This window comes from Gopherus flavomarginatus, chromosome 3 (genome assembly GCF_025201925.1).
Source record: "Gopherus flavomarginatus isolate rGopFla2 chromosome 3, rGopFla2.mat.asm, whole genome shotgun sequence".
NCBI lineage: Eukaryota > Metazoa > Chordata > Testudines > Testudinidae > Gopherus > Gopherus flavomarginatus.
The window spans coordinates 45,670,806-45,916,144 of record NC_066619.1 but is presented as its reverse complement, the minus strand read 5'-3'; the positions used below and the strand labels follow the sequence as shown (position 1 = coordinate 45,916,144).

Here is a 245,339-nt window from a genome sequence, read left to right as displayed (position 1 = left end):
CCTTAGATCAGGGGTCAGCAACCTTTCAGAAGTGCTGTGCCGAGTCTTCATTTATTCACTCTAATTTAAGGTTTCACATGCCGATAATACATTTTAACGTTTTTAGAAGGTCTCTTTCTATAAGTCTATATTATATAACTAAACTATTGTTGTACGTACAGTAAACAAGGTTTTCAAAATGTTTAAGAAGTTTCATTTAAAATTAAATTAAAATGCTGATCTTACACCGCCAGCTTGCTCAGCTCGCTGCTAGCCTGGGGTTCTGTTCACCTAGGCTAGCAGTGGGCTGAGCAGGGCCTGCAGCCAGGACACCGGCAGGCAAGGGGCCAGCAGCCGGGACCCCAGACGTGGGGGTGGGAGGTTCAGGGGTCAGGGCAGAGGGCTGTGGGGGGGGGTTCAGGGCAGAAGGCTGGGGGGGGAGTTCGGGGTCAGGACAGATGGCTGGGGGGGTGTGGGGGTACAGGGCAGAATGCTGTGGGCGGGGGTTCAAGGGTCAGGGCAGAGGGCTGGGGCTGTGTGGGGAGGTGTAGGGCAGAAGGCTGGGTGTGGGGGGGGTTCAGGGCAGAGGGCTGGGTGTGGGGGGGTGCAAGGCAGAAGGCTGGGTGTGGGGGATGGGTTCAGGGGTCAGGGCAGAGGGCTGGGGCTGTGTGGGGAGGTGTAGGGCAGAAGGCTGGGTGTGGGGGGGGTTCAGGGCAGAGGGCTGGGTGTGTGGGGGGGTGCAAGGCAGAAGGCTGGGTGTAGGGGATGGGTTCAGGGGTCAGGGCAGAGGGCTGGGGAGTGTGGAGGTGCATGCAGGGCAGAAGGCTAGGTGTGTGGGGGCATTCAAGGGTCAGGGCAGAGGCTGGGTGTGTGGGGGGGTGCAGGGCAGAAGGCTGAGTGTGTGTGAGGGGGTTCAGGGGTCAGGGCAGAGGGCTGGGGTGCTCCGAGCCCCTTGCCCTGAGTGGCTCATGGCAGGAGGCTGGAAGGGATATGCCCTGTTCCACCCTTCCCCAAGGCCCCATCCCTACCTCTTCTCTGCCTCCTCCATGGAGCAGCGAGCACGCTGCCACTCTTCCCCCTCCCCCTTGCAAGGGCCATCAGCTGATCGGCGCAGGGAAGGAGAGGAGGAGGGGCAGGAAAGCAGCACGCTGGGGGAAGAATCGGGGGAGGGAGGAAGCTTGGCTACCGCAGGACCAAGCTTCTTCCTTCCGCCCCCACGGGGAGAGCTGGGGGGAGGGGGGGGGCTGAGTGGGGCTGGGGGCCGGGACTGCGGCAGGCAGCAGTATGCCACTCAAAATCGGCTTGCGTGCCGTGTCTGGCACACGTGCCATAGGTTACCGACCCCTGCCTTAGATTCTTTTGCTTGTTTTCTGTTAACGAGGCGTTATGATCTCCAGAAGGATAAACTGACCAATGAGCCCTGACTGAAATGTGGAAATAAGAGCCAAATAGGTGGAACCTTTGCTAGCCAATCAGAGGCTTCCTTTAATAAGTATTTTATTTCTTTCCCCAGATGTATAATTAATGAATTATAACAAATGGAAATAATATCTCTAAAAACTAGAGAAATAAGGTGAGTGAGGTAATGTCTTTTATTGGGCCAACTGCTGTTTATGAAGAGAAGCTTTTGAGCTTACACAGAACTCAAAAGCTTGTCTCTTTCACCAACAGAAGTTGGTCCAGTAAAATATACTGCCTCACCCACCTTGTCTCTCTAATATCTTGGGACCAACACAGCTAAAAAATAAAATATATGGGGTACAGCAATACTTTTCCTCTCCTCTCTTAATTCTTTTAGATACTCAAGACTACTAAAGAAACATCATTCATCTCAACAAAAAAACGTAGAACCTAAAAATTAAAACTGTAATGGAAAATTAAAAGTGGTCTCTAAAAAACCAGTTTGAAATATTACATCAGTACAAAACAGATAACTGGCAATGCCCTTAGAGAAGGGATATGCAGTAGAAAAGGTTTTCCAGAGATATTAGCAGAAGATGGGAATCTCCTGCACAAGAATTCAAAACTGCATTGTGAAGCACAAGAAAGAAGAAATGAACTGGAAAAGGCACTGCAAAATGAAGGGATGTCCGAAAGCTGACTATTAGATGAAGGCAGTCTCTGCTGTGATAACAAAGGCACAAAAGTCCTAAAGATTTGGTACTTACAGCCAAGGTGTAAATAAAATCAAACCAATGCTCTAACCATATGTCAACAGTGGACAAGTGTACAGTTAGATTTTTTGTTGCCCAGTGGGAGGAGGCTTGTGCTCAGAGATTTCTGAAACCATCCATTACTGGACAGGTATCAGAGGGGTAGCAGTGTTAGTCTGGATCTGTAAAAAGCAACAAAGAGTCCTGTGGCACCTTAAAGACTAACAGATGTATTGGAGCACAAGCTTTCGTGGGTGAATACGTCATGCGTGTGACAAAGTGGGTATCTGCCCATGAAAGCTTATGCTCCAATACATCTGTTAGTCTTTAAGGCGCCACAGGACTCTTTGTTGCTCATTACTGGACAGATTTGTATGGTAAAGCTGAGAAAATGTAATGACAGCCAAACTCAGAAACTGTTTTCTTTCTTCTATTTTTTTTAAAACCTGTGTGTCAGCCTCCTATAAGATTTGGCCACTGGCAAGCATGAAGTCAAACATGTGACTTTAAATATGAAAGAACTGGATAGCCTTGCCTCTGTGACTCATTAGAGCTTTCCAAGTGAAGTAATATTTCCCAGCTGGCTAGCAGCTTTAACCCTCCATTTTAGAGACATAGCACTGACAAAACATCAAAATGACAGATTTATGATTTTAACAGTGTTTCTAGTACAATCAGGGGGTTAAATTAGATCTTTAATACTGCCTAAGAAGCAGCAGAATTGAATAACCCAAGGGATGAAATCACAGTTAAAAGGGTAAAAGAAATGAGGTCAAAATATGTGACTAGGACCCTCAGTCCACAATTTCCACCACAGTTGTATTTTTCAGGCTGCAAATGTAGTATTCTACATCCAAGGCCCCCAGGCTCCAGTTGCTGCTGGGTCACAACGGGGGTCTTCGTCAGGGTAGAACACAGGCACAGAGTGTTTATAGTAGTACTGCAGCCGAGAGAGCAGTTTTTTCACAACACCAGGATATTTTTCAGACAAGTCGTTTCTCTCCTCAGCATCTTTAACAACATCAAAAAGCCAAAGTTTTTTTGTTGGTAGGTCAGATGATAGAATCTTTGACTCGCTGAACAAAGGTGGTGGTGGGAACCAGTGGCTGCAGCCTACAGAAACAGGAGCAGATAAGGGATTAGATCTCAGACACACAGGGAAGAGTAGCCTCATACTCGGGATTCGGTGTTTAATATGACTTATTTAATTTCAAAGAAATTAAACTGGAGTTGCCTCCAGGAATCTGGTTTTCCCACTGCAATGTAAGCACATAAACACAGATTCAAAAACAATGACTTCAAGGAATATATTGTAAATATTTGCCTACTTTTAGATGAGGCTCCGCCCTCCTGGTTTTTACATTACATAGTAAATCATGAAAGTTGAGAAAGAGAGTAAATTATGGAAATGCAAAGTTTATTATTTACGAAATGGCATGAACTGGCAGTGGAGGTAAACCTCTAGGGAAAAAATAATCATTTTATTACCTGGATACCCAGTTAGTAGTTTCCATTTTCCATGTCGAATTGCAGCATGTATGGATATATTGAACATTGAATCGTCCCATGGAAAAGAATTATTCTGCGGTGAAGATGTCCTGTTGTCAATACCAGGACCTTAATGGAACAATAAGATAGATTTAAATATATTTCGTAGTTAAAGTTTTTTTAAAAATTTTGTTAGGAAACAAACCAATATAGTGTAATCTTGGAATACAAACACCTATTCTGCAAGACACTTATTCCATACAAGTACAAGTGGCTACACTACAATATAGAACAGAAACAAAAAAAAAAAAAGGGTTAAGATTACCATTTCTAACATTCGTGATATTTATTTATATACCTGTTCTAACATAAATGTCTAATATTTCAATTCTCAGATCTTCAACTATACCCACAAAAACTGTGCATGCCCACGTAAATTGTTTGTGCAAACAACATATTTATATGTACATACAGGTAGCTGCATGTGCAAATATCAGTTTGAATGCAAATACAGTATTTGCATATGCAATGGCCTGTTCATGTGCATTTTTGCAGTTGAGAACCCAAATTTTAAAAGTTTGATGCTATGTATCAGCCTGTGTTTGTTTTCCATCATCTACTGTTACAAGGGAATTCTCGTGATAAGATCAGAAACAATGACACAAAGAGATGTCAAGATAACCCAGTTTGATGCTGTGGCATCTTTCACGAGGTAGTTTTATTATGAGTTGGAAACTATCAAATTAGGGAGCCACAGGGACTCGTGATTGTTTCTGCATCTACAGCTCAAAACGGAATCAGCGGGATGTGAGTTACAGCTGGTACAACCGTTATGGCAGACTGGATGCTGAGAGTAACACCGGAGATTAAGCAGAGAACAAATCCCGCATATCAGAAGGCAATATAAAATACATTTTATTTTAGAAAATGATATATGCACTCTTAAATAATTTTATATCTATCAGTAGATCTACTGATACAATAACTCCCAACTTAACATCTCGCTTAACGTTGTTTTGATCTTACGTTCCATTACAGAACACGCTTGTTTAAAGTTGTGCAATGCTCCGCTTAGAATGTTGTTTGGCTGCCTGCTTTGTCCACGGCTGGCAGCCCACCATTAGCTCCCCTACCCCCTGCACCCCAGCGCCTCCCACCCATTGGCGGACCCCACGGTTCAACGTCTTCCCCCAACTCCCCCCGCCTCCTGCCCATGACAATCAGCTGGTTTGCAGCATTCAGGAGGCTGTGGAGAGCAGGGAGGAGCGAGGACGCAGCATGCAGGCTCCCGCTCCCTCCCCTGCCTCCTGAACGCCGCAAACCAGCTGATTGCCATGGGCAGGAGAGGGAGGGGGTAGGCTGCGCGCCACATCCTCGCTTCTCCCTCAGCCTCCTGAATGCCGCAAGACAGCTGATTGCCACGGGCAGGAGGTGGGGGGAGCAGGGGGAAGGTGCTGATCCGCAGGGTCCGCGGGCAGGTGGGAGGTGCGGGAGAATAGAGGAGCTGATGGGGGGCTGCCAGCCTGTTTAATACCTGTATTAAATTGCTTGTTTAAAATTGTTTAGAATGTATATAATGCCTTCCATCTGGCAAAAAAAAGTTTCCCTGGAACCTAAGCCCCCTATTTACATTAATTCTTATGGGAAAATCGGATTTGCTTAACATGGTTGCGCTTAAAGTCGCATTTTTCAGGAACATAACTACAACATTAAGTGAGGAGTTATTGTATATAGATATAGGTACAAAATCAATTAAGAGCACATATACCTTTTGTAAAATAAAATTTTTGCTCAAACACAAAGTTCCATTAAATGCGAGGTCAAAGTAAGCTGGTACGGTACGGTATGGCGTACTGGCAAGAGCTGGTACACAGCTGACTGTACCGGCAGGGGGCAGCTTCCCCAGGTCAGGAAATTAAAAGGGCCCTGGGCTCTAGGCAGCAGCAGCCTGTGCCCCAGGCCCTTTAAATCATAGACTCTAGGACTGGAAGGGACCTCGAGAGGTCATCGAGTCCAGTCCCCTGCCATCATGGCAGGACCAAATACTGTCTAGACCATCCCTGATAGACATTTATCTAACCTACTCTTAAATATCTCCAGAGATGGAGATTCCACAACTTCCCTAGGCAATCTATTCCAGTGTTTAACTACCCTGACAGTTAGGAACTTTTTCCTAATGTCCAACCTAAATCTCCCTTGCTGCAGTTTAAGCCCATTGCTTCTTGTTCTATCATTGGAGGCTAAGGTGAACAAGTTTTCTCCCTCCTCCTGATGACACCCTTTTAGATACCTGAAAACTGCTATCATGTCCCCTCTCAGTCTTCTCTTTTCCAAACTAAACAAACCCAATTCCTTCAGCCTTCCTTCATAGGTCATGTTCTCAAGACCTTTAATCATTCTCGTTGCTCTTCTCTGGACCCTCTCCAATTTCTCCACATCTTTCTTGAAATGCGGTGCCCAGAACTGGACACAATACTCCAGTTGAGGCCTAACCAGCGCAGAGTAAAGCGGAAGAATGACTTCTCGTGTCTTGTTTACAACACACCTGTTAATGCATCCCAGAATCACGTTTGCTTTTTTTGCAACAGTATCACACTGTTGACTCATATTAAGCTTGTGGTCCACTACGACCCCTAGATCTCTTTCTGCCATACTCCTTCCTAGACAGTCTCTTCCCATTCTGTATGTGTGAAACTGATTGTTCCTTCCTAAGTGGAGCACTTTGCATTTATCTTTATTGAACTTCATCCTGTTTACCTCAGACCATTTCTCCAACTTGTCCAGATCATTTTGAATTTTGACCCTGTCCTCCAAAGCAGTTGCAATCCCTCCCAGTTTGGTATCGTCCGCAAACTTAATAAGCGTACTTTCTATGCCAACATCTAAATCGTTGATGAAGATATTGAACAGAACCGGTCCCAAAACAGAACCCTGCGGAACCCCACTTGTTATACCTTTCCAGCAGGATTGGGAGCCATTAACAACTACTCTCTGAGTACGGTTATCCAGCCAGTTATGCACCCACCTTATAGTAGCCCCATCTAAATTGTACTTTCCTAGCTTATCTATAAGAATATCATGCGAGACTGTATCAAATGCCTTACTGAAGTCTAGATATATCACATCCACCGCTTCTCCCTTATCCACAAGGCTCGTTATCCTATCAAAGAACGTTATCAGATTAGTTTGACACGATTTGTTCTTTACAAATCCATGCTGGCTATTCCCTATCACCTTACCACCTTCCAAGTGTTTGCAGATGATTTCTTTGATTACCTGCTCCATTATCTTCCCTGGCACAGAAGTTAAACTAACTGGTCTGTAGTTTCCTGGGTTGTTTTTATTTCCCTTTTTATAGATGGGCACTATATTTGCCCCCTTCCAGTCTTCTGGAATCTCCCCCGTCTCCCATGATTTCCCAAAGATAATAGCTAGAGGCTCAGATACCTCTTCTATTAACTCCTTGAGTATTCTAGGATGCATTTCATCAGGCCCTGGTGACTTGCAGGCATCTAACTTTTCTAAGTGATATTTAACTTGCTCTTTCCTTATTTTCTCTTCTAAATCTACCCTCTTCCCGTAAGGATTCACTATACTAGACATTCCTTCAGACTTCTCAGTGAAGTCCGAAACAAAGAAGTCATTAAGCATCTCTGCCATTTCCAAGTCTCCTGTTACTGTTACCCCCTCCTCATTGAGCAGTGGGCCTACCCTGTCCTTAGTCTTCCTCTTGCTTCTAATGTATTGATAAAAATACATCAGTGCCAGAGCCCCGCTGATGGAGCCTCGGGGTCACAGCAGCAGCCAGGAGTCCTGGGGCTCCAGCGACGATTTAAAGAGTCCGAGGCTCCTGGCAGTGGCTGGAGCCCTGGACCTTTAAATTGCCACCAAAGTCCCAGGGTAACAGATTCGGCTGAGAGCCCTGGGGCTCCGGCAGTGATTTAAAGGGCCCATGGCTCCCAGATACCGCAGCCTATTAAAAGGGCCTGGGGATTTAAAGTCCCTGCCTCTTCCAGTTGAGGCCCCACCCCCTTCCAATTGAGGCCCCGTCCCCTGCTCAAGTCCAAATGAGCTTTCAAATAGTGCAACTTTTTGACTCTTTTAGCAAACACATCCACAAAGTATGAACTTGTATATAACTTGTTTGAAATATTTTGAATAATTTATACACACAGAGAATTGTCAGTCATAATCTACCTACTGTAAGACTCTTACTTGTGCCAAGAACTTTACTGTCTGTTGCTCAATCAGTATGTTGTTTCACAAATAGTACAGGTCAACTCTCTTCAGTAGCAGCTACAGAGAGAACTGTATTCATACAAGAACAGCATTCACTATGTGACAGATCTGTCTGTGGTGTATTTATCAGATGCTAAGCACTACAGTATCTAAGCACCAGATGCAATATTAAGATAAGCATAAATATTATCTGATATGGTCTCTATCCTTGCCATCCTATAGTTTGTCCCCTTACACTTGGATCTTTCTCCCTGTATTAGTCTTTCTTTCTCCTTCTCTCCCACTCCACTATATTCTCTGCCCCCTCCAACATAATTCTTCAATTTCTGTTATTGCAGGTGAGTTCTGCTCAAAAAAGTTTTGCACTGAGCTTTGAAAATAGTCCAATTAGACCTTATTCTGATGTCTTCTAATACAGTATTCCATAGACTAGGATTGGACCAGCATTGAAAATGCCCTGCCTCCAGCTCCCAAGTCTTTCAACAGAGGCATTTCTGGTTGCTGCGTGGTCAGTGAGTTCAGCAATCAGGTAGCCTAAGCCCAATCTTAAAGATTAGGACTAAGACCTTGAATTTAATTGAATAAGAAGCAAACAAGGAGCCAGGAACTGGTGCACAGTTTTGGATTAGCTTTTTATTGGTAAATGTTGATTTCACCTCACAAACAAACAGACAAAAATATTTCCTTCAATAATAACAGAAATTTAGATAGGCAACGTAAGAAAAATGCAGCTTGAAAACACAGAGTTTGAGGTCAGGCTATTTACTTTGCATATTTTGACATTTGAGTTTTGACTGTTATAAAGCTGTAACATTTTGACTCTCAACATCTACTGTCATGAAACAATTATTGCCTGACCTCTCAATTTACCGCAACGGTGAAAATCTAAAAATTGGTAAAAATAAATAAATAAAAAAATCACACAAGAAGAAACATTAAAAAATCCAATTTTGCCAAGCCTCGCTATCTACTCTTGTATCATCATTGCAAGTCATGTTCAAGTGGTGGAGGACTGTTTGTATTCAGGATGGACTAAAGTGTGATGGGCTTTGCCTGAAAAATCTAGGTCATAGGAATTACAATAATTCAGGCCATGTCTACATCTAAAATTTTGCAGCGCTGGTTGTTACAGCTGTATTAGTACAGCTGTATAGGGCCAGCGCTGCAGAGTGGCCACACTTACAGCAACCAGCGCTGCAAGTGGTGTTAGATGTGGCCACACTGCAGCGCTGTTGGGCGGCTTCAAGGGGTTTTGGGGAAGGCGAGAGCAAACCGGGGAAGGAGACCAGCTTCGCCGCGGTTTGCTCTCGCGTTCCGCGAACCACCCTGCAAACCGCAGGGAAGGAGACCTGCTTGCTCGGGGGTTCGGCGAACGCGAGAGCAAACCGGGGAAGGAGACCAGTTTCGCCGCGGTTTGCTCTCGCGTTCCCCGAACAAGCAGGTCTCCTTCCCTGCGGTTTGCAGGGTGGTTCGCGGAACGCGAGAGCAAACCGCGGCGAAGCTGGTCTCCTTCCCCGGTTTGCTCTCGCCTTCCCGGAACCACCCAGCAAACCTCAGGGAAGGAGACCTGCTTGCTCGGGGTTCGGGGAACGCGAGAGCAAGCCGGGGAAGGAGACCAGCTTGATTACCAGAGGCTTCCTCAGGTATGCTGGGATACCTGCTTATTCCACGGAGGTCAAGAAAAGCGCTGGTAAGTGACTATACTTGATTACCAGCGCTGGATCACCAGCGCTGGATCCTCTACACCCGAGACAAAACGGGAGTACGGCCAGCGCTGCAAACAGGGAGTTGCAGCGCTGGTGGTGCCCTGCAGATGTGTACACCTCCTAAGTTGCAGCGCTGTAACTCCCTCACCAGCGCTGCAACTTTCTGATGTAGACAAGCCCTCAGTCTCTAGAGAGTGAAGTACTACAGCTCACCTCCATACAAAATGCTCCCTCTACCATCAATTATCTTAATTGCAAATAGGAGCCTCTCTTTCTCTACAGCCCACCAACTGAGCATTCTCCAACAGCACTATTTCCTCTCATACTATAGCATTTTCATTGTTATAAGAAACAAGTGAAGTTTCATTCAAAAGTTGCTGTTTTAATATTTAATGCTACATCAAATATATTGGTATCATATGTCATAACATATTTGGTGTAGATATTTGATGGGTAACCAAAGAAAGCATTTAAATAGCTTATCTATATAGGAAGGATAGGCACTTTTGAAAATTTTATCCCTAGTCAAACTGACTTAGGAGCCTAAATCCTATTTTCAAAATGGACTTAAGAACTTAGGAGCTCAGTGGGATTTAGGTTCCCAAGTGCCTATGTCAGTTCTGTAAATGGGACACAGATTTCTAAACCACTTATGCACTCTTAAAAATTTTACTCTAGATCTTTTTTCTACTACTGTGCATCGTCTCTGTATTAGATGTACTTTACATAGTTAGGGCTAAAGTTTCAAAAGTAACTAATGATTTTGGGTGCCTAATCTGGATCTTAAAGGGGTCTGATTTTCAGAAGGCAGGTGCTCAGCACTTCTGAAAATTAGGCCCCTTCAACTTGTACATAAAAAAATCCAGGCATTCAAAAATGCTAGTCACTTTAAAATTTAGGTGTTGAATTACTAACATGATTCATATTTTACTTTACCATTTCAAAATACACACACTTAAGTTAAGAAGTCCAAAAAAAGCACAACTGAGTAAATTATATAAACAAAAGCCTGAATGATGACCAGAACGGGTGTTTCTTTTTATAAAAGCTTGTAAGTGTAATTGATTGGAATGTCATAATTCAACTTGCTTTTATACAATCCTATAAAATACATGTGAGCCAACCAGTCAATTTTGGACGAACCAAAAAAATAGTTTATCTACATTTTTATGTGCACAAGTGAATTTGCTAAAAGACTTTTGGGTATATTGGTCTTAACATGTGGGGAAATTGCAATGTAAATCCTTGCACAGAAGATAAGAATACTGAATATCTCAGTATTTTGGTTTTACTGTATCTTTAAAAATTACATATACAGCATCATAATTTTAAAATAAATCTCAAAAGACAGTCCCATTTCCTGTACAAGTAGTTTCTCCAAAGAGATCAAAGCCAAAACTCAGACAAAGCATGTGGTACCATTGCTAACATAAAAATATCTTTAAAAGTTAACGGTAAGAGAAGGATGGAGTAAATCAACACATGAACATTGGCAATGGCTATCCACACAGATAACAGCAAACTATATCGGTGTAATGTAAGAAACAAATCAGGTATTCATTCAAGGCTTGATTTTCATTTACAGCAATATAAATGTAAAGTACCTCCATTAAAGACAGTGGAGTTACTATAGATGAATACAAAGGTAACTGACCACTAGATTATATTTTAATTATATTTGTACAATTTTACATTAAAAACCAGGATTATAAACTAATAATTAATATTTGTCATTATAAGAACATAGGATTTGCCAGACAGAAGAAGCACTTGGGTATATCCAGTGAAGCATCCTGCTTCTAGAAATGACTAATATCTGATGCTTCAAAGGACACTGAAAATACTCCAAAACCTTCTTACTTTACCTTCTAACCTTCTCTCCTATTTGCTCACTCTGTAACCTTCTTTCACTTGATTTTGCATCATCTTTCATGCCATCCCCTATGCTTGGAAAAAAAACTTTCCATATCCCACTTGGTGCCAAGGTCCATCCCCTTTCTCCTTCAAAGTCCCACTTCAAATCCCTTGCACTGTTCCACGGCTTGTTCAGGTTAGATTGGTTGCTCTTCCAGACAGAGAACTTATCTTTCTATGTACTTCTGTACATTTACAGCACTCTGGGTAACCCAGTACATCTAACCAAGTGTGCAGAGCTTTATCGAGATGGGGAACAGGGAGAGTGATTCCTTCTTGACACCAATAGTGATCAGCATATACATGATGTGTGATTTGTGTTCTTTTAGCATGTACAGTTACAGTTATTGATCAGACTTATCCAACTCTTAGTATCTTTTCATGATAGTACTGCTTCTGATGTCCAGAAATTCCACACATATATGCTCCATAAAGTATAATTTCCTTTAAGTATTCTAAATTACTGACCATTTAAAATAACTGAGTGACCTCTTGGTTCTTCTGATATTATTCAGTGGATGTACAGAGAGGAGGGGTCTGATCCAGTTATAAAGGAACTACCTTTTATATCTTTAAATACCTCAGTCAAGTCCTCTCTAATGCTTCTTTCCAGGCTCAATAATTCTAGGTTTGTGTTAGCTCTTTTTCTCTCTGTCTCATCGTGCCTGTAAAAAAGTCTTCATTTCCCTTCTGTGGACCTTTTCACCGTGAAATTGGAGTGTAAGAAAAAGTATGTCAGGCACAAATTGAACCAGAAAATGGTGAAGAAAAGCACTACACATAGTATTTATTATCTAGGCTGGAAATTTCAAATCTCTCCTCATTTATTGTTTATATTCTTTATGATTTGTTTCAAATTGATTCAATCTTTAGACTTTCAATTGGTAAACAAAACATCTCAGACAAATATGCGGTGACAATTTATATAAAAAAATTCAGAATAGTCAATGCCCATTCTGAGTGGATTTACAGGACAGAAGAGAGATATAATCTGAACTTCAACTCTTTTGAACCAAAGTTCAAACTCCTTGTCACTCAGTCCGATACATAAAGTTGTAAACAGATATTAATTGAAGTGTGATAAAAATAATTATAGAGAATATTAATTTGAACTTTGTTCTCTAACTTCAGTCATAAAAAGATTAGCCAGCAGATAAAAGTGAAAGTTTTCATTTTTAAAAAATGTACTATGGAGATACAGTCTCTCACATACCAGTGCGTATACAGGACACTTACAAGAGACATAGTGAATGCACATGACTCATTATTCCCCATGCCCCTTTTCTCCCCCTAAACATAAGGCTAGCTCAAGTAATTGGTAGAATCTTAAAGATCTAAGATATAAATAGTCAGTACATGTATGAAAGAAAAGGAAAACTAACCTAAAATATTATCCTTCAGTCTGTGATTAAGATGATGAGAATGAACCATGCTGAGAGGAGGGTTTTTTTAAATGGCAAGAGATCAAAGACTACAGTTTTCTCTAACATGGCATTTTGTGAAATCCCAACCACATAAGTTAGAGGGTCCAAAAAAACATTACTTGAAGCACACTGTATTCCTATGCAGTGTGGGCTCATATTCCAGTGTGTAAGGAATAAATCTGGGAGTTTTGAGAATAGTTTTGGAGTAGAAGGAAATAATGCTAATTTAATACTTAGTTTGGAAAGGGAGCCCTGTCCAAGGAGTTAATCCAAAATGGCTGTTGGATGAGCCATGTCTCTGCAGGCCACTGTGTTTGAACAACAAACTTCTGTATTTGTAATGAGCTAGCTACAACTGGTGTCCAATGTGGAAAGAAGAAGCAGACTAAGCTAACACCTCCATTTCTTTATCTATGAAGTGGGGATAGTAACACTTACCAACCTTTGGAAAGTGCACTGGATTTATTCAGAGAAAAGGGGCAAATCATTATTTTCCACAGTTACACTTCTGTTTGTAGTAATAGAATATTCTCATACAATATGACTGCAGACAACTATAGGACAGGGAAAAATATAATCATAAAAAACTGTAAGCTTCATCACAAACCAGCTGATGGAAGAGAGAATAAAGCAATTATTTTAGATTGTTTCTGTTCTAGCATTACTTCAGATAGGTCCTGTCATAGTTTTAAAAGCTGAAGAGTGTATATTATGAAAAACCACTGAAATTCAGGATGAGAGGGGATTCCAGACTGACTGTCACTCTTTCCAATAAAAACTAGAAATACATCTCAGACACATACTAGACAGGTGCTATTGTTCTAGAGGCCAGTTACATAAAGTGCATTCAATGAATTCCAGCAAGTGCTGGAGATGCCATTATCATCTTCTCTTTTCCCCTCATCTCTCTCTCTTGCTCTCTCCTCCCCTTCCCTCACTCAGGATAGCCCGTCACATGCACCATTCTCGGGGATTGGTCATCTCTACATATTAAGACTCCTGGATTAATAGAGAAAACTACATCAGCTTGTTGAAATTTTCTGATTATATAACCCTCCCTCCCCCCGTTTACTTTTTTCTCAATATCAAGTAATTCATAACAAGATCCAAAAGGGGATCAAAATCTTTCCCCAGTACAGTATAAACCATTTACAGTGGACTAATGATAGAAAGGAAAGATAAGAGGTCTGCATGCCACAGCTCTCCTTGAATGGGCAAACAGATCAACAAAGCATTACTATAGAGCTATTTAGGGTCAGCCCTGCTTTGAGGAATACAAGGAACCGTAGTGAGAGATCGCAGGGTCCAGCGTGTGTGAACCTCCACCACCTTTGGCTAGGATACACTGTACTCTCCCCCAACACAGATTCAGATCCTTAGCCAATAGAGAGTGAGATAAAACTTGGGTCTCATGGAATCCACATGCTCAGGGAGCACAAGGGACCAGACTATGCTCAGCCCCTTGCAAGGGTATACAGGAATCTTATCACATACCATTCAGGGCAAAACACAATCAAGTCCTTTATCTTTAGATGACATGGGCTAATAAGTGTGAAAACAAAAATCAAAACTACTTAAAGTTACAATTTTGTTTTAACAGTGATCTCTCTTCTTCTGTGTTTTTAACAGCAAGTTTACCTGAGTTAATGGAAAGACAGGCTTTCAAAAGGCCGGACATTGCCTGACAATTACCAAGTCTAGAAAAGATAAATTCACCTTGTAATTACAACTTCTTTATATTATGCTGAGAATCTGATCCAAGCCATTATCAATGATTCACATTTAAAAAAAAAATTGTATCAATATTTTTGCTGAGAGGGATGAATGAGTTGCTAAATCTCAGAGCAGTCTCTGATTTAATACTTGAAAGGGACCTTTAAATAAAACCACACAGTTTACAGAGTCACTGGGATTTTTTCCAAAAGAAAAAGTTGTCATTGAAAAGTGATTTACATAACCTTCGTGCTCTTTCTGATCAGGAGATAATAAGTAGTTCAGAAAAACCACAGAGGAGATCCATTAAGACAAAAGTCAGAGACTGGCAAACCAAAAAACACTTAGGTATGAGAGCAGAAGGGAGTGGGAGTATTTACTAGTACAGCAACTCTTCGCGTAACGTGTAGTTATGTTCATGAAAAATGTGACTTTAATCGAAACAATGTTAAGCTAATCCAATTTCCCCATAAGAATTAACGTGGGGGGAGAGGGCGCGCTAGGTTCCAGGGAAATTTTTTTCACCAAAGACACTATAATTATATATTACACACACACTAACACACAGTATACATTTTAAACAAACAATTTAATACTGGTACATAGTGATGATGATTGTGAAGCTTGGTTGAGGTGGTGAAGTCAGAGGGTGGGATATTTCCCAGGGAATATCTTACTGCTAAATGAGGAACTAGCAATTGGCTGAGCCCTCAAAGGTTAACTCATTGTTGTTAATGTAGCCTCACACTCTACAAGGCAGCACAAATGGAGAAAGGGGAGACAGCATGGCAGACAGAGACAGACACACACTGTGTGTGTGTGAGAGAGATGTGCATTGCTCCTTTAAGTATGCTGACCGCACTCTTAGTACATTGCCTTTTTAAGTACTGGTATATCAGCAAGCTGAGAGGGCAGCTGCTGCCAGGAAGCTCCCTCCATCCTGAGCCCTGTCGTGTGTTCCCTCACTCTACGGAAGATGTGGTAAGCGAGGCAAAGGAGCAGGGGGGAGGGGGACACCCTGACGGCCCCCTTGCATAGCAAGCAGGAGTCTCGGGGAGCAGCTCCAAGGCAGAGGGCAGGAGCAGCACACGGCAGTGGGGGGAAGGACAGCTGAACTGCAAGCAATTGATAGGCTGGTGAGCTGCTGCCACACAGGGAACATAGGGGTACGGGCAACTGATGGGGGGGCTGCCGGTCCACCCTTTCCAAGCCCCCATCAGCTAGCTGCAACCGGCTGCTCTTTCCGCAAGCAGTGGACAAAGCAGGCGGCTGCCAAACGACGTTATAAGGAGGCATTGCACAACTTTAAATGAGCATGTTCTCTAATTGATCAGCAACATAACAATGAAACAATGTTAACCCAGACACCTTTAAGTGAGAAATTACTGTATTTCCATTAGTGGGTGTTAGAGTTATCATACTATTGTAATTTCCCAAGAAATCCCGATTGTATTCAGCAGCTTCACAGGTTCTCATAAAAGTGGTAACAGGATCATTCTCCTGTTGCTTCCATTAAAATAGATCCAAGGTTTTGCACATCCCAGCTGCTGTTCTCATTTAAATCATTTTACTGTCTTCTCAGTGTTTGAAACACCTATTCATATGGCATTATTAAATGAAAGAGTTGCTCCCCAATGGTGCAAAATCAGAGGTAATACTTTTCCAATCACAGGCTCTGCAGACTACCATGAATCCACCAGAGTCCGTTTTTTGCACTACAATATCAGAAGTGGTGGGTGGGGGAAGGAGGACAGAACATCTTAAATATTATGGAATTAATAGTAGCTTGACAAAAATTAAATAGAAAAACAGTTTAGGGGGTAAAGGTGGCCGTTTACCTCTACAAATCACCCCACCTTGTCATCACATAGACCATACTTTTGCCAGAAGTTGGGAATGGGCGACAGGGGATGGATCATTTGATGATTTCCTATCCTGTTCATTCTCTCTGGGATACCTGGCATTGGCCATTGTCAGAATACCCAGTATGGCCATTCCTATGTTCTTACTTCTGGAATGTCGGCAGATCCATTTTCTTCTGACTAATGCTTAAATCGAACAGTAGGAATAATGCAGTCACGATTTATGGCTTGATCCAAAACCCATTCAAGTCCATGGAAGTCTTTCTATGGACTTCAGTGGGCTCTGGATCAGACTGTTGAGGCATCAGCAGTAATGCGCAGGGAACCTACACCCCATCAGCTATGAATCCTTCACTTGATCATCAGATATAAAAGAAAGTAATTAAATATCTAAAAGCATATAAAATGATGTAGATAAAGCAGCTATGTAGTCAAATACTTTACAACATTAAATAAAAAACAAACCTCAAAGAAATTACATAAAGACAGACACATTTTTCCACACAACACACAGGTAACTGCATCCTAATTCCCTATTGACATACACAGCTGTCCAGTCTGCATAAACAAATTGGAATGTTTATTACCGCAATTATGAAAATTTGGTCATTAGCTTCCAATTTAAAATGGACAAACAAATGAAATTTAATTTGCTTTTGCCTCATGCAATCATGTACAGACACTATAGTTCATATAGGTCTCTATTTAGGATTTATAAAATTGCATCTATTACATTCATTTCTGGGAGCATGTTATTTTAAAACCAAAAAAAATAATGAGTGTTAACAAAAAGATTCTCAACCACTGGAAATTAAAAACAAAATTAAAACACCAGTATATCCTGCCCATAGTCTGATGGGCAAAAGCCTAAGGCAACAGCTGAGTTACACACCATCCCCTGAAGGCTAACAGCTGTGGAGTCCCTTGAATCAATTGGGAAAACAAATCTGAGTAAATTTTTCCTGCACTGCACCCACCTCAGAAGCTCAAATATAGAAACTGTTTGTTCAAAGAGGGGCAGTCTCTCAGATAGCAAGGACTCAAAACACATGATATTTTACAAAGCCATAATCAAACACTTCATTTGTACTCACCAGCAAATAGGAAGCTAATGCAATCTATGGTGCACAGATGTAACATGATCCCTACAGTTAGATCCATATCATCCACTATATTCTGCAGCCAGTATAGCTTGTATATGTTCAAATGCAGCCTCATGTAGCGCAAACAGGAGTATTTCAATCTGCAGGTGTCAAAGACCTAGATGACAGAGGCTGAATGGTCATCCAAGAAAAACAGTCACAGTAAAGATAAGTGCCACCTGTGGTATTCAGAACAACTTGGGATATAAGAGCACCCCTACTTTGTGAATTTTATTGGCAAAGGTTGGGCAGAGACCAACCCCTGCCATGAAGTTGCTTCCTTACATCAACCAGCAACACCTTGTTCTTCTTTGCAATATGTCCGAATGAACGTTTATTCAATTCAGTATCTTTGCTGGTCACTGAGAAAGCCACGCACATTGCATCCTCTGGGCGAGAAGGACAGACAGAACTGCATACCTTTAGACATAGAACTGTATGTAATTCACACACTGACAGCACCACAACCCAAATCACTTCACTATCTCCTCCAGTTGCCTAATATACCATATATTTTGAGCAAGAAGTGTCCCAGAAGACAACCCAAAATAGGAGATCATATACTGAAAACTGTGCACAGTTGAGGGCACCACACTGCAGACCGGATATTACAGAAATGAAAAAGGTACAGGAGAATGCAATAATAATAATAATGCAGAGTTATAAGTGGGGATGGGAAAAGGTCTGGAGGTTCTGCTATCACCAGATATATCTGACAAGAGGAAATGAAGTGAAGCTAAGAGAACACCAAGAGTTCATGAGGAATTGTTTTACACAGTGGATACTTAATATGAAGACTAAAAAAGAAACACAGTTGTGTTATCAAGAATTGTACTAGCAAGATACGTTAGCTGGTCACCTTGACCACTTGTTTATTGTCCTCCTTCTCCTAACCTTCATCTCTCTGTTGCATCTTTCAACTGGGGTAAATTTTTCATTAATGGTTTAGGCAGTTTGGGATATAGGTTGACATGGCAAGTCAAGGAGGTCTTAGGCTCTAAAATGCCTATATCACCTTTCAAAATGGCACTTACAAGCCTAAGTTGCTTAGATGCTTTAAAAATTTTTATTCTGTAAGCTCTTTGGGTTAATAAAATAAACAACAACAATAAATGGACATCCAAAGACAGCAGTGGAGACTGCGGTCATGAACGCATTGTTAGAAAGAGGTACACAAGCTTACTGAGGAATTAAAACTAAAAAAGAAAAAAAATTAAAGGACAGTGGGATCAACCAACATTTGCAGATCTGAGAGATTTGACATCATGAGTTTTTGAATATTACAGTGTCTTCTACTTATAATTTGAGAAACTGACCTCCTTTTTCCTTGTCTCATTTGCTTATTATTTTAACAGCACTATTGCTGAGTGTGCTTGGTGCCTCCCAATACAGATATACAATACATGGTGAGGGATTCTGTCCTCTGCTACAGCTCTTTTATTCTGTGGCAGCTGTTAAAGCCTCAGATCTGGCCAGAGAAGAATTTCTCCCTGCCCAGGCTTTGCAGAAAGTAACTTTACGCTGGCCTACAAAGATCCTGACACAATCCTGGGAATAGGGGATCTGCAGGGGGGAAGAACAAGCATGTCAGTGATACAAAGGGACAGTGAGCACTGCAGGAATTGTGGGCTGCACGCCCATTCATAGAAAGCTGGAGACAGGCATCTGAAGCTTAAAGAGCACCATCAGGTTCTCAGAGTTATGGTGGTGGCCCAGAATTGGGTAAACACAACCTTGGCTTAATTCTACCTTAGCCCACACTGTCCTGGCTGTTGGACTGCAAGTTGTGCACTGTGCCTCTGAGATGAGCAGCACAAAATTGCAAGCAAGATCCCTAAAGAAAAGAGGGAACTAATTAAACAAAGGGGAAGAAAAGAATATGGGAGGCAAAGGAAGGACAAAGACAATATCAGTACACATTAACTAAGCAAAGGCTAGAGCATAACATGATGGAGAAAAATGAACACAAAAAAGCTTTTTTAAACAGATGAAATAGAGGGGGATATTTTCAAAACTCAAATAGCCATTAGGTGCTCAACTCCCATTGAAAGTCAGTAGGAGTTGGGCACTTAACTTCTATTTGTGCTCTGGAAAATGTCCCCACAAATGAATGAGCAGGAGACTTAACCTACAAGAATTATTCTAACTTTATTCTAAGATCATGCTCCAATATGTCTGTTAGTCTATACGGTGCCACAGGACTCTTTGCTGCTTTCTTTAATAGAGATGCTTTCAGAATCCTAAGCAGAGTGTATAGATTTTATTTTTTTAAAAACATATATAGCAATAATTACAACCTAAACAATAGACAAAGATGTGTTGTATAAATGTTTAGTCTGTCATTCCTTGAAATATAGGCTTTGTAACACTTCTACAATATATTTTCTTCTGCCTGAAATGAATATGGAACTCTTTATTTCTGCAACTAAGGTACATTTTTATTAAGGGAGTTTTTACAGAGGGAAGATAGGTATCAAAATACCAACCGCAGAAAAAATAGTTGTTAAAAAAGATACAACATTGTTGTATATTTAATGAGAATTAAATAAAAATTGGCTGTATAACAAAGCCTGCACTTTTTTCTGGTTTCAACTATCAGTTCGAGGCCAATTCCTAGTTCCACTGAAGTCAATATCAAGACTCCCATTGACTTCACCTTTTGGCCCCTACTGAACATCTTGAAATATTTTCTTATGCTAAACTTTACATTTGCCCTGTATAACTAATTTGCAATTGATTGAGTCCATTGCAAACCTATCCTTTCTGAAATAAAATCTATAAGGAAATCCAGAGACACAAAGTGCTTTACAATGGAAAAAGTTAGTTTTAAATTAAAAACCTCTAGTGTCTGAGTTTAATAACTGACATTTTGCAATTATAGTCATTTTGATATTATATATAGTACCACTGTTTAAACAGTATAAAATGGTGTTTCATGTAAAAATAGCACTAGTTTGTGATTAATCTGTTTTACATACATATCAATGTATATGCATTTTTAATTTTACAAAAAGCAGGCTAATAAATTACTTCTAGCTAAAAGTTTTTTTCTTCCTATAAGATGCTACAGGAAAACTCCTAATAAAACTAAAGATAAATGTTCTGTCGTATCTTTGGATCATAAAATGTTTACTTAATGTTCTCTCTCTGTAAGAGAATAAACAATCAACGTGACAGCAAAATAGCTTCTTCATGGTTAGTGCTTCCAAAAGGGCTACAGTTTAAAGAACAATAGAGCCTGTGTGGATATTCTAAACTTCTTAACACACCAAGCCCTTCCCCATGTATCACAAACATTTCAAAAACTTGGTGACCCAAGATACAATGTCCAAAGAATTGTATATATTCTGGAAGTTTTAAGGTACTAAGTCCATTTGGACTGTAATATATCTGTGCCATCTACAATACGGCTATTCTCTACAGAAACGCAGCTAAAATATTTATAATTTTTACTCGTCTGCTAAATCATTTAAAACCTACAGTTTTCCCCTTAATGCTGGTAAAAATTATTTCCAGAATGTTTCCACTCATTCGTAAAAGATTTCAATAGTTCTTTGCCAACAATGGTTTCCCATTCCAGTTACAGCTGTATGAAAATTCTTTCCTCTTCTCTTTTCTTATTTTAAAATTTTTTGCACGTGTCATTGGGTGTACAGCCTTCATTACCAGATTACTACTCATTCCAGATAAAAGCTGAAAACTCATTAGAACCCCCTGACCACTATAATATACTCTTTTATAAATGCAGATGGCTCCCAGACTAGCAAAGTTTGTGTGTATCTTTTTATTTTTTTTATTAATTGTCATTTTTTATTCCATGATATATGAAACAATTATTTCCCATGAAGGAGGAGGAAGCTGAAATGTCAAGGACTCTTCTTGGCTTCTCTAAGGCAATGAATTATTGAAGAAATAAGATATTTTTGCTACTTCATTGAGGAAAGACATTTTCTGACCTTTTTTGCTACTTTATGGTGATAATGAATTTTTTGCAAAACTCTGAGATTTTCGGTTACTTTATTAAAATAAGACTATTTGAGGAATAGCCATGACCTTGACCTTTGAAGAATTAATGGAATACTGATCAGGCTCTCTGGTCATTATCCAGACTATAATTTCTTACTGTCATGTCAATAGCACATAACTGTGTGCTATACTTATACAATGAAGTCAAACTATCTTAACTCATTTACTTGAGCTACAACTCTGGACACTTAGATTCATATCCCACTATTCGTCACTCTTTCATGGTGATTTTAGTTGGTACACCATGCCATTTTGAGTCTAGATGAAGGACTTGGAATAGAAGATTAACAGCACCAGCCTGGTATAATACAGGCTGTGTGTTCTCTTAAGCTTCAAGGGACATGTCAACATAAAAACATTCGCTTTTTTCAAATTATTCTGCTCCCTAATTTTTTTTAAATTGATTATATCTTTGAAAATAGAATAATAAATACAGATGGTGAAGTCCTGGCTCTGCTGATGTCAATAGAAAATCTCCCGTGGACTTCAATGGGACCAGGATTTCACTCAGGGTATTACATTTTACCTGGCACAATTTAAACACTAGAAAAAAACTACAGTAAATCAGAACAAGAGTAAATTTATGAATAATTTCTATGATTTCAGACTCCACAAAATTCAACATTATGATTTAATATGTAGCCTTTCTTCATTCACATATACATGTGCACACAGCCCCACCTACCCTTCAGCTCTGTGCTCTGACTGAGGCCCTGTATCACTGCAGATCATTAAAAATAAGTGTGTGGGGTTTTTTTCTGCCTGTCAAAAATGTAAAAAATATAGGGGTATTTGAAATCTTAATTTTAATCTATGAAACAATTATATTTCAGGTACATTTAGATGTATTTGTTTTAGATCTTTTAAAAATATCAAAAGGACACCTTTGGTCTCAAATATGAAATAGAAACACCCATTTGCAGTACTGCAGTCTAAGGTGTGTCAGGTAAGCCACAGTATTCAATTACAGTGTCTCTGCCTTCCCAGCGAAGGCTAAGAGGTTTACAACTTGACACTGATATTCTGCAGTAGATTAACACTTGACTGGTTCCCAACACAGAGGTATTTTATTTTAAAATGTAGTTTAGCCTTTACATTGAGATATGTATAAATGTAAGAAATATTACAGTATACACTGGCAATAAAGAGGTGTGTGTGGTCTAGTGGTATATGCCCAGAATTAGAAGACAGGAACTCCTGAACTCTAATCATGGTTCTGGCATTGTGGTTTTAGGCAAATTACTTACCCTCTCTAGCTTCATTTCTGAAACAGGGATAACACTCATTCATCTCCCAGGTGAACTGTAAGGGTTAATGTTCATGAACCATTCTGAAGATGCAAATCACTATGTAAATACTTTGTATTATTAAGAGGAAAGATGCTGCTACCCATAAAGGACAAATGGTGAAGTGGAACTATAAGGAAAAAAAGAATGGGATCTGGGTGACCACAGGAATGATGGACAACAGAGGTGCTAGAACAATTTGTATAGCAGGGGTGCTGAGAGCAATTGAACCAAACTACAAATCCTGTATATGATGGAAACCACTTCAAGCCAGGGGGTGCAGCAGCACTCCCAGCACTCCTAGTTCCAGTACCTATGGTGGATAATGGCTCAAACTAAGATGCTGAGGAGAGGTAAGGCAATGCCTTGTAATAAATGATAGATTATTTGGATTTGTAGTATTTTGGTAAGAATAAGGCAACACAGGCTAGCTGACAAGCATTTGGTGCATTTTACTTTTTCAAACAAGCAGGTGTTCCGGGAAGCACAGAGAATGGAAGTGTTCTTTTGTTTTGTTACTTATTCCGGATCATTTCCCCATTTCAAACAGTCAGCTCAAGCAGCTGATTACACTAAAATAATGACTTGTTCATATTTTGATTCGTTGAAAGATATTAATCTAGCATACACATTAACTGTGTTTATCCTAGTCAAAGCACACAGATTGCTCATCCCTACACATACCTGCTGCACACACAAGCTGCTATTGACTGCACTAATAGGGGGTTGTTCCCACCCCCACCCCCCATTTTTTATTTGCAAAACTTGTGATAATCAGGAATAGAACATGCAGAAATCAATCCTGTTTTGTAATGACTCACAGAATCTTCTTTCACCCAGCCACAGTAAGTAAAAACTGGGGCCTAAAGGAGTCTACAGTGTCCCTTAATCAAGATGAATTCTTTTGTATTTAGATAGATATATTATATAATGCTATGGCCACTCTAATACAATTCATTATGAATTAATGTCGATGTATACAGTATTACCAAAAATGAAGTGGTTTCTCCTTCATAATAGACTTTATGAGTGTTCTACTTCCCCCTTTTACCCCCATAGAACAGACCTATCCCCTTAGTATGCAACCATTTATTTTGGCAATTAATAGTGTAATGTATGAGGTAATGCCTTTTTTCAAACGGCAAGAAGAATAAATGTTGATTAATTTTGCTCAGAACAAGTAAGAGCTTGAAGAAAAGTCACAAATGGTTTTACAAATCAGAATTCCTCTGTCTTGGATTTCTGCCTTTAAGGATGTTTTTTCTCCAAAATAAACTGACTACAATTAGTAGGCCTACAGTTTTATTATGCCTTTGAAGTTCTAGTTTATGGTAAGCCTGGAATTTTAAACCAAGGTGAAAGTTTCTTGAATATAAAAACCCCACCCATCAACATTTTTTTTTTGGATACAAACCCTATCCTTTAAATTCACTTGATGAAAACAAATTTCAAGTTGCTTATCCAAGAGGAGGAGAAAGTGATTCCCTGAAAATAATCTACAAGATTTTGTAAAACTCTGCATTTCATTAATGAATTAGCTAGTCAGATTAAGAGATAATACAGAGGGTACTGACAGATTCTGGTTAACAATTCCGAATTAAAGGGTACATTTTCTTTCACTGTGTCATTTAATTCTGATTCTGTGGGATATAGAATTTCAGTGCTTTTTGAAGGCAGGCCATCTAGTAGGGGCATTGCCAGCAGATCGAGGGATGTGATCATTCCCCTCTATTCGACATTGATGAGGCCTCATCTGGAGTACTGTGTCCAGTTTTGGTCCCCACACTACAAGACGGATGTGGAAAAATTGGAGAGAGTCCAGCGGATGGCAACAAAAACGATTAGGGGGCTGGAGCACATGACTTATGAGGAGAGGCTGAGGGAACTGGGATTGTTTAGTCTGCAAAAGAGAAGAATGAGAGGGGATTTGATAGCTGCTTTCAACTACCTGAAAGGGGGTTCCAAAGAAGATGGATCTAGACTGTTCTCAATAGTACCTGATGTCAGAACAAGGAGTAATGGTCTCAAGTTGCAGTGAGGGAGGTTAGGTTGGATATTTGGAAACACTATTTCACTAGGAGGGTGGTGAAGCACTGGAATGGGTTACCTAGGGAGGTGGTGGAATCTCCTTCCTTGGAGATTTTTAAGGTCAGGCTTGACAAAGCCCTGGCTGGGATGATTTAGTTGGGAATTGGTCCTGCTTTGAGCAGGGGGTTGGACTAGATGTCCTCCTGAGGTCCCTTCCAACTCTGATATTCTATGATCTATGATAGTGATGACTCTGTGGAAAGGAATATGTTTGGTTTAGCAGTTAGGGGAATTTAGACTCAAATACTGAAACATAGGTTTTAATTCAGCTGAATCACCAAAACTTGATGAAATGCCATAAGGCTGTTTAAAAGAAAGCAGATCTTTCAAAATGAAAGAGCTGACATCACTCTTCATGCTGCCAAACCATCAAAAATTTGGAAAGCTATTTTTTAAAGGGATGAAGCAAAATTGAAAAAAAAAAGTAAGAGATTTTCTGCAATTTTCTTTCAAGACACAAGTGCTGTTAATTTATAGTATCTTTAAAAGTATTTTCCGCACCTTATTTGGGGTCTCAATAATTACATTACAGAGGAATGTGTACTATTTAAATTCAATATAATATTGCCTCTGCTGTTTGCAATTTTGTTGAGTTATTTAAAAAAAAATTTCAAGTGAATTTTCAAATGGAACTGTTCTAATTGAAAAAAAGACCTGAAAGAACTAGACTTTTTGTTTTAATCTTCTGCTTTTATGTGCTTGTGACGGACGTGGGACTGCTATGTACTAATTTATTAATATAATATTGTGACCTAATTATTGGAATGTTTATTGTAGGAGTACACAGGGTTAAATCAACAGGGCTGCAGGAAAACAAACAGGCAAATTAAACAATGGATTGGAATAAGACACCCCTTACAAACACTTGGGGGTTGTTACCAAGAAAACTGGCCTGGAGGATGCTGGCTTGACTTCCCAGTGGAGTGCAACAAACTGCAGCTGGATAAAAATCATTCGCTCTCAAGGCAAGGCAGGTCTGTTATTTGGGAGAGACAGCAAAGGGAGGCCTGTCTATAGTCTCTGACAGATGATGGCAAGTCTTCAGGTAAGATAGTCTGCATGCAAGCCTATGTATTCTTTTAAAATATTTCTCTCGTTATGCTTTATTCCTACAGTTAACCCTCTTAAATCAAGGTATTGTTTAGCGTTTTCTAGTCACTTTGTTTACCACTGGTTATAAGTTCCCCAAGGGAAGAACGGCAGGAGCCGAACCCATTTGGACCTGCTGGAGTAACCACAGTGGATCCATGGCGTACTGTAACCCAAGGCCCAGTCTACATGTGGGAGAATCTCATGATATCACTCCAGGAGAGGTAAAAGCATAAGGACCATCACCTATGGGGGTGCACTCAGAGATCAGACAACAGGAGGCCCTGTAATCGTGACAGCAGTCAATATTTTCAATCTTTAACCTAGTTTTCTGTTGAACTAATTTACTGTAAGCAACTGAGTGACAACTAGATCAATAACGTCTTATGTGTGCATTCCTACTAGGAATAACTATTATGCAGTGTAAAAAAATTAGAGATGAGAGGGCAAAGCTCAGAGACAGTTTTCCTATTTCAGCCCAAAGTCACACAATGCAGAATCAGAAACATGCACAATAGGAGAACCTCATGAGCTGCATTTTCAGAGATATACAATATCGGTTTTGTATGCATAGAGAGATATATACCCCCACGATCTAGTAAAGAAAAAAAAAGGTATACTAAAAGAACATATACATTACATGTTTAAACACTCAAATCAGGAAATAACATTAAGAAAGCATATGCAACATTAACTCCACCTTTGGTGTGTGCATGCATTTTACAGTATAGTACATTTTTTAAATTACATGATCACATTTCTTAAATAAATTATGTAGAAAAATTTTTATGACATGTAGCATCTTCTCCAAATACATACTATTCTTGATGTGCCAGGAAATACTGGTCCCATACAAGTCAAATATTCCAAAGACCAAAGAAATGTATGATCACTTAATTACACTGACTTTTTAAACTATTAGGAGTTCACAGACTATGGCTGAGCATCTTTAAATCCTAAGAAAAGTAATTGATCTTAAATGACATATCACAATGTGTAGATTCTGCAAAACACTAAGGCCCAGATCCTCAAAGGGAGTAGGCACCTAAATACTTTGAAGATCTGGACCTAACTGCATGAGTATGGGTTTGCAGGATAAAGCCATAATAAGAAAAGAAGACTGGAGGCTGGTGTTACTAAAGGACAGAGTTAAGGTTGTTCAACAGCCTGTCATAGACCAAGAGGCTGCTCTATTTAAGGAAAAAGAAGTTGAATTTAATAGTCCCGTGGGGAAAGGGACCAGAAAACACCCCCATTCCCAGCTATCTATAAATTAAGTATAATCAATATAAGGCTCTGACCTCCCAACTATGCAGGCTTCATTAGCCAGCTCTGAATCAGAGCTTCCCTAGCTATCTCCTTCCTCCTGAGGGGGCTGTTTTATACTGTTTCCTGTGCCTTAGGTTCCTGTTAGGTGCCTTAGGCTGCTCTACCTGTTCCTGCAGCAGAGCTTGGGTACTCTGGCTCTTCCAGTGAATAGTAATCACCAACAGTAGCTCTTACACAGGTGTACATATTTGCCCTTTTCCTGATATTTCAGGTACAACAGAGAGAAAGCAAGCCACAACAATTAATGCATCACATCATATTCATTCACACCACACAAAACTACACCACCCAGAACAGGAAAGAACTAAATCTGTAAGCAAAAAATAATTCAAGCAGCCTCTTAAAAATAGAGACTGACCATCCTGTCACACAGTTTTAAACACTGAGTTCATCTAAACATGTTAAGGATCAATCTCCTGGATTACTAAAAGCGTAAATCCACGTATTCATGTCTGAACATCGGTGACATAATAGCAGAATTTTCAGAAGCCCTTACGGTCCATCACTAACTTCAAGCACTCAGCAGCAGACCTTCCAGTGATCTGCCACATACCATCCATCCATCTCTTTGCTAGTTGTCCCCTACTACAATGACCCTTCATCACTCCTTCCATAATAACATTCTCAAGGCTATTTCCAAAGTACACAAGTTTGCATACATTAATTTCCGACATCAGGGTCTGCTTCTCTCCAATAATATTTCTAACATCAGCATTAGTCTTCTTTTCCATCCAGGAAATATGGAAGAGTCTTTGTCGGCAGCCTACTTCAAAAGCTTCAGTTTTCTTCTTGTCAGCAGCATTAACTTCCCACAGGTTACTAATATCTGGGGTTTTTTTTCCGGATAATTACAACATTCCCATAGCGCTTATCATCTCTATGTATAAGTATTCTTAACCTTCACTCCAGTTTAATGTAGGGTTTTTTTTGGTTCAGAAACATAAATACATGAAAACACTCACCCCACCCCTCCCAATTCTCACTGAACTCCTGGCTTGTATTGAGGCCAATAATGAGACATACTTGATCAATATGTATTTTAAACATCCTGTATAAGCATTTTCTATTCTGCCATGTTCTCTCCCTCATGGTGTACTGAAACAGTTTTCAGCATGTAAAGAGGCTTTGTGAGTGCAAGTTATTCCAGCTAAGGTTCACAATCTTATGTCCAATAATATTTGTTCCATATCCATTTGTTTCAACTGGTAATCTAGTAAGAATGTACATTGAATTAAAGTCTTTTTGTTTGGCTTCCTGCCTCCTCTTTTCCTGGTTAGCAATCATAACTGCAGAGGACATGTTGATCATGAGATCTATATTTTCCAGTGGCTAGAAAAAAGCCAGCCAATTCAACTGTTAAAGTACAGATTCTGCTGCCAGGCCCTCAAATAATATGCAGAGTTTATTCCACATTTTGTACATTGACAGTGTAGAATAGAAGACAAAATCTGCCCCTCAACTTCCTCTCCTTAACTTTTCTATTTCAATGTCTACACCTTGGGGGCATGGTCAGAAGAATGGGTCAGGAAGATGATTTTAGCAGAAGTGTTTTGAATGGACCTAGACAGGAGCAACATGAATGTCAGGAAGCCCAAAGATAAGGTGGCCTCAGTAATAAAGAAGGGGATGAAATGGCTAGAAAGGAAAGGAGTCTCAGAAGTGTTGCCTCAGCGGAGGCAAGTTCTGAACACAGCATGGATGTATAGTGTGTAGAGAAAGAAAAGGAAACCAAGAACAACACCCAGTTTATGGACCTATATGACACAGGATGGCCATATAGTCAACAGTGTTGGAGAAAGGAGAGAATGGAAAAATAACAAGGTCAGTTTTTGCCATGGTAAATTTAGGTTTATTCTAAATCTTGTGTCCCTCTTCCCTTTACCCACATTGTGTATTCAAAACATAGCTGCCAAAATCAGTGTTCTAGCCTATCCTTCCAACCATGTCATCCCTCTTTTTGAAAAATAAAAAAGAAAGGAAACTTAAGGAGAGACAGGCTGAGATGTGTACAAATATATTTATGTTTATTAACACAGACATAAAATTATATACATTGAGTTTTTATGACCTTATAGGAGAATCTTACTACATTATCACTGTCAAAACTAGAATCACTAACCAGATAATGAGCTTGTCTTGCAAAGTACACAGCTCCTTCAATCTGCAATTAAGTTAAGATAAGTTGTGGGCATTCAGTACCATGCAAAAAATTAAACCAAATATGAATAGGCCAGACCCAAGACTGCTTAAGGCTGTAATATAAATTAATATGCTCTGTTGTGTCAGACAAAACTGTTTCTCATGTATTAGATGAAGAAATGATGATCTGAAGCAGAAAGGTTTTGACACCTATAAAGGCACCTGAGAAAATACTTATAATATTTATCAAAACTGATAAAATCTAGCAACGGTATAGCTACTTACTCTAAACAACCCTTTTGAGAATTAAAATTAAAGTTAGGGAAAGAGCTGAAAGGTTACATATTTAAGGCTTAGTCCTGTCTTTTCCTGAACATATGTGCAATTGGTGCTGGATGGCCAAATGGGTGGTGTAGGCTGACGCTGCACGGAAAAAAGGTAGGGAAGCCACATGTTGTAAATAAGGGCATCTGGGTAAGTATTTATGAACTTTAATTTCTTTTTAATGTGCCTGAAGCACAAGACGTACAAAATTTCAATTTTAATGATCATTCACATCTCACCACCAATACAATAACTCCCCTTAATTTACCACTACAGAGAGATCCTGAATAAATATGATAGGCTTGCAGTTAGCATTAAACCTCAGCCATCCTGGGCACTGTTGAACCAATGTGGAGTGTGAGCTCCTGAGCCTATGACTCTACATTGAAAGCTTCTTGCCTCCAGACCTCTTCCAGATTTATATCTGGAATCTCTTAGCTTGGGCATCTCAGCTGAGTTCAACCACTGCAGTACCACACAAGGAGAGAGGTAGTCTCTAAAGCAGGGATCTCAAACATGCGGTCTGTGGACTGCTACCTCCAAGCCAGGGGTGTGCAAACTACAGCTGCAGGATTGCCCCCTCAAGCCCCGTGCTGTTCTCTGAAGCGGATGGCATCACATCCCTGTGGCCTGGGGAGTGGGAGAAACAGAGGGCTCCATTTGTGTGTTGCCCGGGCTTCCAGGGACTGCCTCCCCCCCACAGCTCCCATTGGCCAGGAATGGGGAACCGCAGCCAATGGGAGCTTCGGAGGAGGTACCTGAAGGCGCGGCAAGCAGTGTGTGAAGCCCTGAGTCCCCCCTCCCCCAGGGGCTGCGGGGACATGGTTCCAGCTACTTCCCGGAGCGGGAGCAGTGACAGGGGAACAGCAGCCTGCCCTGGCCCCGGTGTGCGCCGCTGCCACCTCAGAGCCTGAAGCCCTCCTGCACCGTGCCCCCCAACTCCATACCCTAAGCCCCCTGCCTGCACCTCTGCCCTGAGCCCTCTGCTGCATCCCACACCCCTTCTGCACCCCAATCCTCTGCCCTGAGCCCTCTACCTGCACCCCAACCCCCTGCTACACTCCAGCTCCCTGCCTGAACCCCAACCCCCTGCTACACTCCAGCTCCCTGTCCTGAGCCCCCTGCCGCATCCCACACCCCTCCTGCACCCCAACCCCCTGACTTGAGCCTCCTGCTGTATCCCACACCCCTTCTGCACCCTGAGCCCCCTGCCTGTACCCCAACCCCCTTCTGCACCTCAACTCCCTGCCCTGAGCCCCCGCCACACCCCTTATGCTCCCTTTGGGGGCAGGGAGAGGGCGGAGTTTGGGTGGGGACTTCACGAAAGGGGTTGGAATGGGGGCAGGGAAGGGGCGAGGCCTCATGGAAGGGGTGGAGTGGGGGCAGGGCCGGGCGCAGCGAGGTCAGGGGTGTCAGTGATGCGGCCTTCGGGCCAATGTACTAGCCCTCATGGGGCCCTCGTGGTCATTTGAGGTTGAGACCCCTGCTCTAAAGTATGCCTCCGTGACAACATACCAGGGCACGATAGCCTGCAAGAACTGCTTGCAGGGCTATACCAGCCTACAGAGTATTCCATAGAGCAGGTCTGCACAACATGCGGCCCCGAGGCTGCATGCAGACCACATAAGCTCACTGTGCAGCCCACGGGCAAGCGGTGGGGTGGGGTGGGGTGGGGTTGCTGGGTCTTCCCCCTGCCTGCAGGGGGAGGCCCACCTCATAGCTCCATGCACCACGCTCCAATCGCCCTAACAGCCAGAAGCGCACGTCTCCGTCTCCCACTCCTCCTGCCTGGCGTACAACGGGTGCCTCACTTCTGGGGCTTGCTGAGGCAGGAACCGCTGGGCACAAGGCAGAGCCAGTAAGTGCCCAACGACGGGAGGGGCACTCGGCCTGGGCTTGAGCCGCAGCTTGGGAGGCGGGGGGGATTGTGCCAAGACTCCCTCAAATCCCCCCCTTTGGTTGGGGGCGGGGTGGCTACTGCACTGGTTGGTCCAAGGGCAGCCTCCTTAGTTATCGGGGACAGGGGGCTTTCATCTGTCTGTGGACAGCCAGGAAATCACTGAGGAAGGTAGAGGAGGGTGTGTGTGTGTGCGTGCGCGTGGCACCTGCCCTGCCCGACTGCTGCCCACCCCCCCCGGGCTCCCTGCAGCCCCTGTGTTTGTGTGTTGGACAGTCACATCCAATCCCTTCACACTGCCCCCCTTTCCCCTCCCCTTAGTTCATGGCCTCAGAAAATCCTTTCAAACTGTCCCCCTTTTCCCCTCCCCTTATTTAATGGGGGGATGACGAGCCAAGTGGGCAAACAGACAGCGGCAGCAAGGCTTTATACTTCAGCAGGGGGTGTGGTTGTTTCTGTGGGGCCAGGCAGCGCTGGAGTGGGGGATGTATTTCGGGGGGGGAGGGTGGATGGCGCTGGGGGGGTGTTTTGGCCCTCAGCTGTATTCTTTGGAGTAATATGGCCCTCGCCGCTTTATGAGTTGTGCAGGCCTACCGTAGAGGGAAACTGGCACGGTCAAACATTAATCCGACTAGCCAAGGTGAGATCATGTGCTCCTGCTTAGAGGAGAAGCAACACAGAGCCAGATGTACATTGTGGCAGCCTATCCTAAGCCATTCCATCCAGCTACTACAGGATGACATGCGCCAGGCTCACAGGTTACATGCCACTATCTCCACTGCACTGACTTTCTTCAGTCAGTGTTTAGCTCTCAATATATTACTGTATATCTTAATTTAATTAACATAAAAACTTCAAAATCTCCAGGAGAGTCATGTTCCAATGAAAATCTCCATGAATAATCCCCGTTTTAAAGAGCTCCTAGTCCTTACCAAATGCTGAATTATAAAACAAAGCATTTAGAGAGCAGCATGACTTGCTAACAAAGCCTCCAACTCATGTTAGTATGGCACAAAAGCAGCCACAAGGCTTGGAATGTCAGCCTTTTACAAACTAAAGTTTTCCATTTGCAAGGTCAATAATCAGAGGTGAAAGTAAATCACCCTGGAGCTACCAGCTGCAGAGGCGGCTGGGAGCCCCAGGCCTCAGGAGCAAATTAAAGGGTCTGGGGCTCCGGCCGCTGTGGAGCTCTGGGCCCTTTAAATCACCGAGGGAGCCCTGCCGCTGCTACTCCGAGCAGTAGGCCTTGGGCTAGGACTGGGTAGCAGCAGCAGGGCCCAGGAGGTGATTTAAAGGGCTCGGTGTTCCTGCCACTGCGGGGAGTCCCAGGCCCTTTAAAGCGCCGCCAGAGCCCTGCTGCCACTACCCCAGCAGTGGCAGGGTCCGGCAGCCATTTAAAGGGCCAGAGGCTCTGACTGCTGCAGGGAGCCCCGGACCCTTTAAAGCACTGCCGGAGCCCCAGTAGCAGGGCTCAGGTGGCGCTTTAAAGGGCCTGGGGCTCCCCGCAGTGGCTTACTTTCACCTCTGTTAATAATACAATCTTATTATAGATAGAACACCACAGGACATGTGGATATTAGGAGATAACTTCTAATCTTGAGTGCAGGAGGCACTTTGGTCTTACTGTGCACCTGAGGCATGTGATTTTCTCTCAATAACCCCACAGCCTGCAGTACATTATTCTTTGCATTGAAGTGCTTCAGAACACTGGGAAATGAAGAGCACAGCCCGGCAATGATTTAGGCTATAGTTAACAGTACACTATAGTTGCGATTATTGCAACTCCATTTTAAGGCAGTGACTTAGGATGCCTTCCATTTGCAAGTAAGTATTTCCTTTCTTCACCTACAAAAGGGTAAACTTTTCTTGAGGGGAAAATAACACGTATTAGACAGATATCAAACTAAATGTCTATATAATATGACTAGCAATGAATTGTATACTCACATGGAGAAGTGTCCACAAACATGGGGTCTATGTTATGAAGCAGCTCCTTTCTGGGAGAAGGGCTTCCTTCACTAGAACAGAGATCATTGGGAAACATTAGTTTCCTTCCAGAGCCCACTAGAAATCTGCATGTGCTATTTTAATACTTCCTTTTGTTATATGTGTAGGAAACAATTGTGTCCATTAACTATTATGAACTTCTAATTTGAAGGTGACCTACTTGATCCAGTAGCTATAATATTTTAGCCCAACCCAGGTGAGCAGTCCCAATGAAGTCAGTGGGGCTTACTCATGTGCATAAGGGAGGCAGGATTGAACCTCTACATATTAACTAAATGTTACACTGAAAACCACCAACATTCCATAATAGGTCCACTATCTATAAAAAGCAACATGCAAGCCAGTTAGAAGTCATTTGTTTTCATTATGGAAATAAAAATAAAAACATTCATCATACCGCAAAAATTGCAATGACGTAATAGTGAACTTCAAAAACAACCATTCAGATAGTATCTAGATTTATCTTATTTTATTTTAAGCAACAGGTAAGACACAAGTAAAGATAATTTCTGACATGAAACATTTACCATCTAGAATACAAACACAGGTAAGATAACACTCAATGGAAATCTTAAAGGAAGCTGTTAAAATCATATACAATTTTATTTTGGGAGGAAATATTATTGATACTGAATTATAAAATACCTAATTATAGAATTAATATTTCCCCTCTTTATATCATCTTTGGAAGCCAAACATTCTGAGTAAAAGTGAAATTATAAATTACTGGTGGGACTGATTCAGAGAGCAAAGGATATATATTTGTATTACATAACAAATCGCACAGCACTTTCAGCTAATGTACAACCAGAATCCAATGTTAAAAATTGAGTGTGCAAAAACTGCCATGCAGGAAAATTTTCCCCACAATGCATTAAAAATGTTAGGGTTTTAATTTCTCGTTAGTATCACAAGCTGCACGCCTGACTGATCCTTATATAACAGATTTGCATTTTAGGACCTTCATTAGATTCTGAACTGCTTCTGGATGCTCAGGTCGCAGCTGTGGTCAACGGTGTTTTTCTCCATCTGTTCCTGGCAAGAAGAGACCTCTCCTTTCAGGTGCAGCCCTCATTACAGTTATCCGCGCCTTTCTCACCTTGAAACTGGATTAATTTGAATATGTGCTACATACTGATACAACTTGAAGAATATCCAGAAACTGCAATTAGGCTAGAATGCAGCTCTTAAATGCCCACTTGTTAAATGATGTGTCAAACAGAGTGACAGCCTATTAAACCAGTGCTCTGCAATGTGTACCAACTGCCAGTAAATTTATAGGGTGGAGTTTAAAGTGTTGGGATTTACCTATAAAGCTCTGAGTGGTTTAGAATCTTATTGTCTGTGAGTCTGCCTTCTTTCCTATGCAACAGCTCCACTGCTATAATGAATAATAGTGCCTGAGCTAGACAGCTCCTGGCTTAAAAGGCAGCAGACTGCTTACAGGGCATTTTCTACAAAAGGTTCCACTTACAACGTTTTAGCCCAACAAAGCTTAAAATTGTTATTCTTCCAGACACGCTACTAAGCCCATCTGTTTTACTTTTTGGCCATTTGGGAAGGGGTGGATTAATAGATTCTAGAGATGAAAGTCCAGAAGGGATCATTAGATCATTTAGTCTGACCTCCTGCGTACATTGAATAATTTTGGGTGGCTCTTTTCGCACTCTCCCATTTTTCCAACATCCTTTTTAAAAGGTGGACATCAGAACTGTACCAAGTATTCCAGTATCATTCTCAGCACTGCTGTATGCAGAGGTAGTATCACCTCCCTACTCCAACTTGCTACTCCTCATTTATAAACCAGCCCTTTATTCCATAGCATTGCATTGGAAACTTTCCTTAAACTGACTATCCACAACGACTCCAAAATTAATTTTCATAGTCATTGTTCTCCAGGATAAAGTCCCCCATGCTGTAAATATGACATGCATTCCTCCTTCCTTGATGTATAAAACTTTTCATTTAGCTGTATTAAAAAACATTTTGTTTGAATGGGCACAGGTTACCAAGCAATCCAGATCATGTGGCATGACTGCCCTGTCTTCATTATTAACTACCACTCTGTTAACCTTGTTGTCATCTGCAAATTTTAGTAACAATGACTTTAAATTTACTTTCAGATAGTTGATGAAAATGTTTAATAGTGTTGGGGCGAGAATCAATCCTTGCCAAACCCCACAAGAAACGCTATTATTCAATGATGATTCCCCATTGACCGATCTCAAAAAAAGTAGTTGTCCATTAACCAGTTCTTAATCCATTTAACCTATGCTCTATTGTTTTGCACAGTGCTGATTTTTAAAATTAGAATATTTTGTAGTACTAGGCAACTGCCTTACAAAAATCTAATTATATTACATCTACCTTTATCAGCCAAATGAATAATCTCAAAGAATGAATGCAAGTTTGTTTCACAAGGCCTATTTTTCATGAAATCATGCTAATTGGAATAAACAACATTCATATCCTTTAATTCTTTATTAATTGAATTCAGTGTCAGCTTTTCCATTATTCTGCCCTGAACTGATGTCAGACTAACTGGCCTGTAGTTACCTGGATCATCCCGTTTACTCTTTTTAAAATATTAGCACAACATTACCATTTTTCCCATCTTCTGGAATTTCCCCGGTATTCAAGAGATGATATCAAAAATTAACATCAGTGGGTCAGAGATCTCCTAAGCCAATTCTTGTAGGACTCTTTGGTGCAAGTTATCACAGCCTGTTGATTTTAAAATGTTTATCCCTAATAAATGTTGTCTGACATGTATCTTCAAGTTACTAATGTACTGCTAGAAGATAATTCTTTATCCCCATATGATACAAGTACATCATCCTGGTACTTTCCAAATACAGAAGTATTTATTGAACACTTCTGCCCTTTCTGTATCATTAACAATTTTACCATCTCCATCAAGAAATTAACCTATACCATTGCTTGGATTTCTTTTTTTCCTAATATACGTAAATTTCTTCTTATTGTCCTTAACCTGGCCAGTCAAGGATTTTTCTTGATGTCCTTATTAGTTTTCTACACTTCATAACTTTTAATTCATATCAATTGCTGTCTATTTTCCCTTTTTCCCAATTATTATATATATTGCTTTTTAAATATCTAATTGATGCCTTCACTTTGCCACTGAACCAAGATGAGTTTTTAGCCATTTTCTTTAGCATCCTTCTTGACTGTGGAATTGTGGCTGTTAGAACATCTAATAAACTATTCTTAAAGAACTCCCAATTTTCACTCATTTTTCTAACTAATTTTTTTCTCCTACTCAATTTTGCTCATAATTTTCTTTAGTTTTGGGAAATTAGCCTTTTTGAAGTACCACAACTACATATTACTAGTTGGGATAGCTCTCTGTCCACACTAAATATAATCAAGTCAAGATCACTGGCCCGTAGGCAACCACCAACTTCTAGATCAGCCTTTATCAGTGCCAAATAAGGTGGCAAAATAGACTTACCTCATGTTGGTTGCAATACCTTTTGTGTTAGGAAATTAACTTTAATTTTTAGAAACTGATGGTGTTTTACTACTAGCTGCACAAATCTTTCAGAATATGTTTCCCAAACTGAAGGTCCCCATAACAACAGAGATTCCCTCTCCCTCCCCACACATTACAGACTAGTATTTAAAGAGTGACTCCTATTCTCTAGTTTGATTTGGTGGTCTGTATCAGACCCCCATCAGCAAAGCCTCTTGGGCTTTATTAGTTAGCAGATGTATACAGGTGCATTTTTAACCCCGTGCTTCTGATTTATCATAACAAATAAGGATGTCTTTAATGTGGATTGCCTCCTCTCCACCTCTTTAACCTACTCTACCCTTCCTGAACAGATTATAATCACAGACTTTAAACACTCCAATCATGTGAATCATCCCACCAGATTAGATTCAAGGTAGTTGGGATTGGGATTATTAATGCTGTTATGGCGGGCTAGGTTTCGTGGCTTGTTGTATGTTATTCAGTGATTTTTAATTTTGTATATTTAATGCATAAAAACCTAAGATTTCATTAGACTGACTGAAGAATGGCAGGCATTGAAGGTCAGAATCAAGCCTGAAATCTCTTTCATATTGTTTCTTCTGCACAACTAGGAGAGGCATGCAGCTTAGGGCAGAAGACCAGAAGCTGTACACTTTGGTTGAGGTGGAAGGAGGAAGCCACTTTGGGCAGTAACTTGGGGTGAAAACGTAAGGAGATCGTGTCTTTGTGGAAGTTGGTTAATGGTGGATCTGCCATCATGGCTGTCAGTTCACTGATGAACCCTGCGGAGATGACGCCCACCAAGAAGATCAACCTTCATGGAAAGACGGGTGAGAGCGCAGGTGGCAAGGGGGTTGAAGGGTGGCTTGGTGAGTCCAGTGAGGACCAGATTCAGATCCCAAGAAAGGGTAGGCCTCCCTACGGAGGGAAAGTCACTGAGAAGGCCATGGGAAGCAGGAGGTCTTTGGATGAGTGAAGACGGAGAAGCCATCGACAGGAGGAAGAAAGGCACTGAGCGCCAGGTGGATGCAGATGGAGGAAAGGGCAAGGCCCAATAGGCATAGATGACAGAGGTAGTCTAGAAGGACAGGAATGGAGACGAGTCTGGAGAGATGTGATGGTGGTGTGCCCACATAGTAAAGCAGAGCCCCTTAGCTTAATAACAGTTGACTGGAGTCTGCTATGAGTGATCATGTCTTGGATAGGGGTGGAGCAAGTCTGGTCTACACACAAGCCCCATCCAAATACCAGGCCACGAGATGGAGAGGACTCAGGCTGGGGAGCTGCAGCCAGCCATGCGTCTGCGTTAGGAGATCCAGGAGGGCCAGAAGAGGACTTGGGGGGTGAGCAGAGAGGTGGAGAAGATTGGTGTACCATTACTGGCAAGACCAGGAGGAAGTTATAAGGATAACCATCACTCGGTCCTTCCGCACTCTGCGCAGGACCTGGGGAAGGAGGAAAATGGGCAGGAAGGCATAGTGGAGATCCACGGTCTAGGGAATGAGAATGGCATCGCCTTGTAAGCTGAGCCCAGGGCTCCCTAGAAGCAGAAGAGAGAAAGCTTTCAGTTCTCCGAAGTCACGAAGAGGTCCCAGTGAGGCATGCCCCACCAATGAAAGATGGACCAGAGTCATGGACTTCCTACTCGTGGTTGGTGTGGAAAGACCAGCTGAGCTGTCCACCAGGGAGTTGCTGTTGCCTAGATGTACAGTGTCCAAGCATCTGTGATGCTTCCAGTGTGCAAGCTGGAAGCATCAGTTCCAAGGATGGATGGCCTCTGTGCAGAGGGAAGGAGACCCGGCCCTGCCCTGTCTGTTGATATGGATAACCGCCATCATGTTGTTGGACAGCAGTTGAACATGGTGGGAATGGAGGAAGGACAGGCAGGTCTGGCAGGACAGTCACTTGCCCATAGATCCACGATGCTGATGTGCAGCCGCACAACCACTAGGGACCCAAGATCCTGGGCCGTGCGGCCGTAAAGGTTGACCTCCCAGCCCACGAGTGAGGCATCTATGGTGAGAGTGGTGCTGGGCATGAAGGACATGAATGGAATGCCTGGTAGAACAATGGACGGGTTGCACCACCAGATGAGGTAAGCCAAACAGCGGGAGGGATGATGACCTGCTTCTTCAGGCCATCTGACTGCGGATTGCAGAGTGGAGCCACAGCTGAATGCAACACACATGGAGACAGATGTACAGCGTGACCATGGTACAGGCCACCATATGGCCCAGGAGGGAGAGGCACTGATGGACAAACATTTGCGGTACTGTCAGAGCATAGCAATACGAGAAGAAGTGAGGGTGGCAAAGCGATCCCTGGGAAGAAAGGTGCGGGCTGCCAAGAGTACAGGCGTGCCTCTATGAAGGTGAGCGTGCAGGTAGGGACAAGGATCGACTTTTCTTTATTGATGCAGATCCCCAAGCTGCCGAGGAGGGTATGGAGGGTCTGGATGGTGGCAAGAAGATGGGAGCAAGAGGGCACCATAAGTAGCCAGTTATCCAGACAGGGGAAGAGGGAATAATCCAGGCGGTGCATATAAGCTGCCATGACAGCAAAGATCTTCATGAAGACATGGGAGGTCAGCAGCAATTCTAAAAGGGAGGATATGGAATCGGTCATGGGAACTCCCCACCTTGAAGCAGAAGAATTTGTGATGAGCAGGGTGGATGTCTACGTGGAAGTATGTATCTTTCATATCAAGAGCTACAGGCCAAGCTCCATGGGGAGAAGGAAGGGATAATAAGGGGGAGAGTGATCATCCTGATGCAAAACTTGTGAATAAACTTGTTCAAGGAGCAGAGATCCAAAATGGAATGAAGAACACCTCCTTTCTTCAGGGCAAGGAAATAGGGGGAATAAAAACAATGGCCATGGTAGTGGTATGGCAAAGGTTTTATGGTGCCCTTTTGGAGGAGGGCAGTCACTTCCTCGTGGAAATGGTCCTGGAAAGGGTCCAAGGGCAGCCATTGGGCGGAAGACGAGGAGGGAAGGAGAAGAATTTGATAGGGTAGCCCTGATGGAGGATATTCACCACCCAACAGTTGGAGATGATCCTGCCCCAGTTGTGGGCAAAAGTCCTTCTCCCTGGGCTCCCAAGAGGGAGCTGCCTCCTCTGCCCTTCAGCTCTCTTTATATATGAGCCTGCTCTGCCCTCATTGGCTACTCACTGCAGCTCCCCTCTGACTGGCTGTCTGCTGTGAGTAGGGCTGATTTTAACACTTTCTCCACCAGTCTGGGGCAGATGCCCCATCACACTTCCCAGTTACAGAGCTCCACTGCTATGTGGCTTAGCCCCTCACAGGATAGCTTCAGCAAGTTATCCAGCTAGCAGCTGGATACTGCAGTTTTTGTCAGGGACACTTAGTGAGTGCACAAGACAGCAAGGATATGAAGGCTCAACTAAAGTTCTCCAAAACTCCTTATCTTTGTATTTCAGTATTTTCTAGTGATTAGATTTAAAAAATATATATAAACATAGCTTAGAATTCTCTGGCTTTAGGAGATTTGTTTTTAAGGTACAATGTTCTATTAAGTTGCATACTCACTCACTCACTCTCTCTCTCATACACACACACACTTAATAGGAAGAGGGCTTTTTTGTGGGGATTATTATAGTGTGTTCCACCACCAGCTCAGTTGTGTGTTCTTAATGCAGACGAAACTCTGATTATCTTCCAAGGGAATTTTGTTTATATAAAAACAGGAGAACTGTATTCTATGGGACAGATTCTCTGCTGATATAAACTGATGTACATCTGTAGAAATCAAAGGCTAATTTATGCCAGCCAAGAGTATGGCCCTGTATTTTCAACCATGGTATATTTTTAAAGCATAGTGAAAGGTTATTGTTTATTGGTGAATTTGTACACAACATTTGTATAGGAACTTTAACAGAACAGGGCGTTATTTAAACTAGGCAAAAAGTAGCCTTGGGAAGAAGTCCAAGGTTTTCCAGAGTGAATTTGTTTGTCTTGTTTTTGGTAATGACCTGGTGTCACTAAGGACGTTTTTGTTCTTTAAAAAAAAAAACAAAACAAAAACAAAAACAAAAAACCCATGTCTTGCACATATTGTATTTTCCTGGATCACATTTCCTCACACTTCCTTAATTTTTTTTATGTATATTGGAAAAAAATATTATGACATGCTTCACTTAAGACATCATTTTCTTCAGCCTCAATTTGTATCACAGTGCAACTAGTTGTGATAATCTTTTCCCAACAATATTTTGTCTGTGGGATCATATATAAAACTTTTAGTATTTAAGAATGTAATTTTAAATTCTTTTCTTTCCTATGTCACAAGCAATTGTAGACAAAGTCTACAGATTAAGAATGTTTACTTTTTTAAATTAACCGCTATTACAGAATATATGCTAATCTTCCAACATACTATACTGTAGTGATTCTTATCCAGGGGCTCAGTGATTCTTACCCTGCTCTGGGGGGCTGTGAGCAGGTTTCAGAGGGTCCACCAAGCAGGGTTGGCATTAGACTTGCTGAGGTCCAGGGTAGAAAGCCAAACCCCATGACATGGGGCTGAAGCCCTGGGCCCCATCACCCGAGGCTGAAGCCAAAGCCTAAGCAATTTAGCTTTTCGGGCCCCCTGTGGTGTGGGTCCCTGGACAACTGCCATGCTTGCTACCCTCTAATGCTTGCCCTGGCTTTTATATGCAGAAAAAAAGTTGCAGTGGCACAGGTGGGGCATGGATGTTTTATCACATACTGCGGGGCCACAGAAAGAAAAAGGTAGAGAACCCCTCCCACACCGTACTGTCACACATTGACTTGTAATAAAGTAACTGACTGGCCCTTAATTTCCATTTTCCAAATTATCTTTTTTTTTTTTTAAACATTCTAGCTATTTTCATCCATTATAGGCCACTAAGCACTAAAAATCAACAGATTTGAACTTTTTATTAGATGTCATTAAAGTCCTTTTTGTCCAATAGCCAACATTCAACTGATCTTTTGAGCTACAACCTTGAAATTTGATCTATTCATTGAGGAAAATGTGAAATTAAACATTTTTATCAAAGGTCACCCACTGGGCAGTCTAACAATTCACAGAAACTATATTAATTTCTTCTATGAAGAGTCACATTGCGAACGAGGCCTCCAATTTGGCAAAATTAAAAAAATCTGGGTTCACCAGGTCTCTCTAGGTGCTATTAAACATTACGGGCAACCACTGGGTGAACTGGTAAGGTGATATGGGATCAAGTGCCAGCAATATTCAGATGACACCCAGCTGTACCTATCCTTCACTATATGCGACCATATCACCAAGATAATCCAGAATTTGGACAAGATCTGCTCAGGGATGAGGAATAGCTGATTAAAGCTGAACCCAAGCAAGGGAGAAGCACTAGTACTGATGGGCAGAGAAAAGCACTTTCAAGAGTTTGCAACCACAGTGCAGGCTCCTTTAGTTGAAGATAGATACACACACACACGCACACCCCTAAGCCATTCAGTTTGTAGTTAAGGAATGCTCCTAGATTCCTTGCTGATGCTGAGCTCTCACAGAGCAGCATTTGCTATAACACACACTTTCTACTATCGCTGGCTGGCTAGCAGAGTCATCCTGTCCTAGTAGACAATGACCTGGCCTCAATTACACTTTTTCCACCTTTTGTGTAGAGTACAGCAATGCAGTATACTTGGGCATGAAGCCATCAGCCCTTGGGAAATTTCAAAGGGTACAGAATGCTGCAGCACATCTCCTCTGCAACACAGGCTACTGTGAGCACATCAGACCTGTCCTGCGCTTTCTACACTGGTTTCCCATAAAATATCTAGTCAATTGCGAGGTCTTGGGCCTTATCCTCAAAGTCCTTAATGGCCTGGGGCCAGCATATCTAAAAGATTCCGTAATAGTGGTAGACAACGGAATAGTGGTAGACAACGGAACTCTTGACTCAATGAAACCTTCAACCGTAAGGCTAAAGCTCATTTGTGCAGATGGCAGAGCTTCTTGGAGACTAATCTGAGACTGGCAAACTCACAGAAACTAAAGACCATCATAAACCTTCACATCTTCAGCTCCAAGTGCAAGGTGCATTTTTTTGACCTATCCATAACATATACCTATGCTGCCCACACGATTTTTCCCCTGGGGAGAGGGAAAGAGATAGAATCACATGTGACAGGTGGTAGTCACGTTGCTTAACACGCTACTGGAATGCACTCAGATACCATATTGATAACTACAGTTTAAGAACCTATATCAAATAGAATAGGATCAGTTGCATTAATTAGAATTTTACCAAAAAAGATGTTGAAGATGAGCAAATGTGCCCCAAGTGCTGATGTCAGTATCAAATCTACCTCAAGGACCTTGTCTTGATGGGAAAAAGGGATGCATTTATCAGTCATGTTAGCTCTTGAATGTTAGCTTACCATGACTGAAAAGTACCACCAAGGTGCAAACTAACATGTTTCCATGTGTGTTAGCTGGCTATCTCAGTGGTGGAGGCTGTTAAAGTTGCGAAATGTGGGCAGTGGGGAGGTATTAATAGGAAAAGGAGCTCAGCTTTAGTTTTATCAATCTCAATTTGTTAGGGAGATATTTATATAGTTTCTGTTTTATAATTTCTGTTATTGAAATACAATACCCACACCCAGAGTCCCCCATAACACTGAAAGGCTTTTACCAAAATTACTAGTTGGACCAAAAAGCATTATAAACAATAACTAATACACAAAGCATTAAACCTGAAATGTTTGGTCTGTAGGAATTAGAAAGTCCAGCCTCTGCTTTAATTGTAGCACTATTTTACCTTGCTATATAGCTAGCATCTTGAATGGTCCTTAAGTGACCCAAAACTATATTCAAATATCACTGAAATGAAGCTACTCCTTAGAAGGGAGGGAATGGAATTTAGGCAGCTAGCTAGCACATAGCACGCTTCATGAAAGTGTAGAAGGGAGGAATAAAGGAATTTAGACCAAGATCACCAAGAAAACCCCAACTCTTGCAATGCGTGTCAAGGACTTTTAATACATGCAGAAACTCAGATTCTGAGAGCTCCATAACCCATGTGTGGTAGGATAAACCTCAGGGAATTCCATCTTTGAAAGACCAAAGGACTGAATAAACATTTAGCAAAAGCTAATTCTATATTCATAGAGTTCGAGGACAGAAGGGACAATTCTATCATCCTGTCTGACCTCCTGTATATCATAGGCCATTAAATTTCACCCAGTTACCACAGTGTTGAGACCAATACCTTGTCTATAACTAAAGTGCAAGGTCCAGAAAGGCATCCAGTCTTGATTTGAAGACACCAGCAGATGGAGAATCCACCATTTCAGTTGGTAGTTTGTTCTAATTGTTAATCACCCTCATTGTTAAAAATGTGTAACTAATCTATTCTCTTCCATTCTATTCAGGTTATCATGCTACATCTGTCATCATGGCATCTGAGCACACCTTTCAGAGATGAAGTAAGTAACGTTACTGGCATCTTTCATTTATGGTGCTTTCTTCATTCCTGTTCTCCTCCTGGAGGAAAAATGTGTATGGATTTAAACCTATCCTTTTATTTAGCAAATTACTTTTTTTTTCCCAGTCTTATTCAGGATCATATATATGTCTCGGTTTCTCCCAATTTCAGGTCTGTTGCTCTTGCTGATAAAAGTCTTATCTTAGCAGGATTCTGACACAGTTATTTGAAATGCAAGTTACCTGATAGTTTTCCACACATCAAAGCCATCCAGAGGCTTAGTGCTGTTTATATGTCCCCCAGCAAGATTTACTAGAGTAGGCAGCCAGTCAGAGATGTGGATCAGTTCATGACTTTCTACTCCCCTCTGTTTCAGTAAAGGACTTGCAACAAATCCTACTCCTCTCACTCCTCCTTCCCAGAGCGTCCACTTTCTTCCTCTTAGAGGCCAGTTATTTCCACCTTCCAAAGTCTGTCCTCCATTATCTGAAATTACAGGTAAGCAAATAAATGATTTTTAAGACAAGTATTTTATAATGTGTTCATTTTAAACAAATTTACATAATACAGGGATATCACAATCACTACATAATGCTAAATGACACCAACAACTTCAGTTACATACACTACTACTCAATATTTTATGTGATGCTTTGCATCTTCAAAGCATATTACAAATATCAGCTAAAACCCTCACAAAATCTTGCAGGAGTTACCTATTCAAATGTGAACAAAAACAATGTGGCAGGAGAAGAGAGTGAATATTACTTTCAGGTGCAAAAAAGCTTACCAATATTTATAAGAGTGGCTGAGTGAGTTTTACTTTTTTTAGGTCTACAGGTTTATGTAACTAAACTTGACCTATAAGGCAACATACTCATGTCAGTTTCTTTGCACTATTTTCAGGGCACCTGTGTTAGATGAACCAGAACTATTTTCAAAAATTTTAAAGATACACAAGGCAAAGCATTTTTTTTCCTCCTCAAGCCTTTAAATCTACTGCCTGCTTTAGTTTTAACTATAATTGTATGATGTGATTAAAAATCAGGAATGGAAACAACTGTGGAAGCAAAGGAACAAGGAGGTGCTGTATCTGATAAACCAGAGAAGACAGCCTTACTATCCTCACAATGAAGCCAAATGATCTCATTTCTATGTAATTAACTAGGGATCAGTGTAAATTCCTGCTGTAGACACATAATCAATTTAACCTGAGCAAGAAGGGGGATTTTCTTTGCTAAGGGATAAAGGGACTTTATCTGTGTGACATCTCGAAGGTGGATACAAAGAGTAAAGTTTATTGAATTCTTCAATCTGATCCTACAATAAATAAAATAAACTTTAAAAATAATGTACATTTTTATTGCACTTTTCATCCCAAAATGCTTCAAAGATTGAGAAATAAAATATTGCTGAAAGGCAGCCATTGTTTTTTGGAGGGTGGCAGCCAAGCAGGAAACTAATATGGAAACTGGCAGCCTAAGTTAGGCCCTTAAATCCATATTTAGGTACTTAAAGAAATGGACCAATATTTCAAAAGAGCAAAGCATTTTGTGGCCCTCACTGACTTAAAAAGAAACTGCTAGGTGCTCAGCACTTTTGAAAAATCAAACCATTTATTTAAGTGCTTGAATATGGATTATGGGCTCCCAGCTAAAAGCCTTACCCTCACATCCACACAAGAAGAAAAGAAAATATTAGCTTTTATGGAATCGAAGATTTCCACACACTAAGTACATGTAACTCAACTTATCACCCTTCATAAGGGCCAAGGGATGAATCTTTGGGATTTGAACTGTGGTTTCAGGGAGACTAGAGGGCAACAAAAATGATTAGGGAGTTGGAGCACATGACTTATGAGGAGAGGCTGAGGGAACTGGGATTATTTAGTCTGCAGAAGAGAAGAATTGACGGGGGATTCTGCTGCTTTCAACTACCTGAAAGGGGGTTCCAGAGAGGATGAATCTAGACTGTTCTCAGTGGTACCAGATGACAGAACAAGTTGCAGCCGGGGAGGTTTGAGTTGGATATCAGGAAAAACTTTTTCACTAGGAGGGTGGTGAAGCACTGAAATGGGTTACCTAGGGAGGTGGTGGAATCTCCTTCCTTTGTGGTTTTTAAGGCCTGGCTTGACAAAGCCCTGGCTGGGATGATTTCATTAGGGACTGGTCCTGCTTTGAGCAAGGAGTTGGACTAGATGACCTCCTGAGGTCCCTTCCAACCCTGATATTCTATGATTCTATTCTATGATACAAATCACTGATTTTAATTATGATTTAAAACAGCAAGCAGGAAACCTTGCTCTGAATAATTGATTTTAATATGTCCAGTACTTTGTTATTTTCCTAAAGAAAGGCTGATAACCATTAAAACATTTTGATTTGCAACTAAATGTAGCCTTTGCACTTAGTTTAGTGTTTCTTTTTGTTAACCAGGAGGGTGTACTATATCTCTATACATTTATATAAATAACTATGTAGCTAAGGCACTACTTCTTTCACGATATTGCTGAAATTGCAGATCCTGCAATATTAGGCTTCCTCTGCAGTTTTGATCTTAATCAGCTTACTTTGCACAGTCCACAATTTTGCAAATATTTTGAGCATGCAATTAGTACTGCACTGACATTCAGTACCTGTAAAATGTACAAGATTAACCTGACGACTCAATTTCTACAGCACTTGTACAGGTCACTTTTTTTTTAAATGAATGTAATATAGTTGCAGCAAAAATGTCTGGTTATCCAAAAAATTAGCAAGCATAACATAGTACCTGAGTGTTTATATCATTCCAGTATCCTGTCTTCTGACAGTAGCCAATACCAGGTGCCCCAGAGGGAATGAAAAAACAGGTAATCATCAAGCGATCCATCTCCAGTCACTCATTCCCAACTTCTGGCAAACAGTACCAAGTGTAGGCTTTAACATAGGTTGTCAATTTTAAATTTAATTTTAAATAGGTTAATTCTAAAAAACCCCCACCTATTTAAAATTTAAAAGAATCCTTTTTTAAAACCATTTTTTATACACCCTCAGTATACCAGAATGGATGAAAGTTGCTATTGGGTCAACACACACACACTGGCCATACTCCTCAATAACAGACCAACAAGTGTATTTCAGTGGTGGTTCACACTGCTACACTGTCTCCCTATCCAATTCCAGACCAATTTCAAAGACTGTGCTCTGTTCCTTAAAGCACTCAGTGGTTTAGGACCCTATCAGTCACCACCTCTTACCGTGACTCATCCTGACATGTTCGCTCACTTTGGGGCTGGGCATTCACAACGGAAGGCCTTCAGCTACAGAATTCTCGGCCATTGGAGATCAAGACAAGCCTTAGCCTTGCCACATTTAGAGTCCAGTTTAAGACCCCTATCTTTGCACAAGACTTTCAACAATAAAGATACTGCAGGACAGCTCGGTAAGCTCTCTCGGGAGACAAACAGACTTCCCACTTAAGAGAGCAGAACAAATAATGGAGGAGTACAGAGTGTGCGCTGTGTGCTTTCCAAAATCATAAGACAACATTTCTTGCTCCAAAGAGCTTCCCATTTCAAAGGGTAAAAATAAAGTGGGGATCAAAGGGAGACAGGTGGGGATAAAACAAAAGAACGGTCATGATGTTAGCTGACACATGTAGTTCTACTTTTGGTGGGATTTTTCTTTTCGAGCTGAAGGGTTTTCTAAATACATTCCCCTCCCCCTTTGGTGGGATCAGAATCCTAGCATGACAGGTGCATGCTTGGTTTTTCATACTCAACTTGTAATTTTTTTTATTCTTCTTCACCACATGTTCAGTCACTCTAGAAAAAGGGCCTGTAATATTTCAGTTTCCTTTAGACTTATCTCAAGAAACTCTTCCCTTGATCCCAGGATAGTGCAGTAGTTTTATACTCTCACCCAAGGCTTCCAGTTGCTCCCAGCTTTGTGTTTACTGCTGCTTTTACATTTTCAAGGTGTATCATGTTTGGTTTGTGTTTAACACTCACACTATGTTTTCTTTACTAGGTCAGCCACTCTCTGCTTCCCACCAATACAGATGACAGAGGGACGGATGAAGTGAGCCTATTGCCAGACCTGAAATTGTGACCTTTATGTTGCCGCATCAAAACACTGATGAAATTCTGCATGCTGGGGATCATCTAGGGACCATGGATCTGCCGTAAATCCATCCATATTTACAACCTACACCATTTAGTGCAGAGAGACTCAAAAAGTAATTAAATCCTCATTCAAATGTAGGCCTTTCCTGTAACTGGTACTGCAGCTGACAGGAGAAATAAATTTGTTAGCAACTGAAGTTACTATTGAAAATAATGATGGCGGTTATGGAAAACCAAAACAGTAGAGAACTGCCAAAATATCGGTTTTGGGTGTGAGCAATTGGAATTTTCTACCCAATAGCTTTATTTAATTGAAGCTTCCTAAACCTAATAAAACAGTAACGTTTGGAGGTAAATATTTTACATTTATGTGAGTACCTTTAAAATATCCCAGTTATCAAAGGAAGAGTGTGATTGTGGTGGTGCTTATACACTGAATGTTCACATATGTTTCAGGGCAACTTTTTACTGTATTTAACCTTAAGTGTTAGTGATGCAAAGCCAGGGCATTACACAAAACACAGACTATATAAACACTGTGACTCACACTAGTCAACACTAATTCAACTTTTCAACCAGATAAAAGAAAAACAGAGGCAGGATCCCTGCTGACCCAGCATTAGCAGGGCAGCACGGTAATGGAACTGGAAGCAGCAATATCTGTTTAATGTCACCAACAAAATAGATGGATACAGGGTAGAGAGCAAAAACAAGGGCAAAAGTGACAAAGCATTAGCTTTCTGGGTACTTTTAAGAGGCAGTGCACTGCAGTACTGTAGCTTTTATATAGCTTAGATGTGGATTACTGTGGCGGGCCATATCAATTAGAGATTATGTTATGTGTAATGGTCATATGCTACTAGGATCCTAGGAAAACGTGCCATTCCTAATGGAATACAAAAGGGAAAAACATAATAGAAACCAAGACTACTTAGTCAGCAGTAAGAAAAGGAGGTGGGGCCCACAGCTGTTAAAACTATAACATTATATGTATCTATAATATAAAAGGAGACAAAATAGCCCCCTTCAGGCTGCAGCTGCCGGTCTCTCCTAAATGGACAGTATTACTTGTTCAAAAAATATGCTGTGAAAGATTTCAACAAAAGGGTGAACCCACACTAGTTAGATCAGTGTTAACCAGGCAACTATAAGTAGTAGCTCCAGTGAAACGGGTTGGACTCCTTTCTGAGGCCCAGGAATCTGGGTGGAAGACATCCCAGGTTTTACAAAGGTAGAGTCTATAGGCTTGAAACAGTTATGCCTCTTTTTTTTTTTTTTTTTTTTTTTTTTAAATACTACATTTCTATAAAAATCCAGATGCTGGACTGCAAATGATACTTGAAGAACTGGCCATATTTGACAATTTTACATAAAGTTACATTAGCAAGGTTGTTGTAAACAATTTTATTTTGGCTTCTCAGTATGCACGTAACCACAGGATAACTACATCCTGACATACGTTCCTGTGATCTGCCTGACTATAACAGTAGGAGACTAACCAATTTTTGCTTCAGAAGTATTCACATAGTCTCTTCTCCTCTAGAATATTTTTACAAGGATTTGCAGATTTGATACAGAGTGAATATCTGCCATTACTGCAGCAAAAGCAACTCTCACTTCCAAAAACTACCTACCTCTTCAAAGAAAAAGTCACTGCAAAAATCAATATATTTTGCAAACACTTAGAGACGTTTACCAGATATGCCAGCATTGAAAATCTTCTCACAGCTCTATTCCTCTCTCCTCAATTGCACTAAGCAAGCAGAGTACTGACATTTTGAATACTAAATAATTTGAGTATTACCCCAAAAGAAAATTGGAGGAAAGGCATGGCATATGCTTCCGTCACCTCTCATCTGCATGCCCAGATTACAAAATTAAAGGTTGGCAGGATGACAAGGCTCAAGAACATGACATACCATAGAAAAAAAGTCTGCAGAAGGGACCAAAAGTTAAACTGAAATTTCGGTGGCATTAATGCCATTAAGTTTGCCACAGAGTGAGATCAGTGGCAGAATATGTCACGCAGGGAGCCAGCTGCAGTTATAACTGTAATAATAATCTGCAGATTCTCAAGATCCATGAGGTTTCGCTGAAGATTCTGGGGTATGGTTAGAAGCCCAGGGTCTCTTCATTACCTCTGGAGAACACACCATTTATCCACGTCAGCATGGCTGTCCCTCCTCCCTCACAAGTCCCAAATCCTGTCAGGTGGTTTTCAAGTGTACATAGATGGGTGCTGGTACAAATATATCTTGACAGTGACAGCATCACCTTAGGGAAGCCTTTCAGTATTTCCAGAAGAATGATAATATGAAGAACAATTTTTTCCTGGCTACATGGCTTTCACAATCTACCACTCTTTCCTCCTGCCCCCAAACCCATGGAACCCTGTTCATATGAATAACTTTCATGGAATGAATTGGGTAGGCAAAGAATCCATGTTGCCACATCCTACCTTCCTCCCAACAGATTTTGGACACAAGCAGTAGTTTTTATTCCTCTCCTATATCATCGCCTTTGCAGGAAATACTGGGGAGGAAAGGGAGAAAGGTAACATAACCTTAGCATTCTCTATTTAGAATGTTTAGGTTGGTGGTGGTGGTTTTCTGTATTTGTTTTTAAAATACATTACACTTTTATTTGTATTGACCAAGTGTAGGCTCAAAAATTGAATGTCACTTTAATACAGAAGCCCAGCACTTTCTTCTCCTGGTACACAACTATTCTTGTAATTAATATTCATACCAATTCATATTCACATGAGACTTTTTGTCTCTATCAAAAGAAACATTTAATTGAATTTATAATTTATAAATAGTCAATGTTTTGCTAGGGTTGTCAGAGGAATCAAACAAAACTGGACAGGCAGTTCTTTCTACCCAACTCTTCTCTGAACATCTGTCAAACACTAAACATTCTGGCTGGTGCAGCACATATATTTAAGAGTAGGAGAGACATGTATAGCTAGTAAACAGTTTGATCAGTGTTTATCTCTGAAGAGCAGTGGGAAGGCAAAAAAAAAAAAACACTAATGCCTGGAGCTAGCTGAATAAGCAATAATTTTGAGAAGCCTGTAAGAGAGTTTTATGTTTTCTATTTGCTGTTTATATGTCAAAATATTACAAAAGAAACATTAAACTACATTAAAGTGGAGTATCAGTGACACAATGTGACCTTCCGATCACTATCCCTGCTAATCATAATCCACTGGCTTTCCTTATTCCCCAAGTAATCACAACTGGTGTTTGGATAGCACTTCTTAGGGGGCTGCCTCAAATTAATGCTCTGGGACAGAAGTATTGTTTTTTCCCCAAACTGCCTCTCAGAAAAGGTCAGAATGTCATCTGCATTTCAACAGTGTACACCCACTTGACTTCAGCACATTTTACCTAGGACTCAAAGGGGCTAATTATAGTTTGGATTTTTAAAAAGGTAGAGATTAAAATAAATCAGATTCAAAATGAAATAAGCAGTAAGCATAACATAGCTAGACAAAACTATCTTGGTTCAGTTGTAGTAAAGGTACAGCCTTACATGTCTAGAAAGCACTATCCCCTTTTTTTCCCTCTGACTCTTTTGACTGTGCAGCCTCACAATTCTTCTGGGTTTTCTCACGTCTTTACTTCTCATGGTCCTATTATATCTTTGAGTTCTTTTGATGTGCCTGGGTTATCATACCAGACACCCACACCCAAAGTGACATTCCCAAGAATCGGTCCTCAAATTCATCCAGGATTGTATTCAAAAGCTATACTATGTAATTTCAGCTCCACTTTTCCTGTTCAACCTTTGCATCCTCTCACCTCCATATAAATAGCTCCCTACCAAGCCTTTCTACTTTTTGTACCCATCTTACCGACGAGGCTTCAGCATGTAAATTGTCTTGATTAGAGGATTCACCCTTTGTAAAGATGCAAGGTTTATATAATTCAATTAACAATAATTCCCATTTGACATGAAATAGAATCAGATTTATTAATCTGTAACACATTAAGAACACAACAACAGTCATACTGGGTCAGACCAAAGGTCTATCTAGTCCAGTATCCTGTCTTCTGACAGGGGCCAATGCCAAGTGCCCCAGAGGGAATGAACAGAACAGGTAATCATCAAGAGATCCATCCCCTGTCGACCATTCCCATCCCTGCCCATCCTGGCTAATAGCCATTGATTGACCTATTCTCCATGAATTTATCTAGTTATTTTTTTGAAACCTGTTATAGTCTTGGCCTTCACAACATCCTCTGGCAAGGAGTTCCACAGGTTGACTGTGCGTTGTGTGAAGAAATACTTCCTTTTGTTTTAAACCTGCTGCCTATTAATTTCATTTGGTGACCCCTAGTTCTTGTGTTAAGAGAAGGAGTAAATAGCACTTTCTTATTTACCTTCTCTGCACCAGTCATGATTTTATAGACCTCTATCATATCCCCCCTTAGTCATCTCTTTTCCAAGCTGGAAAGTCCCAGTTTTATTAATCTCTCCTCATATGGAAGCCATTCCATATCCCAATTATTTTTGTTGCCTTTTCTGAACCTTTTCCGTTCCAGTGTATCTTTTTTGAGATGGGGTGACCAGATCTGCACGCGGAAAGTGGGGGCCCGCAAGGATTTTAAAAACTAATGCTTGCCACTCAAGGCTTGTATTACACTCCCAAGATTACAGCTTTTCTCTGACTTTGGCTTGGTAAATGTTGCCACCACCCAAATGCAAAAACTCCCTTTGAACCCAGGAAGGAGCACTCGGGAATTCCTCCCTGTGGGGTACCCTCAAACCCTTTCACTCCCCTCCAGGGAAGAGCTGAGAAAGAAAACAAAGGAAACTAGCTGTTGATACCAGCTAATCGAACAACATGCACAAACCTCTTAGGACACCAAAAAATCAAATCCTGTTCTTAAACCAAGTAAATTTTATTAGAAACAAAAAGGAAGAAAATACATTTGGAACTTAGGTTTTTGCTAGATTTTAAGAGCAATTCCCAAATTTAAGTACCAAGAATAGCTTTCCTGGGGCACAGCTTAAAAGTTACAAGCAAACAAAAGCACCTGGGGTTTAGCACAGAGGAGATCCACAAGCCAAAATAAAGAGATAAACCTGATAACGTCTATTTAAACATTTTCTGTCCAATGATTTTTTTCTAGGTATGAAAGATGAATTTTTATACCTGGTTCAAGCCTTACACAGCATTCTTGCTTATAGCATAGCTGCTCCGTGTTTTCCAGAGAAGGAGACAATAGACAGGGAAAGTTTTTTCCCCCTCCATTTTAAAAAGTTCTAGCCTTCCCATTGGCTCTTTTGGTCAGGTGCCCACTCTTTTTTCTTTACCTGGGGAATTTTGTTAACCCTTTTACAGGTTAAAAAAAAACCCATAGAACTGCCACCAAGAGGGATTTTACAGCTAACTGGCTGGCTGGGTGTCCATAAAAGGGAGTTACCTCAACTCCCCCTTCATTTATCAAAGCAGTATTCAACATGGAGTGTACCATGAATTTATATGGAGAGGCAATACAATATTCTCTGTATTGTTATCTATCCCTTTCTTAAGGATTCCCAACATTCTGATTGTTTTTTTTGACTGCCACTGCACATTGAGTGGTTTTGTATAATCTGAAAATTTTGCCACCTCACTGTTTACCCCTTTTTCCAGATCATTTATGAATATGTTGAATAGGACTTGTCCCAGTGCAGACCTCTGGGGGACACCACCATTTACCTCTCTCCATTCTGAAAACTGACCATTTATTCCTATTCTTTTACTGATCCAGGAGAGGACCTTCCTTCTTATCCCATGACAGCTTACTCTGCTTAAGAGCCTTTGGTAAGGGACCTTGTCAAAGGCTTTCTGAAAATCTAAATACAGTATATCCACTGGATTCCCCCTTGTCCACATACTTGTTGACCCTCCTAAAGAATTTTAGTGGATTGGTGAGGCATGATTTCCCTTTACAAAAACCATGTTGGCTCTTCCCCAGTAAAGTATGTTCATTTATGTGTCTGACAATTTTGTTCTTTCAACCAGTTTTCTCGGTACTGAAGTCAAGCTTACCAGCCTGTAATTGCCAGGATCACCTGTGGAGCCCTTTTTAAAAATTGGCATCACATTAGCTATCCGTCAGTCATTTGGTACAGAAGCTGATTTAAATGATAGGTTACAAACCACATAGTTAGTAGTTCTGCAATTTCACATTTGAGTTCCTTCAGAAGTCTTGGGTGAATACCATCTGGTCCTGGTGACTTATTACTGTTTAGTTTAGCAATTTGTTCCCAAACCTCCTCTAATGACACCTCAATCTGGGATAGTTCTTCAGATTTGTCACCTGAAAAGAATGGCTCAGGTTTGGGAATCTCCCTCACATTCTCAGCCAAGACCACTTATGCAAAAAATTCATTTTGTTTCTCCGCAATAGCCTTATCCTTGAGTGCTCCTTTAGTACCTCGATTGTCCAGTGGCACCACTGGTTGTTTAGCAGGCTTCCTGTTTTTGAGGTACTTAAAAAAATTTCTATTATATTTTGAGTCTTTGGCTAGCTGTTCTTCAAATTCCTTTTTGGCCTTCCTAATTATATTTTTACACTTTATTTGCCAGAGTTTATGCTTCTTTCTATTTTCTTTACTAGGATTTAACTGGTACTTTTTAAAGGATGACTTTTTGCCTCTCACTGCTTGTTTTATTTTGTTGTTTAGCCACGATGGCACTCTTACTATGTTTTTTAATTTGGGCTATACATTTAAGTTGAGCCTCTATTATGGTGTCTTTAAAAAGTTTCCATGCAAGGATTTCACTTTTGACACTGTACCTTTTAATTTCTGTTTAACTAACTTCCTCGTTTTTGTGCAGTCCCCCTTTCTGAAATTAAATGCTACAGCGTTGAGCTGTTGTAGTGTTTTCCCCACTACAGAGATGTTAAATTTAATTATATTATGGTCACTATTACCAAGCAGTCCACCTATATCCACCTCTTGGACCAGATCCTGTGCTCCACTTAGGACTAAATCAAGAATTGCCTCTCCTCTTGTGGGCTCTAGGACTAGCTGCTCCAAGAAGCAGTCATTTATGGTATCAAGACACTTTATCTCTACATCTCATACCAAGGTGACATGTACCCAGTCAATATGGGGATATTATTACTGAGTTTTTTATTTTTACAGCCCCTCTAATCTCGCAGAGCATTTCACAGTCACTGTTACCATGCTAGTCATGCTAATTCCCTGCTGTTATATTCTTATTGTTAGAGTCTGGAATTACTATCCATATAGATTCTATGCTTCAGTTTGGTTCCTTTAAGATTTTTATTTCATTTGATTCTACACTTTCTTTCACATATAGTGCCACTCCCCCACCAGCACAACCTGTTCTGTCCTTCTGATATATTTTGTACCCTTGTATTACTGCGCCCAATTGATTATCCTCATTCCATCAAGTTTCTGTGATGCCTATTATATCAATATCTTCATTTAATACGAGGCACTCTAGTTTACCCAACTTATTATTTAGACTTCTAGCATTTGTATATAATCACTTTACAAACTTGTCACTTTTTAGCTGTCTGCCATTACATGATGTAATTGAATGGGCCTCTTTCATTTAACAGTTTCTCATCAGATCCTACTATCTTCCAGCCTCTCCTCCTTACTAGGATATAGAGGATCTCCATTAACAGATCCTCCCCAAGGGATGTGTTTGTCCAAACCACATGCTCCTCTGCACCTGTCGGCTTTTCCCCAACGCTTAATTTAAAATCCTGTTCTATGACCTTTTTAATTTTAAATGCCAGCAATCTGGGTCCATTTTGGTTTAGGTAGAGCCCATCCTTCCTGTATAGGCTCCCCCTTTCCCCAAAATTTCCCGGTTCCTAATAAATCTAAACCCCTCCTCCCTACACAATTGTCTCATCCATGCATTGAGATCCTGCAGTTCTGCCTTTCTAACTGGACCTGTGCATGGAATTGGAAGCATTTCAGAATGCTACTATGGAGCTCCTGGGCTTCAATCTCTAACCTAGTAGCCTAAATCTGGTCTCCAGTACCTCTCTCCTATTCTTCCTTATGTCATTAGTACCTACGTGTACCACGACCACTGGCTCCTCCCAGCACTACACACGTCTATCTAGATGTCTCGAGAGATCCGCAACCCTCAAACCAGGCAAGCCCTGATCTTCCTGAGTAGCCCCACTCCCTGGTTAAGGGTTGATGGTTGCTAAAGTGCTTAGTGATCAAAGCTTCATTAAACTCTCAGCCTTGCCTAGCAGGCCGCTAGGCTAAGCACGCAATCCCCCAAACAAACAGACCACATGGTACATTTCAGTCAAGCAGCAAGCATACCAAACACAAACACACACACTAAGGATAACAAATGTATCCCAAGGGTCCTCCTTCACCTGGAGAAATCCCTTGCAAAACTCTCCTGTTTCCTAACTCCCAAGATTCCATTCTTAGATTCCAAGGTCTGTAGGCAGCACTATCATCATGGCCACAGAACCTGGCCATAACACAGGCCTTAGAACTTCCCCAAAATTATTCGTAGAGCATATTTTTAGAAAAACATCCAAACTTGATTTAAAAATAGTCAATGATGGAGAATCCACCATGAACCTTGATAAATTGTTTCAATGGTTAATTTCCCTCACCATAAAAAATTTACCTCTTATTTCTAGTCTGAATTTGTCTAACTTCAGCATCCAGCCATTGGATCATGTTATATCTTTTCTCCGCTAGACAGACGAGCCCATTACTAAATATTTGTACCTCAAATAGATACTTATAGACTGTAATCAAGTCACCCCTTAACCTTCTCTTTGTTATGCTAAAAGAGATTGAGCTCTTTGAGTCTATCACTATAAGGCATGTTTTCTTTATCCTTTAAATCATTCTTATGGCTCCTCTCTGAATGCTCTCCAATTTATCAACACTATTCTTGAAGCGTGGGCGCCAAAACTAGACACAATATTCCAGAAGCAATCACACCCGTGCCAAATACAATGGTAAAATAAGCTCTCTATTCCTACTCAAGATTCCTGTGTTTATGCATCCGAGGATTGCATTAGTACTTTTGGCCACAGGCTCCCAATGGGAGCTCATGTTCTGCTAATTATCCACCATGACCTCCACATTTTTTTTCGGAGTCATTGCTTCCCCGGACAGAGTTCCCCATGATGTAAGTATGGCCTACAATCTTTGTTACTAGTGGTATACATTTACATTTAACTATTAATATGCATATTGTTTTCTTGCACCCCACTTATCAAGTGATCCACATCACTTTGCATCAGTGACCTGTCCTCTTCATTATTTATCACTCCCCCAATTTGGGGTCATCTCCAAGCCTTCTTAGTGATGATTTTGTTTTTTTCATGATGATTTTATGTTTTCTTCTAGGTCAATGATAAACCATGTTAATGAGCGTAGGGCCAAGAAAGCAGCAAAGAGTCCTGTGGCACCTTATAGACTAACAGACGTTTTGGAGCGCGAGCTTTCGTGGGTGAAAAGCTCATGCTCCAAAACGTCTGTCAGTCTATAAGGTACCCCTTTAGTCAGACTAACACAGGTACCCCTCTGATACTTAGGGCCAAGAACTATTCCTGCAGGACCCCACTGGAAACATACCAGCTCAATGATGATTCCCAGTTTACATTTACATTTTGACAACTAGCAGTTAGCCAGTTTTTAAATCCACTTAATGTGTGCTCTGTTAATTTCATATATATTTTTTTTAAAATCAAAATGTCATGAGGGACCAAGTCAAACACCTTACAGAAGTATAACATTAACACTGTTATTTTTATCAACCAAACTCATAATCTCATCAAAAAAATGATCAAGTTAGTATGACAAGATCTATTTTCCATAAACGCATGTTTATTTGCATTAATTATCCACCTCTAATTCTTTATTGAATTGAGTCCCACATCATAGACTCAATCTCATAGATTTTAAGGCCAGAAGGGACTATCATGATCATCTAGTCTGATCTCCTGCACAAAGCAGGCCACAGAACTTCACTCACTTCTGTAATAGATCCCTAATCTCTAGATAAGTTACTGAAGCGCTCAAATCATGATTTTAAGACTTCCAGTTACACAGACTCAACCATTTACTCTAGTTTAAAACAAATGACCCATGCTCCATACTGTCGAGGAAGGTGAAAACCCCCCCAGGATCTCTGCCAGCCTGACCTGGGGAAAAATTCCTTCCCAATCCCAAATATGGCAATCAATTGGACCCTGAGCATATCCACATGACCCACAGCCAGACTGTAGGGAAAGAATTTTCTGTAGTATCTCAGAGCCCTCTCTATCTAGAGTCTCATCTCTGACTATGGGGGATATTTGCTAGTAGCAGTCCGAGATGGGTCACATGGCATTGTAGGTAGTCTCGTCATACCAACTCCTTCATAAACTTATCAAGCTCAGTCTTGAGGCCAGTTAGGTTTTTTGCCCCCACTACTCTGCTTGGAAGGCTGTTCCAAAACTTCCTCTGATGGTTAGAAAGCTGTGTCTAATTTCAAGCCTAAACTTGTTGATGGACAGTTTATACCCATTTGTTCTTGTGCCAGTATTGGTGCTTAACTTAAATAATTCCTCTTCCTCTCTGGTATTTATATCTGTAATGTATTTACACATGAGTTGGCAGTGGTGATGCAAATTATGTCCATAAGAGCCCCTTTCATTTGGCTGTTTATTATATCTTCAGGCCAAGGCCAAATATATAAATTTACTAACAGTCTTTAGCATTTGTGGAATAAATGTGATCCAATTTTAAAAGAAGATATTTTAAGAATACAGAAAAATATAGTTGACCTCCTTAAGAAAAATGCTGCAGTTTTTACTATTGTAAAGGATCTAATTCACCAATCAACATAAGTCTAGCTGCATGACTATTGTGTCCCCCAGGTACAAAACACTCTGGAAAATGAACTTTTGGCAAAACATTGAAACAACTTAACTTACAACAGAGTACATATGTTACATGATTTTTAAAAAAACTGAAGACAATAAGGCTAATAATACAGCATGGCCAAAATTTCAAAGTGTGGGCACCTACAGTTACGCAGCCAAATCCATTTGTGTGCCCAACATGGGTGCCTAACTATGTATGCCAACCATTTATTTATATTTTTTATATATATATGAGTATGTATGGAATAATTATATACACAAAATAAGGAATAGCCAGTCATATACAATGTTGAAAGAAAGTTATTATTCTATTCAAAAGAATAAAATTACAGATGCCAAAAAGTTCCTTTAAAATCGAGCCACCTTAATATCCTATATAGGCAAAATAACATCACTGCATAAAGTGTTAACGTTTACAAACAATGAAACTTGAGAGCAGGGTAAGGAGAAAAATGTAGCCTTAGGTAGCAGGGACAATATAAACAACCACTCAGATATTACAAACCTACTCACCAAACAGTATAATGTATATCATACTTCAGCGCTTAAGAAGAACGCATTTTAACTAGTCAGTCTAGATCAGAACTGCCCTAATATTTGTTGAGGGGGTTTAGGCTCAGTATTTTGTTTCAGGCTCATCTCCAGTTATAACTGGACTTGTGTTCTTTCTAACAAAAAAAAATTTCCTAGTCTTCTTACTGTATCCATGATGCTTATTTTCATACCCAGCATTCTAATACACACAATTTTCTCTTTTCACCTGTGCACCCTATTGAACCAATCTACAATTTAAAAACTGCTGAATTTTTCTGAGGTTGTCGTGGGTAGAGAACACCTCCAGCCCTTGGAATTTCTCTTCATAAGCCCCTGTGATAAATTGATCCTGCACACATCTTTCTGATACAGAGACCATGCCAAATTCTGTTTGGAGGATTTGTCTAAAGCCCTGCAGTATTACAAAGATGTTTATTTTTCTTTATTTTATAATATGCATTCGGACATTTAATGTAGAAACAAATGAAAATGTCTTCAAAATACTGAAAGAAAATATAAATACCTTCTACTGCTGCTATTCCAGACACTGAGAGCTGCTGACACACTAACACCATCATCCTGTACAAAATGTGTGTACACAGTGTTCAGTGAGGAAAATATGGTCAATAATAATTCAGGTTGCTGGTTCCAGTTTCAGGGCTTTTGATGAACTGATTGTTTCTTCTTTTAACAAAGTGAGACACCCTTATTTCCACTTCCATCTTAAGGAAAATCAATTGAGAAAACAGTTGCTCCCCTTTAAAATAAGGGGGTTTTGTAAATATTTATTCTGAATTAAATTTAAATTTGAGTTTAGTTTTCGAGTGCAGCCTCCCTCTTTAAAAATATTCCTTTATATATGTACAGTAGATAGGAACAAGATAAAGTGATGCCTAGGTAGGACTGATAACTAGTAGCAAGTCATGAACCTATTCCAGGGAGTACTGAATTTCAAGATTCAAAACTCTTAACTGCTAGAACTTGGTTGCTTTCTGGCACCTTTTTGGTGTTTTTATTCAGTTAAGGCATTTGGAAGTTTATTTTGAATCTTATATTTGGGTCTCTTCCTATGTTTACAGGAACAGTGTGATTATTTTAGAACAGCATCTACTGGTATGTAAAACACATTAAGGGACTAATTAGGATATGTATTTATAGCACCTTTATAAAGGGTAAAAAAAAAAAAAAAAAAAAAAAGGAAGTGAGGCCACTATTACTGTGTTTTTACAGATGCTATGCATGAGTATCAAGGAGACAAGTCTATTAAGCATTTATACTTCCAGCTGCGTGGAAAATACCTGTATCAGTGAGTCAATCCTACTGTTTTTTCTTTTAAATCACAGCTGCAAGGTAAGAAGTCATGACCAAATGCTAACACATGTAAGAATCGGAACCAGCCTGAGATAGCTTTAGGTCTATAGCTACTGTCAATCATAGTAATGTATAACAGAAGTTGGTTTTGTTTTGTTTTGTTTTTTGTTTTTTTTAAAGTTGGGAAAAACCCAAAGCCTCAAGAAAAGTGAAGGAGTTCCTGACCAGGCTGCCAACCATACAAGAATATTGTGTCAATTTACTTCAATTTCTTATTTTATTTCACAAAAAAAAAAAAAAAAAAAAAAAATCTGCTTTGGTCTAATACTTCTTTAAAACTAATATTACTTTGTTCCAAGGATATAGGGCTGCCAAACCCTCAATAGTTACATGTGAATGACAGGGACAAGTGACTTCATCTGTGCTTAGTTTCATAGTTTTATCAGCAAAAATTTTTCTTTTGTAAATGCCTGATACTCTCTTTTGTAGTTTACTCAAGGTAGACTGCTGTGACTGTGTATTTTGTTGCTTATCTTACACAAAATAAACATAATCTGGAGCTAAATTAAGTGATTTACCATATCAGGATACAGCTGGGAAAGTTTTTAAGAAAAAGCTCAATATGAACAATAGCACTGTGCAGCTGAACAGCAGAGAGCACAGGAAGGCTGTGCAGACAACCTGGCAGACAGCTGTCCGCCACTCCAATAACAATTCCTTCAGCCAATGAAAACTGGCCAGCATCTAAGCTCTCAAACCAGCCCAAGAACACCAACAATAAAAACAAGGAATTAAAAAGTTTAGTGTTAACCACAGAAGTGTCCCAGCCATAATTCAATGTTAAGAATATTTCAGCTGTTCTTTGCCCCTTAAGGGATAACAAGGAGGAACTGCTGTGGTTTTAACACTGCCATTTCTTCACAAGATGGGCCAAAAGCCTAAAAAAAAAAAAAAAAAAGTGTAGGCACACGTATTGGTTTTATATAGCATGGACTACGACTTGATTCAGGCAATCAGAGATTTACATCTGTTTTTCACATCACTTCTCTTCCTGCCTGGAGTGGTTAAATTTTTAACCATTTGGTGCCTTAGTTACATCAGGAATTTCCTGGCTCAGCTGGCCAGTGGCAAGAGCCACACATCTATTGGTTCAAACAAGTTCAAATAAAACAACTTTTTATAAATACCAATCATTTTAGAATGCTGGACACAATCACGCTAATACAAGTTAATGTGTTTCTAAACTAGTAAGAAATGTATCTGTGATCAAGGACTGTATCAGGTATTTATTATGACAGTGGCTCTCAATCTTTCCAGATTACTGTACTCTTTCAAGAGTCTGATTTTTCTTGCGTACCCTGGCTATTTCACCTCACTTAAAAACTACTTGCTTACAAAATGAAACATAAAAATACAAAAAAGTGTCATAACACACTATTACTGAAAAATTGCTCACTTTCATTTTTACCATATAATCAACTGAAATATAAATATCATACTTACATTTCAGTGTGTAATATATTGAGCAGTATAAATAACTTACCATCTGTATGAAATTTTAGTTTGTACTGACTTTGCTGGTGCTTTTTAATGTAGACTTGTAAAACTAGGCAAATATCTAGATGAGCTGATGTACCCCTTCGAAGACCTCTAAGTATGCCAAAGGGTACAAGTACCCCTGGTTGAGAACCACTGCATTATAAACACAATGGCAGAGCACACACTGTCTGCATATGAACGTCTCACACAATTGATATTTGACACTTGCTATTTATTTCCTTAATATTCTTTATTCTTCTAGCCATTACACCTGCCATCCAACATCTTGTCCAGTTTAGGGGAAGATTGTGAAAAGATGGCTATAGACTGGACCCTCTTTATCCAAATGAGCAGTTGAGAATGTCAGTAGGAGTGCTGTGTTCATTACATATAGACAGCATACGTCCTTTAACACCTGACACTTTATTACACCCAAGTTAATGACTAACAGGGCCAAGCTCTTAAATACACGTCAGACATTAAAAGGATTTTTATTCTAAAAACTGTCATGTCGTCTAATCTGTAGAGACCTATTCAAGAACATGTCTATTCATGCTGCTTTGTTGAACTGCTCCCTCTCTTCTTGTGGATCTGCACTATGCCTTTTTGCCCCCACCTCTCCATTCCACTGAGACAGCTCAATAAGGTCACCAAAGACTTCTTGCCAGCCAAGTCTAAGATGCTTTCTCCAAACTCATTCTTCTCGACCTTTCTGCCACTTTCAACAATACTATCCTGTGCTCAATCTCCAAGAAGTGAAACATCATCTCCTTCAATGAATATCTAGAATCCACTGCAATGACTATAACGTATTTATTGTACTGGACACTTCTTCTAACTTCAACTATGCCACTAATTCTGCATTTATAATCAGCTGGAGGTGCAAATGATAACATGTGGACAGAGGTAATCTGTGGACACAATCAGGTAGTTTGACATTGATTTTCACTATTTACACCTCTAACTGATTGTGCCTATAATTTGCCATATGAATAAAATCAAAGGCAGCTTTTAAGAAGTTTGGCTGGAAAATATTAAAACTCGATAGAAAAGCATTCAACAGACATTATAATTCTGCACCTGCAGACTTTGTTGGCAAATCCACACCATAGGGCAACACAGTTCCTTATTTAAGAACAGTTTGTACTTAAAACTGTTAAATGTGAAACCTTAAAAAGTGACAACTTCAATGTCAGCACGGTGAGCTATTTTACTGCTGCTCATTTTAACAAAAATCCTGCCTCTCAACTCTCACCAGACACCAAAAATCTCCCACTACCCCTTACCCAGGAAACTATTCCTTCAACTTGCACAATTCATTACAATGCAGAAATGAATACAAAAATCTTTGGCACATCCAAACTGTGTGAACTGCATAAAATACACTGAGGTTAATAACCAAACATGTTCATATTTAATTTGTTAAAAACTTCTATTTTAAAACTTAAATGAAACTGCTGCATAATTTCCAGTTTGCATGCCAAAGAATCCAGGAATCGTGTAATAGAATGTAGGATCAGGTTCCACAGAATACATAAGGCTTTGGCACAAGAATAGGTACAGACAATATTACACAGGACAACAGTGTCTAAAGCCAAAGTAAAAAGTACCTGTTATTTAACTAGAAATGTGATGATAGAGAGGGAGATGCTCCTGTCATGGAGGACATATGAAAAATGTCCAGAGTGCTGGGAGATTGCAAAAGAATTAGAGAGGACTAGGTGAAATGTACGGAGGAAGAAGAGAGATCTAGTTTGAGACAGAGCTGCAAATAGCCTAATGTAATGACAAGGAGCTATATGGGGGAATAGAGCAAAAATTAATATATTATTTCAATTATTAGTAACATGAAATGGCTTCTAGAAGCCCAACAGTTAGAGCTTTCCAATTCACACTCATGTCTATAGAGTCCAGCATGCAGGACTTCTCTGCCACTCCAAGCCTCCTCTTCCCTGTTCATTTCTGTCAACAAAATTGATCAATTGCTCCAGTGAACTCTCTCCCCTCTATGCCTAGCTATTTTGCCCACTTCTCTTAGTGACAAATCCATTCCAGAAAGCCCAAACCTTGGCTCACTCACATCATCAGTTTCCTCTGGGTATTCAGGTAATAAAGGTTTGGGTCCAATACAGTTGGTCTGCAACAGAGTTTGTGGTGATCTGCCTTTTCTTAAGGCTTGTCTATGTAGGCTGAAGAAAAGTGAGCAGTCAATTTCTAAATCTTGGCGCAGTTTCCTGTAGCATAGCATTAAAAAAACAAAACAAAAAAAACAAAAACCCACCCTTCTGTTCTTACAGGTAAAAATCCAAGTCCTAAGGATCTCCTCATCTGCATTACTGAATCTTCCTCCTCCTCTCTGGCCCCTCATTTCAGCACTTATCTATCCAATCATATCACTGCATTCTTTAAATACCTCCATAGGTGCCTCTTTTCCCACCACATCAAGTTCAAGTTTGCCTTTGCCTTTAACTCCCTGAATTTAGAATAAATAGAAATGTTGGTCTGGAAGGGACTTTGAGGGGCCATCTACTCCAGCCTCCTCACCCCCGTGCTGAGGCAGGACCATGTATACCTAGACCATCCTTGATGGGTGTTTGTCTAGCCTGTTCTTTAAAACCTCCAATGATGGGGATTTCAAAGTCTCCTTTGGAAGCTTATTCTAGTACTTAACTATCCTTATTAGGTATTAGGGAAATTTTTCTAACCTAAATAACCCTTTCTGCAGATTAAGCTCATTACTTTTTGTCCTACCTTTAGTCAACATTATCATATTTGAAAACTATCAGGTTCCCTCCTCAGTCTCGTTTCCTCAAGACTAAACATTCCCAAGTTTGTTTGTTTTTTAAACCATTCCTCATAGGTCAGGTTTTCTAAGCCTTTCATTATTTTTGTTGCTGTCCTCTAGACTCCAATTTATCTACATCTTTCTTAAAATTGTAGTTCCCAAAACTGGATGCAGCACTCCAGCTGAGGCCTCACCAGTGTCAAGTAGGCCAGAATTACCATGCCATATGACACACCTGATAATATAAACCAGAATATTATCTTTTTTCTAATTGCATCATATTGTTGGCTTATATTCAGTTTATGATCCACTATAATCTCCAGAACCTCTACAGTAGTATTATCACCTCACCAATTATTCTCCATTTTGTAATTGTGCATTTGATTTTTTCCTTTTTAAGGGGTAGTACTTTGCACTTGTCTTCACTGAATTTCATCTTGTGGATTTCAGAGCCAGTCTCCAGTTTGTCAAGGTCATTTTGGAATTCTAATCCTGTCCTGACATAAGCCTTCCCCTCCCTATTTGACCTGGTCTCTTATTGTGTTATCCTTTATCACCTCAGCTCTACCAATGACACCACCTACAACATTTTGTTTTTCTTTCCCACAACCATCTCTCTGCACTTTTTCCACATAGTTACCTATATATATGCAATGCCAGTCCTGGTCTGCAAAGTCACTATCCTCACCTTATTGAAATATCTCCTTAAGTCCCAGTTCTTTAGCAACACACAACAATCTTAGCTGGCTAGTTTTGTATTTTTGGGGGGGGGGGGGGTTGGTGTTGGGGGGGGTGTCAATTCTTTATTCCATCATGCTGTGCACTAGATTTACTGAGTAACTAAGCAATTTTATTTACATGGCACTTATCCTTCCTCACAAGTCTCCCACTGTTTCCCTAACATTCATTCCTATCAATCCTTTTCTATCATGTCTGAAGGTAGCTTGTAGGGTCTTCAGCCCAGGGACCATGTTTTTATCTGTATTGTGACGGACCTAGCACACTTCAGGGCGCTGTAATAAATAATCATAATGATCAGTGCCCAAGAACTACACAGCCTGCTCTACCTTGGTGATTTAATTAAAATACATTAATTTTAAAGAACATTGGAATTGCCATACAGTGAGATTTGTGGCCCGTTTTATCTAGTATCCTGTTTCCAACAACAGCCAAAACCAAATGCTTCAGAGGAAAGTGGAAGAAGCTCTATAGTGGGCAATTATGCAATAAGCTATCCATAGGGGAAGTTTCCTAAGAGAATGATTTACAACTTGCAGCATGAAAGAAATAGCCCTTCCAAACTTTTTTTAAATTAGAGAATTCTAACAAGATCAGAGTTAAAAACAAATTGAGAAATTTACATGATTCAATAGTATTTTTTTATTAGTACAGTAGTAATAAATTAATTGTAATTAGGAGTAAATGTGTCACTGTTGCCTGCAAGTCTTTTTAGAATCAGAACCTGAAAAAATGTATTGCTGTTTTTGCATTGTGTCTAGCACATTCATACTCTGACATGCTGAATAAGTTCCATCTTACTCATACTAAGGGTGACTTCTAAATCTTATTGCTGAAGGTGAAAAACATGTTAAAATTAAGCCACTTGCAAACAGACAGATTTATAATATACCATATACAGAAATATCATTGGCAAGGGGAAGGAGAGTATGAAGTGACATATCTGCTGAATTTTCATTTTTAAGGATTCTTAAGTTTCTTCTATATCAAATAGTTTCTTCTGTCACACCATCAAAATTCATAAGGCCATTTTGGGCATTTCTTCTAATTCTGGAGCATTCATATACCACAAATTTTTAAATAGATGTACCAACAAGAGCCACATTGTTTCTATATTTAAATAGGTACCAAAAATGGGAAAGGAGAGGGAAAAGATAAAGTCAAGAGTCCAGGGCTGGTGCAACCCATTAGGTGACCTAGGCAGTCACCTAGGTGCTACCATTTGGGGGCCAGCATTTCGGGTCCTTCAGTGGCGACCGCAGCAGCTGGATCTTTAGCCACCCCGGCTGTCGTCGGCATTTAGGCGGAGGGAGCTGGGGCAGGGAGGCGCAGGGAGGGCCGTCTGCAGCAAGTAAGGGGGGGGGCGGCACACAGGGGAACTCCCTGCACCAGCTCACCTTTGCTCCACCTTCTCACCTGAGCACACTACCCCGCTCTGCTTCTCTGTCTCCCAGGCTTGCAGCGCCAAACAGCTGATTGGCGCCACAAGTCTGGGAGGCGGGAGAAGTGGAGCGGCGACGGCATGCTTGGGGAGGAGGCAGAGCAGAGATGAGCTGGGGCGGAGAGCAGCCGCACGGTTCCCCGGGCTGGGAGCTGCTGCGGGGAGGCCACCTCAGGGCGGGATGGGGGTGGAGAGCTGCCGCAGGGGGGGCACCTGAGGGTGGAGGGGGAGACAGAGAGCTGCCACAGGGCTCGGGGGAGGAGGCGCAAGATGGAAGTTTCGCCTAGGGTGCAAAACATCCTTCATCCGTCCTGCAAGAGTCAGTAGGGAATCTGGTAATTTGTTTTTCAGGCATCAGTGACCCAAGTGACAGCTTCAACTTCTTACTAATTCTTGATGCAGAGCAGACAATATTACAGGTTTCTTTCCTAAATCAATCAATCAGTGGTGGAATTTTGCCTCATACTCTATCAACCAGTGAGGACAAGGACATTCCACTTATTCGCAAAGTGGAGTTGCTTGGAATAGTGATATTTTTCTAATGAATAAGAGGTCTCACAGTTAACTGCTAGTCAACAGTTAATGAATTACAAAGGAAGTCTGCAACATATAAAACTTTAAAAGCCATTCAACATTTTTATTCCCACTATTAATCTGTAAACTATAACCTAGTATTTCTCCCTGTTTTCGGTGTTTCATTGGAGAAGCCTAAACTCTTCCATAAGGATACTTAACTTTTTTGCGATCTGAGCTCATGATTTCAAATCAAGCTATTCTGAGAACATTTATACTGGCGTGACAGATTTAAAAAACAAAATGTAAGTTTTGGACCGCAAGTGGCCCGTGGGGTCGTGGGCTGAGAACCCACTGTTCTAGGACATGATACTAGTCTAGAACCGTAGACCAGTCTGTAGGACAGGGAGGAACCATTTAAACATGTGCAAGGAGGAACAATTAGACTTGAGAACATTATCAAGAAAAGCAGAGAGAGCCCCATCATTTGGGATATTTAAAACAGGCCGCATGTAGGAAACTGGCAGAATCACATAATTACTAGGGCCATCCATATGCTAGGGTAAGGCAGGGAAGAAGCCAATTGTTCCTGCTCTTTCCTTGTGCAGCCTCTGACTTGGCTCACCAGCAAACCTAATAGAATGCTCAGCTTTGTAGCAGTGCTTCTAGAGACTTTGGAGTTCCCTTGTAGCCTCCCAAAGCAGTGCTGCTCCAAAGCAGAGAGCTATGCAGGGAATTGGAGGAGAAAATTGCCAACTTCAGTATGAACATTCCAAGCCCCTCAAAATCATGAGATTCATGATTTTTAAACCAGATTTATAGAAAATAAGTTTGGAGGTCTTTTTATTTGCTTTCATTTTAGCGCCTTTATGGTTCATGTTTTTAAGCTTTCATCACAAACTTCAGGACTAAAAGTTTTTTTTTTTTCCCTTTAAAAAAAAAAAGAAAAAAAAGAGCTGAGATTTTTACCTAACCAAATGAATCTAGGAGCAGCACTAAATACCACAAGAGTTGCAATAAAATCATAACAGTTGGCAACATTGATAAAAGAAGCACTTCACTCACCAATTCCATCTACCAAGTCTCACATCATCCAAAGACCATCCCACTGTTCCTTCCTGGGAGCTAAATACCACAGTTATTAGTGACTGCAAAGGATTGTAGGGTATGCTAGATTCTGGGACAGTTTAAGCCATATTTTGAGTCAGACTCAAAATAAATATGAGAATCATTAAATTAGGTGACTGAAGATGTCTTTCCTGTCTATAATTTCTATAATTCTGTACTTCTGGAAAACAGGAGGTTACTCACCTTGTGCACTAACTAGAGTTCTTTGAGACACATCCTCCTTTGGGTGCTCCATTTCATGTGCACGTGCATCCCTGTGCTTTTGATCAGAGATTTTTGGTAGCGGGGCCTGTTTGGCCCACACATGCACTCTACATATCCTCATGCCCTGAACCAATGAACTTTAGGGCTGCACAAGCAAATCACCCTCAGTTCCTTGTCTATTATGAAGTCCCATAGAGGAAACTCCAAAGTAGAGGGGAAGGAGGGTGGGTAGCGGAGCACACAGAGACACACATCTCAAAGAAATTAAGTAACTCCACAAAGTGAGTAACCTCCCCTTCTTCGAGTAGTGTCCTTATGGGTGCACCACTTCAGTGACTCCCGAGCAGTAAACCCACAAGGAGAAGGAAGCTTCAGAACAGTCTCTAATACTGAAGAGGGAATTGCATTGACAACTGCAGCTGCTGCTCTAAAGGTTTGAACCAAAGCACAGTAGTTGGAGAAAGTATGTATTGAAGTTCAGGTTCCAGCTTTGCAATTTTCAGCAACTGGAACATTCTTGGGTAATGCCATGGAAGTAAACTTTGTAGAATGGATTAACACTGCTATAGGAGGTGGAATGTTGGCAGAGTCATAACACGATACGATTCAAGATGGATCTCTGAGTGGAAATTGGGATCCTTGTGATCTATCTGAATTGAAACAGTTTGATAGACTTTCTGAATGTTAGGTTCTGTCCAAATAGAAGGCTAATGCCCTTCTGACATTCAGGGTATGGAAGGCAGACGTCTGTGAAATCTTGACATAGTGGAATAACCACACAGCCTTCTACTGAGGAATGGAAGACGGTAATAGCTGCCAAGTGAACTGTGACGGAACTCATAGTAAGACCTGATCTTTTAATTCCAACAGGTTGCCTAGGATCGTGGAAACAGAAGAGCAGGCAGGAGAAATCTGTCAACAGGTACACCAAAGGTGGCATTTCCTCTGCTTCTGAAGGGAAGTAGGATACAGACTCCTTTCTACCATTTAACACCACCTGTTGCACTTCTGTTGAACAGGAAGTCTCTAACCCAGGGAACCATGCCTGGAGCTGCAGACCTTCCAGATTGGTGTGAAGTGTCTGACGGGCATCCTGAGATAACGGACAGAAACTGATTGGAAGTTGCAGTGGTGGATGAGAAGCAAGTCGAATGAGGTAAAGATACCAAACTGGTCTCTGCATCAGGATGGCAACCAAAATGACTTTGGTCTTGTCCTTTTTGATCTTGTTGAGAACTTTTAAGAGCAAGGTATTGGTTGATATGCATAAAGGCGGCCCTTCATCCATGGAATGAAAAAAGCATCTCCTAGTGAGTATCCCTCAAATACTTCAGGCATAGAGAGTGTCTGAGACTAACTGGGATAGATTCCCTGCAGGAAAGAATGTTTAACACATTGAGATCCCAGTATACCCCAGAAACAAACAAAAAAAGCCCCTGAAACAGTGGGAAAAAATGAAGTAAAAAGGAACTATTTACATCTATAAACTAGCTAACAATACAAAGGCACCAAGTCAAAGCAGGCACATTGGAAGCTCTGGCTAAGAACAGCTGAGAAGGAACTGAGGGCAATTCGCCCATGTAGCCCAATATATCCTCGGTACAGGCCATGAGGATAAGAATGTGCAGAGTGCATGCGTGGTCCAAATGGGCATTCCTACCAAAATATCTTTGCTCAAAGGGATAGGGATGCATGCACAATGAAGTGGAGCACCATTACTGACACTACTCGAAGAAGAAGCTGAGCTTTTGCTATTATTTTTATATTATAAAAACGTATGTGACTACCCTGGATATTAAGGGCCATATAATTTCCCAGGATAAAACCATAAGAACCACCCTACTGGGTCAGACCAAAGGTCCATCTAGCCCAGTATGTTGTCTTCCAACAGTGGCCAATGCCAGATGCTTCACAGGGAATGAACAGAACAGGTAATCAAGTGATCCATCCCCTTGCCCAGCTTCTGGAAAACAGAGGCTATGGACTCTATTCCTGTCCATCCTGGCTAATAGCCACTGATGGACCTATCCTCCATGAATTTAGCCTTTTTTTGAACCCTGTTATGGTCCTGGCCTTCACAACATCCACTGGCAAGGAGTTCCATAGATTGACTGTGCGTTGTGTGAAGAAATACTTCCTTTTGTTTTAAACCTGCTGGCGATTAATTTTATTTGGTGACCCCTAGTTCTTGTGTTATGAGAAGTAGTAAACAACACTTCCTTATCTACTTTCTCTATACCAGTCATGATTTTATAGACCTCTGTCATATCCCTCCTTAGTCATTCAAGCTAAAAAGTCCTATTAATCTCCTCTCATATAGAAGCCATTCTATACCCCTAATCATTTTTGTTGCCCTTTTCTGAACCTTTTCCAAGTCCAATATATCTTTTTTGGGTGACAGGGGATGGATTACTTGATGATTACCTGTTCTGTTCATTCCCTCAAGGGCACCTGGCATTGGTCACTGTTGGAAGACAGGACACTGGGCTAGATGGACCTTTGGTCTGACCCAGTATGGTGATTCTTATGTTCCTATGTTCTTACGAAATTAGCAACCAAATTAAAAACAAAAATCAGATATCCTGAATCAAATTCAGGTATCAGCCTGTACATAGTTTCACATCAGAAAGCTACTGCTAAGGATAGAGAGGGAACCTTGGGCAACAATTTGTACGCCCAGTTCCTTCTTGCTTTCCTCACAATTTGTGGTGCAAGGCGAATATGTGTCCTAGGGCAGGGCCTAGTGTCAGCAATTGTGCTATCGTGGGTCAGTGCATAACCCCTCCTATAGGGCAAAGCTGTGTATAATTTAATTCTGTATTAAATATTGCTAGTCCATGCTAAAAATCATGCCGGGGCTAAATATGCCTCTAATTCCAGAAGTACTTCAATACACTTCAGAAAAATGTCATTATGGTTAATTATTGATGCTACAGATTTTTCTGTATTTTCTAAAAGGAAAATAGACGGTAAACCAAAGCTTGAAAAAAAAAATGCTGGATATATACATAAACCCAAGTAAGAAAAAACATTTCAGCCATATGCATATAAACCCAGGCCATGTACACTAACCTTTTTGCCCCTAAAACCTAGTAGTAGAAATGGCAGGAGTCCTAGTGTAGTGGCTGCTTGCATTAGAAGCACAGTGTCATCTAAAACTGCACAGATCAGACCTGGTGGTTAAAATTCCTGTGCTGCCTGGTCTATACTAGTGCTTCCACCATTGCAACCAGCAGACGCACTAGTGGGAAATTTCAGGGATAAAAAGCACAGTGTAGATAAACAGGTACACATTCATAAGCCTCAACTAAACAAGACAGGTGGGGAGAATTTAGAGTTCCCAGTTCAGAGCTCAGTTTTTAGTGTTACAACCTTGGATAGCGGCCATCAAGTTCAGCTTAAAGGCATGACCATATAGGACAAAAACTAGCATTATTAATATCAGTGGTGGTTTCACTGAATATCTGTGGAAAAGGGCAACTTTTTGTAGCCAAGTTAGAGCATCCACACTGTTGAATTAAAAGTAACAATTAATACATTAAATGTCTTGGGGAAAATATGGTCTGGTACAGACCCAGGATTTGGCTTGTATTATTAGAAAGAAATAGGTCTCTCAGCCTGTTCTCTCAGCCTGCTGAGTCTGTGCTAAGTGAAGTAGGCCTCTTAGTTTGCAAGATCTGTGCTAATTGTAGAAAAACATTCCGAGACAAAGAGTTTGTCCTCAAAGTGATACGATAATACCTTACAAATGTTTTTTCTGAATTCAGGAAAAAGATTTGTTGTTCCTCCACTTTTACATTCCTATCTTGTTTGTTTTTTTATGTGGGATAAGTGGCATGGATAGATTCATTGGAGTCTGTCATGCCCCAATAATTTGAGAATAGTTGTATTAAGTGAAATAGGGTGTAAATTCATTGTAAATGAATGTTTGAATGAGTAATAAAAGGTTGAAGTGCTAGCCTAATAAACAATAACTACCCAGGAACATTCGGCCAAAGGATGCACAGGATGGAGATAACCAGATGACCCCGTAGGGAAAACAGGAATCCACCCCCAACTACCCCAAGGACAGAGGGGCCAAAAAACTGAAGAACAAGATAACGACAAGCCATCACTACTGTGCCATCTGCATGATGGACTATCATTTTAAACATGAGAACAGTGATTGATTGTCACTTCAGATTCAAAACAGCATGACAAAGCAAACCCTATGGATTTGAATGAGGATGGATTCTTATAAAGACAGACTCTAAAAACTGAGAACTTTGAGTCTGGTTCTTCAACCATCCTCCAGGAGCATCAGATGCGTATCTGACAAGACTCGGCTTCATCCTCGTGTCCAGGCCACCTGGCCAGTGGCTTGGCACAAGCAACTCTAAGACTGGTAACTATGATAACAATCTGGCAGAACCTGTATGTGTGTGAATGAATGTGAAACTGAATGGAATGTTATAGCTACAACTGACTGCTTACTATGATTCTTTCTGTATTCACAACAAATATGGCATTTTGCCTTATCCTCTTTAATAAGATCTTGCTGGTTTTTATTTTATTGGCATAACAACACTACAGGCATGCAAAACAATTAAGCCTTAATACTAGGTGAAACTAGCCTATATTCTGCTTTTCATCCAAACCTCAGGGCTGAATATTTCTGCAAAATAATAACTGGCATTTTCCAAACAGCTCTCACACTACTCTAACCCACACCATCCCTTAGAGAATCAATTCTGATGTCCTGCATAATGCACAAAGCTATTGCAAGGTGATACAATATTATTTTATTCCTAACAAGAAGGCTTGTTTTTCACTAAGGAAAGATCCCACAAAAAAGGACTCAGAGTCAGCACTGAAATATGTAAGTCCAAAAGATAAGCACCTGAGGTTGTTTATACTGAATGTGCAATCACCCAATTAAAGTGTAGGTGCTATAACCCAGTATACCATCTGCATATATTTTAATGAGTTTAATTAACCCTAAATAGGTGGGTAATACTTGGAGATTCACACACACAATCAAATAAGGCCATGGAAGTTCCCTCAACCAAACCAAATTTCCAAATTTGGAAATAGCTGCAATTCAGATACCATGCTGACATTGTGCTGTGCACTATGGGATTCTCTAGGATGACTACTTTTGTTCTTAAACCCTGTAAGACTCTGTCCATACCACAAGAAACCAGGTTCATGCAAAACTGTGTCCAAGAGCACAGCATTCAAAATTAACCCTTCTTACAGGATCAGAAACTGAATTGCTAGAGCCACTCTGCCTTTCTGGTATGTTAGGCTACCTTGAAGCAGTAGTCCTTGTGAAGAGAAAACTTTCTCAAACCAGCCAGAAAGATAGGAAAGAGTTTTCTTTAGGGACTATACAAAGGCCTTCGGGAAAAAAGGTGGAGGATGGCCTATAGGGCTTTGAGCCCATGCTTAGGACCTTATTCCCAGGAAGCAGAAGAATAGCACGCAGTGGCATGTAAAGCCACAACTGTAGTCCTCAACCTAATCTGCAGCAAAGGTCAGGAAGGAGGTCAGCCTGGCAAAATAGAATTTAATGGGAGAGCTCATAGAACAAGAGAGAGATGATAGACTAGAAGGGAAAAGACAGAAGGATTTTCAAGGTCAATTAGATATTGGGGAATGGGGAGTTACAGAAGGTGTCTTCATGCTGCTTATGATCCAAGGTGGGTCCAGAGGGACTATTATCACCTTTCTCACTTCTCTTTCTCATCTCATAAGACCTAATTTGAGCACTGAGCAGGTACAAATATTTAGTTTAAACATGGCTAAGCCACAGTTGTAAAAAATTGTAGTATGGACACAAACGCACTAGCCACTTTAATCTGTGCTAAGATGGAAAAATACATTTTAAAAGTTTTAGTCTGGCCAGAGTTTTAAAACAGCTAATTGTTTTATCATGTGATTGCTTTTCTATATACTTTTATATTGCTAAACTAATTGGGGAATTTTACTGGGATTTTTTTATTTTGGTATGTGAGAAGCCTTTTGAAATCAGATATGCTCAAAATAGTGTTTAATGAAACTTTAATCAATTAGGTACAACTGCAACTATCCTAATCCTCCAACACCATTTACAGACTTCTAATATTTATATAAGCAATGTAGTCTTTCAAAGTGTCAAAAACTAAGAATAGCGAGGAAAAAAAGTTTTTTTTCCTGCAACACACAATAAGCATATATAACACAATTTTGCCCTTAACTTTATCAATCACATGTAAAATGATACAAGATCATCTTCAGAGGGAAAATAATAGTCTGCCACATGCTCTGTTAGCTAAAAGAAAACCAACATGTTATAAAATCTATGTAAACTAAGTTTTGAAAGGAAAAGCAGTACATTACATCTTACAGGACTCTCTTGTGGTAACTAAGATACTGCAATACTGGCCAGAATGAGAGAGTTTACAGAGGTGAACAAGAGGCTAGGAGCGAGGGAGGGAAAAGTAGAGTCCTACACAGGACTATTCTTTAATCTCTCTCCTGCTATTATGGCAGTGGATCCTCTGGAACCCATGTGATCCCAGTTCCACTGCAGGGCTAGGCAGTAGTCCTACGCAGGGCTCTAAGTGAAAGTTATGGTTTTGTTTTGGCAGTTATGACCATCTTATCATTTAGGATAAAGTTTAAGGTTTTAATGAAAAAATAACGGATGCCGAACTCAATGAGACCAGCTTGCTATAGTGCTGGCAAGTTTCCATCCAAGATATTATGATATGTGCTACACAAAGTGAAGCCTGATTTCAACTTGTAGCATTCTCACCTGTAGTCATTGTCCATGTTCCAAAAAAAGACTTGGACTACTGAGATAGAAGACTGCTGAACTGGTAGAGATTACATCCTTTATTTCTGATTTTGAAGGAAAGTCCCCTTCAATTTATTGAAAGACTCCCTGGCACTTTTCAAAGGGGAATAACCCCAATGTCCTGTTCTTTTCAGCTACATATGTTCTAATGCCCAAGGCTGTCATAGAGCTATTGCTGCATACATAATATCTGCTTTGTTTGCACACAGTTATTTCACTGACACTACCCATTTCATTATGGAAGCGGAGTATGTATGATGCTCTGTAAAACCAAGTTTACTGAATGATATATCAATATAATTTTCTAACCACTTGGTAGTTCTTGATATCACTGTACTTCTGATATTTTAATCATTTAATAATTAATAGCTCATTTATTTCTGGTTTCAGACTAACAAAGCAACTGCGGAAATGCTTGCATTATAAAATAATATTGGGTAACACTGTAGTTCACTGGCTTACTCTTGCCTACTTACTTGTGCAAAAAGTTCATCTGTACAAAAAAAAAAAACAGTAAGACAGCAGAAGTGTGGACTTACGTGATGCACTTATGGAGACAGACTGTATTAATGGTCAGATTATTTCATTTCTGGCCTGAGCTTTCCATTAGACCACTTTAAAGAGGATCTGGAGTCCCTATATACATTTTACAAGGTCCTTTTAAAATGTGCAGTAGTTCCATTTGCCAACTGGCATGTTTTCAAGGGAATTCTGGTTAGGCCATATCATACAAAAAGAGGAAGAAAGAGAAAGAATGTTTATTGAACTCTCTACTATTCTCTTTGGGAGTGAAGATTAAAACAACTTCTGTAATAATTCAGTGAGACTCCAGTGAAAGTGTTCTTTATATTAGAGTCCATAATTAAAGGAGTCAACAACAGGGAGACTGTACATTTGTTGCAGTAACACCAATCAGCGTAGCTAACAACAGCAAATCATTAGGGAACAATATCAATACATAACTTTGTGTTGGGATTTGTAGCAATGAGAGGAAGATATCCAAATGTGGGCTTTACTATACTTATGTAATTACAGCCCATGATCCTCCTTGAAGAAGGGACTTCGGGAATTTCCAGTTAAAATGGGAAGTGTGGACAAAATTGATATTCATCCGGGCTGTAGTCTTAAGACTCCTTACTCCCTCCTCCCTCACCAATTTCAATGCCCCAGGTTATCACCTTTACATTACGACTCTGGCAAGACAGGGCCAATTTTTATATATCTGGTTGTCCAATTGCTATTATATTCTCTGTCCCAAGCGCTACTTGAATTTTTCAGCTTGTGAGGAACCCCGGAGCAGATTAGCCAGGGTCAGAGAAAATTGGGAGGCGAGTCAGTAAAATCAGTCCTGCAGCAGGGGAAGAGACATCTTGGATGGAATTCCCAGTGCTGTGGAGGATCTCTTCCTTGCCCTGGACTGAGGTAGGGGGAGGGAAGGCGGAAAGAGGGTCTATGGTTTAACCCCCTAGTCCATCAGTAGGAGGATAATGATATGGACTCCCCTGAGAAGTCAAGCTTTGGGGGGCTGAAAAGAAGGTGTAAATTCAGAAGATAAGCAAAGTGAGAAAGATCAGGAAGGAAGGGGATCTCTTCTTACTGGGAGGTAAGCTGCAGAACGTGAAAGATAGAGCAGGCTGGGACTTATAAGGGAGAGCATGCCTTATACTGGAGAAAGCATTGAGGGGAAGATGGGATGGGAACTGAGATTTTGGATGTAGCAGGAGTTTAAGCTCCATAATTAAGCATAAGTCAGCTCCACCCTGCTTGAGGGGTTTACCCCCTCCTTACCCACTGATGTTATAGCTGCAAATAGGCATCTACACTCCCATTTATGGGGAGCACCTTTGAGAGACTGAAATGGTGTAAATAACCTGCAAGGATACAACAGCACCAAGTCCCCATATGACACCAAGCTGCATGATTTTGGGCTTCTCTTTTCAAACACTTTCCTATGGTCTTTTCAAAGATTTAACTTAAAGATTTTTTTTTAAGTGTAATACAAGGAAGCTGAATAGATTTAATAGTTTCAACATGTGTTTTTTGGAAGCTGTGCCTTTAATGCATGCAGTGTTTTACTATAGACAATAGGTGTGTGAAGTGAAGTAAGAAGACCAGAAAAATGAATATCTGTCCTATGATTTGCCTGATCTAGGCCCAATTTCCTTGGGTTTAAATCGTTAAGTTCCATTTCTGGCAGTTTAAATTGTCAATACAGTTCAAATCCCATTGGATAAAACTGTGACTTGGGCTCCTTCTGACAGCCCAACACTTGTCTAAACATATCTAAATAATCAACTACAGATAGCTGTCATTAAAAGTATACTGCGAAGGTAAGAAAAATACTAGATTTTATAAAGCACAAGCTAATTGATTGAAAACTTAGTTTAAGTGTAACTACTATGTTTCCAGCTCAGATGTCTTTAGTTTTAGTCAACAATCTACTGAAAGAATTATACTGAAAATAGCTGTACTGGGGTCACGAGTGGAAGGTGCAATTTTACCATATGCAGTAAGTATTGATATCAGATTCCATACAGCTTTGCTCATATGAAGTTCCAAATATGAATACATCTTATAATGGGGGTTCCTCCCAGAACAAAGATGTTTACATAGTACAGGTATTAGGCCTAATTTGAACCGGGATCGGAATATGAATACAATCTCAACGAGTAGGCAGATTTTAGCCTCAAAGCTAACAGAGCTGTTACATTCAAAATATTTCAATGAATACAAAATGAGATGTTTAGGAATTCCTGCCCTACCCCCAAGCAAACCATTGTAAGTAAAACCTGGGTACAATAAAGGTTGGAAGCTTTGAAGGGCTATTCCCCTTCCCAAATCAGACCAAGTGGGGAGGGGGAAAAACATTTTGAAGGATGCAGGACATTGCATTACTCCCCTGAATCCTATGAAGACTTCTAGATTTCAACTAAATTCAGTTCTATTCAGTTCAGATGTAAGGAGACTGTATTTTTTTTAAATATTACAGTAATAGCCTAGAAGTTTTAAACAAGATTGGGTCCCCAGTGTGCTAAACATACATACAGTAGAAGACAGTTCTTGCCCTGAAAAGCTTTCAATCTAAATCTGACAGATTAAGAATCCATCAGCAAGTATCAAAGCTGGTTTTATTAGTGGAAATTTGTTTCAGGAGGTTAAGGGCCCAAAGTAATATGTCAGTCAAGCCAAAAAGTATATATAATTAAACACAGATGTTTGGCCTCAACCAATTTGTGATAGGATACTAGTGGTGACACCTTGGTCACTATGTTTGCTGCAGCACTGGGAAGAGAGCAGGCTTAACTGAAGCCAATTTTACACTTTCTGTTGGGGGACTATGAGCACCTGGGTGGTAAACACTGGGCTAACAATGTAATTGGAAGGATATAAGTGGAAGGAAGAGGAAGCAAGGGGGAACTGAGAAGGAAGTTCAGCAGATGAACCCAGGCTGAGGAGTGCAGGGAAGCCTCCCCTTGCTCTAAACCTGCATTACACTGTGTTACTTCGTAAGAAAAGATTAAATACATACCCTGGTGAAAGATAACAGCTGGGGGGAGGGGTGGCCACATAAATTGTCCAGGCAGTTATGTCACAGGGTATCTGTCACTACCCGGTGTACTCAAGTCCCTGCTGTATGTTTGTTTGTATCATACATTAGAAGGGACAGTTTGAACAGTGCCTGGAAAAATGGGCACCGTAAGTCAGGACTGAGGTGAATTGGCAGAGCTGTGTGACTAAAGGCTCAATCTTGAGAGGTACTGTAACCTTAAAAGCAAGTGAATTTAAAGGAAATTGAAGACCCCCAACACCTCACACATGGCTCTCAGTAAGTTTGTACAATGCCTTTCTGCATTGCATATTGTTCTTAACACTGGCATTAATCCTTTGTTTTCAGAAACACTCCCTTAAAATTGTTTATTTACGTTTAAGAGGGAAAAATAAATTTATCCTCTTTTAGGAAAAGTTTATTTTATTTTTATAGCTCCTGTGCATTTAAAATCTGTTCTGAAATAGATCACTTAGTGGTTAGATTTGTCTCTCTTCAGCTTATATCAGGCGACTCATTGAATGTATTTGACTAAATAGTCTTACCAGTAGAGAAGATGAGAACTGTGTTGTCCCAAAGTCCATATCTCTTCAGGGCTGCAGTGACATTTCCTACAGCTTCATCCATAATGGACACCATTCCCGCATAATGACGTCTCTTCTCATCTTTGATGAAGGCGTACGGTTTCATGTATTTCCCAGGGACCTGAAGGGGCTCATGGACAGACTGGAGAGCAAGGTAGAGAAACAGAGGCTAGGGAAGAAAAAAAGCAGTTTGCAAGCTAGATGAGAAGAGTACCCAGGCATTAAATGCATAGATAAATAAATAAAAATCACATGAACCAATTAATTCAGCAATTGTCTTGTTTTCCTCCTGATTTCTCTAAGCATAAGATATACATAATTCTGGGAGAGATTTTTTATAAAAGGCACTGAAATATTAGTGAAGATTTTAATGGTAAGAAAGCCAGTTGATTTTATGATCTTCCTGCCACTCAACTTAGCTTCCTATCCTTTTTTCAAAAGCAAGGCCAAACTGCATACAATACTGTTTCTATTACTACAGCAAAGTTTTACAAATCTGTAAGTCATCAAATAGCAAATTGTAAACAGGATTTTGGGTAAAAAGTCTGACTCCCAGATTCATTATTCAAAATACAATCATATTTCATGTGCAAAATATCCTGGTTAGTGATGGTGTCATTTGTCACAAAAATCTCCATTGCATTTTCTTTTTACATCCCTATTTTTAAACCAATGACAGATCATTTCATTCCACTAAGTATCTTCCTGCAATTGGTTCGGTTAGTTATTGGCAAGCTAAGTTGTATTCTAAGTACCTCAGGGTAAATTCTTTGTACAAGTTCTGCAAACTAATAACTCAAAAATAGTACATGATCATACAGTAAAAGACTATCACAACACATATACACAAGGGAGCCTAATTAAGGTGTGTCAGGCAACCTTAATTCTGGCATATCCTAACTTGAGTGCATGACTTTGCAATTTTACTTTTCTTTTAATAGAGTTTTTTGTAATTTCCTAGGCTTTAAAAGTAAAGGAAGACAAATTCCACAATGTGGCATCATATTGACACCCATATGGGTCATTAGCAGGGTTAAAACATTTAAGTCCACCATATTGACCTCTACACCTGGAGATAATGGAGTAATTGATACCAATAATAGGTTGTTATCCTCTAAGTGGACCAGCACTAGAGGGGAATAAGACACATGCTTCGCCAGTGGATTTCACAGATATTTGCTGACAGCAGAGAAATGGCAAAACTCAGGAACCTTGGGTTCCATTACTGGCACTAACACTTTCCTGCCCATTCCCTCTTATTCTGCCCTATCCTCTCCAAACTGTGCTAGTCCTTTCTCTTTCTTATCCCTGGCTCCTCGTCTCAGTTACATTCACCTTACCTGGTCAGTTCCAGTCTCCACTCCTCAGATTTCTCATCCCAGTCCCCTTGACCAGCATGTTCTAATCACCCCCTCCTTGCTCCCAGTACCATGCCCAACTGTCAGACGGTGTGGCTGCTTCACAGCACCCCCTGCTGGGGAAGGGTGGCACTGCTACAACTCTCTGCCTCAGTTTCCTTCCCTGAGATGGGTCTCCTAGGCTCTCCACCTGTACTGGATACGTAGCGTAGTCTTCCAGCCAAATCAAAAACAAATAAAAAAACAAAAGATGTTCTTCTGCCCTTTGGGAAGTCTCTTCAGCACATGCTCTGGGCCCTGTTCCCAGCCCTTTTCTGGGCAATCTTTGAGGTTTTTTTCCTGCTCTGGTATGGAACACTCTGCCCTCAGGCTAGTTCCCTAGAATACCATTCTCAGAGCCTTCCATAGGAGCCTGCTTGCTCCCTGTGGTTTCTCTGACACTGTGGGTCAGGCTGGCTCCCCTGGGGTACCAAGCTTCCCACAAAACCTGGCTCAGAACCTTCCCGCTCACTGTGATTCTAACCCCCAGAATGATCTCTCTCAGTGTAATGGATACCTGGACCTTATAGAAGAACTATCATCTGATGCTTCTTAGTCCCACCTTCTCAGGCTGGGAGGCAGATAATTAATAATGGTACACTGTTGCAGCCCCATCTCCCTTTAAAGGGTCCATTCACCCTGTGACTTCTGTCAGTCCCAATCACCCCTTCCAGGATCCTCATCCAATCTGTTTCTCTCCCCACACCTACCCACGTTTCCTACACCACCAGACTCCCAGAACTCCTCATCCAAGCTCAGTGTTCCCCCCATCCTTGTACCAGTTCTTCCTTTGATCTCTGGCTCCTTTTCATATCTACCTACCCGCCTCCAGTTACACCCCACTGAGTCCCAGTCTCATTTTCAGCAAGTCCCAGTCTCCTCATCTCATCTCAGTCCCTCCATCCCACCACACACACACACCGGCTCCTAAAATCCTTTTCCTCCCTAGCTCCCTCCCTAGCTCCTGTCTGCTCGCCCAGACAATCCCAGTCCATTCACGCTGCCAGCCTCTAGTTCCAATCTATTCTCCCCTCCTTTGCATCTGAATGAGGCAGTTTCCTCCTCCATGTTGCCTGGGCCCCAACAGGCAGGGACAAGGTAGGGCAGGGTATCATTAACAACACAGGAAAGACAGGCTCCCTGTTCTTAGTTCTGGTGCCTCCTCTGCCACTGCAGGGAATGTCCTGCTCAACCCAGGCTTGAGCATGCCTACTGCAGAAAGACTCTTATATTCAATGTAGCTGTGAAACTCCAGCAAGTCTCTACTGAGCATGTGCAAACTGAGGTTTTTCAAGGGTTTATAAACTGGCCAAAATTTGGGTGCATGTTCACAAAGATGACAAAAGGCATTTCCCTGACAAAGTCCACCCCTTCTGCCAAATTTCAAGCACTGGGCCATGAGAACTCCTCAAAGACAAGTCACCAGATTTCTTTTTTTTAGTACTAACAAAACATTTTCCCCCTAAACTCATTCTTGAAAACAGCTGAACTGCTCTGGCTGAAGTTTAGCCAAAAAAATTCAGTCTTAAACACATTTCAGTTCTGAAAATTGTCATGCTTTCACTTAGCAGTTTCCCTTTTAGTATGTGCATCTGTAAATTAACAATGTAATATGTCAGTTTTCAGTAAAACAAAATAATGCATTTGTTACAAATATGTCAATTAGCCCCACATACTAGCATTCTATGTGTTCTTGTCCAAAGCAAGGTAGCCCATTTGTACTATCTTGTTGTGAGTTTTAACAACAACAAAGTTAGTTTGGGGTGGAGGGTTAACTGAACTGCAGTGTTTAATACAAAAGTTTATGTCATGGTCACAGGTCTTTATATTAGAGGAGTGAAAGAGAGATTCCAGATTTTTTCTAGGACCTATAAATTAAGAATTTCAACTTTGCTTCTTTTTATAATACAGGTTAAGATATTTTACATTTAGCACACTGCATCTTAATAAGGAAGATGATTCTAATGAGGGAAACGTTCCTGGCTTGTGAGTTTGAACATTATTTATACAATATCCCTTATATGAAGTAAAGCTATGTTGTTAATTATTTTTCTGTGCAATGATTAAAATCTTCATTCACATCCAGCCCCATCCTACACTGTGTATCTCCTGTAGAAGTCTTTTCAACTATTATGTGCACTAAGTTATACAATATAGTAGAACCTCAAAGTTACAAATAGCTCAGAAATGGAAGTTGTTGTAACTCTGAAATGTTCATAACTCTGAAAAAAACATTATGGTTGTTATTTCAAAAGTTTACAACTGAACATTGACTTAATACAGCTTTGAAACTTTACTATGCAGACGAAAAATGCTGCTTTTTAACCATCTTAATTTAAATGAAACAAGCACAGAAACAGTTTCCTTACTTTGTCAAATCTTTCTTTTAAACTATCCCTGTGTTTTTTTTAGTAGTTTACATTTAACACAGTACTGGTACTGTATTTGCCTTTTTTTTGTCTCTGCTGCTGCCTGATTGCATATTTCCAGTTCCAAATGAGGTATGAGGTTGACTGGTCAGTTCATAACTCTGGTGTTCATAATGCTGAGGTTCTACTCTATAAGGGCTTTGAACATTAAAGTGTCAATGAAATACTGTCCGTTTCTATTTGCTGAACTTTTCAGATAAGTGCACTTTGCTGATCTGGGCCTATTTTCTAGTGGATCAATCTGTATTTTGCAAAACCTGCACTCATAAGAGAGTATGTCCTATTTAACTCTAGGTTTAGTGTAGGTCTTTGTTCCTGTGAGACAGCAGCACAAGGCTAGCTACGCTGATAAGACAGTGAGGGTTATCATAAATGCAGCTCTGTATCTAGATATTTATCAGCTATTGTTTATGAAGCAAGCTCAAGTCTTATAAATAAATATTGCTTGAAAATATTAAGAAACTTGTAAAGTAAGTTCTCAAAAAAGCAACAGCTGTCTACTGCACCTTCTCAGTTTTATGGCTGGCTATAAGATCTACAGCTCTTTTCGTAAATACATTAGTGGAATACATGTTTCCAAATCCAACTGCAACTTCCTCTCCATCTCGAAAATCAAGAGCACAGCGTGTTGCATTCTTTGCACTGATGAACACACAACGTTCATGGGAATAATAATCTTCACTTCCCAGAAGATAACCTAGAACAGGGAAAAAGTGACAGTGAGCAAGCCAACATATAATTTACTACTTGTGATTTAGAAAAATTATTCCTTCAGAGTTTCACTTTAAAAAAAAAAAAGACAAGGCTAATCAGTCCAACATTCCTTAACATTTCTCATTTTGTATTTATTTGAAAATAAAGCACAAAATACAATTCTATGTATCAATTATATAAACATAGAAAAATTTTAAGAGCCGTTCAATAACTTTACATATAAATTGGTATGCATATAAATCAAAGATACTAGCATTAAAATAATGCACATGTTCTGAGCCTGTTGCTAACTAGAATAACTTTTAGTTATGGTTTTGTAAACATACAGAATGCTTATACCGAAATAGATACTATGAATGCTGGAATTATCGTACTCTTTACATTTATAGATTGGTAACAGATTACAGGAATGCTTTCCATGTTAACTGCGTGGTGATTTCTGATCTGCTGCTGACACCAACTGGTGAAAGAAACAAATTATTCTTTACAGAATAAGTTATGGATCTTAAGAATCAGAAATAAGGCTCTCCTACAAATTTTATGTTCATCAAGGGTCAAATCTTAAAAGATACTGCGCAGCTCTAACTCCCATTGACTGAAAGCAATGAAATTGCCTCAAAAACCCATTGCAACTTCATTCCTAAATCAACCCTAACTTTACCACTCAAAAATTATCCAGAATAACAGGGGAATTTTGCTAAGCATACCCTGAAGGCAACCAAATTTAGGCTCAGTGTGGGGGCAGATTCATTTTCTAAATCCAAGTCTTTGACCAAAAACATTTCTTCTTCTAACCCACTCCATCTAAAAACCTAATGAAACCCCATCACAAACCAAACAACTAAAGGCCTAGCCAAACAACTTCCAACTATACCATATTGTTTATGTGAAAAGCTCCATAGATGCAGAGGACATCAAAGAAAGACATGGAAGGGCTTTCTAAAGGAAACATCAGAAATATGCTCTTGAAAACAAGAAATAAATTGTGAGGAGTTTTTTTGTTTGTTTGTTTTTAAAGAGCATCTAGTGATTTTGGACCACTAGCTGACAGTTTCTCTCAATGCTCAGCCTGAGACAGATGGGGCAAGATTTGCAGAAGCATTGAACATTCACAGCTCAACTGGAATCATGGTTTGAACATATAAAGAGCTAAGAGCTCTGAAAAATAAATTACTTCCCTCTCATGAGCACCCAAAATGATTAGACACTTGACAATTTTGGTGTTAATCTCTGTCCCTCAGGTCCCCAGATGTAAAATGAGGCAGCATTATCCTCACAGATAATGTGACATGAGGTGTTGTGAAGATAAATTCATTAATGTTTGTGAAGCACTCAGATACTTTGGTGAGAGCATCACAGCAAGCCCAGGAGAAAGTAAATAGTTTTGCATTCAGTGCAGTGTGTGGATGGCGTACATTAAGGCCTAGAGTCGCATATAAAATATGGAAGATAAAAAGGAAACATTTAATAACTAACCAGTCACTTAATGGGGCAGAGGTCCTATGAAAAAAACAGTATAAGCTCATGCAATTAAAGACTGTATTGTAATGAATACTCATAACTGGGCCAAATTAAAGTTACACAGGTACCTTAATTTTGGCAGTGTAACTTTTGAGTGCCTAACTTTGCAACTTTAAAGGTCCTTTAACAGTTTTTTATAAATGTAATTTTATCTAGGTTCTTGCAACACCTTGATCATGGTAGTATCTGAGTGCCTAATGAATTCAAGAAATCTACATTGTATTTAGAAAATATATAAAAAATGACCAAGTCTGGTAAAATGCCTATTGCTTTTTCAAGTTAAGACACTGCTATTAAAAAAAGCAATACACAAGCTACAGTAATGTTAGAAGTCTGACCTAAACCTAGACACATGAAAAAATCAGTTTAAAGCTTCATCTAAGAGCATGTGGAGAAACTGAGCACAATGGGACAAGTTAAATGTGGAGTTTAAAATAAAAATATATTTGCTTCTGTGGGTTTAAAAATCAGACCATTTTCAACAACAGGCTTTTGGATATCAACATTTATTTATCAAGTGTAGTCTGCCAAATTAGAGAACTGTATTTTGGTATCGTGCTGGAACAACAGCTAAAACATTGTTTTACTGGCTATATGTTAATTCTGAGTTTGTTGTTAAAAAATATTTCCCCTTTCAATATGGTTAGTAAAAGTACTTAAAAAAAAAAAGTAGTAAATCTGGCCATTACCAAAATAAGTATCAAATCCTCTGCGGGTTGGAAGGCACTCTTTTCTGTACATGCCTAGATGCCACTTCCCTACCATGTGAGTATCGTATCCTGCTTCCTTCAGCAGTTCAGGCAGGAGTTTCTCATTCAACGGGACACAGCTGGGCTGGCAAGGCCAAATTATTTGGTGTTGTAAACCTGTATGGATCTTGGAAAAATAAACCCAATGCAGGTATTAGTTACAGCATGATGGCAATGTATGCAATGAAAGCACTGTATCAGTATTTAAAAATATACACTTAAAATGAGCCTGGAGTCTCGCAATTCCACCTTATATAAAGCATTTCCTAGAAGACTCTGGAAGTACTTTACAGATTGCATGCACAGGGATTACCCTCCCATCTCCCCGCTTTCTTTCAAAGAAAGAGACTATAAAATTTTTGTACTACTTGTTGGCTTACAATTGTACCATGACTAGCCATCATTAGTAAAGAAAGCATATGTTTATTTAGCCAACCAAAAACTCAGTATGGTGACTGTGATGGGATCCCCGGGGTGCAGCCTGGGACTATGGGACCGTTGTGACCCCTGAACTCTCTCCAGCCTGGGCTGTCTCTCACAATGCCTTGCTAGTGACCAGAAGCTAACCCCTCCAGGTGCTGTGATCACTCAGCACAACAGCATGTGGAGACCCAACACCCAGCTAGATTGCATGAATGTTCCCAGAAACACTCATGAATCACACAGAGAAAGGCACCAGAGCCAAATCTCTCCAGCTCCCAGCACTGTACCTCAGGAATATATCATCTTGTACTGCTCAAGATGGGCAGTGCAGATTTATTAATTGGTTCACCACTTCATCAGTGGAAAATAGATATACTCCAGCCTTTGCAAAACCTGAGCAGATTCGTCCCACTCTTCATACAAACTCACTCGTAAAGCTAAAGAGTTAAACAAATGTATTGACTATAAAAGGTAGATTTTAAGTGATATTAAGTGACAGGCAAAACGTCAGAGTTAGTTGCCAACAAAAATAATATATAAGCACCCAGTCTAAACTCTCAACCCTATTAGACTGGGCAACAACTAGACTAAGCAATTTTTCTCACCCCACTGGATATTGCAGTCCTTAATATACAGATTTCACCCTTGAAATCTGGGCCAGATCCCTCAGCTGGAGTTTTCAGAGTGTCCTTGTTGCTTGCAGCATAGGTGGGTGAAGGAGAAAGGTACAGCATGTGGCCACTGTGTCTGTTTTATACCCTCAGTCCATGTGCTTGGAAAACACAAGTCCAGGCATGTCTGGATAGGCACTGCTGAGGGCTTGTCTACACTGGCACTTTACAGTGCAACAACTTGCTCACTCAGGTGTGTGAAAAAACACACCCCTGAGCACTGCAAGTTTCAGCACTGTAAAGTGCCAGTATAGCTGCACTCCCAGTGCTGGTAGCTATTCCCCTCACGGAGAAGGATTTTTTCAGAGTGCTGGGAGAGCTCTCTCCCAATGCTATGCTGTGACTGAGTCTCCAGGCAAGGCTGAGCAATTCCTCTGGTGCGGCCTCATGCAGGTGAGTCATTGAATTGTAACTCCCTTGCTGTACAATGGTGAATTGTTTCACACCCCACCTGAGTGTTGGTTACTTCCCTTGCTGTTGCCTCTGAGGAGCTAATATCTGTCTGAATCCCCAACTTACAGTATGTTTTAGTGACAGCCATACAACATAATTCTCATAACTTTGTATGTGTTAATGATTTACATATATGGTTAGAGAAATGACTTTCAGCAGATCATAACTTTTCCCCTTTACATGCAAGATCACAAGCATATATAAATGACGAATATGGGGAGTTACAGGGTTCTCCCCCAAGGTACAGAATGTCACAGTGACATTTTAGAATAGCCAGACTATTCCGCAGCATATAAGGTAAAATCCTAGTCATACTGGAAGTCAATTATGTAACTTCCATTGGCTTCAATAGGAGAAGGATTTCAGCTATAATCATTTTAAGTAATATATTTACTAGCCTACATTCAGTCTAAATCTATAATCAATTCAAAAGATTATTGATTTTAAACATTCTTAGAATTTTAATTTTCTTACTAATTGATCTACCATTGGAGAACTTTAGAAGTCAAAACTTTGAGCCTCATTTGTAATCTAAAGAGAGAAAACTTAATTGCATGTATAAACTTGATACTTGGCTGGAAAAAAACCTGGAAATTGTGCTCCAATATTGCTAAAACTGTCTTTTAAAAAATTGAACCTTATTTTTCATGCTTGAGGTTCACAGCTAAAGTGTAAATACATCACTTTTTTCCACAGATTCTCTTTATTTTTTAAATTAATTCGATCCTGTAGCTAGTAGAGTTTTATAATTCTTCTTTCTCTTAACTTCATCATTACAATATTGAAACATTTCTCAGAACTGAAGAAAAACTCTGTAAGCTTGAAAGCTTGTCTCTCACCAACTGAAGTTGGTCCAATAAAAGATATTACCTCACCCACTTTGGCTCTGTAATATCATGGGGCCAAAATGGCTACACCACTGCATATATTTGGATACCGTCATTCCATGGGGAAACATTTCTTCCCCATGCTGGTTCAATTGTTAACCTCTCCATTTGGACTACTATAGAGGCTCTACTTTTAGTGGTGTCCTTCACGACATGCTCTCCTATTCATGAGGAACTGGACTGAATACACTACCAACAATATTCATGTAAGAAACTGAAGATCTAAATAAGCAACTTTTGGGCACTAGGATGTTTGTACCTGAAGACATTATACTTTTGTCCAAACTTTATATAAATAAATATGGGTGTCAGCTCTTCCTTACTCCAATACATGCATGAAAATGATAAGGCCCACATCTAGTACACTTGCAGGCCCAGAGCATAAAAATAAAATCTTATATGGAGCACCTCATGCTTATCTTGTTTTTCCCAGACTTCTAAGCCTCTATATAACCTCCAGAACTCGTCATCCTCTGGTAACTTCATACCCGTTAATCCAAAATTTTAAAATAAAACCCCCCAAAACCAATGAGCCTTAATTGGTTACATTGGTTTAAACTATCTGTAATTACAAACAGAACAGTAAGGCACCAGCTGTGAGCCACACTTGGCTATCAGTGCCCCACAATGCCTCACTTCAGTCAGTGCAAGCTCTCTTGGTGAGGACACCAACAGCTGATTGAATTACTGCAGTGGCTGGAGGTCGACCTAACTTAAGTTGACCTAATTTTGCTGTGTAACAAGCCCTAAGAGTCCAGACACCTGTATCTCCGTGCAATGCATGAACTGGGGGAAATTCAATAAGTGTTCCTCCTTCTAACTCACCTGAGGGACTCCATCTGGTAAGCGTGCTCCAAGTTTGCCCATTGATTGGGACCTTCCTTCAAACTTGCACAAAACACCTGGGAGGAGAGTTCCCCCTTCACCAGAGGGAAAGTGTATTTGAAGAGGGATCTCACACCCTCAGGGGAGTGCCCTAACCATTGGGCAAAGGGATATTCAAACTCCCTCCCAGAGTCCACACTCCTCAACCTCTCCTGCACCTCAACACTCTGCCCCAGCCTGGAACCACCTCCTTCACCCAAACTCCCTCCCTGAGCTTGCACCCCTCATTCCTGCACCCCAGCTCCCTGATCCAGGGTCGGCCAATGCACACCCCACAGTTGACAATGTTACACAGATTTGTGACAATCTCTGAAGGATTTTGGATCTATAAACTACAAATGACAGTAATAAAAAGTAAAACTCATGAAATGTCCAGTGGATTCTATGAGATTAGGTGCAGTGTGACCATATGACCCTGCACTCAAACTCCCTCCCAGAGCTTGCACCCCAATCCCCTGCCCTCAGCTCAGCTCAGAGCCCCCTCCAACCCTTCAAACCTCTCAGCCTCAGCCCAGAGCCTATATTCCCTCCTGCACCCCAACCCCCTGTCCCAGCCTGCTGAAAGTGAGTGAGGGTGAAGGAGAGCAAGCAACAGGGAGGGAGGAATAGAGTGAGCATCCGCAAAAAGAACAGGAGTACTTGTGGCACCTTAGAGACTAACAAATTTATTTGAGCATAAGCTTTCATGCATCTGAAGAAGTGGGCTGTAGCCCATGAAAGCTTATGCTCAAATACATTTGTTAGTCTCTAAGGTGCCACAAGTACTCCAATAATAGCTCAGGGATACAGCTAGTTTTGATCTTTTTCCTTATACAGACATGATACACCTGAATTTTGGTAAAAGATGTAAAGGGTATACTTTGATGTGCTGTAACATCCACATTAGAAAAAAGGTCACTGCTAAATGGAATGTGTTCACTACCATTAGTCCATTTTTCTAACATAGCTAAGCCAACAGTGAATTAACCAGTGTGCAGGTGACTGTTTAATATACATTAGTTACCTAGCCTATAAACACATATAGCCCTCTCTCCAGGTGACTTACAAAATGAAAAACAAACAGCACACAAATTTCACCATTCTAGAAATGTCAGTAGGGATCACATCACTAAATCAAATATTTTCACTATTGGATCTTTGTGCTTCTTTTAAAAAGTTTCAAAGGCACTTAACTTCTACAGTGATGAGCACTGTATATAAAAGAATAACCTAACTAGATCAGATATTTGAAAGGACAGGTAATTCTGACAAAACAACTCTTTCAGTCCTACTCTAAGAAGGTATCAGAAAATGTACTCAAGTTTATATACAATCTGAAGAGCTCAGAGCTTTTACATCACAGAATTTTTTTGCCTGGGGAATGTACTTTACATGGGAACCTACTGTGGTATAGTCTTGCTGACTAGCAAAAAGTTAAGGCGGCATCATCACCACCACTGATCATACGCAATACTAGGCTAGATACACCTGGCAAGTTTAGGCCATATAGTAGACGCTTGTTTGCAGCAACACTTTATAAGAGCAATTGCTGCTTACAAACAACATTTCCCTGGAAACACTTTCTCTACTGTGATTTGTCAACACTCTCCATAACAGCAATAGCTACTTAGAGGAGTAAGATAGTAAAAGGCACTGATATGTCGCTACCAGCGCCAGCTCTAGCCATTTCACTGCCCCAAGCACGGCGGCACGCCACAGGGGGCACTCTGCCGCTCGCCAGTCCCGCGGCTCCAGTGGATCTCCCGCAGACATGGCTGCCGAGGGTCTGCTGGTCCCGCGGCTCCGGTGGACCTCCCGCAGGCGTGCCTGCGGATGCTCCACCGGAGCCGCGGGACCAGCAGACCCTCTGCAGGCACGACCGCGGGAGCTCCACTGGAGCCACCTGCCGCCCTCCCGGCAACCGGCAGAGTGCCCCCCGCGGCATGCCGCCCCAAGCACGCGCTTGGCGTGCTGGGGCCTGGAGCCGGCTCTGGTTGCTACTAACAAGCATCACCTACAGCGGTGAGCAAAATACAGCCTGTCTGGCCCATCATTACTAACATTTCTGTCCGGTCTCTGCCCTCTTGCGATCTCTGAGCCCGGGACCCTAAAAGTCCCATGGCAGAGCGGGGCGCTCAGGCAGGCTGCCTGCCTGCTGTGGCCCCAAGCTGCTCCCGGAAGCAGCTGGCTGCTGGCACATCTCTGCACGCCCCTGTGGGGAGAGGGGAGTAGGTGGCTCCATGAACTTCGTCCCATTGGCCGGATACTGGCCAATGGGAGCTGAGGGGGCAGGCAGCACATGGAGACCCGCTGCCCCTCTCCTCCCCAAGGGGCACGCCGGCGAGACATGCCAGCAGCTGCTAGCTGCAGCCTGCCTGAGTCCTGCTGCATCACTGACTGGGAGCCACCTGTGGTTAAGTGCCTTCTGGTCAGAGCCTGCACCTCGCCTCCCCTCCTGCACCCCAACCCCCTGCCCCAGGTCAGAACCTCCTCCTGCCCCCAAACTTCCTCACAGACCCTGCAACCCCAATCCCCTGTCCCAGCCCAGAGCCTCCTCTTGTACCAAACTCCCTCCCAGAGGCCACACCCCTCACCCTCTCCTGCACCCCAACACTCTGTACCAGCCCGGAGCTTCCTCCTGCACTCAAACTCCCTCCCAGACCCTGCACTCTTTCTAGTAATATAGTAGAAATGTGCAGCCCACAACTTACCAAAATTCGTGGAGCTACCCCCTTGTGAAAATTCTTGCCCATCCTGGTCTACTATAATACAATCCTGCCACCATGCACAGGGAGACACTACAAGAACCCACTAGAGGGCTCTCCCATCCAAACTAATCTATATGATCCCTTACTAAAGGGCAACAGACCCTCACAGGAATTTGGGCTTTCCTCCTCTGTACATGGCTCTAAAAAATAATAATTTGCATTAGTTCTGTCGGGCTTAGCTAATGTATTCAGAGAACTCAGGGTTAATTTTTCAGGAGCCTAAATCTCATTGTCTAAAAGTCATTTGGGCCTTTCAAAACCCCCATGAGGTGCCTCCCTGCATCTTCAGCTGCCTAAATACCCTTAACAAGGTAGCCCTACAATCAATGGGGCTTAGGAGCTTTTCAAAGGGTCACCCTGGGTTGGGGCGGGGGAAGGCACCTGACGCGCCAGCCAGGGGGCAGCAGCACCACGGCCCTCGGTAACAACTTTGACGGACCTGCGGGTCTTAGAGGGGTCGGGAGAGGCGCCTGCGCCCGCCCCCCCGCCGTCGGTTGCGCCCCAATACGGGGCCCTCCCGCCAAGGTAGCTGAAGGACAAGCCAGTGCCACACGCCGCCAGCTCCAGGGAGTCCCTGCCCACCCCCGGAGCTCCCGCTAGGCTTGGGGGCTGCCCAGGCGGCGCTGGGACCGGGTTTGCTGCCCTACCTGGTACCTGCCGGTGAGCAACTGGCTGCGGGACGGGGTGCACAGGGGCTGCGTGTAGTAGCGCTCCAGCCGCACCCCGCCCGCCCCCAGCGCATCCAGCTGCGGGGTGCGGATGAGGGAGTCGTGCCAGCCCACGTCGTGCCAGCCCAGGTCATCTGCCAGCACCACCACCAGGTGTGGGGCCGCCGCGCTGCCGGCCAGACAGAGGCGCAGCCAGCACAGGAGTAGCGAGAGCCGCGCTGAGCTCAGCCCGTGACCCGGCCGCCTCAGCATGCCGCCGCCTGCTCCGCCGCTCAACCAGGAACTGGCCTGCGGGGACACCGCCCTCAGCACACAGCACCCGCCCCCTGCACAAGGCGGCGGGCCTCCGGGGGTGGGGCCCGCCCCCACACAGAGCAGGGGAAGGAAGCGGCCCAGCGTCCGCGACTTCTACCGAGCAAGGCACCAGCCTAACGCTTTGCCCAGGCCACAGGGAAGGGGCACCTCACGTCCCACAGGGCAAAGCGGACGGAGATCAACTTCAAAGAAGTTCCTTCTCCGACAGACTCTGCCAGTGCTGCCAACCTCTCCAGCGCCAACCAACCTGCATAGACCCCAAAGAACTTTTATGGGAACACAGGAGAATTATGAAGGGACGCTGACAATGCCATCCCTAGAACTCCAGACAGATACATCCCTGCACAGACATGGACTTCAATCTTGCTACTAAACAAACAAACAAAAAACCTACAAACCCCTGAACAATATCACAAAGCAATCCCACCCTCAGAACCAGATCCAGAACTGTTGCTCAGAAAGAGGGAGAAAACAAGAAAAGTTCTTTGACTAGGACTGTCAAAAAAAGACAGCAAAGTAAAGGACTCACCCAGTCAAAAATACACGGAAAATCTATGCAATGTTCAGCATGAAACACTGAGAAATTTCAAATCAGTTATATGAATTATCTGAATAAGAAACTTGACACAAACCAAAAAACTGGGTAGAAACAAATACCAGACAAACCTAGAAACAGAATTATATCCAATAATAAATTATATACAAAAAATTTCAAACCCAATAAATATAAACAAAATCTAGGAAACCAGAATAGTAAAATCTGGATAGAAACTTCAAAAAAACAAACAAAACCCCAGAAGAAATCCAACTTGAAAAGCTAAAAGCATACTGACATTCTCATAAAACCACTCAGAATATAGTGTACCAAACTCTTATTAGGCAAACCAATGTAAACATAAAAACTGAAGGAAATCCCATGAACTCAAGCTGAAGAAATCATGTGGCCAGATAATATAATTATTTAAACTCTAAAACACAGCAGTAAACAAATCCAAGGTACTGGCCAATGAAAAATAGTGGCCTGCTTTGCAGATTTTTCAAAACATTTTGACAAAATTTGACGCTTAGGCCTGAACTTTAAACTGCTACAAAGGCCCTGAGCACCGGCTGCACAGCTCCCTTTGGCCGGGAACCAAGGCCAATAAGAGCTGCAGGGGTGGGGTCTGCAAGTGTGGGCAGCGTGTAGAGCTGTCGGGACGCACCTCCACCTAGGGGCTGCTTCTGGGAGCCACCTAAGGTAATTGCTCCCCAGAGCCCACACCCCAAACTCCCTCCTGCATCCCAACTCCCTGCTCCAGTTCTGACCCTCTCCCTCACCCTAACTCCCTCCCAAAGCCACCTCAACCTCCTAAGCCCCCTCCTGCACCAAAACTTCCTCCCAGAGCCTGCACCCCATACACTTTCCTGCACCCTAACCCCTGTCCCAGCCCGCAGCACCTTCTACACCTCAACCTCCTTTCCCCAGACCAGTGAAAATGAGCAAGTGAGTGAGAGTTGGGGAGAGCGAGGGGAGATGGAGTGAGCAGGGGCAGGACCTTGGAGAATGGGTGTGGCAGGGGTGGATCCTCAGGGCAGGGCAAGGGTGTTCCATTTTCTGCAATCAGAGAGTTGATTCCGGCCAGAGGCCAATACCATGGGTCACAGTCCAACTGAGGTTCCAGGGTCTGAGTTGGAAGGCAAAATCCAAATCAAGCCAAGAATTCAAGAGCAAGAAGCAGCTACAGAAGATCCACATTATTACCTGGACACTTCCTAGAATGCCCATTGGGTTTATATAGTGTGGGGAGCCAATCAGGTTCCATAGGGCTGCTGTCTGTCAAACCTTTGAGGTAGACTATTCCAGGGTCTGTTTTCCAGAGTGGTTCACAGGAAGTGGAAACAAACCTACTTACAACTGCTGAGTGGCAGCCTGGTGCTGTCAAATACCTAGTAGCTGTACAACTCTGGGTTCTAGACCTGTGACTTTACCAGCATGTTTATCAACAATATTTTCAATGTGATGATATTTCCATGTTAGCTTGCTATTAAATAGCACACCCAGGAATTCATAGTTTTAACTACACCTATTTTCTGTCCTTATAGAGACAGCTTACAATCTTTTTTAATGTTATTTTTTAGTGGGTATCATTGCTTTAGTTTTGCAAATTGAACATTTAAAGCCCCCCATTGCTCTGCTTCACACTTTTCCTAAGTATTTAATTGATTTGCTTCTCAGCTATTTTTGTTTTTTACCCATATGGTGCAGAAATCTACAAACAAGGGAATGCTTGTTCCTGCACTCATCCTGTCTGGGAGATTGTTTATGATTATGTTGAATAGGATAGGGGTGATGACACTCCCCTGTGGAATGCCATTTGTGATTGTATATATGCCAGAGCAGCTTTCTCCACTCTAGCCTGCATAGATCTTTTACTTAAAGAAATCCTTATCCACTTACATATTCTTTTATTTATGCCCAGGAGTGCTATTTTATGCAATAAGCCCTCTCTCCATAATATATTATATGTTGCTTCCATAACCAGGAAAGCTACCATCTTGTATTCATTATTTCTCAAACATTTTGTGCTTCTGTTTTTAATCTTACTATATGATCAACTATATTCGTTCCCCTCCTGAAACCAATTTGCACATTGTCTATAAATCCATTTCTCTGTAAATATATTGTTAATCGTTCAGACACCATTCTCTCCAGGGCTTTATCCATACATGATGTAAGGGCAATTGGCCTGTAGGCATCAAGTCTTGTTTGCAGTTTACTTGGTTTCCACACTGCAACTACAAACATGTTTCCACTCCGCTGAAGCTCACCCTTTCCCCCATATATTGTTGTACAGTTTTAGCAGTGTTTTCAAATTCACTTCATTCAGATGTTTTAGCATTTCATTGCATATGGCATCCTTGCCTCGTGCAGAATTTTTGCTTTTAGCTACAGCTCTTTGAAGTTTCCCCATTTAATATTGCGTCCTCATCTTTCCTGACTCCTCCTCATGTGCTCATGAGACTCTTTAATTAATTTTTTTCCTCTCACATGGATTTGTATAATCTGATTTTCACCACAAATAATGTTGTGGAATATTTCTGCCTAGGGCTTCCACTTTTTCTTCATTAGAGCTTTTTATCCCTTAGCCTTCTACAATGAGGCCTGTTATGGAATTGCTCTTACTTGGTATTCCATTCATTATCATAATCTGCCTATATATCTCTGATGTTTTAGGATCGTTTTTATTGATGTGAGCACAGTGGCAAAAGGATGACAGACATGCATAGAATTAAGTGGCAAGCTGCAGCTTTTATTAAACTTTAACACAGGGGAGGGGCACTACCTGACCATCACAGATACTCTCCTGTAGCAGGCATTTCATTTGTTCAAATGCAGGGGTTGCAGGACTCCTTACCATATAATCCATAACTTGGGATAGGCTTTCCACAGCATACCCCACCAGAACTCAGCTTTCCGTGAGTCCTAGCCAGGGCCAGCTGCAGGCACCAGCGCAGGAAGCAGGTGCTTGGGGCGGCCAATGGAAAGCATGTCTGAGTCTTCAGCGGTAATTTGGCAGCGAGTCCCTCAGTCCCTCTCGGAGGGAAGAAGTGGCTGCCGAATTGCCGCCAAAGAATGAAGCGGCATGGTAGAGCAGCCGCTGAAGTGGCGCCGATGGCAGCTTTTTTTTCTTTTTCTTTTTTTTTCTCTTTGCCACTTGGGGCGGCAAAAAAGCTGGAGCCGGCCCTGGTCCTAGCACCCTCCCCTCACGCACACACAGTGTGGGACAGCGGGTGCAGAAGGGTGAGGACCTTGGCCCACGAGGGCCACAAGATCTGACTGTGGCTTGCAAAGGCCAAAAGGTATCACCCTATCCTATGAGCCCAAGGGCTATCACCATAATCCCAGGTCTTTTACCTCTGGGAACATTCATCATATTCTTTTAAGCACACGGGAAACTGTCCGCAAGTTGCAACAAATAAACAGCTCAACCCCAATATCTCAAGTAGGTACTAAGCACATCCCTACTTAAGTTACTGGGGAGGAAAGTGCTATAAGGAAAGCAAAAAACTCCCTGGTCTTCCGCCAATAGACCCATGGGAGAGAAAAATGCTTCCTGACCCCCCAAACAGGTGATTTGCTAGACCTGCAGCATCTCTCTAGTCGGATTCTCATTCCTAGATCAGGTGGGGCTGCTGGAATGGAGTTGAAAGAGGCTTCACGTGGCCCCTGTACCAGATTAAATTCTCGGAGCAGGGGAATACTGGCCAATCAGCACCCTTCTCCCTCAGCTAGCCAATGGGTTCCAGAGACTTCTGGGAGGAGGAGTTACCTACTGTCTTTTGCGAGTGTCTCCATCTCTTGCTGCTGGGACTGTCTCCCTGTCACCTCTGGCCCCCATCAAGTTCCCCCAGCTGCTGAGGCAGGTGGGTGGCATTTTTCTCACAGAATTGTCTCTAGTTTTTTTCCCCCCCTTTTTAATAACCTTTGTGCACTTGCCTTGTTTCTTTTATATTACATTAAGTCCTCATAATTCATTGTATTTTTCACTTTCTTATGTACCTTGTTCCTTTATTTAATTGCTTTTTACACTCCTCATCCCCTCATGGTACATTGTTTCTACCTTTAGGTTGACTTGATATCTTAGGTATAGGTAACTTTGCAGCCATCATGATTCCCTTATGGCTATCAGACTCTGCAGTGTCATCACTTATACATTGTTCATTAATATTTTCACTACTTTGTTTTTAAACAGTTTGCTTTTTTTTAATACTCCAAGTAGGGGGCCTTCCTCCATCCTCAACATTGCCTTTACTGTGATATACTATAAGTACAGGAAAGTGATCACTTCTCATTCCTTCCTCTTTGTTGACTTTCCAGCTGCACTGGGGACACAATTCCATTGTGTGTTTATCTTTTTCTCCTTACTGAGTTTCCTTTCCTCTTCCGGTCTTAAATTGTCTTCCAGTAACGTATGTGTATGAAAATTTTAACTTTCGTTGTTTCTATTTCTCTCGTTTGCTTTCCAGTTGTGGAGACTCCATATGCTGCACTGCACTTTCCTTCACAGTTGTTAAGCTTTAATTCTGACTTTTCCATACAATTGTTATAGGAGTGCTCCCCTCCACATTTACTGCATATTATTTTCCATTTTCATACATTTGCCATATGTCCAAACCTTTGGCATCAGTAGCACCTGACTGGGGGTGGAATATATGGATTTGTCTGAAAAATCTGACATCCTATCCAGGAGGGTTTCTCCTTTAAATGCAACTAGCATAGCTGTGGATGGCTTTCTTTCCCCTCCTAGCTACTCAACACATAGTACCTTATCATCCCCTATGCCTTGTTTTACTTCCTCTTCAGTCATTTTGATAGATATACAACTTCTCTTGTCTTTGTCAGATACTTAGGCAGTTGGCAGCTCACTTTCAGTTTTCCTAGCATTTTAATCTTTAATAGTTTCCCCACTGGTTCCTTGCTTTTGTATTTAATAGGCCTCCTCTTGGCAGTTTTCTAGCTCTTTTTATGTCTCCAGTGCTTTTTAAATCCACTCTGCCACTTTCAGAGGGCTTATATCCCCTATCTTCACGTCCTTGACTAGTGATTTCATTATTATAACAGATTATTCTCTTTTATCTTTCCTGTCTTTCTGCCTGCTGTTGCTTCTTCTAGCTCTGGCATGTCTACCCTTTTCTTTTTCCTAACCTGTGACCTGTCCAGGGCCAGCTCCAGGCACCAGCGCAGCAAGCAGATGCCTTGGGCAGCCAATGAGAAGTGGCAGCATGTCCAGGTCTTCAGTTGCAATTCAGCGGTGAGTCCCTCAGTTCCTCTCAGAGGGAAGGACCCACCGCCAAATTGCTGCCGAAGAATGAAGCGGCGGCGGTAGAGTCGATCGCAGCTTTTTTTTTTTTTTTCCCCACTTGGGGTGGCAAAAACGCTGGAGCCGGCCCTGGACCTGTCTTCCCCTCTGCTATCTCCTTCATAATTTCCTAGACTGGTTTCAGTATTCTTCATTATATCTTCCATCTCCCCTCAAAGTATAGCTCAGCTAGTACATCCTTCCCGTCCAGCCCCAGCCCAGCCAATCCCCTAGTCCCACCCTATTCTAAGGAGGCAGCCTTTATGCTGCTCCTCTTCCCATAGTTATACCCAATTAGTTGGGGGAAGAGGTGGGCCTAGCCTCACTTACTCTGCCAGGCTCCTGGTCCCTGTATTTCTTCTAACCACTAGTCCTTCCTACGACCTCTTCCTCTCTATGTCTATCCCCCTTTAGGTCTTCATCTTTTTCTATTGGACATTTCAAATCCTTAAAAGGCCATACCAAGTGTCACAGTGGGTTAACCGCTAGGCCCTACTGCCTTTAAGGGCAGACTATCCCCTCACAATAATCCACTCAACTATAGCATTCCAAGGCCTTAACACACTATTCCTCCAGACTAACAGACCATCCTACTTGAAATTGAGTGATGGTAAAATAATTAGCTTAAAAACTTAAAAAATAAAAACCAAATATGCTAATCTCTGGGAAGAACAAATCAAAAATAAAAAGACAGATGGCTACAGATCTCTATACAGAACCATCACACTAGCAGTCTCTCTTCAAATACAAAGTGGGTGACTATAAACTAATGTTGGAAATTGAGAGACACAGGGTACAGTGCAAACTCAGAGAGTAACCAATGTGCAACCAATGTGACAGAAGAGATTGAGATGGAGAGACACTTTCTACTCCAATGTCCCAAAGTGTGAGACAAGTATTTTGTCAAATTTCCAGAAATGATAAAAGATTTTCCATTAAAAAGTGATGGAGAGAAACAGTGCATAACCCTTCAAGGAGATATGACAGAGATGTATGAGGCACTTTGGTCCCTGTTACACTTTGACAACACTCGTGATGCAAATAAAGCATGGGTTCTCAAACATTTTCATAGTGCAGACTACTATATCTTAATAGAGAGATTATCTCATGACCAATTTCCCTCGCATTCATGAGTGGGTGGGTGGACTACCCCTCCTCCCATTTGCAATCAAATAATATCCCTGTGGCTTCTATATCGCTTTAATGGAAAAGAAATATTAAGAAAGTACTTAATGTAACTTTAGCTTATTTAAATGTGATATAGACATTAGAAACAAAGAAGTAGAGCCATCACTGTGGCCCAGATCCTCAAAGGTTGATTTAATTAGGAGTTAGGTGCCTAAATACTTCAGAGGATCTGGCCTATGTGTCCAAACAGCTTTCTGTGGACCACCAGAAAGTACTCCATTGACCACAGTTTCGGAACTACAGAAATATTTTGGATAGAAATCTCAGGTCTCTGCCAGAGGTATACATTATATTAAGCATCTGCTTGGAATAGGGCTTCATAATGCATTTAGGATTTATCCCCTATTTGTTATTGCTTTTTATTCCTGATCTGGGAGCAGGCTGCTAAAGGCTGTAGCCTGTTGTTATTTCTACCACTCTTTCCTTGCCCACAGAGTTATGCACAAGTTTTCTTTTTAATCAACATACACAAACGATTATGCTCCTTCACTCCTTAATAGAAAGTCTTTCAGCATTTCTGACAATTTAAAGAAATATCTTTATTTGCTTACTTCATATTTTCATCACTGGCATAGAAAGAGTCTCTCCATGTCAATCTCTCATCTGCCCCATTGGGTTCACAATTGTTCTTTGCTGGGAATTGTAAAAGTTCTGTTTGTTGCTGTTCCCAAGTTTTTATATTCTAAAACTGTATGAATTCAATCTAACTGGTTGTAGGGATGTCTTTATTTGTGTAGATAACACCTTGGCACTACAGTAGCGTGCACATTAGCAATGCAGATGTGTATATATATATACACAGACAAAGCTTATGGTGCTATTAGGATAAGAAAGAGAAGTATATTTGGTTTGATATGTTCTTTACCTTTTATTTTTTCAGTGGAATGTTTAAAGAAGTTACTGATTTGTGTAGACTCTCTCTTTTTACTTAACAATTTGAATGTATACTTAATACAAAAGTAAAAACTAAAAATTGTGGGCCAAATCATACCACCCATATTAAGCTACATTTCCCCACAAACTGTTTTCAAGGTTCTGTTTCACAGAGCTTTTGTCTCCATGCAAGTAAATCGCAGAATTCTCCTTTAAATGTAATCTCTGGGTAGCTGGGCCATTATTTAATGCTGTGTTCACACGCACAATGAAGGGAGCTCAGCCAGTTTCATTGCTATAACGTATTACTTATGACTATTAATGTGTGGGAAGTGAAGCAACCCAGCAGCAGAAATAACAGCTATGTCAACAGAGTTATTTTTTCAGGCAGGAAAATCTTCTCAGGCAACTTGAGTAAATACAATAAAGTACTGCTGACTTTATTTACCAAATTATCAATTTGATGTAAAAGCCAACATTATGGGTTCTCTGAAAGAGCAGAAATAGCTGCAACCTCTGCTTAATTTATCATTTGTTCATTAATTTCAGTTTCCATTTAAGGATCAAACAATCATGTGTTTGACAATTAGCTGAAACTGTGCATGTGTATACTCCCAAGCCTGTACAGCCAGTGGGGAAAAGATGAGAGGAAAATCCGTATTGAAAAATAAAATTAATCAGTAAAACTAAGAAGAAAATTGAGTTTGACAAATTCTAACCTGATTTTTTTTCCTCCCTGACCAGCAAGCCTCTGTAAAAAGCAAACTGCTGTTCCTGTGAATAAGGTCCCATTGGCCAGATACACAAAGTTTCCAGAATGTATATATACAAATCCCAAGGGATTTTCTTCTGGTTTGAAAATTATAGTAATAGACACCACATTTTAAATGTATTTATGTATGACAATAAGCAGTGTGTGTACAGCCCCCGTAGCATAAAAATACAGTGATATTGAAAGACAAAAAGTGCAATGAAATGTTATCATAAAGTTATAGGATGAGATATCTCTGTTATGGTCAAATACTTTGTCAGTCTCCTTCCATGGCTAGCATCTTTCTGTGTAATCAAGAGATCCCTGATTTATAGTAATTTGAAGAAGTCAGAATATGGCAATAGATCTTTCCTAGCATGTTCATACTTATCTCTCTGGTTCCCAAAGTGTGATCGGTGGACTAGTGGTGGACCATGATTGATAGCTGGGCACCTGGTGCTGGTTGTCCTTGTTGCTTCCACCTGCTTATACAGCTGGTAGCCCTGTAAAATCAACTTTAAACAAGGTATCAAGAGGAATAGGAGAGAAGTGTCCAGAAGAAAAGAGAATCAGCTAATCAGTCCAAGGCAGAGGAAGAAGAGAACTAGGTGGCTGGCAGGTGACATTCGGGGCAGAGGAGGTCCAGACAAAAAAGAAATATTCAGAGGAGAGAGGAATAGAACAGAAGAGAGGAGGAGATGAATTTAAAAGCAAAATCAGACAGTGTGATTAAACTCGTTTTACATTAAAGACAATGAAGAATACATAAATGCTGTTGCAGCAGGTAGCATGGTTTTACACAGTCACAAGTTTTTCTTCTCATGTCAGCAAATGTTCGGTCCTGGGAAGATATGCTGTGTTAGTTTTTGTTATGCAGGTTTTGTGTGGAAGCAGTGGCTGCTGGAGAGGGTTCTGGGCAAGCAGCAGGGGTGCTTGTTTTCTGTCTTGGTCACTGGTTAGAGTCCATTCTTGAGGTTGCAATGCTCTCTTGGAACCAGACGTTGGTGTTGGGCTGAGATTCCGGGAAGAAGGGATTGGCTGCATGCTGTTTGGTCACCTTTGTTTCAGGACTGATGTGAAAATAAAAAAGTTACACTTAGACTCTACCCTGACTTTATGTCGCTGATTTCTCCTCCACTGGAAAGTTGACCTGCAAGGCCTCAGACATCTGCTAGTGCTCAGCAGAGGGCAGATGTTAGTGTCAGAATACACGAACAGTGTTGGAAAAAGGGGCAACAATAATTACTTAATATTCCTTTTCCTTGTAATGCTGTAGTTGACACAGCATTATTTGACCATGAATGGGAGTGGAGGTATCCACAAGGCTCTCTCTTTGTTAACATGTAGTCCACATTATAAAAAAGTTTGGGAACTTCTGACTTTAGCCTGCCCTCATCTTTAGTTCAGACCTTGGCAGCAAGTGGTCTGAAGTTAGCTATCTTTTACTAACAGGTTTAATGTCCTTATTATTTGCAAGATTTACCCATTGCAAAGAAATCTTGTTCATTCCAATTAATTCTGCATGTGGTTTTGTTGAAAACATACCTTAGATATAAAGAATTCATAATACCTCTGTCTCCTTTCAAAAGGTCTCCATTCTCTTCTCTTCCCTCAGATGTATCTGAGTAAACATCCTCCATTAGGAGAGTTTCTTAAGTTCTTAATGATTTATCCCACTCCTCCAAAGGTCCCTGCTCTCTTGTCTGAATCCTCTGATAACACAGAAGTTCAAACACCAAATTTAATTGACTCAAACATATATAGCAAACAGTTTATTTTGCACAGTCAGGGACTGGATAGTGCTACTGTCAGTAACCTGCTAGTTCTATTTCCTCTTGAAAGATCTAGAGAAAATATTATCAAGATCAGAGAATTTTCTACAAGACCCACAGACATCAACAGGGACTGGAAATGGCAGTGCTGAGGACAACTCTGGGCCAACATATATTTTCTGTGTCCTTTTGGTCAAGCTAGTTTCAGACATAGCTACCATATACACCTCTATCCATATACACCATATACACCTTCCTTAGAGGTTTTTAAGATCAGGCTTGACAAAGCCCTGGCCGGGATAATTTAGTTGGGAATTGGTCCTGCTTTGAGCAGGGGGTTGGACTAGATGACCTCCTGAGGTCCCTTCCAACCCTGATATTCTATGATAACGCTACCCGATAAAACACAAATTTGGATATAATGTGGTAAAGCAGCGCTCCGGGGGGGCAGAGCTGCACGCTCGCGCGAATCAAAGTAAGTTCGATATAATGCGGTTTCACCTATAACATGGTAAGATTTTTTGGCTCCTGAGGACAGCATTATATTGGGGTAGAGGTGTAATAAATACTATACTGAGATCCATGGTAATGAAATCATTATAGAGATGGACAGAATTATGGAATCCATATTCTTTCTAATTCTGTATAAAGTATTTCTAAGGCACATCTCATCCTGGTATATAAGAGCTGAGTATAGTAATTTAGGTATACAAGTTGTCAAACAGATAGTTAAGGGTTAATGCCTCTTTTACCTGTAAAGGGTTAGGAAGCTCAGTAAACCTGGCTGACACTTGACCAGAGGACCAATAAAGGGACAAGATACTTTCAAATCTTGGTCGGGGGAAATCTTTTGTGTGTGCTATTTGTTTTGGGGGCTGTTCGCTCTTGGGACTAAGAGGGACCAGATGTCAATCCAGGCTTTCCAAATCTTTCTGAATCAGTCTCTCATGTTTCAAACTTGTACGTAACAGCCAGGCAAGGCGTGTTAGTCTTATTTTTGTTTTCTCAACTTGTAAATGTTCCTTTTTGCTGAGAGGATTTTACCTCTGTTTGCTGTAACTTTGAACCTAAGGCTAGAGGAGGTTCCTCTGGGCTATATGAATCTGATTACCCTGTAAAGTATTTTCCATCCTGATTTTACAGAGATGATTTTTACCTTTCTTTCTTTAATTAAAAGCTTTCTTTTTAAGAACCTGATTGATTTTTCCTTGTTTTAAGATCCAAGGGGATTGGATCCGGACTCACCAGGAATTGGTGGGGGAAAAGAAGGGGGGATGGTTAAGTTCTCCTTGTGTTAAGATCCAAGGGGTTGGATCGGTGTTCACCAGGAACTTGGTGAAAAAGCCTCTCAAGGCTGCCCAGGGAGGAGAAGGTTTTAGGGGGGACAGGAAGTGTTCCAGACACTGAAATTTCTGGATGGTGGCAATGTTACCAGATTCTTGTCTATTTTTACATTATTACAAATTTTCTATCCTACTTAAGTTTAAATGGTGGCATTGCTAGAAATAGGGGTGCAGAAAGCCTTTCCAATCTTTCCATCCATATACACTTGCTTGATTAATCTTCTTGGAACAAAAATGTGTTTCAGATACAGTTTTGTTCCCACTCATGTCCTCTTGCTGCATCCTGTCACCACAAGATGATACAACACTACATATCTAGACAAATGAGGGCAGCCACCAAAATGAGTGAGTTCCTCTCTTGTTTTGTTCCATGTTAAACACTACTATCAATAGCCTTTCACATAACTGATTATGAGTCACTGACTTACATGTGGGAGTTACAGTGTGGCCGCAACATGGTAGTTACACCGTTTCCTCTGGAAGATGCCAAGGAGTGGTGTTGTAGTTACTTATTCTTGCAGCGAGCTCACCACAGTATCCTATTTGTCACAGTTAAGGCCAGTGAGGAACATTGAGATGTTTTGGTCTATCACCAGTATGCTGAGATAATACTCTACTTTATATCTTTATATCTTTTCCCACAGTTGTTCTGTTCCTCCATCCTTTGCCTCAGACTTAAAAATGAAAGAGAGTTAACTGGCTGAGACAATCCAGTCAAAATGTAAGACCTGTTGGCTGGAAATGGAAAGCACCCAAGAAGGGGAAGGAATTAGGGGGCGCCTTCACCCATTTCAGTGACTGGTGGTTCATCCACTGTGCCCGGCTCAACTGCATCCCGCTGAACGGAGCCGTCCGCCACGGGAACCAAGAAAAGTGTTGCAGAAAGTGCGGCTACTCCAACGAGACCCTGCCCCACGTCCTGTGCAGCTGAAAACCCCACTCCAGAGCCTGGCAGCTGCACCATAATGCCATCCAGAACTGCCTGGTGAAAGCCATTGCACCACACCTGGGAGAGATCTCCATGAACTGCGCCATCCCCAGCACCGACACCCAGCTGCGACCTGACGTCGTCATCACTGACAAGGCCCAGAAAAAGATCATCCTTGTTGACGTCACGGTCTCCTTTGAGAACAGGACCCTGGCCTTTCATGAAGCCCGAGCTTGTAAGCTGGAAAAGTATGCCCCCCTGGCCGACACCCTGAGAATGAAGGGCTACGAGGTGTAGATGGATGCCTTGATCGTTGGAGCCCTGGGCGCCTGGGACCCCTGCAATGAGCGCGTGCTGCGGACCTGCGGGATCGGTCAACGCTATGCACGGCTCATGCAGCGCCTCATGGTCTCAGACACCATCCAATGGTCCAGGGACATCTACATCGAACACGTCACCGGCCACGGCCAGTACCAGGAGGCATGACCCAGAGTGACATCGTTCTTTGACTACATGAAAGGGACCAAGAGACTTTGTCCGCTGAACCATATGAACTGGAACCATAAACTCACTGAATGTTAAATCTCGCCAAATGAGGGTCAACCCATCCTCATCATCGTATCCACTCATTATACTTCACACCCAAACATAGCCATTATATGAACATCATACCCTCATATCTCAGTGTCTGTACTTTGACCTGTCAACCAATTACCCCCAATCGGGGATATTGCAGATTATGTATTCTTTGTGCCAGCTGATCTTAAACCAAACTTCGCACCCCTTGATAATATGTACGTTATTCCCTGATAACCAGAAACTTCTATGCTTAAACTCTGTACCGTTCACTTTTTTCTAAACATCATCTTAATACAATTTTTATTTCTACTTTCTGCAGTGTTGGGCTAGTTCCCTCTTCAGAGTGTAAAACTTCAGAGTCTTCAGAGCTTGCTGGATCTTTCTGTGCTCTAGGATCCTGAAGGGCAAATTTTGGTTCTTGGCTCCCAATTCAGCAAAGCACTTAGTGCATATTTAAGTTCGTTGCTGAATAGGGATGGACTTAAATACATGCTTAAAATTAAGCTCATGTTTAAGTGTTTTACTGAGTTGGGGCTTTTTAGCCATTTAGCCAAGTACATGGCAGTGCAGATGTGTAGTTGAATACACAGTGCACAGAAGGCAGAACATGACTGTTGCATCATGGGATGGATCCCTGCAGTGCAGCAGGACTACAGACCTGCCTCATCTCATCATCCCATTTGGAGTACTATGCATCTCCAGACATGCATGCAGTGAACAGTCTCTGAACTCCTTTGAGCACATGGATTGCAATTGGTTAGCTCTTGCCCAGGCCTTACAAGGTAGTGAAAGAAGCTAGTGGCATTCTCCTGCTCCTGCATTCCAACAGGCTGGCCCACACATTGTTCAGAGCACCTTTTCCCAAGCCAGCCAGGAAACTGCAGTCTTGCATCTAGCTTCAACATGTAAATGAAGAAGTCACCGCTGAAGCAGAGGTGACTTCCACAATTGTCTGACAAATGTTTCTGTGTACTGTAGCCTATTAGGAAGATAAAAGTGTGAGCCTCAAAGTAATTACAGTACTCTACATTCCAGCATATCAATGAATAGTGAATTTGCATATTCTTGAGAAATACTCTGTGTTCCTAAGGGTTTTTTCCTTGCTCTAAATAAAATTGCAGTGCTTTGTTTTGTATTCTAGTTTTCTTTAATGACCAGAGGGGGGAAAAGTGGCAAAGTAAATACACAAAGTGTTCAATTACAAATAATGTCAGCTTTAGGGAAAAAAGTCTCTGATTGGTTCAGCAAAATGGCCCTGAATCACTTATGAAAATATAACAGAATAATTTCCAAATGGATTTCTCACTCAGGATAGCTCTATGTGCAAGCCTGTCAGCTTTTATACTTCAGTTTGACTTGCTTTGTAAAAGGATATTCTGAACTGCAAAATGTAATGTCAACTTGCATTAAGTCTTTGACAAACGTAGGTGCTCATTATTCAAACAGTGCTTCCACTGGCATATTCTATTTATCCTCTGCTTCTTTGCTGAACATTTAGAAGTTTCCAATTCCTTTGGAAGACTATGCCCTTTTGGGCCCTTTTTCTGTTTCAATGATCTTGGAAAAGGACTTATCGACAGCCTAATGTTGAGTGCTTTCTGAACAAATATTCTAGCTTTTAAAAGTTTTTTTTAGGATGGAATAATTATGATCATGTTATGTCTGAGTAGATGCTGAATATTTTATGGAATTAACAAGTTTATTATAATAATTTAATACATTTCCATTATTTATATTCTCCTACAGTATCCAAAATCTTGCTTATTGGAATGATCAAAAACAACACTGAATGAAATACTGCAGTTTAAATAGATATGTTCACTTATTACTTGTATATGACAACACGTTGTCATCATCGCTGCTTAATTTTTAATAGAGAAAGGAAGAACTAAACAAAAAATGGTGCATGAGTTAGTGCATTTTGATTGTGTCCAGAAATTGAGCAGTAATACTGTGTATGTTGAATAATGTTGTATATAGTCTACTAACTGATCCATGGCAAAATACTCAATCAATAGAAAGAGCAGCTTTTCTAAAATGTCTTGATTAGGAAAGACTGAATTTCTATCATCCATCAAAAGTTCTGCCAGAACACCACAGATGGAGAAAAATCATCATCTACTCAGTTTGCAGTTAAAAAAAATGTCTAAAGCCAATGTTCAAGAGCAACTTCAGTTTTGTACAGAACATGTCCATGTGGAACTATATAACTATTCCTTTGGGGACAAGGCTGTGACTTTGCCCAGGCTACAGGGAAGGGGCAATGTGTGGCTGCACTGCCCTAGGAGCATACCAGGGAAAGAAAAGTGACCCTGAAAGAGAGGAAATAATTTGCTATTGGGTCATACTAACAGCAGACTACTTCCCCCTCTGCACCAGCTCAGCTCTGCTGGTGAGAGTGTGGAGAAGCTGAGTAATGACCGTTGATTCTTTACCCGCTTCCTGTCCACAAACATTGGGGGGATGGGAGAGCGTGTCCACAGGAATCTGCTCTCCTCCCCCTGTGCTCAGAGCAGTTATATGGGCAGTCCACTCAGTGAATCCAGGGGCCATCTTAAATCCCCTTAATTCCCTACAGGGATGTATAGGGCAAATTACAATCTCACCCTTGATGACTGGGAACCAGAGTAGTTTGACTCCTTTGTATTTCATGAAAAAAGAACGAGGAGTACTTGTGGCACCCTAGAGACTAAAATTTATTTGGGCCTAAGCTTTTGTGGGCTAAAACCCAAAAGCTTATGCCCAAATAAATTTGTTAGTCTCTAAGGTGCCACAAGTACTCCTCGTTCTTTTTGCTGATACAGACTAACACAGCTACCACTCTGAAACTTGTATTTCATGGTTATAAGTCAAACCAATTGATATTGGAGAATTTACTGTAACTTCCCTCTGGGTTTACACCTTGGCACTCCCACCCTTTTTCTGAAGACGTGTTCTTGTTTGTTCAGTCAGAACCAGTGGTTCCTCTACAATGGTTGCTAAATAATTTTTTCCTAGCAGTTCAACTTCCAGCTTCTGTCCAACTTTGCTGAGTTCTGTGGGGACATATGCAAAAGCCAGACTCTGCTGGGTACTGTAGCTGTAATTTCCAGATGTGGTGTTGCCAACAACCTGAAAAAACCCACAAAACATTTATCTTTATTTCCAGCACTCAATAGGTATTGTACAATACTAACTTCTACTTTTAAAAATACATCTTGCACTATTTTAAATACTTTAAATATTTTTGTATCCCTGTGTAGCGAAGCGACGACTCACCCTGTGGTGCCTCCTGCTGGTCGTCCAGGGAATTAGCTCACCAGCCTCTGGAGCTCCCTCTGTAGGCTGGTGTCTCGCCTTGCCGCTGGCCCTGGTGTCCCTCCCAGACCCCGGTGCCCCTTCTCTGGGGGTTCTGCCCCCTGCAGTACTCCACAGTTTCACTGGGTCTCCCCTCCCCAGGTAACCCCCAACCCCCTATCCCCACCTCGCCTCAGTCTTTGGCTATTGCCAGTCACCATCTAGCCCCCACTCACTGGGGCAGACTGCAGTATAATTGCCACTCAACAGTGGCAAGGAGGGTTTGGATCTGCTGCCTCTGCCTACCCTTGGGCTGCCCCTCTGCAACCCCAGTACCCTTCTTGGCCTTTAACAAGTCCTGCAGCCCGGGGGTTTTCCAGGCCAGAGCTCCCCAGGCCTTTCCCCAGCCCTGCTCAACTTTAGGTACCTTGCTCAGCTCCTAGCAGCCAGGCCCATCCCTCTCAGTATCTAGAGAGAGATTCAGCACCCGCCTAGCAGCCCCTTTATAGGGCCAGCTGTCGCCTGACTGGGGCGTGGCCCAGCTGCAGCTGCATGCCTAATCAGCCCAGACTTACTGGTTCCCTGCCACAGCCCTCTCGCAGGGTTATTTTAAGCCTTTTAGGGCAGGAGTGTGGTTACTGCCCCACTACACCCTAACATCAACATTCCAATATACACTGTCTCATTTGTGTCATACAATTCATAACAGTCTCCATTTTTGGTGCTATCAGGTAAGTTGGGAATTTTCTTACTCTCAAAGAACAACTGGAAAAATCACCAGCAGGATGCTGAATTCTTATTATATTTGATTAAGATCTCACCTGAAACAAACGCTATTTACATGTTATATTCATGCTGAGTATTTTTGTTAACTGTTAATGGCTGTTTCAACATTTACTCTGTACTTAGATGGCCTGGTGGCCTAAACTTTGGTTTGTGGTTTTGTTCTTTTCTTCTATGCAAATAATTTTGAAATATACTGTAAGTAGAATCCTGTACTTGCAAGAGGATAGAATGGGTGAACTAATACTGTAGATCTTTTCCATTTCTAATTTAGAGATTCTATATTTCAAACTCTTGTGTACAATTAGAACCTGCCATGCAACATGGAAATTCAAAAATTGTATTATTGTCCCAAACTGTCCTGTTCCAGTAAAAGTAACCTGAAACACAAAGTGGGATTCCAGTCCTAGAGAATGAATCTTAGTTTCTTGTAAAGTGATGTACAGTACTTACTCTGCCATTATGCCACACACTTTCATTTCCCTCTGGATCAACATTAGCTGTTTCGAAGGTGAGATACACCAGTCGCCGTTTAAGCCCCTTTTCTTTAATCTGCTTCAGTGCTTGCTTTCCTATGAAGTCTGCTGGCTGAAAAAGTAGAAGATAATGATGATGAATGATTATACAAGCTCTGCAACAAGGTTATGGATGCAAGTATTTAAATTTGTCTTCACTTGTTTTCTTGTCAATTAAACTGTATATAAAAATACAGATTAAATCAAATCTTTTGGCAAATATTTCTTGTCCACAAACATGACACAATCAGTATTTTTTCCTCTTGTTTTGTCTAGATCTGACACCTATAAGACCCAGTATTCCAATGATAGGAGAATTACATGTGCAATAAAATCCAGTATACTGCAGAAGTGGCTGTTTAAACTGGCCCCACTAGTAGTCTGAGCCAGAACACCAGTACTTCTCTCAGGATGCAATGAAATAATGTAGGCCATTGGCACATCATTACATAGACATCTATGGCCCTGCCTCTCACTGGGATCCTGCATCCTGCTTGGACACAAAAAAACATCTGCAAGAGTGACAATAGCCTACCACATTCCTCTTTGGTCCCTTTGCTCAAGAGATGGAGGTGGCATTTTCCTCCTTACCCACTAGGGTGTTCTGTGTCAGGGTGTGTTCTCCTCTCCACAGGATCTAGTACTTCATGGGACAGGGTAGCACCTCCACTGCCACAGCCTATCCAGTATCATCTGAAGCCCTCTTCCTCAGCCTCGCTAAAGAGGAATAGCAGCTCCCCTGATTCTCATGGGTTGATCAGGGATAATATCCTGTGGGAATGGAGTAGCCTTTCTGGCAGCCTCCTGGTGGAGGCAGTCTTCTGTTTGAGTGATAGACCAGCAGTGCCACTCTGGCAATATATGTGTGAATGAAGCTAGGAAGAGAATGGAGGGTCAATGTGAGAAAGAGAAGGTGCAGGTAAATCAGTGCACAGACACACAACTGAGCCTTGAACATGACTGGGAGGACTTTCCCATGTTACTGGGTAAATTGGAGCACTTAGAGATGCACTAACGAAAGAGATTCAGATTGAATTCCAGATTGGAAGATCCCTGTAGATAGGAGAGTCCTGCCCAAGGAAATAAGGAAACAACAGGACAAATCAGAGTAAATGACTGTTTCTGTAGTTTAGCCATAATTTCTGTGTAGCTCCTCAAAAAAGTGCCTGTATATTCCACCTACTCCTCCTTCCCATTCAGAGTGCAACATATTTCATTTACGTGTTCACAATGTTTTTATAATGAAATGGGTAGGATAGTATGGTGTGGTTTGTGTTTTATATAAGTTATTGTAGATAAAAAATGTCATGCTATATGGAATCACAGTTTCTATTACATGGGATACATTTATTAAAGAAAACGGCTACAGGTCCGTAGCCAACACAAACCAACTAGTTTCAGTGCCAACTTTGTCTCCTTTGTTACCTGGGACCACACTCTGACCAGAACCCTATACACCACACAGAAATATGTCATGGCCAGGGGAGGCTCCAGGCATCAGCACGCCAAGCGCGTGCCTGGGGCAGCAAGCCCCAGCAGAGCATCCCCCCAGGCAAGCCATGGGGGGGCGCTCTGCTGGTCGCCACGAGGGCGGCAGGCAGGTAGCCTTCGGCGGCATGCCTGCGGAGGGTCCACTGGTCCCATGGCTTCAGCGGATCTCCTGCAGGCATGCCGCTGAATCACAGGACCGGGGACCTCCTGCAGGCAAGCCTGCCTGCCTGCCGTGCTTGGGGCGGCAAAATACCTAGAGCCGCCCCTGGTCATAGCTGAATAAACAAACATATCATTACAGAATCAAGCCTTTCCTGCCCATGCAGATGTATTATTGGATGTCCAGACTGAAAACTGTCAAAGAAAAATTCCATCTGACTGTTTTATTAAAATAAATAAAAAAATTTGTATCTTTAGATCTTCATGTAATAAAATAGTGACAAAAAGATGGGAATCTGCCAGCACTAAACTCTGTGAACATCAAATAGCCCCCACTGTGACCATCTTCTTTGCTGGATCACCTTTAAATTTCCCATGTGAGAACTGTGACCCACAGTTTAGAGAATACAGTATCTTTGGCTATCCCTCGACGCGAGGATGATGTCTGCCAAGGGGGCTCTTTGGTGGGTTTTTAAGTGGCTGAGGAGCCCAATTCGTGCCCTGCAGATTTTCCCACAGACGTGACAGGTGTAATCTTGGAGGAGAAACAGTTTTTGGCTGGACTGTTGTGCCCTTTCTTTCTTCCGTTGTTGCTTCTCTGTCTCATGAGCACATCTGTTCTCCTTAAAGTGAGCTATGGCTTGGTGTATAGTGTGGCACCACTGTGTTCTGTTCTGTGCTGCGTCCTCCCAGTTTGTTGGGTTAATGCTTCCCTTTTTAAGGTGTACTTCCAGTGCCCTCTGAGAGCCCTTCTTCCCTGACATAACAGAGAGGAGTACTTGCTTCAGGAGGCGAGTATCAGGCCAGCCCAAAGGAGTCGGTGTTTCATGACTTGTGCTTCTATACTGCTGATGTTGGCTGCAGAGAGAAGGCTGATGTTAGTGTGTCAGTCTTCGCAGCTGATCCTGAGAATCCTTCTGAGGCAGCTCTGTTGAAACCACTCCAGCTGCTTGAGGTGTCATCTATAGGTTACCCAGGTCTCACACCCATAGAGAAGGGTAGGGATGACAACTGCCTTGTAAACCAAGATCTTGGTGATTGTTTGCAAGTCCCTATTATGCAAGACTTGTTTGAGTAGTCTTCCAAAGGATGCGCTGGCACAGCAGATTCTGTATTCAATTTCCGGGTCAATGCTGGGTGTTCAGGAGAGGTGGCTGCCAAGGTATGGAAAATGGTCCACATTTTCCAGGGGTTCTCCGCTAATGGTGATTTGTGGAGTATGAAAAGTAGTTTGTGCATGTGCGGGCTGGTAGAGTACCTTGGTTTTCCCGATATTGAGAGAGACACCCAGGCTGTGATAGGCATCTGGAAAAAGATTTAGGGTACTTTGCAGGTCAGCATCTGTATACACAAGAACGACACAGTCATCTGCATACTGAAGGATCAGTGATGCCAATTCTCGTGATTTTGTTTGGAAACGTCAGAGATTCAGGAGTTGACCATCCACACGATACTCAATCCCGATTCCACCAGGAAGGGAGACACAGATGAGAATCAGGATCAGGGCAAGGTAAATTTAGAAGAGTGTTGGAGCAATGACACAGCTCTGTTTGACACCAGTGCGAATGATGAATGGTTTGGTCTCTGAGCCGTTGCACAGAGTGGAGTAGTCTGATGATGGAAATGAATTTCTGTGGACTGTCAAACCTACAGAGCACCTTCCACGGGGCATCACAATTGATAGAGTCAAAGGCCTTGGTTAGACTGATGAATGCCATGAACAGTTCCTGGTGTTGCTCTCTTACTCCTGGGGGAATTCTGTGCATATGCAGAATTTATGTCCCCCTGCAGATTTCTTTGCTTTCCTGCAGAAAAATGACTTTCTGATGGGGAAGCAAAGGGAAGCCACAAGAGTAGTCATGCGACCCTCCCCAGCAGTATGTTTTGGGTGCCCAGGGCAGCTGGCAGACAGGTAAATCACTATGGGGCAAGGGGTGGGACTGAGGAAGACCCGAAGGGTGGTTCCTACTGTGTGCTCGGCTCAGCTGCTAGCCCTGGCTGGGCTGGGGAGGACAGGACTTCCTCTTCCTCTGCACGGCATCCGGGGCTGGGTCAGACGCACCCCCGGATTTCTTCCCTGGCTGCAGGAAGCTCTGCAAACTCCCTTCCCACCACTTCCTGCACCCATCACTCCTCATCTGCAGGGGGAGGGATCTCTGTACAGGGAGCTGTTCCCGCATCCGCCCAACCTCCGTGCATCTAGAACCCCTCATGCCCACCAAGCCTCACCCCTCTGCACTAAGAATCCCCTGATAAGCCCCACTCCCTGTGCACCTGGATCACCCCAATGAACCACCTGCATCTGGATCCCCACCTCACCAAGCCCCAACCAGCTGCACTTGGATCCCCACCACACTGAGCCCAGACCCCCCGCTGAGCTCTATCCCCCCACGTCCAGATGCCCTCCCCTGTTGAGCCCCAACCACCTTCACTTGGACCCCCTGTAGAGTCCCATTACCATTGCACCCAGAACCCTACAACAAGCCCCTGTGCATCCAGATCCCTCCCTGCCTCTGAATCCCCCACTGAGCCACCTACACCCAGACTACCCCACGCTGAACTCTCTCAACCCACACCTGTATCTCCCCACATTAACCCCCTCCACTTCTGGATCCCACCTTGCTGAGTCTGCCTGCCCACTCCTGGTGCACCTGGCACAAAGGGGCAGGGCCCCGGGGTGTTTCTGCGGCTGACATGGTCCTTGTGCTATGTCAAGGTTGGGTGCAGCCAAACCGCTGAATCTGTGTCCTGGAGTGAGGGAGCTGGATGGTGATCTTCCACCTCTGTGCAGCCAGTGGCCTGTGCTCCCCAATGCCATGCTGGAGCCTTCACATTTATTTATTTGATAAATAAAATTTGCAGAATTTTAAAATGTGTGCTGAATTTTTAATTTTTTGGCGCAGAATGCTCTCAGGAGTACTCTCTGCACTTTTGAATCTGTCGTCCATAAAGATCATGTCAGTTGTGTCTCAGGATGGCCTAAAGCCATCCTGAGACACACACACACACACATATATATATGTGTGTGTGTGCGTGTGTCTCAGGATGGCTTTAGGCCATATATATATACACACACACACACACACCTGCCCCTGGAAATTTCCACTACATGCATCTGATGAAGTGGGTATTCACCCACGGAAGCTCATGCTCCAAAACATCTGTTAGTCTATAAGGTGCCACAGGATTCTTTGCTGCTTTTACAGATCCAGACTAACACGGCTACCCCTCTGATACTTAAAGCCACACTGTGATTCAGGGAGGAATTCCTTGGCAAGGGGGAGAAGGCAGTTTAGTAGGATCCGGGCAAGGATCTTCCCTGCGATGGAGAGAAGGGCAATGCCTTTGTAGGTCCCGCACAAAGATTTGTCCACTTTCTTTGAATAGTGTAACAATGTTGGTGTTCTTAAAGTCACGTGGAATTTTTTCACAGGTTCAGATTTTGTCAAAGAGTTGGCAAAGTTTGTGCTGGAGCATTGTTCCACCAGCTTTAAAAACCTCAGCTGGGATGCTATCTGGGCCTGGAGCTGCGTGATTTTTTTTTTCTGGGTGATGGCATGCCAGACTTCCTCAGAAGATGGGGGATCAGCAAAGTGTTCCACAGCTGAGTGTTGGGTAATAGACTCAATGGTATCTTCAGAGACCATGCATTCACAGTTTAATAGGCTCTCAAAGTGTTCCTTCCAGTGTTGCTTAACGGCCGCACTGTCTTTGAGGCGGGTGGAGGCATCCTGGGAACATAAGGGGGTTGGGCCTTTGAAGCTCGACCCATATATAGCTTTTGTTGCTTGAAAGAAGCGTCTCATGTCATCCTGGTCTACAAAACCCTGGATCTCAGAGGCCTTCTCCTGCCACCACTTATTTTTGATGTCATGTAGCCTCCTTTGGACTTTAGCTTTGAGCAGCCTCATATTTTTGTTGATAAGCCTCATGTTTTCATTGGTTAGAGGAACCATTTTGCCAGTTACAGAATGCAGATCTTTTCTGTTGAATTAATGCTACGATTTCCTTGCTGTTTTCATCAAATCAGTCTTGGTGTCGATCAGTGGAATATCTTATAGTTGCAGCACATGCACTGTAAATGGTATTTTTAAGTTGAGCCCAATGCACTTGAAGGTCAATGATGTTATCAGGCCAGTTAGAGAGTTTCTCTGACAGATGTTGCTGTAACATCTCGCGTCCGGCTTGGTCTTGAAGTGCTTTGACGTCATACTGCTTTCGCTTAGTCTTTGGGTGTTTGCAGTGTGGTGGAGCAAGCTGCAGGTACATGATTGATCTTATTAATCGATGGCCTGTCCAACAGTGATCTGCACCTCTCATGGCTCGTGTTATATGGACATCAATATAATCTCAGGCACTGACTATAACTTAAGCAAGGAGGTGCCAATATTTACACCAAAGATGTTTCCAGGTGGTGTCAAATTTGTTACTCTGCCTAAAGATGGTATTTGTGATGAGTGGATCATGCTCCACACATTTGCTGATGAGGAGAATGCCACTGGGGTTTACATTTCCCACTCCTTCTTTGCCTAATGTGCTGCTCTAGAGTTGGAAGTCCCATCCGGCTCTGGCATTGAAATCTCCCAGGAGGATGGGCTTGTCTGCCTTAGGTGTGTCTGCGAGGACTGCATTGAGAGTGCTATAAAACTGTTCCTTGTTATCTTCCTCATCATCAAGTGTTGGGATGTATGCACTGATAACTGTGGCATATTGGTTGTTGCTGAGCTTGAGCCGAAGAGCCATGAGCTGCTTGTTGATCACTTCGGGAAGCTCCAAAATCTGACTGGCGATCTTATTTTTTATGGCAAAGCCAATCCCGTGAATCCGCGTGTCTCTTCAGGAAACTTTCCTTTCCAAAAGAAGGTGTAGCCACCTCCATCCTCTTTTAATTAGCCCCCATTGGCCTGGCGGGTCTCACCAAGAGCAGCAATGTCAATAGACTCATAGACTCATAGATTCTAGGACTGGAAGGGACCTCGAGAGGTCATCGAGTCCAGTCCCCTGCCCTCATGGCAGGACAAATACTGTCTAGACCATCCCTAATAGACATTTATCTAACCTACTCTTAAATATCTCCAGAGATGGAGATTCCACAACTTCCCTAGGCAATCTATTCCAGTGTTTAACTACCCTGACAGTTAGGAACTTTTTCCTAATGTCCAACCTAAATCTCCCTTGCTGCAGTTTAAGCCCATTGCTTCTTGTTCTATCATTGGAGGCTAAGGTGAACAAGTTTTCTCCCTCCTCCTGATGAAACCCTTTCAGATACCTGAAAACTGCTATCATGTCCCCTCTCAGTCTTCTCTTTTCCAAACTAAACAAACCCAATTCCTTCAGCCTTCCTTCATAGGTCATGTTCTCAAGACCTTTAATCATTCTTGTTGCTCTTCTCTGGACCCTCTCCAATTTCTCCACATCTTTCTTGAAATGCGGTGCCCAGAACTGGACACAATACTCCAGTTGAGGCCTAACCAGCGCAGAGTAAAGCGGAAGAATGACTTCTCGTGTCTTGTTTACAACACACCTGTTAATGCATCCCAGAATCATGTTTGCTTTTTTTGCAACAGTATCACACTGTTGACTCATATTAAGCTTGTGGTCCACTATGACCCCTAGATCTCTTTCTGCCATACTCCTTCCTAGACAGTCTCTTCCCATTCTGTATGTGTGAAACTGATTGTTCCTTCCTAAGTGGAGCACTTTGCATTTATCTTTATTGAACTTCATCCTGTTTACCTCAGACCATTTCTCCAATTTGTCCAGATCATTTTGAATTTTGACCCTGTCCTCCAAAGCAGTTGCAATCCCTCCCAGTTTGGTATCGTCCGCAAACTTAATAAGCGTACTTTCTATGCCAACATCTAAATCGTTGATGAAGATATTGAACAGAACCGGTCCCAAAACAGACCCCTGCGGAACCCCACTTGTTATACCTTTCAAGCAGGATTGGGAGCCATTAACAACTACTCTCTGAGTACGGTTATCCAGCCAGTTATGCACCTACCTTATAGTAGCCCCATCTAAATTGTACTTTCCTAGTTTATCTATAAGAATATCATGTGAGACTGTATCAAATGCCTTACTAAAGTCTAGGTATATCACATCCACTGCTTCTCCCTTATCCACAAGGCTCGTTATCCTATCAAAGAACGCTATCAGATTAGTTTGACACGATTTGTTCTTTACAAATCCATGCTGGCTATTCCCTATCACCTTACCACCTTCCAAGTGTTTGCAGATGATTTCTTTGATTACCTGCTCCATTATCTTGTTGAGTCTTGCCAGTTCTCTGGCAATTATGGCAGTTCTTCTTTCTGGGCATTCACTGTGCTGAGTCCATAAGGGTGTGGACATTCCAGGGGGCAAAATTCATTATCTTATACCTCTTGTTTCGGCCATGGAGTTGAGTGATCCCACTGGATGCAGCCATCCAGTTGGAAGAGTGTGAGACAGCCTGTTTCAGGCACCTTTTCTAGCCCCCTCTCCATTTGGGGTTGTCATAAACAGATAGCTAAGGGTTAATGTCTCTTTCACCTGAAGCACCTGACCAGAGGACCAATCAGGAAACCGGATTTTTTCAACTTTGGGTGGAGGGATTTGAGTGTCTGAGTCTTTTGTCGTCTGCCTGCTTTCTCTGAGCTTTGGAGAAGTAGTTCTACTTTCTAATCTTCTGTTTCTAAGTGTAAGGACAAAGAGATCAGATAGTAAGTTCTATGGTTTCTTTTCTTTGGTATTTGCATGAATATAAGTGCTGGAGTGCTTTGATTTGTATTCTTTTTGAATAAGGCTGTTTATTCAATATTCTTTTAAGCAATTGACCCTGTATTGTATCATCTTAATACAGAGAGACATTTGGATGTATTTTTCTTTCTTTTTATATAAAGCTTTCTTTTAAGACCTGTTGGAGTTTTTCTTTACTTCAGGGAAATTGAGTCTGTACTCACCAGGGAATTGGTGGGAGGAAGAAGTCAAGGGGAGATCTGTGTGTTGGATTGCTAGCCTGATTTTGCATTCCCTCTGGGGGAATAGGAAAGTACTTTTTGTTTTCAGGATTGGGAACAGAGAGGGGGAGTCTCTCTGTGTAGTTTCACAGAGCTTGTGTCTGTGTATCTCTCCAGGAGCACCTGGAGGGGGGAAGGGAAAAAGGATTATTTCCCTTTGTTGTGAGACTCAAGGGATTTGGGTCTTGGGGTCCCCAGGGAAGGTTTTTCAGAGGGACCAGAGTGCCCCAAAACACTCTAATTTTTTGGGTGGTGGCAGCAGGTACCAGGTCCAAGCAGGTAACTAAGCTTGGAGGTTTTCATGCTAACCCCCATATTTTGGACGCTAAGGTCGAAATCTGGGACTAGGTTATTATATGAGTGGCAGCTGGTGGGATATAGACAGAATCCAGAAGCCAGTAGGAATATTATATTTTTCTTTTCTCTGCTAAGGGCTTTTTAGCAGAGAGAGAAACAGTTGGTTTTAAAAGGGAACCAAAGAGAATTTTTTTTTTCTCTGCTCTCTCTGGCAGTTTGTGGCTTGCATGTTAAGCAAGAAGCCATTACCAAACTGTTGAGGGTCTTTTGTCATGCAATAGCCCTCCCATTAGGAGGCAAGTACCAGCACTTATATGCATGCAAATAAAGTGGTTTTTCTGGTTTCCCTTCATTGAACATTAGCTAGAGAGAGAAAAGGAAAAAAGCACTGTTGCTAGGCAGACTCCAGGAGGCAACAGAACCTGCAGTTCAGAAGATAAGCACCGGAGGGCACCCCAACACAAGAAAACAGGAACCATGACTTCTAAGGCAAAAATTGACGCCGAAGAACAAATCAAAGAAGCTGAACACAGGCGACAACTGGAAATAAAACAAAAAGAGATGGAGATGAAAGAAAGAGAAGAACAGATCAAAGAGGCAGCCTACCAAAGAGAACAGGCAGCCTACCAAAGAGAACAGGCAGCCAAAGAGGCAGCCAAGGAGGCAGCACACAAAAGAAAACTAGAAGAAGAAGAGGTGGCCTACCGAAGGAAACAAGCAGAAGAAGAGTTGGCCCACCGCCGAGAAATGGAAAAGCACCAAAAAGAAATGGAAAAACAACAAAAAGAGAATGAAGAGAAGGAAAAACAGAGAAAACATGAACTGGAGTTGGCAAAAGCTGGGCTGCCTGTGCCAGCCAACCCTAACAACCCGGCGCCCATTATTGCTCCACAGCACAGGAAATTTCCCACCTACAAGGCAGGTGATGACACCGAGGCCTTCTTGGAAAATTTTGAAAGAGCCTGTCTTGGGTACAGCATTCCCGAAGACCAGTACATGGTAGAATTGAGGTCACAGCTCAGTGGACCTTTAGCAGAGGTGGCAGCTGAAATGCCTAAGCTGCAAATGAATGACTATAAACTTTTTCAAACCAAGGCCAGATACCGAATGGGGATAACCCCAGATCATGCCCGTCGGCGCTTCAGAACCCAAAAGTGGAAACCAGAGGTGTCATTTCCCAAACACGCCTACTACATTGCAAAAAACTATGAGGCCTGGATAACAGGAAACAACATTCAAACCTTGGAAGAACTGAACCTCCTCATACAAATGGAGCAGTTCTTGGATGGTGTTCCTGAAGACATCACACGGTACATACAAGATGGAAATCCCAAAGATATCGCTGAGGCGGGGGAAATTGGAGCCAAATGGATGGAACTGGCAGAAAGCAAGAAAGCTACTGTCAAGGGGAACGATTACCCCAGGGGGCACACAGACCATAAACCCTACAACCGAGGACAGCCAAAGACCCCACATACCACCCAAGTAAAGCCACAGACACCCTACCCTTCCACCTCACCAGTCTCCAGTAACTCACTTCGGCCCAGTGACCCATCAGATGGAAGATGCTTTAAGTGTAATGAACTGGGACATATCAAGGCCAACTGTCCCAAGAACACCATGCGAGTGCAATTCATTACACCACCATCACACCAAAGATCCCCAGGCCCGGATGCCTCTCAAATACCTTTGGAGCGAAGGGAAAATTTGAGAGTGGGCGGAAAGAAGGTTACTGCGTGGAGAGACACGGGGGCACAAGTGTCAGCTATCCACCAATCCTTCGTTGACCCCAAATTCATCAACCCAAAGGCCAAAGTTACAATTTACCCCTTCATGTCACAAGCTGTAGACTTGCCTACAGCTCAACTGCCTGTCCAGTACAAAGGCTGGTCAGGAATGTGGACTTTTGCAGTCTATGACAATTATCCTATCCCCATGCTACTGGGGGAAGACTTGGCCAACCAGGTGAGGCGGGCCAAGAGAGTGGGAATGGTTACACGTAGCCAAACCAGGCAAGCTTCCAGACCCATTCCTGATCCTGAGCCGTCCACAGAGGCCCCGTCTGTGTTACCAGAGACCCAGACAGAGGTAGTGGACCCGGATTCCATGCCTACCACTGAAACAGCCACAGCATCTCCAGTCCCAGGCCCGGAACTGGAACAGCAACCAGCACCAGCAAGTGCAACCACATCTTCAACCTCAACGCCAGAGGGCGCCAGCGAGCCAGAACTGGCAGAAGCAAAAGACAGCCATACCCAAAAGGCTCAGCCAGAGCCTGAAATACCCTCAGGTGCACCAGCGGAGAGTGGTTCACCAGCAACGGAAACAACCCCATCACCTACATCGCTTCCAGAGGGACCAAGCCCAAGTCCACAGTCTGAGGAAGAACTGGTGACCCCAGCCTCAAGGGAACAGTTCCAGACTGAGCAGGAAGCAGATGACAGCCTTCAGAAAGCTTGGGCGGCGGCACGGAGCACCCCACTGCCTCTCAGCTCTTCTAATCGATCCCGGTTTGTTATAGACCAAGGACTTTTATACAAGGAAATTCTTTCTGGTGGACACCGGGAAGAATGGCAGCCGCAAAAAACAGTTGGTGGTTCCAACTAAGTACCGGGGGAAGCTCTTAAGCTTAGCCCATGATCATCCCAGTGGCCATGCTGGGGTGAACAGAACCAAGGACCGGTTGGGGAAGTCCTTCCACTGGGAGGGGATGGGCAAGGACGTTGCCAAGTATGTCCGGTCTTGTGAGGTATGCCAAAGAGTGGGAAAGCCTCAAGACCAGGTCAAGGCCCCTCTCCAGCCACTCCCCATAATTGAGGTCCCATTTCAGCGAGTAGCTGTGGATATTCTGGGCCCTTTCCCAAAAAAGATGCCCAGAGGAAAGCAGTACGTACTGACTTTAGTGGACTTTGTTACCCGATGGCCAGAAGCAGTAGCTCTAGGCAACACCAGGGCTAACACTGTGTGCCTGGCCCTAACAGACATCTTTGCCAGGGTAGGTTGGCCCTCTGACATCCTTACAGATTCAGGGTCTAATTTCCTGGCAGGGACCATGGAAAAACTGTGGGAAACTCATGGGGTGAATCACTTGGTTGCCACCCCGTACCACCATCAAACCAATGGCCTGGTTGAAAGGTTCAACGGAACTTTGGGGGCCATGATACGAAAATTCATCAACGAATTCTCCAATACTTGGGACCTAGTGTTGCAGCAGTTGCTGTTTGCCTACAGGGCTGTACCACATCCCAGTTTAGGGTTTTCACCATTTGAACTTGTGTATGGTCACGAGGTTAAGGGGCCATTACAGTTGGTGAAGCAGCAATGGGAGGGGTTTACGCCTTCTCCAGGAACTAACATTCTGGACTTTGTAAGCAACCTACAAAGCACCCTCCAACACTCTTTAGCCCTTGCTAGAGAGAACCTAAAGGATGCTCAAGAAGAGCAAAAGGCCTGGTATGACAGACATGCCAGAGATCGGTCCTTCAAGGTAGGAGACCAGGTTATGGTCTTGAAGGCGCAACAGGCCCATAAGATGGAAGCATCATGGGAAGGGCCATTCACGGTCCAAGAGCGCCTGGGAGCTGTAAACTACCTCATAGCATTTCCCAATTCCCCACTAAAGCCTAAAGTGTACCATGTTAATTCTCTCAAGCCTTTCTATTCCAGAGACTTACAGGTTTGTCAGTTTACAGTCCAGGGAGATGATGCTGAGTGGCCTGACGGTGTCTACTACGACGGGAAAAAAGACGGTGGCGTGGAAGAGGTGAACCTCTCAACCACCCTGGAACGTCTGCAGCGGCAACAAATCAAGGAGCTGTGCACTAGCTTCGCCCCATTGTTCTCAGCCACCCCAGGACGGACTGAACGGGCATACCACTCCATTGATACAGGTAATGCTCACCCAATCAGAACCCCACCCTACCGAGTATCTCCTCATGCCCAAGCTGCTATAGAATGGGAGATCCAGAACATGCTACAGATGGGTATAATCCGCCCATCTACCAGTGCATGGGCATCTCCAGTGGTTCTGGTACCCAAACCAGATGGGGAAATACGCTTTTGCGTGGACTACCGTAAGCTAAATGCTGTAACTCGTCCGGACAACTATCCAATGCCACGTACCGATGAGCTATTGGAAAAGTTGGGACGTGCCCAGTTCATCTCTACAATAGACTTAACCAAGGGGTACTGGCAAGTACCACTAGATGAACCTGCCAAGGAGAGGTCAGCATTTGTCACCCATGCGGGGGTGTATGAATTCAATGTCCTTCCTTTCGGCCTTCGAAATGCACCCGCCACCTTCCAGAGGCTGGTAGATGGTCTACTAGCTGGACTGGGAGAATTTGCAGTTGCCTACCTCGATGATGTGGCCATTTTTTCAGACTCCTGGCCCGAACACCTACTACACCTGGAAAAGGTCTTTGAGCGCATCAGGCAGGCAGGACTAACTGTTAAGGCCAAAAAGTGTCAAATAGGCCAAAACAGAGTGACTTACCTGGGGCACCAGGTGGGTCGAGGAACCATAAACCCCCTACAGGCCAAGGTGGATGCTATCCAAAAGTGGCCTGTCCCACGGTCCAAGAAGCAGGTCCAATCCTTCTTAGGCTTGGCCGGATACTACAGGCGATTTGTACCACACTACAGCCAAATCGCTGCCCCACTGACCGACCTGACCAAAAAGACCCAGCCAAATGCCGTTAAGTGGACTGATGAGTGTCAAAAGGCCTTTACCCAGCTTAAGGCGATGCTCATGTCTGACCCTGTGCTCAGGGCCCCGGACTTTGACAAGCCATTCCTAGTAACCACAGATGCATCTGAGCGTGGTATAGGAGCAGTGCTCATGCAGGAAGCAACAGATCACAACTTCCATCCTGTCGTGTTTCTCAGCAAGAAACTGTCTGAGAGGGAAAGTCACTGGTCAGTCAGTGAAAAGGAATGCTATGCCATTGTGTACGCCCTGGAAAAGCTACGCCCATATGTTTGGGGACGGCGGTTCCAACTACAAACTGACCATGCTGCACTAAAGTGGCTTCATACTGCCAAGGGGACCAACAAGAAACTTCTTCGTTGGAGTTTAGCTCTCCAAGATTTTGATTTTGAAATTCAACACATCACAGGAGCTTCTAACAAAGTAGCTGATGCACTCTCCCGTGAGAGTTTCCCAGAATTCAGTAGTTAAAAAGTGTTCTTAAAATGTAGAAGTCTGTTAGTTATATACTTAGGAGTATATGTAAAGGTGTATGTGTTGTATTAATCTGTTTATTTTCAAGTTCTAGAAGGAAATCGCCGCCAGTGAGCTTCCCCACTGTCTGCAATTTGGGGGGCGTGTCATAAACAGATAGCTAAGGGTTAATGTCTCTTTCACCTGAAGCACCTGACCAGAGGACCAATCAGGAAACCGGATTTTTTCAACTTTGGGTGGAGGGATTTGAGTGTCTGAGTCTTTTGTCGTCTGCCTGCTTTCTCTGAGCTTTGGAGAAGTAGTTCTACTTTCTAATCTTCTGTTTCTAAGTGTAAGGACAAAGAGATCAGATAGTAAGTTCTATGGTTTCTTTTCTTTGGTATTTGCATGAATATAAGTGCTGGAGTGCTTTGATTTGTATTCTTTTTGAATAAGGCTGTTTATTCAATATTCTTTTAAGCAATTGACCCTGTATTGTATCATCTTAATACAGAGAGACATTTGGATGTATTTTTCTTTCTTTTTATATAAAGCTTTCTTTTAAGACCTGTTGGAGTTTTTCTTTACTTCAGGGAAATTGAGTCTGTACTCACCAGGGAATTGGTGGGAGGAAGAAGTCAAGGGGAGATCTGTGTGTTGGATTGCTAGCCTGATTTTGCATTCCCTCTGGGGGAATAGGAAAGTACTTTTTGTTTTCAGGATTGGGAACAGAGAGGGGGAGTCTCTCTGTGTAGTTTCACAGAGCTTGTGTCTGTGTATCTCTCCAGGAGCACCTGGAGGGGGGAAGGGAAAAAGGATTATTTCCCTTTGTTGTGAGACTCAAGGGATTTGGGTCTTGGGGTCCCCAGGGAAGGTTTTTCAGAGGGACCAGAGTGCCCCAAAACACTCTAATTTTTTGGGTGGTGGCAGCAGGTACCAGGTCCAAGCAGGTAACTAAACTTGGAGGTTTTCATGCTAATCCCCATATTTTGGACGCTAAGGTCGAAATCTGGGACTAGGTTATTATAGGGGTGAGCACAGGGGATCATAAAAAGGCCTGCTCAGTCACAACTGCTGCTGCTGCCGAAATGCACTTCTGTCTCATCCAAGCAGAAGATGACTGTCACACAGTTTCTGCCTGTGTGCAGATTTGTGTCTAAAGACTCTCAGAAATCACTGCTCCTGTCTTCACCGCCACTCATCTGTCACTGCAGGGCTTTGTGTGGGCAGGTGTGAGCCCTTTGGCAGAGACCTGTGTGTGAAATCTTTTAACGTGGGGAAACCGGTGTGCTGGCAGTTGACAGGAGGAAAACCCTGACCCAGTAGCAAGGAGATCCAAGAGAACCTGGGACCTTCCTCCTGCTGCAGCCCTCATCTGCCTTCACAGCTGCAGAGTACAAAAGGTCCTCTGTATGCGCCTGATCCACCGTTCGGGTCTTGTGAAGTTTGGACTACAGTTAGTCAGGAGCCTCGCCTCAGACCTGCTCGCCAAGGGGGACCCTACCAGGAGTATGAAAGCTCCACGTGATGTAGCTCTGAGGGTCTTTAGCCCACACAAGCCTCTCCACCATGACAAGGTTGCGGTCCATCAGAGAGGAATACAGTATCACATAGCACTGAAATGGTGCCTATTGTGGTGAACTCAACTCACATCATTTCACCCTTCTCTTTTTTGGAGTATTTATCATGGTGCTTCTATTACTCCCCTTCAGTTACTTATAGGTGGAATAGGGATGAAGAGAGAAGAAACCCACTCATTTATATATTTCTCATTTCCACAGTGCTTTCTCCTCAAAATTACAGAGAAATCTACACTCCCATAAATCAATCATCTATAAATGGAAAAACAGTTTGCATGAAGGTTAATGCAGCAAGTATAATCAGAGCCTTGAGTATGACCTGACAACAGATGTGCACTGTTTTAACAGGTCACTTCCAGATTAACTGTACAGATGACAGTTAACCCTACTGAGTATACAAATCACTGGCACACTAAGGATGACTGCTAAATTTTTTTGACGTTCACGTGTTAATTAATCAGTTTGAGAAATGTATGAAAACTATTAGAGCAGGCAGTTTGCAAGATATAATTCTAAATGTTTCTAGCATGTTCACTGTTATTTTCATTACACATATAAGCCTAAATCCTTATCCCATTAATTTTAATGACGTCAAGCTTAGGCCCGCCTAAACAAGGTACACTTCCAATTCCAAGTACCAAGGAGGGCCTGGTTTTGGCATTTGCATATAACGGCCACATTCTGCACTGACATATCCTATGCAACTGCTCTGGAAATAACAGTCTGATGATCCCTGCTTCTTGCTATTCTGTATGTTCTTGACAGGAAGAGTGGACAAGGAATGACCCACTCTAGGATTCCTGGACTCTGCTAAAAATATACACTGGGATGCTTTTTAAAAAAAAACCAAATGAACAACAAAGTATATCTTAAGAAATTCTCACAAAAACTAATCCAGACTTGTGATTTCTATAATATTTGGGTATGCAAATCACTTGTATCAGGAGTGGGCAAACTTTTTGGCTTGAGAGTCACATCTGGGTATAGAAATTGTATGGCAGGCCATGAATGCTCATGAAATTGGGGTTAGGGTGTAGACTCCAGCAGAGGGTGTAGGCTCCATGTTGGGCCAGAAATGAGGAGTTCAGGGTATGAGAGGGGGCTCCAGGCTGCGGCAGAGGGGTGGGGTGAAGGCTCCAGCTGGGGGTGTGGGCTCTGGGGTGGGGCTGAGGATGAGGGGTTTGAGGTTAGGAGGGGGGTCAAGGCTGGAGCAGGGGCTTGGAGTGTGTGAGAGGTCTGGCTGGGGGTGAAGGCTCTGGGGTGGGGCTGGGGATGAGGGGTTTGGGGTGTAGAAAGGTGGGGTGGGATCGAGGAGTTTGGAGGGCGGGAGGGGGATCAGGGCTGGGGCAGGAGGTTGGGATGTGGGGGAGTGGCTCAGGGGTGCAGGCTCTGGGCAGCGCTTACCTCAAGCGGCTCCTGGAAGCAGGAGCATGTCCCCCCATCTTCTGGCTCCTATGCGGAGGTGCGGCCAGGTGGCTCTGCTGCACACTGCCTCATCTGCACACGCCGACCCTGCAGCTCCCATTGGCCATGGTTCCTGGCCAATGGGAACTGCAGGGCAGGATTAAAATGGCCCTGACTTGTATGGTAAACAAACTTCCAGCATTTATGCACCTTTGGTTTGGTTTTAGACTTTGTCCACTGAAATAAAATTAAGATTTAGGAAACTGATTCAGTCTAACCGTGTCTGGCTATACTTGGTAACAATTGCTTCCTATTCTTATTAGGAAAATGAGTCAGTATACTGCAACTATTCCATTTAGTTTGTCACTCTAAATGTATAGTGTAACATAAAATTCCACTTAAAAGGTACATTATAACTCACTATGAATGAATAAGAACAAACATAGGAAAAATGGAATAAAGTAGAATTATATATGGGGGAGTGGTAATAAACAATTGTAAGGTCATGGTAAATTTAAACCTGGTTCTATCTTTTCTCAGTTTTAAAAGAATATTCACACTAAGCTTTTCAGGTAACTGGAGTTGGAATTGGAAAAGATTATTTTCTAGAGAGCTTAACTATTTAGCCAGAATGAAGGTTTTAGCTGTGAAGAGTAACATGTGACCTGGTAGGCTTAGCTGAGGACACAGGAGCTGTTTCCCAGTATCGTGGCTCTGAAGCTTATTCCCTCTGTGACCCTGGACAACTTAGGTAACCTCTCTTTCTCAATGTCTCCATTAGTAAGATGGGGATAATGACAGTCTGTACCTATAATCACAGGAGCGTTGCAGTTTGGAGATATGCTGCTCCAACAGGAGCTTCCATGGGGATTGCATGTGAGGTAGGCATAATGCTAACCAAACATCCTGACTTTCAGCTAATGACTAATCTAAAATCATTTTTAAGAGCAAGACAGGGACAGTATTCACCTCATATTTATCTACTTGCTAACTGACTTGACTATGGGTGCACCTTCGCTAAAAGGTGTGCTCTGACGTCGTGTTAGCTAACACGTGGCAAGAAACACAAGGCAAAATCCTAGTGAAGACAAGGTAGTTGGAGTTTTCACGTTTGCTGGAAGGAACTTAGAGTTTAGACTGACCTGCTAACACATGTTGAAACTACAAACTGCCTTGTCTTCATTGGGATTTTATCTTGTGTTAGTACCACATGTTAGATGACACAAGGTATGAGCACACCTTTTTTCCTAGTGAAGACAAGCCCTAAGAGTCAGGGGAGATTAATTCATTAAGTCATTTTAAGCACAATAAAGATTATTGCAAATGTTGGTGAAAAGAGGTAGTAAAACTGCACCAAGGAATATGCTTAATAGCGTAGGCTTCTCTAATATGTTCAGAGTCAGCTCTGTGCCATCCTTTTAGGAGCCTCCTGTGCAAAGGCAAGCCACTTACCCGTTCTTTGCCTCAGTTTCCTAAACTGTAGAATAGGAACAGAGCTTCTGAGGAGAAATGTGGCTAAATTAACTTTGTAAAGCATATTGGCCACATCTGCACTGAGCAAAGCATCATGTCAGAAAGCTTGTTAAATAGGAAGTTTTAAATAAGACAATGTTAAACACATGTACACGAAGAGTCATATTTAACTATGTGTTAGCAGGTTGTAATTAACCCTAGATTTCCCCTGAGAGTTAACCACAACTAGCTAAAACACTGTTCAATAGAACTGTCCTTGTCACACTAGGGATAAATTTAACTTAAAATAAAAAAGTTGTGATCAGGACTGGCTCTAGGCACCAGCAAAGCAAGCATGTGCTTGGGGCGGCACATTTCCAGGGGCAGCATTCCGGCCATCCTTTTTTTTCTGGGGCAGTTGTGCTCTCGGAGCTGCGCCACTTAGATGGGGCGTGGGCGCTGCGCCCCTGGCCACAGCTGGAAGGGGAAGCCCCAGCCCTGGGATGCTGAGCTGCCAGGGCCCAGCTGCTATCTGGGGAGGAGAGGGTGAGTTCTGCCAGGGAGCCGAGACTGCACAGCCTCATCTGCACACTGCACTGCCTTGTGCCATCCTTTATATTGGGGCTTCTCTGCATCGCCGGGCAGGGGAGGAGGTAAAGCTCCTGCAGGCACTGGGAGAAGGTGACATCACTCACTCCGCTTCCAGCACCGTCTGCGAGCCCCAGCCCCACCTGAGCTTGGGGCGGCAAAAAACCTAGAACCAGCCCTGGTTGTGATTTGGATGAAAAGGAAAAAACCCCGGGTTAACCATAACAGTTGTCTTGTTAAACATGACTGTCCTTATCAACAGTAAGGGCAAAATCATGATTAACACCATGCTAGTTAAAATGTCTTAACAAGTTTTTCAATATGGTGCTTTTTCCTAGCATAGACAAGTTTTTAACAAACTTTTAGATAGAAACCAGTACATATAGTGTAAGCACAAAGTATATTCTTAATTATCATCATCATTATCTATTAATACAAACTGCTACTGATGTCTTTTCAGATTTTAGAATACTTGGGTGAGCAATTCGGGAGCAACCAAAGGATTTGCATGAGACATCACCATTCTAAGTAATTTGTCCAAATGTTATGCCAACGGAGCTAGCTATTCAACGAGCTTAAAATTCTAAGGGAGTTTATAATGGGCTGAATTTTTCAGTAACTGAAAGATGTGCACACTGTTTTTTAATCATTCCTCTACGTAATTACTATGAATATTCATGGGCCATTGTCATGGTATAGCATGGATTGGTGCCTTGCAGAGTCTAATTCACAGCGTATTTGCCAAGAATACATTTGTTTTTATGGATAGTGCCATTTGTTTCTTACACTTTCTTTGTACAGTTCCTAATCCCAACCTTTTCTAAGCATGCTTTCTTATTTCAAGGAAGGAAAAAGGGAATAAATCATAAACTGAACTTTTCAAAGTTTATGTCTTCTTACAGTTCTGTAGTAAGAAGAAGAAGAATCAGTAACTTAGCCCAATGAGAAAGTTTGGGCTTCTAAAAACCAAAAATGGTATACCTCACTCAGGAAAGATAAATAGTTGGTAGCAGAAATTTGCAAATATCTTTTAATAATGAAATGCTGTAATTGATTTGGTAGACTACTTACGAATGCTGGCATGAGGCCAAATTTTGTATACATAGCTGCCCAACTGAGCAAGGCAGCACCAACATCTGCTCCAATCTGCTATAACCATTGCATTACAACACACTGGAGACGGAGTCCATGCAATATTTTGACATTAATTATTCTTAGTTGGATACTCTTGAATAGTTTCAGGACAACCCTCCAAATGATATCCCCCTCGCCAACAGGATGACTGAAGATCATATCCCCCTCTAGGCACAATATTTGACAGATTTCCTTTCCTGCAGCAAGCTGAAGTTATAGTTACACTGGACAAGACAATTTTCTAAAAAGGACACAGTCAAGGCCAGTCAGTGTAAAACAAGACCTACTTAGCTGTGATTTGGACAGACTGCCCTGTTCCTTTGCTCTGCCTGCCAACTCCACTCCTAGGAACAAGCAGTCAGACTAAAGATATGCATATGATAAAAACTGTGGTGACCAGTTGCCCTATTGAAGCTCAGAATGCCTAGCCAAATGGGTAGTTTTAGTTCAGCCTAATGTGAATGTGACTCAGGCATAAATTCTATGCAGACAATAGAGTTTTGGGGTCATCCTGGGTTTTCTCAGGTGATTTCAAACTCCAGGCAAGCAGTCTGGATCTAGAGACAAATTTTCTGCCAGCACAACTCAATTGCCTTTAATAGTTACACCGATGGAGCATTTGGCCCCTAGATTTTAAGCTGGCCTGAAGCATAGATGAAATTATGGGAAAAGACCCAGTGGGTAAATAAATGGTAGACAGGTCAATGCTAGTGCCAAGTTTGGGAGCTGGGTGGGAAGGGGTGTAAGACCCAGAGGTTAATCTGAATACCAACAAAACAAAAAGCTACACCCCCACCGGTTCATGGTCACTCTCACAGTCCTCTGACCCAAGGCTCAATCTCTTCCCAACACCCTCTGCTTTCTTCCCCTCCCTACCTCAGTTACCTGCACACCACACAAAGACATCAGCTCTTCTCTAGTGCTGCCTCATGCCCTCCTCCAGATTTTCATTCTTTCACTCTTGTTAGGCAGGAGGTGCCTCAAGGAATCTGTCCACCCTACTCTAGATTTGGTGCAGGTAGGGGTGAGCACTGCCATCTTCCTTCTGAAGGGGCCAGCAAGGTGGAGAAGAAGGGTTTATGATGGGGAAAAGGAGAAGCTGGAAGTGCTCAGGGGGCCCGTGGACCTGGTTAGCAAATGCCAATGATGCCACCCTTAGGTGTGCCCCATGTTGACACTGGTGGTATGAGAGTGGACATTAATCATTTACTATTGTTAGACAAACACCTTCTCCATTATGAGGTTCAGGGATCTTCTCACTAAAACAAACTAAGTCATCTAAGTACTGAAAAATGTAAACAAAGGGCCACAGCTACTCTTGCAGACAGGTTGTTCCCCAGCTGCTTCTCACTCCATCGTGACCCCATGTCTCTGGAAACCATTGAGCCTCTCCCAATAAAAAGGCTCTCAATGTGTCTTTGGCTCAAGGAAGAGCATGTTGTGACGCTACTGTTCAACCACTCTATGGGCTTGATGCTTCACTGCTGTAGAGCTTGTGAAGCCACTTACACCTGCGAAAAGTAAATGCAGAGTGGGTGTAAAATATACTACATCAGAACAGTAGAATTTTACACCCACTTTGCACAGCTGTAAATGACTACATATGATGTAAGGCACTAGAGAATCAGACCCAATATTTGTTTTCTTTCTTCTTTCTTTCATTTCATTACCTTCTGCACCTTGCAATGAGTACTGTGTGTGGCCTTCTCTAGGTCTGTGAGTTAAGACAGGTCACGAAATGTAACCACATGCTCCTTGCAGGCAGAAGGAGGAAAGAGATGCTTATCTCACTCTGGCTGCTTATGTGCAAATTAAGTATTGTATAGTTCACAATAGATGCCCATTTACAGTCTAAGCAAAATGAGAATCAAGAGATGCCAGGGGCTGGAGGACAAAACAAAAACAGGAGGCATTATTCTGGGTACGAGTGAGACAATGAATTTATATATATATAAGACTGGAATAAGCAGTGTTTTCTGTACTCAGAAACCAAGTTCTAATGATAAAAGGGCTCCCTAATATAGGGTCAAAAGACAGAGTGGAGATGGAATTTAAAGACTGGAGGTTGGTTAAGAAAATTTGAGTATGAGAGCTCTCTTTATCCTCTTTTAGAAGATATCCAATAGAAAAGGTAAAAGGCAAACAGTTTATGAATGTACAATCAGAAAGAATCTCAGTTTCTTTTAACAAAATAAATGACCAGGTCAACCAGGCAAACTCTACTGGACTATACCCCATTATGCTGGCAAAAGCAAATGTCTCAGCCTCAGACCTACAAGCCATCCCGAGTGATGAGGATCATAATTCCGGGGAAATTAGGCCTAATTACACAATTTATGGTGCAGTTTTTCATAACTCTTTTTCACCTGAGGCCCTAGAAGAAGTAGATTGATTAGATGGGCCTGACTGGAATTCCAGTGAAATGCTCATCAAAATTGTTTCGTGGAATACTGCTGGCCTTAAAAGTAAATCCAAGGATTTGGATTTTAGGAATTACTTATTTCAGTTTGATTTAGTTTTTGTCCAAGAACTTTGACTTTCTAAGTATGAGTCCTTTTATTTATTGAGTTTTAAATCTTTTTTTAGAAGGGCGTGTTAAGCATTCTAAGAGGAGTAGATTTGCAAGTGGTCTGGCCCTTTTCGTCTCCACTAAATTAAAAATCAGAACTAGGAAATTAATATCTGATAATCCCTGTTTTCAGATTTATAGTACTATTTTAGTGGATAATTCTGTTTTAATACCCTGAATATTTATTTTCTCACTTTGTGCTTCCTTTTTTATAATGAGTCTTTGAGGGAAGGGCTTGAATCTCATACTGATTTGCTTATAGAAGAGTTTCCAACAGCAAGCTGTTATTTTGGGAGATTTTAATGCCCAACTGGGTTCTAGGGATAAGGAATTTTTTTTTCTTCTAACTCAGTTAATGGGACATTATCTTCATTTAGTCCTAGACATTCTAATGACAAGGTGATTGCAATGGGGTATGTACCGCACACAGGCTCTGAAGGGGTTAAGTGGGCTATCTATCTGGTTGCTATTTGGTTGGGAGGTCCATGAAAGATGAGTCCCAACTGGGAGAGGAGCTGGTTAGTTTCTATAAAGAGAAGTAGAAGGCGCTGCAGGGAGAGAGGGTTCTGTAATCCCCCTCTGGATAGAGGGTTGCCAATTTTCCGATTGCCAAAAACCGAATACCCTTGCCCCGCCCCAAGGCCCCCCCCTTTTCTGAGGCCCCATCCCCACTCATTCCATCCCTGCTCCCTCTGTCGCTTGCTCTCCCACATCCTCGCTCAGTTGCTCATTTTCACCGGGCTGGGGCCGAGGGGTTCGGAATGCAGGAGGGGGTATGGGCTCTGAGAGGGAGTTTAGGTGCAGAAGGGGGTTCAGGACTGGGGCAGGAGATTGAGATGAAGGAAAGGGTTCAGGGTGCGGGTTCCAGGAAGGAATTTGAGTGCAGGAGGGGGCTCCGGCTGGGGGCATGGGCTTGGGCTAGAACTAAAGTCAAGAATGTGAAATCCTTACATTTAGATTGGAAAATATTCGTAACCAACTGGATATAGCAATTGTCTCTGCAATAAATACATCTCCTTGGCTTTCTCATCTAAACAGTATCCATGGTTACAAGAAATACGATATTTTTAACAATAGAGTGTTAGGGAGGGCCTTCATGGATCTCTGCTTTCAAGCCACACTGTCAGCCTATTTGGATGGAAGTTATGCTGGCACAGACAGCAAATCGTTTTTGTCTATATAGGTCTGGCCAGGTTGAATTATTTACTTTCTTGCAGTTTATACTGTTACCTGAGAAACAAATGGTTAACCTCATTCTTGGCTCAAATGCCTGCTACTGCATGGGATCAACAACTAAAATACTTGCTATGTAATGAAAATGTTTGTTAAATACGGTGGTTGCCCTATTTGCCTGGTCTGCTGCAAAACCAAGAAAAAAGTATGTGAAAGAAATGTTCTTTGTGACCTACACGAAATAATGTATTTCTAACCTTTATCATTTTATTTTTGCATATTGTTTTTATGGGGTGTGATTTTAAAAGTTTAATTGAACTTAGGAGAAGGGTTGATTTTGTGTTTTTAATTTTTGTATTTTAAATATGCTTGTTTTACTGTAATGTGTTGATTTTTAAATATGTATTTATTTTTGAACACTATAGCCTAAAGCTAAGATGTTATGTTAATAAATAATATTATTTATTAATAAATATAATCTCTGTGTTTATGTTCAGGGAAACAGGACTATACATTCTTTGTAAATAAACAGGATTGCATTAAAGAAATACCTAACTCCTTCATCAATTTCTCCTAATAACAGAAATAACTTGTAACACTTCAAACATTGGCTAACGACATGGGTCAAAAAGGTTGACAATAGAAGCACAAGGTGTCTCATCATCTAGAATTATCTTCCCACTAACTAAACTACCCAATTGTTGCAGCTGGTGTCCAGACGATGGCACTATTGTGTATAGCTTAAAAGAAAATTGAAAATTCAGTTCCGTAAGTAATTTTGTATCATTGTATTCTTCATCACTAGTGGCAATATTGCATTCATCTTGCCATTGGGAAGCATGGAAAATCTTTCTGAAGTAAGTTCATTTCTGAAACTATTTGAAGTAATATGGAAGTTTTTCACTATAACATGAGGCTGGTTCCTAATGGTAAAAATGACCTGTGATTTTGCTGACCGTTCTTTGAGTGTTTACCTGAAAAATTTTGCAAAGGGTCTCAATAATTATCCCATTAGAAAGAAGTCTGTGATTTATATATTGGGGAAGAAGCAGCAGCCAGGGAAAGTTTCCCCTTCAAAATGATCTTTCCCCTGACTCTAAAAGTCCAATAACTTCCCAGCCAGGGAATGTATTTTTCATTCGTCTATTTTTTTGTGTGCACTGCATTTTTGCTAATTACAGCACACTATGTACTTTGCTCTTTGCCCTTGAGACCTTTTGTGGGGCCTCAGCCCTTTTAGAAATTTTACCAATAAGCTCTGGTCCTCCTGCCACCTCCCTCCCCTCCTCCCAATGTATCTTCTCTTAAGCATGGCAAATGTAATGTCCATAAATGCTCAAAAATGGTCATCAAATATCTGCTTATTACAACCCATAGGAAATAAACTATTGTTGAGAATGTTGTATTAGTTTGTCATAATCAACCATTTTCTGTGAATGAGTGCTTTACAGTCCTGTATCCTGCTTTCACATTTATAACATACCAGCACAGTATTCAAAAGGAATATAGAAATTTTATGCCTCTGCATATATAAGGCCCAATGTATTCTGTGATTCTAAGTCCTGAAATTTGCCTTGGAATTCCCTCCTTGTCAAAGAATTATACTTCACAATCTTAGCTTTCTAGCCCTTACTGTTGCAAAGATAACCATGAAAATGTGAACTGAAGTAGTGGCATCTTCCTGGGACTGCAGACTGCTGTGACAAAAGTTACTCCTCTTCCTTGGTGGGTCCTGCGCTTATTGGCAGATTTTCTCACCTCAGTGATATATTCCTCACAGTCTGGATCAACTCCTCCTGGGTCTGACCAGGAGTTGGGAGGTTTGGGGGGAACCCGGGCCCGCCCAGGTTCCAGCCCAGGGCCCTGTGGATTGCAGCTATCTATAGTGCCTCTTGTAACAGCTGCATGACAGTTACACCTCCCTGGGCTACTTCCCCATGGCCTCCTTCAAACACCTTCTTTATCCTTTGTTCAATAAAGACAAATGCAAAGTGCTCCACTTAGGAAGGAACAATCAGTTTCACACATACAGAATGGGAGGAGACTGTCTAGCAAGGAGTATGGCAGAAAGAGATCTAGGAGTCATAGTAGACCACAAGCTAAATATGAGTCAACAGTGTGATACTGTTGCAAAAAAAGCAAACGTGATTCTGGGATGCATTAACAGGTGTGTTGTGAACAAGACACGGGAAGTCATTCTTCCGCTCTACTCTGCTCTGGGTAGGCCTCAACTGGAGTATTGTGTCCAGTTCAGGGCACCGCATTTCAAGAAAGATGTGGAGAAATTGGAGAGGGTCCAGAGAAGAGCAACAAGAATGATTAAAGGTCTTGAGAACATGACCTATGAAGGAAGGCTGAAATAATTGGGTTTGTTTAGTTTGGAAAAGAGAAGACTGAGAGGGGACATGATAGCAGTTTTCAGGTATCTAAAAGGGTGTCATCAGGAGGAGGGAGAAAACTTGTTCACTTTAGCCTCTAATGATAGAACAAGAGGCAATGGGCTTAAACTGCAGCAAGGGAGATTTAGGTTGGACATTAGGAAAAAGTTCCTAACTGTCAGGGTGGTTGAACACTGGAATAAATTGCCTAGGGAGACTGTGGAATCTCCATCGCTGGAGATATTTAAGAGTAGGTTAGATAAATGTCTACCAGGGATGGTCTAGACGGTATTTGGTCCTGCAATGAGGGCAGGGGACTGGACTCGATGACCTCTCGAGGTCCCTTCCAGTCCTAGAGTCTATGAATCTAAGAATCCTCACCACAGGACCTTCCTCCTGGTGTCTGATAACACTTGTACTCCTTAGTCCTCCAGCAGCACACCCTCTCACTCCCAGCTCCTTGTGCTTCTTGCTCCCAGCTCCTCGTGCTTCTTGCTCCCAGCTCCTCAAACGCACTTCCTCTCCTCTGGCTCCCCCTCACCTGACTGGAGTGAGCTCCTTTTTAAACCCAGGTGCCCTGATTAGCCTGCCTTGATTGGCTGCAGGTGTTCTAAACAGCCTGTCTGCCTTAATTGGTTCTAGCAGGTTCCTGATTACTCTAGTGCAGCCCCTGCTCTGGTCACTCAGGGAACAGAAAACTACTCATCCAGTGATCAGTATATTTGGCCTCTACCAGACACCTGTATCCCACTGGTCTGGGTCTGTCACACTGCCTTAAACAATAGAGAGACGGTAGTTGCCCAATTCATGGGAATGGGTGGTTAATTCTAAAATCTAAAGATGACAATACAAATAACAATATTGTTAACTATTTCACAATGGATCAGTTTAGGAGAAACACCCAGCTAACGTGCATACTGTATAATCTTAAAAAATCCAATGGCCCTCATCCAGCTGCCAAAACCTTCAGCTTCTTTCTTTTCTTCAACGCTTAGCCAGACAGTTGGTCATAGCAATCGTTCGCCATGTGGTCCGTTCCTGCACAAATGCAAGGGTTTGACGGCCTGAGAGTCCAACATTGGAATAGACTTGATGAGCCCATGTAATGGGTCTGCCTGTGGGCTGCCTCCACCCCTTGGTTGGTGGAATTTTATCCTGGATGTTACAAGCCACCCAGAGAACAGCACTCGCTGGAACGTCTTGTGTCATCCTTGCAACAAGTCTGAAAAGCATAAGGCGCTGCCTGTGAACAATGGCTCCAGTAGTCTGTAGACCCGAGCAACCATAAACATCTGCATTACAGATGAAGTCATTCCACTTTATGTCCAGTATATGACGTTGACATTTTGTGTGGAAAGCCTCCACCTTTGTCCAGTCTGCGCGGTGTAGTGTCCATGTTTCACAGCCGTACAACAGTATGGGAAGGATACAGCTCGAATAAACCCTGAAGTTGGCTGTCATACTAAGGTGATGTTGATTCCATATCTGTTGTAAACGAACTATGGCAGATGCTGCGATGCCAATACGGAGAACCTCCGTGTGAGAATTGGAGGAGCTGATAAGTATAGAACCCAGACAGGAAAAGCTGGAAACTGATTCAACAGTTTTGTTGTTCAAAGAGATTGGAGTCGCAGGTGGACCTGGTCCTAGATTTTGCAGTTTCGTCTTTGACCATGAAGCATGGAGACCAATCTTAGCTGACTCCTCCTCCATATGTTGGAGTGCCTCATGAAACCTGTCAGGGCTCTGTACTAAAAGAGCAACGTCATCAGCATAGTCAAGATCTGTGAGCGAGAGATGCCCATGGACCTGATGGAATGCTGCATTATGAAATCCATTGCCCAACAAAAGAGTGCAGGGGCCAGAACTCAACCCTGCTTAACACTAGATATTGATTTAAAAGGCACTGACATCCAGTTCCCCAGATGAACACGGGCAGTGGTTCCATTATGTAGCTCTCTGATCAAGTTCAGCAGAGTGGTAGGGACACCTATGCCCTTTAAGGCCTTCCATAATGCAATATGGTCTACTGAATCAAATGCAGGCTTAAGATTAACCTACGCTATGTGCAGGGGATTCCTGAACTCACGCTGTATCTCCAACAACAAATGAAGGCCCAAAATGGCGTCTAATGTGGACATGTTCCTTGTAAAGCCTGACTGTTGGGGACAACGCTTCTGATGTAGCAAAGGCTCCAGTCATGCGAGCAAAACATGTGCAAACACCTTCCCTGAAACAGAGAGCAAGGTGATCAGCCTGTAGCTCTTACATTTGCAGCACGATCCCTTGCCCTTATAGAGTGAGATCACAATACCGTCTTTCCAGGTGGTTGGCAGCATTCCAGTTCTCCACACACAGAATCAGAAGTGATTCTGCTACAGGATCAATAGCACATTTTAGGAGCACTAAGAAGGTGCCATCAGCACCAGCGCCGGCTCTAGCCATTTCGCCGCCCCAAGCACGGCGGCACGCTGCAGGGGGCGCTCTGCTGCTCGCCGGTCTCGCGGCTTCGGTGGCTCTCCCACAGATATGGCTGCGGAGGGTCCGCTGGTCTCGCGGCTCCAGTGGACCTCCCGCAGGCGTGCCTGTGGATGCTCCACCGGAGCGGCGGGACCAGCGGACCCTCCGCAGGCATGCCTGCGGGAGGTCCACTGGAGCTGCCTGCCGCCCTTCCGGCAACCTGCAGAGTGCCCCCCGTGGCATGCCGCCCCAAGCACACGCTTGGCATGCTGGGGCCTGGAGCCGGCCCTGATCAGCACAAATGTCTGGATTCGGAACTGCCAGATCATCCAGCTTTGAACAAGCAGCAGCTGGAGGATGGTTCAGGACATTGAGCTAATGTTCCACGCAGTGTGAGAGAATGTCATCATCCGATTTATATGGATGGCCTTGAATGTCATTCAGGATGCCATTTGTAGTAACTACCTCTTGACCGCTGAGATTGCAAATGGAGCAGAATGCTGGCTTCAAGTTGCCCCTGGTTAAGCCAAATTCGACATCATCCGTCACTTGGTTATAACATGCCTCGTGATCTCGGAGTGCCAGGATGTTAAATTTTTGCTTCAACTGATTACGAGTGTGCTTATCACCATGCTGGTGGACTGCGGCCTTCAAATTAATTATCTGGAAGGCCTCTTCTGATAGACATGGTTGGCGTGCTGGATGCCTACAGCCAATTCTCTGCTCGGCCGATTGGTTGAGGGCAGAAGTGAACAAGGACCAGGCAACCTCCACATCATCTGGCAGATTAGCTAGAGCCAAGAATCTGTTGCTGATGTCAATACAAAACCTGTTGGCTAAACCTGGCACATAGAGTGTGTCAATTTCAAACTTCTTCATCATTGCAGATGGCTTACCTGGTGTTGGAGCATCAACACCATATGGGCAACCACTAGATGGTGACCTGTGTTTGCCGTGCATCCCGGCACCACGATATACTCTACAGGAGGCGAAGAGATGCCTATCGCATGTAATTATGTGATCCAACTCCTTCTGAGTGATGCCATCATGAGAGATCCATGACATTTGGTGTACACATCACTGCTTGAACCATGAACCATAATGACCTGTTCAAATCCAGTTCACAGGGAGCCAGTGACTGCATTTATGTCACCCACGATCATGAGATTTTCATGTGCAGGGACTGTGCATACTAGATGTTCCAATTGATCATAGAAATGATCTTTAACTGAGTCAGATTCCTCTGTTGGCACATAGACTACTATAACAGTGAGGTAACCATGCCAATGTTTAAGACGTGCAGTAAGTAAATGAGGAGACATGGGCTTCCAGGTTGTCAGGGAGGACTTGGCCTCGCCTCGCAGTAGTATGCTACCCCATATAAATGCTTGGGGCCACCATAATACAGAAGTAAAGAATCTTCCACCTCATGATGACTGTGATAGATCAGCCTTGCTTCTGTTTGTCCTGTGATTGATATACCAAAACGGTCCATTTCGTGTGAGACAGCGACCTGATGACCATGCCTGTGAAGAACTGCAACAATCCAAGTTGCAATTTTGGTGGACTGTCAGAGATCCCAGATACAATTGGATGCATTGTCACAATGTACTACAGACGTGCCTGCCGACATCAGAGGATGCGCATCCCCAGGGGGGCTTTGGCATGAACTCATCATGTTTGCACTGAGAGGAGATGGCACCGACAAGGTGTTTACAGCTGAAAGTAAAGCAGGGGCTTTAACCCTGGAACTGAGTACTAGGTTATTCTTGCTACCATCTGTGAACTTGAATATTACACCCTGTGAAACTTGAGATATATTTTGTGATAAAATGGCTTTAAAACTGGATACAACTGGAACCTTCAGATGTCACTGTCATGCCCACTATATGCACTGCTAAATAAAAACAATGTTCTGTCAATTTTTTTTTTCTGTACAAACTGGACTTTATAATTTTATGGCTATCACTGAACCTCTCCTTTAGATAGCAACACTTGACCGCAGTGCTCTTTTAATGAACTGTCTATTCTGTCTTACTGCTTAAAAGAAAATTAACTATTACTTCAGAAATAGACTCTAATAATTATTAAACCTCTTTGCATATATATTTCAGGCTCTTGGATGATAATTTGCATCAGTGTACATCTGGAGAAATTCTGTAGACTTCAATACGATTGCAAAGTGTAACCACAAGAAAAATATTGATCTATTATCTGTATAACTAGGGTAAATACAATTGGCATGTTGTGCCAAATTCTGATTTCATTTACACCAATTTAAAGCTAGGGTGACTCAATCAGAATTAATGGACTCACCTGATATAATTCAAAGCAGAGTCTAACCTACTCTAGATACTAACCCTTTAATTGTTAGATAGTTTGAAAGGCCCATTAAAAGCAGTAATTAAATCTATTATTTTGAACATAAAGTTTGATGCAGTATAAAATTTGCCAATAAATTATCACAAAACAATTATGTCAGTAAAGAGAAGTATAAACTTGTGTTAATTCCTGTCGTTTATATTTAAATACAACCAATATTATGCCCTAAGCCCAGTCCCACTCCCTACGTTTCGAATTATGCAGCAATCCATTTTGCTGATGCAATCTCTTAAATGGCTTTATAACTAAGTTTTACGCTAACACTGATTTAGCTTATTGTATCTAATTCATCAAATTCACTTTGAGCAATTCTTTTGAAATATCTATTGCTCATGATAATATTTACTATATCAGAATAAATATAGCATCAGAGCAGAAAGAATACTGCTGCACTGAACAACTCATAAAATAATAGAAGGCAGATTGAAACATTTCTGGTTCTCTCTAAAACAAATGTAGCAGAGCAATTAGTACATTAGTCTTCTTTAACAATGATACGTGCCTCGAGGGTCCTTAAATATCCAATCTACTGAAAATGCTATTATTTTAATATGTTAAAAAGACGTACATACTTGTATTTGTACATACATAGATGGTACATTTACTACTGTTTGATCTAATATATAATTTTGGCAAAAACAAACGTGGAGAAAAATGTGAAATCTTTTTTGCAACAAAGCTACACATAATAAAGGCATTACAGTAACTCCTCACTTAACGTTGTAGTTATGTTCCTGAAAAATGCAACTATACTGGTACATAGTGATGATAATTGTGAAGCTTGGTTGAGGTGGAGGAGTCAGAGGGTGGGATATTTCCCAGGGAGTGCCTTACTGCTAAATGATGAACTAGCAATTGGCTGAGCCCTCAAGGGTTAACTCTCACACTCTACAAGGCAGCAGGAATGGAGGGAGGGGAGACAGCATTGCAGACAGAGACACATACCGTGTGTGTGAGAGAGAGAGAGAGAGATGCGCATTTCCCCTTTAAGTATGCTGACCCTATTTTTAAGTACACTGCCTTGTTAATTAGATCAGCTTGCTGAGACCGCAGCTGCTGCCAGCAAGCTCCCTCCATCCTGAGCCCTTTCATGTGTCCCCTCTGCTCTATGGAAGATGGGGTAAGTGGGGTGCAGGAGCAGGGGGGAGGGGGGACATCCTGACAGCCTCTCTCTTCCTTCCCTCCCCCTGCACAGCAAGCATGAGTCTCAGGGAGCATCTCCAAGGCAGAGGGCAGGAGCAGCACATGGCAGTGGGGGGAGGGACAGCTGAACTGCCGGCAATTGATAGCCTGCTGGGCAGCTGCTGCACAGGGAACTTAGGGGAGTGGGGAGCTGATGCAGGGCTGCCGATCCACCCTGGTTCCAAGCCCCCATCAACTAGCTGCAACGGGCTGCTCTTCCTGCAAGCAGTGGAGAAAGAAGGCCGCTGCCAAACGACGTTTGAAGGGAGCATTGCACAACTTTAAACGAGTATGTTCCCTAACTGGTCAGCAATGTAACAACGAAACAAGGTTAACTGGGACGACTTTAAGTGAGGTGTTACTGTACTTTAGTGTAACACCCCTTTTTCTCTGTATTTGCAATGCACAGAAAATTGTTTTTTCTTTTAAAACATTTATGTAAAGAACCTTCCAGATAACATAACTTTTAAAATAATACAGATATACCTTGTTTAACTTGATAAAATAGTCCAGTCCAGCTTCCAGAGGATTAGTGTCACAGTTCATCTGTTAGAAAAATAAATATTTAATCCGTAAGTGATGGCCCCACAGGTTCTCTCATTGTTTTCACTTCTTTTGTTTCTAGTTTTCCATTTAATCCTTTTTATTTTTTATGTATAATGGGTCAAATTCTTCTGTTAGCCAAGTGCAATTCACTGAGAGCTGCATGTGTGTAATTTTAAGCAGAGTACCTAATGCTATCCATAATACAAAATGTAGCATCTTTTAAGATACAAAATAAAACTACAGCTCAGTAAAAAATGAGACATTTTGTCAAAATATAATGAAATCAACACAAGCATGAACAAATAAGGTGCATCCAAAATAGATGTCAAGTATCAGGGGGTAGCCATGTTAGTCTGTATCCACAAAAACAATGAGGAGTCCAGTGGCACCTTAAAGACTAACAGTTTTATTTGGGCATAAGCTTTCGTGGGTAAAGAACCCACTTCTTCAGATGTGGGTTCTTTACCCACAAAAGCTTATGCCCAAATAAATGTTAGTCTTTAAGGTGCCACAGGACTCCTCGTTGTTTTTATCCAAAATAGATGTTTCTCTGCCAGAAATATAATGAGTATAATAGTTATTTTTACCTGGGAAAGACACAGCTCGTCGTAATAGTAGCTTTCCCTGACTGAAATAAAATCCATCTAATTTTTCTCCATTGCAGATTGAGAAACCCAGAAAATGTAATTCTTTCTATCTAGTGTGACAGACCCAGACCAGTAGGGTACAGGAGTCTGGTCCTATTGGCATTCAGGAGGTGGGCGGGCAAAGCCCGCCCACTTCTAAAGGACCTCCCCCCAGCCTAAGGGGAGGATCCACAGGTCTGTGACACCAAATGATTCTGTGGGACAACTAATGAAAAAACAGGATCGGGAGTGAGGTTATAGGGCTAAACAAAGGGAACCTAATGGGGACACCGAGCAAAGAACCCCAGATAACGCCCACTGCTCCTCGAAGGCATCAAGGGAGCCAGTTGACGCCGCCCAGAGGAACTCTGCCCAGATGCATGAACGGACGGAGGAGCAGAAATAGGCCCCACAGTCGCAGGAAATCCTGTCGGCCAACCTCCTTCTCCCTGGTTTTATAGATGGCTAGTTTGGCCAGGGCCAAGAGGAGGTTGATAGGAGATTCCGCAACTTTGTGGGGCCATGGATGAGGAGTGCGTAGATAAAAAGGTGAGGGGAAAAGTGCAACCAAAAACGCAATAAGATATTCAAGAGGAGACGGAACAGGAGCTGCAATCTGGCGAACTCTAAATAAATTTGCGCCAGGGTCTCTTTAATGCCACAAAAAGGGCAGATGTTGGGAATGGGGTGAACCGCGCCAAGTACACGTCCGTGCTCATGGCCCCGTGAAGGAGCCGCCAACTGACATCCCCGGCAGGCCTCGGGACCAGGGCAGAGTGTAAGCTGGCCCACCAGGGCTTCTCGCCCTCGAGAGGTGGCAGGAAGTCCCGCCATTTGGTATCGGGGCGGGACGCGAGGGTGAGGTAGTGAAGAGTGTGGAGCACGAGCGTGTACAGATGTTTCCTTGGCGCGGTCTGGAACAGAACCAGCTGCAGATCGTGCAGCCGGCTCGCACTGAAAGGGTGGGGGGCTGATTGGGTCCACGGGGCAGGGGCACGATAAAAATGTCCATGGGGCCAGGGGTGGAGGGTGGGCGGGGCGTGCCCTCTCGCAGGACCTGGTCGAGGTAGGCCCAAGCAGCGCGCTGTAAAGCGGCCTTCACTCTTTGAAGTATGCGCTGGGGAGTATGAGGGCTGGAGAGCCCCATGCGCTGAGCGAGCGTCAGGGGATCCAGCCAGTCTCCCCGGCCGTAGTCCAGGAGGTCTCCGACCCTGGTGACTCCCACCAAGACCAGCCTCTGGGGCACTGCAGGGGACTCTGCCACCTGCACACGAAGCTGGAGGTTGTGTAGCAGAGGCTCCGCGAGGAGATCAACCCCCATGGTGGCCACCATGGACCTGGTCGTTGAAAAGACCTTCCAGGTCCGGAGGAGGTCTTGGTAGAAGACCAGCAGCCCGGAGAGGTCTCGTGGAAGACCTCTTGGATGAAGGTATAAGAGCTACCAGTCGCATCAGAGCCCTCGGAAGCGGCGGAGGAAGGCATGCACCAATACACGCCACGCCGGGACTACCTGCACCATACAGGAGCCTCTGCAGGGCCTGGAGGCGGAAGACATGGACATGAGTGGGTAGGCACTTCAGGCCCTACTCCACCTCCTCCAGGGGCAGGTGGAGGACCCCTGCAGAGACCCAGTGCATTCCTGGCCAAAAGAACTCCAGAATCGCCATCCGGAGGTTGGTCAGGAAATCCGGGGCCGGGACCAGGGTGTTAGCCGGTACCAGAGCATGGACAGGACCAGTTGATTAAGCACCAGTGCCATCCCTCGAAGGGAGAGGCACCGGAGTAGTCCCGTCCATTTCAGGAGCCGCTCCATCACCCTGCCCTCCAAACCGTGCCAGTTCTCCGGTGGAGACGGATGCGTGGCAGAAAAGTAAACGCCGAGATAGAGCAGCGGACCTGCGCTCCATCGGATGGCCTGAAGCGTGGGTGGGAGGGAGCTCGCCTGCCACCCGTCCCCGACCACCAGGCCAGAGCTCTTGACCTAGTTGACCCGGGCAGAAGAGGCCGCCGAGTACACAGCCTGGCAAGCCTCCACCCGCGCCAAGTCGCCCAGGTCCTGGACCACGAGGAGCACGTCGTCGGCGTACACTGACAGGACCAGCTGCAGCTCTGGCTCCCAAAGCACCAACTCCGTCAACCTCCTGCAGAGGAGACAGAGGAAGAGCTTGATCACCAGAGCGTACAGCTGCCCCGAGAGGGGGCACCCCTGCCGTACTCCCCACCTGAAGCTGACTGTCTCGGTCAGGGTCCAGTTGAGCCTGAACAGACACTCTGCAGAAGTGTACAGCACCTGGAGAAAACCCACAAACTGGGGTCCGAAGCCGAATGCTCGCAGAGTGCTCAGGAGATACCCGTGATCCACCCTGTCGAATGCCTTCTCCTGATCCAGGGACAAGAGGGCGAACGACAGACCATCCCTACACCCTAATTCCAGAAGGTCCCGACCAGATACAAGTTATCAAAGATTGTGAGGCCCAGGACGGTGTAGGTCTGGTCTGGATGGACCACGTCCGCCAGCATGGACCCTAGTCACATCAAGATGGCCTTTGCAACGATTTTGTAGTCACGCTGAGGAGCGAGATGGGACGCCAATTCCGTAAGTCGCGGAGGTCCCCCCTCTTCGGCAATAAGGTGAGTACGGCTCGCCTGCACGAGAGAGGGAGGACTTGCTCTGCAAAGACTCGGCCCAGACAGTGACCAGGTCTGGGCCGAGAACGTCCCAGAACACGTGGTAGAACTCCACGGTCAGCCTATCTATACTCGTAGATTTATTGGTGGGCATGCGACGGAGGGCTTCCAAGAACTTGGCCAAAGCAAGAGGCAACTCTAGCCGGTCCTGGCCACCCGTGCTGACCGTTGGGAGCCCGTCCCAGAGCACTCTGCAAGCGTTAGGATCGGTCGGATCCGGGGAGAAAGAAGTGGCGTAGAAGGCCCTGGCCCTTTGGCACATCTCTGCCGGATCCGTGAGGGGGGTGCCATCCTCCGCCAGGAGGCAGGTGACATGCTTCTTGGCCCCCTCCTTTTCTCCAGGGCGTAGAAGAAGCGGGAGCCGTGATCCATCTCCCGAAGGACGTGGATGCGGGATCGAACAAAAGCACCCCAGGCCCGATGGTCTTCAAGGGCCCGGAGCTCCTCCCGCTTCTCCCGGCACGCTCCGCAGAGGGATGGATCCTCGGGGCTGGCAGCCAGACGCCTCTCCAGCTCCAAGACCTCCCACTCCAACTGCCCTATCGCTGCATCCCTCCGTCGGCTGGCGCCCCGAGTGTAGTCACGGCAGAAGAGCCGGGCACGCACCTTCCTCACATCCCACCACCGCCGCGCCGAGGAAAAGGCGCGCCTCTGCCCTCGCCAGGCCAGCCATTACTCCCGGAAGGACACCACGAAGCCCGCATCCTCCAGCAAACTATTATTAAAGTGCCAATAGGCCGGCCCCGGCCTCTCCGCGCAGAGAGAGGCCGTCACGGTGGCAAGGTGGTGATCCGAAAAAGGGGCCGGCCGAATGCTGGAGGAGTGGGTCCGTGAAAGGTGGAAACATGACAGGTAAATACGGTCCAGCCAGGAGTGGCGCGACCGATGGGCCTCCACCCGGACGAAGGTGAACGTCGAGACGTCGTCCGGATGGTGGTCGCGCCAGACGTCCACCAGGGAGTGGCGGTCGACAATCTCCCGGAGGACGTCCGCAGCTGCCGGGCACTGCTCGGTCCCCGAGCGGTCCCGTTCCTCGAGGGTGGTGTTAAAATCCCCTCCCAAGACCAGGCACTCACGAGGATCCAGGGAGCCGAGGAAGGCTGATGCCTGCTGATAAAAACATAGCCTCTCCGGGGCCGATGTTGGGGCGTAAACGTTGACGAGATTAACCACAAGCCCCTCCATGCGGACCCGGAGGTGCAGCAGGCGACCCGGCACAGCCTCGGCGACCCCCAGCACCTCGAGCCGTAGGTCGGGGGAGAACAGGGTCGCCACTCCAGCCGCGCAGACCGAGAAGTGGCTAAAGTAGGCCCCGTCCCCCCACTCCAGCCGCCAGCTAGCTTCAGCGGCTGGATCCGTATGGGTCTCCTGCAGGAAAACCACAGAGTACCCCCCCCTCCCGGAGGAAGGAGAGCACCTGGCTCCTGCGGAGACCCATCCTACAGCCTCGGGTGTTTAAGGTGGCAAGGAAGATCGGTGCCATGAGGAGGGCTGGGGGGGATCCTCGCTGGCAGACATGCCCACGGCCTCCGGCAGGCCGCGCAGCAATCCGTGACCAACCCCGAAGGTGAGTAAAGAGTCACGGAAGACACGGACCCGCCGGTAGGCCGCGGCGGCCTGCTTCCCGGTCCTCTTACCCTCCCCCATGAGGGCCCTCGCGGCCCGGAGGACCTGATGGAAATCCCCCCACCGCTGGAGCGCAAGATGGACTTTGTTCCGGGAGCCATGGACGTCCTCGAGGAACTCCCGCAGCTCCTCCCTCAGCGCATGGGGTGGTGGGGTCACTGATCTATGACTGGCCCCCAGTGGGGCCCCCGTCACAGCCCCGTGGCCCACCAAGGCGGGTAGGCAGGGGGCAGATCCCCAACGTGGCAGCAGATGGACCGACGCCACATGACCCGCCCCGCTCCCAGATTCAAGAAGGGGCGGTGGAAGGAGAACAGCAGCCCCTGAGGGGTCGGGACAGGAAAGAACTAGTGAATCCGCTCCCTGGGAGGTATCGCCAGGGGCGGCACTGGCATCACAGGAAGTGGGGGGGACAAGGACAGAGCCAACAGGAGTAGGGCGGGGATCAGGGAGAGAATCCGGGAAGGAGGTAGAGGCAGGATCCGGAGCCTCCATAGGTGAGACGCCAGAAGGTGGCTCCTCCTGGCCAGGCTCAAGGATCTGGGAAGTGGGCAGGGGACCCCTAATGATGCCGGGCTCAGCCACTGTGGCACGTGTGGCAGCCTCGGCATCCAGAGAGAGATGGTGGTCAATGGGGTCCCCGCTGAGGAAGGAGGGTGGGTCCTCCACACCCAAGAGGGACACCCCCTGGGAAGCGGGTCTCGGCAGTGGGGCACTGGCCGTCGCCCCAAGGGGCTCGGCAGCTGCCAACAGAGTGCCACCCGCAGCCGAGTCGAGGGAAGATTCCAGGGGACCCTCAGAGGTGGGAGCAGAAACAGCGGGTAGGGGAAGGGAACCCAGGGACAGGGGGGATGTAGTGAGGGCGCCCAGATCGAGGCCCGCCGGCAGAGGGTCATCCTCCCCCTGCGTGACCAGGGTCAAACCCAGGGCCTCGATTTCTGCGTAGATGGGAGGGAGATCACAGTCCACCACCCCAGGGCCCTCCCCGCCAGCACCCGAGGCGATACCCACCGCGGCGCTCTCAGAGACGCCAAGTGGGAAGGGGGCGAGAGAGGCTCCCTCAGGGGCATCCACGGGAAGGGACCCCGGAGGAGGGGCGGTGTCACCTTCCGGTGCTGCCACGGCATCCCCAGCCGGCACCACAAACTGGGAGTCATCGGGGGACAAGGCGGAAGACTCGACATCGGCGCCCCCCTTCCTGCTCTTCCGGGGGGCCTCCGAATCCGAAGGATGTAAAGAAACTCGAGCCTTCCGCTTGCCCCGCTTCCCCTGCACTAAGGACCAGCCCTCCATGGCAACATCCGGGGGCTGGCTAACAGGGGTCGGCTCGGGGGGCAAGGGCAATGGCTCAGGGACTCGAGGAGGCAGTGGTGGGACAGCAGAAACCGGGGAGGAGTACCCCTGGGACGAGCCCTCTCCCACGGCCGGCGGTAGCCCCGCCACACCCTCCTCCACAGAGGTGGATCGAGAAGGAGGAGGAGGGGCAGCTTCGGGTGCCGGGCAGCTAGGGGGACCGGCGATGACAGGGCCGGCGCCTTGCCGGGGCTCGGGGGTCCCGGACGCTCCTCCGTGCTGGGCCAAGGGACAGTCCCTCCGGACGTGCCCCATCGCCTGGCAGAGGTAGCACCGGGCCTCCCCCGTTGAGTAATGCACCCGGTAGTGGGCTCCCTGGTAAGGGATCAGAAAGGACCCCTCGAGCGCCTCTCCGCCACGCGCCGCCGGCGGCAGTTGAAGCTGCACTTGCCGGCGGAATGAGAGAACATGACGGAGGGCGGGGTCCTTGCAGCCCAAGGGGAGAGGGCTGATGACAGAGATGGGGCGTCGCAGGGCAGAAAGGGCGGGCAGCAGGGCGGCATTGGGCAGGAAGGGAGGGACGGAGGTCAAGATCAAGCGGACCCCGAGGTCTTCTAACGGCTCCAGGGGGACGAACACGCCCCCCACCGCCAGGCCCGTCTCTACCGCCTCCTGGGCGGCAGCCTCCGATGCCAGGAAGAAGACCACCTTCCTGTACATTTTGGAGGCCGCCACGATGGCCGTGGGCCCCACTACCCTGGCTAACGCCCGCACGTAGGTCTCCACGTGGGGCGAGGCGGGCACCAGGAGGCAACGGACGCCGTGCTTCCTGGTCAAAGTGGGAAAGGGGCCCCAGCCGCTGTAGATGGTGGCGGAAGTGGCGGGCGGAGGAGCAGCGGCAGGCGGGGGGGGCCGCTGCTACCTGGGCGTACGCCCTGGGGGCCGAGGGAGGGACACCTGCAGAGCTGGTGGAGGGAACAGCGGGGAGGGACGCCGCAGCCGGTAGCGGGGCTGCGGCAGCGGGGGCAGTCTCCGCCATGGAGGGCCTGGCCTTTCTAGCGGGGCCCTTACCCTTCTTCCCACCCCGACCCTTCCCACCGGCTGGGGGGGCTCCCCCCGAATCAGAAGGGGCGAGAGACGTGGCAGCAACGGAGGTCTCCCCAGTACTCGCTGCTGCCAGTGCCCCAGCAGGGGTGGTGGTAGGTGGATCAGCAGCGGCGGTCGAGGTAGAGGCTTGGGCAGTGGACACGGGGGCAGGTGGAGGAGGGGTAGTGGGAGCATTGCGAGGGGTCTCCCCCGCCGCATCCCCCGCCATAACGAGAGCGGGGAGGGGGACAAACAGCGAGGGGAGGGGAAGGAGAGGAGGCAGCCACCCTTCCCCGCTAGGCTGCAGGCAGGGGAGGAGGGCGCCAGAAGGGGAAGGCTAAAGGGGTGTAGGGAGCAACCAAGGACTACGGGTGGGATTGGTGCAGGGCACCAACGCAGAGGGGGGTTCTGGCTCCTCCAGTTGCACTAGGGGAGCGGGGGGGGCAACAGCAGAGGGGGGAGTGCAGTGAACAAGGGGAAACCAAATGGGGAAGGGCACAAGCGCCTGAGAGGGGGCGTGGGCGCATGAGGGGGAACCGATCAGGGCTGGGGGAACACAGGGTGGGGGGAAAGGGCGAGCTGAGATTGGGGTAGAGGGACCGCGGGGACAGCTACAGGGCTGGGGCAGAACTATCAGGCAGCAGAGGGAAATAGGTGGGGTGGACAAATGTGGCAAAGGGGAGGGTGTCAGTCCAGTATGAGGGGGGAGGTGGTGCATCCACAGGCACTTGTGCAAAAGTCAATGCTTGGCCGCTGCTGCTGCAGGCCCAAATGATGGAAGTAGGCTGGTGAGCCAGGCAAGCAGTTCAGTCCCAGAGGTAGGAGTCTGAAGCAGAAGGAAAACAGCCAGCAGGGGTGTTGAAGGGGGCAACACTGGTGGTGGGGGCGAAAGGGGACAGGGATGGACCAGGGGCAGGCTCCACACCACACTCCCGGTGCCCCAGCAGACACAGTCCAAACCCTCACCACAAGAGCACAGTTCGAAAAAGACTCAGTCCAGAAAAGCCCTCTGCACAGTGGTCTTCATACGGTCTCCAGCAGCGGGTAGTCCTCTTCTCCTTCCTCTCCTCCTCCGGGCACCAAGAGCTCCCCAGCAACAGCCACAGCAGCCACAGCAGCTCCAGGTGGTGATGGTCTGGTGTCCAGGCAGGAGGGACCCCACTCAGATGGTGTCCTCAGCAACAAGAGCTGGGATCCCTCACTCCCCTCCTCTCTGGGAAGCAGGCCAGCAGCCCATCCCGCTCAAGGGCTGTAGGTGGAGTAACAGCAGCAACCGAGGGGGGGGAATCCACTAGCCAGCCAGTAAGCAGATAGCAGAGAGAGGGATGGGTAGTGGTGTCTAGCCCAGCCAGAGGAGCAGCAGGAGCAGGAACAGCAGCAGGAACAGCAGTAGCAGCAGCCCTCTCCCTCCTTCCTCTACAGCAGAGCGGTAGAAGGGAAATACACTACCGGCCTCAGGAGAAGCAGGCTTCTGTTCCCTGAGTGATCAGAGCAGGGGCTGCACTAGAGTAATCAGGAACCTGCTAGAACCAGTTAAGGCAGACAGGCTGATTAGATCACCTGCAGCCAATCAAGGCAGGCTAATCAGGGCACCTGGGTTTAAAAAGGAGCTCACTCCAGTCTGGTGAGGTGGAGCCAGAGAAGAGGAAGTGCGTGTGAGAAGCTGGGAGCAAGAGGCGCAAGGAGCTGAGAGTGAGAGGGTGTGCTGCTGGAGGACTAAGGAGTACAAGCGTTATCAGACACCAGGAGGAAGGTCCTGTGGTGAGGATAAAGAAGGTGTTTGGAGGAGGCCATGGGGAAGTAGCCCAGGGAGTTGTAGCTGTCATGCAGCTATTACAAGAGGCACTATAGACAGCTGCAATCCTGGGCTGGAACCCGGAATAGAGGGCAGGCCCGGGTTCCCCCTAAACCTCCCAACTTCTGATCAGACACAGGAGGAATTGATCCAGACTGTGGGGAAGATCACTGAGGTGAGAAAATCTGTCAATAAGTGCAGGACCCACCAAGCTAGAGGAGGAACTTTGTCACAACTGGTGTCAGGGGTGGGATCTGGTGTGCACAGCGCGGCAGAAGAAGGAGGCTGATTTAAAAAAAAAAAAAAGAGAGAGTGTTGTTTTTTTTTCCACCACAATGGATGACTTAGTGCGGGCACTGATACAAGCTACAGCGGCCCAGCAGGAGGCTATCCGTGTTCAGGCAGGCACCCAACAGGAGGCAGTGCGGCTGCAGCAGGAGACTAATCGCCTGCTGATGGACCAGGCTTCTCAAGCTATGTTGCGGTAACTGGTAAACCAGGCAAATACCCTTACAGAGCTGAACCATGGCCATGATGAGATGCAGATCGTACGGGCCAGCCACTAGCTGCAGACAATGACGCGGGATGATGATGTAGAGGCATACCTTCTGGCCTTTGAGAGGACAGCCCTAAGGGAGGCCTGCCTTGAGATCAGTGGTCTGGCATCCTTGCCCCATTCCTCTGTGGGGAGGCCCAGAAGGCCTACTATGATCTGACTGAAGAGGCTGCAGCAGACTACCCCCAGCTGAAAGTAGAGATCCTGGCCAGATCTGGGGTAACAACTGCAGGCCCAGTGGTATCATGAGTGGAGGTACCAGGAAAACAAAACCCCGCGGTCCCAATTGTATGACCTCATCCATCTCGCACAAAAGTGGTTGCGAACGGAATCTTGGAGTCCGGAAGAGATACTAGTGGTTCTGGTCATCGACCGATACATGAGGGGACTACCGCCAGACCTTCGTGCTTGCGTAAGCCAGAAAGAACCCTCCACCTATGATGAGGTTGTTGCACTGGTAGAGTGGCGAAAAACAGCAAGGGAGCTGACCCGACCAGTTAAGGAAGAGGCACCCTGGGTTAAACTAGCGGCACCAAGCCCTAGAGCTCAGGTGACTGGGCAACCAGGAGATCACAGGTGGAAAAAGAGAGGAGCTGAAGGCCCACCAGAAGCCACAAAGAGTCGGAGGACTGAGAGAGAAGAGGATTGTGAAGTTAGACTGTCCAAACCAAGAGACCGGGGAATGCCCAAGGCCCCATACAGATGTTATGCCTGCAGGGAGTGGGGACATACAGCTGCACAGTGTCCCAATGCTGAGGAGCCTATGCAGTGTAACCTGGGGAACTGGGCAGACTTATGCTCCCTAATCCACCATGTGGGGGTCTCACTAACTCAAAATATGTACACCAGACCAGTAAAGCTAAATGGGGTAGAGACCACGGCACTGGTTGATTCAGGGAATGCTATCACGCTTGTCTTGGGGAAGCTCATGAACTGCAGTCAGCTGCCACGGGCTAAGCGTACGGGGATAACATGAGTCCATGAGACAGCTGGTTATTACCCCACTATCCCAGTAGAAATCGAGATTCAGGGGAACACTACTGAGGTAGCAGCAGGCATAGTCCTTAAACTCCCATACCTGGTGCTCACAGGGAGGGATTTCCCAGGGTTTGGAGACTTACTCTCAGTAGGAGGATTGGAGAAAGAGGGGAACCCTGAAGTTAGTGAGGCATCCACAGTAGACTGTCAACCCCAGTGTTCTCTGAAATATCCCCAGATTTATTTTCCATTCCCAGACAGGGTAGAAAGTCGTAAAAGGAAAGGAGGGCAGCGAAGGCCTTGGGAACCCGAATACTGACCCAAAGCCAGAGGGTCACTCTCGCAGGTGGGCGGACCCGAGCAGCCGAAAAGGAGGCCACCCAGGAGGGAGAAGCACTCGAGTCTGACCCCCACCCTAATGCTTCTGAACCAGTAGAGGCAACAGAGACTGGGCCCCTAGATCCTGGGCAGAGTAGCCCCGGAAGAGGAAATTTTGGACAGGACCAGGCTGAAGACCCAAGGTACGACAACATTAGAAAGGAAGTGACTGAAATAGATGGGGTCCCCGTGGAAGGGAAAACTCAGGGACCAGGACCGTACTTCATAATGAAGAAGAATCTCTTATACCGGGTGGCACCAGTACAGGGGCAGAAGGTACAGCAGATCCTAATACCTCAAAAACACCAGAACGCTATATTAAGTCTTGCTCATAGTCATCTTTTTGGGGGGCACTTGGGGGTAGAGAAGACCCTGGCATGAGTCCTACGACGGTTCTTCTGGCCCGGAGTACATGAAGAAGTGCGGAGGTACTGTGCATCCTGCCCAGAGTGTCAGCTGCACAGTCCCCGTCTCCACCTGAGGGCAACTTTAGTACCCCTTCCCATAACAGAAGTTCCCTTTGAGTGAATAGCCATGGACCTAGTGGGACCCCTGGAGAAGACGGCTCGGGGCCACCAATATATACTTGTTGTTTTGGACTATGCTACTCGCTACCCAGAAGCCGTCCCCATGCGGAACACAGCCTCTAAAACGATAACCAAAGAGCTGGTGGGGATCTTTGCCCAAGTGGGGCTACCAAAGGAGATATTAACAGACCAAGGAACCCCATTTATGTCAAAACTAACGAAGGACCTCTGTAGGCTGCTCCATATACATACCCTGAGAACTTCAGTCTACCATCCGCAGATTGATGGGTTGGTAGAAAGGTTTAACCGAACCCTCAAGGCTATGATACGGAAGGAGGTAAGTCAGGACGGGAAGGATTGGGACACCCTACTACCCTATCTTATGTTTGCTGTCTGGGAGGTACCTCAGGCCTCAGCTGGGTTTTTCCCCCTTCAAGTTATTATACAGGTGTCACATCCGTGGCATACTAGATATTGCCAAAGAGATCTGGGAAGAGGAACCCAATGAGGAGAGAAATATAATAGAACATGTAATACAGATGCGAGACTGGATAGCCCGGGTCACCCCTATTGTACGGGAATATTTGGAAAAGGCACAGGAGGCCCAGAGAACCCATTACAATCGCCCAGGCAAAAGTCCGACAGTTCCGATCAGGTGATGGCGTTGGTACCCATGGCAGAAAGCAAGCTTCTGGCCCAATGGCAGGGACCCTATGAGGTGGTTGAACCCGTGGGGGGAGTAACCTACAAGGTGTGGCAGCCAGGATGCTGAAAACAAGAACAGATTTATCACATCAACCTTCTGAAAACCTGGCATGCACAAGAGGCGTGCATAACTGTCCAAAAAGACCTAACCCAGGAAAACAAGCTTTCCAAACAGGTGAGAGTGTCTCCTGATTTAACACCAGACCAGAAGAATGAGGTGTCTGAGATGATCTTCCGGAACCAAGATGTGTTCTCAATAAAACCGGGTCAAACAACCGAGACATATCACCACATCATCACGAACCCTGGGGCCAGAATAACAATGAGGCCCTATTGGGTGCTAGCGGCCAAAAGGGAGGAAATAAAAGCAGAAGTAAAAAAAATGCTGGAGTTGGGGATCATTGAAGAATCCCACAGTCAATGGTCCAGCCCAATCGTGCTGGTGCCCAAACCTGATGACACCACAAGGTTTTGCAATGACTTCTGGCGACCAAACGAAGTATCCCAGTTTGATGCATACCCCATAGCTCGCATAGATGAGCTAGTGGACCGTCTGGGTAATGCCTGGTATTTGACTACTCTAGACTTGACAAAGGGGTACTGGAAGATTCCCCTTGCGGAAGACGCAAAGGAAAAGACTGCGTTCTCTACACCAGAGGGTCTTTTCAATATACTGTCCTCCCTTTTGGACTACATTGGGCCCCAGCTACTTTCCAGCGCCTCATGGACAAGCTATTACGCCCACACGACAGTTATGCTGCTGCCTACTTGGACGATGTGGTCATTCATACCCCAGACTGGGAAACCTACCTAGAGAAGGTGGAGGCAGTCCTTGATACCGTCAGGCAAGCTGGCCTTACAGCAAACCCTGCCAAGTGCGCTGTAGGGTTTACAGAGGCCAAATATCTTGGCTACATTGTGGGAAAAGGTCAGGTAAAACCCCAAGTGAACAAGTTGGAGGCCATCCAAAATTGGCCCCAACCGCATCGCAAGAAACAAGTCCGGGCATTCCTAGGAGTAGTGAGGTATTACCGACAATTTATCCCTCACTTTGCCACAAGGGCAAGCCCCTTGACAGACCTAGTGAAAGCCCGTGGACCTGATCTGGAGATCAGGAGATGGAGATGGTCTGACGCAGCAGAGGAAGCATTCACAGACCTACGGACTGTCCTCTGCAGTAACCCTGTACTGATAGCCCCTGATTTCTCCAAGGAATTTATCCTGCAGACAGATGCATCGGAAGTAGGATTGGGGGCCGTTCTATCACAGATGGTCGGGGAAGACGAACACCCAATTCTCTACCTCAGTAGGAAACTCCTTCCGAGAGAACAAAAATATGCAGTGGTGGAGAGAGAGTGCCTTGCCATAAAATGGGCCATGGAAGCATTGCGCTACTACTTGCTCGGGCGCAGATTTGTCCTCGTGACTGACCATGCCCCTCTTCAATGGATGCAGCGGAACAAGGAGAAGAACAGAAGGGTGACCAGGTGGTTCTTATCCCTCCAACCTTTCCAGTTCCGTGTGCAACACAGAGCAGGGAGCCGTCACGGCAATGCTGATGGCTTGTCACGTGTGCACTGTCTGGCTTCCCAAGCTGCCCAACCGCTTGGTGTTGAGCAGGGGGGAGGGATATGTGACAGACCCAGACCAGTGGGGTACAGGAGTCTGGTAGAGGGCAAATATACTGGTCACTGAATGAGTAGTTTTCTGTTCCCTGAGTGACCAGAGCAGGGGCTGCACTAGAGTAATCAGGAACCTGCTAGAACCAATTAAAGCAAACAGGCTGATTAGATCACCTGCAGCCAATCAAGGCAGGCTAATCAGGGCACCTGGGTTTAAAAAGGAGCTCACTCCAGTCTGGTGAGGGGGAGCCAGAGGAGAGGAAGTGTGTGTGAGGAGCTGGGAGCAAGAAGCATGAGGAGCTGGGAGCAAGAAGCACAAGGAGCTGGGAGTGAGAGGGTGTGCTGCTGGAAGACTAAGGAGTACAAGTGTTATCAGACACCAGGAGGAAGGTCCTGTGGTGAGGATAAAGAAGGTGTTTGGACGAGGCCACGGGGAAGTAGCCCAGGGAGGTGTAACTGTCATGCAGCTGTTACAAGAGGCACTATAGACAGCTGCAATCCATAGGGCCCTGGGCTGGAACCCAGAGTAGAGGGCAGGCCCGGGTTCCCCCTAAACCTTCCAACTCCTGATCAGACACAGGAGGAGCTGATCCAGACTGTGGGGAAGATAACTGAGGTGAGAAAATCTGCCAATAAGTGCAGGACCCACCAAGGTAGAGGAGGAACTTGGTCACACTAGCTGCAACTAAAACATGTATAAAAAAAAATCAAATGGTAAAAGTAACTGTTTTCAAACCTCTGCTCCCCAGGCCCGGAAAGCTTTTTCCAGCCTTAAGGCATTCAGAGCATAAGTTCCAAAGTCATCGATTCCTTCTTCCTGGCCTGCTTCCATGATAACATTGTACAGAGTTGCAGAATCTTCTTTTCTGTGGTAGAGTTCCCAACCCAGTTCACCTGTTATAAAACCAAAGTTAACAGACTAATCAAATCTAGAATTAAATAATCCCAATATATTTAATGCTAGCATTATTACTCCAGAGAGAAGTGCTATGAAAATTAGGGCTAAATTTCCCTATTACACAGAACTCACTAGAAAGAGAGTGCAGAAATTTCCCTTCCCCACAGGAGCTCCTGAAAGAATTGTACCTCAGTACATAAACTATGGCACTATTACTTTAATTTAAATTGATGATCCAAACCTGGGAAATAAACGATTCAGTAAGAAGAGGACAGGAAAGAAGGCCAAAATCAGAGATGATGTTTAAGGAACATATAAATTATCAATTGGTAAATCACTCAAGTCTAAGTCTACACTGGTGTAATACATAAACTGGAAGATGTCAGTTACACCAATATGGACTGCCTCGGACTGAGCTCTGAATTTGGCCCAGTATGGTAGAGATGCACATAGAGACAAATTAAAATAAAAAGTGACTGGCATAGAAAAAAGGGGAAATAATAAAAACTTAGCACCTATACTTTCTGTTTTCAAGGCACTTTACAGATACTAATTTAGTAGTAATTAAGAATCATTCCTTAACACTGGTTTCCTGCCAAAGATCACAGTTTTCGAAACTGGCCTTTAGTTCTGTAAAAAAAGAAAAATACATGTGGAGTCTGATAGATCTTGGAAATCTTAGTTCCTGACCAGAAAATGTTTGACAATCAATGTACCGTTTCTCTCTCACTTATGTTTGTTTATAATTTCAAACACATAATCAGTTTCATTTCTCAACATAATTTTAGTCATACCAGTTGTTTTCCTGGCTGTCCGATTATTTTGATAGTCTGTTTTCCCTACCTCTTACCTGAATAGGATATCCTAATAGCAGTAGCAGCAATATCAGAAAGTTTAATATGTCTGGACTGAAGAAATTTAAATGCAGAATCGCTAAGATCCTCAATGGTCAGTTTCTGGAGAACCTTTCGTGCAAATGGACCTGCTATGCCAAGTACTCCCATCTCATCTGTAATGTTTTTAATCTCAACATTGTAGCCACCCTTCAGTGCCTCCTCTTCTATCCATCTGCAAGTGAAGGACAAGAGTTTTATTAACATTCTCATTCAAGGTAATTATTTTAGCATTTGTTCCTGGGGCCATTGTTCATAGATTTATTGTAACATTCAAAGTAAGTGTTCTGTATGGTGATGATAATTAAAACTTGTGTATCTTGTGATAGTGCCTCGAGGCCCCAACCAAAGATTGGCGCTCTACTGTGCTAGGCGATGTACACACAGAAAAATGAAGAGCCCAAATAGCTTACCATATAAGTATTCAGCAGCGCTTCAGAAGACAAACAATATGGAAGTCATGAGTACGAGGCAGCCGCCAGAAATATTGACCAAACTATCTGCTTTAACCCATTAACCTGGCAATTACTAACATTTATTTATTACTAATAACGATGGGCCAAATCCTAAGTCCTATTCCCTGGGAGGGGAGCTCCACACCAACCTGACTGAGCCTGAGGATAATCAGGGCAGTGTGAAAGAGGGCCTAGTGCTCAGCAACTCCACCATCATGACCTGTGGAAGCCATAAAAAGAATAAAGTGTTCATGCAAATGAGGAGCTTCTGAAACTGCTACTGCTGCTGCTGTTGCTTTGCAGACAAGAGCCTTCTGCTCTTGCTCCTGTTGCTTCCACTGCTATGATAATAGCTGGAGCAGTAAGGCTGCTGTTCTTACTCCTGAGCAGCAACAACTAAAAGGAGATTCTGGATCTACTTCTTGTACCACATTTCATCAGATTCTCTCTTCCAGACCCAGTTCTTCCCTTCTGGGACACAAATAGTCCCAAAATAACCAGAAAGCCTATTTGCTTTGAACAGCACAACCCACATTCTCCTGTTTTCAGGGCAGTCTCTTCCCCTGGGTATGGCTACACTTACAGCTGTACAGCGCTGGGAGTTAAACCTGTCTTTGTACAGCTGAGTAAGGAAAGCGCTGCAGTCTGTCCACACTGACAGCTACCAGCGCACTGCCGTGGCTGCATTTGCAGCATCTGCAGTGGCATTGGGAGCGGTGCATTATGGGCAGCTATCCCAGTGTTCAAGTGGCTGCAACGTGCTTTTCAAAAGGGGTGGGGTGGGGTGGAGTGTGACAGGGACTGTGGGGGAGAGAGTGAGTGGATTTTTGGAGCTGACATTGTGTCAGCACCCTGCTTGCAAGTTCCGACTCCCTCCCCCACCCTTCTCTCGGGTTTGTTTTTTTCCTCACAGACCAGATAAGCAGCCACTCCGAAATGGACCCCCCCCCCGCCCGCCCGCAAGGCTGCTTCTCTCCTCAAGCCCCCTCCCTCCCCCTCTCTTCAAGCAAACACTAGCTGTAGGCATTCCAAAGGGAGCCCCTCCGCCTCTGCTCATTCACAGCAAACAGAGGACCCTCCCCGCCCGCCCGCAGGGCTGCTTCTCTCCTCAAGCCTCCTCTCTCCCCCCTCTTCAAGCAAACACTAGCTGTAGGCGTTCCAAAGGGAGCCCCCCCTGCCTCTGCTCATTCACAGCAAACAGTAGCTGTGTTTGTTTTTTTGATAAGCAGCTCTGGGAGCCTGGAGTTCACAACAAAACAAAGAGCGGGACCTTCATTTAAAAGGATTATGGGAAGCTTCTGGAGGTCAGTTACAGCGTACGAAGATTATTCACTGTTTACACTGGCGCAGCAGCGCTATACTCTTTATTCCTCTCAGGGAGGTAGAGTACAAGCAGCGCTGTAGCAACGGAGATACAGTCTGTATGTGCCTTGCCAGTGTGGACGGGGAGTGAGTTACAGCGCTATAAAGCCACCAACAGTGCTGAACCTCTCAAGTGTAGCCAAGGCCCCTGTCTACTTCCCCCTTCTTCCATTTCTTCCTCACTATATGAAGCAGCTGTGTCTGGCAGGCCCTCTACCCTTTCCTCTCTGATCCCTGAGTCTACAGAAAAGCACAGGAAAGGAAGGAATTTTATGAGTATGATTCTTTCCAGGCCCCCTCAACCCTCTTGAGACCCAATTGCAGTGCATATTTCATCACAAAGGCAGGTTAATAATAGGTGTAAAATACGTTTTCTTATATGTAGGATAAGTGCAATAATTGAGGCAGTTTAGTACAGAGCTAGAGAAGGAGAGGTTTTAAAAGGGGAAACAGTGGTCCCAGAATAGAGGGTTGAAAGTATCATAGGACTTAAAATGGATATGTCTTTAGATTCAGAATGTGCGTAACCACAGAGGCAACAAAGAAGAGCAAGCAGTAAACACAGTGAGATATCTCTTAAAACAGATACACATTCCTGACATAATCATACACTGTAGATTCCTCAGATTATTTAAATTGTTAGTGAAAAGTTCAGTCTTAACTCTTAACAACAAAGTCTCTCAAAAAGTTCACAAAATAAATAAAGAAGGCTGTATTCAAAATCTTACAGTATATAGTCGGATAAGTTTTCTTAAGAAATCCCAAGGCATAGTTGGGGGACAAAACAAGGCTGTTGAAGTTCTTTGCAAATAAATACATTGACCCGCTTTTGCCACCCTTATTCAAGTTTAGTTCATAAATACGCAAGTATTCCCACTGATTCCAATGGAACAATTCACAGAATAAGGCATCCCTCACAGATGTATCTATATACACACTTACCTCAGATCATGGAGCTCTGACCCAGAACCAGTTACCAGCAAAAACTCCCCTGGAGATAGGTGAGAGACGGTTAGCTCAGCATAGACTTGGCCTCTCGGTGTTAACATGTGACTTATATTTGTAGCACCCACCTACAAAGCGGAACATATAATCATTTCATTTCCAAAATAAATTCTTTGAGCTCTTGCAGGTCCTTAGTGTAAAATGTGAAAACGAAATGCTTGTGTTTATACAAAAATCTTTAACCATATCTCTTATATTAGAAAGTATGAGTCTCTCTTTCTCTTTCTTCTGTTTTTAACCTCATTAGTAGAAGATTAATATCCTACTGCTCAGGATTTTGATTTATAATGGAAATTTCACATTTTTCATATGAAAGAAATTAAAAATGAGATGCTTGAAATAAAAGTTTGGTCAAGATTTTTATAAATATGTGTTATGTGTACGTTACAGAAGACTTTCTCTATCCAAAATTGATTGAAGAATAGATTTCCAATGCAAATTCAGTAAATTTTTTTTCTTAAGTTTGCTGTTCATCAAAGCCAAATATTGTGCTTGCCTTATTCACACAATTGTTCCCATTGAGTCATGTGAATAACGCATGCAGGATTTGGTACCTAAAGGATGTGTGTGCCACGAGCCTGCCAAAGGTGTCTAGCAGATGTTTACTACTCTGAGCTAATCCAATATAATCTCTGCTGTGTATAGTCTTGATCTAGCAAAAGGTCTTGTTTGATACAAAAATATTTCCAGAGAATTCCTCTTTAGTGTTTTTTTTAAACTTTCTGTGAGATGAAATGCAGAGATGTTTATATTTATTATGCCTCTATTTCCCTGTCTCCCATTTCCAAAACTCTTCCAGTGTGCCTGGCCCTAAGTTAATAACATTATTACAGTCCTGTTTACCTTTGGAATGACATTTGCAAACAGGTGATCCAACAGTTTAACTGAATCATTCCCTTTGACAATAAACTTGCCAAATGGTGTCAGGTCAATCACACCAACTTTTTCCATAACCTGCTTATATTCACGACCCACAGGTTCAAACCAGTTTGTGCGCCGAAAACTGGGTCTGAAACAGAGTATTTATACACATAAAACGCAGAATATACATGTGGTTACTTACAGTCTAGCCATTTTGTGATCTATTCGGCAAAATATATTCCCAAAATTTTCTGTTTTGCAAGTCATTCAAAAGCTTTAGAACCTAGCCTCTCTTATTTTAGGTAGTTTATCCATTATTTTCCTCAGTGTAACAATGGGTTAAATATTAATCCATTTAACATGAGAGTCAAAAACAAAACTGGAAAGAAACTGTGTAACAGTTGGAATAGTTAAAGTGTAAGAAAAAATTTCTAGTTTTTCATTAATTAACCTTGGGTAAATTTACTGCTGACTTTGCTGAGTCCTTTATTATGGGTTAGATTGTTGAAGGCTTCACCTGGCTGCACAGGGAAGAGTAGGGCTCCCCTTACTTTCCTGCTGAGCCTTGCTCAAATTGTGACTACAGCTGAGGATGGGAAAACAGGGTTTCTTGCCTGATACCTCCCACTGGAAGCAAACAGGCAGGGAGTGGAGAGCAGAAAAGGGTGGGGAGGATCCTGGGCCTCGCCACCTTTACTCACTGATTACACAGAAGGAGTAAGCTAGTTCCATGAAAAGAGATGAAATAATTTACTCCCTGCAGAGCAAGTGCGGAGTAAGGGAGGAAATGTGACTTTATAGTTACAGTTTGTTCTCTAGTCTGCTACTGGCCAATACAGCTGCATGCTGCCCCTTATCCAGAGCTGTTAGTAAAGTTACAGTGTAATTCTATGTGTGTGCTTTAGAATTTAGGTACCTTTAGAATGAAACAGATTTTAAAATATAGATAACAAAATCAGAACAAACAAAAAAAACACAACAGTTGCTTCTGAGACCTTCTTTAGCTAAACTGACTGCAAAGTATATGAATCCCATCAATCGTGATTCAATCAACTCTTGACTTCTGGACAACAGACCAATACAAAAGTGGCAATTGTTCATTTACTTGTATCCAATCTCATCTCCAGGCTTGTAGAACCAATGAGGTTGCTCCCATCCTGCATGGAAACCCATTGAGCATTTAGATTTAAGCACTTCATAAAGCCCACTGACTCTCTCTGTAGGTCTGGCAGCAAACCTTTCTTCTTTAGGATAACCAACTAGGATGGTAAAAAGAAAAGAGACATACTAAATATCATACACCAAGAAAGCAAAACATGTTAAACTAAAGTCAGCAACTGCATGACTAAAATAAATATTTCTAATATAGTTCTCAAACTTTTTTTTTCGCGGACCACTTGAAAATTGCTGAGGGTCTCAGCAGACCACTTAATGACCTTTCCAAATGCTGTTTGTACTGTTAGCTAACTACTGTAAAGCACTTTTGATAAAAGCACTATATAAAAAAAAATCTTAATAAAAAACATTTTTTGTTCTATAAATAAAAGCACACAACTCATATTTTAGTATCAGCAGTCTTACCTTTCTAATGCGATAGATTTGGCCTCTCTCCCCAGCCACAGCAGTCCCCAGGCTGGGGCTGGGAAGGAGGTGCAGGGGTCTCTACCCCGGCACAGCAGCCACAGAGCTGAGACTGGGAAGAAGGGCTGTCTCTCTTCAGCAGCCGTAGCCCTGGAGCTGGGGAAAGTCGCCTTTTTCTCTGGCTGCCGCAGCCCTGCACGTCCCAAATTTCCCCCACTGCCTCTTCTCACTCCACTGCCCCCTCCCACCTACCCTCTATTCCCCCCAAGGCCACCACCTCACCTTACGTGTGTGTCTTTTCCAGGGTCCAGGCACTTAATTAGTGGAGCCATGCCTGCGTGGCTCCACTAATTAGATGGGTGGCCCATAATTCTTGTGTGTGCGGCCGCCCAGGTGCACACCTTAGAGAGAACTATCTGTGGACCACCTGAATGGAGCTCGCAGACCACTGGTGGTCCATGGACCACAGTTTGAGAACCTCTGTTCTAGAGGTATTTGGTTTCATGCTACCAAATCAGAAGGGTAATATTTTCTATTAATTTTCCATTCAGTGTAGACATACCCTTAGAATGCCATTCACAAAAGCCAGCATGATGGGCATGGAGCTGCTGACCAGAGGGGTGTGTGCTAAGCCCCACTCACCTCACAGAGATGAGTGCCAATCTCTGCTAGTTCTCAGCTGTGAAACCTCGCCTGAAGTTAGGTGCCTACTCTGTTTTAGCAAGAAGCTGGGGTTGGGGAGAAGAAAAGGAGAAGGACCTCCTTTATAACTTTTAGCCTAGTGCTCAGTGTACTCACCTGGGATGTGGGAGACCCCCAAGGCCCCTCTTCACATGAGGGGAGAAGGGATTAGAACAGTGATCTGCCACCTCTCAAGTGACTGCTCTAGCCCTTGGGACATGGGATATTCAGTGTCTACTGTTGAAGCTGTTGCACTCTGGCTAAATGCTTGAAGAGTCATTTGGGCCAGACCGAGAGTGAGCAAGTATGCATAAGCATGAGAATGATTCTATAGCCTGGTGGTTCGTATGCTCACATGGGAAACCAAGGATCCAGTCCTCCTGCTCCCAGGACTCCCACATCCCAGGGGAGTACTCTAACCACTGGGCAAAAAGTTATGAGGGAAGACCTCCCACCCCAAATGTTCTGTAAACTTGCCTGAGGGACCCAATCCAGTAGATGAGCTCACAGGGCTCCTACTGGATTGGGTACCAGATGTGATTTAGGCAACCAAATGCCTATCTTCCCCTGGTTTGTTACTCATCCTGGGGCTCAGGCAGGAGAGATGCCTAGAGTGAGGCAGCAGTGAGCATGCTCAGAGGCAGACACTTAGGCACCCAGGGAACTTTTACCCTGAAAATGTAGGTTACTGTACAATGGTTTGGCTACAGTTTTGTGCATCAGCAGGGACTCAGGCACTTAATTCCTTTTGTGCATCTAGGCCTAAGTGACTACACCAGTTGCAAGGCAGTGGGGAGTCAGGCTCCATCTTTCTGTTGATCCACAACAAAAGAAAGATGTTTTACACAAATGAAAAAGTCCTATATTTCAGGATATGAAAAATGCTTTATAAATTATCTTCTTACCAATGTTGTTAAATCCATAAGACTCTCTTGCTTTTGTTGCTGTATATTGGGTGGTGGACCATTTTCCATAGCGATTGGGATCTAATTCTATCAGGTCAAAAGGAGGCTCCCCACCTAGAATCCAATCACTGAGATACTTTCCGACACCTCCAGCATGGATAATGCCATATCTTTAAAACAAACAAATCCTCCAATATTGAGTCATTTGAAATAATTTTTCAAAAAAGGCATCAACTATTACAAATTCTCTTTGCACTGTTTGGTAATATTTTGTCTAGGAATTACTCAAAGCCACCGTTATTTCCATTTTCAGCAACTAAGTTAGCTGCCTCTCATAGCTGTAGCTTTGAGGTTACAGGAAGCAGTTCTATTCTGGTAGTTTTATTGCCTGCCCCAGAGACAAATGAAAAACCCTCACCCTGTCCGCTGGTCCCTGTCTTTTTGCACAGCCAGTGTCAGTTCTCCCCACAAATCTCTGCTCCTGGTCAGAGATGTCTCCTCTCCCTTCCCATTCCCCCACCCCACTGGTTTCCAGTCTTACTCTGCTTGCCCAACCAGCTCCAGGCTCCTCTGTCCGCTGGCTTCCAGTCCCATGCTCTTTACTCAGCTTGTCCCATTTCTTCCCTCAACTCCAAGTTCCAATTTCCCGCCCAGCCTCCAGTCTCAGTCCACATACCCCAACCTCTCCTCCACAGACTCTTGTCCCATCCACTCCCCCATCCAGCTCTCGTCACCTATGAATTTCAATCAGGCAGCTTCCTCATTACACTGCCCAAATAACAGTTGAAAACACAAGAGAGGCAAGCTCCTTGCTCTCACTTCCAGCGCCTAGACTGAACCCAGCCCACAGCATGCCAGAGCTGCAATTGCAGAGAGATTCCTCCTCAGCCTAAGGCTGGAGCATTCCTATATGGATACAATCTTCAGAGATTTCTGTAATGAATGTCCCACAATTCTCTATTAAGCATATGTGATCAGTGATTTTTCTCAGGCTAATAACTTGGACAAGTTTGGATGAATTTTCACAGAGATGACAAAATGCACATCCCTGACACAAAGGCCACCCTTCTGCCAAATTTCAAGTCCCTATTCCAAAGCATGGAGGCTCTAGATCTTTTCAAACAAAAGAGCACCAGAAATTTTTTAACATTGGCCAATCAATATATTTTTCCTGAGCCTTGTTCTCAGAAACAGCTGAAATGTTTTAGCTGAAAGTTATTCAGCCTAAGGCAGACACTTATGACAGAAAATTTCAAGGCTACCTGGTTAAAGTTTGGCAAAGTTATAAAAAAATGAAAACTAGGTCTTATAATGGGAAGTATCTGGCAATTTAATAATATGTAGCGATTGCAGTCCGATCCCTAATAATTATTAACCTGTCTACACATTAAAGTGCACAGCAAGCTGTTGGCGTAAAACAAATAATAAATGATTACATAAAAACCAAACACACTCACTAGGACTTCAATCAGAATGTTCTGACTGGGACCTCTGAGATAAAGACTACACACAATGCTGTGGCACCTTATAGACTAACAGACGTTTTGGAGCATGAGCTTTTGTGGGTGAATACCCACTTCTTCAGATGCATGTGGTGGAAATTTCCAGGGGCAGTATATATATGCTAGCAAGCAAGCTAGAGATAACGAGGTCAGTTCAATCAGGGAGGATGAGGCCCTGTTCTAGCAGTTGAGGTGTGAAAACCAAGAGAGGAGAAACTGGTTCTGTAGTTGGCAAGCCATTCACAGTCTTTGTTCAATCCTGAGCTGATGGTGTCAAATTTGCAGATGAACTGAAGCTCAGCAGTTTCTCTTTGAAGTCTGGTCCTGAAGTTTTTTTGCTGCAGGATGGCCACCTTAAGGTCTGCAATAGTGTGGCCAGGGAGGTTGAAGTGCTCCCCTACAGGTTTTTGTATATTGCCATTCCTAATGTCTGATTTGTGTCCATTTATCCTTTTCCGTAGAGACTGTCCAGTTTGGCCAATGTACATAGCAGAGGGGCATTGCTGGCACATGATGGCGTATATTACATTGGTGGATGTGCAGGTGAATGAACCACTGATGGTGTGGCTGATCTGGTTAGGTCCTGTGATGGTGTCGCTGGTGTAGATATGTGGGCAGAGTTGGCATCGAGGTTTGTTGCATGGATTGGTTCCTGAGCTAGAGTTATTATGGTGCAGTATGCAGTTACTGGTGAGAATATGTTTCAGGTTGGCAGGTTGTCTGTGGGCAAGGACTGGCCTGCCACCCAAGGCCTGTGAAAATGTGGGATCATTGTCCAGGATGGGTTGTAGATCCTTGATGATGCGTTGGAGGGGTTTTAGCTGAGGGCTGTATGTGATGGCCAGTGGAGTCCTGTTGGTTTCTTTCTTGGGTTTGTCTTGCAGTAGGAGGCTTCTGGGTACACGTCTGGCTCTGTTGATCTGTTTCCTTATTTCCTCGTGCGGGTATTGTAGTTTTGAGAATGCTTGGTGGAGATTTTGTAGGTGTTGGTCTCTGTCTGAGAGGTTAGAGCAGATGAAGTTGTACCTCAGTGCTTGGCTGTAGACAATGGATCGTGTGATGTGTCCGGGATGGAAGCTGGAGGCATGAAGGTACGCATAGCGGTCGGTAGATTTTCGATATAGGGTGGTTTAAGTGATGGTCACATTAACACCACCCTATATCGAAAACCTACCGACCGCTATGCCTACCTTCATGCCTCCAGCTTCCATCCCGGACACATCACACGATCCATTGTCTACAGCCACGCACTGAGGTACAACCGCATCTGCTCTAACCCCTCAGACAGAGACCAACACCTACAAAATCTCCACCAAGCATTCTCAAAACTACAATACCCGCACGAGGAAATAAGGAAACAGATCAACAGAGCCAGACGTGTACCCAGAAGCCTCCTACTGCAAGACAAACCCAAGAAAGAAACCAACAGGACTCCACTGGCCATCACATACAGCCCCCAGCTAAAACCCCTCCAACGCATCATCAAGGATCTACAACCCATCCTGGACAATGATCCCACACTTTCACAGGCCTTGGGTGGCAGGCCAGTCCTTGCCCACAGACAACCTGCCAACCTGAAACATATTCTCACCAGTAACTGCACACCGCACCATAATAACTCTAGCTCAGGAACCAATCCATGCAACAAACCTCGATGCCAACTCTGCCCACATATCTACACCAGCGACACCATCACAGGACCTAACCAGATCAGCCACACCATCAGTGGTTCATTCACCTGCACATCCACCAATGTAATATACGCCATCATGTGCCAGCAATGCCCCTCTGCTATGTACATTGGCCAAACTGGACAGTCTCTACGGAAAAGGATAAATGGACACAAATCAGACATTAGGAATGGCAATATACAAAAACCTGTAGGGGAGCACTTCAACCTCCCTGGCCACACTATTGCAGACCTTAAGGTGGCCATCCTGCAGCAAAAAAACTTCAGGACCAGACTTCAAAGAGAAACTGCTGAGCTTCAGTTCATCTGCAAATTTGACACCATCAGCTCAGGATTGAACAAAGACTGTGAATGGCTTGCCAACTACAGAACCAGTTTCTCCTCTCTTGGTTTTCACACCTCAACTGCTAGAACAGGGCCTCATCCTCCCTGATTGAACTGACCTCGTTATCTCTAGCTTGCTTGCTAGCATATATATACTGCCCCTGGAAATTTCCACCACATGCATCTGAAGAAGTGGGTATTCACCCACGAAAGCTCATGCTCCAAAACGTCTGTTAGTCTATAAGGTGCCACAGGATTCTTTGCTGCTTTTACAGATCCAGACTAACACGGCTACCCCTCTGATACTTGACTACACACAATGTACACACAAAATTACATCATACATGGAAACATCTGCTTCTATAGTGTTCTGCTAGGGGATGGTGGAGTGTCAATGACCCCTGAAATACAGATACCCCGTCTCATCAATATCCTCATTAAACCTTGGATCATAACATTCAGAAGCTAAACAAATGTATACTTTTTTTAAAATTAAGTTTATAATAGGAATAAAACCCTCTCTGCTGTCTCCAGTCAGTCCAATATAGACCTTAATCCTATTCCCACAGAAATCACTTCTATGGGAGGAGAAAAGGGCCCACAGGCAATGCAATTAATGTAACAAAGCAGTCTTTCCTGGAACCCAGTGCTTTAGATAAGAATATTAAGTGTGTAGTTAAAAGGTGAAATTTTTAAAACCTCTTAAATTCGAACAGCAAGTATACTTAATCATTCAATTCAAAATGATCAATCAATTTTATTTTGGGAGCCTGGGAAAGCATCTTAATCTCTTATATAGTTTTATATATGAGGGTTTGTAAAGTGAAGAAAAAGTGGATAAGGCCTTACTGGATTCTGATCAGACGATTCGGCAATTATCCATTCATCTTGGCACAATGAGGGGAGGGATAGCTCAGTGATTTGAGCATTGGCCTGCTAAACCCAGTGTTGTGAGCTCAATCCTTGAGGGGGCCATTTAGGGATCTGGGGCAAAAATTTATCTGGGGATTGGTCCTGCCTTGAGCAGGGGGTTGGACTAGATGACCTCCTGAGGTCCCTTCCAACCCTGATATTCTATGATTCTATCAGCTGAGGTAACTGAATGTGGCAAAGAATTTAGGGTGAATAAATTGTAGACCATGGTTAATGTAAGAATAGCTCAATGAGAAAGAATGAGCAGTACCACCCAAATGTCCTCAAACACTATCTTCTCTCAGTATACACCACCTACCTTAACATCCAACAACACTCACCTACAGTATCCATCTTCTCAACCTCTGGCATCCCCAGGACTCTAACCTGGCACACCCCTTCTACAACTCCCAATACCATTTAGTACCCTCTGCTTAGTACTTCAACCCTCTCCACAAAACATATTACATTCCATTCGGCACCTCAAATGTTAAGCTTCCTTTGTTCCACTCATCCTTGCCACAACTGGAATTGCACAATCGTTTGCATCTGCAAACGAGCCCGTGGAGAAGACAATGAGTACTTCTACACTGGAATAAAAAAGCTGTGGCATGGCTGCAGCGAGCTTGGGTCAGCTGGTTTGGGCTTACGAGGCTTGAGATGCAGGGCTAAAAATTGCTGTGTAGATGTTTGGGCTCGGGCTGGAGCTGGCTCTGGGACACTCCCCACTCATGGAGTCCCAGAGCTCAGGCTCCAGCCCAAGCCTGAATGTGTACACAACAATTTTACAGCCCCGCAGTCCAAGCCCCAGGAGGCTGAATCAGTTGGCCCAGGTCAGCCGTGGGTGTTTAATTCTGTGTAGACATACCCAATATGGCCCAAAGTTATTTGCACAAATAAACTGAAAGATGTATACTAAGAAAGAGTGCTGACAAGATTCTATCTTGGTGCACACAGTATTTTAAACACTACTCATTTCCTGCAGGTCCACAAGGCAACAATATATTGGCCTTGAGGTTAACTGTTTCACGTTGCAGAAGAAAAGGAGCAAGAACAGAAAAAGAGTTGGTGAGAAAGAGCCACAGGATGGTGGGAGTGGTGACAAATATATGGCCAAATATATGATGCACATGATCAGATGGCTGAGGTCACTTGTGGGCACAGGGTAGTGTCCAGTATATTTAAAAAAACAAGGTCAGTGATGCTGAAGTTGAATGCAGTTTTAATTAGCTTTACTTTAATACATGATGGACAAAAGTTAATGGTGTGATTAATTTACTCACCCAAAGCCAATTGCTACCCAGTAATTTCTGACACCCTGATGCGGTCCCACCATAGGAAGAATGTCTGGAGAATATGTGATAGGACCAGCAACTGTGTTAATGATGTCTGCTTGTTTCAGGACTGGCACCATTGCCATTGCAGCCTCAATATGATCCATTATTCTGTCTAAATCAGACTCAAAAAGTTCCTTTCCAAAACCTGCACAAATATTTGATTAATATTATATATTTGTAATAAACTGTAAATATTTGTTTTAAATATATCTGTCTATAAGCAATAGCAGTATGTAATTCATCAGTCTGTATATCCACACCTTTTATATTTTTACATCACAAAACTCCACTTCCTTTTAAGAAGAGCATAAACTGAGGGCAACTGTATTTAAAATTTATTTTAATTTTCTTGATCTAAGGGGAAGCAGTGCAGCCTAGCATCTCAGGCACTGGACTAGGACTCAGGAGACTTGGGGCTTGTCTTCAAGTACAGCGCTATAGCGGCACAGCTGCACCGAAGACACTACTATGCTGACAGGACAGCTTCTCCTGTTGGCGTAGTTAATCCACCTCTGCGATAGCTTCTCCTCTCGACATAGCTCTGTCTGCCCCGCGCTTAGGTCGGTAGAACTGTGTCTCTCAGGAGGGTGGATTTTTCACACCCCTGAGCGATGCAGCTATACCAATATAGGTCTCTACTGCAGACTTGGCCTTGGACTCTATTCTTGGCTCTGTCACTGACCTTTTGGATGACCTTGGGCAAGTCATTTACTTATCTATGCCTCCGTTTCCCCATCTGTAAAATTGGGATAATGCTATTATTCGCAATGGTAAAGCATTTTGAGATCTACTGATGAGAAACGCTATGTAAGAGATAGGTCTGATTATTATCATTAATGACACAAAGTCTCAGCACTGAAGCAGGAAGGAGATAGACAGGCACAGGAGACTTCTCTAATGCTGGTCAAAGCCATTTGTTTTTATGGATCTATTTAATTCATATATACAATAGTCTGCCTTAGTGTTCAGCTTGTTATTTCTGTTCAGTTTCAGAGGCTGTAGTCATATTTTGAAAGATATGCAAAAAAAGCATATGTTGCAACGTAAATTTTCAATAGCTTCCCCTTCTCATCACACAAGAAAGTGTCATAAAGGGAAATATGCTACTGTGCTTTATATTGTTAAACTATTTTCTATAGTTTATCAAGCTTTGAAGATACATATAATTTTTTTTAATTACCTGGTGGGACTCCATTTGTTACCCATGACTCCTGTAGTTTCATTTTCTCCTGACTTTCATATGGACCAAATAAAAGCCCATCCCTTTCCTGTCTTAGATAATATGATCCTTCTAAGTCACGAAGCACAGGCAATTCCATTTTCAGGGCTTTCACTTCAGGGATAGTTGATGTGACAACATACTGATGATGAACAGGTATGAGAGGATGGTGCAGTCCAATCATTGTGCCTATTTCACGAGCCCAGAAGCCTACGAAACACAATAAATAACCATGCTGTATGTGAACATTAATTTCAGTGAATGGATTTTGTCACTCAGGTAACCTTTATTTGGCATACAGTAATGCTACACTGAGCTGATCAGACTCAAAATAAAGGTTACCCCTTGCATCTGCCTGGAAAGCTATTTTGAATAGACAGATTACTATAATGCTATCACTCTTGGGATTTAGATCTGTGTGTATATGTTTGCTTACTTTAACCTGTAAATAACTCTCTTATTTCTTTTTCCTTGTTAATAAACCTTAAAATATTTTATTAGAGGGATTGACTACAGGTGTTGTCTGTGGTGTAAGATCTAGGGTACCGACTGATCTGGGGTAAGTGACTGCTCTCTTGGGACTGGAAGCAACCTGAATATTTTGTGTTTTTTGGTGTAGGTGACCATTTATCACTAAATCCAGCTTGCATGGGTGGCAAGATAGACTGGAGAATCTAAGGGGACTGTCTGTGACTCCATGGTGAGGCTGATATTAGGGATCCAGGGGTTCACATCTGTTACTGGCTTGGTGAAATCTAATTATAGAACATACCACCAATTCGGGGTGTCTGCTGTGTTTTTGACAGTCTGCCTGAGGTAGGTCGTCACAGTCATGAGCCACTCTGCACAGCGTGACAGTAGACATGAGGTAAATAATAGGTTGAGCATGGGCAAAGTATGGAGAGAGCGTGCTGTGCTGGGATTGGTTCCTGCAAAGAAACCAATCCAATCAAAAAATGTGCGATGTAATGTACAGTAAAGGCCATGAGATGTGTAAATGTATGTAAAGAGAGAGGGTTTCTGTGTAACTTGGGAGCTGTGATGTACCCTCCATTCATCTCTCTGCATTTGAGTTTGATCAACTCAGCGCAACGTTGCTGTATGCCAAATAAAGGAACCTGAGTGACAAAATGGGGAGTCAAACTGAGTGCTTTGGATTCCAGAGGACTGGATGAAGTGTTGTCCCAGAACTGGACAAGGTGTTCTTGATAAGCCTAGTGGAAAAGGTCTTGGAAGGAATCCCAACAATGTGCACCCCAAAATACTGCAAATATGCCTACAACCCAAGGGATTCATCAAAGGTGGCTATGTCATCTTCACACTCCCTTGATTCTTGGGGTTTCAAAGGCCCTTGGTATAACTTAAAGCAGCCACAAGTCTCTTTTGCCTTCTGCTGGTTAGGGATCATTGGAATTCAGCATTTTTTATGTTTGTTAAGAATACAGAAGGCTACGCAGATCTTCCCAGTGGCCTAGAGAAGCTACATGGTATGTGGATGAGCAGCATATTGACATATGTAATTCAATGCTGACAAATGCAAGATAATGCACAGTGGAAAGAATAATCTGTACCATTCATACAGTGTTCTAAATTAACTGTAACCACTTCAGAAAAAGCCTGGGTACTTGTGAGGACCACTGAATGAAAATCTTTGATCAGTGCACACAGGAAGTCAAAAAAGAAAGTAACATTAGCATGCACAAGGATGTGATAGAAAATAATAAAGAGGATATTACACTGCCTTTATATAAACCATCCTCATTTGGAATAATTTATTCAGTTCCGCTCACCGTCTCTTTTTAAAAAATGTAAAGAGGGGGAAAAAGGCATTCAAAGACAAGTAGCAAAAATGGATAGAGGCATAGAACACTTTTGTGAAGAAAAGACTGAAAAGACTACCACTGTTTAGAGAAGTCATAAATAAGAGGTGAAACAAAAAATAGTATTCAGAATAAGGAATGGTACACAAGAGACAAATCAGTTGTGCCTACTTATACTCTCTTTATAATACAAGAACAAGGCAACAAATTTAAAATTCTTGAAAGGAAATATTTTCTTTACAGAATACATAATAGACCTATGCAATTCATTGCCACAAGATATAATTGAGCCATGACCTTAGTAGGAATTAAAAGGTTAGACATTTATACAGTAATGAAAACATACACAGTTATATGAGATAGGATAAAAATTGTTTTTAGAAGGGTCTTTTTAAAGAAGCATTTGGTACAGGCCACTGTTGGAAACAGGATAATGGAGTATGTGGATCTTTACTCTGTTTCACGGTGCTAATTCCTATGAATACAACTCATATCTCTTTTTATATTCTCACAAAACTCTATTACTTAACGTTGTTTTGCATGATTATAATATGGGGGCTGTGAGTGGGGGCATATGCCATGGAACAAAGTAAACTAGCACAAAATCAGTCTGGAAGTACTGGATCTGTGGAGTCTGCTAACATCAGGGATTTCCAAATCCCCTGTGAATAAGAGTAGTTTAAGGTATGAACCCCTGGTAATACATACAGAAGAACAGAAAGACGATGACAATAATCTCATCTTTAGTATCCCACGTAGTTTTTCCACCAAAAATTACTTGGACTCAGGGAGATATTGTGAAAATACTGTATGATCGAAAGCACCTCTCTATCCACACCGTACATACTACTGTAATAATCTCGGCACAAAATATGCCTTATGATGTATCATTTAAAAACTAACAATGTGCTGGTCAATAACATCATGGTGATATGTATGTATGTAGCATTACATGTAAAGTTATGAAATCCTCCTGTATGATGTTATCACATACACAAAACCACACCCCGCCTAGGTAAAGGTTGTTAAACATATCTATCCTAAATAAGGAATGTGTTTTTACCTCAATTTAAATATAAGTAGTAAACAGGGTACTCAAGACAGCAGGTGGAGGAGACAGCAGGAGACAAAGCAAATTTGCATTTCAGAAAACACAGGTGGTAAGAAAGAGCATGGAGTCCCATTCACTACCAGACTCCATGTCACTTTCTTTACTGATTGAATAAACTTTGCTTTGAGGGATAATCAGAAGAATCCATTTCAAGGGTTCACTGGACTATAAATCAAAGGGGCAGAAAACTCCATGCTTTCTCTCTCTTTCACCTAAGAAGACAAAGGCACCAGCACCTTTGGGATTCTGGGTGTGATCCTGATGAAAGAAAAAGTCAGTCGTCATCTTCCTGGAAGACTGTAGGTCAGAAAGGCTATCTTAAGCAAAGCCTTGAATCAACACTTGCTCAATTAAGTTTTAGACTTTAGATGTTTTTGCACTTTATTTGCTTGTAACCATTTCTAACTTTATCTCCTATACTTGAATTCACTTAAAATCCTATCTTCTTTTGTTAATAAACTTGTTTTATTTTTTAATCTAAACCAAGTGCTGTGTTTAAGCTGAACTTTTCGTAACTCCATATAAAGGACCAAACTGTTGAATATTGATTATGTACAGGAGCAACAAACCTTAAAGTCTGAATTGTCCAGGAGAGGGCTGGTAAGTGCAGAACACAGGTTTTGGGAAAATTCAGGACTGAGAGTGTGTTAGGGCACCCTGCACATAGTAACCAAGCCTGGGGAAAGCCAGAGTGTGGCTGGTGTACTGCTGGAAGGCTGCTGGGGGTTAGAGCTGCGGGACCAGGGCTGCAGCTATTCACAGACACTCAGGGTGTGACCTGCCTGCTGTTTGGCTGTTTGTAAGCAGCCTAGGTTGGGAGCTACAACAGCATAGCATTGTGAAACACCCAAGGTTCCGGGATAAGTGGTGACATAGCCCCTCATTGGTTTGGCCTCATCCTGGAATAAGACAAACTGATGTTCCAAGAACAGAACTGTAATAATTTTTATTATTTTACTTGCTCACAAAAAAACAGAACAAGAAGGGCAAATGGATGGCATAACATGTATCTGCTCCTCTGCAAACAAACAAAACTGGTAGGCCTTTCAAAATGTGCACTATAAGATGCAGTAAACAGCTTCTTAAAATTGAAGATATTTCCTGAAATATATTACTACAATGCAGCTGTCTGTATATGATCTCATGCTAGATTTTTTACTACAACTGATATGGAGTTAATCATAAGCAGAACCTCCAGTGTTATTCAACACCACTTTTTAAATCCACTTATATAGGTATTGTACTTAATTATTTTTTATGTTGACTATAGGATTCAGTACTGCAGTAATGAATTATTGCATACTTAATTAGCCCAGGACAACAGCTGGGATCCATCATTGGTTCTGTGCTTAAAAATTCTGAACCAAAAAAAAAAAAAATCTTAAAGAAAGAGTGTGCTCTGAGAAACAAAATTCTAACTGAATGTTAAACTCCTCTTCTCATGGGAGAGATAGCTAAAGCAAAAGCATAATTTATACCTTTAGAATTTTTCTACATCAAAGTGATTAAAAACATCTCAGAGCGAAATATTTAGCGTTAGTATTGTTTAGCAAATTTACACAGCATGGTAATCTGGTAAGATATTGTAAAAGAAAAAATAACTCAGTTAAAAAAATAAATGTTCCATTTCTAAGTACATTCCAAAACTGTTGTAAAGTGGAACAACTGCTGTGAGGTCAAATATTTGTATATGCAGTATGCATATCTAAAATAAAATCACCATTTCTTCAGGTTTTATTAATAACTCTATTATAAATACAATGCTAGCCTCCTTAGCAAGTTCAACACCAGTTAGTTTATGTCAGGGATTATTTATTAGGGGCCTGCTTATTTAAAAATAGAAAACTCACAAGTGGAACAGCTACAAGTTGGTTTAAACTTGTTCATTCCAGTTCCACAGCAAATGTTGACTGTGCACACACACACACAAAAAAAAGAGTAGACAGCTCTCTGATTAACCCTGCTGTGCAAAGAATTAGCAACGAGTCTAGCCAGGGCTGGCATCAAAATTAACAGTAATGATTTAAAGGGCTGGGATTGAAATGAAGAGTGAATGCTGGCTGAAAGAATGTTAATAGCATATACTGGTCATAGTAGTGGTTGCATACCCTGACGCAGAATGTTAAGCAATATCAACTTTAAATGTTCAGTGCTTGGCTGAACACTTAGATACACATTAGAATTAGACTTAGCCAAGCATATCTTTGGTTTAATAAGTTATCAAAGCAAATGAAAAAGCCTAAGAGATTTCACAAGGCTGCAGATTGGCTTTGCAAAGAATGATAAGTTCTGGACAGCAGTTGTGAGGAAAGCTGGATATAATGACAATTGACAACACAACCAAAAGGATGCCGATCACACTATAAAATATAAGGAAAATTATTAAATGTGCAATACTTCATCAATATGCTCTAATGCCAAGTTTTTAGAAAATGGGTGCCTGAAGTTTGACACGTAAGTAAGTGGCTTGATTGCCAAAATGCTGAGCGTCCAGCAGCTCCCACTGCCTTCAAAACTTCTGAGAATGATGACAAGGCAAGTCTGGAACTTGACAGCCAGGGGAAAAGATTCTGGAGTATATAAGAGATCCAAAGGTGCCAGGAAGAGCTGGTCAGAAGTTTTCTGAGAAAACAGAGTTCTATTGGAAAAAACCAATTTGTAGAACACCCAACAGGTTTCATGGAAACATCTCGGGTCCAGCGAACTTTTGGCAAATCAAAGGCAGGATTCCAGCAGATAGGTTTCCTGCCACTTACTTGGGCAATAATGACAATTACCCAAGAATGACAGACAGTTTCACTCAGCAGCTGTTGGGGTCAGGGGAACAGATTTAGTTTCGGAAATACAATACTATGTCGGTATTTCCTAAATGAATTTTTTGGGGAAGTTCCAGTTGGGAGGAAATTTTGAAAATTCTGGTTTTGGCCCAGTTCAGACCATACTCAAATTTTGAAACAGCAGCATTTCCCATAAACTGGAAATCCCATGTTTCATCCAGCTCCAGTGCCAGGCTGCATGTGTTTGATTAAGAAAGAGTAAAACCATTTTGGAGCAGAACTGGATGAGCTGGAAAAGCATAGAATGGGAGGGAAGAAAACATGGTATCCTCTAACGAACACAGTGAGAGGTAAAGGGAGGAAGAACAGGATCACAGGGACGGACAGAACTTGTCAGAGGCCTGAAGAAACCTTCATTCCCAGTGATCTTGATACTTGATATAAGATAACTTTATAACCTTGTGCAAGTTTATGTGCATTTACTTACTCATAGACTTTAATGTCTGAAGGGACCATAGTGATCATCTAGTCTGACCTCCTGCACACTGCCAGAGAACCTCACCCACCCACTCCTGAAATAGACTCCTAACCTTTGGCTGAGTTACTGAAGTCCTCAAATAATGGTCTAAAGACTTCATGTTACGGAGAATTCACCATTTATGCTAGTTTAAACCTGCAAGTGACCCCTGTCCCATGCTGCACAGCAAGGCAAATAACACTGAGGATCCTTGCCAATCTGACCTGGGTGAAAATTCCTTCCTAACCCCAATATGGTGATCAGTTAGACCAGTGGTTCTCAACCAGGTAGTGTTTCATCTCTGCTACTAGCAGTTGCTGATGGCCCACATGCTGTTGTAGGCAGTCCCATCGCTCCATACACAATTACACAGAAAACTATGTTAAAAGAACCTTATTATAGTTGCAAAGTCAAGCACTCAAAAGATAGAAAATACCAGTATCAAGGTTGTCTGTGGAACCTGAAATATGATACAGTCTCTAATTAGATGATCAGAAACTATTTTTTTCACAGGACTCATCTTATTCAGTACACAGTGTGCATAGTCCTCCAGGAAGTGTAAAGATACCACAATTTCTGTACACTTTAGATGCAGTCTTTGGTTTCCCATGTCGCATCTCCTGCTGGGGCAGAGACAAAGCCTCTCAGGAGTCATAGGCTGCAGCTACGCAGATCAGTAGGAAATTTGTTACTTCTTTGCTGTGCATAGTCCTGTTCATAATATAGGGTTTGCCTTGGCACTGGTGCGCTCATCAGTGAGATACTACACACAAGATGGATAGTGCTCTATTAACGAGCAGCTTCCAAAGTTTTTTCTCATTGTTCAAAGTGTGGCCATTGGCTTTCTTTACTACACGAATTCAAACCCTGCTCCAGACACAGAATTATTAATTTCTTCATCCGTTTTTCTGTAGTGGTCATCATTATAGTATCTGAGTGATTCACACACATTAATTAATTTATCTTCCCACCATCCTTGTGAAGAGGAGGTGTGGTATTATCCCCAATTTACAGACGGAGAACTTATGCACAGTGTGACTAACACAAACAAATGACCAATTTTGGGTGTCCAATCTGAGCTATCTAGGACCTGATTTTGCAGAATACTTGGCATTGTATAGCCATTCATATATTCAAGCACAGCTCCCGTTGACTTCAGTGCAGATGTGAGAGCTCAGCACTTCTGCAAATCAAGCCCCAGGATCTCAAGCTGGGCTACCAGAAAATGAGGAACATAAAAATAGTGACCAGCTCTAAGAGGTTTGGCTTAAGTGACCTGCCCAACATCACACAGGAATTCTATAACAGACGCAGGGATAAAATCCAGTTCCCCAGGACAGCACTCAGTATTTATGAGGCTATCCTTTCTTTTCCTGCAATCCCCCGCTTCATTCATTTCAGTTTCCAACTTCTGCAACAAATGAGGCTAGAGTCCTACCAAAAACAGTCCCATTTACTATACAACTCCAATTCATTCCCAGAGCAGTCTATGGTCCTCTGTAATATAGCAGGCAGTAATGGAATTAAAGATTATCACAGTGCATGTGCACAATGGGGCCTAACTGCAGTTGCAAGAAACATCTTAATTCTGGCATATCCAAACTTTTGAGTGCTTGTCTTTGCAACCTTAATAATGTTCTTTTAATGCAGTTTTCTTGTATATACTTGCATAGGATTTTTAAAAAATAGAAAAAAAACCAGAAATTCCATCATGTGACATCATATGACATCCACATGGGCTATCAGTGGGGCTGGAATCTTTTAGATCCATCAAGCGAACCTCTGCTGCTTAAGCTAAGGGAGTACTTGATAGCAATAGTATGTTGTCATCCTCGGTGTGGACAAGCACTAGAAACATACACTTTACCACTGGTTTTCACAGTTATTTGCAGAAAAATGGTGAGACTCAGGAATCTTGAATTCCATTCCAGGCTCTGTAGCAGAGTGTGCTCTAGTGGGCACAGATAATGCTGTCTGTTTTCACCAAGCTTAATCCCTCCTGCACCATCCCCTCTAACTTGTCCCTTGTCTCCTCCCCATCCCTGGCTCCTTCTCAGAGTTCCATTCTCCTTGCTCATTCAATCCCAATCTTCACTCCTTCACGTGGCCTGGTGGGTCGTGGGGATTCTATCCCTTCTTCCAGTGCTGATGCCTGGCACAGCGCTGGCCCGAGTCCTGTCTCTCCCGCCCCACCCCCCGCACGGGGCTGGCATGAGCCCTCCCTTACTGCACACTGCTGAACTGAGCCACTTGCTCAAGGCCCCCACTCATGAGGCTGGGGTTGCTGGTCGCTGAAACCCTGCCTGCCCCCTGCCAGAGCCTTGCCTCCCCTCCCTGCAAGGCGAGGCTGGCATCGCTGCTCACCATCTCCACACCGCACCCCACTTTTTTTGCGAAGTGGGTAGTTGTCTCATTTGCTCTTGCCGACGTGATCAGGATAGGGCTTCAAAAAGGGACTGTCCCAGGCAAAACGGGCATATGGTCACCCTAGCCTAGTCCCACCCTGGCCTGAGCAGCTGGAACCAGTCCTTCTGAGTCCCTATAGCCTTAGTTTGGTGCATATGCGGTCTGGTCAGCACTAGGATCTGTGAGAGGTTCAGGCACACTTTAAGGATGAAATCTTTGGAGATTTTACCTGTTAAACTCTAGTAAGTCTCTACTGAACATTTTTCAAAGGCTTATAACTTGGCCAAATTTGGGTGGATTTTCACAGGCAAAAGGCACATCCCTAACACAGGGGTCACTCCCTGCCAAATTTAAAAGTTTCTTCTTCAAAGCATGGGGGCACTAGAACTGTTCAAGGTCTCAAGAATTTAACATGGTCAAAACAATTTATTTTTCCCTAGCCTTGTTCTTTGAAATGGCTGAACAGTTTTGGCAGAAATTTAAAAAACAAAAAAAATCAACCTGAAACAGCCACTAGGCATGGAAAATTTCAGTCCAAAGATTAACGTTTGGCAAAATTAGAAGCAACCGAACATAGGGTCTTATAATGCGAAGTATTGTGCAATCATACTAAAAAAATGCCATGTTACTACCTGCATATAATAAGGGGAGTTTTTTACATACTGCTTAATACCAAATAAGTAATACTTAATACAATGAATGTTAAAAGTTACATACAGAGGAAAATAAATACAAATCATTTTAACTTAATATTTATGGAGCATAAAAATATATTGTTAAAAAGGGGACGTTTAACCTACCAGTCAAACAGTAAAAATCTTCCCCTTCAGGGATATGGGAATGCAGTTTCACATCTGAAGGCAACACAGAGTAAGATAAAACTGAAAGGATCAGTTTTATCTTATTTGCTGCACCACAATAGGTCTCTGAGGAAAGATATAATAGAGAGCAGCCAGCCCTTCACTCCCTGCCCCACCCCCGTTTGATCATTCCAGTTTGTTTTCCAAGGAGCACCCATGTGTGTTCCATAATTTTAAGGAGAGGGGACTATACTGCAGAGGTAGCATTTTATCCCTTCCAGCTACCCCAAACCAGACCACCAGATCGTCTTGTAAAAGCTAATGGGATAATCTGACCCCTAGTCTTTTGTTGGAGACAAACCAGAGAAAGAGAGAGAAAAGAAATATTATTAATGTTTTTGTTCCGTACAAATAATAAATAATAATAATGTCTAGTCATGGATAATTGAAAGGTATTTCTTCCACTAAGCACTCAGTTTCCACAATACTACTGCGAGGCAAGAGCCCATTAAAAAAATCAGGACAGCCTGATACCAAATCATGGGTTTTATGGGTTCAGCAGGAACTAGAGAGTTACTGGAAAACATATTGCACACATTACTACAAGACAAATAGTAGAGTACTACTGCTGAATCTGAGTTACTATATCTTATACCAGTTATTTTTTAAACTTTAAAAGGTATCAAAGTATATTTTAAATTCTTACCTGCTGTATTCACAATTCTGTTTGTTCTAATTATTCCATGTGGAGTTTCAACTTCCCAGGTCCCATCTGATCTAGGGCTCAGATTTGTCACTTGGACTGGGTAATTTAATAGGGCACCATATTTCCTGGCTCCTGCAGCCAAGGCCATAGTGAGAGAATAGGGATCAATATGACCATCTCCAGGGTTATACAGGCCAGCTAAAACCTAAGTGGATCACACAAGATTAATTCAGATTAAATTTGCTGCTTTCATTGCCTCTCATATTAAACTGAATTTCTTGAGTCAACTGAAAACCAATTTTAAAAGCATATTATATTATCAAGACTTCAACGGGCTAACTCTGTAATTGTCCTATGGAAGTGTGATTCTCCAGCATCAGAATCTATCTGTGATTATAGAGATAGAGGCCAAGGATGAAGATTTCAGAAAGAAACGCAAATGAACAGAATGTGTCAAATGTCTTCCAAAAATCTCATAAAGGGTTTCAGACAATTCACCATAAGTAGTAACATTCAGAAGGTTTAGATCATTTGCCCATTTTAAAATGAATATGATCATTTCTCATCCCATGAAAATCTATGGTAGTTGTTAAAACATTTACCACATTTTAAAAATTAAAATAATGGCCCTGATAAACCCCTCTCATGGGAAAACTAGCAGGGAGGGAGTTAATCAGAGGAAATCTTTGCAAAATTCACCTCATGGAATTCCCTGTTAATTGTTCCACTAGAAAAATGATTTTGCTTCTACAGAATGGACTGCAGTTCTTGCTCACAAGTCCAATGGATCCCTAGGATCTGTGAAAATCCCAAGGTACCTGAAGGAAGCCATCCATACAGAATCCCTGTGCCTCCACTCTGGCTCTTGGTTTCCAGTATCAATCTCATATCCTACTCCATGACAGCACTGCTTCATTATGAGTGGGCTTGGGAGGATTAGATTTTTTTATCACTAAATGTCAGTAAACACTGATTTCACCATACAAATACAAAAATATTTCCACTGATAATAATAGAAATGTACAGATGGCAAAGAAAGAAAAGTGCTGCTTGAGAACTTATTAGGGTTTGATTTAAAGATTTTTACTTTGCATATTTTGACACGTGATGTTGACAATTTGTGTTTTCACAGTTATAAAGTGTAGCTTTTAAAATCTCAGTGTCTGCTGTCAGCCACCCCCAACTGTCAGATGCCCCCAACTGTCAGATGCCTCCCAATTTCCTGCAACTGTGAAAATTTAAATTGATAAAAATAAAAATTGCTCAAAAATAAACATTCATGTTATCCAGTAAAATTATAAAAAAGTGAAAATCAAATTCTGCTAAGCCTAATTCTGAGCAATTAGATAAGGGAGTTTAGAACAGGAACAGTATGCCAACATTAACTCTATTTGCCTTTGCTGAGCTTTCTCTTAGAATACTTGGATCTGAGTTTCAGCTCTGTGTCCTGAACAGGCTCTGTTTTTCTCTTTCTTCCTGAATTTACTCTCCCATGCAATAGAAACTCCCCCAGAGGATTTTGTTAATGTTGCCCTAATAGAATCACATGGGGAGGTGACTCATTCTCATTTACACTAAGCCCCTTTACATTGCTTGAGCCGAAACCCTTTATGCTAAGGGCCTTAGTGCACAAGAGAATCAGGCCCTGGATTTACAGTATATCTTTGGAAGTCCAACATTTAACCTCAAGGAAAGTTGTTTTCACAACATTTTATTCTTTACCTTTTCCATGTTCAATATGGGAAACAGCTCTTGTATTCTCTCAGGCCCAATAAGATACTGCTCTGTTGGATGCCAACGAGCTCGCGTCATTTGGTACTTGAATTCATCCACTCTAGTAGGGGTGGAAGCAATTCTGATGCTGCCTGGCTGATGAAATCCCACAGCCTAAAATATGCAGAGCAAAAATAAATTAATGCGTTATCATTAAGACTTTGTCTTATCCCAGTCTAAACACCTGATCCTACACCAGTGAAGTCAATGGGAGTTTTGCCATTGACTTCGGTGACCACAAGCCCTAAATCCCCTTGAAGGATCAGGCCCCAAATGTAGAACTGGGGAGAGTAAAGAACAATTTGTTAACATATAAAAGCCTAACTAAGCTGAGCGAGCAAGTTACTTAAATGTACACTACCTTCAAAATAAGTTGTAACAAAAAAAAATAAATCCTCTATCGTATTTCATTATTCTCTATTAATTTTGAACCTCTAAGATTGGATTAATGAGCCAATTTTGTGGGCAGTATCTCCCCTATCTATACATTTTAAAAAATAGGTCAGATAAATTTAAAAGTTAATATTTAATATCTTATATAAATAGATCATTACATATACACCTTCTCGTCAACTGTCTAAAATGGGCCATCTTATCACTACAGAAGTTTTTTTTTTCTCCTGCTGCTAGTAGCTCATCTTAATTAATTAGCCTCTTACAGTTGGTATGGCTACTTCCACTTTCATGTTCTCTGTATGTTATATATCTTCTTACTATATGTTCCATTCTATGCATATGATGAAGTGGGCTGTAGCCCACGAAAGCTTATGCTCAAATAAATGTGTTAGTCTCTAAGGTGCCACAAGTACTCCTGTTCTTTTTGTGGATACAGATTAATACGGCTGCTACTCTGAAACCTGTAAATGTAAACAAACTTGTCAGTCTGAGCGATTGGCTAAACAAGAAGTAGAACTGAGTAAACTCGCAGACGCTATAAAGTTTTGCATTGTTTATTTTTGAATGCAGTTATATAACAAATTTTTTTTTTAAGTTTCACTGTCATAAAGTGATTGTACTACAGTACTTGTATGAGGTGAATTGAGAAATAGTATTTATTTTATAATTTTTACAGTGCAAATATGTAATAAAAATAATAATATAAAGTGATAACTATACACTTTGTATTCTGTGTTGTAATTGAAATCAATACATTGGAAAATGTAGAAAAAATCCAAAAATATTTAATAAATTTCTACTGGTATTCTATTATTGTTTAATAGCGAACTAAAACTGTGATTAATTGTGATTAATTTTTTTATCATGATTAATTTTTTTAATCACGTGAGTTAAGTATGATAGTTTAAACTATTTGTGCTTTAATACTCGTAGTATATGAGTGCAAGTACTGCATTAGATCTAGTAATAGCAGAATTCACTATGGCATTCTGCTAATATCTTTAATCCTGCTGAAAGGCAGGGTAAGGCCACAGGGTTTTTTGTGAGAATTATCAAATTGGCAGATTAGCAAAGTGAAAATCACTGTTTTTGTTGCAGTGTCAAACACGAAGGAGGGAAAATGTTGGCTGGAGAAAGTGATTTAGTCACCAAAGAGAAGCACAGCTCTGAAATAGATATGATGAACTACAGCAATCTTCTCAATTACGGACAGAATCAAACCATTTAAATTAAAACCAGGAATGCCTAATTGTCAGATTGCTCACTCCTGAATGCTGTTTTAACTCAAATAGAAAGATGATACTACAGTCTGTTTGCCTGCTTGGTTTCTGAGTTATAATATGTGTTCAAATTTTGAAATCTGTTTTCTATTTAAGAGTTAGAAGGATTGTGGGGAAGCATCTGCAGTATTCTGGAGTTAAATGCTAGAAAATGAATGTAGGATAGACATAGAGACGGCAAACTACATTCAGATAAAGTGAGCCCTTGTGGTATGAGAGCTCCCTTTAGATGCATGCGCACACAGACACAGACACACACGCAATGTATCCATTCGAAATCTTCCCATAATTTTTTTAGCATGACTAATATTGATCTGAATTAATATTTTTAAAGTTATGTCTTTCACCTGCCCAGTTTCCTCCTCCAATTTTTCATAGAGTTTGATGCTGTAGTAATGGATTTTCTTCAGATTTATTCCAGGATGAAAGTAAGTTGTTAACCCAGCCTTGAATAAGAAACAAAAAACAACATATGAGTGTTTTTGGAAATGCATTGCTTTCTTTCCCCCTTTCCAGACAGCTTTTTTCCAGATATTGTTATTCAAAAGGAACTGTCAATACAAAGAAAAACAACACCTGGCTGGGGCTAACAGTTCTTTTTATTTATTTGTTTGTTTATAATAAAATTGTTTCCTAGTTTACTAGCATTCTCCTTTTATGCACAGATGTTTTTTCCACAGTCTTCTCTCATTAGTTTGTCAAGTCACAATATCTCTGTTGTACTTGTTCTCTACCATAGTTTCATTCCTTGCTTAAACTATTCATATTTCTACATAAATCTTTTGGATGAGACATAAAACTGAGTTCCCAACTAGCTGTGGTTTCTAAAAATCCTGTAGACCTTGCCAAAATATACTGCTGCTGGAGATGTGGGTCTCCATATTTTGGGACAATCCCAGGATAGAATCCTTTTGGTTAGAAGAAGGGAAATGGAATAATATGATAATGGATCCCGCATGAAAAATTATTTCTCAGAACTGTGTTTTGGGATATATCCTATCGTCTTAAAAACTTTCCAACTCACAGAAAGCTTGGTTCTGTAGAGCAGTGCTTGCAGCCAAATGACTTGCATTGCTTAGGTGGAAGAGCAGACTGTCTCCAGGGATAGAAGCTTGGCACAACAACCTGGATGACCTAGGAGCTAAAAAGCAGCTAATGTTTCAGAGAAGAGGGATCTCAGATAGATTTGATCAAACTTTTTAGAAACCTTTGACAATTTCTACTGGCTGGAAACTGAGATGTCACTCTCCTTTCCTATCCCCACTACTTTTTGTCCTTTTTTTCACTTCCACTCCTTCACTTTTTTGTTCTTTTTTCTTTTTGTCTGTTCTTCTCTTATTTTTGGAAGAAAAAAATCAATAAAACATAAACAAATAATAATAAAAGATCATGGGGTTTTCAAGAGGAGGCATATAAACACTGGTATCCTGGCTGAATCCTAATACAGGTGATTACATCCAGGGCCAGCGCTACCATTTAGGCGACCTAGGCAATGGCCAGAATTTGGGGGGGGAGGGCGCTATTTTGCCGGGGGGGGGTGGCACGCCAGTCCGGTGGACCTACTGCAGTCATGCCGGAGGACGGTCCGCTGCTGGAAAGGCTCCAGTGGAGCTGCCGCAGTCATTTCGGCGGACGGTGCGCTGGTCTAAAGGCTCCGGCGGACCTACCGCAGTCCTGCCTGCGGCAGGTCCACCGGAGCCTTTAGACCAGCGGATCGCCCGCCGGCATCACTGTGGCAGCTCCACTGGACCTTTTCCAGCAGCGGATCGTCCGCTGCCGGCATGACTGCGGTAGGTCCACCGGACCCCCCGGGGGCGGCAAAATGGCCGTCCGCCTAGGGCGTCAGAAACCCTGGCGCCACTTCTGATTACATCCTGTCTCCCTAAAAGTGCTCTTATAATTTTTTCAAGAATGCAGACAGTTTCAATTTACAGTTGCCAAATAAGCACTTATGTAAAACGACTTTTGGTTTTGACATTTTTCAGTTTGCCATCTCTAATTACTTTGTATTGTATATTTTTCTTAAGCCTTTAATTTTTCAAGTCAATTGGACCTATATACTCACATGAATAAGGCTAGCAGGATTTGGGTTTATTTAAAAACATGTTTGTATTGCATTTAATTTTAATGCTATTCCTATAACAATTTATACTTTGCCATAAGCATATATTGCATCACTAAGATCAAATGTGGTAACAGTTCAATAATATCTTAGAAATGCTCTGTCTAGGGACTTTATCCTGCCCTTACAAGGGATGTATTCAATGACTTTGAAAGTAGTTTCCAAATTTTCATTATGAGGAGTCTCTCTTTTTGGTATTTTAAAATTTATACAATAGTATAAACCCTTATCCCCAAAAGAGACCCAGGGAAAACAAACAATCTAACCTTTTAAAACTATCCACCTAATGATATATATTTCAGTTGTGGTTACTGTGAATTATTTTTGTTACTAAGGCCTGGATCCATAAGTATCTTCCATATTGTTCACAATCTGAATGTCTTTAATCGTTTTGAGCCAGAACCTAGTGCAATTTTATTGCCATTTTTTCAGTTAATTTATGTCTTGATCACTTCTTAAAAATTAGGTCCTCAAGCTCTGATCTACTGTTTTGCTCAATAAAATGAATAAAGAAATAAATTATATCTTACCTCTTAAAACTTTCACTTTTCTCTAGCTATTTACATATATTTTGCTTTCTCTCAATTCATATCATAACCTTTGTACTGTCTTCCTTTATTTGTACAAAAATTGCCTGATCAGTCATTTGTTCCTCCCCTGGATGTATTTAATAATCTATATTAAGTGAAATTCAGTTGTAGTGATCGCTGTTGGTAATAATTAATTAGTTATATGGGCCAAAAAATACTTTTCAAAACCATTTGATAGTGTCTCTGATGTATTCACCATACAACACCACCCATTGACATTTAGTTACAAGGATCAAATTGGAAGTAATATCTTTGACCTTTTTAAATGTAGGAAGGAATTTCACACTTTTTGGAATGCTATTTGGCTGTAGATAAAGAATCTAATTGGTTTCAAGAGTGCTATCTAGAGCCAATTATAACCTGACCAACCTGCTTTAGGATTAAAATTCCAAGAAGAGTTTGCTCTATTTTTGCCAGATGGAGATTGTTCTTTAATATGTCTGATTTGAGAAATTAACTAACTACCTTGCTGATCTAGATGTGGTGACCATTTGCATATAAAAATCAAAACAGATATTGCCAAAATCCATCTTTATAATAGAATTCTTCTGTAATTTTTATATGTTTAGTTTCTTGTATTTTAGTTGTGTTCTACTCTGGATTTTATACTGCACCCGTTATCACAGCAGCATTCTGATAGAAATTTCATTATTTCTTTCATCACACACACACACACACACACACACACACACACACACACACACACACACACACACACACACACACACACACACACACACACACACACACTTCGTCTCCTTACAGATTTGACCAGACCACCTTACTAAGATTTCATTGTCCTTGTGCTATGATCTATTAACCATTCTATAATAATTAAACAGCATACTACATTGAATTTTGCATGTCAAGAAGATTACATAAAGAATTTTTGGGATGATACATGATAGCACTGCTTTAGAATACAACTGTTCAAATTAAGAACGAAGGGCCCGATTCTGTCCAGACTGACTTACTCCTAATGACTTGGGATTGCACAGGGATTCAGGATAGAATATGGCTTGAAGAGGTCTATGTATCCTTCAAAGGCTCAATTTTGCTCCCATTTGCACCTAGGCAACCACCACTTGTTTCAAAGCTGGTTAGATAGGTGTAAATATGAGCAGAATTTGGCCTGACACTTGTGTCTCCTATTAATGTTAGAGTAAAATTTGTGCTTTCTGAACTGTTTTTATTTAAATAAAATGAAAGTCAAACAACTTTTTTCACAGTATTGTGCCTAAAATAGCTAACACAATTTATCTGAAATTTTGTAACATTGCTCCAGAGCTGAGAACTTGCAAGCCAGGTTTCAGCACTGAGTAAAAGCAGAAATACAATTGATTGAAAATATGACCCTTAGTTGTAGCAATGCTGGCTGGACTTTGAAAGAGAAAATCTGAAGCAGTATGTTGTCTAAATTAAAATGCAAGCTTCTTGGGGCAGGAGCAATATATTGTCTGTAAAAGTGTCATGAACATTACTGTGCTATATAAAATAAATGAATAAATAAATAAAATATTTTAAGTTCTGCCTAGTGTGGCATTACTACAGGAAAACTGTTGTTATATGAGCCAGTATCTAGATGACATGAGACAGAACTGCTGACAATAATAATTTTGATCCCTCTCTTTTTCAACTGTAGTCATGAGGCAAGCTATGTCACCCTGAGGTTTTACATAATAGGCATTCCCTTTTGAACCTGTATCACAACACGATATTCTGAAGCAGACTATTTTATTGTCTTAATGTAATACCACCAAGTACTGTTGTAGGAAGAACTGTTGACTAGCTCTTCACAATATGACAATCATCCTGTTATGGGAGCTTTTTTTTTTTCCATTTTGTCTCTCACCCACCCCTTTATGACAGAATTCTTCATCTTGCAACTCCATCCATTACAACCCATCAAGACAAAAGTACTGGCAAGTAGTTTAACTGCTGTACCTTTATTCATCATATAAATTTTCATAAGTTTCCATGACCCTTTTTTCATTTATGTCCTGCCATCCAGTCCCATTTTTGGACATGTACACTTTTGTCTCAGTAGCAATTTTGAAATTTTTAAATATTTTTCTTTATTGGGTGCATTAGAACTATTTGTGTGTTTTTTCATGTGTTATGGTTAGAAGATTTTTCAAAAGAAAATAGGTTTTTACACATTTTAAATAAAGTTCAGTAGACAGAGAATAAGCCCTTTTAAAATAATTTACAAAATAAAGCAGATTTGAGAGATAAAGGCAGATAGAAAGAAAGTTTTAAAATTGTAGAAAAGAAAAAGAACAGAAAGAATTTTAAAAGTGCAAGAAAAAGTAAAACAAATCCTGTTCTACTTGTAAGCTATAAAAAAAGCTTTAAAATTTAGGATACAGTACAAAACCTGCAACAGATGGGTTTTATGGTAAAAAAAATAAAAATTGTAAAAAGACAAAAGCCAGAGCTTTGTCAGTGCATGAAGTTCACAGATAAGGCTATAGCCTCTGACATGGTAATCTGAAGAAACAGCTCCAAGCCCACTTCCTCCTCCTTTCCTGACTCCCCCTTCCCCGCTCAATATAAAACTGTCATGTTCTTTTGCTAAACATACAGTTTTTAATCTTATCAAATAAACTTTTAAAAGTTTACCATGTGCAACAGACGAGGGGGATAAGAGAGCTGTTCTGGACTTCAAAGGAATAGTGATAACAGACATATCTTTTTTAGTTAAATAGTTTTGTAAGTAGCCATTGGCTATCATGCTTTAGCATTGGCAAGCATTTGTCACACAGAAACAATATGAGGTATTATTTCCCACCATACAATAGACTATAAGAAACAGTAAATAAAATAAGATTAACAAAAACATTTTGAGAGGCTACAGGCATGGAGATATTTTGTAGCAGCACCAGCAAAGCAACAATTACAATTTTTTTTGTTTATCATTACATTCAAAGGACCCTAAAGAATTTTTTTTCTGTTTTCAGATAACCCTTTACATTTTACTTGTATGCAAGTTGTAACCCTAGATGTTTTACCACACTAAATAGTGAGAAATTACTGAAAATAGAAGTGTTATGACAACTAAAGCCCTATCACAGAGTGCCTGGGGGAAATTAAAAGGCACAACCAAAGTGACAGAGGGCACAATTTAAGAAGGGTGCAGGGGCTACTTTGCGATGGCCCACATGACCTACTGCCCATATTCCTAAACACACATGCACAAACACAAGGGGAATGTGCCATCCATATGCCTTTTCTTGTTGACAAACTGTAACCTAACAACAGTATAATTCAATACCAAGGGTCCAACCTACTTCCCTTTTGACAACCCCCTCACCACAATATACACAGAGAGAAGTTTCTCCTCCACCTAAGAGAGGCTAATGGTATTCTGAAGTATCAACCCTAGATTATTGGCTAAGAAAGTATTACACAACCATTGAATAAAAGAGGGATGAGTCTTTTGAACAGACCTGTTGATTAAAGACGGAAGTGCCTATTTTCACCCCTCAAGGAAATGGCTTTCTGATAATATACACAAAAACTTATTCTAAGAAAAAAGGCAACTGATTGCATAGACTTTTAAAAGTTGCATTGTTGATTATATGTAATTTCATAGACTTGATGCTATTGATCACCCTTGGAAAAATAACAAATTTCACAACCGTGTGTACTTTTTTATTGGCAATTTGTGATTTGTTAACTGGAATACTTTACAAAGTAAACATTCTTATGTCTGGAAAGAAAACTCTGAGCCTGTTCCACATGATCTGGTTTATTAGGAAAGGCAGTATGTTTGTAGCCCTAGGAGCTTCCACTTTTAGTTTGTTACCAATACCCATAGAGAGGTATGATTAAAAGGAGGCCTTATGATGCACATACAAAGTACAGGGCTTTCCTACTTATTGGAAGATGTTGGCTTATCTTGGTTTCCCTGGATACCTTGACAGCATTGAACTTGTGGGACCCTGAAGAAAGGTCTTTCAGTGCAAAACGCATCCCAGAAACACTGCCGGAAGAGAAGCCCTGCAGTAATAAATATGGGGTTCTAATCACCAGTGTCTCATTGCATAGTCTGTGGGTGGAATCCCCCCAAAAGGGAGGTCTTGGCAAGAACACAAATTAATAATTAGCAATAAACACAAGCTTCCATCTTAACACCTTGGGGATGCAGAGTAGGGCTTTAACAACTCAACTAGGACTTAGATGCATGTAACAGCAGGTTCTAGAATAACATCTATTCATGGCTCATGCGCTGCGTTCTAGGGTTTCATTTGAATCAGCCAGATTGCTTAAAAATAGAATTTACCTTTACAAATCCTTGGCCTCTCTCCTTCAATCAAACAGCAGCCACATTCCCAGAGTCCTACTCAATTGGAGCTGGGATCAGGCCCACAGAAGCCGGTGATAACAGTAATCAGTGGGACTGGGTATCATCAGAGTGGCCTTCTCCTGGGAAGTACCCGCTCAGTGGCAGCTCCCACTGAGAGAGACCCCACCCCACTCCCAGCTGTGGAGGGTGTGAAGTGGGGATGGGGGTTGTGAACATTCATTGTATGCTTTTCTTCATGAGTCTCGCTGCCCTTTCCTGCATTCCCACCTCCTGCTGAGTCTTTGGCACCATTATCCAAGGAAAGGATGGAAAGAAATAAAACATCAAAACAGAATGCAAGTGATTGGAGCTTTCAGAGCCTGCCTTGTGTGTGACCAGCACTGAGCCCAAAGGGACGAACTTACAACACACGCATGCTCAACAATTTTGCCTCTTCATTCCAAGAAACAGGTTGTATTTTGCATAAGTATCTTTATTACTGTTTTGGTGACAATAATCCTTTATGTGCTGTGATACAGCATGGCCAGAGGGCAGCAGGAGAGTGTTAGCAGGGAGCCTTATTCCCTGCAAGGGGAGGAAGGTTTGTTATAGATTAACTAGAGCACCTGAAGCCAATTAGAGCACCTGAAGCCATTCAGAGCACCAGCAGTCAGTCATGTGATAAAAACCCCTGCTTCAGCCAGACAGTGTGGGAGTTGGAGCAGGAAGGTTTGGTTGGAGCAGAGAGCAGTATGAAGGAGTTGGAGAAGAGAACAGTACTGAAGAGAGACAAAAGGAAAATTTGGAGGAGTGCTGCGGTGGGCTGAGAAATCCAAAAGAAATTCTAGGTGAGGGGCACTTGGCTTGTGTAAAAGGAGGGCAAGAAGCCCCTTCCCAAGCTGAAGGGCAGGAGAGGGAAGTAGCCCAAGGGAAGGAACCGCTAGTTCAAGTGGTTCACCACAAACCTCAGGGTTGGGACCTGGAGAAGAGGGCGGGCCCAGGTCCCTCCCTCTCCACTCCCCTCCTCAAGGACACTAGTGGGGTAATTAAAATACCAGTTCAGAGGCAAGCAATGGTGCCCTGAAACCTTCCCCAAAGAAGAGAAAGCGCGAGACCCAGCATAACAGTACCGGCAATTTAACACACATGGTGTCAAAAGTGGGATCTGTGTGCTGGGGACTTAGTCCAGTGTTAGGCAAAACCCTCCCATTCTTAAGATGGATGACGTGGTCAAGGCCCTTCTACAAGACACCGTGGCCCTGCAGGAGGCTACCCGGGTCCAAGCAACCGCCCAACAGGAGGCAACTAGAATGCAGCAGGAGACCAATTATCTGTTGATGAGTCAGACTGCTCAGGACCGAGCCCTGCTGAAAGACCTGGTGAACCAGATGAAGGCCCTTATGGAGCAGAATCGCAACTGTGAAGGGACCTGGACCATATGGGCTAGCCATTGCCTGCAGAAAATGACACGGGAGGATGATGTGGAGGCATACCTCCTGGCTTTTGAAAGAGCAGCCCTGCGGGAAGCCTGGCCCCAAGATCAATGGTCTGGTATCCTTGCCCCATTCCTGTGTGGGGAGGCCCAGAAGGTCTACTATGATATGGCTGCAGAGGCTGCAGCAGATTATTCCCAGCTAAAGGCAGAGATCCTGGCCAGGTTCAGAGTAACGACAGCACTGCGAGCCCAGAGGTTCCATGAGTGGCAATATACGGAGGACAAGACACCCCGATCACAATTGTTTGACCTGATCCACCTGACCCGGAAATGGCTGCGCCCTGAGGCCCTTAGCTCTGAGAGGATGATGGAGGTACTGGTATTGGACCGGTATATGAGGGGGCTACCACTAGGTCTCAGGTCTTGGGTGGGCCAGAATGATCCCTCTACCTATGATGAGTTGGTCTCCCTTGTGGAAAGACAGCTGGCAGCCCACGAACTGTTCCAGACCCCAGGTGGGGAGACACAGCAATCCAGGAAGCCAACTCCAAACCCAAGGCCCCGGGCTGTGGAGAACTATAGGAGAACTGTAACCAGGAGGAAAGACACTGAGGAATGGCTCAAGGCCAGGAAGGGACCTGGGGGTTTGGGAAGAGAGGTGGGGGGCCGGCTAAATAGCCCCAGGCAGAGAGTGACAACCGGAATAAGGGGGCGGTGTTATGAGTGTGGGGAATTGGGGCATATAGCAGCCCAATGCCCCAACAAGGAAGAACCTATGCAGTGTAATCTGGGGGATTACGGGGAGCAATGTGGCCTAATCGGCCTGGTAGGGGTCACAATGACCTCACATGGATATACCAGACCAGTAAAAATGAAAGGTATAAAGACCATAATATTAATAGATTCCGGGAGTGCTGTCATGCTGGTCTCGGGGAAGTTGGCGGGAACAGACCAACTAACCTGGGCCAAAAACACAGGGGTAACATGCGTACATGGCACTGTGAATTTTTAACCTACAATTCCAGTACGGATAGAGATCCAGGGAAATACTACCAGGCTATCTACAGGGGTGGTCCCCAAGCTCCCCTACCCTGTTTTGATTGGGAGAGACTTCCCCGGGTTTGAAAGCTTACTTACCCCAATAGAGCCAGGGGAGAGTAGCAACCCCCAGGCTGAGACGGAGGCAACTACAGATAGCCTCACCCCAGTGTTTGCCGAATTTGCTCCAGAGTTATTCTCATCCCCTGGAAAACCTCGAAGGTCTAGGCGAGAACGAAGGGCAGATAAAAGGTTAGGGACCAGGATTCTAGCAGTGAATCAAAATACTTCCCTTGTGGGTAGGCGATCCCAGTCAGGAGACCAGGAGATAATCCAGGCCAAGGAAGACTCGCAGGCGGTTCCTAGCCCAAGTGGGAGTACCTCAGGAGGAAGAGTAGAAATAGGCCCCCTAGAATTAGGTCAGTTCGGTACTGCACGTGAGACTTTTGGGCAGGACCAGGCCAAAGATCCATTATATGCGAACGTGAGGGAGGAGGAAGTGGAAGTAAATGGTGTGCCTGTGGAAGGAAAAATCAAAGGCCCAAGGCCATATTATGTGCTCAGACGTGATCTTTTGTACAGGATAGAGCAAATACAAGGGGAAGAAGTAGAGCAACTCTTAGTCCCACGGAAACACATAAGGGCAGTACTAGAGTTAGCTCACAGTCATCTATTTGGGGGACATCTAGGGGTAGACAAGACACTGGACAGAATCCTAAGAAGGTTTTATTGGCCAGGGATACGCGCAGAAGTCCAGCGTTATTGTGCCTCCTGCCCTGAATGTCAGTTGCATAGCCCCCGACCTCACTTGCGGGCCCCATTAGTACCTTTGCCTATTATTGATGTCCCTTTCGAGAGGATAGCCATGGACATAGTGGGCCCATTAGAAAAATCAGCACAGGGCCACCGAAACGTACTAGTCATCCCTGACTATGCCACACGGTATCCAGAGGTCATTCCTTTAAGAAACTCCACATCCAAGGCAATAGCAAAAGAACTACTACAGGTTTTCGCCAGAGTGGGCATCCCTAAGGAGATCCTGACAGACCAGGGAACCCCGTTCACGTCAAAACTAATGAAAGACTTATGTGCCCTGCTCCGCATCCAGGCCATACGGACCTCAGTCTACCATCCACAAACAGATGGACTGGTTGAGCGATTTAATCGTACCCTTAAAAGTATGATCTGGAAGGTGGTAGCACAGGATAGAAAAGACTGGGATACCTTTCTACCGTATCTAATGTTTGCTATACAGGAAGTCCCCCAGGCGTCCACGGGTTTTTCTCCCTTTGAACTATTATATGGACGCCACCCAAGCAGGATATTAGATATCGCCAAGGAAGATTGGGAGGAACAACCCAACCCAGGAAAGAATGTCATTAAGCACGTGACACAGTTGAGAGAGCGAATAACTCGAGTAACTCCGATAGTACGGGAACATTTGGAAAAAGCACAAGAGGCCCAGCGGACATATTACAACCGTCGGGCAAAAGTACAGAGATTTCAGCCGGGGGAACGGGTGATGGTGTTAGTACCGACAGCAGAAAGCAAACTTCTATCCAGCTGGCACGGACCATATGAGATAGTGGAAGCCATTGGGGAAGTGAACTATAAGGTTAGACAACCAGACCGCCGAAAGCCAGAGCAAATCTACCACATCAACTTACTGAAGCCCTGGCATGACAGAGAGACATGTCTGGTCATTCGAGGAGCTCCACCTCAGACAGATGACCCACAGGACAGGTAAAGATATCTCCTGAATTAACCCCAGAACAACGAACAGAGGTCACTGAAATGATCCACCGGAACCAGGACGTATTCTGTACACAACCGGGCTGAACAACAGTAGTCCAACATCATATTGTCACCAGCCCCGGAGTAAGGGTGACGATAAGACCATATCGAATACTGGAAGCTAAAAGAGAAGAAATTAGGATGGAAGTGAAGAAGATGATGGAACTCGGGGTCATTGAAGAATCCCACAGCCAGTGGTCCAGTCCAATCGTCCTAGTCCTCAAGCCTGATGGCATCCTGAGGTTTTGTAACGACTTCCAGAAATTGAATGAAGTATCCCACTTTGATGCCTACCCAATACCACGCATTGACGAGCTAGTTGATCAGTTAGGCAAGGCCCAATACCCAACCACTCTGGATCTGACCAAAGGATATTGGCAAATCTCCCTGGCCAAGGATGCCACAGAAAAAACTGCCTTCTCTACACCTGATGGCCTGTTTCAAACATACTGTCCTCCCTTTTGGACTCCATGGGGCCCCTGCAACATTCCAAAGACTTATGGATAAGTTATTACGACCTCATGCCAAGTATGCTGCCACCTATTTAGACGACATAGTCATACATAGCCCTGGCTGGGAAACGCACCTAGAAAAAGTAGAAATAGTGCTGGATGCCCTGCGAAAGACTGGTCTCACTGCTAACCCTCTCAAGTGTGAGATAGGACTAGCTGAGGCCAGATACCTCGGGCATGTAGTAGGGAGAGGTTTGGTAAAACCCCAGTGGAACAAAGTGGAGGCAATACAAGGTTGGCCTCGACCAATCCGCAAAAAGCAGGTCAGAGCATTTTTAGGAATAGTAAGATACTATCGGAGATTCATCCCTCATTTCGCCACAAGAGCAGGGCCATTGACAGATCTGATAAAAGCTCGGGGCCCCGAGATAGTGAAGTGGACTGATGTGACAGAAGAAGCATTTGCAGATTTACGGACAGCCCTATGCTGCCATCCAGTACTAATAGCCCCAGACTTCGAGAAGGAATTCATCCTACAAATGGACGCCTTGGAGGTGGGGCTCGCTGCCATCCTTTCCCAGATGGTAGGGGAGGAGGAGCACCCCATCTTGTACCTCAGCCGGAAGCTCCTCCCCAGGGTACAAAAGTACGCGGTTGTCGAAAAGAAATGTCTGGCGATAAAAAGGGGAATTGGGCCTCTTTGCTACTATCTCCTGGGGCGGCGGTTTACCCTCGTGACAGACCATGCCCTGCTCCAGTGGATGCACATGAACAAGAAGAATGCCAGAGTGACGAGGTGGTTCCTTTCTCTGCAGCCTTTCCATTTTCGGGTCCAGCATAGAGCTGGACGCAAACATGGCAACGCCGATGGCCTATCGCGACGGCACTGCCTCTTGTCCCAAGTAGCCCAACCCCTTGGTGTTGAGCGGGGGCGGGGGGAAATATATGATACAGCATGGCCAGAGGGCAGCAGGAGAGTGTTAGCAGGGAGCCTTATTCCCTGCAAGGGGAGGAAGGTTTGTTATAGATTAACTAGAGCACCTGAAGCCAATTAGAGCACCTGAAGCCATTTAGAGCACCAGCAGTCAGTCGTGATAAAAACCTCTGCTTCAGTCAGACAGTGTGGGAGTTGGAGCAGGACGGTTTGGTTGGAGCAGAGAGCAGTTTGAAGGAGTTGGAGAAGAGAACAGTATTGAAGAGAGACAAAAGGAAAGTTTGGAGGAGTGCTGCGGTGGGCTGAGAAATCCAAAAGAAACCCTAGGTAAGGGGCACTTGGCTTGTGTAAAAGGAGGGCAAGAAGCCCCTTCCAAGCTGAAGGGCAGAAGAGGGAAGTAGCCCAGGGGAAGGATTCGCTAGTTCAAGTGGTTCACCACAAACCTCAGGGTTGGGACCTGGAGAAGAGGGCGGGCCCAGGTCCCTCTCTCTCCACTCCCCTCCTCAAGGACGCTAGTGGGGTAATTAAAATACCAGTTCAGAGGCAAACAATGGTGCCCTGAAACCTTCCCCAAAGAAGAGAGAGCGTGAGACCCAGCATAACAGTACCGGCAATTTACCACAGTGCATATTTACACACTGGTAAAGTCCAGTAGTCGTAAAGCATAACTCAAAAGAGATGATGGTACTGCTTAGGACATTTGTGACTGTAGTCGGTGTATTCATCGCCTGACTGTCTCCATTGTTTATTCTGTTGCTCATAGATGTAGACCACAAAGTAAAAGAGTGTGCCATTTTATGTAAGGCTGATCGGTTCATTGCCAGCGCAGTCACTAATTCTGTGCTGAATACCAGAATTTACACTATGGCTAGCAAAGAAATGCAGAGAGTTTTCTTTTGCCTTGTTTGTGGCTGTCTACTGAATACCAGAGAGGCCAGATTTTAGCCTGTTCAGCCCAAAGCAGATTACAGTCGAAGTAAGTCTATGTCTTTTTAGGATCTAATTACATTTTTTTTCCCAATTTTCACACACTTAAATCATAGGGAAAAACATTAACCTTTTAAAATTAGACTACCTATTTATCATATCACTTGTTCTGATTTGAGTTTTAAATTTTGTAAGAGAACTACCTCAGGAAAGATATAAAAGTAATACAAAGCTCAGGGTTCTATAGCCCCTATCATCTTATGTCCTTAAACAGAAGTTCCTCCATGCTTAGAGAGACAGATGAATGGACTTTTGAAACACTACTAGCTAAGAATATCACACAGATGCAGCATAAAAGAGGATGAGCTGGTACAGACCTGTTGATTTAAGATGGAAGTGCCTAAAAGTCCCAGAACAGACAGCTCATAAAGAGACATCATACAGCTGAAGTTATGGGAACTAAGGAAACAAATATACTGTTGACACATAGGAGTTTGAGATGTGTCTTGGGAGCAGGGAAACACAGATTGCTGCTGCTTAATGTGATCACAAGGACAATGCGGAGGAGAAACACAAAGCCAAATCATTGATCCAGGTTTTGTTTGAAACTCTGGACCCTGACTACAAGACAAACAATTCAAATGGAGGGTTGTACAAAGATGAGTCACAGGTACATTGTGTGTAAAAATGTTTAGGAGCTTGGAGAGAACCTGGTGACGGTGGCACAGTTGGCTAGAGCAGGAGTCGGTAACCTTTCAAAGAAGAAGAGCCACTTTTTTGTTTTTGTCTTTGAACATAATATTTCAAGAGCTGCATCACATGCAAACCTACTTGTAGAATTAGAATGTGTCAACTAATAATAATTGAACATATTAAAGTTATTACTTCTCACCAATACTTTTAATGTGACTTCTACTGTTGGACATCTTTAGAGAATTGCTCAATGTTTGGCGAATATGCCATGATTTTGATTTTCAAGTAGGACTCAAGACTAACATCTTGCAGTTGGTTCCTCAGTTTGTTTTTGATTAAATTCATGTTGGAAAACACTTGTTTGCAGAAGTACGTTGAACCGAAGATTGAGAGAAGTCCAAATGCGTATTTCTTCAGCTGACTGTATGTATCCAATAGACAATTCCAAACATCAAATATAATCTGGTCTTGCCATTTAAGGTCGTCCACTTCAGACCATTTGTGTTGGAGCCCCAGGGTGAATTTCTGCCTTTCCAGATTTTCAAGTTCAGTTACAAGATATTTCAATTTTGAATACCATAAATCCTGGTCTTGCAAATCCGCTAATTCAAGTTCAAATTGTGCTTGATCGATTCCTGCAAATGCTGATGGATTATATAGTTAAATGAAATTACATCATGCTCCATACTTTTTTCAGTAAAGAAACAAAACCTTTGTGTGGCCCCTTCATGCTCAGTTCTCCATCTGTAGCAACAGAAATTTTTCTATTGATGTCAATATCTTTTTCTTCAGACGTTCAGTGACAGCAGATGCAATATCTTTGCCCCGAGTTTGTCCTTTGAGTGGCAATAACACAATCAACTCTTCTTAAAGACCTTGATCATTAACGTATCTGCCGAGTAAGGCAACCTGAGCAAAGTCATCCACATTGCATGTCTCATTGCAGGCAATGGAAAAATCTGGTGTTGATCTAATATCGCTAACTTGCTGGCTTGTTACGTCTGTGGCCATCTTAATAGTTCTGTCCTTTACAGTCTTTGCAGATAATGGCATTTCTCTAATATTTTTAACTATTTCATCTTTGTTTTTAAAATCGCTGAAGAGGTGCTCTGATGTTTTAATGAAACATTCTTTCACATATTCTCCATCTGTGAATGGCTTCCCTCGTTTGACGATTTGTTTAGCTGCCACGAAACTAGCAGTCTTCATCCATTTAGCAAATGTACATCTTGTTTGCTCTGCTTTGCATTGGAGCTCCTCTACTGCTTTTTTCCTCACATCGACAGCTGGATAGGTTTCAGCAAATATCCAATGTTTCTTTTCAAAATGTCCTTATAGGTTTGTTTTCTTATTGTTGGATAGTTTGTCATTGCAAATGAGGCACGACGGGAGTCCAGCTGAACTCACTATAAAAGCATAAGACTCAATCCAATCATTTTGAAATTCTCGATGTTTATCTTCTATCTTTCTCTTTGTAGTTGTCATATTTTTGATGGAAGGTATTTATCTGATCTATTTTATTTCTGACTTTAGACTTTTTCAATCATACTAGTAAAGACAGAGCACATCTGCTTCCTGTTCACAAGAAATTCCAGGAGTTTTATTGGTAGACAGTTGCCTTGTTACTGAGCTGTTTGAATTTGAATATAAACAGGAGGGAGCTCCGGGCTGGGGCAGGGGATTGAGGTGTAGGAGGGAGTGTAGGGTCTGGGAGGGAGTTTGGGTGCAGGAGGGGGTCCTGACCTGGGGCAGGGGATTGAGGTGTGAGGTGCAGAATCTGGCCAGGAGGTGCTTACCACAGGTGGCTCCCGGACAGTGGCGCATCAGGGCTCAGGCAGGCTGCCTGCCTGCCCTGGCCCCACGTAGCTCCTGGAAGCAGCTGGCTGCTGGCACGTCTCTGCGTGCCCAGAGCTGTGGGGGTGGTGTTTGCAGGCATGGGCAGCACACAGAGAACTGCTGCCCCCCTCCCTCCAAGGGGCACGCAGAGATGGGCCAGCAGCCAGCAGCTTCTGGAAGCAGCGTGGGGCTAGGGCAGTCAGCCTGCTTAAGCCCTGCTGCATCACCGGCAAGGAGCTGCTTATAGTAAGCGCCTCCCAGCCAGAGCCTGCACCTCATACCCCCTCAAAAAATGGCTGCCCACAAGGGGGCAGCCAAAGAGCCGCATGCGGCTCAGAAGCCGCAGGTTGCTGCCCCTGCAAAGCCTTTTAGATTGACCCTGTACAGAGGCAATTTTTTTTTGTAAAGTCACAAGCTGAAGAGGGCTCTTTTGACTCACAGAGTAAAAAGGTTCTAAGAGCACATTATAAAAAAGAGCAATGATGCCTTACATGCAGTTCTTATTTTAAAATCTTTCAGCGGCTGAGTGATGTTTCTTCAGAGGAACTTGGGAGAAGGACATCAACAGCTCTGGAGGAGCAAATGGATTGGGCCTGATCTGTTTTTGCCTGCATCCAAAATCAGATGCTCAATGGGACGCTTATTCTACAAGTCTGTACTATCTAACAATGTGGAAGAAATATGGTATCAAGACTGTGCAAGGCTGTAACCATAAAACCTTCATGCGTGCAAATGTACAAGTTGCTGTACAGAATCATCAAACACTTCCTGAGAGAGAAGCGATTTGAGGACTGCCCAGCGTGTGTGGTAGATGCCCCTAGCCAGTGGAGTCACGCCTGTGTGAACTGGACTGTAGATGATGTGAACTGTAAAATCCAAGATATTAGTGGTAAATTGCACATGGAGAGTGTTTTAAATAGTATCATCACTGCAGTGCCTCTGTTTAACCTAGGAACATTTAGCTCAGAGGGCAGAGCTAGTGACAAAGCACAGCAGCAGAGGACCTAGACTTAGCATTAGATGAAATAATCAATGGATAAAAGTTTAATGCAGAAAGTTGGGGAGGGCTGCAGCAAGTAACAGGGGGCGCAGAGGAATCACTTGTGGTAACACTAATTCAGATATAACATGGTAAAGCACCCCCGTCCCCCAGAGAGCTGCTTTACCACGTTATATCCGAATTTGTGTTATATCGGACCGCATTATATCGGGGTAGAGGGGTATAACAACAAGCAATTCATCTCAGAAGAAAGGTTCACAGCAGGAGTAGATGTTTCCACTGCACGACTACCTGTTAAAGGTGGAGGTACACTATTGTTAACTCTCTGGTCAGCCTATCAATGACAGGTATAAAGAAATTGTGACCGTCAGTATGCTCAGGATTGCCTAAATTACTGTACTAGTGAATATGGGTGAGGACCCCAGGGGAACAGGTGTCACAACTAATTTTTTCACTAAACTATGTTTCAGTATATATCTATCTGTCTATCTCACAGAGACGGGATCTATAAATGCACAAATGAGCATATCCACCTGTTCTACATCAGCCCTTTGTATATCAGTCACCTGGCCACCCACTTTTACAGCCCACTACGGTGCTGCTGTACAATCATTATGAGATGCATCACTGACAAGAATGGTTCTGGAGGGATCCAAACCAAAATGCCTGCAGGTATCCAGGTGTAAGGGACCAGGGTACAGGCAGTCTGGCGTACGAGTCACAGCAGGCCTAGCATTCAACACAGTAGTTAATGAGCAGGCATCATATATTTGCTAGAGCTGGGATCCAAAAGCAAGAGTCAGAGTTAGACGGGGGTCAGTGACTGGAGATCCAGGATAGTGTAAGGCTGAAATCAGAAGGCAAGAATAAGGTCAGAGGTAGGCTGGAGTCAGAGACTGGAGATCAGAAACCAGCTGAGGTCTGGAGTCACAACAGGCCAGAAGTCTCTGTTGGTGCCCAGACAACTACTTAGGCCACCCTCCAGGGCAGAGATAATCAATTATTTTTTGTGAAGGTCCAAATTTCTTGGTCAAGGTACAGTCAAGGTCCAGACTCCAGAGAAACTAATACAAAAATAACAACAATAATGATAATAAGTAAATAAAAAGATTTCATGGTCCACTCGAAAGCACTTGGTGATCCGCAGTTTGCCTATTGACTACCCTTGCTTCAGGGTTAAATACACTGCTACCTCGATATAACGTGACCCAATATAACACGAATTCGGATATAACACGGTAAAGCAGTGCTCTGAGGGGGCACTGCGCACTCCGGTGGATCAAAGCAAGTTCAATATAACACGGTTTCACCTATAACTACTTTCAGGCTGGCTCATCAGCATTAGCCATGGATAGACTGCATGCAGTTGCCCTTCTAAAAGGCCCAGTCACCTCGTGACAAGGCGCTACAATTCCCTGAAGATTAACATTTATATATAGAAACATCTGCAGCCACCATTTGGAATCTTTGTGAAAACTCTTCTTAATGACTTTGCAAGTATCAGAGGGGTAGCCGTGTTAGTCTGGATCTGTAAAAGCAGCAAAGAATCCTGTGGCACTTTATAGACTAACAGACATTTTGGAGCATGAGCTTTCGTGGGTGAATATGCACTTCATCAGATGCATGTAGTGGAAATTTCCAGGGGCAGGTATATATATGCAAGCAAGCTAGCGATAACGAGGTTAGTTCCATCAGGGAGGATGAGGCCCTCTTCTAGCAGTTGAGGCATGAAAACCAAGGGAGGAGAAACTGGTTTTGCAGTTGGCAAGCCATTCACAGTCTTTGTTTAATCCTGAGCTGATGGTGTCAAATTTGCAGATGAACTGAAGCTCAGCAGTTTCTCTTTGAAGTCTGGTCCTGAAGTTTTTTTGCTGCAGGATGGCCACCTTAAGGTCTGCTATAGTGTGGCCAGGGAGGTTGAAGTGTTCTCCTACAGGTTTTTGTATATTGCCATTCCTAATATCTGATTTGTGTCCATTTATCCTTTTCCGTAGAGACTGTCCAGTTTGGCCGATGAACATAGCAGAGGGGCATTGCTGGCATATGATGGTGTATATTACATTGGTGGACGTGCAGGTGAAAGAACCGGTGATGGTGTGGCTGATCTGGTTAGGTCCTGTGATGGTGTCGCTGGTGTAGATATGTGGGCAGAGTTGGCATCGAGGTTTGTTGCATGGATTGGTTCCTGAGCTAGAGTTATTATGGTGCGGTGTGCAGTTACTGAGAATATGTTTCAGGTTGGCAGGTTGTCTGTGGGCGAGGACTGGCCTGCCACCCAAGGCCTGTGAAAGTGTGGGATTATTGTCCAGGATGGGTTGTAGATCCTTGATGATGTGTTGGAGGGGTTTTATTTGGGGACTGTATGTGATGGCCAGTGGAGTCCTGTTGGTTTCTTTCTTGGGTTTGTCTTGCAGTAGGAGGCTTCTGGGTACACGTCTGGCTCTGTTGATCTGTTTCCTTATTTCCTCGTGCGGGTATTGTAGTTTTGAAAATGTTTGGTGGAGATTTTGTAGGTGTTGGTCTCTGCCTGAGGGGTTAGAGCGGATGCGGTTGTACCTCAGTGCTTGGCTGTAGACAATGGATCGTGTGATGTGCCCGGGATAGAAGCTGGAGGCATGAAGGTAGGCATAGCGGTCGGTAGGTTTTCAGTATAGGGTGGTGTTAATGTGACCATCATTTATTTGCACCGTGGTGTCTAGAAAGTTGACCTCCCGTGTAGATTGGTCCAGGCTGAGGTTGATGGCGGGGTGGAAGCTGTTGAAATCGTGGTGGAACTTTTCCAGAGTCTCCTTCCCATGGGTCCAGATGATGAAGATGTCATCAATGTAGCGTAAGTAGAGAAGGGGCGTGAGTGGACGAGAGCTGAGGAAGCGTTGTTCCGGGTCGACAATTAAAATATTGGCATATTGTGGGGCCATGCGGGTGCCCATAGCGGTACCATTGATCTGGAGATATATATTGTCATCAAATTTGAAATAGTTGTGTGTGAGGATAAAGGTACAGAGCTCAGCAGCCAGTTGTGCTGTGGCATCATCAGGGATACTGTTCCTGCCAGCTTGTATTCCATCTGTGTGTGGGATGTTGTTTGTGTAGAGAGTCTCTACATCCATGGTGGCTAGGATGGTGTTTTGTGGAAGGTCACCAATGCATTGTAGTTTCCTCAGGAAATCAGTGGTGTCACGGAGATAGCTGGGAGTGCTGATGGCAGAGGGTCTGAGTAGAGAGTCCACATATCCAGACAGTCCTTCAGTGAGAGTGCCGATGCCCGAGATGATGGGACGTCCAGGATTTCCGGGTTTGTGGATCTTGGGTAGTAGATAGAATAACCCTGGTCAGAGCTCTAAGGGTATGTTGATTTGTTTCGGTGTCAGTGTAGGGAGTGTCCTGAGTAGATGGTGCAGTTTCTCAGTGTATTCCTTAGTGGGATCTGAGGGAAGTGGCCTGTAGAATCTGGTACTGGAGAGTTGTCTGGCGGCCTCCTTTTGGTAGTCAGACCTGTTCATGATGACAACAGCACCTCCTTTATCAGCCTCTTTGATGATAATGTCAGAGTGGTTTCTGAGGCTGTGGCTGGCATTGCGTTCTGCACGAATTAGGTTATGAGGCAAGTGATGTTGTTTTTCCACAATTTCTGCTTGTGCATGTCGGCAGAAGCATTCAATGTATAGGTCCAGACTGTCATTTCGACACTCAGGAGGAGTCCACGTGGAGTCCTTTGCAGTAACTCTACTGGCATTTTCTCACATGGACTTGCCTACTTTGCTGCTGTTACATAAGTTTCAGTGTGAATTATATCTTAGTGCAAATACACATAAGTACACCCTTCCCTCTGATCTGTTCAGAGATGACTTCTCAGATTTTGCACTGTGGCATCAAAAGTGTATGTGTGTCAGCTGCACTCCTCAGAGCTAGTTCTTCTTTCATCTCCTCAGAATCAACTCAGCAACAACAGTCCGAAGAGCTCCATGGCCAGCAGCAATTGCAGTACTGGTGTCCATAGTTGGTTATCTCCTCAGCTTTCAGCAAGATAGAGAGTCTGGAGGATCCAATGTGGCATAGGCTCTGGGACGCAGCTCTCACAATAGACACCTCTTAGCCCTGTACTGTTCAGCCATTGAGTCCACAAAGCAGTCTCCAAATCCTCTTATTTATAACCTTTCCCTAGTGAGCTCTGACTCAGCTTTCAGACACTGATTTGTGTGGAACCTGTTAGACTGCCAGCCCTTAATGGAAACCCTCCGCATAGCTTCAGAGACAGCTACTGAGCATGCCCAGTAACTACCACATACCCCTCTCTGAGATGCTTATGGGCCCTTCTCTAAGGGCTTGTCTACACCTGAAATGCTACAGCGTCTCCCTGAGAGGCAGCATCTAGGTCGATGAAAGCATTCCTCTGTCGGCTTAGCATTGTCTACACAGGGGGTAAGGCTGGCTTAACTATGCCACTCAGGGATTTTTCACACCTCCTGAGTGATACAGTTAAGCCAGCTTAATTTTCTAATTCAGACCAAGCCTCAGTGTCCTGCTTTGTTCTCTGCACACATGCAGATGCCAAAGACAAAGGATTCAACAAAAAATCCATGTCACCTCCTCACTGCTTCTCTCCCCTACTTAGACTAAAAAAAATATGTACAATAAAGTATTGCTACATTACAAGCATGTGTGTTATATTACCACCTGACAGAGGGGCAATGCTGGTGTCAGAATGAGACATTCGGTTTGAAAGGAGGGACAACAATATTTTTGTTCAACTTAAGAAAAAAGCTGTTTTTCTAATTTATAGTGATCTCTTGCATTTCTGTTTTAAGTATAACAAATCTCCTTTAGAAGTAAAAATTAAAGTTTAAAAACAAACTATAACAGTACTGCCACATTTCTATAATAAATTTTAACAATTATTTTCACTTCTGTGCACCATCCCTCCAAGAATCCCATAAGAATATACTGGGTCAAACCAATGGTCCATCTAGCCCAGTATCCTGTCTTCTGACAGTGACCAGTGCCAGATGCTTCAGAGCAAATAAACAAAATAGGGCAATTATTGAGCAATCCATCCCATTGTCCAGTCCCAGCTTCTGGCAGTCAGAGATTTACGGACACCTAGAGCAAGGGGTAGCATCCATGACCATCTTGCTTAATAGCTGTTGATGCACCTATCCTCCATGAACTTATCTAAATCTTTTTTTAATCCAGTTATACTTTCGGCTATAACATCTCATGTCAATGAGTTCCACAAGTGCACTGTTCACTGAGTGAAGAAGTATTTTCTTATTTTTGTTTTAAATCTGCTGCCTATTAATTTCATTAGGTGACTCCCGGTTCCTGTGAGACAAGGTGGGCGAGGTAAAATATCTTTTATTGGTTCTTGTGTTATGTGAAGCAGTAAATAACTTTTCCTTAGTCACTTTCGCCACTCCAGTCATGATTTTATAGACCTTGATCATGACTAAGTGGAGATATCTCTTTTCTAAACTGAACAGTCCCAGTCTTTTTAATCTGGGGACTGCATATGCAAGCTCCTCCATACCCCAATATTTTTTGTTCTCCTTCTCTGTACTTTTTCCAAGTCAAATATATTGTTTTTGAAATGAGGCAACTAGAACTGCATGCAGTATTCAAAGTGTGGGCATAGCCTGGATTTAAAACACATTACCAACATTTATCCTACTTTACAGATGGGCAGCATGGGTAGTTTAAGGGTATGTCTATACTGCAATCACAGGATGCAATAACAGTCAACATACTCAAGAAAGTTTTAATCTATCTATCTTGGGAGCCAGAACAGTAAAACCAGGGCAGCATGAGCTTCAACTCAGGCTGTAAAAATCCTCCCAGAACCCTAGGTTATTTCTAGTGGGGCTAGCCCACACAGAAGCTCATGCTGCCAGAGTTGCACTGTTGTGGGTGACCCCTATCCAGCTAGATTAAAAGTACCTCAAGTGTCTTGGCTCAAACTGCAATCACAGCCAGTGACTGCAGTCAAGATATACCCTAAGTGACTCTTCAAAGGTCAGATAGTGAGTCTATCATAGATCTAGGAACAGAACCTAGTGATATCCTTTGTATCTAGATAAATAATAGAGAAACTGATTTTCTGGAAGGCCATGGAATGGGGGAAATAAAATCTTTGCTCTACTGTCAGATTTTACAAGTCATCTGAAATCTCTTTTTGTATTTGAGATCTTAGTGATTTAACAAGATTTTTCTTACTGCATGCCAAGTAGATCCAGCCGTCAGTTCAGACTTTTCGAGCAGAATGACATCCTTCATGCCAGCCTTGGCCAGGTGGTAAGCAAGACTTACACCAATGCAACCACCTCCAATAATCACTGTCTCTGCTGTATCTTTCCATTTAGTTCCCAAGAAAGAAGATGGCTTTTCTTCCCTGGAAAAAGAAAGTCACAAACAGGACACAAAATTGATCTTTCATCTTCTCACCTAAGCTAGCAGTTAACAGATACCTTTAAAAATGTACCTTTATCTAGTCTGGCATCCTGTATCTCACAGGCCATTAAATTTCAGCCAGTTACCCCTGTGTTGAGCCCAGTAAATTGGGTTAGGCTAAGCATCGCAGACACTAAACAGTTCTATGACACAGGCAGAGAATAGAAGAGACTGAGGTATTACCAGTGCCCAATGCCCCTGCAATGGCAGGGAACTGATTAGGTTGGATATGACAGATGATACCAGCTGGTAATCCATGCTCTATGATGCAGAGAAAGGTGAAAGAACCCCAAGGTTCCTGCCAATCTGAACTGGGGAAAAAATTCTTCCTGAACTGAGATCTGGTGATCAGTAAGACCCTGAGCATTTGAGCAAGACCACTGGCTAGGCATCTAAGGCAGCAGACCCTCTATACCAGTGGTGGGCAACCTGCGTCCCGCACACGGCCCATCAGGGTAATCCACTGGCGGGCCCCAGGACAGTTTGTTTACATTGACCGTCTGCAGGCGTGGCCACCCACAGCTTCCAGTGGCCACGATTTGCCATTCCCAGCCAATGGGAGTTGTGGGAAGCAGCAGCCAGCAAGTCTGTGCGGCCTGTGCCACTTCCCACAGCTCCCATTGGCCGGGAACAGCAAACCACAACCGCTGGAAGCTGCAGGCGGCCGTGCCTGCCGACAGTCAATGTAAACAAAGTGTCCCACAGCCTGCCAGCCGATTACCCTGACGGGCAGCATGGGGCCGCAGGTTGCCCACCACTGCTCTATACCATCTCATAACGCTAGATGATCTGGTGATCCTTTCTGGCCTCACACTCTGTGTCCATATGACACTGGTTCACCCTGTCCAGTGCCCCATCTACAACAGTGGCCACACTCTGATGTTTCAGAGGAAGGCAAAAAAACCAAACATACAAAAAAACCCACAACAGCTCCTAGATCATTTCTGTGTCCCTCCTTTGATCTTTCTTCAGTATTTCTACATCTTTCTTGTAATGCAGACATTAATACTGGGCACAGTATTAGTATTAGTGGCAGTGTTACCAAAGCTGTATACAAAATCAAAATCACTTCCCCACTTCTACCTGATATTCAGCTTTTTATAAATCCTAGGACTGCATTAGCCCTTCTGCCACAGCCTTGAAAGGAGAGCTCATGTTGAGGTGGTTACCCATGATGACCCCTAAATCCTGTTCTGAGTCATTGCTTTCCAAAACCAAGTATCCCATCCTGTAGGTATAACCTGAATTCTTTGTTCCCTGATGTATTACCTTTAATTCAACTTTGTTAAATCCATTTTGTTGGATTGTGACCACCTAAACCAACCAATTCAAAGCACTTTGTAACAGTAACCTGTCCTCCTTGTTATTTATTACCCCATCAATTTTTGAGTCATCTGCAAACTTTACCAGCAAAGATTATATATATCATGGTCTACTCTAAATCATTGATAATAATATTCAATAATGTTTGAGCAAGAACAATCCCTGGTGGACCCCTCTAGAAACATCTCTCCAATAACTAAATTTTGGGATCTGTTAGTGAGGCCATTTTTATCCATCTAAGGTAGTGTTTCCCGAACTTGGGACACCGTTTGTGTAGGGAAAGCCCTGGTGCGCCGGGCCGGTTTGTTTACCTGCCGCGTCCACAGGTCCAGACGGTCATGGCTCCCACTAGCTGCAGTTCACTGCTCCAGGTCAATGGGAGCTGCAGGAAGCGGCAGCCAGTACATCTCTCAGCCCGTGCCGCTTCCCACAGCCCCCACTGGTCTGGGACAATGAACCGCGGCCAATGGGAGCTGCAATCAGCCGAACCTACAGACGCGGCAGGTAAACAAACTGGCCTGGCCCGCCAGGGGCTTTCCCTACACAAGCGGCATCCCAAGTTTGGGAAACACTGATCTAAGGTGTGCCCTGATGGTTCCATGTAATGCGGTTTTAAAAATCAGAATGTCATTTGGTGCTAAATCAAATGCCACAGAGAAATCCAGGTAGAGTAAATCAACCTAGTTGCTGTAATCCTGTTCTTTTTAAAAAAGTAATGCTTGACAAGACCTACCTTCCATAAAAAAAACATGCTAAACTGGCATTAATTGTATTTTTAGCTTCTAATTCTTTGATACAGTCCCGGATTAACCAGTCCAGTATTTTGCCAATGATTGAGCTCAAGCTAATATGGTCTGTGGTTCCCTTTCTAAACATTGGAAATGCCCTGGCATTCCACCAATCCTTTGGACTTTCCCTAGGTTTCTAAGATTTGTTAAAAACTAACAGTAAGTGGTTCAGAGAGCTCTTTGGCTAGCTCCTGCTATGAATATGTTTAATTTTAGCAGCAGCTGCTAGTATGGATTTCCCTCTTCACTTGTAATGAAGCCAAAACCGTCTGAGGCCTTTCACTAGTATTTTAAAGCCTTTGTTGCTGTCAAACCCAGCAAACTGGTGTGATTCGGGGGTGCCTCTTTTCTGTGAATTGCAGCACTTACTTTGTTATTCAGCTGTTAAAACGATGAAGGGAATGGCTATGGCAGAATTTAGGGACAGGGGAGACCTACATTAGGTCAGCTCGCCCGCTCTGGCCTGTCACTGGGGGTCATACAACAGCTGCCGCAGGAAGTGGCGCCTGGGCACAGGGAAGCTCTCGCCTAGCGAAGTTCTTCCATCCTCCCTAACATTTTCCTTCCAGAAAAACGCGATGAGAGCGCGCGCCGCGAACTACCCCCAGGCAGGACAGGCTCTAGCCTGCAGGCAGGACTCACCGCCCCGCAGTGCCGGAGCCGCTGCTAAGGGGGCGCGCCCGGCGGGGTAAGGCGAGCTCTCGGCCTCGCAGCTGGGGTGGGAGCAGCCGCCGGGCTCCCCGCAGCATGGCGCGTGCTGGACCCTCGCAGGCGCTGGGCTGGCTCGGCTCACTCGGCAGGAATGGAAAACTGCCTCCCCCGGCACCCCCAGTGGCCAATGCCCTTAGCAGAGGGGGCCGGACCCGCCCCGCCTAGCCCGCGGGGGGGGGGGTGAGAGCTGCCCTGCGGGGGTGGGGAGCGGGGACACGGAGTCACCCCCCAGCGAGCACGGTCCTGCTGCCTTCCCTGTCAGCGAGTGTGAAGTTACACCACGTCGGTCGGAGAGGGCCAGGGGCCAAAGCCCGTGTGCCCGGGCAGAGCCGCGCCAGGCTCGCACAGGATTGGCAGGCGGGAGCGGGGCCAGGGTCCCAGGAAGGGAGGATGTTGCGGGTTCCCCAATGGGAGTTGAGGGCAGCCCCGGCCACCCAGGTCCCACCCCGCATCCCGCCCCTCCTCCGAGGCTATAAGGGGGCGGGCTGGGCTGTGTTCGCCGAGACTCGCTGTGCCGCCGGGACAGACTCCAGCTGCCGTCAGTAAGTGTCTGGGTGCAAAGGCAGCGCTGTTAAGGCCCCGGAAAGATGCAGTCGCCGCCTGTTGCAGCGAGCCCCCAGCACACCAAGAAGAAGGTAAATGCCCGGGGACTCGCACCTGTCTCTGAGCCGATGGGGGCGCGGGAAGTCCCCAGTCCATGCCAAGTGCAGGCTCCCTGGAGCCACTGTGCAGGGCCGGCTTTAGGAAGTGCACAGCCCAATTCGAACATTTTCTGTGGGGCCCCAGCAGGGATAACTAAAAAAAAATCCCTGTTTAAAAAAAAAAAAGCCTTTCGTTTCTTAGCAACCAGGTCCCTGTAAAAAGTTCTGATTTAAGGGATGTGCCACAGTATGTATTTTTTTTTGTACCAATAGGGTTACCATATGTCCGTATTTTTAAAAATTCCTCCCAGATGGTGATTAAAGAACCAAAAAGCTGGCCATGTCTGGGAAAATAGAGATGTATGTTACCCCTACCTAAAGGTCTTTTTTAAAAAGATGGGCCAGAACTAGAAATGGGTTCTGTTTCACATGTGTGGGTCCCCACCACTCCCTGGAGGTGCGCTAGGGTGACCAGATGTCCTAATTTTATAGGGACAGTCCCAATTTTGGGGTCTTTTTCTTACATAGGATCCTATTACCCCCCACCCTCTGTTCTAATTTTTCACACTTGCTGTATGGTCACCCTAGGGTGTGCACAGGTGTAGGTCCTAGCTGCTCCCTGCCCCCCTAATTGAAGCAGGTGTGCAGGGTGACTGCCCTGGGAACTGCAGGCACACCATGGAGCTGGTTGGAGGCAGGGCAGGGGCTGACTGGAGGTAGGGGCTGGCTGCAGGCAAGGCAAGGGGTGTGGGGCTGGCTGGAGACGGGGATATGGGGTGGGGTGGGCTGGCTGGCTTCGGGCAGGGCCGCAGGGGGGTGCGGCATGGGTTGGCAGGGCTGGAGACAAGAGTGTGGGACTGGCTGGCTTCAGGTAGGGGGGTGCGGCAGGGGTTGGCTGGAGACAGAGCAGGGAGTGCAGGGCTGGTGCAGGCAGGGGTGCAGCAGGGGCTGGCTGTGGGAGGGGGTATGGGTACAGGGGAGCCCACCCGGTAGGGTAAGTGCCTTCTACTCCTTTCTCCCCTACCAGGGTAGCAGCAGCAGCCCAGGGCTTGGGGGCTATTTAAGGGCCCATGGCTCCCCTGCTTCCACTGCCCCAGCCCTTTGAATAGCCGTGGGAGCCCTGGGGAAGCGACGGGGCTCCGGGGGCTATTTAAAGGACCGGGGCAGCAGAGGCAGCTGGAGCCCCCTGCTACTCCAGGGCTCTGGGTGTTATTTAAAGGGCCTGGGGCTCCCCTGCTTCTACCACCCTGGCCCTTTAAATAGCCACAGGAGCCCTGGGGAAGTGGTGGGGCTCCAGAGGCTACTTAAAGGGCCAGGACGGTAGAAGCAAGGGGAGCCCTAGACTTTTTAAATAGCCCCCAGAGCCCCGCAGCCCTACGCCAGGGCTCCAGCAGTGGGGCTCTGGTGGCAATTTAAAGGGCCTGAGGCTCCAGTCCCTGCTGGGAGCCCCAGGCTCTTTAAATTGCCCCCTGGGGAAGCCGGGCCACCCCAGTACAGCGCACCAGCAGGGATTGGGCATGGGGCCCTCTTAGGTGCGGGGCCCGATACGGGGAAATTGGTTGAACTGGCTTAAAGGCGGCCCTGCCGCTGGGGGGACGGGAGTGGTCGGCCCGGCATGTCCCTTGTGGGTAGCTGCTTGTGGCTGCTCCAGCTGTTCCGTAACGTGCTCCAAGGAGAAGCGGCTGCCAAAGCTCCCGCTAAGGGTTTGAACCCCTCACTTGCAGAGTCTGGAGACGCAGCTTTGCTGAGCTACCATGGGCGGGCACCGCCCCCTGTTCCCATCGGGGTTGCTGCTGCTAGTGCATAGCTGAGGTAGGGAGTGGGAAATAGAACGGTCATGCAAATTGAGTGAGGCAGAATCTTGTTCTGAGAACAGCAGTAGTCATCTCTCTGATATTGCCACCTTTTTCCAGCCACAGACCCTTTCCTCCCAGGGCATTTCAGCAGGTTTCAGAGTGGTAGTCTTGTTAGTCTGTATCAGCAAAAACAAATAGGAGTACTTGTAGCACCTTAGAGATTAACATTTGGGTCTAAATTTTTGGGCTAAAACCCACTTCATCAGCTACATCAGCTGATTTCAGACAATTTTGAGGCTGAGAAGCAGTTTCTATAGTTGGCAGGTTCAACAGGCATTGTCACATTTAGGGTATGGCTACACTTGAAACTTCAAAGCGCTGCACGTACTCCACATCCTGCGGCACTGTTTATCCTGGCACTTTACAGCGCTGTATCTTGCAGCACTCAGGGGTGTTTTTTTCACACCCCTGAGCGAGAAACTTGCAGTGCTGTAAAGTGCCTGTGTAGCCAAGGCCTTAGTAACAGAATTTGCAGTCCTGCTCTTTCCTCGGACAGTGGTCTTCAACATTTTTTCATTTGCAGACCTCTACAAATTTTCAAATGTAGGTTGCACCCTTTTGGAAATCTTAGATTTAGTCTGCAGACCCTCAGGGGTCCGTGGACCGCAGGTTGAAAACTACTGTCTTAGGACTTTACCTTTTTAAAAACTCTTACAACCCTCTTATTGTTGTTTTATAAATCAAAAGGTAAATATATAAACATTTCTACAAATAGGTAGAAACAGTGAAAAGTTGAAGAGTTAACAGAAGCAAAATATAATCCCATGATCATAAATGTATCCATTGAGCTATTAAATTATTATGATAAATTATTCTCATATAATTTTATGCTGCAACATTCATATTTGGCATGAAATGGCTTGATCAAATGAGTGAGGAAATGAAGCCAGTTATGAGTTCTTACCAGGAATAAATTTGAATCATTTGTTGTTTTATATTATTTGATATGCTGGATGAACAGTGTTCATTATTCTTTAAAATTCTAGGAGTGCTGTATGTTAAGTTGTTGCTAAAATACCATATGCACAATTCTTAATCAGATGGGATTTCTATCCCTAGCTTCCTTGCAACTGTACAACATTAAAGTTACTCCTTCATATATTTATATGACTAAATCCCTATGTTTTTTGTGAAGGTACATAGATAAATGAGGGCCTTTGTACAGTCAGACAGTTAGTTGAAGAAATATACTTAGATTGATGGTAACAGGCTACAATTCATTACACTTATAAGACCAAACATTTGAAAAATATCTAAACAAAATTCAGTGGTTTCAGAGTAATAGCATATACCAGATATCTCTTCATGAAAGGGTCTGTGAAACCATGTAATTATACCACGTTCATGGAACATTGCACTTGTGTGAAAATGTTTTAACTATTCTAAGTAACACTTAAGATTACTATAAATGAAAGGGATCAGAGGGAAATTTTTTTTCAGTTTTGCTTTATATAAAACACTGTATTTACAGCTACTTTTACTGTTCCCCTTAATGTCCAGTAAATTAAGCTGTAGCTATGCTACCAATTATCCCTAAAATTTCCTATTGTTGCTAGCACCAACCGGTACAACTCCACTCATGGTAGCATGGGTAGGAAACTGTGGGGAGCCTAACTTAAAAAGGCCTTAGTTAGTTAGTTTTCCATGATGATTGTGTACGGCTTTCACCTAGGAAAGGGATTAAAAAAGATTTTAATCTGGCCCTTGAGCTCCTGCCCGGGAGTAGGGTTAGGAGCTTTCCCTGCTCCAGTGCTCCAGCTGGGGAGTGGGGTTAGGGTTTGCCTTGCTCCGCTCCACATGTGCAGCAGCTCTGTGCAGCTCCTGGCAGCAGGAGCAGCCAGGAGGTTTCTCACGCTGCCCTTGCCCCAAGTGCCGGCTCTGCAGATCCCATTGACCAGGAACTGTGGTCAATGGGAGCTGCGGGGTTGGTGCCTGCAGATGGGGCAGAGCTGTGTGGCCCCACCTCTGGAGGGGGGAAAGGCTGCTGTTTCCAGGAGTTGCTTCAGGTTACTGCTGCCAGGATCCTGCACCCCTGAGCTCCCCCAACCCCCTGCCCCAGCCCCGATCACTCTCCAAATCCTTTAATTTGGTGCTTGGAGCACCTTCCTGCACTCCAATCCCCTCATCCCCAGACCCACCCCAGAGTCTGCACCCCCAGCCAGAGCCTCTCCCCTGTGCACCCCAATCCCCTACCCCAGCCGAGAGCTCCCTCCTGCCCTTTAAACGACTCCATCACAGCACTGAGCACCCTCCTGCACTCCAAATCCCTCATCCCTAGCCCCAACCAGAGTCTGCACTCCCAGCTGAAGCCCTCATCCCCCTTGTGTGTCAGTAAAATGTTACATGCATGCTTTTTTAGCTGTGGCATGATACCTTCCTTGTGTCATTTTGTACCACAAGCTACTTGTGTTGCAGCATTGCCTAGGTGACCTTTATCTCAGCTGAAGAGTAAATGAGTTACTAAAAAAGTAGGACACTAGTGTTTCTCTTCCAGTAGTTAACAAATATTTTGGGAGCACGTAGGGCCCGTAATGGGTGGGATTTTAACCATTTATTTTCACAGGAGCATGACTGGACCCTTGCGTGTGATTTTTGGGAATGGTGCATTTTTCAATTTTTAATAAAATTGTGATCATAGTCGAGAGCCTAGGTTCTATATGTATGCTTATTATAATAAAATCCTACATTCTTTGAAAACTGACCTTCTGCCATTGTTTAAGCCTGAAAGATGCTTTAAAGAAACAGAATAACATGTTGCTACTGCTGCTGATTGCAATAGCCCTCAAATTATGCTTGGCTGTTCCCAAAAAACAAAGGATGACAAAGTCCCTATCTTGAAAAGTGTGTAGCCTACAAAACTACATAGCTACAGTCCATCAACCTTTCCTCCCTTATTATTCAGGGTATTCTAGAACGTCTAGATGCTGGAGAAATTGTGATTGGAGATGGAGGATTTGTGATAGCTCTTGAAAAGAGAGGTTATGTAAAAGCTGGACCCTGGACTCCAGAAGCTGCAGTAGAACACCCAGAAGCAGGTCAGTCTTAACAAGAAACTGTAATCATGGAGAATGTAAAAATCTTTGACTATATATAATAAACCAATTATATTTTTTTTATTAGAATTCCTAGCAGGTGTTTAAATACAAGTATTGAAACAGCTGCTCGATTATTTAAGACTCATGTACCTTTGTTGTAGTGGGGCTATTTTAGGAGTTGTGTATTGACTTAAAATGATATAGTTTGTTTATTTAATACCTACAAGAAATTAGAAGTTTTTAATAATGAATGTAAGGGCTTAGAGATCTCTTCATATACTCCACTATACTCTCGTACTTTCAAGATTTACTCCACTGTGAAACGAGAAAAAATTAAAGGCTGTAAGCAGGGCTTTGGAGTGGAGCCCGGAGCTGGAGCGCAGTGCAGCTCTGGAGCAGTGGAACCGAAGGTTTTTGCCTGGAACTGGAGCACAGCTCCAAAATCCTGGCTGTAAGAACATAAGAAATGCTAAAGTGGAACAGACTAGGTATCTTCTCTCTGACAGTGGCCAATGCAACATACTTCAATGGATGGTGTAACCTTCTTCTGTCTCCCGCAAAATGCACCTAATGGGACAATTCTCTACCATGAGGAGGAATTTCTTCGTGACCTAGCAAGTGATCAGCTTCTGCCTCAAAGCATGAGGATTGAAAATTATAGCATAACAAGTGTAATGTAGATGCAATTATCTATTTATGTATGCAATCTTTTCTAGAAACTTAGTAGTCCTTATAACATCCTGTGGCAGCATATTCCACAAGCCAGTTTACAATGGGTAGAAAAGTATTTCCTTTGATACATTTTGAATGTGGTGCCCTTAAATTTAATACAGAAAATAGGAGTGCCAAAGTAGCCTTTATAACAGGTCTATAAAATAACTAATATTTCCTTGACCTAATCCTTTCAGTCTTCTTTGAGCCTCTGTTTATATGGAAGCCGTCTCACAATGCCTTTTTAACAAGGCTTAAAACCATCTCTGACACTTGCTAGTAATGCGCTGATAACCTATTACTCATGTCTATAACATGCTTATAATATTTATTAACTCTTTATGTACTATTTATAAATGTATTCCTTTAATATGAAGTGTGAACATTCCCTCTTCTGTGCAGTGCAGTGCCTCCTCTGCACTGCTGAATTTTGCTTCTCCACCCTGCACGGTCATGTTACACAGAAAGTAGGTGTGGAAAATAGGGGAAGCAGCTGGCGCGGCCAGTTGGTATGAGAACTGCTACAGAACTATCTAATCCCTCCTACCTTGTAAGGAAAGCACATAAGAGATGGAGGCTCTGGACAGGGGGCAGGGAGGGAAAAAGAACTGAGGGAAAGAATGGGAGCCTAGGAAGAGAAAGAGAAGATGAGGACTAAGGAAAGCAGACCATGTGAGGGAGGAGATGGGCAGGACAGATGATGGGGAGAGCAAGGGTGTGTGTGTGGTTTTTTTTGTTTTTTTGTGGGTTTTTTTAGGGGAGAGAAATGTTACCTAAGTAGAGATAGGAGAGTTCAGAAATGAGCCTTAAATGCCTACAATGGGAGATGTGTAAACAATTTAAAATGCTATCACCGTACTGAAACCCTTGCAAGATTTCTAATACTATTGCTTGGTCATATGTGCAAAGTCAGATTTTGTCCACATGGTGGGTTGAAATAAAAAAATTATTTGAATGAGTTGTACTTTAAAACTTTAAAAATACAGCACATCTTTAGCTAATACACCTGAACTATGACTGCAAAGAACTCTTAAATTATTGTTAAGATTCCAGTAGCTGCTAGAGGCCCCAACCATGATGGGGTCTATTGTGCAAGGCACTGTACACCTAGGAAGAGACAATCACTGCCTTTAAAGAATTTACAATCTAAATAGACAAGACAGTCAAAGGAAGTAACATCCCCCTTTACAAATAGATTTAAAAATGTAAAGAGATATTTGTGATATGCCAGAAGTAACCTAGGAAGTCTGTACCCCAGCTGGGAATTACTGGGTGAAATGTGTTGGCCTTTGTTACACAGGAGGTCAGACTGGATGATCGTGATGGTCCCTTCTGGCCTTAAAATTGATGACTTAAACCCATTTATTGTGAGGTTTCAGGCCAGTGTCTAAATCATAAGGCTATCCTTCCTCTCTAAATATTGAGAAATTTAAGATCCTGCTAATTCCTTACCTGGTTGTTTAGGATATTCATCTAGTTTGCATGTTTATGAAACAATTTTATTGGTTCACCTGCATCACCAGTTCCTTGATTTTGTGAACTGTGCACTCTGCTGGGGATGCCACAATCATCAGTGAAGAACACTTGAAGCCTGTGAGGAGAGGGAGGTAAAACAAGTCAAGCATTATTAAGGCACTGTAAGAGAATGTGTGGTCTCTCTTATTGTCCCACACTCTTAGCAGAAGTTGGAACCCTTCAGGGAGTTGCTATTTCAGCTTTGTTGACTGACTGTTCATTGGCCCATGAAGGATACAAAAGACACAGGAAAGGTTCCTGTGGTTAGCACAATATAGGTTCTGGAGCTCAGCTGTCATAAGATAGAAACTTTAGGAGCAGCCAAGCCCAGAGAAGGGTTGGCTGGATTCTTGTGATAACTTTATTAAAAAAGTAACACATGCATGCGCACACATTCACCCCCCCGCCCCCCTGAAGGGGGTGAGTCTTGAACATGTTTTAACTGTTTTAGTGTAGGGTAAGATTTCCATTGGCTCACAGGAGAACAGCACTTATTTTACCCTGTAACATAGGCACCAGCATACTACAGTGATGAGCATTACTGCACTAGAAGAGGGTGTGCTGTAGTTTCACACAGCAGAAACAGGGTCCATGTGGACTGTGAAAATTGTAAAGAAAGTGGCTGATAGAAAAAACAAACTAGTGGATCCTAGAAGTATTCTGAAGTGGCCCTTTGTTTGGAATGAATGACCTATTTTTAAAATTAAATGCTGCTCACAGCTGGAGTGTTTTGACTGTCTCTGTTCAAAGGATGTGATATTGAAACTTGATACTGCTGCGTGATGCAGGATTTGAAGAACTTTCAGAACTCTGAAGTTGAGCAGTAGGCTATGTTCCTGACTGGTTCTTGTGTAATAGCTGGTATAAGCAATGTTCTGTTAGAGCAGCCTCCTGGGTTATTCCAGAGTGTGAGTGCAGGATAAGAGTAGTCTGGTTTCTGTGCTCAGCACTGCCCTCTACTGAGTGGAATCAAACTTGCCCGTGTATATAGATACAGGCCTGGTCTACACTACGTGTTTAAACCGAATTTAGCAGCGTTAAACCGATTTAACCCTGCACCCATCCACACAACGAGGCCCTTTATATCAATATAAAGGGCTCTTTAAACCAGTTTCTGTACTCCTCCCCGACAAGAGGAGTAGCACTGAAATCGGTATTGCCATGTTGGATTAGGGTTAGTGTGGCCGCAATTAGACAGTATTGGCCTCTGGGCGGTATCCCACAGTGCACCATTGTGACTGCTCTGGAAAGCAATCTGAACTCGGATGCACTGGCCAGGTAGACAGGAAAAGTAAAACAGTGGAGCTCAGTGGAGTGGGGGTCCAGGTGCAGCTGGTTGGGGCTCAGTGGGATGGGGATGCGACTGGCTTGTCAGTGTGGTCCAGGTGCAGGAGGAGTAGGGCTTGTCAAGGTCGGTTCTGAGTGCGGGTAGGAGTGAGACTTGGCCAGTAGGTCTGGGTATGATGGCATCTAGATGCATGGGGCTTGGGCAGATGGGGAAGCAGCTGTCTGTACAGTGATCCCTCCCCCTGCAGCTGAGGAGTGATGGGTACAGGAAACAGGGAGAGGAGTTTGCAGAGCTTTCTGCAGCTAGGGAAGAAATCTGAGAGTGTATCTGACTCAGACCTGAATGCCATGCAAGGGAAGAGGAAGTCTCGCCCTCCCCAGTCCAGCTGGGACTAGCAGCTCAGCCTGGTGCAGGGTAGAAGCCACCAGCCAGGTCTTTCCCCTGCCCCACAGTGATTTATCTCTCTGCCAGCTGCCCTGGGCACCCAAAACATTCTGAAGCCACAAGAGCGGTCATGCAGCCCTTCCCAGCAGTAAGTCATTTTTCTGTGGGGAAGCAAAGAAATCAGTGGAGGCATAAATTCTGCAGATGTGTAGTGGTGCAGAAGCCCCCCAGGAGTAACTCTAGTGACTACCATTTGAGCTAGATCTGGGCTGGAAGCCTGTATTTCTTGAAGACTGTGTTTTCTAGTCCTTGTGTTGCATCCACAGAGTTGGCTAATGAATCAGGTTGTCTATCAGCAATATATATGATATGATATGATATCAAAGGCTTTTTTTTAAAAACCTCTCCAAACATCGGCCTTGGAAATAGACATTTTTATATCATGTTACCATACACCTCTATAAAAGTCCAAGGGACTGTGTGGCTAAGCTTTGACTGTGGGATACAGGGGCTTACATTTCTGTCTTACTATTTCATATCTCCCTAGGGTGGTGAAATTAGCATCTGTCTGGTTTCTGTTTAGTGGACTGTGTGTAAAATAAATTGTTAATCTCTGTTCACCTACTGTGACAACTGCAGCGTTCTATATACAAACTGATCACTGATTACTTCTAATAGACCTGATCTCATAGGTAAAATTATACTAAAATCACTGGAAGTTTTGCCTCCAAAAGTATAGGATTGGGCTCAACAAAAGCATTATATTTAACTTTATGGGACACATGACATTTGTTTTAGGACTGCAAGTTCTTTGGGTGCAAGGACCTTCTTTTCATTATATATGGACAATGCCCAGTAAAATGGGCCCTTGGTCTTGGTTGGAGTTTCTGGGTGCTACCACCATAAAATAATAAATAGTATTAACTTTGGATAGAAAAGGGGGAATAGCAAATGCTGGCCATAAGAGGAGGGTGCTTGGCAGTACACTAACATTTTCACATAAAATATTGCTTTTGTGCTCTTTAATTTGCAAGACTGATAGTTATTTCTGTGACAGGCTGGCTTGCCTGTGTGCTGGAGAGCTTGGGGCTAAGCCAGCCCTGATTACAAGATGAGCCCCACCTGAGAGGAATCAAATGATTCTGATGTAAAAGCCAGCAGAAAGTTACAGAGAAAATGGGGTTGAGAGAGTGATAGAGGTGGTTTCAGGTAGGAAGCCTGGAGGTAAGCTGGGAAATGCTCAGGAAACAGAAGCCACAGAAGCATTAGTTGGCTTGAAGAAGCTGCTGGAGGGAGCAAGCCTGGTTCCTGCAGAGACATTGAACTTTGACCCAGTTCTGGGAAAGAGGGCTGGGAACCCTCCAACTAAGGAAAGAGAGGAACTCCAAACTGGGATTGGGGCCCAGAGTGTCAGTATGTACCTGGAGACTGAATAAATTGGACCCCAGGTGGAGAACATTGTAACTTTCCTTTGGACTGTGTGGAGTTTAAGGAGCCCTGTGAATGAGAAAAAAGGGGCACTCAGGCAGCAGTAAGTGACCACAGTGCTACAATTAATATTTTCTTATTTCACAGGCTAGAGCAGATCCCTTATCTTCATTGTTGACTAATTTCCTGGGCAGTTGTTGTGTTTCCTTTCTCACACTGATCTAAGGGCTGGTCTACACTACAGCTGTAAGTCAATCTAAGTTATGTTACTTAGGTCAACTTACAGTGCTTCCTAAACTCCACTGTGACAATGAGAGATGCTCTCCCGCTGACTTACCATATGCTTCTCGAGGAGGTGTAGTACAGAAGTCGATGGGAGAGCACTCTGCCATCGACTTTGTGTGTCTTCACCAGACCTGCTAAATTGACACTACTGCATCAATGGCAGCAGTGCTGCTTAGCCATGTGTAGACATGCCCTTAGTCTGATCTCTTTCCATACTTCCTCTTTCTTTTGCTGACATCTGCTTTCCTTTCCTCTTCACTTTACTACGTTACAGCAATCCTGCTAAGTGACACTTTGTTAGCCAGAGTTTGCAGAACCCAAAGCAATGGTAACTTAACTGTTTCTCTCCAGGTGGTGTCAGGAATAAATCAATGGGGACACAGTTCCTCTGTCTGATATGTGATACAAACCAGAGTGCTTTTACCTAAAACTACTCTTTTATTAGATCAGAGCACATGCATGCTGTCACAGTAGGTTCAGAGCATATTTAAACTTATATTTACCAAAGTTAAGAGAGCTTTGAGGACTCAACAACCAGGCTTCTGGGGCCCCCTCCTTCTGTCTAGATGCTGGAGAACTTAGTTATCAGATCCTTGCCCAAAAGAAATCTTCCTCAGACTGCTCCAAAGTACATGTTCTAACTAAACTTTTTATAAATTTTCTCCTGACAAAGCACATAGCTCATAATACTCTCTGGTAGGCTAACAATTTCCCTAAAACAGCCAATAACAATTCATTATTCTCCTTATCAGAAAAGTATTTCTAATCAGAACAACAATAAAACTTACTTGTCAAAGGTGCCTAAAACTGAGGTTGGTTGTCCAAATATTCCTTCTATTTTCAGGGAACCTTAACTTCCTGTCCCAACCTCCCATTCTGATAGCAAAACTGCAAACGTGTAGCTGCATGGCTTTGCCTCTCAGGGCCCTAAAACTATTTCTATCTATGTGATGTCTGGGTTTCAGCTGGCAGGGGCTGAACATATAAAATTGCTGATTGCAGTGTGTCAAGTTCTGGGGTACATTCAGGAATGTCAATTCAGGGACTACAACTTGGGAGTTCTGCAGAACAGACTACAGCAAAAGATAGGCAAGGTGCCAAAGATTCAGTGAGTGAGCTTACTGTCAGGGTGATTGTAGGATAAAAGGTTCTCCATGATTGATTAGACGGATCACTGCAGATCAACATCACCTTACTGGAGACTGACAGTCTCAGCAGAGGCTGTTTGACTGGCTAAGGAGACTGAATTGTCTGCTTTCCCTCTATAAATTGTCCCTCCAGGTTAGGAGGTAAATCAACAGAGAAGGTGGCAGTGTTCGCTGCAGATACTATACTTGCTACAAAACTAAGTAGAAGATGTCTTTTTACAATACCATTAATTCAGAACCTTTCCTAAGCTAACATAACCTAACCAATAAACATGTAAGTGTACAAACAGGTGCTAAAATAGTAACAACCATATCAAACTTTTTTTGCCTTTTTTTAATACCTTGCAGTTCGTCAACTTCATCGGGAATTCCTCAGAGCTGGATCAAATGTTTTACAGACATTCACCTTTTATGCCAGCGAAGATAAACTAGAAAATAGGGGCAACTACGTAGCTGATAAAATATCTGTGAGTAAAACACTGGTTTTAATGGTTATCTATGAAAAAATGGATACTCTTCTCTGGTTTGAACATGGAGGCTTCTTTTTACAGCTTGTCAAAGCTAATTTAGTCATGTTCAAGGGCATGAAAATAAAAATCCCAATCAAATGGGGAGGGCTTATGATTTCATAGTCTGAAGTGGTAGGAAGGACCTCTGGTTTACAATGGCAATGGGAAAAAATCAAAACATGGGTAGTGGTGAGAAGAGGGGGGAGGACTATTGAGTCAGCTTAACTCCAAATAAACTAAGTTATTTATCTTAAGTAGAGTACATTAAGGACTGAATCCACAAACAGCAAGATCAGTGGTAACAGGAAATCCTTCAGCATCTGGAGAAACAACCCAGTCCCAGAGAAAATAATATGTGGATAACAAAAAAAAAAAAAAAAGGAATAGGTGCTAAGAGCATATCATCTGCAACACAGCAATAACCAGTACATCCAAAATATTGGTTTTGGTCCTCAATCTTGCCCCCTCTTCAGGTGAAGAGGGGCCCTGACAGTAGGACTACTGTGATTGTGCTGCACTGGGAGGAGAAAGATATTGTGAGCCCACAGGGTACAATAGTGGGTGTGGACTCCAGCTTAGAGCTCTGCCCTGTGTAGCAAGTCTTTTGGTTTGCCACTGTGTGGTTCCTCTCATTCTTTTCCCTGTGAAGGGGGTCACATGCCTGCTCAAGCCTTTGGTACATGGAGAGGATTTTATGAGGGGAAGAAATTCCTTCCCTCATCCCTGTGGAGATCTTCATGCCCTGAGAAATTACTCAGGTTAAGTGCTGGGGCAGCATTTGGAGCCTAATTAACAAATCAGGGTTACCCAAAAGCCACTGTGTGTATCAGAATGAGATACTTAGTTCTGCTCTTACACCACATCACCAGGTCTTGCCCACTTAGACTGTCATAACTCCTATTCAGCCTGACTTCATACTTCCATCCAGTTAATGATAAATATGCCGAGCCTGATTCTACCCAGAAGATACAAATAATTTCCAATGTATGTAGGTATGTAAAGACTTGCTAATATCCCAAAAGGAAGGAAACAACGGGTCCTGAGTCATTACTCCTATTCTGGCACTGTGCATTGTTTTGACAAGAAGATCCCAATATGTAAGTGTCTCAAAACAGAGTGGCTATACATTACTCTATGATCAGAATGCATTCAAATGACTTTATTTCTAACATCACTATAAACATTTTTTCTTAAATTCTTCTATCCCGATTAACATTGTGCATATTTACCTATGTTTTTATTAATTCATTCAGAGTGAGTGATTGAACTTGCATAAAGAAGACAAATGCTTTAGTTTTTTTTTTTTTTTTTAATCCGTTTTTGTTGGTTGGACATGCTTCCATATCTATAGGGAAAATTTTGCTGTTTGTTCTATAAATTCCAAATCTTGACCTTTTAAACAAAATATTATTTTTCCCTCCTGTTTAATTTGTTTTCACAAATTCTCTTAGCACTGCTAACAGGTGTATAGAGAACTTGGCTTTCAGTCTACATTGATTAATCAAACATAAGTACTGATATCTGTTTTCCTTTATATACCTATATATTTAAATTTGTTGATGTATTATCTTTACAATGGGATAATTAATGCTACTCTGGTTAAAATTTCTTTAGATCTTCACAGATGTATGTACAAGATCCAGCTTAGTAATTTGAGATTCTAAATTATGATATAACAACCACAGACAATCAACACTTCTCAATTTATAAACATCAATTCTTACAAAGAAATCCATATATATTATAAATAAAACATATCCATATTATACCCCATAGGTGGTCTTTTGAACTGTAAAGAAGAATATGTTTGAAACCAAATACTTGCTTACATAAGCATTATTTTTATAAGCAGAAAATTCATAAGAGGATCTTTATATGGGGTATATAAAATATCTTGATGGAGGATTGTTGTATACATACTAATTAAATTTAATTATGGCTTGACTATGAGAGATCCAAAACATCTTAGTATGATTAAAATCTCTTGGAAATATGTTGTCTCTTTATATACAGTTCACTTACCAAAAAACACACAAACCAACTTTTAAATATCCATACTGTGATAACTGGTGAGTAACCAGTCAGGTACCCAGTACAACAGGTTAACCAACAGACTTGATCCACGGTGAAGTGTGAGAAACCAGATAGACTTGGTACTCTTTAGTAATGCAGCTTATCCCAAAACCATCATGTATTTTTGATGAATATTCAGAATTATCAAAATGAATGTTATATAATTGTGAGATTAATCAAATATATTTGCAAAATAGTTTGCAAAATGCAAGATGCTACTACACCTCTACCCCAATATAACATGAATTTGGATATAACACAGTAAAGCAGCACTCCGGGGGGACATGGCTGCACACTCCGGCGGATCAAAGCAAGTTGGATATAACGCAGTTTCACCTATAATGCAGTAAGATTTTTTGGCTCCCGAGAACAGCATTATATCGAGGTAAAGATGTATAAATAAAAGCAAAATGTTGTTCTAACAATACACCACCATATGCATCAATCACGATAATGTTAGTGTCAGATGACAGTGTCAGATAGTTATGTGCCCTATTAGCTAGCCTGAAGGACATGATCTGTTGACCTTTATTTTACTAACATGCTGCTAAAACAATTTAATGTTTTCATATTATGACAAGTTTCAGATGGTGTGACATTACGTGGTACTTTAAAATGTTTTAATGAGGCACAGGCTATTTCTAAAACTAATTTGAAATTTTAAACATGAAACTGATTATGGTTCCTAAAACTCATTTTTCTTCTGAAATGCAGGCATCTCTGTAATAAATCAGTATTGATGTAGTCTGCTCTCATATTTCAGGGCCAGACAGTGAATGAAGCTGCTTGTGATATTGCAAAGGAAGTGGCTAAAGGAGAAGATGCTTTGGTAGCTGGAGGAGTCAGTCAGACGCCAACATATCTGAGTGGCAGGGATGAAGCTGAGGTTAAAGCAATTTTTCGTCAGCAGTTGGATGTCTTTGTCAAAAAGAATGTGGACTTCTTAATTGCAGAGGTAAATCCAACTGTAATTGTAAAGAAACCAAGTGCCTTCAGTTGATGCAATTTGCCAGCTTAGAATTGAAGTCTTTAGTCAGTTTTTTGGGAATTCACACATCTCGATGCCTCCTTTAAAATTTGCTACTGTGCTCTTACACAAATAGTAGCAGATATATTTTTTCCAAATACAATACTGGCAGACATTGTAGTGTAGAATGCAACCGAGACCCTAACACCAAATCTCTGTTCTTGTCTGTGTAGGAATAAAAGGGGCGGGTCATGGGGATTTACCCCACTTTTGCACCTCCCTATAATCCGAGTGCCTTCTCCGCTACCATCCTAAATTAGAGGAACCTTAAGACTGTTCTAAGTTGCACTTTGCTGCCCATGACCCTTGATAATAGCTGGACGCAGCAGTGCTCCAGGCATGGTCCCAGTCCTCTGGTCACATTCCAGCACATCCTCTGAGGGTGATGATGTGGAACTGACTGTCAGTTTTGTCCATCTGGGGAAGACCCTGTATCAGCAACATTCCCTGCTGGGCAGGCCTGCTACTTTAACAGCTCCTTTATGCTGCCAGACTGGTGTTCTGTAGAACCTTTACAAGGTAGAATGGAAAATTGACCCCTTTGTCTTCATTTGTAGCTAAATCCAGAGAGGTACTAAGCACTTCTCAGTCTTGTTGACTTCAATTGAAGTGGAAGAGGTTCATCAGTATTTGGCCCGTAATCCTTCAAATGATGCTGATGACAGTTCTTGGTATTCCTTGTGGAACTGGGATCTTTGTGATTATTCAGGGCCAGATTGTGGCCACACAGGAGCATTAGGAGGCATAACACCTTCCTGCTATCTCTGCTCCAGTGTGGTCTCCCCACATCTCCACTGCAGGTGTGGAAGGGTAAGCAGGGGCCATGCAGGCAAGTGGGAGTGAGTGGAGACAAGGAATGGGCAGAGAACAGAAGAGCTGGTGAGATAGGAGGGTTAATAATCTGCTTCTGGCACTAAACAATAGCAAATGACCACACACTTGGAGCAAGGGAGGAACAGGGAAGGAATCCAGCCTCAAAGGCGTAGTTCTTTCTCTGGGGTGCTATGCACAGCCATGTACAAAAAACAAATTGTACAAACATAATCTAAATCCCAGTGATGGAGGCTGAGGGTCTGATGCTATTAATCTTTATAGCAGTGTAAGTTAAGAGTAACAGTTACGCCAATGTAAATGAGAGGAGACTCAGGCCCTGAGATCTACCTGGGTGGGAGGAGTAGAGATTAAGGAGTGTGTAACACTTAGGCTGGGTCCTCACACACAAGAAAATAGATTAGATTTACTTTCTTTCAGTACTTTGAACATATTGAAGAAGCTGCATGGGCTGTTGAAACCTTAAAAGAATCTGGGAAGCCAGTTGCGGCTACCATGTGCATTGGTCCAGAGGGAGACTTGCATGGTGTACCACCTGGAGAATGTGCTGTCCAACTGGTAAAGGCTGGTAAGAAAGTTCCTCCCCCATATACTCTTAAAAATATTTAGTTTTAGGAGTATGAGACGAACTGAGGCACCTATACAAGGAACATAAAAGTACACATCTCAACTAGGTAGGGTAGTGGTTATAATTAATAAATGTAACTAGGTTGCTTTCCTGCCTTATAATCTCTACATCTCAAGATTCATCTTGCAAAAAGGGGGGTATAGCCAGGGTGTCTCTATGCCTTGGTAATCCGTGGCTGTTAGAACAGATCACTGAGCCATAAGTAACTGGCATAAAGTTGAGCAGTCCTAAGACTGCTCTACTTGGGCTGCTGAAGCAGTCCCAGGATCACAGGGGGCAAAAAAGTGGGCTAAAGCCACTGGATGTTGGTGCTGGAAAAGGGGATGGGGCATGTGATAACACTGATGATGGTACGAGTTGGAGGGAAAAACAGGAGATGAGGGAAATGAATGCAGTATGGGTCACATACAGAAAAGACAGCTTTCCCATTAAAGAATGGGAGGGAAACCATGCAAGATCTTAAGAGTGTCTTGATCTCCTGTCCTGCCACTTGATTTTGCTCTGATTGGCTTGCAGTCATACTGGTAGTGTTGAGGTTGAATGCTTTGCTTTCAAAGCATTCAACCTCACTCTGGCTAAGAATTTTCATTGCTGTTAAGTCATTGCCCAGTTCTTGGAAAGCAGTGTAACTGGAAAGTTGTCTTCTTCACAGGTGCTTCTATTGTTGGAGTGAACTGCCATTTTGATCCAGAGACTTGCCTGAGAACTGTGAAGCTCATGAAAGAGGGCTTGGAAGCTGCTAAACTGAAAGCACACCTGATGTCTCAGCCACTTGCTTTCCATACTCCTGACTGTGGGAAGCAGGGCTTTATTGATCTGCCAGAATTTCCTTTTGGTAAGACCTAGACAATTTTTTAAATTGGTGATTTTTAGCAAAGATAAAGCTGCAGTGGTATCAGTGCATGCAGTGGCATCAATCCATACACTACTGTGCAGAACTTCAAATCAAGGAAAGTCAGAGCAGTTGCTATTAACCAAAATGAATTTTAGAATCATAGAACTGTTGGGCTGGAAGGAATCTCAAAGTCCTCAAATCCAGCCCCCTGCACTGAGGCAGGACCAAGTAATCTTAGACCATCCCTGGCAGATGTTTGTCCAGCCTGTTCTTAACCTCCAATGGTGAAGATTTCAGTCTCCCTTGGAAGCCTATTTTAGAGGTTAACTACCCTTATAGTTAGAAAGTTGTTCCTATGTCTAACCTAAATCTCCCTTGCTGCAGACTAAGACCACTACTTTTTGTTCTATTTCTAGTGGACATGGAGAAAATTGATCAGAGTCCTCTTTTTATAACAGCCCTTAACTTATTTGAAGACTTATCAAGTCTCTTCCCCTCTTTCCCCCTCCTCCTCAAATCTTCCTTTTTAAGGTTTTCTAAACCTTATCGCACATTGCTGTTCTCCTCTGGACTCTCTCCAATTTGTCTGCATCCTTCCTAATGTATTGTGCCCAGAATTGGACATACTACTCCAGTTGAGGTCTCACAAGTACTGAGTAGAGCGGAACAATTACCTCCTGTGTCTTACATACATTATTTCTGTTAATACCCCCCAGAATATTAGCCTTTTTTGCCACTACATCACACTAACTCAAATTCAATTTGTGATCCACAGATCCTCTTTCACAGTACTACCATCTAGCCATTTATTCCCCAGCTTGTAGCTGTGCATCTAATATTTTTCTTCCTAAGTGAAATACTTCATTAAATTTCATCTTCTTGAATTAAGACCAGTCTCTCCAATTTATCAAGGTCATTTTGAATTCTAATCCTGTCCTCCAAAGTGCTTGGAACCTCTCCCAGCTTGGTGTCATCTGCAAATTTTATAAACATTCTCACTCCATTTATCAAAAATATTTATCTTTCTGTAACTCCTTGGACACAGTCTCCAGGCAGGCAGCATGCCCCCTGGGACATGTCAGGTCAGCAGTGGATGCCTCTGTTCCCCTCAGAAAGGAATCTCTCACCACCAGCGCTCTCCATCTCCTCTTGGGTCTGAGAGGCTTATGGCCACTGCACTTTGGGGCAGCTGGATCCTCCTCCTCCTCCTCCTCTTCCTCAACCATTGAGGCCTGCTTCTCACCTGCCCCCAAGACTGAGAGGCTGAATGGTGCAGGCAGAGGAAGAACTAGCAGAAATGATGGTGACGCAGTCTTGATCCCAGCCCTGCCCACCCAGCCCTTCCAGTGCCCCTTACTCCCAACCCGCAGCTGCCTGTGATCCCATCCCTGCGCCCCCCCCCAAGCCCTTATCCTCCTCCTTATCATATATCAAGCAGCTGTACATGTTAAAGTATAAGGTTTAATAACCAAGCTAGAAGGTATTTGAAAAAAATCAGATTCAATACACAGTCCAATAGCATTAATCTTTTTAAATAGATGTGCTTTGCTATGCCCCTCTGAGTGGACTCTCTAAAATGCAGTACAAAGTAATCCTAGATTTTATAGCTTGGATTATGTCCAAAGATCTGTTCCAGCTAGCTCAGAGACTGACAGAACAGTTTCACCATGTGGCCAAGAATCCTCAGATTGTAAATTTAAATAAAGCCCTTCTCTAAGAGGATCCATCTCCATACATGTTAAACTCCTCCATTTCACTGGAATTCCTAAACATAGAGCTTACTTTTATAACTGACTTTTTTTCCTTGTATTGTAGCAAGAAATATGACAGCTGTTCCTACTCTATTTTTTTGAAACATTTTTAGGCTGTGCACCTCTCCTTTTCAGCATCTGTTCAGGCTCTGGCCCCATAACACTACTTAGCTGCTTGTGTAAACTTTTTTTCTTTGCTGAGCAATCTACAATAATTCTCATCTCCATAATGGATACAACAGTGGCTATTTCCCCCATAGTAATCACTCTAATGCTAGGTGATGCTCGTTATTCAGGAAACATTGTCTTGTATGAGGTCATCTGCTAGTATATTCCCAGTACCATAGATTAGAACCAACATTCTTTCCTCCCACTGCTTACTCTCTGGCCAAGAGCCTGCATAAATGGGCTAAATTGAACTCTGGTATAAGTGAATGGATACCAGTGAAGTCAGTTGTCTAATCTAGGTCTGGATTTGACCTGTTGCATGTCCTCATTTCATTTCAAGTATCTTAACCTGATACCGAAGCTACTGAGTCTTTCACTGGCTGTTGGATTAAGGCTGAAATCTGCTTTTGCTGTTTGGATTTGTACAGGCTTAGCACTAGTTGCTTATTTGTCTTTCTGTACCACTGTGTATCTACACTTTGTTAATCTTTTCAGTCAAAAACCCCAATCTTCCAAGGAACTCTGGAGAGGTGGAAGGACGCTCTTAGCCCATGTTGCTGAGGAGACTATCACAGGTCTGATGTGCTTGTCTCCTACAAACTACAGTGGCTTCCCAAATATCATGTCTAATGCAAGGTCCCTGCACTGACCTTCAAGATGCTCAATGGTCTGGGCTCAGGTTTGCCATAAAACAGCCCAAAGCTTTAGAACAAGAAGTATGGCCATTATTTTTATTGTTGCACTAGACAACTCCATTGTGCTTCAGGAGCAAAGTTTATTTGTGCAGGAGATAGAGCTTTTGCAGGAGCTGGTCCAAGTTTGAGGAACAATCTTGTGTATATTCCAAGAACCAGCACAAACCTCCCCTGTTTTCATTCAAAGTGCAAGGCATAACTCTCTGACCTTGCATTCGCTAATACAAAAGCATAACCTAGTGTGCATCTAGTTTATGAAAGAGAATCCCATGGTGCTTTTTTCATGTGGGGAGAGGACAGGAGAAGTTGATCAAGTCATTTAATGCACTTCTGGAAGATGCTTGGCTGGCAGGGTGCTGAGGGCAGAAAAAGAACATTAATGGAATAGGAGGAATGTCCTCAAAAGCTTTGTCTGCATTTAAATCAGTTATTCTTAAAGGTAGCTGGTTCAGCACTAGACTTATTCATGCCTCTCCTAAATAGGCCTACCAGCTTGTGGCAGATCCTCTTGCTTTGGGACAAGCAATCTTAAGCAAAACTTTCTTCACTGATTTCATGCTATAGGGCCTGTTATATTTATGAATGGGGACTTATCTAAGGATTGCTTTTGAGTGGATCTTTTCACGTACTCTGAATTTGTTGGTTTAAAAAAAAAATCAGGTACTTTCTTACGATATTAATTCCCTGAATGCTAAAAGCAACATATAGAACACGTGGTATCCATCACATCAAATATTACTTTTTAATTCAGTTCAAAAGGATACTACAAATTTTAAAATTCATTCCTTGTAGCAGAAAAAAATTCAGAGCCTGTCCAGAAGCTTCAGCCACAAGGATCAAGGAACTCTGGGCAGGTGGAAAGAGGCTGTGCAGCAAGAATTGCTGCAGCAACCTTGTCGACATTACTGTATTGTGGAATTGCAAGCACTTCTGCAAGCCCCTGCTACACCTTTAACACAGCATATGTCCACGGTCAAGTGCTGATAACCCCACAAGTGCTTAAGACAGCTGTATGTCATCCATCACTGTCACTCAGCACCACTGCAGCAAGTGCTGGTGTTGCAGCTGCAATAATGCAGTTGGTTCCCTTAGTGTAGTCTCCAAATTCTGTTGCCTGCCTTTCACTGACAGCTGTGATGGCTCAGGCTGTTATTTATATTATTTCTTAGATACAGAAAAGTTACCGCTAGCACTGAATTTAATACAGTAGCAGAAAGATTTCAAACTACAATTATTTTAAATGGCAGCTAATTAATACATCCCTTGAAAACAGACACAGCTACTATTCACATAATAAAAAGATGGAAACAAGAATACACTTTCTCTTCCTGTTTAGCTAGAATCAGAGGGATGTGGGAGGGATGCATGGGCTACTGTCATCGTCTGGCCCGCCAGAAGAAAACCGGGATGCAATGGATGTGGTTTAATTAGGCTGCAACATTATTCACTTAACATATCTGGGAATAGCTGACAGCTATCAGACCACTCACATATAGGCTGCCTCTGGGGTTGAGTGTACCCAAGCTGGCACTTAGTTGGATCTGCTCTGCGTGGTCCTCCCTCTGTGGCTGCTCACCTGTCATCCCAACCTCTAAGCAAACGAAGTGAAAATAAAATAAAAAAATTAAACCTTAATTTAAATTTTTATATATTCTTTTGCCTCAAGGAGATTCCCCTACAAGAGGAAAGTCAAAGGGTGACTAGCAGACACTTTGACAGACACTCTCTGTGGCATGTACGTACTTCATTGGGGATCGCTTCTGACACAGTACCCAGACAGACAGGGCATTTCCTGCTCTCCTGAGATCTGAACACAGGAAAGCTCATTAGTGATAGGGTGTGCAGTAGGCTATTCTGCTGCAAATACATCACTATGATGCTCCACTACCCACTCATTCCTCTATTCCACTCTGGTCACTTAAAGCAGGAACATCTGTGTACCACAGCAACTCAACTAAACTGTCTGAGGGAGGGAGAGACAGGGCTGGGAGGAAGTTTGCTTGGCCTTATGAAGGGATGGCCTCCCTCCAGACCTAGGCCTGGACTATTCCCATCTCTGGCTCCTATAGGGAAATGTATGAGGGGAGGGAGCTTTTACTTCTGCTGAAAAACTATTTAGAGTAAACTTATAAAAATGGCTGAAAACCTTTTTTCATTCATGTATTTTGAACTCCTTATCTCTTCTATGTAACAATGCCTTGGAGTCCAAGCCTAAAGTGGGTTGGCGGCTGCTCAGTAGGAGAGGGGTTGGTAACTTTCTACTATGGTAGCTGCATTGAAAATGAGTGTAGGGGACATAGCATCTGTCCGTTATGGCACATACATAGATCCATGTGCAGGACAGAACCACTCAAAGCATCCTTTGGAACAATCAGAACAGGTGAACAAGAGCAAATACCCTATATATCACAGACTTCAAATCATAGGTGCTGGAAGTAAGAGTGCTGAGGGTGCTGCTACACAGTGGTTTCCATCTTATACAGGGTTGACAGTTTAGTTCAGTGGCTAAGTCCCCACTGTATAAAGTGTTCCAACACCCCTGCCTCAAATGCTTTCCTGTGGAATTGTCAGGCATTGGGGGGGAAACTACAGTCCACAAGCCTAGCAATGCCTAAGGCTGTAATGTACAACGTGTACCCAAAACAGGGTTGTTAGTGGGCATGCACTGTATCATTCAGTCACACTGGTGCAAGGTTCAGTGCTTTAACTGGTTTAAATGAGGCTAGAGAGTGGGGTGGATGTGTTTGGGGAGTTTCCAGCAGAAGACACAGGAATGTATTGAGAGTTTGAAGATGAATTAATCGCTAATATGGTCAAGTAGGGATCAGCAAAGCTTGGTAAAACAAGCCACCTGATCTGCAGTTAGAGGGTGTGTGTGTGTCTGTGTGTTCTCTCTCTCTCTCTAGGATCCCCCCACACACTATGGAGTCAGAAAACAAAAGCTATCTTGAAACAAAACAGGACATAAGTATCAAAAAATCCTAGACTAGCTAGAAAAATGTCTAGATTTTCAGGTAGAATTTTAAAATGTCTTTCCTTTTCTTTCAAGAGCGGTTCATTAGAGCTGTCAGTAAGCCGATCAGATCCTTAGTTTATCTAGCAATGAGTTACCAGGACAATCTTATCTCCTCTCTCTTTCTCTCTACCTAGCCTAAAGCATGAGCCATTTATTAGGATGTAACTTAGGGCTTGTCTACACTGAAATACTATATGAGCACCACTGCAGTGCTTCAATGTATGCACTACTTACACCGATGGGTAGGGTTCTCCTATCAGCATAGGTAATCCACCTCCCCAAGAGGCAGTAGATAGATCAGTGTTATCCACACGGGAGGCTAGGTCATTTTAACTTTGCTGCTATGGGGTATGGATTTTTTCATACTGGAGTGTAGTTTAGTGGACTTAATTTTCTAGTGTAGACCAGGCCTTAGTCCAGTGGTCCCTGAATATGCCTTTCCTATGGTATCTGGAGCAGCATCCACCCTGAGTAATTTCCTTGGATGCTGTGGATTTCTGCAAGAGGAAGTAGAGAAAGGAATCCTGCCTCCTTGCTGTGGAGCAGAAGCCTGCTCTAGTACCTTCCCATGTGTCTCCTGCCCCAGTAAGGGAGTTCATGCTCCCTTGCAGCCTCTGAAAACCAGCCCCTCACTTTCATGCAGCAGCACCACACAGATTTCAGCGGCCACAGGGCCCTTTTGGGATTTGCAGGATTTGCTTTTCTGTTCTTTAAGTCTCATCTCTTCTCCCATCTCCCCAGTCATTCCCTCTTGGTTTTCCTGCCTCCTCCTTTCCTCTGCCCTCCCCCATTTCTCTGTTCACTTTTGTCCCTTCCTGTGTTGGTTCTTTCTTCCTCTTGTGTCTCTTCTCAACCCTATGGCTTTGCTACTCCACTCATCATCTGTGCAACAAGAGAGAGCTTACCCCTCTTCTAAGTCATCTGCACATAGTGCCTGCTGCAGAGGAAGAGGCAGTGCTACAGGCTCAATACAGCCCTTCTGATTCCCGCAAGTAATTTATGGTTGGAGGAGGAGGGAAGCATAGCTGTCATCACTTGGACTCAAGCAGCAGCAAGGGGGACAAAGAGTAGGATAGAGAAAATCTGCTATGTGAGAGGTGGAATTGAAAGTCTATTGGGCCTGTTATCTGATGGAGCAGCTGGCCACAGCTGCTTTTCCCTAGCTCATACTCAAAAAGCGGGTGAGAAAAGTTCAAGGGGCTATTGGTGTGTTTCACTCAGTTGCAGGTAAGTTGATAGCCTTTTGATATAGTAGATTAAAGTAATGAAGTCTGTTTCCCTAGGCACAAAGTGGTCATTTGTTGATATTTTTTCTGATATGTGGGGATTAACACTGGGTTCCTTAAAGCACTGAGATGCTATTACTCCACATTCATAAGCTGAACGTAACATTTATATTTTAAGGGGTAGTGGCATTTTTCAGTAAAGATCATATGAATAAAGCCTGTATTTTAAGTGTGACCTCTCTGATTTACACTTAAATACCCACCTAGTAGCTGGCATTTGATTTAGGGCTTTGTCAGATTAGAATTTGGCAGGCTCTATCCCTCTGGAACAAGGAAACTTCTGGCAAGTATGCAACAGAGGAGCATTGTGACACCTAAAAGCTAAAATGTAATGAAATATTGCATCAGTAGTGTCTAGCCCAATTAACAGTGTTTAAATCTTTACTGCAATAGCCCAATCATGCCTGTGACATTGTACTTTGCATGTTTGCAAACTTAACTGTAACTGAAAATATAAAGCGATTTTACTAAATGTCTGCTAAAACTAAGTATTATTGCAGTTAAAGCTGATGCATATCATTGTAGCTCTGGAGCCAAGAATTGTCACCAGATGGGATGTTCAAAAATATGCGAGAGAGGCCTATAACCTAGGGATTCGATACATTGGAGGCTGCTGTGGATTTGAGCCTTATCACATCAGAGCAATAGCTGAGGAGCTGGCTCCTGAAAGAGGATTTTTGCCACTGGCTTCCGAGAAACATGGTAGCTGGGGTAGTGATTTGAGCATGCATACCAAACCCTGGGTCAGAGCAAGGTATGTATATTAACTGTAGTACTTATCTTAAATGGCATATTAAATATGCACCATACACTGTGGTCTGTGTTGTCTCGTACAGTGAAATGATTATGGAACTTTCAGAGAAACTCGGAACATGTATGTGAATTAGCATAACTTTGAAAGTTCAGGTCTAATTTTTAGGTGTGAAATCCTGGCCCTACTATCTTCAGTGGGGTCAGTATTTCACCCCAGTTCATTTAAACCATGCTTAGGATGAGAGCCTGATCCTAACAGGTCCTGAGCATGATACCTTGCCCTCAGCATAATCCAAAAACTCCCACTGAAGTTGAAGTGAGTTGTGGGCAGTGTCTTAAGACTTAAACCTACATTTGTAATATCCTACTATGACATGGACATTTTTTTTTAAATGTCCTTCTTGTATAATGTTTGCAAGGAGACTTGTTCCTCCCCCAAGAAGCTTAGCCCTGGTACGCTGACCTAAGGTCAGACTAAATTAGTTGGTAGCCATGAGTTAAAACCCAGGAACCTCTTCTAGCCAGGGTCGGCTCTAGACATTTTGCCGCCCCAAGCACAGAGAGTCCGCTAGACCCGCCGCTTTGGCGGACCTCCCGCAGGCGTGCCCGTGGGAGGTCTGCTGAAGCCACGGGACCAGCGGACCCTCTGCAGATAAGCTGCCAAAGGCATCCTGCCTGCCACCCTACCGGCGACCAGCAGAGCGCCCCCAGGGGTTTGCCGCCTCAGGCACATGCTTGGAGCGCTGGTGCCTGGAGCCACCTCTGCTTCTAGCCTTCTATAGGCTAAAACAAAATGTGGTCATGTGGACAAAATGCGGACACTAATGGGTCTTAAGTACAAGTAGTATAAGGTACTATACTAACTCCATAATGGAGAAAACATAATGAATGCATGTGCTGCTCTTCCATTTCTTCCTCCTTTCCACCAGTACAAATGGATGGTGGGGGGGGGTAGTAGTCCCATATTACCTTGAAGACTGGTACACACTTGACATTCAGAATTTTTACAAACTGAAATGACTGCTGTGATGGGTTGGATCCTCCTTCTGGGATACCACCTGATGTGGTGGGATTTGAACAGGGAAGGCTCAGTTTATCAGCCTGTTCTGGAGCCTGGGTCCCCTTTACCTTACCTTGCTGGGTTAGGCTCACAAGCCTCTTCCAGCCAAGCACACAGGCAGGGCCACACCTAGCTGCACAGAGAGACAGAGATCCGCTCTGGAAAGGTTCAGAGGCTCGCCTCAGCACTGACCACTCCCTTTAAAGGGGCACAAACCCAAAGGTTTTATGAAATTCGCCCCCTCCCTTAGTGTGGGGGGAGATATGCACAACTTCTTGCCCTCCCAGTTAGAAATTACGTACATTGGGGTATATTATAAACAAGCAATAAGATTTTTGTAGTTAATAAAGTGAATTTTAAGTGAATATAAGAGAACAGACAGAACAAAGCAGGTTACTGACCAAATAAAACAAAATATGCAAGTTAAGCTCAATATACTTAAGAAACAAGGTACAAAATGTAATTTCTTACCCTAAATGTTATTTTAGGCGGGTTGCAAAGTTTCTGTGGTTCAGCGTTCCAGTTATATTTCTTTTCAGACTGGACCCCTGTGTCAGTCTGGACTCCCCCCTTACCTTGCCTTCAGGTGGCGTTAGCAATCTTTCTTCTTCAGCAGACTGGCCATGGAGAGTAAGAGTCCCATTTGCCTGTCTCCCCTCCCCCAATAGGATTTACATAAGGCGGGAATCCTTTGTTTCTCAAACTTGACCCTCCTTCCCTTCCAATGGAAAGTCACAAGAAGTTCCAGATAATGTTAGTATCAGGTGACAAGACCACTTGACTCTGTAGTATCACCGCGTCCTTGAGTCAGTGGCAGGAGCGTCCGCAGGAAGGCCCAGCCTTTTCATAGTCCATCGTCCTCACTGATGGGCCATCCCCATCTGGCTTTTCCATTGTTGTACCTGAAATGTTAGCAATGAGCGTCACCCAAAGTAGCATAGTTGAAATACAGATACATGGTCAATATTCCTAACTTCAGAGACAGAAATTATCCAATGTGTATGCCTGTATCATCACATTCAATAAATTATAACCTTTCCAATGATATCTTACAAGACCCATCTTGCATAAAGTACATCTCTTATGTCATATCATAAGCATATTTTCATAAAGAATATGAAGTGAGATGTCACAACTGCCTAATGCATGTTAAAAGAATTACATTCTTACACTGTAATGATCTTTACTTTATTAGCCCAATGGGACTTCACAGATTACTTTGACCAGGATTGGTCTTGACATTTGTACTTCCTCCCTCCCCATTTGTTGGTATTTAATACAATTCAATGCATCTGCAGTGGTTTTGGGACCATAAAACTAGAGATCCCTTAAAATGAAGGAATTGTAATATGTTTTGGTTTGAACTAACATGAAAGTAATTCATAGCAACTTTTAAGATAGAATTAATATAGACTACCATGCTAATAATACCTATTTGGTGAGTGGCTTAAAATGTTGCTTTAAAAGAGTGGAATGCACTTTTTTTTTTAAACGCAGCCAATCTTCATAAATCTCTTCCTGTATCCAGACCTCTTGTTGAGCTAAAACGTATACAAATGAATTAAATCCACTGACTGTTTTGATCTAGTTATTAAAATATTTTAGACTGTTGTAACATTTCGTCAGATTCTTCCATTAAAAATATTAAACATTATTCTTTATTTTTAGGGCAAGAAAAGAGTACTGGGAGAATCTGATGCCTGCTTCAGGCAGGCCATACTGTCCTTCAATGTCAAAACCAGATAACTGGGGAGTGACTAAAGGAGCTGCAGAGCTGATGCAGCAGAAGGAAGCAACAACTGAACAACAGCTGAAGGAGCTTTTTAAGAAACAGAAGTTCAAATCCAATATAGTGGCTTAAGTATTAGCCTGAAATATGTATGGAGAATTTCCAAATGTGCTTGCGTCACATGAAATAACTTGTGAAGACAGATGTCCATGTATCAGTTTACATGTAATGGAAGAAGCTAAATGCAGACAGAATTTGATTGCAAATGAGGTATCAAATCTTGAGAATAAATCACATTTCTATAAAACTACTTTGGAAATTCATTTAACACAAGGTAGGGAGAGCTGATATATTAATAATGAAGCTACCATTAGGGTTTGCTTAGTGCTGTGATTTGGTAATATGATGGTGTAAAAGGAGTACAATGCTAATTGAATATTTGGAGAACAAAAATTATAAGCAAATTTATTTTACTCCAGTCTCCCAAAATTAAAATGTCAAACTGCAATAGGCAGAAGTAGTAATGGTATTAACCCAGCATGCCTAAAACCAGATAAACTAAAATTTTTTTTTTAATTATAATGGAGATAACATACCTCCAGTAAGCCATGATCAGAATTTTCAAAAGTGCCCTGATTTGGGGTGCCTAGCCTAAAACCCCAGAATTATTTCAAGGTTGGTGGCACTCAGACTGAAGCCCCCCCAGTAGATAACACTTCTGAAAATTTCCTGTGTTTGGGGGGAGTAAAACACCTCCATGGAAAGCTTTTACAATATGACTCAAGTAGAGAGATCCCCAAATAGAAAACTCAAGGGGCAGGAAAATTTGGATAAACCTAGTTAGAAATTGGATTCTGCAGTCCCCCCCAAAAATTAAACCAGATTTCTCTCTGGATTCCAAATCCCCAAACAGTATTGTTTTGGAAATGTGCGAGGAGCCTGTACAGCTGTTTTGAAACCCTCTGTACCAAAACAAATGAGGTTGATGCCAAAGCCTCTCCTCTGAATGAAATATGCCTTTAAATAACCTTTGAGCAACAGGCTCAGCAGACCATAAGAGTGAGAGTGGCAATCAGACAGCCATTTAGCAATGGACTTCTTGGTCATGTAACAAAGCTCTATGAGTTAATGTCAGAAGGAACAAAAGGAACTTTTACACCTCTCCAGATTTAAAAAAAACAAAAGAAACCCAGGACATTTTGATATTGAACTTGTGGAGAAGGGGCTCATAGGGATGAGTGCATGCAAGCCCAGGAGAAATGTTGGCAGGATGATTGGCTCATTAAGACAAAGTTCATCATCATCTTCAGAAACAATTTCGAATGCAGCCCTAACACCAACTTATCATTGTAAAACATGATGAAAGTTGAATGAGTCACTACAGACTCATTAAGTGCATTCTGCAAATTAAACCACTACCACCAGGAAAACAGCCCTTCACAAATGACACCTGAGTTTCCATGGAATGAGTAGCTGGAAAAAAAGCTTTTCATCAGATTAGTCACAATCTTGTTACCAGACTACAACTGAGGGTATGGCTACACTTGAAACTTCGCTTTGAAGTGCGAGTGTGGTCGCCGCGCCAGCGCTGGGAGAGAGCTCTCCCAGCGCTGCACATACTCCACATCCTCTACGGGTGTAACTTGCAGCGCTGGGAGC

The 245,339-nt window shown here is 43.2% G+C and overlaps 4 protein-coding genes across 7 annotated transcripts; 1 reads left to right on the top strand and 3 right to left on the bottom strand.

Annotated features, from left to right (window-relative positions):
- Nucleotides 1-1,439: 1,439 nt before the first annotated feature.
- Nucleotides 1,440-94,706, bottom strand: ARSB (arylsulfatase B). Of its 3 annotated transcripts, XM_050947022.1 has the most exons (9): nucleotides 94,422-94,483; nucleotides 90,968-91,062; nucleotides 87,649-87,835; nucleotides 85,231-85,421; nucleotides 80,860-81,067; nucleotides 44,997-45,240; nucleotides 33,746-33,816; nucleotides 3,621-3,749; nucleotides 1,440-3,245 (listed from the first exon to the last, which is right to left on the bottom strand). In XM_050947022.1, the coding sequence occupies exons 2-9, from the start codon at nucleotides 91,007-91,009 to the stop codon at nucleotides 2,980-2,982; spliced, it is 1,338 nt and encodes a 445-aa protein (XP_050802979.1). In that variant the 5' UTR covers nucleotides 91,010-91,062; nucleotides 94,422-94,483; the 3' UTR covers nucleotides 1,440-2,979. The 3 variants fall into 3 exon arrangements, with proteins under 3 accessions (XP_050802979.1, XP_050802978.1, XP_050802980.1); XM_050947021.1 differs by lacking the exon at nucleotides 90,968-91,062 and having other exon boundaries at nucleotides 94,422-94,706; XM_050947023.1 differs by lacking the exons at nucleotides 1,440-3,245; nucleotides 3,621-3,749; nucleotides 90,968-91,062 and adding an exon at nucleotides 29,514-29,599 and having other exon boundaries at nucleotides 94,422-94,706.
- A 14,444-nt stretch (nucleotides 94,707-109,150) lies between these two features.
- LOC127047949 (dimethylglycine dehydrogenase, mitochondrial) lies at nucleotides 109,151-215,147 on the bottom strand. Of its 2 annotated transcripts, none has more exons than XM_050946925.1 (16): nucleotides 214,960-215,147; nucleotides 211,973-212,147; nucleotides 189,001-189,099; nucleotides 186,927-187,091; nucleotides 185,205-185,409; nucleotides 175,029-175,277; nucleotides 173,795-173,993; nucleotides 168,084-168,253; nucleotides 166,022-166,175; nucleotides 164,899-165,064; nucleotides 163,993-164,123; nucleotides 161,191-161,408; nucleotides 160,179-160,336; nucleotides 145,503-145,562; nucleotides 112,544-112,678; nucleotides 109,151-111,142 (listed from the first exon to the last, which is right to left on the bottom strand). In XM_050946925.1, the coding sequence occupies exons 1-16, from the start codon at nucleotides 215,064-215,066 to the stop codon at nucleotides 110,927-110,929; spliced, it is 2,607 nt and encodes an 868-aa protein (XP_050802882.1). In that variant the 5' UTR covers nucleotides 215,067-215,147; the 3' UTR covers nucleotides 109,151-110,926. The 2 variants fall into 2 exon arrangements, with proteins under 2 accessions (XP_050802882.1, XP_050802881.1); XM_050946924.1 differs by lacking the exon at nucleotides 214,960-215,147 and adding an exon at nucleotides 214,687-214,911 and having other exon boundaries at nucleotides 109,152-111,142.
- LOC127046578 (dimethylglycine dehydrogenase, mitochondrial-like) lies at nucleotides 160,173-190,225 on the bottom strand. Its single transcript, XM_050943748.1, has 13 exons — nucleotides 190,217-190,225; nucleotides 189,001-189,099; nucleotides 186,927-187,091; nucleotides 185,205-185,409; nucleotides 184,499-184,552; nucleotides 175,029-175,277; nucleotides 173,795-173,993; nucleotides 168,084-168,253; nucleotides 166,022-166,175; nucleotides 164,899-165,064; nucleotides 163,993-164,123; nucleotides 161,191-161,408; nucleotides 160,173-160,336 (listed from the first exon to the last, which is right to left on the bottom strand). Exons 1-13 carry the CDS (start codon nucleotides 190,223-190,225, stop codon nucleotides 160,173-160,175), a joined length of 1,983 nt encoding a protein of 660 aa, XP_050799705.1.
- Nucleotides 215,148-215,521: 374 nt separating the features above from the next.
- On the top strand, nucleotides 215,522-243,990 carry LOC127047993 (betaine--homocysteine S-methyltransferase 1). The gene is made up of 8 exons (XM_050947059.1): nucleotides 215,522-215,663; nucleotides 220,428-220,560; nucleotides 227,668-227,786; nucleotides 230,665-230,856; nucleotides 232,180-232,327; nucleotides 233,040-233,222; nucleotides 240,664-240,892; nucleotides 243,620-243,990. The coding sequence occupies exons 1-8, from the start codon at nucleotides 215,616-215,618 to the stop codon at nucleotides 243,810-243,812; spliced, it is 1,245 nt and encodes a 414-aa protein (XP_050803016.1). The 5' UTR covers nucleotides 215,522-215,615; the 3' UTR covers nucleotides 243,813-243,990.
- Nucleotides 243,991-245,339: the final 1,349 nt, after the last annotated feature.

What these genes read in the sequence shown, in the direction of transcription:
- LOC127046578 (XM_050943748.1), bottom strand. An exon ending in CAGAATTGTGAATACAGCAG is followed by an intron (nt 184,553 to 185,204) that starts GTAAGAATTTAA and finishes TGTTGCCTTCAG; the next exon opens with ATGTGAAACTGCATTCCCAT. An exon ending in TGGGTAGCAATTGGCTTTGG is followed by an intron (nt 168,254 to 173,794) that starts GTGAGTAAATTA and finishes TTTGTTTTAAAG; the next exon opens with ATATGGCATTATCCATGCTG.
- LOC127047993 (XM_050947059.1), top strand. Translation starts at nt 215,616, where the DNA reads ATGCAGTCGCCGCCTGTTGCAGCGAGCCCCCAGCACACCAAGAAGAAG. An exon ending in AGTAGAACACCCAGAAGCAG is followed by an intron (nt 220,561 to 227,667) that starts GTCAGTCTTAAC and finishes AATACCTTGCAG; the next exon opens with TTCGTCAACTTCATCGGGAA. An exon ending in TGGACTTCTTAATTGCAGAG is followed by an intron (nt 230,857 to 232,179) that starts GTAAATCCAACT and finishes ACTTTCTTTCAG; the next exon opens with TACTTTGAACATATTGAAGA.
- ARSB (XM_050947021.1), bottom strand. Translation starts at nt 94,694, where the DNA reads ATGCTGAGGCGGCCGGGTCACGGGCTGAGCTCAGCGCGGCTCTCGCTA. An exon ending in GTTTGTGGACACTTCTCCAT is followed by an intron (nt 3,750 to 33,745) that starts GTGAGTATACAA and finishes TGTTCCATTAAG; the next exon opens with GTCCTGGTATTGACAACAGG. An exon ending in ACTACTAACTGGGTATCCAG is followed by an intron (nt 3,246 to 3,620) that starts GTAATAAAATGA and finishes CTGTTTCTGTAG; the next exon opens with GCTGCAGCCACTGGTTCCCA.
- LOC127047949 (XM_050946925.1), bottom strand. Translation starts at nt 215,066, where the DNA reads ATGCTGCGGGGAGCCCGGCGGCTGCTCCCACCCCAGCTGCGAGGCCGA. An exon ending in AACAAATGGAGTCCCACCAG is followed by an intron (nt 173,994 to 175,028) that starts GTAATTAAAAAA and finishes ATATTTGTGCAG; the next exon opens with GTTTTGGAAAGGAACTTTTT. An exon ending in ATTTTATCAAGTTAAACAAG is followed by an intron (nt 112,679 to 145,502) that starts GTATATCTGTAT and finishes CTACTTTTTCAG; the next exon opens with CCAGCAGACTTCATAGGAAA.